We start from the raw sequence: 287298 nt of genomic DNA on the forward strand, positions 1-287298 counted from the left end.
TATTTTACATTTTTAATATGACAGTGATTACATACCAGTATGTAAGTGTAATATTATGAATATTTTATGGACAAGGAGACATATTAGGCCAAGTAATTCATATAAATCATGTGACAATGTCACCGCCTCCTTGACTATACGTATGGTGGAGATATCATCTTTCAGAACAAGGTATTAAGCTTCATACAATATGCTGTCCATTAAGTTGAAAATGCTAAATTGTTCATGCTCTTTTGAAGAATCTATACCTTTTTATTGTGTGTGAGGGGGATTAAGCCGCCAATGTAGTCAATTATACAGAAGATTACTAAACAGGCTGCAGAAAGTAAAATACTGCATTTACAGATCACACATATAACCACATTTATTAATGTGTAAAGGACCTGAAAAATATATTTTCTCAATTAGGTTCTGTCTATGAGGAATGGGGTCCTATATTCAAGGATACACATATGTATATACACATATATACACATACACACACATATATATACATATATATAACATATATGTACATACTTATATGTCTTGTCACATGAGGAAGAGGCAGCAGCTGAATAATAAGTAAGAGTTTAAAATGTGCTGTCAGATCAGGTCACTGAGGTAGATTTTATGGTGACTGTCAGTGACTTTGTCTGGATTGGACAAGGCGATGTTTCTTGGCAGCACCGATGTCACTCTTCCGTGCTCCAGTGTCACATGGCCAGTATTGATTGTTAGATGCAGAGGCTGTTAAGGGGCTATCTCAATCCTTTAGCAGAAGATTAATGTTGCCTCTAAAAACACAGCTTTTATCCCCTCTGCATTTCTCTTCATTATTAATGAAACCAAAGTAAACATCTAATTTTAAACACACAGCAACTCTGATTAACAAAAACGAGCACAAAAGGTGATAGTAGGATGCGTATTTATGTAAAGGAGCATCAAGTTATTGAAGACACATATGACACTCACGGCAGAGGGTCTTTTCAGGTTAATCCGTTGTGGTTTTATGGTGATGTGTTATCTGTGCTCACATAAATATGGTCATTAGACTTATTGCTTCCCATGACAACAGCCTGATGGATGTATTGTCCAGTTTCTGTTAATAGCTGTCACTTAAATCAACAGTGATTAATTTGCTGAAAGTCAAAACCAATGAATAAATCTCAGCGTGTTTTTAATGTGCATTATAATATTGAATTCATGCAGCATATAGAATGTTAAAACCGGTGTAATAATACTGAACGTACAGGTATGTTTGCTGACAGCATCTTAAACAAATATGAAGCATTGCTAATCAGGATTAAACTATAATTCAGACACTATTGGCTTTGTCATGTTGCCAATTGTTTATTGTTGTTGAGTCAAAGTTGTACTGAATTCCCTTTGAAGCTTCATGTAAAGCCCTCCAACATTTCCTTAGTTGATGGTTTAAGATCTATTTACATGTTTAGTCAGTTTCCTTTTAGAATATATGTTTGATAATGTTCTTATACCACATAGTTTATAAAGCTAGCCTACTGCACTGTGGTTGGGTGAGTGGTGAAATTAACTGTCGAGCTCTATACAGTATTTACATTATTGTGTTTTAGGACAAGAGTTTAATTTTTAATGTTTATGTTAATGGTTAAGTTTCCAACTGTTATGTGATATATTTGATATTTTAATGTGCTTTGATTAGAACAATTTCACTTAGCTCCTTTTACTTACCATTTATTGTTGATTGTTTGACGTACAACTGGGAATTTCTACATTATTTATGTCGCAGATACCACACCTACATATTTGTACCCTATATTTTACTAATCAAAGTCTGTTCATGGGTCTTGGGGAGTACTACTGCGTATGTAAAAAAAAAAAAAGTTTAAAGCCTTTTCTGGTTCCAGACGGAGCCGCGAGAAATCTGATAAATTGCCTCAACTGATGTAATTTGAGTCAGCATTTGTTGGCTCTGAAGAGTCTGAAAGTGAAATAAATGTGGGGGTTAGAAAGAGGTGAAGTTACCCGACCTCTGTAGCTCTCTCTGCTCGAGGCTACCAGCTCAAGGCTACATTAGCTGCTACCAGAATAACACCCGAATCTCTGACCGATCAGCAGTCAATATGCATTGTGGGTAATGTAGGTGCCAGGTTTTGACAAAGAAAATGAACACAAAAAATATACAAAATATGGTATCTCTGGTTCTGGTTTGTCAGTTTTGACCCTGTTTAGACAGTGTGATAGGAGTAAACTAAACTGGTGGTTTATAAAGGTAAATAGTTGTCGCACACAGGTTTGTATGAAAAATAAAACACATTATAACAAAAAGTGTCTACAAACACAATGCTAATATATAGAATTAAAATGTTTCTGTATATCATAAATCTTATTTTTACAGCTTTCCTTTGTCAGAACTTATCCCATTGTGGACTTGTCAGAAAGTTCTCACAGAAGAACAAAAACAACCCTCCAGCTGTGTTTTCTTCCTTGTCATGATGTGAAGAGAAACTAAAATTAGACAGCTATGACACAAGAGTTTGTTCCTGCATCCTATTGGTTCAAAAAGTTAACATTTTACCGGATTTGATGTTGCCAAAGACAACACAAGTCAACAATACTTTCCAAGGATATTTTCTGTTCTTGCTTATGAGTTTTGTGAAAGTAACATAGACTTAGACTAGTTTCTTATTTTAGTTTCTACTTATTGAAACCGAATGTATGACTACCGATAACAAGTTAGACTAGTTATACTGACATGTTTTAAGCCATATTACAGAAAACATTAAATTAAATAGACTTCAGAACTTCTCATGTTTTTGGACCCTAATACGTCTTATACCAATAAAATTAAAGTGACTGAAAGAAGACCAAGAAGGAGACAGAAAATTAAAATGTTGTGCTTCCTGTCAACAGGAGACATGTAAAATGAAGTAAAGGCAGATTTTTTTTAAACCTTATAAACCCACGATGATGTCAAAAAGTAGGACAATGAGGCCCAGGTTGAAAATAACTGGAATTATCCATTAAGTTTGGTGACTACGCCCTCTGTGCTCTAGTTTTACTGAAAGACTTGAAAACAGTCACAGGAAGGAGTATATCAAGATGGAGTTCCTTTTTTAAGCCCCAGTCTTATTGTTGCACCTCAGAGCAGGAGAGAGGAGGAGACGCACTCTTTCCTTGCCTGACGCAAACAGGAGACACATAGACAGAGATGGACCTCGGGGTTCAAACGGTGAAATGTTTTTCTAATCTGTTACCGAAACACACCGACATTGTTCAATACTGTTACTGTACACACCCAATATATCATGGCTGTATATATGTCTGATCTGGATCTCCTATATCCCAACCCTTATCAGAGAGATCCACCTAGATAAAGGACAATTTATGGATTAGGTGTTGAACTCCTAATCGATAAACAAACACATTCATTTTGATTTGAAGATGAGAACAATCCATTTCATTGTAGTGCAGCAGGTAGAAAGACTCTGAAACACTGTAGTTGAAAGAGTTATATTAAGAAGAAATACTCAACACATTAAAGGCTGAGTCTGGAGATACTTCATATTTTTCTTATTACTAACAAATCAATAAGACCAAAGGCAACAATAAATTGATCCTAACAAAAGCAAAGCCTGATGTAGCTTATTCCTCTGTCAGTGAGCCATCATTATGATGAACATTGGCACTGTAGTTTATCTTGATTCAATCCCACGTACGCTATCCTGTAGCCATTAATACTCACTAGAACTCAATTGTCAGCTGAAAATAGTCCCCAACAAATTCACAATTTACTCCTGTTTTGTAAAGTATTTATGTGTGATATTTTACTTATTCAGTAAGAACAAATGGCTTTTAGTCTGAGAGCCGCAGACAGGCTGAGGAAGTTGTAAAGTATCAAAGGAGAACTCATTGTTTGTTCTGGTCTTTATATTGGATTTCATGATAATATCAACATCGACAACTTTATGGTTTAACCATTTGTATTTGTGTGTGTGTGTGTGTGTGTGTGTGTGTGTGTGTGTGTGTGTGATCATGTTTTCATATCAGCCACGTTTGTCATCATTCTCTCTTGCTGCAGAGCCCACCTTCCTCCCCTTTATTGACTTAATATGAAAACTATTGCACCAACAACAGGGTGGTCAAAGGTGTAGCCACATTGTGTTTTTTAATGAGCCAAACAACTACATTAGTATCTCAGATTTGTAAGAAGAAAAATGTATCAATACAGTAATACAAGTATTAGGGAGCCCATCATAGACAAAATATTTGCAATCATTTGTCAGTAGCTGTGATTTCCTGATGTAGCTGTGGATTGACTTTTGACCTTTAAGTGTGATGCACAAGACTATAAGGAGAGACTGTTGATCATTGTCTTGTACAGACTCATCGACATTGAAAGCCTTGTGCCTGGGAGAGCTTCAGTATTCCAGGAAGACTAAGTTGCTTCACTGTGCTGTTTGGTCAGGATTAACCTCTTTTAGAGCAATTTGTAAGGTTGTGTATGTAACACTGGGATTACATCTAATCACACTCATGTATTATGACCTGAAAAAGGCTAATTTCTAGTTGTGAAGTCAGTCCATTTACCAACAAAAACTGCACCAAATATTAAATGGATTCATGTGTTGCTGTGTGTTGGACTCACAACAATCAGGAACTGACTCCCTTTTTATCTTCCTACTGCCGTACTGACCCCCCTCAGAGCCACACCCCATTTTTATGCCTCTGATTGTTGCTACTGAATCTGTGATACACGGAACAGAATTTTTTTGTGTAATAAATCTTCACCAGCTGACCACAATTGAAGAGTAAAAATAGCTTCCCTTACTTCACCGCCTGTGAGTCACAGTTCAATTCACAGAGGGGTTAAATGTGAGCATAAGGATGTTAAGTTGGGCTGTGCAGGAAACAGGGAGAGCAGTTTCCTGTTATGTAGAAAAGGGAGCTGTTGTACACCAATTGGACAGTCAGATTGTGTGCAGGGAAAAAAGGCTGGTTTATCAATGGAGAGCTGATTTAAAATTACAAATCTTCTGTGAGACATGATCAGTGATATTGAGAAATATGGATTCATCATAATATCATCCAGAAGTAACTGGGATCTGAGAATGTATTCACCTAAACATAACATCAATCTAATCAATCTAAACTTCACAAAATGTACCAAAATACAGAAATGTGAATTTCATGAAGAGTAAAGCACCAATTATAAAGGGTTTGTAAGTTGTAACTAATGGTGTTGTTAACAGTTAATAAATAATATACTAATGCTTTATAGATCAGTTATAAACCATACATAAGAACAACTTTGGAGTTAAATACAGTAAAAATACAGTAATAAAATGTTGTTAATAATAATGATAATAATAATAATGATAATAAATGCTCATGAGCTTTTCACTTAATGAGCTATTGTATGTGCAAATATGAGTGTTAATAAGACATTAATCAATTATTTTTCAATCAATCAATTATCAATTAAATCTGCAGTTAGCACTCTTGACAACACTTTTCATAACCTGCCAAAAAGTAAACAAGTTATCTACCAGTAAAACGCTTTTAATACTGTTTTATTATAAATCTTTGCTATAATGTCTAAAATATGTGTTTATTATGGCAGATGTTGGCACATATTAAACTACCAATCCGCCTATACATTCTGTTGTAGGCTGATGTTAACATTTTCAGCACTTGCCAGGACCTGCTGCTGCTGTGAGAGGGATCCTGGAGGGTGGCGTGATGGTGAGCGCGGATCGAGATTTCTCTCCATTTGGTTTCCAGTCGCGTCCCTGCGCGCTGTAGGACGCACAGGCGATCAGCTGAGCAGCGTTTCCTTCTTAGAGGAAGATAGACGGAGCTGTGTTCAGTAAGACTCACTCACTCTCTGTTTGGACAGTTGAACTCGAGTTTGGCTCCTGTTTAAAATTATTGTGTAAAATTGTGCGTAACGAAGCTGCTTCCGTGGACGAGATGTTGGAGATATTCGCTTCGCCAAAATGAACACAGGTGAGATTATTTATTTTAAAGGACGAGGGTGGTTTTGAACTGCTGGTCTTCAAAGTCTTTATTTCAATGTGTGTGTTGGGTATTTAGTATATTTTGAGTATTTAAGCATAGAGCTGGGTGGAGATCAAATATATAGGATAAAGGATATTTGACTTTTTTGTACATTCCTGTGTATAGATGGTGAATCCAGCAGTAACAACAAGATGTGAAGCAAACCAAAGTGTGTTTAACGACATTGTTTCTTATGTGAGAACAGAGGGAAGTGTAATGTTTGCAGATTATTCACTTGTAATAGAATAAAGAGGTTTCAACGTAATTTAGCAATAATGGAGCTCATTTTGCAACATTTTGAAATCCTATGTCTTTTCTAATTTTGGGGGGTACATACTTTTTTTTAATGATATGGGGAGCCCTATTATTCATTTAACATGCATGTGTTGCTTTTTAGTCACTCTCCTGTGCTGCATATAATGTATTATTCTCAAAGCAGTGAAGGCAGCTTGAGAGGAGTTTCTATTGAATCACAGGAAGTGAGTCAGGGAAATCCCTTCCATTATTTTGTATTTTTCTCAAAGTAAAAGCAAACATTACTCATTTTAAGTCCTTTATTGTGTCCTTGTAGTATCACATTATTAGCTTTAGCTCTTTCTGTAAAGTATCTGGAACACTGACCTACAATTGATAGGTTGCCAGATTAGTTCTTATATCATATATATCATAAATATTGTAAACTCTTTGTAGAAAAATGAAAGAAAATGGTCAACTGCGCGACCACATTAGAATATCCAGAATCTTTGAGCAGTTTTAGGTCACAGGGACACAATACAAATGACCTGTAGGCTATTTTAAAGCACATAATCTTACAGTTTCCTTTTCCTGTTGTTCTTTCAGACTGCTCCAAGCCTTCTGTTGCTCCAAAGCCAAGATTTGTTTGTCACGCCAGCCTGAAACTGCCCTCCCCTCTCATGTCTGCAGCCAGGGGTCCCAAACCTTCGATAGCCCCAAAACCTAAAGTCACCCGAGAGCTTAATGGCACCCAGGGAGGGTGCTTTAATGGCAGCTTGCTAACTTCAGATGGCGAGGTTGATGAAGAGCATGAGACAGAGAACGGTCTAAACAAAGTGGTTGCAGAGTTGTTGCCAGCAGGGAAACAATTTAACGCCTACATTCTCAAATCACCACAAAAAGATGTTCAGACTGTGGCAGCGGACGGAGAGGTGACAGAGGAGGTAAAGGTAGAGGAAGAAGACATGGTAAAGAAGATGGACGAGGAGTGGAGATTAACTGACAGTGCTCTAACAGAGGAGGTGGACTCCGTTTGGGTCAGTGATGCTGGACTCAGGGCTGACTCTGAGGATGCGGTGGAGATGGTTGACACGGACACGACGGAGGACATGGACGCTGAAGGTTGTGATGCCGGCGAGGCGCTGGCTGATCCAGATGGCCTCTTAGTGGGAGACATTTCTGTTAATAGCATTGACGAGGAGGCCGGATGCTTTTCTGCTGAAAATCGACACATGAATGAGAGTGAGGAAAAGCTTCAAATCAAGCAGGATGAAACCGGTGACTGTACAGCTGATGATTTAACTGAGTCTCTCACAGACGAACCGGGTCTCCTCAGCAATGACACCGATACACAAGTTGTTCTAACAGATGGAGAGGAGAAAGACGAGGAATCTGCTCTGGATTGTGGCATCACGTGTAACATCCTGAAGTTTAGGTGTGGCCATAAAATGAAGGAAAAGGGCAAAAACCTGCAGAACATTAGTTTTTCTGACTTAATTTCCAAAGACCAGAAACAGATATGTGAGAGACATGTTGCCACAGAGGATGATCCAACTCCTGAACCTTATTATGTCTCCTCAGAGGATATTATTAACAAAGAGATAATGCCAAGGAATAACCCAGCTCAGGGTCTACCAGAGAGTCCACTCATTCCACAGAAACTTCTGTCCATAAACAGCAGCGGAGTATCAACCGGGATAAATGAGGAAACAGCAGAAAATGGACAATCCTCTGAAGATTACGTGGAGATTGGTAACAATGGGTACAGCAGCCACTACAGAGATGAAAACAAGGCAAGAACATACCAGAAAAGGACGACTGTCAAAACTGAAGAACTCAAAGCTCAGACAACGGAGGCCTTGTTGAATCATTTAGACTGCCAGCCAAGGTTCAGGCTGGTATCTATCTCAGTGCCAACAGACACTGACACCTCGCTGACATCTTCTCTCTCGGAGAGCCAGCTGCTCTCCCCGAATGACTCAGATGTCTTCAGAGACGAGGAAGACCTGGAGGGTCACATAGTGCCGTTTCTGGATGACACCACCGACACGGAGCAGGACATCAGCGATGAGCACGTCTATGAGGAGCCAGGCCACAGCTCGGAGGGTGAAAATGTTTTCCCTTTTGATAAGAGAACAACAGAGAGGCGTGCCCGCTCGCTGTCACACCGCATTAATAATAACGTGGCTGACATGGGAATGCAGTTTGTCCAGAGGCCCTACATGAGTGGATTCGGACAACCTGCATTGAGCAGCAGCCCCATGTTGAGCTCAATGCTGCACAAGACCCGTGCCAAACCCCACTATTTGTCCCTGTACCCCCGCTCTCTCTCTATGGAGGGACAGGACACCCCTCTGGGTGCCTACAGCTACAGGGAAGGATCCCCAAGACAGGGAGGTGCAATTTGTTCATCTGGAAGCTTCTCCCGGTGCTCACCTCTGTCGTCCAGTGGCCTGTCCACTCCGACCTCTGTAGTGGATATCCCTCCTCCGTTTGACCTGGCCTACATCACCAAGAGGCCCATCACGAAGAGTTCCCCCTCGCTTTTCATGGAAGGAGACTCGTCTGAGAAAAACAGGAAAAAGAAATCCTCCATTAAGCGTTTCCTGATGCTCAAATTTAGGCGAAAAACTGAGAGCAAGTCTGTGGTGGATGTCAACCCATCCTCCTTCAAGTCCTCAGCAGAGTCCAGCCACCACATGCCCAGCAGACTACTGGATCTAGATAGACACAGCCTAAGTAGCTCTCCACATCTCAACTTGCGCTCTGCTTTTAAACCTCATGTTTCACCTGAGCTGGCCTCAAAGTTCTTGCTCTACAATGACAGCAAAAGAAAAGGGAGCTCCATGGCCTTTCTAAATCGCAGCGTTGTCCGGGTGGAGTCCTTTGAGGACCGCTCCCGTGTGCCTTTCACACCTCTCCCCCTGACTAAGCCTCGCTCCATCTCCTTTCCCAATGCGAATACCTCAGACTACGAGAATGTTCCTGCAATCAGCTCGGATTACGAGAACCTTCAGGTCCCGCAGAGGAGACCTGTAAGACAAACGCCATTCACAGGGTTCTTTGACCGTCCCAGTCGGGCTCTGTCCTCAGCCAATGACACTGACGGTTATGTGGACATGAGCAGCCTCCCTGGGTTCAGGAGTAAAACTCAGACATCTGAACAGGAAACAGAGAGGTACGTAAACATGATTACAAGAGTCTACAGCCGTGCTTAAAATGAAAAAACATTCTGGTGTCGAGCAGTTATATGTTATGTTATGTTCACCATGCAACATTTGCTAATTAGCTCTACACACAAATTACAGCTGAGGCTGATGGGAATATCATTACTGAAACCAAAGTAGTGGACAAATTGACCAATTTGACCTGATAGTGCTATAGAAAGACTCTAGATATTACTAAAGTCGTAGTAGGTTTCATCCTCTTGGGACTGTGAATGTCTGTACACATTTTTATGATAATCCATCTCATAGATGTTGAGATATTTCCGTTTGGACCAAAGGAGCAGACCAACTGACTTTGTGTCCGTGTGCAAGTGAGTGTTCATGTAGATTGATGCTGCTGGACATAATATTAGTGATCTTTGCCATCTTTTACACTGAGCAAAAGTCTTTTTTTATTACTGCTCGGCCACTGTGAGGGTTTAACAATGCCCCTGGGGAGGAGGATTTATAACTATTTATTATGTTGAGTCCCCTGATGCTGCGATCACAGCAGACATGGATGTGAGGATCAGTGGTAGAGAGGTCAGTGCAGTCGCTTCTCTCTTGCTATACAGTGAGATGTACTAAGCTGTGATGTGTCTGTGTGTTGTTGGGGCATGTTGGGTGGTAGAGAAGGAAACGCTGGAGGTGGTAGTGGTGGTGGGGGTGGTCTCTTCAGATCTAAGTGAAAACTGGTTTCATTCACAAATCATTTTAGGTGTAAAAACAGGCTCTTGTTGATGCTGTAGGTAGAGCCTCTAGTCTCCCTGCTGTGGTGTTATTTGTTGGTATGATCAACCATGCTATGCTGACATTAACCCATCCCCCCTACATTCCTGTTGACTGTGCCCATATCATACAGGCCGCTCAGGATGATTAATAGTCAGAGCATTGTGGAGTCATTGCTCTTCTCTATCCAGTCAGGAACAACAGGCTGAGATACAATCTCAGTATGTTCTGTAGTCAGCAGTTGTTCACTGCAGTGGTTCCCTCTCATCATTGTGGTTAGAAAAACTGCACAACAAAGGCTCTAAAGTTAATTTTTATTAAATGGATAACAAACATTTGATTTGATATAAAAACTTGTTGTGTATTTCCTAAAGTACTCAATTGGATATAAGTATAATTACATACACATTCTTCATTGTATCCTCTTCTTCACTCTGCTGGTGCCTCCAGCCTGTGTCTCCTACTAGTCTTTGTCTCAGATGAGCAAGTTTGCACATGTAATTTGCTTTTTTGTTTGTACACATCAATTTAAATACTATACTATTCCAAAAGTGTGTGATTTTTTTTTACAATTTTGCTTAAGAAGTGTAAAATTGTATTTAAGGGATACTTTGATACAGTATAAAACACATGGCTAGACAAATGTCAGCCTGTGTTGATTTACTGGGTTCACAATGAGCTTAATTGTACTGGTAGTGTTCCTATTTCAGGATCTGGCAAAGGTATTTGTGTTTGTTTGACTGTGAGTGTGCTATGAAAGCATTAAATTAGATAATAGAGTGTGTAGAAAACCCAGGTGGGCTTAATTGAAGCTGAAGTTAGAATTTGACAGTTTTAGAAAATACAAAAAATGATATGACTCCATTAAAAGTGAGCAAAGAAATAAACAATCATTTGATTAGTAGAATATCCTGTAACAATTTTGATAACTGATTAAACATTTTGGACAGGTAAGACTTCAAAGTTTAAAAACATTTAATGCCTCATTTAGTTTTATTTAAAATCTTTTTTCATAGTCATGTTTTTCTACCATAAAATACTGAATTGCAAAAGTTAGACACCGAGACAGAGGTATGATTATCATTTTCAGACTTTGAACTTCTAGTGAACACAGTGGCCAGGACTAAAAGCAAAAGCAGCATCCGGATGGACAGCAGGCTCAATGGTTGAGGCCGTTAGTTTTACAGTAGCCTGAAGGGGTAATATTAGCACATCACAGTTTGGGGATTCTTGGCGTATTTGCCCCATTACTGCTATCACTGGAACAAATAGGCTCACCAGTGAACCTGAGGCAAAAAGAAAAATGATTATTTCTCATCTCCTCCTATAATTTATCTCCATAGATTTCGCCTTGAGCTGTCATACAAAGTAGCAAGACTGTGAAAAGTGACAGAGACAGTTTATGTTGGAGTGATATAAAGGCCTAATATAGAAACTGTGCATGTAGTTTGTGGTTCAAACACCCTCTGGTATCTCATCCAAAGTTTGATCCTGTGAGCAGTAATGGGTCGTGCAGCTCTAATGTGTGTGATGCAGAGATCTGAAACTGCTCACTATGTTGTTCATATGTAGCTAATTTGCATCTCAGTGGAGTTAAATCCACTGGTGCTCGGAGTGAAACATGGCAGGAACATCAGCAAGGCAAGTGGTCACATAGAGGAGTACTGCACCACTACTGTAACTAGTAGTGTTTTTATTTGCATAGCTTACACTTCCCACTGAGCTGCAGCCATTAGCATATTCATTTGGGCTTCCTGCTGAAGATCTCGTAGCATAAAACACCGACATGCGTCCCTGGTTGGGTAAAGTTGTCGCCACAGGCCTTTCAGGATCAGTTTATTGGTTCCTCTAGATCTGAAATGTTTTATCTATTCACATTGGCTTCTAATGCTGAAAATGTTTATTATAGTGATATTTCAATCTACGACCATAAAGGACCATAAAGATAGCTTAGATTGTTAAATTAAATTCATCTGAATTATTATCGAATGAATGAAGGTGTGAGGACTGAACACATTATAAAATCCCCCAAATTTAAATTTGTGGTAAAAACCATACAGTCTAAAATGCTTCTTTACCGACCACAAGACCAGTGGTTCACGAAGGGGCCAGAAGATAACTAATATAATAATGCTTAAAGGAATTAGAAAGAAGAACATATATCTTATCTGACATTTCTCTAATTATACCTTTTTTCTTGAGAAATACTCACATATGTAAAAGTCATGAAAAGGAGTAGTTAGCTTAGCTTAGCATAAAGACTGGAAACCAGGGGGCAACAGCTAGCCTGCGGTCCAAAGGTAACAAAAACTGCTTACCAGCACTATTAAGCCCACTACTTTCTGAAAATATGTATCACGTTTGTCTTAAGTTACTGGTCCCAGCCAAGCGGCAACCTCCGTGGCGGCCAACACGTAAGGAGCAAACACTGCAGAGAGAAAGTAAATAAAGGATTTCCTAAAACGTTGAATTACTCCTTTAAGATAAAATAAAAAATCTTAGGATTAAAGTCACGCTTTTTGAAGTGCACCAATCATGTCTGCACTAAGGCCATGACTTGTGATTAGATCAGGCTGACATTTCATCATCTATTGTAATGCAAGTAACTTCATTTGGCTGTGTTTATTTATTTATGTAATTTATTTATCACCATAATAACTCCTCTTTCTCACCAGTGCCTATACAGAAGCCTACAACGTGTGTTCGGTGGCTGTCGCTCCACAGACTGTTTCAGTGGGTGATGCTGGGGGAGAGACAGCGGGTGAGGATGACCAAGGACGCACCTCTGAGGAGGAAGAGGGAGGTGCAGACAATTATGATAGACAGGTTAGTTCTGACAAATGTCTGATGAGTCTAAAACATGGAAATATTTATATGTGTTTTGGAATTTAAAAATATATTAGCATTAGTTAATTAATTAATTAATGTCTTTTTCCCCCTAATTTCCTCTGCAACTATTTAAGTGATTTGTTTTGTTTTGTGCCACAATCTTGTCAGGGCACATGTCACCTTTTTGCAAATGGTAGGCAGAAATAACAACATATGTGAAGAACAGAACAGAACAAAATAAAGTGAACTGTTTTTCACCTTGGGCAATTGCAAAATTGCCCTCACAAGCCAGGATTTTAATGCGGGTTAATGGGGGTTAATGGGCTACTACACGGCTGTCCTCATTATTTAGAATTTGATTGCAGCTTGGAGACACTGTGGAGAGGGAGAGGAGGCAGCTATTTTTGTTGAACTGCAGCCAAAATGCTTTAGCTCTTCCTAACCCTGGGCTTATTAAGTAAATAATATGATTGTTTACAGCCTGATGGCCGATCCAGAGCCTTTTACATCGCGAAAGAGCTGGTGGATACAGAGAGATTGTGAGTTACATGTAAACTAAATCAAACATCTCCGCTCATCCATCAAAACTAATAAAGTTACCTCCACTTTCCTGTTTAATTGTGTATTTATTTCTCTGTTCACAGACATGTGAAAGCCCTCAAGCTCCTGCAGGAAGTAAGTGATTTGTTTCTATTCCCTTTCAATTTATGATTGGAATATAATTCTCATGTACATAGTTAGATATTCTCAGTGGGAGGGAATTACAGTAGTTTCTACATTTGGCTCTCTGAGCTCTGCAGAATTGAAGTTGCATATTAAAGAAAGGAAGTTCATGTTCCTTTGCTCTGGTTTACATTTTATCTCTTAAATCCCCTCAGATGTAATGCACATTTTTGTCAGCTTCCTGTCTTGAGCAGTCTTGTTCTGTCAAAAAGATGCACACTGTATTTAATTTAATTCCATTTGTATAAATTAAGTTTTATTAAATTCTATTTATGTTGTGTGTCTGCTCTTGATTTAACCAAAGTAAATTCACTGAGTACAAACCTTCCAAGAACATCTGCTCCACACTCATTGACAGTTGCTGCACACTACAGACTGATGGTCTGATCTGTTGGCAGCTCCACTAGAGAAGTTTTTGTGACTTGCTCTATAGAGCACCTCAGCAGTGATAAAGAGGGAAGAACAAGTGCTGCCCTCGCACTTCCTTTCCCAGATGTACCCTCTGGTGTGGGAATACCCCAGTGTTCTTATCAATGATTAGATTGCTTGATATAATAGCTCATGTCCTCCCTGCTATCATGTTACACGATTGCAGAAGAAGAAGATACGGTAAAAACGATAGGAAGGCAGGCTTTAGTGAATTGTGAGTTTAGTGAGAATTTAACCATGCCTTCGTACTCGCCTGTGTGCCAGGACTTTCGGGAAGCGGTGGGGGCAGCAGTCGGGGACGAGGGGGAACTTGTGTTGGATGAAGAGAGGCTTCGAGAGATTCTTAATGAGCTGCCTGATATTTACACCCTGCACCGCAGAATCCTCAACGAGCTGGAGAATCGAATCCGACACTGGTGAGACGAGTACATCGTGTGGTGCACATAGCTTCCGCAGTGGGCCCTCCTCTTCCAAAGAGTGCACACATTAATGCAGCTCAGAAAGCATTACCTGAGGACTGGTGCGTGCTGCTTTTCTCTTTCATCCTCTCACTTCTGTTTCTCAGGGAGGAGAGCCAGAGGATTGCAGACATCTTCCTGTCCAGAAAAGCCGAGTTCTTGGTTTTTACCACTTACATCGGCCACTACGACCGCAGTATGAGCCTGCTGGAGGACAGCTGCCGAACTTCACCTGCCTTTGCAGCCATTGTTCACCAGTTTGAGGTCAGACCTACAGTTCTTCTCTAACTCAACACAAAACAGGCTATGCAACACATCATTTCAAGCCCGTAAACAAACTCCCCATGCACTGCCAACAACAGTCAGGTACTGGTATGTTGCAGGACCATGTAGTAAAAAAATCTGAATTAACCACCAAACACTTGAATGACTTTACTGCTGTAGAAGAGGAAGAGAGACAACGGTTAATTCATATTTTTTTTTTACATAATTGACAACACTTTAAACCTTCTCAGAAGTCTAATTGGAAATCAAAATGATATATATCATGAGAAAGGACACAAATATGATAAATATCTTCACTAACCACTGGGCCAAGTTCATACTTATGTATATACAGTATTATTTTATTTATTTTTTTGTCATGTAATTAAGCTATTCTGGTATACAAACAATAGCAAAACATACATAAAGTGTGTTTTGTTCACGTGACACGTGATATTCTAATTGGCTCTTCAGTGAAGAAAGCCTGTATTCTCTTAATACTCCTCTTCCTTTTTGCATGTGGGATTCAAATGTTTTACTCACTGCTTGATGTGTGTAAATACTAACAGAACTACTGGGAACATGTGGATGTACAGTATGGTTGAGGTGGTGAAACATTGCAGAGGTTTTAAGCATTAAAGTAACAGTGAAACTTTGGTTTCAATCTCACATATTTGATGGTTATCAAGAGCCTCAATTATCTCTGCACCTTATCTCTTGTCAGCAGAGTTCAGTGTGTGTCTCTATGTGCAATGACAAAGATGGAGCGCTTGTTTTGTGGTAAGAGAGATGGTAATAGCTGAGTGTGTGGTATCAGCCTGTGTCTGTGTGAGAGAGAAGAGAGCCCTTGTGACTAGAAGCAAAAGATACAAACCCCTAAAAGGCGGACAGCTAAGTGAATAAAGGTAGTCATTTAATTTGAAACAACTACACAGTGTTCATGGCAGTTAAAAAAAGCTGTCATGACACCCAAAGGAAAAATATAGACCGTATGTTTAGATGTTAAAAACAAATACGTTTGAAATGAGCCACTCAGGACAACAATTAAACACTAAACTTCTCTTTAAAAACAGGAGGATCTTAAAATGTATCTAGGTTGCATTCCCAACAGCTTCTTTGAGCTCCACAACATATCCAATAACAATGCACTTTAGTCAGGACTTATACTTAGCCTTAATTCAATGAACAGACACAAGACAACGTTTTTCAAACCTGTCAGCCAGAGAAGCTATTAAGTTGATTAGTTTGGAATATAAAACATATTGTATAAAAGAACAGGACACGATAGTATGCTTGACAGTTCAACAGGGACATTGCAGCATCTCCTCACAATCGACTTTTTAATTCAGTTTTCAATATTTTCCATTCAGTTTATAGACCACGGAGGAGAGGACTTGGCAGAAAGTCTTTGCAGAGCTGGGCAGTTTTCTCTGTCTGAATTAAGAGCATAAAAGTCCTGAGATTCTCCTAAGCACTTTGTGTATTAATGTCAGCACAGTAAGTTCTTTTCTGTTTCATTGATTATCAGTTTATAATTTTCAGTTTTTAAATGGGAAATGCTGACAGAAGGCTTTTTAGGCTTCGAAATGAATCAATCAAAAAATATAAATATTATTATCACTTTGAAAGTGTCTGTGCATGTGGGTGGTGTGTGTGTGTGTGTGTGTGTGTGTGTGTGTGTGTGTGTGTGTGTGTGTGTGTGTGTGTGTGTGGAGAGAGATTCATTATTAATAAAATGATTATTGGGAATGAGGGTGTTGATACATAGGGGCATGCAGCATTGCTGTGTTTGCACACGCACACAAACACACACGTTTATCCTGCCAGGCTCTGTGCTGACCAGCAGTCTGTGTTATTGGCCCCTTTTTCACACTTAAAATATGAGGTGGTGGTTCTACTCAAAGCTCCAGTATTGTTTTGAATTTTCTTCTCAGGACAACTTTCATTGTATTTTAAAGTTTTTTACACATTCAATTAGATACCTTGACTGAAAATTAATCTGACGTGTTGTTTGGCCAAAGTTCATGTGGATGTTGACAGTGAGTGCTGCCAGCAGATCTTTCTATTAACTGCTTTATAATGTGCCACAATAATGTAATGTTTTTGAGTTGAAATATTTCCAAGCAAATATTGATGTATGTGATTATGTCACCTTAAAGTCTCCATGGGACCCACTTTCCATCCCATGTATATTTCTCTAGATCCACCACATTGCTAATGAGCAGCAACAACACAGTGTAAATGTTGACTTTGTTTTGTCTCAGCAGGAAAGTCCTGCTGGGGAGAAAGTGTCTCTGAAACATCAGCTCCTGCAGGTCATTGTGCGCGTAGCTCAGTACCGCATGCTCCTCACTGGTGAGTCTCGAGTCTTATCTTTTCTAAATGAAAAATATATTTCACTTATATCGTTTGCATTCATTTTCTCTCACTCCTCTCACAGATTACCTGAATAACCTCTCCCCTGATTCCAAGGAATATGAAGACACCCAAGGTACCATAAACAAAGAGCAGACCCAGTGTGGACAGAGGCTGCTCACTCTGTTACGCACAGGAGAGCCCTACTGGCTGGTGTTTGTGGCTCTGTGTTTACACAAAATTTATTTGTGCTCACTCGGCATGGAGAGATGGCCACGTGAGAGCCAATTTAGATCTTTTTTGTTTGTGGTGGTAACCCACTAGGCAGTCATTTCAGCCCTTTCTGTGTGAAGACTGTAATGTGTAATTCATGAGAAGGCCAGTTGCAACAACACTATCTCTTATCTGCGATAAGGGAGCCACCCCATTCCAGGCTTGTAGACACGTCCGGGCTCCTGAGTCATTTTGAGCTTTATGTTTGGTGATTTTCTACATAGAGTAAAAGAACAAAGACAAATCTCACCTGTTTTGAATATTCACTGTGATTGTCTGCACTTCTTAACATGAAGTGTCTTTCCTGAATCCTTTCTTTCTGTGTTTGTCTTATGCAGCCGCTGTGGCAGTTGTGTCTGACATTGCAGATCAAGCAAATGACAGCATAAAACATGGGGTAAGTGCCATGTGTGGGCATATGTAACTCATCTGTAAACAAACATTTGCATCCAGAATTATATATCTTATTTCAACCTAAACTTTGTAACACAAAATAAAACACATAGCTACAATAAAGAATCCCTTTGATTAGTTCTTCCAACAATATTTTCTTGTGTTAAAAGTCTCTGGTTTGGGAAAGAGTCTCATTTTGTAAATGTATGAACACTTTAACCCTTATAACTTTAAGATCTTCCCTGCCCAGTCATCCACCAAAAGTCTAGGTCCTGAACATATTAATTTAACTGCTTCCTGAGTAAATGTAGCATCACTTTTCACAGTCCAGATTTGACTGAATGCATACAGAGGAAGAAATATGAGATGCATGTTCACCCCAACAAATTATCAAAATTATCTCCTATTTCTAATGTTAGGATATAAATATATATCATACTCTTTGCTTAAGGTTGAATCTTTCACACTTCTAATGCACAGAGCAGTGGTTCCCAACCTTTCAAGTTTGTGGCTCCTTCAAACAAAGCAGTGTCTGTTTTCCATCAATCTTCAAATAGAGCAAAACATAGAGCAAAATCTGAAAAAATAAGCATCACTTTGTGTAGCAGAAATATGTCTCTTTCTTCTTTCTTTTTATGTTAATCATCTGACGACCCCTCAAATTATCAAAATATTTGTGATAGGCCCGGCCCCTAGGTTGGGAACCACCATCATGTGGTTCATACATTTACAGTTAGATCAGATTTTATTTATATAGCCCAGAATCACAAATCACAGTGGGGGCTTTACAATCTGTACAACATTCAACACCCTCTGTCCTTAGACCCTTGATTCGGGTAAGAAAATCTCCCCTAAAAAACTTTTAACAGGGAAAAATTGGAAGAAACTTTAGGAAAAGCCACAGTGGAGGGATTCCACTCCCAGATTGGACAGACATGCAATATAAGTCGGTGTAAAGAACAGACAACATAATCATATTAAATACAGAGTCTGATGATAAAATACCAACATATGTAGATTGTAAAACATACAGCACACTGACTTGTTTATCCTTTTAAGGAATGATATCAGAGGTGGTTAAAAAAGTTTTGGATGCATGCAAAAAGACACAAAAGTTTATATCACACACACTCAGTCTCAGAAAACTATTGGATGGGTTGCCATGAAATTTTGACAGTAATGGTCCCCAGAGGATGCATCTTAATGACTCTGGTGATCCCCTGACTTTTCCACTAGTGTCAAATTTGTTGTTTTTGATTGAAATGGCCCAATAACTATTAGATGTATTACCATAAAATTTGGTGCAGTGCATTATATGAGTGTGTTAGAATTCAAACATTGGCAAATTAGCACTGCACCAAATTTTATGGTTTGGGTTTTGACTGTACCAGCTTAACATTAGCATGTTAACATTGCCATTGTAAGCATGTGAGAATGCTGATGTAGCATTTAGCTCAAAGCACTGGTGTACCTAAGAACAGCCTCAAAGAGCAACTGGTGGCTACTAGTGCACTAGTTAGAGTAACATGCCAAATGATGATATTTCTGAAGTCTGGCTTTCTAAAAAGAACAATATATGACATACCTACCTGATCCAGCTGATAACTCTTTCATCGTTTCTCTTATTTTGGCGTCTCATTTTCTCGTCTTGTCTGTCTGTTCTTATCTTTCTTTGTGTCTCAGGAGAACTTGTTGCGTCTGGTCAACATAGAGTACAGCGTTCGTGGCCAACGGGACCTGCTGCAGCCTGGCAGGGTATGACTCTGATAACAGCATTGTTTTTGTCTGTTGATTGCCAGCCCACCCTGTCTGCCCTGCACCACCCCTGTGTTGCCCTTTACACAATCATTCAGCTGGGAATCCCCAGCCAGCCCGCTTTTAAAAACAACACTAATTACTGCAGATGCCCTCTACTGTATGTGTCATGACTTGTGAAGTGTTCAGTTTTTGTACATATGCTTTCTCTATCAGGTCTTTGTGAAAGAGGGCACCCTGATGAAGGTCAGCAGGAAGAGTCGACAGCCCCGCCATCTGTTTTTGGTAAACACTGCTTCGTGTTAGTAGTGTATAAGTTAGATAGACACATGCCAGAGGTCATAATGTGTACATTATTAATAAACATCATGTAACTACAGTTAGTTTTTAAGACATCTGTGTGTAAACTGGAGAGTGAGGCATTTTCTGTCTGGTCTGTTTCTAAAAGTCCAGACTGAGCTATTAAGAGCAGGGTTTCCTGCCAGGATGTTTCTGAATGCTGACTTCCTGAGCCAGTTCTTTATGGACAGCACAGGGAAGGTCAACAGCAGCTCCTTATGAACAGAATGATCCATGTACACCTGTGAACTTTTATAACTTTAATTCTGTGAGCTAAATATTAGTCATATCTGTCTTCAGCACCTTCAATATATGGCTACTAGCTGACTATGATAATGCTAAAGGGAACAGGGAGAAGGATGTTGAGGTAGGGCAGGAAGATCTAATTGATAAAGTCGTATGTTTAAACTATCATATCATCATATCAGATCAACACAACATAATTTATTCCATGGACGAGACAGAAACGACAGACTGTACTAGATATTCAATTTATAAAAATCATAAAATAGAGATAGCCTTGAAATAATCAAGAGAGTTTAGAAAACTGAACGCCCTCACAAATTGTCTATAGAGCATCATCAGAGCATGCTGCTTTTCCCTCCTGTGGTGTTGAAATTTGTGGTCTGGGCTCGATACTAAAAAAGCTCATAAATGTCTCTTCTGGAGGAATGTTGGTAATCATCGCTGCATAACGTTCTACCCTGCCAGTTTATTCAGCCAGACGTTGATCACATGTTATCAGCTATTATTAATGTTGGACATGGCACAATAAGACAAGTCTGCAGGAGCTGCCGGTCTCATAACAAAACTACTAAAACACACAGGGACAGTGAGTAAAACAATTTCACTGGAAAAAATGATACAGAGGTTAATGATCCAGTTTGATATCATCTTTGATATCTATTTAGTGAAGTATCCCACAGACACATTTTAAGACACACAAATACTCTGCTTGCATTAATAATTTGGTATCAGATATGTTTTTTTATTTTAAAAAAAAGGTTGGTTGCCTAGTTTGAAATTCTTAAAATTACATCCACTGCTTCTCTCCCGTTTAAAATCTAGAATTGATAAATATGATCAACTTTTCACTACTACTACTAGACACCAAATATCTCCAACATCACTGAAAAGTGTGCGTGTCAAGTCAACTTTTGTATTAGCTTAGAGTGCCACCTACTGGAGAACTGCTGCACATACATGAATATTGAAATCTGGGCAGCTGACTATTTGGACTATTTTCCGTTTTGTTATATGTCCTCTAATGTGCATTTACTGGTCTTTACTGTGAATATTGATTGTCATCTCCTTCTATTGTTAGATGAATGATGTGCTGCTGTACACCTACCCTCAGCAGGATGGGAAATACAGGTTGAAGAATACTCTGCCACTCACTGGGTTAAAGGTCAGAGTCTTTCATTAAGTCGCCCAATGTTGTAATTGCTTTCATTTCTGACCATGTTTTCCCTTTGAAATCATGCACGAGTTTTTATGCAAGGCAAGCTGAAAGTATTTCTTCCAACACATACAAACTACAGCCATGAATGTATTTATTTCTCTCTCTGTATTGCTGGTCTTTGATTTGTAATTTTATTGATTTCCCAGGTTAGTAAACCCATCATAGAAAATGTCCAAAATGCACTGAGGATAGAAGGAACAGATATCTCCATCACTTTGTCTGCAAGGTGGGTCACACTGTGTGTACTGCTGGAATAATGGATATTATCTGAGGTTAAAACCTCTAAAATGGGTAAAATGTTAATACTGCAGCCAATGTTTTGTAAATTTCAAGTTAATTATTTTTGTGTGTATTTTTTGCAGTTCCTTCATTGAAAGAGAGGACTGGTTTTACACTCTAAGCCGCACTGTGACTGAACATGCCCGGGGATCTGTTGCATTTAACAGCTGCTCAGGAGAGGTGATCAAATTGTGCTTCTCATATCCATCTATTAAAGTTGGGGTCACTCATTATGGAGAAAGTTGAGTCTCATTCCCAGGTCGTCAAAACCAATGTTAAATGGAAAGCAAACAAAGTAGCTCAGAGTAAGCCTCTTTGTTTGCTGCGAAAGCGTCATTGTTTGACAACCCAGGAATGAGATTCAACAATCAACTGTCTTTCTCCAGAATGACTGACCCCACCTTTAAGGCATAACTTAACAAGGTTTTTCTTTCGATAGGTTATTGATATTATAGTTATTTTTCTGTTTCTGTGTGTTTGTTGCAGCCCAGAGATCGTCTGCGGCTGTCTCTAGGGGAGAAAGCTCCCACACTTGTTCCAGTCTCACAAGTGATGATGTGCATGAACTGCACCTCAGATTTCAGCCTCACTCTTCGCAGACACCACTGCCATGGCTGCGGAAGAGTGAGTCACACATGAACAAAACAAAGTGCTCTATAATTCTTCAGTATCGGTTAGACGGCATACAACAAATTGTACCTTTGACTAGAGCATTTTGGGTGCTGAATGTACTGTTTCCTAGGCTTTTTATTGTGTATGTAATGTAATCTGTGGTGAATTTATGTTGTTTGACACAGATTGTTTGTCGGAGCTGCTCCAGGAACAGATATCCACTGAAATACATGAAAGACCGCATGGCCAAAGTGTGTGATCACTGTTACAGCGAGCTAAAGAAGAGAGGTGGGAAAACTCTGCTTGAATACATTTTTAGGACTCAACTACAATTTAACAGTCAATCTGCCTCTCAGCCTACAACTTTTAATATTGCTATTCTTCTTGTTACCAGTAGTAGCAATGTGTTAACCCTTGACCAGTCAACTGCATTACTAATTGTTATCAGAGGGAGACGCAGCATCAGGCAGAAACATTTGTATTTTACAGGAAATAAATGCATAAAATAAAAAGTAATACATTTGGAAAAACAGAAATAAGAGAAAAAAAGTCATGGGCTACTATTAGTACTACTACTACTGAGTATCATGTAGAACATGACCAAACCAAAATATGCATGGCTGAATTCAATATGTTGCACACTTCACACCATTTTGTGTAATATGCTGGTAAAATACAAAAACACTGCAGAGTGCAAAGCTGAAGCTTCATTTGTAAAGGAAAGCCTTTCCTTTATTTTTTCTTACTTAAAACATTATTTCCTATAATATATTTAACACACACACACACACACACACACACACACACACACGTACACTGTGTATATATATGTATATGTATACTGTGTGCTTTTTTTTCATATATATATATATATATATATAAAAGCCACCATATTGGAAGTTCTTCAATTCAGATTCAGAACTGCATAGTTCCACTCATGCATACCCGAGCTATGATTTCACCAAAAAAGAATATAGTGTCTTGTTATAGCCTGTCCTTTGCTGTGGTTAATTGTATATTTCTGCAGGGGGAGACGTGTCTGCACTGTCAGGTAAAAGCAGCCCTCGTCCAAACCGCTCCAGTCGCCCTCTCTCAGCTGTGTTCCAAAATATTCATCCTCCCAACATCTGGAGACATCGGAAAGGCACAGCCTCCTTCACCCAGGTACACCTGCAACATGTGCTTTCCTCTCTTTGCAGAGAGGGCCATGTTCACTGCACAGTGCAGATTACTGATGGTGTGGATGACAGATATGCCATGTTTTGTAAGGAACATTGCAAGTTATTGGTCCGTTCCTGCTCCTATGCTGTGCAGGTGACCCTGTCAGAGGAAGGCTCCATTAGTGGCAGTCTACAGCGCAGCAAGAAGAGCAAGAGGAGCTGGAAGAGACTTTGGTTCCTCCTAAAAGACAAGGTGCTTTACACCTACCGAGCCCAAGAGGTGAGGGGAAACATGCACTCCCCTTTAACCTGAACAGCACACATTCACTTGTTGTCTAAAAGTAACTAAAATTGTTGAAATGCCCAAAGTTACATTGCTGTATCTCATAACCCATTTCTGTCTGCAGGAGAAAGTGGCATCAGAGAGTTTACCTCTGCTGGGTTTCACAGTGAAGCTACCAGACAAGCAGGAAGGGGAGGAGGAAGAGGCCAGCATCTTCCAGCTTTACCACAAAAACACTTTGTACTATACCTTTAAAGCTGTGGACAACTACACAGCCCAGAGGTGAGAAGCACTTGATAGCTAATTTCAAACTGTTAGTTGGATGCTGTTGGAGGCTAAAAGAGACTCACTATAAGCTAATGGCCGAATGACTCACAGGGTTGCTACTGATATGTTGTTGCTATCAGGGACAAAACTAAGAAAAACCGTCGAGATTATAACTTTTACATTGCTCAGTGGGTACCAAGGCGTCTTATGGGCCTAAGACTGGATCCACAGACGCCCATGTCATACTTGTCTGATCACATGGTTTGAAGTGGAAACATGAGCATCGCCAAATTTGGAATTTCAGTGTTTAAGCAGAAATAGCAGAAATATGTGGACTGAGTTTACAGAAGAGTAAAAGTTAGTAAAACTTGCTCCTCCAGGACAAAATACTGTAATCTTTCAAATTCAAGTGAAATAAAATTGGCTCAGTTACTAATGTGGTTATATGTCATGTTGACAGTCGTGAAGCAGATTGAAATTATTCTTTTAGCACAACTGCAGTTCATGCTGTTTCTGTCCTAATGTAAAATTCTCTTCTCATATAGGTGGGTAAATGCCATGGAGGAAGCCACAGTTTTATAGGATCAGCTACTCTGGGAGGGTTTGCCAAAAATAGAAGTCTGCTGCCTTTCCTCTGCCCCAAAAGAACTGTGAAACCAAGAACAGAAGATTGGGAATAAAACACAATTTTTGATTATGTCTGCAAGTTGTCTAAAAAAGAAGACATCGTGTTCTTTGAGAGGGGACACGATTACCTACTTTGTCAACCTCCAGTGTCCCCTGCCTGCTGTTACAGCAGGTGTGATGCTGAGAGCCACGAGAGGCGTTGGCCCAGATACCTGCCAGTGTGGAACATTACATCGATGCGACCTGTATTTCTCCCAGGAGCTGATCAGCGACATTCCTCTGGAAGATAAATATATTCTATGATTTTTTCAACATATCAAATATTTCAAAACAACATAAAAAAGTATTTCAATAACTCTTTAACACTTTAAACCAGTCATTTTACTGTTGCTAACATGGAGGCTGAAAAAATAGTAACAAATTTCAACCTCAAATGTGGAATAGCCTGATCTTCAGTTACAAAATGTGTTAGTTACGCCTTCATTTGAACATGTGTTCTTCCACTGGATTTAATGCATCTCTATGACTAATACTTTGAAGCACAGGCTGTATCAAAGAATGAGTAATTTTATATGTATAGAAGTGTCTGTAGCTTTGCCATGTACTGTATTGTTTGAGATGGTCCTGCAAGTGAATAAATAGTTTCTATGCCTTTTTGCACTGATATAAAAAGGAATGAACCTGATATAGAGATATTAGTGTATCTTCATCATAAAGGCCAAAAGCTACTGAACATTACTTACTCCATTTACTTCACTTTTTTATTGAGAAAAATGTTGCCAATTACATCTTTACTGTTTTAAATAGGCCTAACTAAAGCAAGTATAGTGTAAATTCTTATTTGTATAAAGACTACACATCCAGTTGAGCCATGAAGCACTGACTTTGCTGATCTACATAATCAGTGTTTTGGACATTGTACTGTACTTGATGATTTAAGTTTAAATGTCTAACACTAATATTTTAAAATCAAGTAAAGGAGGCTGTAATGATGGAAACAGTCTGTGTGTGTGTGTGTGTGTGTGTGTGTGTGTGTGTGTGTGTGTGTGTGTGTGTGTGTGTGTTCTCTTCATCCTCTTCCTGGCCCCTAGGTTGCAAGTGGGCTAAACATGAAAGTACAACAGGCCGTCATTGACTTCCTGTCACTGTGTCCTTGCTGGTGGAGTTCAGTAAATTCATAAAAAATGGAAACGTTACACTTGTAGTGCCCCTTATATGAGCCTATCTTGTCTGTGTTGACATGTAGTACATGTGTGGCCTGTTCTCATCAAACACCAAGCTGGCAAGTGTTTGAGATCACACTTAGAGCTGCTTGGGAAGACACTGGGGGACTGAGTGACACACACACAGACCAGTGTGCTGTGTGGCCAAAGAAAGGCCAGGCCTGCTCTGCTTCTCATCTCCCCCTGGGGCTTCCTGACCCAGAATAATACCAGGCAGAAAGTTTGCTTTCTGGGGCTCCTGAAAAGTTGCAGACACCTCGTCCTATATAGAGGACAGATCATTCATCACTCTGCTCTCCCTCTTAGCCCCAGTTCTGTTTTCTCCCTCCTCTGTCACTTCACTCTTCTCATCTCATCTTTTTAGTGTTTTCTTTCCTTTGTTTCTATCGGTTATGACACAATACTTACAGGTTTTTTTAAGTATTTATCTTCCCACACTTCCTGCACCTGTTCCTTCTCCCCAAATCCTTCAGCTGGAATAACTTTTCTTAATTGGCTGTGGAGAACAATGTGCAAAACAAGGTGCAGACACTCACTTAAATAAGTTAAACCTAAATGCAGAAGTGTTTTCTGCTCTCAGCTTCTATATGTAAAACAGAGCTTTGTATTTTACCATACTTCTGCTTTAGATATTTCTGGTTACAACAAAGCAGCAAGAAACAAGACATTGTTGACTGAAACTGAAGACTAAACAAGACAAAAACGGCAATGCACTGTGTGATTCTCTACGTGTTGATTTCTGTAATAAAAGACAAGTGATGAACGCTAGCTGTGGGGCTGATGGTGGAAAAGATAGGCTTTTTCTTTAGAGTGGGACAGCAACAGTGTCATAATCCAAGCTTACTTTCATATCGCTGCAGGCAGGAGCAATGCAGAGAGAAGCAAATAATCAATCATCCACACACAGCCTACTCAATATGGTCGGGTACATTCAGCTCTGTTATATGTGCTCAGCCTCAGGAATCATTAACAACGGGTGCCAAAAAAGCTGCAATATGTTTCTCCCTCATTTATGGCATATTTCTTTTAATCCCTGACAGCAGAATTGTGCGTGTACTTGGCTGTTTTTAATGACAAACTTTCTGGCCATTTTCAGCTCCACTCTCAGAAGGGAATGCAGTGTTTGTGTTGATGTCGTGAGTTACAACAGCATGCTTTCTCGTCTTTCATAGTGTTGTGTGGGCAGCAGATCCTCAGGGGAAAATGAAAGATTTTATTACATAATAGCCGGAGATTTAAATAAAAAGACTAAGAAATAGGACAGAGGGGAAAAATAACTTTGTCCACTTGACATTGCCTTGACATTTCTGGGTTTGCACCTTGTCTTATGTCTCTCGGCACCCTTCGGAGATGGGGAGGGGGAGAAAAAAAAGATGTGAAGAGGCTGGAAGAATAGAGGGACGCACTCTTATGTCCCACTTTGCAAACTCTGCAGCCTACACTGCCAAGTCAATGTTACACCTATTCCACCTCCCCTAAAGCTTTAAATAGCCCACTCTGCCTCAACAGGACTAACAGAGAAAAACACACAGCCTTCAGCACACTCTGCACCTCCGACTGAACATTTATTATCCCTGTTGCCTAAACATGGAGCCTGCATCGTGCTTTCCACCCTCTTGTGACCATTCTGTCATCTGCAACTATCTGCAGAGGGAGAAGTATAAACACATGTCAGCAGGGCCGGCAGCTGTCACTGAGGGATGTTAAATCTGTCTGGAGCCTTTGAGCCAAGACAAAGACAATCTGGGTTTTTTTCTTTTATATGTGAAAGAATAGTTCAACATTATGGGAAATACGCTCCAAAGGTTTCTTTCTAGGATTTGATAAGAAGATTGATATCACTCTCACGTCTGTCCAATCAATAAAAAGCTAGTGTCAGCAGCTGCTTAGCTTAGTTTAGCATAGGATAAAGACTGGAAACAGTTATTGAGAGCTAGCAAAAAGTAACAAAAGACACCTATAACTTCTGAAGCTCCCTAATTAACTGGATAAACGTATCTAAAGTTATGTTTTATTGGAGGATTATGGGTCGGACTGTTTCTTGGCTGAGAGCAGTTGCTTAGCAACCAGTGGACACTCCATGATAGCAAATAAGTGTATCTCCAAAGTATTCCTTTTAGAGGACATCTTTTCTCACGGCTTGTCATTTTATATAATTTTAGGATTAAAAATAACACAGTATCATTTAAAAGAAACTGTGGATTAAGAGTTTGCTGCAGTAGCGTCATAGAGCCACAGAGATTAATGATTACCTTTAAGATCTAACTTTATGTCTTCGTCTGCCTGTTTCATAGATGACACTTTAAGGTTTAAATTGGTGGTGACCATGGAGGGTGAGATATAAATAGATGCCACTTTAATGTTTTGTCTAAAAATGTTATAGTTGGGAGAAAAATATATTTTACTCTCACTAAATAAAAAAGTATTTTTGGACATATGAACCCCTTAAATGAACCAATGTCTACTTTTTTTACCCTTAATTACAGATTGTTATCTTAGCGTTGACACAATTAATAAACAATTATTTTCTAGATTGTTTAATTGAATCCACCTGACTACCCAGCAGAGCCCTATAGCTCCATATATGTGTCAACTCTACAGGGAGTTTCTATGTGGATCCTCCATCTGGCTCTCTCTAAGCTCTGTATGATAAAATTTAACATCCGCCTATATACATATACATCCAACGACTGGATATATGTGTGTGTGTGTGTGTGTGTGTGTGTGTGTGTGTGTGTGTGTGTGTGTGTGTGTTTGCTAGAGGAAGAACAGAAGGAGAGGGCTCCTCACGCTTTGAATGTACATCTGTCAGAGAAAAGCATGAGCAATGAAGTCTTTAGTGCACACACCTAGTCTCCACTGTAGACTTCCTGTGTCTACCGTGAGTCACCATCTGTCTGTTATGTAAGTCGTCAGAGGAGAGAGGGGATCACTGACACACCTGTATCCTGGCATGTTTCACTTATCAATCACTTTACACACTATAGCCGCACATGCAGCCTCATACTTGTAAACTACAACTAAACATTTAATTATGACTCACTCTGCAGGAGTTTAACTGCCGCATTTCCTCATTTAGGTCTTCACTTCAAGCCAATACTTCATTAGTGTCATCAGATGAGAATAGCCGCCCTTGCTCATTTGCACATACATATATTTAGAGTGTGTGTGTGTGTGTGTGTGTGTGTGTGTGTGTGTGTGTGTGTGAGGGGGTGAATGCAGGCATGGATGTGGATAATTTGAAGTGCTCGTGTTAGTTTAGGACAAGAAAAGATCCTTTGGCGGCAGGAGCCAAATCTGCCACCTCCTCACCAGCAAAAGCCTTGCTCAAAACCTCAAAACTACCCCCGCAGCCTACAGTACCTCATGACCCTATCCCCTGCCACACACACACTTTAAGTATATATATATATATATATTTAAAAAAACCCTCTCTTCCCCCACATCCTAGGATGTGCTACAGTAATCTAGGGCACACTCACCAGCAATACAGATCTTTATCTACAGTTATATTTGCCTGGACACGTTTTTTCCTGGACAGGTTTGCAGTGATGAACCCATATCAAGGTTAATCATTCAGAAGTGGGGGTTAGCTGATACATATATATGTGTGTGTGTGTGTGTGTGTGTGTGTGTGTGTGTGTGTAGGGCAAGTGAATAATGCAACTCATGTGGGAAAAATACATTATAGTAACTGACAGGATATTTAATGAAAATAGGGCAACTGGGTGCTTTGCGACTACTGGGGCACATTCCTCTCTCTCTCTCTCTCTCTCTCTCTCTCTCTCTCACTTTCTGTGTAAGGGTGTGTGTGTGTGTGTGTGTGTGTGTGTGTGTGTGTTTGTGTGTGTGTGTGTTTGTGTGTGTGTGTGTGTGTGTGTGTGTGTTTGTGTGTGTGTGTGTAGCAGGTAAACGTCACAGCTTGCCGAGAAAGCAGCGAGCGCGCGCCACACTTCCTCAATCGACGGAATCACAGAGCGAAAAAAGCAGACGGAGAGAAAAGAGCAACTTCTCGTTCGTTGCCGCGGTGAACAAAAAGAAGCAGCGCCGAGTTTGCAGGGCGAGGTGAGACTGGCTGTTTTTAATTATTTAGTAGTGGTAGTTTTTTTATTTTCCCTCCACAGAGTTTAGGGGGTTGTTTTTACGTTTGTAGTTTGTTGCAGAAACTTGCTCAAAGACTAAAGAAACCCTAACCCCCCTCCCTTTTTAATTATGTGTCCTCTGCCATCAGCGGGGGAACGAACTGAAACGTCAAGCCGTTCGACCGTGACCGTTGGCGCTAACGTTCATTCTTTACAGTTTAAATTAAACCGACTTCACTTTAGTAACGTTAACACCACGTCTACGGCTTTTATGTGACCATTAAAGAAAAACAACACAATTTCACTACTTAGCGAGCTGTGATGAAATACCAATCCCGTCCGAAGAGAGTGTTTCCTTGTTTTAGAGGCATTTTCACTTAAAAAGATGCAGCGGAATCTGCGAGCTGTCATATTGTGGCGCTACACGGTCAACTATGGAGAACAACAACCAACAACAAAAAAAAGACTGATTGGTTGATCAAACATTGACAACTCAAAGCCAAACTGACTTAACACTATAATCACTCTTTAGATCCGATCTAAACCCAACGTGGTCATCTGGTAAATCACTAAAAGTTTGCTATAGCAACAGTTGTGTGGCAATATGGAAGTTCGGTACGGGTCACAGAATCCGTTGTAACACGGGCGTGAAGAGGAGGAGGAGGAGGAGTGCAGGTAGGAATGGACAGCTACGAAAGAGACGGTAGACATTTATTTCTCATAAAGACAGTGTGGTTGCAATCTGTGTCACTTGTAAAGTCAACTGACAAAATCAACCACATCCTTGAAAGAGAAAATCAGATGCACAGACTCTGTGACTGCATGACTGACAGCGTTGTTTATCACTATAACAGCTGTCCGGGACTTTTTGATCTCTCATAGTGTTTCAGGCTTTGAACATGGTGACAATATGTTCTTAGCTGTTATATTTTAACCACGTGTATGTGTGTATGTGTGTGACACAGAGGTGTAAGGGGGGCGACACCGGTAGTAAGAGTGCAGTTTAATGCTGACATGCTTACATTGTGAGGTGCTCCACAGTAGTTTGCAGTGACAGTTACATCTATGTAGCAGATTACTGTACACGCTCCCTCTCTTTTTCTGTATTTTTTTTAGTGGTGCAAATGTTCTCTTTCTCTTTAATTATAAGTATAATTATGCAACTTTCTCTATTCGTTATTTTAGTATTTCAGATACTTTACTAGTAATATTAGTACACAGCTCAGTCACCAGCATTCACGCTTGACACAGACAAGCTACTAATTCCACCACAACAACTGTTTCATATACTAAACATCCAATTCCTGTATAATAGATGCTTATCTTAAGATATGGTGTTCAAATACAAGTATGCATGCTTTGTGCATGAGTCACAGAGTTGGGGGGGGGGTGATTACATCCTTACATAGCCTTATTAAATAATTCTTAGTACTCCTACTAACAAATACTCTTTTGTGTTGGTCATTAATAAAGGTATCAGGAAGTAGGCTATATAATATATAATACATATAATATAAATTTAATATTAGGAAGTTAGGTGGAAGCTTGCAAGTTACAGTATACTGGTGCATGGGGCATGAATTTAATGGATGGGACAAATCGAAATTGCACATTAACAGTTTGCAAGGTAATCAATCACTGCCCTCAATCACACAGTGTGCTTGGTATTGATTAACTCCCAAAACCTTGACATGACGGCTCACAGCAGCGAGACTGTGAGTGAACATGGTCGTTCATCACCCTCCTCTCTTAGTGCATACTTTCTGTGACTTACTTTTCTGAGCTCACTGTGGGCGGTTCAGTTATGGGGGTAGGATCGTGAATACCAGCTAGGCCTACTGCGGGGCGCTGCATGCATATATTTGGATTAGTGACATGTTGAGGCTCGCTCTGCCTTTGCAGGCAAACTTCATGGTTTAAGCTGCAGCCTTTCAGGAACTACACTGTCAATAAAACAGTGACACGGGGAGCCCAACAAGTGGCAGAGGGGCAAATGATTATGACATGTTTGACACTGTGGTTGTATTTTATACAAAGAGATGTGCAACTAACACATCAGGCGTGTACAAGTGCATGGGCGTGACTGCCCGGCCACAGATTGATGGGCTTCACCTTTTGCAGCGCATATATAGAAAATGGTGGTGCTTAGGCCATTATACACACAGTTATGGCTGCGTCTGTAGCACATGTAAGCTTATGTAAGCAGGGAATCATGCATGCTGCAGCTAATGCCCGGCTTGGAGGGTGATATTGATTTTTCACCAGTATGTCAGTATCAATATATATTTTACCTCTAATGCACAAGGGATGCAATTTGTCTTTAACATCTCTTAATGTATTGCCTTTTTGTCCAATAATTGAATCATTAAGTCTATAACATCTATTTAAAAATGACAAATGCCCATCACAAGAGTCCAAAATTATGCTTTTGAACTATCACCCCCCCGAAAAAAATCAGATCTACAGTCATACTTGTTTTTTTACTTTTACCTCTGACAACCAACTTTTGTTGAAACCAGATACAAAAAGATCTGCAATAGTCTGTTCTCCACACACAAACAGGTGTTGCTGACGGAGCTTTAAAGATGTTTTGTGTCCCTCCTTCACGTGGGTGTGACTGAGTAGGAATGTCTCAAAGTGAGAAAGAAGTACAAGAATAAATGCAAAGTGGCAGTGCAGCCAAAGAAATTGTTTTTCCTAATTCTGTGAATTTCACTGTGATTCAACATAAGTAGCTCTGTCCTCACTGACACAGCCATCCACTGTTTTTGTGTGTAGGTTTCAGACAAGTTGTCAGGAATTATGTTTTAAATTTATTTCTCAATTATGTTTTAAATTTATTTCTCAAACGTTAAAGAAGCACGCTCTCCTCTGATATTGCTCAGTTTCACAGTGCACATAGAGAAAATGCAGTTTTACATAGACTGATAGCACTTATCTTAATGCTTAAAGCATATGCAACTGTGTGTATGTATGCAATATATTAAGGGGATATGATTTTGAACTATAGCTGTGTGTGTAACTAACATGTCATTATAGATGAATGTCGCCAGGGTAACACTGTGTTTGTCCATCTCTGAGAGCAGGTGACCTTGGTACTCATCACCATGGCTCCTTTCTTGAGGATTGCCTTTAATTCGTACGACTTGGGCGTTCTGCCTTCTCTGGTCGACCCGCCGTTCTGTGCAATCAAGATGAAGGAGGCCTTGACAACTGGTAAGTAACTCTTTGATAGCTGGCACCACCCTGTCTTTTACAGAAGTCTGTAAAAAGTTTTGCTACTTCCTTCTCATTTCCTGTTTAAAAACACAGTAACACAGATATTTCTCGCTTTTTTTCCCTCTCTCTTTTCCTAGAACGAGGCAAGACCCTGGTTCAGCGGAAACCCACCATGTACCCGGCGTGGAAGGCCAGTTTTGATGCACACATCTATGAAGGTCGTGTGCTTGAGGTACTACTGATGAAGACGGCGGAGGAGCCGCTTGCTGAGGTCACCGTTGGTGTGTCTGTCCTTGCTGAGCGCTGCAAGAAAGCCAACGGGCGTGCTGAATTCTGGGTAGGGCATTACAGTGTCCTCTGTCCCTGTAGAGCAATATCTCAGGCTGTCTGTGTGTGACCATGTATTGGTGTGTTCAGGTGGATCTCCATCCTTCTGGGAAAGTGATGATGGCAGTGCAGTATTTTCTGGAAGGAGGGGATACAGGTAAAGGAAATAAAGTGGAAACATTCTCTGCTTTTCCCAGTTCTCTACCCACATACCCACATACCAACATACCCACAACAGTGTTGCTAAATTGTGATTGGGGCTCGGACACATTATTCTAACTTAAACCCACACACTTAAAACCAGAACACAGACAAAACACAAATGCAGAAATCACTCAAATACAATAACCATAACTGCTCTTAACCATAACTTTGGCAGAAAGAAATGTTGGACCCCATCACTCATAGTAATAAGCTGGGAATATACGTTATAAGAGTATAAAAAAGGGAAAGAATCCTTGCACATGTCTCATCAAATACCATGTTGATAAAACTTAATCTGTAGCTTCACAACCAGCTTGTCTGATTTCCTCTGTAGTTTTCATCCCTTTCAACTTTAAACCCCTCTATCCCTATACATACACAGATGGTCCAGCCACTTGTCAGTGTTATTCCTTGCTAATCTAATCTTATCATTCACAGGCATTGACATGAGCAATTCCTGTAGGTTCCCATAGATTATCATTAAGCCTATCAAACTGTGATGTATACAAAATGACCTTTGTTTTTCCATTGCAATGTTGTAGGATGACTAATCCATATTTCTCTGTCTCTGCCTGTCTGTAAGAGAGTAAGCAGGCTGCAAAAGAGGAAGAGGCTCCTACCTTGAACCGTAGACGAGGAGCCATCAAGCAGGCCAAGATCCACTTCATAAAGAACCACGAGTTCATCGCCACATTCTTCAGACAGCCCACTTTCTGCTCTGTGTGCAGAGAATTTGTCTGGTCAGTTCAGCCCTGTAAACAAATCTTTAAGGCAGCTAAAGGGGAACTCGTAAACCAACGATCAGATACACAAACTAAAACACCAAACAAGGGTGGATTAAAAACATAGTGTCAAGAGGCTTCCTGATATGTAGCCACATTTAAACACCCTGCGTCTGTCAAACTGAGTTACACAACCAGTTTGCTTGTGAATTTATCGATAAAAACCAATAAGGTCAACCTTTCCTTTAAGTTGTAATGTCTGTAGCAATAATGTTTGTCATCCTTTGATGGCTACATATGTCCACTAATTTATTTGCTTTGAAGCCCATTTTAGTCTCACTCAACAGGAAGTTTGGAGGAAAAGGAAACCCTGATTCACAAATCAGCATGGGTGTACTTTAGCTGTGCATTATGACTAATCAGTGATTAATCAGTGATTAATCAGCAACCATTCACATGATTAAAGGATGATACAAACTGACCCATTTGTGTCACTTTGGCTCCCACAGGGGACTCAACAAGCAAGGCTATAAATGCAGACGTAAGTGTACAATAATTTAAAAACTCCTGTGCTTTGTGCAATACTTGAAATAGAAGTCCAGTGTACAGATGGTATAAAATACTTTTTCTTTTGTAAGCATTTTGTAAGTGTTGCTTTGTGGCCAGTGTACAAAATATACTCACAGTCTGGTTCAAAGGATACAAATATCTTTGCTTTTTTATCAGAATGCAATGCAGCCATCCACAAGAAATGCATAGACAAAATCATCGGCAGATGTACCGGTACTGCTGCCAACAGTCGGGATACTGTGGTACGTATCACATATTTGTGCAGTACACCATGTACTGTGAGAGCTGTCCATATGCCTCGAGATTTCAGTTTAGTGTGGGCTTTTCTCACTCTGGTTTTTGCTGTTATAGTAAAGTGATTCTCCTTAACAATATGAACAATTATTCATATTATTAATATGAGGTGTTTTGTATGTGAGTGTCATGTTTTTGTTTTGTGTGGACCCCAGGAATAGTAACTGATGTTCTGCATCAGCTAATGGGGATCCTAATAAAATACAACATTTTAATATAATTAAAATGGCAGGTGTTGCCAGGTCAGAGTTTAATACAAAGGCAAATACCAGTCAGGGTCCACATGCAATAAGATGTTCTTTTTGAGTTCATCAATATTGGTGGATAAGAACGATCAAAGACCAACTAGGTCTAGATAATGGTTACATGTAAATGATCAAGCACACACACCCACCCATTGAGTTGACCACACCCCAATATTAGATGGGGTGTGGTCTCAGAGAGGCACTTCACAGTAGGGGCCGACCTGAAAAGAAACAAGGAACTTTTATCCTGCAGTGTGGCTTCTGACCGTAGAAGCTCAGAGAGGGAAGCAGAAAACAAAAAAAAGAAAAAGATGAGGCTGGTGCGCAGGCCTGTGAGGTGTCACAGGCCACTAATTTGGATTCCTTTGCAACCGGTCATTACTGCAGATGATGAATCCCGTTTTTCCCTGCAGTTCCAGAAGGAGCGCTTTAAAATTGACATGCCACACCGTTTCAAGACCAACAACTACATGAGTCCAACCTTCTGTGACCACTGTGGAAGTCTGCTGTGGGGTCTAGTCAAACAAGGCCTCAAGTGTGAAGGTACAGTGCAGATATGATTGACTGATTGTTGAACTTAAAGTGTACTTTTGTCTTTAAAATACTTTTTTTTGGTTCTGGTTGTAGATTGTGCCATGAATGTCCATCATAAGTGTCAAGATAAAGTAGCCAACCTTTGTGGGATCAACCAGAAACTACTAGCTGAAGCACTTACACAAGTCAGCCAGGTGAGTTCATGGAGACAGTCACAAGTCTTTCATTACATGGTCAAATCAAGTAAAACTTAAAGAATTCAAGGGACAAGTCTGACGCAAGTATCATACCACTTAATTAAATCATAACATGGCTCTTTCATCCATCACAGACATCTGATTACATTATGTCTTACTTATCTATGAGTATACTGAAATGGGTTTAAATACTAACATGACATGAGACCCACAAGCGCTTGATACCCTTACTGCCATGCCCCAAGTAATTCGAATTTTACCCTTCCCAAACATATGTGCACATTTATACTTACAATAGTTGCATTTATTTTTTTGTATTCAGGAGTTGTTAGTCTGAGTTGTTGTTAGGTGAGTCCGAAGGGAGCTTGGTAACACTTAATTTAGATGTTGTCCAAGTCCACAGGTGTTATTTAATCTTTTGGTAGAATCGGAATATGACAATAAAAAGATATTTTATATTATTTTATTAAATTATTATCCCAACACTAAGTAGAGTATCACGTGACAGTCAGTCCCTTGTTTACTAACCCCTTACAATCCCTTAATAAGTTGATTATTAACAATGGACTATCAAAATTAAGCGTAACTATCAAACTGAGTCTCTTGAATGTGAAACTCCCAATCCCCAGTGTGTGTTGAATTGTTGAGAGTGTGACACCTGACCTCAATGGGAACCTGAGCTTCCTGTCCTGGTGTGTTTAAGGACTGGCTCGCAGTGGAAACCCCAGTTCTCTTAATCACTGTTTAAAAGAAGAATCAGACTAAATGTGTTCACATTGGCTATACCACAGCATCTAGCTAACCATTTCTGGGAAACTATTTGTCTGGCTGTTTCATGCTTACTTTTGCTGTTGCATTTGCTTTTCCGTCAGAAATCATCCACTCGCCGTTCAGATCCAAACCTGCCTAATCTGTCTGATATTGGAATCTACGATGAAGTTAACAAGCTTGCTGGCCTGGATGTCAATGGTTAGTGAGTGCAATTCCTCATGTGCATGTACTTACATGAATTCATGTGAGCAGTATAGCTCTGTACTGATAAAAATGCTCGCAGAATAATCTAAAAAAGTGTTCAGTGTTTAAGATAATTATGTGAGTATTTAATTTCTATGTGTGGTTCTTTTCATTAGATGGGTCTACCTATGGCAGACTTTGGGAGGGGTCCAGCCCACGGCCTCAGTCTCGTATTACCCATTTGACCCGCATCAATGTGGACAACTTCATCTTCCACAAGGTCTTGGGAAAAGGCAGCTTTGGCAAGGTACAAAGCAACAGTGTTGTTTTAAAAACCCCAACCCAAGAGTGAATTAACAACACTCCTGTCAATACTTTTCCTAAACATACCGGCAAGTGCACGCGTCATATAGAAATAACATAAATTGTAGGTGTGTGATCAAACTGTGAGCTGTGGACAAGGTGTTTACATTCACTGGATCAACAAACTGACATTTTCAACCTTCATGCTCTTAATAATTTTCTCCTCTCCTCTTCTCACAGGTTCTCCTGGCAGAGCTGAAGGGTCATGGAGAGTACTTTGCAGTGAAGGCACTGAAGAAAGATGTTGTGCTGATGGATGACGACGTGGAGTGCACGATGGTGGAGAAGAGAGTCTTGGCTTTAGCCTGGGGAAACCCTTTCCTCACACACCTTTACTCCACCTTCCAGACCAAGGTAGTTCCTTTCCACCTCAACAGTGTCTCTGTCAACTTTCCTGCTCTACATCATTGGTTAATATTGTGTCCTCAACACTCAAAGTAAAACTTGTCAACAGGAGCATCTGTTCTTTGTAATGGAGTATCTGAACGGAGGAGACCTGATGTTTCATATTCAGGAGAAAGGGCGCTTTGAACTCTACAGAGCCACGTGAGTCACACTGACATAAAAACACACACTACCTGCCATCATTACTAAGTTATCTCGTGCTCCTGTAGCTGTGCAGAGCGTTGAGCATACAGAATCAGTGAGCTGATGGAAAGCAGATACTCGTAAAGAAGAGCTTATATTTACTCTCCCCATGTCACAGTCTTTGTCTCTCTACCATTATGTTTTTTTTTCTTTTACATGATATACTAAACCCTGATGTGCTGAGGCTGCACTGGGGTGCATTATCTGCTGCTCACTAGCAGACTGGCCTTGTAAGGAGTAAGCAGCTCTTAGTGCCTGTGTACTGTTTGTATAGGGAGGTATCAGTTACTGCCACCCACCTCTCTACTCATCACTCTGTGGGAATCCCTCCAGAAAAAAAAACAATGGCTCACTGGTAAAAGGGAGTTATATGACGTCTAAAGCTTGGTGGCACCTGCCCCACTGCCAACTCAAGTTTTGAAAAGTCTCACATTTAAAAATGTCTTTGCTGGTGCTGTTAAACACACAAATCAAGCTTCAAAGCAATAAATACAAGATAATGCTTTGTGTTGTTTCGAAACACAAAGAAAATGTATGCTTAGAAGCTGATTTACAAAAAAATGGAAGTAACTTCTTTTATGACGTATTTTTCCAGTAAATGGTGTCACCTTTATTGATTTCACCTTATTAAAATGACAGGACAGAAATAGCTGAGAAAACTCAAAAGGACCACTCGTAGCTTTTCTGGAGCTTTTTTCGATTGTATCACACAGTCTTCCTCAGCAGATGGAGTTTGCCCAGTTGTTGAATTGTAGTCATTCCCGATTTCATTATTTTGAGCACCTTAAGGATAGATAAATGAGGAACAGTAAGGTCTTTTCTGGTGTTGTATTCACAATCAGAGCAAAAACACACAAACAAATTTACCTTAAAGGTGAAGTAACACTAGTTTGGTATGATTCTAGGTACAAAGATATGAGTAGATTTCAGTACATGCATTGTTGTGGAAGTTAGTTCTCTGTTTTGAAGAGTGTCGAGATTATGAATGCATTTACAAATATATTTCTCATACACTAGTATTCTTTTTGAACATGCTGGTGTATGTTTAAAAACAGTTTTCACGTGGTCTGCCATTACATTTCCTGTAGTTAAACTGGTGGCTGTCTCCTGGACCCATGAGATGACAGGAGTAATTATCTACTTTACAAACACAGACACCTGATCTTGTGTTGGCATCCACTAAAATCCTCTTCACTCAGTGATTGTATTCAGCCTGGATGGAAAATGTACCCTCAGTAAATGAGGAAAAAAGAGAGTGGTTGTTTGTTTCATTATCTCTCAATGGAATCATTTTTATACTTGCATTTGCATGTTTGTTTACATATGGGTCAGGGACAATGATGAGTTTTAATACATTTCTTAGTATGTTCACTTGTATGGACAGTTGCGCGCTTCAAGCTTCCAAAACATAAATAATATGTTTTATTTTAATGTACCCAAATTGTATTCAAACTAAATAGATTTTATGTAATAAAATGATATGTGTCAAGAATGTATTAAATAGTTTTAAAAGGAAATAATACATTCGGACACAAAAATATACAGGCCTAATAAATAAGCTTGTTTGTTGCTGCACAACTTGTCACTGTGGAATGGAAAGTATCTCTTGAATTTGGTTATGCAATATTTTTCCGTAGGCAACAAATTAACTGCAAAGTTTCCAGTGACCTCTTTATCAGCACAGAGGCCTGGTTCTCCCAGTGGCTACTGCTAACCTGTTGACTGGTGCCATGCAGAGTCTGGTCCAGTGTCTCAGTGTGCCCCATAAAGCAGAGCCAAACTTACTTACACATCTCAAGACTTCATTTTACATTCTGTTTTGTGTTTGTAGTGTTGTTTGTAGAGCAGGTTTAGACGTGCATTTACACTTTCTAACTTGTTCTATGAGAGGTATATTTGTAAGGGTTTCAAGTAAGATATAATTAGATAAAACCTGACAGTGTTTCAGTCCTTGTCAGTTGGTCATTTACAGTGAAGGACCAGTTATTGGGTTTGAGCGGAGGCTACTCTATCTCCTCTCAGGGCTCAATTGTTTCACCTGACATAGATGACAAGAGAAGCAGGTTAGAGATAGGCTAATCTTTCGGCTCAGAGCGGTTCTCAGGTTTCACATTATTAGAGTGTTATTCACCTGTATCCTACTCCATACAAATGTCCTCCTCAATAATTCAGCTCTACACTGAAATGAGTCTGCAGTGACACCAGTGTTCAGCTGCCAACTCAGTAGTGAGATAGCTAGCCAGAGATGAGTAGTTGATATCTGTCTGTCTCTGCCATGTTTGTCTTCCCAGGTTCTACTCTGCTGAAATCATTTGTGGTCTTCAGTTCTTACATACCAAAGGGATCATCTACAGGTCAGAGCAACAATATGTATTACATCTGGATGTACATACACTTAACCCCTACATTTAAAACACTATATTCTTTACATATCAGCTGTATTAGACTATTTTCAATTATTTCCCACAAGACCGTTGATTTCAATGCAGTTGCGAGTGTGAGAGCGTGAAGATACTCTAAACTTGCTTGGTTAGGTAATCCCACTCATTTTAACACATTTTGTTTCCTGAAAGTTCATCATCATTGTGTGTTTAGAAGACTGTCCCCGTGGGTGCAGTCTATAAAATCAAATTCAGAAGAAAAACAATGAAACATGTATTTTGTGAATTTGTTCATTTTTTGCAGTAAAAAAGCTGATTCTGAAATCTGAGGAATAGTGTAACTGCTTGTAGTTGCATAACCATCTAAGAATATAATAATGTTTCCAAAATGTCTTGTAAAGAAACCCATCAACTGTGGACTAATTATTCAATTTATTAGATTACCTATCTCAGGCTAGTTTCAGATCTCTGCAAGATTTAGATCATAGTTAATGAACTGGAACCAGTGGCTGCCTGGATATAAGAACTAAGTAAGAAACTAAGTGCTTTGAAAAAATGGTTAGCAATATGACAACATTTAATAATATAACCTAAGATTAATGTTTAAAACATGCCACTGGTATGGTTCTATAAATAAAAAGTGTAAGTTATGAGTTGTAATGTTCTTGAGTTGTTGCTGTTTTAAGGAAGTGAGCATTCAAGGATTTACAGGTTTTTTTTTTTACTTTTAAGGTACTTTTAATGCATATTTAATCTTCTAAAAGTTAATTTACATGCAATACAACATACAACATGTAAGCAATAAGTGGCACTCTAACTTAATTCATAAATAAAGACAAAATAGTCATATCAAACTTTATAATTGCAAACTCACAATCTATTATCATCTTCAGTCATCGTGTTTATTTTCAATTCTGCTGTGATTGTTTTGTTTCCAGAGATCTTAAGTTAGACAATGTGATGCTCGACCACGAGGGACACATAAAGATTGCCGACTTCGGCATGTGCAAGGAGAACTTGTTTGGAGAGAATCGTGCGACAACTTTCTGTGGTACTCCGGACTATATCGCTCCAGAGGTAAAGTGTTTCATACTCAGAATATCTCTTGTTCTGAACTATTTAATTCTGCAACTTAGCTTTTGTTGGTCTACATGAAAACAAGTGTCAGTGTCTGTTAGACTATTTCTAATTTATTTATTTATTTATTATTTTCTATTTGTGCTTCAACTCAGATCCTGCTGGGACAGAAATACTCCTTCTCTGTTGACTGGTGGTCATTTGGGGTGCTGCTGTATGAAATGCTGGTTGGTCAGTCACCTTTCCATGGAGACGATGAGGATGAGTTGTTTGAGTCCATCCGCATGGATACTCCCCACTATCCTCGCTGGATCAATAAGGAGGCGAAGGAACTCCTGGAGCGGGTCTGTACCATATCTTTTATAAAAAATACGTGCGTCACTTTTGTTCCTAAGGGACAATCTGGTATTTCCATGTTTGATTATTTGTTGGTTTTAATTTTACTGTCTTGGGTTGATGAAATCTACTAAATAATGTTTAACACAGCTGACAAATAACTGTTTTTGAGATGTAATGGTGCACATTACTTACCCTAACTAACTTTGTTTCAGTTGTTCGAGAGAGACCCCACTCGCAGGCTAGGAATCGTGGGTAATATCCGTTTACAGCCCTTCTTCAAGGCCATTAACTGGCAGGCTTTGGAAAATAGAGAGATTGAACCCCCCTTCAAACCCAAAGTGGTATGCCCCACGCACAAGTCACTGAGGATTAAATTATAAATAAATATGGATCATGTGCTGTGTTTACATGTTTATAATCTGTGATAATTGTCTGTTTTATCATTTTGCTGAGGTCTGTTTGTTGTCCAATTACAGAAAGCACCAAATGATTGCAGCAACTTCGATCGTGAGTTCCTCAGTGAGAAGCCTCGTCTCTCCTACAGCGATAAGAACTTCATAGATTCCATGGATCAGTCGGCATTCTCCGGCTTTTCATTCATCAACCCTAAGATGGAGCACCTTTTAGAAAAGTGACCGTTCTAATAATAGTCAGACCTGGGTTACATTCCTACTGTTTCCGGACAGTTCTCTTATTCTGTTTTATTGTTAAACTTGCAAATGAGTTAGCTGCTCCACAATCAGTATTTTTGTGACCTTTTAAGCACAAACTATTCTCCTTGGGTACGTGTAGAAATGAGTACGAGTAGAAGCGGGCCCTTATACTGTATATATTGATGTTATTGTGTTTGTGTGCATGCTTATTATTTGTTTAGGTTGTGAAGGCCTATATGAGTAATAATATTAGGGCGGGAGGTTGAAACTCCTTTTACAATCCACTTGACGTCACTGCGACCATCCGCAGCCATCTTGTGTCCCTTTTCATAAAATTCAGTTCAACCCAACTGAGGATGAAACATTATGTGGATGGAAGGAAACCTGTAGGAATAAATTATGCTGTATACTTCAAATGTAGATGTGTGGATGAGGCGACTGCATGTACAGAGACCAGACCAACAAAAACCTATCCATCTTTAAATTTAGATTAATAATGAATATTATTTGTCTTTGAAACATCTGAATTCTTGCCTTTGACTGGATAAAACATGTCTTGGTGACAAAGGAGAACTTTGTGTGATTGACTCAACAGTGCCATGTAAAGAACAAATGTAAACAGAGAAACAGCTAGTCTCAGCTGTACTGAAAGGTCCTGTCTGTTGATAGGGGCAGACTGCACGCAGTTGGGGGTGCAGGAAGTTCAATAAAGGTACGTGACTTCAAACAATGAGTGGGAAGTCACTGAAATGCTGTATATAGACAATGTATGTATATTGTAACATGTATATTGGTTCACTAAGGATGTACTTTTTTTACTGTCTCCATCTTTTACATCTGATTAAAACATCAACTCCCAAGTCTGATGTGCTGTTTTTTAAACTTCTGCAGTTTACATTGTCCTCATACTATTGCGGGTTAAGTTCTCACAAACAAGGACATTTTAGAGGGTTTAGTCAGATCAGGGCTTGTCTGTGGTGCAGGTGACAGGTGACTAATGAAGGTTTGTTGTATTTCAGTATTTTTATATGGACATAGAATTTGGGATTAGTTTGAATGTATTATAGGTTTTATTGTGTTTCATGTTTGTTCTGTGTTAGTTTCTAACATCTTGGGTCCATGTTGGAAAAAACTGCTGTCAGTTTAATTTAATATCCCTTGGATTCAGTGTTTTTTGTTGATCCCTTTATAAACCAAATAATAAAAATAAAAAACTCTTAGACAACCTATAACATGCTGGATATCTTAAGATCAATAAAAACTACTGATCCTACCTATTGAGTGGGGTATACTTTACCTGCTTACGGACATGAAGTGCTTGCATTTTGAGATTTAAAAAAAATGCAGTTATAGACCGGTCGTCAGGGAATAGTAGAACATTTTTTCGGTAAACGAACAATAAAAAAATAAAAGACAGTGAAAAAAATTGAAAACTAGATTTGATCAGCTTGTAACTGATTGTTAGTTGTAATAAAGTGTTTAATAATATATAAAAGTTTTTTTTTTCTCAGCAGAATTAATTTAGTGAGTGTAGATTTTCCCCTTATAGAATCGATACATCTGCATCAACCATTTGTTGATCATATGGAGGTGCAGATTAAAAACAAAGAGGACATAACTATTGTGACGATTACGCCCTCTAGCGACACCGCGGTGGACGTTACGTTCCTGACGTCACTGCGTAACGTGTGTCCGTACAATGTGTACGGAAGTGTTTTTTGTCGTGTTGCGGAAGTGTCACTACTACTGCTTCTAGCTCACCTAAAGTAATATAACACTTGCTCATTAGGAGCTATTCTCGTCGGTTTTAGGCAGCCACGGTGACACTTTCCACAGTATGACCGTATTATGATTTTCCTTCGTAGAAAACTGCGGATAAATTGTCAAATTCAGGTTTGATAAAAGACTTCCAGCGAGTCAGAGGAAGTCCACAATGAGTACTGAGGATGTATTGAAGAATGCGTCCACTCTAGCATCGTACAATGTGTTGTTACAGGTACACACACACACACACACACACACACACACACACACAGTTGAGCTATCACATCATACCAGCTAATACTTCTGTCTTGATTGTTAAACGAGTAATATGTTTTACTTTCTCAGGTGATGTTTCGTGTTCTCACCTTCTTACTGAATGCGTTCACACTGCGGTTTGTGTCCAAAGAGCTGATTGGTGTTGTCAATGTCAGGTAAAGATGGCTGAGATGGGAGAACAGTGAAGAACCAGTAAAGATGAGAAAAGAGCCAACACATTTCTCCTGTAACTTATGTTTGTTTCTGTCATGCAGGCTTACATTATTGTACTCCACATTAGTATTTTTATCCAGAGAAGCTTTCCGGAGAGCCTGCCTGAGTGGGGTATCTGGGACCAACCACAGCTGGAGACAAGTTATAAACCTGCTGTGGCTGACGTGAGTTGACTTTATAAAATAATTAAAGTATGGGACGTGTGTTTGATCTTGTGTATTCGGCCTGTGTGACTTATATTTGCCTGTCTTACGTCTCAGGTTGCCTCTGGGTGTGTTATGGGCATCCCTGCTGGTCTGTGTGTGGCTGTGGCTCCTGGAGGTCCCAGACCCCCAGACTGTCCCTTACTACGGCCCTGCTGTGGTGTTGTTCGCCCTGTCAGGAGTGCAGGAGCTCCTGGCCGAGCCACTCTGGGTCCTGGCTCAAGCTCACATGTTTGTCCGACTGAAGGTTGTCACTGAGAGCTTAGCAATGATCGCTAAGTGCAGTATCACTGTGGTGCTGGTGGTGTTTGCCCGTGAATGGGGCCTTTACATCTTCTCTGTTGCTCATGTAAGAAACAAAGTCTTTCTCAGTTATTTCCGTGATAACTTCTTCTGTATGTAATGATTCTAAGCTATGGGCTTTTCTTTAGTTGGTGTACACAGGATTCCTGGTGCTGTGCTATGCTGTTTACTTCATTCATTTCTTGGGCTCTAAAGAGGCTGCCAAGAAGAGTTTCCCTCTGCGCCATGTTGGAGATCTCTTGCCCTGTAGAGCTGATGGAGAGGTAGTAGGAGAGGACAATATGTTACTATTCATTATTTATGATCTGGCCTTTCAAAATCAAAAAGATTTGTTGCTAGATAAGCTGTAACCATACACGACTAATGATTCTCATCTATTGTTTATAGCCGCTGGTTGATTGGACTCTGGCCAGGCTCACGTGGAGCTTCTTCAAGCAGTCCTTCCTGAAGCAGATCCTGACAGAGGGCGAGCGCTACGTCATGACTTTCCTGAACGTCCTCAGCTTTGGAGACCAGGGAGTTTATGATATAGTCAATAATCTGGGCTCCATGGTGGCTCGCTTCATCTTCTTGCCTATCGAGGAAAGCTTCTACATCTTCTTTGCCAAAGTGCTGGAGCGAGGACGTGATGTCAAAAGTCAGAAACAGGTGTGAAACTTGGATGTGAACAAACACGTCTTTGAGAATGGCTAGATGCCTGCTTTACTTCACGTTGTGGGTTTGGTCTACAGGAAGAAGTTGCCATTGTAGCAGAGGTGTTGGAGTGTCTGCTGAAACTGGTGCTGGTGATTGGTCTGATTATCACAGTGTTTGGTTACGCCTACTCTCACTTGGCCCTGGACATTTACGGCGGCTCTCTACTGAGCAGTGGGGCAGGTAAGTGAGCTAGAGGTTGTATTGGGGTATGTGTGACAAATTCTGCTGTGCTTTGTGTTCTTAGTCACAGCTTGTTTCTTTTGTGTGTTTTTTAATAAAGGGCCCGCTCTGCTGCAGTGCTACAGCTGCTACGTTCTCCTACTCGCTGTAAACGGTGTAACAGAGTGTTTTGTATTTGCTGCCATGAGCCAAGAAGAGGTTGACAAGTAAGAATGTAGAAATATACGTTCAGATATTAAACATAATGTAACCCGTCGGTTAACAGAGTGTTTGTGATTTGTCCTCAGGTATAACTTGGTGATGCTCGCTCTGTCTGTGTCTTTCCTGTTCCTGTCCTACATGCTGACGTGGTGGGCTGGCGCTGTGGGCTTCATACTGGCAAACTGTCTCAACATGGGCCTCCGCATCTTGCACAGTGTGCTTTACATACACCACTACTTCCAGTCCAGTCAATGGAAACCTCTGCGAGGCCTGTTGCCTTCCCCACTCCTACTACTGGCACTTGCTGTCAGTGCCGTTGTCACAGCGCTGTCTGAGGTATCTTTGTTTTATCTCTAAATATTGACCAGTACATTGCAGTTTTATTCTATATAATCTGTACTAAATCTTGTAAAAGTGGCCCTAACATGAGGTTCTTTATTCTCTGGTTTCAGGGTGTTTTCTGCTGTGACAGCGGCTGGTTGCTAAGGCTGGTCCATATCGGTGTAGGAGCAGCGTGCCTGCTCGGTGTGTTTGTAGCTGTTCTTCTCACAGAGACTCAGCTTATTCAGTTTGTGAGGACTCAGCTCTTGCCCCGATACGCAAAGAAACAAACTTGAATTGGACTGGAAGCGGGTGTACTGGACTGGAAGAAAGTTTCTGTTTCACTACAAACAGCGCTACAGATTGACAGTTACTGACTGTGTGAAAGCAACGAGGGAACGACTTTTCAAAATATACCTCACATGCATGAATGTATGTGTCTGTGGTGTTGGTATGTTTTAACTGGACATGTTACTGGAACACATTCCTGTGTTGACACATACAAGTATGAACAAACTGATCATTACTGTTTTAGGATCTGATTGTGGGTAAAAAAATGAATGTGTTTTAACAGTTGAATTTGATACAGGAGTAGATTGTCCTACAAAATAAAACAAGGCAACCTAATTCATATTTGTGGTGTTAAAGTTAATTTAATGAAATATATGAACCTATAAACTGTAAGGAGCCGAGAGGATATGTCGTGTGTGTCTAAATGTTGTCAAATCATCAAAGCTCTCAATGCGTTTCACCATTTTGGAGAATTCCTGCTGTTTTAAGGCAGTTTTTGAGTAAAGGCAACAGATTTGAGTAAAATCCAAATGTACAGTTGTACTTGATTGCCTAACATGACATGACTTCAAATTATATAATTTGTATGTTTAGAAATGTTTTCTGCTTTGAGATGTTTTATTGCTGCTACGGATGTATATTGTGAGGAAGTATACACTTTCTTGAGCATAGGTTTGCACACTTTATTTGCAACAGTGATGATCTTTTTTGTCATTTTTTAAAAGCTTTTATTCTAAGTAGGTTTGAGACCAGTGATTGTTTGACATGTTGCTTGGAAACTAGTATTTTGTTTGGTTGTTCCTCTGTACTAATAGCCTGAATTAAGAGTCCCTTAGGGCTGAATAATGATGTAATTATGGAAAATGAGCAGGAAGGGGTGGGAACCGCATTCTTTTGAAGCAGGGCAATGCTTATTCACCCTACTCCTTTTTTTAAAAACATAGATTTGTACACGAGTCAGGCATAGTATAAAGTTTATTATCTTTTGAACTTTGACTCCAATTTGCTTGCTTATCACCATTGCTGTTAGAAAGTGGTGGTTTGGAGGAAGGCGAAGGCGAGGATACACAGACAGACGTTTGTCATATTCTTGCACCTCTGGGATTTATTTGGGGAAATGTAATGCCACGAATTGTAGCAGTGATCTCATCATTTTCTAATGAAGCAGCAGAGAGGAGATCAGATCATGAGAAAAACCAGAGGCAGAGAGACAGAAAAGAGGAGGAGCCTTTACACTCATTACGTCATTTATTAGTCTCAAGAACAGATTTATTGTCCACTGGAGAATCACTGCTAGGTCGTGTATATATATGAGTGTGTGTGGTGGGCTGCACTTTGAAGAGAAAGAGAGACAGCTGACAGAGAGTTCCTTGCTGCATATCTTCAACTGCTTAAACCAACATGTCTCAAGTAAGACCACTGCTTTAAAAAGAAGTTACATTTTCTCATATTGTTGATTTCTTTGCAGACATGGACAGCCACAAATAACAGATGTTTGTTGTCTTCCTTTATACTCTCCTTTAGCCAGGTCAGGAAGAAGATGAACAAGTGCAGCGTCCTGAGGTGACAGAAGAGGACCTGTCTGATGCAAAGAACAAACTGGGTACAAATAGGTCAGCAAAGAGCAAGACTCTTGAAGTAATGGAGGAGTGCGGTGAGGATACACACACACACACACACACACACATATATATATATATAACTACATGTGGAAATGTGATTTGACATACTGCCGGTAGTCTTAGAGGAAACAAGGCTTTTGTTTTCTGTCTCTGCTTAAGCTACTCGATCACATTATGGCAGTGAGTTTGTGAGAGAGGCGTTTCTCATGATGCTCAAGTTTCCACTCCATATACAGAGAGGAAAGGAGGGTTGTAATGATGGGAAATTCCTGTCAAACAATGTTTTCTCTCACACAGCTGGATAAAGTGTTTATATAGAGCATGTCTACAGTCTTACATAACTCTTACTTGCTGCCTCATTTACAGTGAAATATTCTGATTGTTCTTTCTCTTCCTTCACAGAGAAAATGGGTAAAACTGCTCCGTCTGTGTTCAGTGGAGTGAGGTCAGGAAGGGAGACTGTTTTGAACACACGCTCGGCTCGACCAATCAGGAAATAGCAGGGAACCTCCAGAGTCCTGGCCACGATTGGGCAACACCTGTTCCATGTTAGGGGTTTGAGATCAGTTGTTTTCCAGCTGTACTTCAGTCCATGAAAAATCACATTTGAAGCCTTTTTTAGAAGCTTTGTGTTCTTTGTAAAAATCACGTTTTTCATTATTTCTATTTCATTATTGCACTTACTAACTGAACAGTTGCTGCACATTTGTTTTTGGACTGTGAAGGCTGTTAAAGGTAAAAATGACTGCAAGAAAGGTAATTGAAATCAATAAAAATATGTCTCAACCATCCTGTTTCCTAGCAAGATGTGCCAGTAATGTAGTAAATGTCAATAGAAATGTAAAACACCAATCTAAAAACATTAAAGAAAACTGAGTCAACTTGTGTTTTTCCTTTTTATTCAAAAAATTATTTTCATCAACAAAAAGAATGGATAAAACTTAAAATTTATTAGAACAAAACTACAAAAGTAAATGAGACAGGGAACTAGAATGAGCCATGGTGGAGAGTAAAGATGGAAAAATGCAAACAAAGACACAAAGCATGGCACAAGGATGGAGGAATACAGTGAAGCATGTAACAACTGGCTGAGAACACAAGCCCTGCATTTTGTGAAAGAAAAAGGTGAAAATCTGCTTTTATTTCATAAACTTGTGATGTTGATCTTGGAGGATTTTTGCGGAAGACTTGGCGTCGTAGAACAGCTCGTTGATTTCTTCTACCTGCTCCCTCTCCACGGTCTCTTTTCCCTGAACACGGCCCAGCAGACTGGCTGGTGTCAGCAGTTGTACGGCGTACCTGAGAGGAAACAGGAAATAAGTGCCTACTATACTCACACATATAGTACAGTACATACATTTCCCTTTTGAAAGTTCACCTTCAATTTCAACATCAACATTACTCCGAGCTCCTGGCTTTTCACCTTTTGGTTGGATGACAAATTGCACTAAATATTGTGGTAACCGTCTCATTAGCTGTGATGCTAATGAAGAAGGTGCCAGTGTTGCAAACAGGAATGAAACTTTACCATAGCTGCAGAAATGTATCAAAAATGGAAATGTCAATTGATTCAATTTGCTACATTTTCCTGAGCAAATCTCACCACAGCATCAGCAGTGCAGGCAAAAGAATTTCAAGATCCCTGATTTGATGATCATCACAGTGGTATCTTACACTTGTAGTTGTCTTATCTTTCAAAGCTATTACATAAAGAAAATGTTGTACTCCTTTTTGGTAAAAACACGTGTTCTTTGTTTTTCTTTAGTCGTTAATTGTTGCCTGAACATGCCTATTCAGGTGTTAAAAATGCCTAACACGCTTGGAAAAATAGAAAAAACTGGAGCACTGTGGACACTCAATGTAAGGTTGATCATTTCTTCACTCTATTCAGTCATACGCAGATACATTCTTACCTGAGGGTGGTCTTAGTGCCGATCTCTGCCAGATGTGTAAGAGCTTCTTCGCTGATATTAATCCCCTCTGTCTGAGCGCGGATCTTGATGATCTACAAACCACACTGTCATTAGTGACACATGCACAGACGAAGATGTACAGTACATCTTCCATGAAGATATCTGATAACCAGACTCACCTGCTTCATCTCCTGTGGTGTGTACAACATGGTGCGGATTATCATGACTCTATCCAGCAAGTCCAGAGGAATCCCGTGTGGAGAGCTGATGTCCTCTGTCCCTCTGGTGAACAATGATTGTTAATACTACAAATCTTACATATTTGCAATTTAAGAGTAGCAAAAAATGATATTCTCTGTTGAATTTTGAATCTTTTGTTTCTCTTCATAGAACAAACTTTAGACCTCTAACCTGATTAGACAGTTTCCCCTGTTAGAGGCGAACACAACGATGGGAGCGATGGTGCTCTCGAGCGCTCGATGGAGGTATGTGAAGCATTCAATGTCAAGCATGTGCACCTCATCCACAAACAGCACACCAGGTACGAGCTCAGCTACGCCTTGGTCAATGTAACGGTTCACCACCTTGTTGATCTCAGCACGCAGCTTATCTAAAAGAGGAGAGAAAACGTAAATGGATAAATAATAAAAAGGTCAACTAGTGGTTAAGCCAGCCTCTGATGGTAGCTGGGAAGGTTTTTTCTACCTGTGATTTCTGTCTTTTTGGGCTTCATCAGCTGTCCCATCATGGAGAGAATGTCCTGGCCTCCCTGAGATCAAACAATGACAATAATGATGTTAAAAAAATACACACATATATATATATACACTGTTTTTCTTACAAAATAGATTGACAAACAGAGGCAATGACATCTGCAGTTACATACCTGGGGTCTGGCATTTGCAATATCCAGATCATGCAGTGTGACATCTTGGACTATCTCCTTCTTTTTGTGGACATCACCTTTGGGCAGCGGGACATACTCCTCTGCTTCGAGGTCAAACTCTGTAGCAAAAGTGTCACAGCGACCTTGTCTCTGCAAAAACACAGTAACACCGAAATGTCTAAATAATAATAATAATAATAATAATAATAATAGTTTAAATTTCTACCCACTGTTTAACAAAAATTAAAATGTCACATTGCCCTGGTCAACAGTGAGACAAAAGACAGCACAGGGGAGGAGGGAGAGCAGGTGTATGATGGAACTCAGTGCCAGCCCATCGCAGAGAAGATGAAAGAGTTTCAGAAGGTAAGTCATGAGACAGCTGTCAACAGTAACAAATGTGTCGTCCAGCCCTCTGACTATAGCCGACCTGCACCCCAGGCCCACCTGCACCGATTAAAGGAGCCGTCATCGCAGCCTGTCAACACAAGCCACAAGCCCTGCTACTGGAAAAAAAGGCATTGTGGGAGATGGAGAGATAAAAGGAAGCATAAAGAGCTGCAGGAATGAGAGAGACTCATTCCAGAGTACAGTAGAAATGCAGTAGAGCTGAAAGAGATGAAAGAACTCCACCATGAAGGACTGAGGAGGAGATGCAAGACAGAAGACAATGAACTTTGCTCTAACCAAATATTTATTTTATTTGCTGAACAATTTGGTAAATGAAAGCATAGTGTGTACATATTTGTCTATTTTGATCAGCTGATTAAAAATGTGTTGTGAGTAAAACATGAAAGTAACATTGATACCTTGACAGCTCCACTGTTCGCTTCAATGTAGATGACATCTCCCACTTCCACACGCTCTTTCTGAAGACTCTCATAAATACTGGGGTCCAGCTAAGGAAACAAGACAAGAGATTTTTAAGTCAGACACTTGTTCATCAGTGTTAGTACAGCACACTATTCTTGAAAGCCCAACATTAATGTTCCAAAGTATCATTAAATTCCAACAAACAGGCAGTAGGACACCTTTTCAACAAACGAAAGAATAGAAAAAGATTATAGCTCTGACCTTGAGCTGCTTCGTGCCTTTGCCTGTCTTCAGACCGATGATAACATGGCTGATGGTTTTTCCGTAGCCACCCATGGGATTCTCAGTCTCACAGGGGGTCAGCTCTGTCACCTCCCCTTCATACACCTCCTTTGTTTCTTTGATACGCAGTCCTGAATGTGGGCGACATTACAGACACACACACACACACACACACACACACACAGTACAGAGTGAGAACTCAATCGGGCCTTTATATTCCAGACTCAACCGAGCCGCCACATCCTTCAGTCTACTGTACAATGCATTTTATTACAGAGAGAACGTGTGTGCGTGTGCCCATGAAATGTCTGGGCATCATCTTGTGTAACATGATCACACTCTTGTTCCTCTTTCATGCAGCCTGTGGCACTAAGTATGAGCAGCTCACAGGTGGCTGATCCGCTGTGGTGAGGGTCAGAAAGCAATGCTTAAAGCAGGGACTGTCTGTCACAGCGCTCTTATCGGCAGAGTGATGACAACTTCAAAATGAAACCCCCCCCTCCCCCCTGTGGATCCTGTTCTAGGGGAGGAGCAAAGGTGCTGATGACCACCTCTCCCTCAACCTCAGCTCCATTTCCTTCACTTTGACAGGTACCATCAGCAGTCAGACAAACCCTCTCCAGCCTTCCTTCCTTCTCAACACCATTCTCATAAATCCGCTGTCAAGTGTTGCCTTTCAGCTCATGAGAACGGTGTGAGCAGGACACCTTGTTCTTTCTGCCCAAGGACTCCTCAAGGAGGGAATTAGTTGCATGTATACGGTCCTTTTACAACAAGAGATGAAGAGAGTAGAGGAACTAAAAATATTTTTATCTCATTTAGTGCTAGTGAAATATAGTCATACAGGGAGCTTTGGACTTGTTCTGACAAGTATGCTGCTTTAATCCAATGAAATGGAAGGGAATGAAGTGAATGGAATTTGTTTCATGTTTTTTCCAGAAACAATGTTATAGTTACTCGGGATAATCCACAGACCTCCCTGTTGTTTTTACTGTGACCTTTTTCAATAGGAGTCTGGTAAATATATAACTTTGTCCGTTTTAAAATGTTCCTTCATTTTAACATTTACTTCATCTTGCTGTAATTTATTTCAATTAACTGTTTGCCATTATTTTAAAATGATGCTTGTGTAAAAGGTTGTGTGTAACCAGTAAATACATTTTCACTCATACCCCAGCTGAGCCTTGTAGGAGGAGCTATGGCCAAGGAACCAAATCATATTTAAGTGACACTCACCAATGGCCCTCCTAAAATTCTCCATCAGTACTTCTGTTTTTTTAATCTCAGATGAGTAGACCTCACTGCCAACCATGGGGCAGAAAGGCACCTTATTTCCCAACTCCTGTGCTACAGCCAAGGCGAGTGCAGTCTGAAGGAAGGAGAAGTAGAAAATGCATTTAAGACTCACGATCTGCATCAACAAAAGAAGCTGCATTCATTTGTTTTGCCAGTGAATGAACACTTCACACTTACCTTTCCTGTACCAGGTGGCCCTGCCAGTAACACTGCCCTTCCTGACATTTTCTTTGAACGGATCAGCTCAACAATGATGCCACAAGCCTGGAGAGTGAAAAAAATATATATACCACCATTATTTATTTACATACAGTAGTAAACAAGACTTGAAATTGAAATTTACATAGCTGGATGTCGGATACACCATTGAGTTGAGTATGATGTTGGAAGAACTGGTTTCAAAGCAGGTGTCTGTAAGTGGTACTTAGTTAATATATCACCCAGAGAGTTGGACTATTGTTAAGGACGTAAGTCAACACATTTACCATAGTTACACTCGACTGATAGAAAAGCAGATTGCCATTGAAGTCAAATATGCAGAGGAAGTGCACCTGAAGTTGTCCATTTCACATCGTGTTTATATTTTCACATATTGAAATCAAGAATTGGCAGCAGCTTCTGCAATTCCTAATCTGTGCAGTGTGAAATCTGTTAATCAGTCTATGTGTGTTACTATACTGGCATTCTGCGAATAAAGAAATCTAATCTGTCTTTAATTTAAACTCTTTCGCGGTTGCAAAAAGGACCCACAGACAATATGCTATACCTGTGATTTTAGACAGTAAAGTATCCTTGCAAACATCTCTAAATCAGAGCATCAAGATTAACCAAGAAGTCTACACTTTACATTTTTACATTTTTTGTATATGAATGCTGGTCCTCCTCTTGACTGAGAAAATATAACCATATTTCAATAAAAACACCGGGTGCAGTTAGTGTCTATAAAAAACCAAATCAAACATGTAACATAGTATACCAAGAATTAATAGAATATGATGAAATGTAACTTCTATTTAGGGTGGACTTTCCCTGCCTCTGAGTGAAGTATGAAACAGCGACCCCACAGCGCTAACGGACCTCAGCTAGGTTGCTGGTGCACCTTACCGCCTGCAGTGAGCGAAATCCTTGTTCCAGAAAATCCTCACCTCTCTAAGTCATCCCTCCAAACAACACCAATAATACGTAGGGGCAGAGAAACATTATTATTACCTCTCTTGCAGCCTCCTGGCCGACTAGACCACATGCCGACTGTTTAGCATTCCCGGCCTCGTCTAGCCCGAGTCCTTTGACATGACTGTGAGTGGCGATCCGCTGAGTTTTCGTGGTGCTTTTTACCTCCTCGATCTTCATAGTTACGACTACTGCACAGATATGTGATGTAAATACTTAAAGGCAGGTGTACGGTGAAGAAAATGCGTCCTGTGTCTCAGATTATTTCTCACCGCCGCAATCGGCGCCGAAACTCAAAACACAGGGAAGTCGGTTTCCATGTGGGTAACTAGGGAAAATCAGCGGAAGTGATACCCTCGAAGCACCGCCTATCCGGACAATCTCGAAAAACTATTGGACATTGTCGACCGATGCGACACACCCATTGGCTAAAGCTCCCGTCATTTATTTCCTTCAACCAAAGCCCCGCCCATTGTCGTTTTCACTTCCGTTTGTGTTTCACTTGCTTTGTCGTAGTAGAAACTGCTAGAAACTTATCAAAGTGTGAATAAGACTCTCAAACGAATGTAGAACTAAAAAGATAAAGGGGGTTCATTGCTTCTTATGCATTTTACAGCTAAGTTTTAATCAAATTACCATTATTCCAGCTCGGTTTCCCTCTTGTTTTACTTTTGTTTAACTAAAAAACCCGTTCCGCTTTAACATGTTGTCCCGAGGATGGAGTGCACCGCCACCACGGAAGACCTTTCTCTCAACTGTTCACACGCCGATGCGACACTAAAGTCTTATTTATTGCTATATATGTTTTCTAAGCCGCAAACTAGTTAAACCAGCTTGCCGTGAAGGTGTTTCGGATTTAATAAGCGGATGTTAACGAACAAAAAGACTGTGGACAGTCGCTAAGTAACGCCGTTGGAGCTGAGTTCAAGGTCCAGCTCAGAGCAAAGGAAAATACGCACGCCTGTCAACATTACATCAAATCGGTTGTCAACATGTCAGAGTCAGCTGACAGTCGCACCCAGACGTTAAATTTCAACATCGGGGTGCTCGGACATGTCGACAGCGGGAAGACATCGCTTGCCAGGGCGCTGAGCAGCACCGCCTCCACCGCTGCCTTCGACAAGAACCCGCAGTCCCGTGAGAGAGGCATCACGCTGGACCTCGGCTTCTCCTCCTTCACGGTGGATCTGCCCGATCACCTGCGGGACAGCGGAGGCCAGAAGCAGTATGACAGCCTGCAGTTCACCCTGGTGGACTGTCCAGGACACGCCTCTCTTATTCGGACTATCATTGGGGGTGAGCTCTCTGAAGTTTTGGTGCTAGATGTCACTCTGATGGCAGTGCATGAAATGGTTGTAAACACATGGGAGTCAGTCAGGATATGTTGATACCTCACACAAATGCGCCCAAACTATTAGGTGCACACATGCAGTCCACCAGATCAGAAATAAATTCTACCTTTTATGAAGGTTATAATGTTTGTTTCAGTATTAGAGAGGTGTTGATTCAAGTTGGTGGTAATTTTAGAGGATGTAGTTTGTGTGTATAATTTTTTTGTCCATTTATATCAATGAGGGGAGGCTAAATATTAGAAACACTGATCATTATATTAAACATTATAGCACTCACAAAGCTAGGATTTACTGCAGAGCTGTTGAATTAAACTACATTAATTTTTAGCAAGGTGTACCTAATACACTTCCAACTAGGCATGGTGCGATATAAACATTTCATGATAATATAATCATCAAAATCTTAAAATAGCACTAAAACATACTGGAGTCACTTTATCATAAAACAAATATTTTTATTGCATTGTCATCGTTCAGTTTGGTATCTACTGTATTTCTGTATTGGAGGGGAATACAATGGGCAATTCAAGCCTTCAGCCGTGGTGACAGACTTAGGATTTTGGTATGAATGGAAAGATGTGGGCTCCCCTTTGTGGCAATTCAGTTTACCACGATATACTTATCCAACTGTTTTTGATTGTGATACGTGATAATATTGTGCATTGTCCCATCCCTACTACTATCCCTACTTCCAACTGAGCGTTTATGCAACTGAAGATAAAAACATTGGCCGTTTTCATAGCAGACATTGTGACTTGTCATAGCCGGAAGAGAACCAGTGTCACTAATAACATTAACAATATCTCTGTCCCATTCAAGGTTCCCATATGGCAGTACAACAGTGAGTCCGTGCATGAAGTCTATTAACCTTATTTACAGGCACGCACCATCATCCAAATGTAAAACAGTCATAATGGAAAATGGCTTAACTGCCATAAAAAAATTTAATCTGAAGATAGAAAGTCACTGTTCATGCTGTTTTCAGGTTTTCAAATTGAAAAACAAATTGCTATAAAATTAAAATAGCTATGTAATGCCCACAATTAACACAAACACTGATACTACTCTGTGTCAGTGTGTATCAATAACAACATTAAAAGGGAATGTTCTACGTTATTAGTAATACCAGTATCTCAATAACACAATAGAACATGAGATAGTCCAATATTACACTGTCTCAATGCTGCACTCATCATGGCCACAGTAAGAAGTTGCTCACAGCCTCACTATTCTTACGCACAATGTTGACGTATCCAGCAGAGGGCACCTTTTCTCTGCAAGTAGCTTGGTTGATTATGATATATTGACTTGGTTGGTTGGCAGTAGAGGAGAGATAACTACGGTGGTGTGGCTGTCCAGAGCAGATAATGGAAAGGACACCTACTCTATTACCTGCGTTCTCTTTTAGTCCTTCTTGTTTTTCACACAAATGAACAATCAGGATTCAGCTTTTTAAGCTTAAAGAGTATCACATGAGCAGGCTTTGGTAGAAGTAACGGTCCAGGTATTAAAGCAGACTAGAGGCACTCAGACACTGAATTGTGCCGTGCCGTCTTAACCAACAAACTAAATGAAGCCTATGAGCCAGTGGGGTGGCACATGCTGTAGATTAGGGAGGAAGGAAAGTATGGGGATTGGGGTATATATTTAACTTCCCCTCCTGTCCCAAGTGGGGAGAGCACAGGAAAGAGAGGGAGCCAAATAGAAGGAGAGAAAAGAGGGGAGCACAGGAAAGAGAGACTGCCAAAGTCAGGAAAAGAAAAGAGGGAAAGGAAAGACAACCAAGTGAGCTACAGCTCTAGTTTCAACCCTCTAGCCGTTTACTCTCTCTTTGCTTTTGTGCACCCCTCCCCTAATTTCTCTTCTTGTTCTACTGTTATTTTTGGGTATCTCTGTCTGTTCCTGTGTGTATTACTGTTGTCGGCTTCATAGTCTCTACTCTACAGTTTTTAAAATGTTTTATAGATGCACAGCAGGGAAGCTTTTTTAACAGCAATTTACTGTGTTGTTCTGCTTCAGCTTGTCACTAATATCTGACGTCTTCTTGATTATAGTTTGCACTTTCTGCCTTCTCTAGGTGCTCAGATCATTGACCTGATGATGCTGGTGGTGGATGTGGTGAAAGGCGTGCAGACACAGACTGCAGAGTGTCTACTGATAGGAGAGCTGACCTGCCCTTGCATGGTGGTCGTCCTGAACAAAATTGACCTTCTGCCACCCAACAAAAGACAGAGTGCCATTGAGAAAATGACCAAGAGACTGCACAAGACACTGGAGAGCACCAGGTCTGCATTAAATACAAATAAAATAATTGCTATGGATGAGTGTGAAGCTAGGGGCTGTGAAATGTGGGCCCAGACAGCTAAGTGGGTTAGGGCATCCCATGTACTCCCAGTGGCCCAGGATTGAGTCTCTTGTCAAACTTCCTCTTTCATTACACATTCTGTCTCCATCTCGGCATTCCAGCAGTCTGTCTGTCAGGCCCACTTGTTTTTTACTTGAAGTAACTTTAATCATTACTCTAACATCAAAGCGTGAAGTGAGTCCAATATGACTGCTTTTCTGTTGGCCAGATTCAAGGAATGTCCAGTGATTGCTGTGGCAGCGAAGCCTGGGGGCCCAGAGGCTCCTGACACAGAGGAGCCACATGGAGTGCCAGAGTTAATAGAGGTAAAGTCCGGAAACATACTGGTCCCCCTCCATTGTTACTAATTTAGCTCAAAAGAGCACATAAGTTCTCACTTATGAAGAAGTGCTGTTTATCAGCTGACATTGTTCAAGTGGCTGTAAAATAGTAAAGCGAGGCCTCAGATGTGTTTACTTACCGTAAAATTGAAACTAACAATGGGATACTTTCTTTGTTCAGTCAGCAAAGTATATACTCTGCACAGCATGTACTGTTCTTGAAAAATGGCAGTGCTTACTGATAAACTGAAAATGTTTACTATGTTAACAACTGCATATAACTTGTTTTATGTGCTACAACAATTCAAAATGATTAATCTCATAGCACGCAATGGTTCAAATAACCAAGGAGAAGCATTAGTTTCAGAAATTCAAACAAATTGAGGTCATTGTTGTATTGTCTATAGCTGGACTGATACTGATACTGAGGTCTACAGATCTCAGTATTAAAAGTTCAAAATCTTGTAATATGACACCATCAGATAATCTTGTTTTATATAAACATGTGATTCAAACCTGCATTTTAATAAGGATATCTTAAATTTGTTTGTTTATTTCATGAAAATACAAACTGAATGGGATATTATGTTATTATTATTATTATTATTATGTTAAAACTAAACTCTTCAGTGCTCTCTGAAGGACACGCTATGTAAAAGTGTGCACTGTTTCCTAAATTACCTCAAACATATCTTTGGGATTTCTATATTGCAATTTCTTAATTAGAGGTCAACCTGCCCTGGAAAAGGTTAGCCTCTATCCTTTCTTCCTGGGGTGTGAAAAACGGAAGTATAACTCACATGTCAGGGTCACTTATAACACAAGAGACCCTGTGTATGAGCCAGTGTTTGTAAAGCCACCACGAAGTCAGACAGCACTAGCTAGATATGGATCTAATTAGTGCCTGTCCCTCTCTTTTATCTGGTTTTACGTTTATGTATGTTTGACTTGCAATATTATGACAGAGTTTCTTTTTTTGTGTGTAAATAAATGCGTCTGTCTTTTTGCCCTTTTGGTTGTTTGTCTCAGCTTTTGAAGAAGCAGACATACCTCCCTCAGAGAGACCCCGGAGGTGACCTTCTGATGGCTGTGGACCATTGCTTCTCCATCCGTGGTCAGGGAACAGTCATGACTGGAACCATCCTGCAGGGGTCGTTGGCCATCAACGACACTGTGGAAATCCCAGCGCTGAAGGTACACTCCAAAAAATGGGCATGAATTCTGAATCTCTGATATTTACAAGCAAGTAACATAACCAACGCGCCAGAAATTCCTTCGTAGAAAACCACAGAGTTTCGGAAGTTCAGAAGTTGACTGGAAGTTGGCAGACAGAGGGAGGGATGGCCGAGTGGGTTCAGAGGATGTGTCAGTTTAATGCGAGGGAAGGATGAGGGGACTGGGGGAGGACTGGCAGCACAGGAGTTGGGTAATTTAGACCAGATGCACACTTTCAGCCAGGCTCAGCAGTTTTGCCTGCAGTTTTCATGTTCACCTCTTGGTGGCAGCAAATGGCTAAATTAACTAGTCACTTGTGATGGAGCCTTGATCTGAGCCACCACCGCTAATTTGGTCAGTGTATGTTAACACACAACAAAACCAACCACAGAAACATTGTGTAATGACAGATCACATTATCATAAATGGGTAGATGGAAAGATAGACAGATAGATAGATATATTTTAATTATTCATTTGTACACTTGTGATTACTTTATAGATGTATAGTTTAAACAAAACAAAGCACATCATCAGCTATAATTAAGTTTTTTTTTAAATCAAAGCTTGATATTATTTAGACAATCATTTAAATATGATTTTTGGCTAAAGGTGTCTCACCCCCCCCCCCACACACACACACAAATAATACTTTGCACTTTTTAGGACTTTAAGCCTCAGTACATATTATATTATATTTAATCTGAACATGGTCTGTCTTTGCCATTAATTGGCAAAATCAGTATTATGAAAACTAGCTATCTTATCTTTTAAAGAAAGAGGCTTACACTGCAAGTTGTGCATATTTAATGAGCAGTTTACTTATGTATGTGCATATTTTATTGACCTATGTCCTCTGTAAGGCCTTTTCCCTTAACTGTGGAGATAATAACTTTTTTTTTTTTTATTTAAGTTTTTTTTTTTTTTTAATCTTCCAGATTCCAGGATTAGTTTCTACGGTTTAATTGTAAAATGATAGTTTGACTTGAAGAGGTGTTTGAAAATGGCAAAACAAAAAACAGCATTACCCACATTTAAACATGCTTGGCTGAGGCATTGTGAATATAACATACTGTGGATTATTTATGTTGAATTAAATATTTATTAAGTTAATGTTATTTATTGTATCTCTGTGCTCTCTGACATCAGGTGACCAAGAAGATAAAGTCAGTGCAGATGTTTCGGAAGCCAGTGTCTGGGGCCATGCAGGGGGATCGTGTGGGTGTGTGTGTGACACAGTTTGACCCTAAACTGTTAGAGCGGGGTGTGGTGTGCACCCCAGGGTCCCTGCACACCCTCTATGCCGCTGTCATCTCTGTGAGGAAGATAGGCTACTTCAAGGGCTCTCTGGCTACCCGTGCCAAGTTCCACATCACTGTGGGTCACGAGACAGTCATGGCAAGAGTTACATTCTTTGGCCTGCCACCTGTGGGTGCCTCAGAGTCCCCCTCAGACACTAAACCACCTCCATCACAGCCCTGTTCACTAGAATCACCTTTCACCTTCGACAGGGAGTATTTCTACCAGGATGAATATGTCACCGGTCAGGAAGAAGGGAGTTCAGGACCTGACCCGGAGCAATGGGCTTTGTTGGAGTTTGAGCGGCCAGTCACATGTCCTTCACTCTGCCTGGTGATTGGTTCCAAGCTGGACACAGACATCCATGCCAATGCGTGCCGGCTGGCCTTCCAAGGTTGTCTTCTGCAGGGGTTTGAAGATAAAGGCTATGCTGAGACTGGGCTGCCTCGTCTGCGCATTTACAAGACAAAACACAAGGAGGGACAGGTGGAAAGGGTGAGTATTTAAAATGATCCTTTCTCATCCTCTCTGCTTAACCTTGAGTGTTGTCCTTGCTCCTCTGCCCTCTCTATCACCTCGTACTCCTTCCCCTGGCTGTGGTTCTTCTTTGGATGTTTCTCATTGCTGGTGGCAGTGGAGCGTGCCTGTCAGACAGAGCCCCCATTGTATATTCATAAACAGACACGTACACACAAACAAGTATGCATATGCAGCCCTGGTGAGTAGTGTTTGAGGCATGGGTGGGTATGCATGCCTTAGCATGTGCTGTGACACAAGGGTGCGTGGGTGGCCCGCCTGACGCCACTAGCCCTGTCTAGCTGTTAGAGGCTGGCACTGTTTGGACACACCTGAGTGGCACAGGAATACCCACATGACTCTATGAATTCACCGTCACCTAGCTCAGCATCTCTCTCTCACCCTACTCCGCTTTCTCTTTCGCTCTTGGTGTAATGGCTGTTATGTTGTGTCCTAAATCCTGCGCTCCAGTTCATACCGATCCATATCTCATCTTATCTAATTCTGTCGGTTTCTTATTGACTTCAGCATCTGTTTTTCAAAAAGTCAACACCCTCCAACCTCTCACAGTTTGTATTTTCGTCCTAGGCACACTGAAGATGTTATGGCTCTTGTCATGCTTCACTGTACAGTTAAGTTTCTCTGTTTAGATCCTCGTTCAGGGTCAGATTCAGGTCAGGGGTCAAGTGTGTGAACTAGTTTCCTGCTGTTAACACCTCAGGCTGTTGACAGCTCCAGTCACTGACTCAGGAGTAGAACAGCGTGTTCAAGAGGTCAGACCGCGGTCATGTGTTGTAACATTTGTCGTTCATCTGTCTGTCCGGAACGAGACAGTTAAGTTTCAAGACTAAAGAATTCCTTTTTTGTAAAAGAACACATTACTAGCATTGTTGAGATATGACGGCCTCGTCCAGTCACAATTCATACGGTCTGTCAGACGTGTACAGAAACTGTATTTTTTTTTTATCAGCGCATCAGTCACGCTTGAGGGACGTCAGGGTCAAATGTTCAGGAATGAATGAGGGTTAGGCAGAAGAGAGAGGAAGAGCTGGCGGTGGGGGGGCGAGTTGGAGACAGAGCGGTGCCCTCCTGTTATCAGATTAGTGGCGGGTTAAGATCGACTTAGTGATGGATGATAAGAAAGATATACAAACAAATATAGCATAAAATGTGCAGGAGGATGAAAGAAAGACAGCGAGACAGCCAGGCGGCGAGTGTCGAAGAATGTGGCTGACGGCGAGTGGTAAAAGTTATGAGGGCACGGGACAGAGGATCAGCTCTTCTTCCTCACCCTGTCATGATGATGAGTAAAATTATGGCACACCACAAGATCAAGACGCCAGAGGAAAGAAACAGGGTATCAAACTAAAATGAATCCTGACATTTTCCCAGTGGTAAATAGATCCTATGTTCCTACACCATTTAACAAGGACTTCTAATCACATTTGTTACATTTTGAGCTTTCATATCTCTCTGTCATTATCACTGCAGCTCATCAGTTTCTTTCCCACCCAGGTGACTGACGATTATACTGTGATTGGCCGAAACCTGTTCAAGAAGGAGACAAACCTCCAGCTCTTTCTGGGGTTGAAGGTTACGTTGTCGACGGGTGAGACTGGTGTTATCGAGGGTGGGTTCGGACAGAGCGGGAAGTTCAAGATTCGGGTACAAGGTAAGGATTGCCTGAAGTGATCACCTCTGTCACACCAGTACTCAAACCACTGATGCTGTTCAAGAGTCACACATATCATCTGTGTAGTTGGTTAGTTTGACAGTGGACAGCATAGACATGTCTCGCTCTTTATCAATACACACACCCGGAGCACTTTCTCCATCGTAATTTTGATTTTGGGGCTCTGCGGACAGTTTTCAGGATGCGGTAAGAGTGGTAGGCCCAACATCCTGAACCACATTCCCAGGATTCCTCTGGGGATTGCCTGTGTTCCGGGGGAAGTCTGTTCTGTGTTTATTTTACCTTCTGTTGCTCCGAACCTACTGCTCCACACCAGGAGGGAAGAGAAAACAAAAACATTTAGAAAGAGAACCTCACCTACATCCTCTTCACTGCCTCACACTTACATATGCATACACTTAAACGTTTCAGACATACTGACACACACATCTTCATGCATGGACATAATGCAGACACCCGGTGGTGTTCATGTGAGACTCCCCCTGGGCTTTAGGACAAAGATGTATCTGACCATGGTTTCTTACGATACTTCATCAATACGCTAGTATCAATGTCGTGATGGGTTTGGGTGTATTTATCCATTACTGCCGACATTTTAATTCTGAAGTTTCACTTTATGGCAGTTTAGCCTTCTGCAAGCTTTCCCTTTCCATGATTCATCATTTCCCCTGTAGTTATTTCACTCTAATTGTTTATGAAATTCTGCAAAACTGAAAACACGTCATAATGCAGTGAGTGTAGGGTTGTTTTATCTCTTTATAGAGATATAGATTTGATTGATAATACAGGACTTGTTGCTATTTGTCACTACTGTGAGTTTCCCACTCTTTTGTAAAGTATTTTCTCACGCATACATAAGATGAAGAGAAGCTGCTTTCATGCAGACTTCACTGGCTTCATGTTTTTTTGTTGTTCATACCTGCATTATTTCTAGGGCTGACAATTATTTTCATTATTAAACTACAGACTGTTTTAATTTTTACTCAATGAATTGCATGGTCAAACATGCTAATGCTATTTATTTTCCTATAACACATAAACAGAAGCAGCAAATCTGCACATTTGAGAAGCTTAAATTATTGTGTGTTTGACAATTTTCTGGCCATTAACAGTGGGGACAGTGATATTATAATTTCTCCATACTCTTAAATAGTGTAAGAATAGAAACACAAGATTTGAACCCCTGTGTTTTCTGTTCTTACACTATTTAAAAATACATTTGCTGGCAACATGGCTTTTGACCCTATTTTATTTGTCCACCAAAGCCATTTAAACCCATATTTGGTCCTAATTGGGTGTTAATTTTGGACCCTGTCTGATGAATGTACCACTAGCCTTGTGCTTTCACATGCACTTACCTTGATTCTTAGGCTTCAGTCCCATTTGCCTCCAAGTGTGTGCAGTATTTTTCTATATAGTGGATTTAATACATGTTATTTTTTTCTTCTTCACACAAATACCTAGAAATTTATTTGAGGACAAATGTGCAGAAGTGCAATTCCTTTGTGTCACTTGTATGTGAACACAAATCATTTAAGTTTGGGTGTGTTTAGTGTTGGTAAACGGACATGTTCAGCTGATCATAGATAAGAAAAAGAGATTTCTTGCTGCACTGCAACCATAACAACCCTCACATTGGCATAACGATAACAAGAGGAATGCTGGCGCCGTTTTGTACGTGGGGTCAGACAGCCTGTGTGTAAAGCAATGAACCCGGAACATTTCTTGCCATCCGTGTGCAAAACGGCAAACAAACCAGTTTTTATCCTCCGAAAGACACACATACAGAAAAATATTGAAGGGCATAGAAAATTTTGTAGTGTTTGCATGATGAGCATCAGACAGCAGCTCGGCGGTCCAGGAAACAGCTCAGTTTGGCTGAAAACAAGGCCTGAGTGAAGGAATAGTTATGTCTGAGCAGATAGACGAGAAACGGAGCTGTGACGATGAGCCAGACTAACGCAGAGACTGGAGGAGCAGCTGAGACCTGGTTCTCTGCACATTTTCATCAGTTACATCAGGAGGATGAAGGCATCAGTTGATCTCGAGGTCAGCACACAGAAGCACTGATACAGCACCTCCTGCACACATAACAGGGTAGAATAGATCACTATCACGCATCAGATATACCTACATTGAGATGGTTAAGTTGACCTAGGTAATGTACACAGATCCAGATTTTGTAAGTAGGGGGATCTATTTATATAATGATTATATGTTTAATTATTATTTTTTTAATAATAGATGATCAACCTTCTTCACCTACCTGTTTGTCTTTTGTTCAGAGGGCCTTTGCGCAGAAACCAAGCAGTTGTTATCCTCCACCTCTAAGAAGAAAGGGAAGGGTGGAAGCAAAGGTGGACCAGCAAATGAAGAGGAGCCCAAAACAGATCCTCAGCCTGTTAGCATTCACTTGCATTTCAAACGATATGTCTTTGATCCCCATAAAAAGATGGTTCAATCTTGACCTTTGTTGCACTTCAGCCTGACGCTGTTATGGTGCTGTAGACGGGCAGAGGCAGAGGTCTTGTAAAGGTGAGGGGAACACTGGCCTCTGTATCAAGGGTATGATAACTTTCTTCTGTCAGCCTCTTTTTCTGGGGATGGAGACAGTCTGCTGAAATGCAATGATTGTGGAATGCTGAACACATGTGAAACAATGATTGTTTTATCTCCCTTTATGGAGATGGACTTAATCCAGTTTGTATCATCACAAGGTTGGAAGAAGCTTCTCTTCTGTTCCTGATACATTTGAGTTGTCTTAAAAAAAATCTGTTCTTCAGAGTATGAATCAGTTCTTTTTATTTGCAGAAAACGATCTTTCAGTATGTTTCCAATTCAGCCGAGCCTTAAATTGGCATAAACAAATTAATCAGCATTATAGAAATACTGACCTCACAGATTACACAGGTTTGCTGCTTAGATCTGTCTGCTGGAATAAAGGGTGTTTTATGTTTCAGTTTTGTCCATATTTCCTTCATATTTTCTGTTTACTTTCATTTACTTTAATGGCAGCTTGAGCTCCATTTTACTCAGAATAGCAGTTACATCAGAGATTGCTTGAATTGAATTGAATACTCTTTTCAGAAAGAAAAATAAAGCAAACCTGTCCTGAAACGTCTTTCTGTTGTTTTCTGTTATTGGTAAAGCCCTCAAAGCATGCAACAAGAATATAAAAGCAATGGATGTAACTGTTGTGTCCCAAACCCTGTTTGTAAAACAAGCTGAATTCATCAATAAGTATGTACAAAAACATATAAGCACAATATGAAGCACTCTCCATGCTAGCTGCAGTTTGTATGTGGAATATCTGCCGCTGCATATCTGGGGTCAAAAGAGATACTGTTTCCACGTATTGTATTACAATTCCTACACATTTAATGCATACCAAACCCTAAACTTTAATGCGTGTCTAACCTGCAGTTCTCTGGTTGGTTTGCTCTGCTGTCATCCGTACTGTACACCATAATGGCCACATTTTACCTTATGATTTCCTACATAAGTTTTCCTGATGTCACACTCTGTCAAGAACCAATTAGATACATATACAATCCCAGCTGTAACTAATATCCATAACAAGTGTACCTACTACTGTAGCATGCAGTATGAAACTGTCTGCTGAATCGTATTACACTGGTCTGCACAAGCAAGATCAATATGTGGTGTAAGATTTAGAGATTTAGAAAAGGGATCTCTGGGTAATTCTGTACTTTTATATGCACTATTTTAATCAGTTTTTAAATTTGCTATTTGTTTTGAAAAAGCAATAAATGAATTGTGTGTTGGCGTACTTGGAGATGGACATTATCTACATTATCACTCTAAACATTATATCAAGATTTTAATCTGCATGTTTTACATTCCTTTTCTTTCAATGTCAATTTTCCCATGTTTGAATGAGTAAACAATGAACATCCAACAAAATAAACAAATAGGAAATAGTAGGAAAAACGTAACAATGATTAATCGTATTGTAGATGATTGATCAGCCAGTCATTGAGAACTGTACAGGGTGGAAATTATCATGTCTCTGTGTGTGTGTCCATCCTGTCACAGAAGTGTTGTGGGGCGGGGCAGTGAGAGTGCAGGACACTCAGTATGTAGCGGATGATGTCAGCAAACTGTCCCTGTGAACAGCGACTCTATCTCAGCAGGAATCTGTGGAAATTGGAGAGAGAGGGAGGAGGGAGGAGCAGCAGGAGCAAGAGGGGACACTGGAAGGATTGTTCCTCTGAGTGACAGTCCTTTTAGTCTTATCTCCTCTCGTTCCTCTTATAGAAAACCAGACAGAAAAAAAAAATCTGTCGCTTTTTTACTCCTGTGTGTCTCTCTCTCTGTCTGTGTTTCTCTCTCTCGTGCCACCCCCTCTTTCATTCTCCATCCATTCTAGGTTTTATTGAAAACCTTTTTCTCTGTCCATTACTGGTCTGATGTCTCTTCATGAGACAGTAATGTAAATCATATTTTATGGTCCTAAATATTTCCCTTAATGTCACAATTTCCCACGTGGACCCTGATGATGCACATATGCGTGTCAGTGCTGCCGTATCGTCAGTTGGAGATAAACTGATAATATCTCATCTGTATCTGCATTTTATCCTTCTTTAAACAATAAAGTGTGCACGCTAATATATAAATTAACCATCTTCCTTTGCAACCTAATTGAAAAAATAAAATGCATTATGTCTTAATATAATTGTAAACACTGAATCAATTTGCCGATGCCTCTTGTTAGAAGATGATTATTTTCATCCTTCTTGTCTTGATAAAGATCCTCTTGCGTTTCATTAATACAGACGCTGGAGTGTGGGTACACTGCGTTTCCCCCACTATCTTTTAACATGCATGCTAATCCTGTTGTTGTGTGTGTGTGTGTGTGTGTGTGTGTGTGTGTGTGTGTGTGTGTGTGTGTGTGTGTGTGTGTGTGTGTTTGTGTGAGAGAGAGAGAGAGAGAGAGAGACTACCGTCCCTTTCCGAGCTTAGGTGAGGAGGTTTTGGGTGGACAGTATAATCCGCTTTTAGAGCTGTAGCCGATTGTGGCAGGAGGAAACAGACAGGGAGGCTATGGGACTGCAGCTCATCTCTCTCACACACACACACACACACACACACACACACACCCCGTCACCAAGCCAGGACAAGAGATAGAAACCTGACATGGGAAAGCAATCACACCTACTGTTCTTCCTGTTCAGTGTGGCCCAGTGCTCATATTCTAAACTCCAATTTCCCACAAGACTCCCTATATTTTCTCTGTTTAAACCAATCCTTTTCCTCCATAAAGATAAGACACAGCCATGATGATTTCCGTTCAATACCCAGTCCTTTTTGCTGGCGACCTCCAGGTCAGCCAGGAGTCGAGGGTCAACGTCTGAGCTCCCGAATGTTTATAGATGAGAAACAGTCAGTGATGAATGGAGATAACAGGCAGCCGATTGAGAGAAGGGAACAGAGGAAAGAGTGGTGGCTGGATTATTGACAAGGCAAAGGAGGAGGGCAAAGAAAGAGTTTAAAATGTGGTTCAAGGCAGAGGAGATTGAAAAGACTAATTAGCAGCCATTTGACTGATAAATGGGTGCAACATTAATTAACAAATTAACCAGTGGGGAGGTGTTAGGCTGCTCTCTTTAGCTCAAATATATTCCTGGCGTATTCCACACTATTATATTCCCAGTCTTTGTCTGACTGTGTTTTCTTTGCTCAAAAGCAGCCCCGGAAGCACTTTATTTTCACATTTCTACATGGTTGATACACAAACAGCTCTATTCAGGTGTTGGTCTTTACCAAAATGTCCTATATAATCGATGTTTTAACAGTATCACCCTCCTCTGATAGAGATTATGTTTATATGCCGATTATTTGATGACAGGAGCTGTATGAGACAGCTCCACCGTACTAATGAGCAGGGACACAGATAGAATCACCCTCAGCCCCCTCACTCCTCTCTACCCTCGCCTGCAAATATAATTAGCTATGATTAAAATGGGCATTGTTTAATTAATACCACCACAGCCTCTTTCAGCCGACTTCTCCATTTCCGGTGCTGCTTATCTCCCATCCCCCCCATCAGCTGTTGAAGTCTCTCTAGTTGTTTTTTGACTTATGCCTATATCATTGAGCCATATGGTTAGAATTTCTTTCACTGCTCCTAAAATTGTTTCAACTTATACTGTATCGCTGGCATTGTCTGCAAACTCCACAAATGAAAGTTGAATTAAGATCACCACAATGCAAAACTACTTTATAGCAAGAAATAGTCCTACTGAATTAAAAGTACAGAAATATCTGCTGAAAATACCTCATAATATATATATATATATATATATATATATATATCTCTGGGTAGATTCATCCGCAGCAATCATTCATTTTCTTAAATCTTAGTTTTTTTGGGGGGTGAAAAATATATGCAAAGTAGCAATTCAGCCGTTACATAAATTATAAAAACAAGGAAGTGGTGTATTCATGTATAAGTACAAGGTTTCAATGGCAAAGTATAAATGTCTTTAAAGTGTTTGACATTGCTAGTTTTTTTTTTTTGTGTGTATTTGCAACTAAATAAAAGGAGCTATGAAATAGCAATCCAATCAAATTGAATCAAACAATATATTCAGGGGATCAGCTTAAAGGTCCAGTGTGTAACATTTAGGAGGATCTATTGGCAGAAATGGTATAGAATATTCATAGGTATGTTTTCATTACTGTACAATCACCTGAATATAAGAATTGTTTTGTTTTAGTTACCTTAGAATGACGTGTTTTTATCTACAGACACTGCAGGTCGACGTTGATATATAGTCCACCATGTTGAACCCCCGTATGTTGTTGTGGTTATATTTGTGTGTTTCTATGGTCAACTGGCTGTGAAAATAAATCTCCCTCTGGGGCAATAAAATCTAAATTTAGTCTAAATGGGGTGAGTATTATAGATTGATGAGAATGAAAGAAGAGACCAGTGAGCATCTTTGTGATCCTGGTCCATTTAGGATCACCTGCACCTGTCTGTTGTTGTGTTACTGTATATTTATTTATTTATTTTATTATTAGAATTTGTTTAAATCTGACCATTTTAATTTCAAAATAACTTCTGCATGACCAAAGTATACAGCTACTAAAACCAAATCCTCAAAGAGCTTCATCCACAAAACTGTTGGAAGGGGTTAGCATTACACCGTAATGAAAGAAATGCCCTCAAGACCACCATTGTTCTCCCATCACCACTGAGTTGTTTGCATATCCATTCCTGTCCCATACGCACAAGAAGAAAAAAAACATGCAAATTAATGCTGGCACCTCAATAAAGCAATGTATTGATATACTGCTTCCATACCCTGACACACACACACACACAACACAAACAACTGTCTGTTTTCACTGCCGCTGTCATCCTCTCGTCTCTCTCCTCATCACCTCAGGACGAGGGGACAGTCAGTGAAAGGCAGAGGCTGATGGGCGAAGAATAACAGTCGATCATTACGGCTGAGCTCAGCAGAGTCCAGTCGTCCAGGTCAGAGGTCACCTGCAGCATTACCTTGAAAAATGCCAGCCAGTAGTCTGCGTGCCGATGCCAGGTGTCTATCGCTCACCTTCACATATAGAGGAGAGGGAAGCAGAGACATACGTAAACAGAATCTCGACTCGCCGTTGCGACTCAGAGATTGAGGTGACGAGCGAAAGCAGTGAGGGAGAGATGAGATCAGAGAAAAAGATTAACAAGATGGAGGACACTGCCTCTCTTCATTATTCATCCTCCTTGCACACCTGTTAATCACATAGCTATCCTCTCTGTAGTTCACATGTTTTAAATCCCACATAGCAGAACAAATAACGGCAAACTACTGCTGCCCTTCAGCACAGAAAGAAAGCAATAAATTGTAGCTGTATCTTTCATTTTCTATCCTCAAATACTATAAACTAAAATACGTAATAATTGTACCGGTGTATTTTGTTTATTGTTTTATGTTCAAGATAAGTTCGGAATTTGCATTCGACCAATAAATTTGCCAGACCAATATTGGCTTATTACATATATATTTGTATCAGCTGATAAGTAACAAGAACATGCAGTAAATACATGCCAAAGACTAACTTAGAAACATTACATACATTAGTTTGTATTCCAGGTCACACTGACATTGCACTATAAAATGTCCTGCTGGGTAGCCTACATATCTTGGTCACAATTCTTTCTAAAAGCTAATTGAAGGGATCCTTATCAAAGTATTTGTTTATGTTATGTTTATAGTATATGTAAAACGCTCTCTCTCTATCTGCCAATGCATCAGTACATTTTATATAAAATTCAGTCGGGCTCTACTCAGTATGTCTATTTAGTGACGTTGATGGGATTTGAAATATTTCTGAATCACTCCTCTCTTTTAAAGATGCCCTTCAGGACTAAACGATCTAAAAGGAAAATAAGCAGAACCCATCCCTGTTAACATATTACATTGCACACTGCTATTCATCACTTTCAATTAAAGGTATAATATGTAACATTTCTGCATTAAAATATCTAAAAACAACTAGACCTACGTTATATATTAGTTTCCATAAATGTTCCAGGTTGACTTTACTCTCTTAATCTGAGTTTTTGTCAAACTAGCTTCCAGCTCAGAGCCTTAACTATTATTAAACTACTGGATTTTGGTTTGAGTTCCTGCGTAGACACAAAAATGTTCCCAATGATTATGTTAAACCAACATAGTAATGAATTTGAAGGAAAGGCCTGAAGCTGTTCCCTTTCGAGCATTGTGTTACGGCTGACGGGACTTCAGGCTGCAGGGAGGAGCGTTTAAAACTTGGGGTCCAGTTCAACTAAAATTGCTGCTGGTGGGGTCATGTGATGTGTAGGGTCATGTGAAAAGTCACTTCCACTCTGGATAACCTTGTAAAAGATGTCAAAGTGATGTGAACTATTCTTGGATTTTCATGCTTGTTTTACAATCTAATGAAATGTCTTCAGGGAGCCTTGGGGAGTCCATTTGGTCTGCCGCAACCCAGAGGTAGATGTTATGTTTACATTAGTTACCAAACATGATAGTCCTAAACAAAGAAACCACCCCTAACTCACTCCTTATGAGTCACACAGTCCGAATCCACTGAGCTTAAAATATGTTTAGTGTCAATGTGTCTAAGATAAAAGTGTCTGAACTGTGAATTCTCTCAGAAAAATATTTGTTTTCTCATATAATCATGAGAGAAACAGTACACACAAGGGCATTATTTATTGATTATTAAGTCTCATGACTAAAATGGCCAATGACCGTTGGTCAGTGGTTGAGTAAGTATTAGTAACATGTTATAAAAATACTCCATTACAAGTAGAATTCTTGTATTCAAAATACTGTCTAAAAGTATTATTAACAAAATGTTCAAATCCAAACTAAAAGTCCTCAATGTGGAAAAATGTCGCCTGTGAGTGGTAGTATTATATTGTCTTTAATTAGATTAGTATTACGGATACATAAGCAGCATTTAACTGAATTACTTCATGATACTGTTAGCTTGATAAAAAAGGCATTATATTTTCTCAGCAAGTCTTTTGTTGTAAAATTTGTAAAGTAACTTGTGAGTACCTGGAACATAAATGTAGTAAAGTATGAAGTATAATATTTCCCACTGAAATGTTGTGGACTGATTGATTGATTTTTTTTATTAAGTGCCCTGCACCACTCTATGGTGCCCAACCTATATGGGCTTACAAGAAACTAAAGCAACATCAGCCAAGATGGCCACATGACAAATCATAATATACAGTTCCACACATTCAAAAAAGAAAACATTTCATAGGATTCATAACCCAAATAATCTAATTATGTTGAATACAGTGCTCTCTGTCTTAATTGCCATGCATTTTATATGAATCTTGCTAAAGCTAAAGTCTCCTCTTTAAAGAGCCAACTCAACATTTCAAGTGGAAGTAAAGTAGTATAAAGTAGCATACTGACTGTAGTTGCAAGTTAATTTTAATGGCTAGTAAAGTTTGGTAACTAGTAACAGGCAGCACATATCCTGCTGCCTAGATTAAAGACAATTCTTAAAATAAGTCTTAAAAATATGTTCTTAAAACAATTTAAAACTGCCTTAAATGATTTTTTGGCCACAACATAACACTTTTAAGTTTCACCTCATGAAGGCCAGAATGAACTCTTCTTTCAGCTCTCTTTTTGTCTCTACCATCCCCTGAAACATTTGTGTCTTTAGCTGCTAAATGCTCCACCATGTTTACCAGCTGACCACTAACTTTGTCTTTCTGCTGTTTGGTGCTGAGCAGGAAGTGTACAGTGGATTTTAACAGCACTGATAAGAGCAGTGAGAGTGAACCAAAACAGTAAAGTTAGGGCCTGGAAAACAGAAAAACACTAAAATGCTCCATAGAGTTGAAAGGGAACTGCAGAGTTGAGTGCTGATTGTTCATCATTACATGCAACCCTTTCAGATACATGCAGTATTATGTCAAGTCATGTGTAGTCATTTGATCTATGGTGAAATATTGATTGTAGCTTATTTTATAGTTATTTTTAAAACAGGAGAAACCCCCTCACTGATGCACAAGTGGTCTGACAATAGTTATATCCTTTGAGACTGAGTTGCTGGGCTACAATTGTTATCACTGTGGATAGATTTTCTAAAGATGTATGCTAATGGGACAGCTGCTGCTCTGCCATGCAGAGGTTTTGGTGCCACAGACAAACCAAAAGCACACTTAAGAACCTCAGGATCTCAGCTTTAGGAAACCACAAATGGATCTTTAATTATCAGAGGAAAAACTGTTTACGGATTTAGAGGTTCTTCACAGCGTAATATGATAACATACTATTTTAAACCCACAAAAAACCTCGAAATAACTTTCTTTTTTAAGCAAACACAAGGTTATCAGATTAAAAGATATTTATTGTGCCCTGAGGTCTACGCCGTGTGTACTGTAATGGCCCAGTGTGTATACAGAGTTAATCCCGGACTGACAGGCAAGGACAGCAGGGTTCTGACGGGCCGGGGGGCTCACTGTCTGCAGGGGGACCCAAACATGGCTCTGGTTCTGTCTGGGACCCGTCTGAAAGCCCAGCACTGTCAGGCTGGCCCAAACACTGCCTGATGGGGCTTTTAGAAGAGCAGAGTGAGTGACGGAGGTTTAGAGGAGATCTGACACTGCAGCCTGTGGTGCTGCTGTTTATGTATGTATGCTAGCCCTCCAAAAACTGTGTTTATGAAAACAGTGGCGCGCTGCCCATCAGATACGAGCTCCAGGGCTGGGACAGGGACAGCTCCTCTGAGAGAACTAAAAGGAGATGGAAAGACAGACAAAGACAGAGAGAAAACTACAAGAAAAAGGGACACTAAGACAAAGGGAACATATAAAAAACGGCAGGGGGGGGGTTCTTTTGATGCAAATGTGATCTGAAATAACTAATTTTTACCTTCTTCATCTCTCTAACTCTTTATTCCCTTCTTACCGCCCCACTTTGTCTTGTCCTCTCTTTCCAAACATTTCTGCTAAACTCCAGAAAAAGTAGAAAGTACTTTGCCTCTCTCACTAATCCCCCCCCGCCTTTAATTTGATTTCTTCCCTCTGTTTTGCCCCTTCGGTTGTCTTCCTCCTTAATTAGCTCATATCCCTCTGGTCTGCCAGATTGAGGGTGTTGACACGCACACGGCACAGCCCCAAATCAAATATATATATACTGCCCTCCCAACCACCAACATCACACACATTCTCTTACTTCTTCTACTTCTTTCAAGGATCCTAAAGTGTGTTATTGTGCCCCTTGTGTTTTTATTACTTGCCCACTGGCTTGTTTTCTGTTTGAAGTGTCAGATGCTGAGTGGGAAACCTATAACCTAATATTATTATATATTATTATAATAATGCAACGATTATATTGTCATTTTCTATATTTTAGATTAAATTTACAGTTACTTTATTTTACAGAGTAACTGCACGGGTTCCTCATGTAAACCCACCCAAAACACGTTGTTTTAATACTTGTTTGGTTACTATTAATGCATTACAGTGACAGTGTCCATATTGTGTATGGTTTTGTACAATGCTACACTCACACACTTTTGCTCTAAGTTTATTTCCCTTGTCCTTGATCATTTTAGTGTTATCAAAGGAAAGCCTGCTTCTCAAAGTTCATATTTCAAATATTTTAATTGTTTTATGCAGCTTTCATTTATTTTTCTAATAATCCCCTGAGGCGGCTGGAAGACTGTTTACTGTCTTTGATTTGCAGTCCTGTAGCTTTTACTTCAAGCGTTAATTAACCTTCAAATGGAGAAATTATAGCAGGCACACAAGTATGCGTGCACACTTGACAACCACACACACGAACACACACTCCAACAATGGAAGAGAGTTTTTTTTTTCCCCTTGCTTTTCATCTGAGATCTCCCTTCCTGCTTCTTTCTCTCTCAGACACACACACACACGCAGCAGACTTACAACATGCAAGTCGACATTTTATTCTCTCTCGCTCCTTTTGTGCACCAAAGTCTGACTCAATCTCGGCCTCCGGATTCTTTGAACTTCTGTCAGCACAGAAATAACATTACAGGTTCAAAGACAACAGATATCTGTTTTCTGCTCAGAACCAGTTAATCTCCCTGCTTTCACTCCATTAGTTTTCTCTCTGGCTCCTTTTCGTCCTATATGTCATCATCTGCGCTTTTTTTTTGTTCCCTTCTTACATAGCTGGTAAAACATTCTATTATTTTGATATAGGCTCTCATTAGCTGCTCGGTCTAATTAAAAGAGCTCATTCATATGAAAATGGGACGCTGATAGTGATTTCCTTCCCTGGCAACAATCACTAACCTTGCACAGCAACTCTTAATTAGAAACTGGCTTGATTGACATTGAGTAGGCACTACACACACTTATACACACATGCATACATAAGCATTCTGTAAAACAATATACCGCTGACTTGTGTAATATCAGTAATAATAGCAATGTATCACCTTAAGTGAAACTAATACAGGATATTTTTTAAAGAAATCAATAATCCAAGACATATACACAGACAGTATATTATTGGTATATATACTCTCTCTTCTCCCTCTCCTCATTTGTTTCCTGGTCACGCATCATGTTGTCAGCGCTCTGATAGGTTAATTCATGCAGTGTTTACTGTCCCGAAAAGATTCCCATCAGGCCTTTCTCGCCTCTGTTTTTCTTCTATCCCTCGCTCCTCTTTTCCCTGCTTTCATCGCTGCATATTAATCATCAGGTGTGTGTACATAACATCATTGCGAGGAGGCACACGGCGGAGTGGAGACAACAGAAGAGCAGAAGCCATTCGAGGGTGACACTGAACGGCAGATACAGTGACTGATAGCGCAGAACAAAAGATTTAGTTCTCTTCTTTCTTCATCTGATTCCATATCTACATCTTGAAGCATCAAATGTGCCCGTTTATTATGTTACAACTCTCTACAGGATGTATCAGTACACAGAAATTATATGACACACTGGGCAAAGTTATAATGCATTTAAAGATATGTACCTATCCACTTTTCTGATGATTATTATTTACTTTAACCCCCTTATTTAGCTTTTACAAGCAGTAAATTAACACTAAATAAATGTTTATAACACATTGTAATGTAGTTGTAAGCAGATATACAGGCCATTGTTTGGTTTTATAAACTCCTCCTATTAAGAATCCATGACTGCTGTATAAACAGTTAATAAATTACTGACACAGTACAGCTTTAATCATATTTAAAGGTCTTTAAATCATGTACAGTCAGTAACAGGCAGATTTAAAACTGTATTAATGTGTGAAAAACTCAAGAAATGGCTCTGGGGTTGTTTGGGTTTGTCACTCCTTCCATAGCCACGCTAGTTTCTCCTCATTGCTTGGAAGAGGAGGGTGATCTGCAAGGACAGTGATAGATGCCACTAAATGCGACACACTGGTACTTCTACTCAAGGTCCACTTCCTAGATTTCCTCCAGAGCTTTCACCCACATCTCGAGGCCTTTGTCAGGGGGTGGTGTTGTCAGCTTGAAGAAAATGTACTTTTAAATGAGTATCAGGAATAATACAATTTAATACTATATATTATATTAATAATAGAAACAAAATATTTCATATTCTATTTATGTATGTTTTTTATATGCTATGCTGTTTGTCATTCATTAACATTGTATCTGTGGTTGTTATGGATGTTTACCGATTGTTGTTGTTGGCAAATACATGACTGAATGCTTGCCACTGCTTACAACTACACTACAGTGTCTTATGAACCGTTTATATATTTCCTTACCACTCATGAATGCTCAATAGTGTGTAATAATGATTTGGGTTTTATGTCAAGTCGGGTTCATTTATACAGTCCACTATCACATGTGCAATGTCTCAGAGGACTTTAGGCCCACGTCAGCAACAGTTCACAAACAAAGTCAGTCAGTTAATAAGTTAATATAATGAGATAACCTAATTTAAAAATCAATCACACAACTTACAAAATAATCAAATCATCATGGCTGTTTATTTTGAGATACAGCGATAGTTTTCACAGTTTTGGAAACAATGTTGTTCAGTGTTGTTTAAGCTCTTCAATTATACATCTCAGTATATACCAACCTGTCATTAGGTGGCCAGAAATTACAGATTTGACTTGAAAATACTGAATCACTTTTACTTCTTATCTCTTTTGTATGTTTAAAGAACCTCAGTTTGTATACTCTCACAGTTAATTTGCCCAGACACACAAACAAACAAACATGAGCAAGCATATAAATAACTAATCATGAATTCAGCTTGTTTGGGCTGGTAGTTTCACCTGCCCTGCCACCAGCAGGTCCGACTGTCTGCTCTCTGGAGAGGAGGACAAAACTGAAAAATCAGATTAGACATACCCCCGACTCTTATGCGTGCTCAGAGTGTGCTTGGATGGGAAGATTTAATGGAGGATTGGGGTTGAGGGGTTGTCTCTTTACTGATGTCAGGCCCGAGGCTTCAGGGTAGTGTCCCACGGAAATGAGCCATTAAAATTGAGGATTTATTTATTTTTCTCCTTCCCCTTTTCCTTCTCTGCATTTGGCATGGGGTGCAGAAGTCAGGCAGACTGTTTGGGAATGATTTGGGGGGACAGGACAACAGCCCCCGTGGTGGACCAGCCTGTGAGTTAGATTTCATAAATGGAAAAGCTGCTTCGATTATCATGGTTTTGTTATTTAATCAGCAATATCTGGGAGGGGGTTGGGTGTCTTGAATGCTTCCGATTTGCCCAGACAGTAGTTCAAGCATGTAACTGGATCTCTTCTTGTTACAGACAGACATTGCAGTAAAGTTAAGTGCGCACTTTCTGACTCGCCTTCTCTTTTCTGCTGTAGTTTTCCACCTTCCAGCAATTTTCTGCAGTTTTGTCTTTCTGTTCTTGAAAATAAGACGCAGTCGTACAAGTATAGGCTGGTTTCAGGCAGATGGGAAGATTACACAGAAGTGAGGGATGTGGTTGAAGTTACGGATGAGGTGTTGCTTTATCAGCCAACACGAGACCAGGATTGGTGCGCCGCGCAGACCTTTGATGTGAGTTGCGATCCAGACAGCGAGGAGGTGAGCTATCACAGAGCAATGATGAGGGGCGATGAAGAGTGGAGGTCTTGTTTAGACACAGATGAGCAGCACAGAAACACCAAAACACACTCAACCCACAACAAGAAAATCTACTGTGAATCACAGCTACATAAAATCTAGAAAGAGAGGGAATCTTTCTATTTGGTGAAAAAAGTTTGTTTTACTCTCCGGTCTATAGTGCAGTAAAGACAATTAATAATGACTTTTTTTTACACTGTCTTAGCCCATAACTTGTTGGACTTATCAGAGATGGTGGGAATACTGAGATATATCTTTAACTATTTGATTGAAAGAACATTATCGCCCCTAAAGTCATTCATCAAATAAAAAAAAGGAAGACATCCTCCGATTTCAGGTTCAAAGTCAGATTTAAATACTATAGAGACAAACGAGATAAAAGAAGACACGTTGGCCTGTGGGAAATTGTAATGTTGATTTTTCACTAATTTTAGATATTTGATATACTAAATGAATCATGGGTAATCTAGAAAATATTGATCAAAAATGAAAATAACCAGTAGCTGGCTAGTTGCAGACCTAGCTGGAATGACATGTAACCCATTCAGTAGGGAAATCAAATGCTGTAAATCATTTTATGTGCTTTATAGATCTCATGATTTTAAAATGATCACTGATAACATACAGTAGGAAGAGACAGTGTAGGAAGAAGAGAGAAAAAGTGTTTTCAGACGAACCAAATTAAGGATATTTTCAGTCAGTTCTCAAACAACTCCAACTCGAACTGACCTCCATCTCGGGTCACTGAATGATGAATACAAACTGTAAAACACCCACTGTAAGCAGCTTTTGTTACTGCCTGTATTTTCTGTAAACATCAGCAATGAAGCACTGAAGAATGTCCCTCATCCACCATGTCAGAGGCTAGATATTGACACGTTTATATATTTGACACTGCAGTACTGTATGTTTTTGTTTTATAATATATATTTCGCAGCAGTTATTCTGCTTTGCTCAGAGTAAATACCACACCCACCACAACCATGATGGTCATTGTCTGGTCTGATGGCTCTCCATTTACTGCTCTCTCTGTGTATTAATCTTTCCGAGGTTAATTTGAAGCCTCAGTGAGCTCAGAGGGCAGAATAGATCATTTCACATGGAGACGGTTATTTGACTGGCTCAGTCATCTGGTTGTAGTTTTAACTTATGGAAGACACATCTTGATTCACACACTTCTCTCTGCTAATTTTCTCTTTCCTCTTCATCTTAATGAAGCAAATTTTCAAACACAAACATGATTGCTCAAACAAAAACCTTAAGAAGACACAGAGACATTAAACAAGTGCTGAAAACATTAAATGACCGTAGTCAGCATTAAAACTTTTCTGCATACAAACAATAATAAAAAAATAAATAAAACAGAAGCTCCAATGGGGAAGCAATCAGCAATATGTACAAAAGTCATAACTGCACATTGGTCATTATAAGATAAGAATACAAACACCCTCGTGCTGTTGCAGAACCTGTGTTTGGTGAGGGTAACTGAACTTATATTAAACATATAAAGTCTAGTCTATTCATATACATACATATAACTATATGTTAGGAGCACTTTCAAACATATTTTTCCTGCTCTTCCTCAATTGCATCAGTTGTTCTGCTGGACCATTACTCATTTTATTCTACAGTGATGCACCGTTACGATCCGTGACCAATGTGTGTGTGTGTGTGTGTGTGTGTGTGTGTGTGTGTGTGTGTGTGTGTGTGTGTGTTTAGCAGGGGTGACTGAACTTACATTGGTAATCTATAGTCTCTCAGTATAATACTGCTTAGAATACTTGAACAGGGCAAACTAACTCTCAGCAGGGGTGTAATATGCAGCACGCATGTATATACTGTACACATGCACACTCAAAATAAATTACACACACACACACACACACACACACACACACACACACACACACACACACACAGTTCTTATTGTTTGTACTCCTGCCCTCTTACTCCAGTTTGTAGGGATGAAAGAGGAGTCCATGCTGTTCACGTACAGATGACATAATAACAAACAGAGCTCTCCATCGTTATCCGTCTTTCTCTGTTTCTCTCTGTCCATCCTCTTCTCCTGCTCAAACACTCTTTAACATGAATTCCTACCCTTTTATGAGTCTTACCCCTTGCGTCCTTTGCTTACTGTGTAGCATGAAGGATTTCCCCCCCAGGGTTTTTTAAATTTCTCTTTTGTATAAATATGAATGAAGCACCGCAGTTCGGTCGTGTGCAATCGATTAATTAAAACATGTTGAAAAAAGGAAGGTAATTTCACTCACTTCAGCTGCCTGTGAAAACACTGCAGGCAAGGCATGAAGCGACGTGAGCGTAACTGTACACACATAAATAGGCATGCACATAATTGCTAACACAGGAGGAACGGACACATGTAGACGTTTACAATCAGGTTTCCCGACTTTGATCCATTGGTCCAGGCCTCAAGGCTTTGAAAACCTTTCAGTATCTCGCTCTGAGCTCAGACCATATGGTTATTGTGGTTAGTCTAAGTGTAATATTGAGGCTTAATGACATAACTCCCACCTGGAGAAGCAGGCTTTTGAACAGCCATTATTAAGCCTGCTGCAAAGATAAGGCAGCCATTAGCCAAGCTTGATCATTTCATGGCTACTGCAACAATAAGAGTGACAGCCCCTTAACGTTAACTGCACCCACTGAGACGCTCTCTTTTTTAGGCATGTCTGCAGGGATGTTGTGGAGGGTATTGTGTGCGGGTCAGAGGCCGTTTTATATAAGCAATAAATGTTAAATCTGCCTGACATCTTCAGTATCCATTACTGCAAAGAGCATGCTGGAGAGGAGACGAAAAAGCTGGAGTGAAATTGGTAGACGGAGGAGATGAGATCAATAGAGGCAGAATGGAGGATTGATTCAGGCTCTTAGATCTTCAGATTAGTGGCTCGATTAGAGACAAATATGGAGGCTTATTCATGTGACCTTAGCAGTGACAGCCTGAACTAAGTGGTCATAGAGTAATTACATTCAAACCCCAATATCCCCACTGATGCTGGAGATTTGGAGATGATTGCTGCACTGGATTTTCTAGAATCTTACAGGACAAAAAATGTTTGTATGGCCCAGTTTTTGACAAGACTGGTGCACGCTTTCACTAATTTTGCTCTGTACTGAAGATTTAACACTGTGGCCAAGTTAGGCCTTTCATTGGTCAGTGAAACTACACGATCTTAGATATTACATCTCCTCTGTTCTGTGGAAAACCCTTGAGGGGAGACTGTTTTACAACTAAATGTTTTGACACCTGAGGTGTTCAATGCGGCAGTTGTGAACAATGGAGGCTTGATGTCCCAGTCCAAAAATATAACCCATGCAAATGTAAGCAAATACACCATGTGTGCAAGTCAGTGTGTTATCTGTTGGCTCTTGTGTGCTGTAATTAGAACTGGTTTGACACACACACACACACACACACACACACACACACACACACACACACACACACACACACACACACATATACTGCTCAAACAGAAAACAAAATACACTAATAGTTTTCAGTACTTTACAGTATTTTGGTGCAAAGGTCAAATGTTTTAAGTTTAAAGTTCAACTGAATTTGAACTGAATATAGAATTTGTATATTTCTTATATTTTTCAAAATAAGATAAATGGGTTTTGGACATTTTTTGCTTTGCTTTAAGCTTTGGGTGTCTGGGTGGGCATTTCCTTGGCAGTGGCTAGAAATAGCCAAGGTTGCAAGAACACCCACTGTCAGCTTCCATGAGGCGCTGCTGAGTGTTTTCCCCTTTTTTCTACCACCATTTAAGATTTACAACATTCAACATTTAGTTGGACCCATTGTGTTGGAAAATGGACGCTTGCAAGCTAGACTAACCAGCTCCCCCTCAGTAAGTGGAAGCCAGTTTACCTAGCTTGCTAATGTTAGCACTGATTCCCACTAGACGTTACTTTTCATGGATGTTATTTCAACCCCTGCTGAGTGTGCTGCTGTCAGGCCCCTGCACACTGTAGCTAGCCTTACCTCTCCTTCATGGGTCCAGTTGTGGTGTTGGCAAATGAACAGACTGTCAAAACACAGCAAAAATAAGTCTTGTAACCCCAGGACTCCTTATGTTACTCTGTATGGCCATACAGCAACATAAATTCATAGCCCCCTGGAGAATTTTGATTTCTCCTTTTGGGTATTTACAAGTTTTACCAAATAAATACACAACTCAAAACAAGCACTCAGGATGCTGATTTTGTCACAAACATTAATTTTAATTTCAGTTTGACTGATTTAAAGCATACAAGTAGACTGTAGACACACTGCAGTGCAGTATTTGTGTTGACATGGATGCAGTTACTGTGTTCCACCGATGCAGCCTCTGTCCCGTCTAATTAATGTAGCTGACGGGTTCTTTGTGATTGGCAGGTGAAGTTTACTTCTGTTGCCCACACCGATATGACTGTAAGAGATACGACAACAAACAACACTTACAGCATGAATTAGCGGAAGGAAACCTCTTTCTACCATCTACAATGCTTCTGTGTGGATGGCCATTTTAAATTAGATGAATAAATTTGGAAGCTTAATTATTTTTGATGCTTTGAGCTATTATTCTCCTCTATGGGAGAGTGAGGCATGAGATGAGAGAAAGGGAAAGGATATATGATCCCTAGAAGACAAATGCAGACATATTTGCTCAAAATCTCTTTTTCCCCCCACTTCTTCTGTGTCTCTCCTTCAGTCCCCGATGGGCATAACTTTATTTCTTTCACCCGTCATTAGATTGGCTCCAAACAAAACAAACTCAATTAACCTTATTTCTCCACATTAATTCTTTATTTCATCGAGCACGCACACACACACACACACGCACGCACGCACGCACGCACGCACGCACGCACGCACGCACGCAAGCACGCACGCACACACACAGATACACACACACACACACACACACACACACACACACACACACACACACACACAAACAGATAAGTGTAATTGGCTCTGATACTGGTACTATAATGGTAATAGTGTAGCATTAATGTGAAATAAGAGGTTGTAACAACAGTCTTAAAGCAGTGTATAGAGTCGTTATTAACCGCAGCCTGTCAGTCTCTCCACTTTCAGCCCCACACATGGTGTTTTTGGCCAAGTGTAATTCAATCAATTCACACTAACTCTCTCCTCCTCCCCTCTTTTCCTGCTGAACTTGCCAGGTCATGTTCTGTGGCTCATATGTTTGATTGAGGCCTCCCTCTCGTGTCTGGGAGAGAGGGGAGGTGGGCTCCACTGGGAGAGACGGCCCGGTCTCATTGGGACTGAACTTCCCTGAGCTGAGAAACAATTACAACCCCCTCCTCCTCCTCCTCTTCATTTCTCCTCCCTCTGTCCACCACTATTCTTTTCTTTCTCTCTCGTGCTTTAACACTCTGTCTCTTCCATCCCAGTCCTGGGGCACTATATACCCCCTTTATTTATTTATGTATCAGGAGACGGAAATGGATTCCCACCCAGGGAAGAGGGGTGAGAGGGAGGTGAATTGTGAGTGCGTGCACATGGAAGTGACGGTATGTGTGTGTACGCACATGCAGGCATACAGTATATAGTATGTGTTGTGATGTACAGGGTGAGATGCAGTATTTAAAGGTACCTTGTGGACATGAGGATGCAACGTGATACACTGTCCTATTGCTGGTTTCATGCTATTCTGCTGATTGATAGTTAGCGGTGGTAATACGCACAGAAAGCAGTGAAGAAGAAGACAGCTAGCCAGTAAACATGGATGTAAATAACACAGGATTTAAAATATTTTTTTAAAAACTGCCTTGCAAATGTTTTAGGAGGAAGGAAATGCATTCGACATGTTTGTCAGACCTCGAGGAGGACAATGAGGACAATGAGTAACACTGAAAGTAAACATAAATTGTTTACATGAAAACTCCACAAGGCGTCCTTAAGTCATATTTAGTGTTGTGCATTTTGCAACTTGAAGAGTAGACAAACCATAGAAGATGTTGCCATGGCAGCAGAATAAACCGTCTGCCTCCTCTCATCCTTTTTGGATTTTTGTTTTTAAGTTTTACACAAACACACTTTAATGGGAGCATCTTTTCCAAAAGTTTAAAATTATTGAAGAAAATCTGCTTTCTGCAACACCTGCTTTTTATTGATCTCCACTTTGACTGCATTTTAGAGCAGCAGATTCTCACACTGCAATTTTTCTTATTAACAGGGGTGAGTTACCCTGTAGTACTCGCCTGCATGGAGAACCTCTGCCAAAAATTCAAAGCCACAAAAAATACAGAACAATCAACTAAAATGGAAAAGACAAAAAAAAAAATGAAGCAGGCCCAACATTAGATGAGAAGTTCTGATTGCGTCGCGCACTTCCCAACTCCTTCCTGTACTCGACCTTTGCATGACCTCCAGGAGACCCCTTTGAAAGAAGTCAAGGACTTCTGCTTGGCCGCTTTGGGCTCGAGCTGGAGGAAGACGGGGTGAGCCGAGGTTCAGAAGGCCAGCTTTCTGTTCGCTCCAGAGTGCGCGTTATCACCTCAATCACTGCAGCACACTGTTGTAATTGCAGCCTGTGATCTCTTTCTGGCCGAGCTTTCATTTTTTTCCGAAGGTCTTTCAAATGTTCTCCTCCACCCTGTTGTCACCCTTCAACCCTTTCACTTCAGATACTCAAAAAAGAAAAGTAGGTTCTTTTTTCGAAAGAACACTAAATGAACGTCTGTATTTGAACTACATGTGTGATTTATTGTAAACATCGCACATAATAAGTAACCAATCAAACAGTGAATCAGGCTTGATAATGTTTGATTTCTGTTGGATTTTGTTGACGTTTTTATACTTTGTCAAGGAATGAAGTGGACTGGGGGAGGGAGTATTTGAGATATTTTGAATATATTCTCTAGTCTCACAGCCGTCCAAAGAAAACATGCTTTGCTGTAAGTTTGTACTGGCGTGAAACAGTGGCATGCAAAATGTATGAGATATGTAGCAAAGTCACAGTTTATACATGAGCTGTGTTTTTTTATATATTATTATATATTTAATTTTATATTCAGGATTCTGTCTTACCAAATAACTAATACTTAATACATTAAGTGGCTTTTAATGACATTTTAAGATTAAAATACAGCTGGTTTAATAAGTTTGGGATGACAGTACAAGTATGTGTAGTGTATTTGTGTGGTGACAAGGTGAGAGGTTTGTTCATGTTTTAAATACACTGAATATTAAGCCAACTTTTTAAAAATATTACATTTTAAATTATAGTGAAATTTATGGGAATTGTTTTAATTTTCAAGTTCATAGTTGTGACTGAAATAATTCAAACAGCATTTACTGTAAGGATAATTTCCGGATGTGTCTTGGCGTGTGTGATATTGTAAAAGGTACTTTACTGTAATTAGACCAACTATTAAATATAAACTTTAATATAGTAGAATGCTATAGTAAAAAGTGCTTCTGCTAGACTAGTGTGTGTGTGTATTTGCATGTGGTTTGCCTGGCTCTGAGGCCGGAGCTCATCACCTGCAGGGCCAGGTCTGCTGTCTTATCACTTTGTACCTCTCTGATTGGCTTTTATCAGCCCTCTGAGCTCTGATTGGCCTTTATCTTTGAACGCAGCTCTGATTGGGAGGTCATAATGCTTTACTGCAATGGAGCATAAATAGCCTGATAACGCACTGATACCAGAGTTCAGCCCCAACACACTGATAATACTTAACATTATATCCTCATCCTGTTTCCTCCAGATCACTCTCCATACATACGCAGTCCCACCTTGTTACGTAACATGTAATTTTTAACGAGGGGACAGTTCGGTATGTAAACTGAATGTGTTAATAAAGAATTTGTTCTGTAGTAAACATGGGTAAGTATTGTGATCAAGTTCTGTACTTTATTACTTGTGTATTTCCATTTTGTGACACTTTATACTTCTACATGACTACATTTACACATGACAGAAATATTACTTTTTACCCCACTACATTCATTCAACAGCTTAATTTACTACTGAATATACAGATTAAGATTTTATTTACAAAACATATGGTAAACTTTTACAATGTGAGCCAGATTTATAAATTAAACTCTTCAACCGTAAATAAGCACCACTTAAACCAACTAGAAAAATAAAATGCTAATATAATTAATAATAGTAGAACACAGGTGCCATTGCACTGAATTATAGTACTTTTACTTTTGATACTTCATGTATATTTTGCTGATTTATGTGTGTGTGTGTGTGTGTGTGTGTGTGTGTGTGTGTGTGTGTGTGCGTGCTTATAGACTTTTATTTATGACACTTTCAATGCAGGACAATGTTTTGTTCTTACTCTAAATCAGTCAGCAAGTTTCTAGTGGAGCCAAGTAAGACGCTGATATGATGATTTTCAGCTGATATGAGTTACACTAAATTCAATTAAACCTTGCTAACCACTCACATTTCCAGTTGACTTCTTGCCCAAATTGGCGATTTATGTATTAGTCTTATTGTATTAGAGCCAAACTGAACACAGATTTAGGATTGTAAATCAACCCACCAAATTTAAAATGTTCTGTTCTGAAACCATTTGTGTGTCAGATGTTTTTTTGGAAACCACACGTTGTTTGTCCCAGTTCACTTTAGCAGGTCTTCCTTTATGTCAGATATTCCTGTATTGAAATATGTGCCTCTAGGGGGTAGTAGTAATCAAGCATGGTTAATCCAGTGACTGATAGTGTGTGTGTGCGCGCTTTTTTGAAAAGAGAGAAAATGAAAAGAGAAGATGGAAATGAGGAAAAGCAAGACAAGTTATTATTTTTAGAGAATCCCATGCATTCACATAAAAACACTGGCACTGAAATGTTGTCTTGATTTTACTATTACAGAGCTTAGACAGATTAATTATCCGTGAGTCTGTGCTCTCTGTCTGGTCTCCTGTACACTGATAATTTGAATAGCTATAAATCTGTAAACTGTCATGTGAGGACAGTCCACAGTGGACGTATGTAGCCCATGCTAAAAATATTCCTCCTCTCTCATCTGTGATTTAAAAAATCTGTTGTCAGATGCAGAGTTGAGCACATACCATGTTGGATGTGTGCAGACTTTACCGCCACTAGTTCCAACATTAGTTTACTTTTCATACAGAATTTAAATAAAGTGAATTAACATCAAAATGTACACAATAGTACTGAGCTAAAACAAGCTCTACTTGTTTATATTAAATGTCTTGAAATCCTTTAAGATGCAGCCGGCAGTGGTGGATAGTTGAGTACTAAAGTGCAGTTTTGAGATACTTGTATTTGACTTGAGTATTTTATCCTACTTTATACTTCTACTCCACTACATTTCAATAGCAAACACACTTTTATTTTGTAGCTGTTTAGTTACTTTTTAAAATGTAATTTTGCATAAAAAACACATAAAATATGATGCTCTGATTTTGAGTTTAAAGTACATAAAGTACATAGAATAGTTACATTTAGCTTCAGTTCCACCAGCTACAACATTGAAGTACTGATTATATGTTAATGCATTAATAAAAAGTATTCAATAATAACTAAATCGTGACAAGAAAAAATGTGTAGGTCGTCGTCCTATATATGAATTTAATAGAGCTAACACAGCTGTGAATTATAATTAACAAATGACTGTACATCAGACCAGTCCGTTCTGTTTTCCTTTTTTATTTCATTAAATAGTACAAACCTTTATTGTCTTGTTAGTAGCAAATATTGAACAGAGTTACAGTGAGCTCTATGACAAATCACTTAAAATGCATGTGAGGTTTTCCACTGTGGAAAATTTCCCTTTGCCCTGAACTCGACTATTCTCTCTCTCAGTAACCAGCTCAGACCTTTAGTTTAATGGTGTATATCAAACACATCCAGATCTCAATTATCATTCTTAATGAGGGAACGACTCTGGAGGAATCCCTTTTCCATCTGCAACCTTCAAAGGTCCTTAAAAGAACATCTGAGGGTCTTTATCGGACAAAGTTTCTCCCTCATTTGAATAATTCTCGGCCAGAGGGAGATATGAGAGTGAAGAGTGAGGTCCTAAAGTCCTGGAACTGAAATGAGATCTGGGTATCACAGGGAGGGAGACGTAGTAGCCTATGATATGGATTAGAGTTTAGGGATCTGCATCGTTCTCGTCTCCCTTTTTTCACTTTCGCTTTTTCCTTCTCTGCTTTCTCTGGTGTTTGCACTGCAGCCTTTACAACTGTACTGTATATTAATGTACTCACACAGAGACATTAACATACTCACTTGCTCAGAGGTAAAAGGAGGGTCAGGAGGTGTTGGAGGGGAAGAGAAAACGTCAAAGATGTGTGTGTTCAGAGGGCCTGTATCTCATTACATAGGAGTGTGATAGCCATCAGAGTCAGAATAATATTTAGCACATGCTGCCTGCTAATGACGCGGTAATGTCCACAGACTGGAAATGAGAACCAGAGAGGCCTCTCTTTCTTTTATCCCCTCATCTTTATGGCACTCTCCTTCCATCCCTGCTTTATGTCAAATATTGATAATCAAATAACTGAATGCTACCCGTTATTTACAGTACTTGTAACAACTTTGTTTTCAAGCTCCTCTCTGCTTTCCTCTGTTGGTTGTTGAACTTTGGGAGTACGTGAATTACGAGTTTTTGGTTTCTTTCCGTCCTAAAGGTTATCAGCTGAAGATCTAATTAATCAAATAAATGATGACACATATATTTTCAAAGTAAAGTATAACAACTATTTGCGATTTGTTGATTTCTGTGATTTATTTATGAGGGCTCAATCTTCACATGCATGAACAACAGCTGTTTATATGACTGAAAGGTGACTGAGCTTTTTGGCTTATGACTTTTCATGCCAGAGTGTTTTTGTTTCTTCCACATCAGTAAATAATATCCATTAAGTATAGCATTTCCACAGTGTATATTCCACTACAAGTAAAAGTCTTGTATTCAAAATGTTACTTATGTGTGACAAGGCAAGTGTTATCAGCAAAATGTACTTATTATACTTAGTATAAAAAAGTACTCAAAATTGCCCCTGCCGGTGTAATTTTATTATATATACTATAATATAATATAATTTGGATTATTATTACTGATTACTATTTTGTAGTTGCAGCTGACTGTATTAGAGACAATTAGAGATATTGTTTTTTTGTATCCTTATTATAGGTTTTAGAAACATTTTAGTTAAGTAACTATAGGTGCTGGATATATGTATATATATATGCATATACTGTATGTGCTATAGTAGAGTAAAAAGTAGTATTTCCATATGAATTCTAGTGGAGTGGAAGTATAAAGTAGTGTCAAATTAAAATACTGAAGTACCTCAGAACTACATTACTCGAATAAATGTAATTAGTTTATTTACACCACCGGCTAATTAAGACTATTTTAGTCACTGTGCTATTTTTTGTGTCCCTTCATCTGCCCTCAGAAAGAAAGAGTCAAGGTGAAACAAAAGAGTTTCTACAGTACACGATGAAGCGTTATTTTCAGATAATTTGTCAATGCAAATCTATTGCAACAACATCTGTTGCAGGCAAATCAGCTGAATCAGCTATAGGCCAGTAAATGTACACAGCTGTCTTCTTTACCTCTACGTTTCTGCAGTAACTTGTAAAAGTGTTTGATTACAGTAATAATATGAGAGTGTTCATTATTTACTGTGATCACAGGTATAATCCATCCATAAGGATTTTAAATTGCTCCCAAAGCACAAAGTATCATTTCAAACTATATTCAGCAACATAGCAGCCAATTAAGAGTCTTTTATCTTAAGAAGAGAGTTTTTTAGACTTCTACACACTGTAGATTAATTACATTGTGATGATTGAACTACCTGTTGTATAATACAGATCTAATACAGAACTTTGTAAAGGAAAGCTTGACTCGTTACAACTTTACCTAGCAACAGCCGCACAGACACACACTAAAATAAAACTGTCATTTCTGTTACTTTGAAGATCCTCGGACCACACTCATGGCTCTGATGGTGGATTAGGTTTATAGTCAAAACATAAATTAGGTTTTACAGCTCCACAATGAAACACTCTTCTTCATTTAGATGTACTGATGATCTCTGCTGGTTTATTGGTCTTCATTTGGTTTTTGGTCGTAATGAAGGTAATGGCTCAGACTCTTCTTTGCTCCCAATCGTGGGTTCATGTGACCATTTTATGAACATTAATTACAGCCATATGTTATAAAACTGTTGGTTTTAAAAAAAAAAATCTCAAACCTGAACAAAGGTGCATCACATCTATCGACACAGTCACACACAAACATACACATATTCAGTGTTTTGCAGTTGCTTAAGGGCAAAATGCAAATCATCAGAAAGTTAAAGCAGATCTGAACTCAGCTTATTTGCTTAATGCCATTAAGTCTGTCTGTGTCATCCACCCTCCACACAGCCCGTCTTTTCATCCTCTCTCTTCTACACACGTGCACACACAAAAACACCTGCACAAAAGAAAAAGCGATTGTTTCAACTTTCACCCTGTGCCCCCTCCACTCTCTCTCCCCCCTTCTCTCTCCCTCTCCCCCCCTCTTCTCTCTCTCTCTCTCCAGCCGTAGTCCTTTTCGAGAAGATTTACATGCTCTTTTTTCTGGCTCTTTTATGCAGAGACCGTCCTTCTCTGTAGACCCCCCCAACCCCCGTCACTGCACAAACACAGCTGACAGGAGGTGGAGGCGCTGCCATGGCACAGTCGCGTGCCGTCCAACAAATCCCTCTCAATTCGCCAGCCAGCAGGCCCCGAGTGGGCTTGTGTGTGTCTTTGAAACAGTCCTCAGTTTTGTGTGTGTGTGTGTGTGTGTGTGTGTGTGTGTGTGTGTGTGTGTGTGTGTGTGTGCATCAGTGCATTTTACAGGCTTTGCATTTGTGTTTATATGGGTCTGTCATGCACCCGGAACGTCGTCTATTTCAGCTATTCTTCAGCATCTCCAGTGATTATTTACGATTATTTTAATGCTGTTTGTCTTTTGGATTGAGAGGAGAATTAATTGATTCCTGCTTTTAAAAAGAAAAAACAGATTTGCACACTCGATTGATTGACTTAGGGAGCTAGTCAGTGTATTGGACATCAGATACAAGTTTGTTTTGAGCCAGCTCGTTGCGTTCATCAATCCTCTGTCTGATCAGTTTGTCAATTTTCATTAATCAATATGTCTATCTGGTGGACCAGTCTTCCTATAAATCCATGTTATCTCTTTTTTTGGTTAAAAAAAAAAGTTTCACCAAAGACTAGTGTCTATTTAGTAAATTAGGTTAAAATCCAGTCTTTGTAAAATTCAATATGCAGCATTTGTTGCTCACTCAAGCAGAAAACAAGACTAACTACAGCCATGCTATATATGCTATATATATTATATGCTATAAGCTCTTAGTTTAGTGTATTTCTAATCGAACTAAACACGAAGTACAGCTTAGGCTGATGGGATTGTTATTAGTTTTAAGTATTTGGTCATAAACAAAAGTATTGGAAAAGCTGGGGTTTTTTTACCCGATGGTGTCACTAGAGGAAAATAGTTATTATAATCCATCCTGAGGGGAACATGAATGTCTGAAATACATTTCTTAGCAATCTATCCAATAATTATAGAGATATTTCAAAACCACAGATGTGAACATCCCAGTGGTGCTAGAGGAAAAGTCAGGGGATTACCAAAGTCAGTAGGATTTATCCTCTGGGGACCATGAATGCCTGTCTAAAACGGAAAATCTATAAAATATTTGTTGAGATATTTCAGTCAACAGATTGTTATAAATCGGTCTAAAAACAAGATATCCAAGGTCTGAAATATTCTTTTCATCAGTAATACAACTCTAATTTTGAGGCTTGTCTCAATCTTTCACCAGGTTTTGACAGGTTTCTCATGCATGACCTTTGCCCTTTCACACTATGTAAAGACGTTGCTGTTTGTCTTTGCTGTTGTTAGGGCGTTATAAAACCATGCTGATAGACTATTGTCATGTAAATACAGGCTGCTGGTGGGCTACTGTCTATGATGAGACTAGACAGAGATTGTACTCAGACTTTATTTAAGTCAGACGTGAAACTCAACTGAAAGAAATGTGCACTCTTGCTTTAACTCGAACCCTTGTTGTACATTAGATATTTCCATGTGTTTATATTATGTGTATGTTCTCTTCATGTTTTACGTCTCAGAGATTGGAGTCATGCAGTAGTTGATGGATGGATGTGCTTTGCTGTGTGGCATTTTAACCAGGTCTTTAGAAACAACTCTGCAGCTGCCTCCTGCTACATGGCACTGCGGGTTAAGCACACACAGACAGACAGACACACACGCGCACACACACACACACACACACACACACACACACACACACACACAAGCTGCAGCCCTCCAGCTCTCCTCAGTCCAGGGGGCAGTAAAGTGGTTATCTCTCTCTTTCAGATCCTAATCTGACAGCAGCTCCTGCCTGTTGCCAGGTTACCCCTGGGGCGTCAATCTCCATTTAAATCCTTGCTGCCTCCCCGCCCACCCATCAACACCAGCCCTGTACACCCACCACCACCCACTACTTCCCCCCTCCACAACCCCAGCCCTGAGGGTCCACTCTCTCCTCCCTCACCCCTCCACCCCCCACCCCCAGTATGACTGTGACGGTGGCATCGGGCTGAATTCACACAGGGCAGCAGGTGACACATGGATGCTTTGGAATCAACTGCTATTCAGGGAAAAAGACGGATGGCGTGTTTTTACGACACAAGCGTGCATGGTGGAGTTTGTTCAACAAGCTCTGCGCTGCAGGCCGTTGCCAGCGAGCTTTGGCATGGGTTCACACACAGTGTACAACCTGGTCTTGTAGAGCAGGGGGATATGGGCTGAGTGAATTTGAGAGAAGGGGCGGCAGACAGGGGGTCTCGTAGCTGTAAGAGGATGTGGGCAGAGTCTGTGCAGCCTGCTCTGCTCAGACAGATGAGGGGAAATGATGGAGAGATGGAGCGATAGGGAGTCTGATGTCTGAGAGAACGTTCCTCTCCTCCTTCTCTCTGTCCTCCCCTGGCTTGTGAATGGAGGTCCATTGTGTATGTTGGATGGGACGTCTTGGATGTTGACCCTTACCCAGAGGTCACATGGGGTGTAGGGTGGATGAGAGAGAGCGCATAATTGCAGCACAAACACAAAGACGAGTCCACTGAGAGGCCCAGCCGTTGTGCCAATTTGACCTTCGAGAAGCTGTACAGTAGTGTGTCTGTCCACTCTGTTTGTTTGATCTATTATCTATTGTTGACTGGTTAAAGCCTGGAGGCAATGTTGCAGCATTGTTTTCCATGGAAGGAAGAAGGAAGCACAGATACCTGTAGGGAGGTACAACAGAATAGATAGATAGAAATGATACATAGATAGAATACTGACATGTCCATATGTACACTGAAACAGTTATCGGTTTATGTAATTGTTCCTGCTGTTCATACTCGAAGTCCCTTCTGAAAGATTTCACTGTAAGTGATGTGCAGAGGCCTCATTTTGTGTATAAATGACTTTTAAAGTTCATCTGAAGATAATTTGAGGCTTCAGCAGACTGAGTTTGACAAGTCAAGAGGATATCTTCCAAAGATTTTGCCAAGATATCTTTTTAGAACAAAATTCCAGCTTTGTGTTTCTACTGTTAACACACACACGCAAGAAACCACTGACCATGAAAGCACAAAGAGGACATTTTAAATCTAAAATACAGTACACTGGGAAGATGATTGATTAAACTTACTCAAACTGCAGAAGCATCATATAAACTTCAGCTGAACTTTTAAATGTATTTTTGCACAGAATGAAATCTGTGGATTTTTCCCCCATCACTTGAACACATTGAAGTCGTTTTAGGAGGAAAATTCTTGATTATGATAATTGCTGATTGCTCAGGCTGCTGGCCGATCTCACATCCACCTATATGCTGTCGACATTGTATAAATCCTCACTGAACACTGCCCTGTCTTGCCTGCAACACAGCTTCAGTAGTATCCAGTGCACCTTCTCCAACCTTCACTTACTCCTAAATACTAATAAAACAAAATGTATGGTCTTAAACAGGAACTTACATCAAGTCACTTGCCCCTTGGATGGTTCTTGAATTCGCCACCTCCTACAAATACCTGGGTATCGATAGTTCTCTATCCTTTAAACACACATCAACACGCTGCTCTCCAAAGTTAAGGCAAGAATTAGTTTCCTCTATAGAAATAAGGCATAATTTACCCACTCTGCTGATCACACCATAGTCAAAATGACAATTCTTCCAATCCAGGACTATGGTGACTTAATCTACAGATTTGCCTCCAAATCTCTTATCAACAAACTGGACGTCATTTACCACCGTCATGTCCTTTCAATACTCATCACTGTAACCTGTATTCTCTAGTCAACTGGCCATCACTCCACACAAGGTGTCAGAGCCACTGGTATCAGTTCATTTATAAAGCTATCATTTGCAAATCTCCTCCATATCTCTGTTCTCTACTCAACATTTCCAACAGTAACCACAAATTGTGTTCTAGCAAATTCATTAGTTTGGACACCCCTAATGTTTGGCATTCATGCAGGAGACTAAAGTTTGCCTCCTATCATGGGCTTTTGACAAAAGGCTCACCTATGTGATCAACTGTAACCACAGTCTTTTCCTTACCCTAACCAAGTGTTTTAGTTGACAAATCCAAACGATACCGTAACCATATTTTGTTTGCCATAACCATGACCTCTCCCTAACATTAACTGTACTGTAGTTGCCACGTGCAGATATTGTAGAAAACAAAAATGTAAAAACACGTTGTCATTGAACACTTTGAATCGTCCAATAAAAACGTTATTGTCTGGCAGCAGGGTTGGGAAAACATACAAGAGAAGTGGGTGAGATTTGACATAAAGCTGTCCTTGGCACTTCCAAGCTGGTGCCAGGGTCCCAGAGGACCCTGAGGTTTTGGGTGGAGTGTGTGTGTGAGTGTGTGTGTGTGTGTGTGTGTGTGTGTGTGTGTGTGTGTGTGTGTGTGTGTGTGCGTGCGTGCGTGCTGCGTGCGTGCGTGCGTGTGTGTTTGTGTTTTGGAGCCTTTGCTGTGTTTTGTGTGTGACTGCAGTCCAGTTGGCTCACTCCTGGTCAGTGTGTCAGTCAGCCTGTCGTGTGAGAGGGCATGCTCGGTGCATCTGAAACCTCTGGGCTGACGGCCGGCGGGCATGGCTCAGCCACCGGTGCTCCACCTGGCTGATTGATGCGGGCCTGTTTGAAGTCCTCTCAGGGAGAATGAACTCCATTCATAAGCTGCTGCACCCTCCACACTCCTGGCCCCACCTCTCACTGCTATCCCTCCACTCTGTTAACAGCTGAAATGCTACACTGCTCAGAGCTCATAGTGGTATGAAACTGAGGTGGACAGACAGCAATATGATAGATAGCCTCAGGATATTCTCCATCTGTGTGGAACTGCATCTTGTTGTGGCTTTAGTTTCCTCCTCTTCCAATTTGAATATACTGTACTGTGTGTGAAGATATGACCGTGCCTAACCCGGGTTACTGTTGACATTTGCCTATGGATTTACAAGTTCCACAGATCACCCCAGAATATTATAAGTTGCTGTAAACATATTAGAGATGTCATTTGTTGCTTATTATTTCCTCAATTAATCTGTTAATTAATTAATAAAAAATATAACAAACTAGGATGATATCTTCTAAGGCTTCTTTTTCTTTTTTCTGTCCAAATTTCAATGAAGTTGTTTACTACAATGATGATTACATTTTAGCCTAATAAATGAGATGATAACCTCATAATTATCAATGTAGATTATCAAAATTATCTCAGCTCTAAGAAGAATATTGTCCATAATTCAAGTTTTGCTCACGTTGAACCTATAGGACCACTTTGTCAGTAGTCAATCATGCTTAATGACTGGAAATCCAGATAATCTGTACATATGAGAAAACTAATAACCACAACAGCAAGAGCCTAAGAACTCCTATTTTAGTTTGACATTTTGGGAAATATGCTTTTTATTGCAGAGACTCTTATATTTATACAGTATATATGTAGCTTAGCCTAAAGAATGGAGGCAGGGGGAAACGGCTAGCCTTGTTCTGTCTGACAAATCTGCTTATCAGCACCTCTAAAGCTGACTAATTAACATGCTATATCTTGTTTGTTTAATCCAAAGTGTGAAAACAACGTGTTGTTTACATGTTTCAGTCTTTACGCTAAGCTAAGCTAACCAGCTGCTGGCCATAGCTTCATATTTACTGTCCAGACAAATGTGTGGTATTTTCATAATTTTCATCCAAATCAAAGTGGAACAATGTTGTATGTGTATATGTGAGTGTGTGTGTGTGTGTGTGTGTGTGTGTGTGTGTGTGTGTGTGTGTCTGTGTGTGTATACACGCTCCTGGTCATGCGTGTGTTTTTCTTGATCACGCACATGTGAGTATGGGTCCCTTGCAATTTCTATCAGAGAGATCTGCTGTTGACAGGCAGAGCCAAGGTCAGTTCCTGGCCCTCTCACCACGCTTTGTCTGTGGGATCCCTGGAATGTGCAGGAATGTGGGCTCGGACAGGTGGAGAGGTCCTCCTCAGAGACAGACACCCAGACACAACCCCCTTTTCTCCCCCTTGTCCCTCCTCCTTCCTTCCCTCCCTCAACTAGTCTTTCTGCCTCCTTGCTACACCCTGCCTGCTCCCTCTCTTTCAAGTTTCCCCTCACTCTGCGTCTGAAGAATGAATGTCAGGAAACCACTCTCCTCTTTTCTCTCTGCACATGGTGAGCAGAGGAGATGGGAGCAAGACAAACTGGAGAGAAAAGGTTGATTTAACATGAGAACAAGAGTCCAGGCATTTCCTTTTATTTTCTTCCTCTTGGCAATTTTCTTCCTCTGTCTGATGGATTGGGTTTGGACACCATTGTCACCACACATAGAGAGATATTCCCATTCTTCTGCAGATGGACTGTCAGGGTGTTTCAGGGAAAAACCCGGCCTCTCGTTCCCAGCACTGGTTCATTCAATCTAGCTCAGCAAGAAGTTAGACAGGTACTTCTGGTTAAACTGGAGAAATAACCTGCCTGAAGTAGAGCTGGATAAAACTGAAAAAAACCCTACTGTCAGCTTTCCCTGCATCCCCCATCCACCCACCACCCTCTTTCCTTCACTCAGATTGTTATCGTCAGTTAGATTATTGCTTCCTGTAGAGACCTGGAGCTGCCTCTGCTCTCAGTTTTATGTTCCTGAATGAAGCGTAAGGCCAAATTATTACTATCGACACACAGTGAACCCAACAAAAGATCCAGTATACAGTATAAACAGTCAAATATGTTAAAAACAGGTAATGGATACTTCTTGAGACGTACCTACACTATATGTCACAGTTAGATATATTGTTTTCCAATTTTCTTATTCTCTCTCTCTAGTCAACATTCCCTTCTTTCTCCATGTTCATGATATCTTACTTTATGTTGTATGTGTGGTCCTGCTTCTTTTGATTTGGTTGCTGTTTTGGGCATGTTTCCATTGAATTGAATTGGATATCATGGTGGCCTAATGATATCTGATTCATATTGTATTACCTCAAGACCATGTTAACACGGCATTGTAGTGGATGTTTTATTGTTTTACAATATTGAATCAAACTGGATTTCATGTCGTTGTTTCAACACTGATTCTGTAGGAAAAGACCCTTTAAAACTATGAAAACTATGGTGGCCACAAAATGCGTGAAAAACGCAAACGGCCCTATCTAGAGCCAGTTTTTGGTTTGTCCATTCTGGGCTCCTGTAGAAACATAGTGGCTCAACACAGCTGAATTGTGCTTTTCAGTCACCTTTTTGGAGAGTGTTTTTTTCTGTTTTTGGCGAAGGTTTTGCCATGATATTGACTAACCTGCCAGATACATAATCGAAATCAACAGAAACCCCTTGACTACACACGGGTGATCATTTAACTAATTTTAGAACTTCTAAAACTAATTGGCTGCCCCAGTGAGGATTTACGTGTGTTACATTAAAGGGGGTCAATAGTAAATACAAGTATTTTGTGTTTTATGTTTGTCACTTTGTAGAGATCTTTTGAGTCTTTTTCTGTTGGTTTGTGTAAAAAAAAGCCACATGAAATCTATTCAGTATTGTAGGACAATAGAACATGAACAAACTTCAAAAGGCAATGAATACTTTTATAAGCACTGTAGTAACAAAATAGTCGCCATTTCCATATCCGCCTATTATTTTTTATTTTTAAATTTTTATTTATTTATTACAGTGAGAGTAAATAATATGTTATTCCCTCATTATTTGTTTGCATTTATCATAAACCCATCATTTCACTGTGTATTGTACCAAACACACTGACAGAACCTATGAATTATCACCTTAAAGCATCCTTCGAACATATTTACATTGTGATTTTAATTTTCCTTTACACAGTTAAACACACACTATTCAAATATACCATGTCTACATCCTCCTCTGCTTCCTCAGCCTGACCACAGTGCGGTGTTTAGCCAACAGCCTCCGAAGCTCAATTACTGCATCACTTCTGGGGTAACAAGAGCCATCCAGGCCCCTCTGACACCCACTTCAACACACACTGTTCTGTAAGACTTCTGTGGCCTCTGATTAAATTTGACTCCTCAAATTGAATCTCTCTCTGAAACAAACACCCTTTATGCACGTGAACATACACACAAAGGGTTAGCATAAACTGGACATTGAAACCCTACTTAGTTGATTGTTTACACGATGACTCTTATTCTCAGTAAAAGCTGCTAATAGGAGCAAATTACTGCCAACAACTTCAAAATATCAAGTGCCTGACTGCTCGGCTGTAATAGAGTTAACTGCTGACCAATCCAATTATGGGCCTGTGAGGGGCTCAGTGGAGCCCTGGGAGGGACTGATGGGATGGACAGAGGGGTGTGTCGGCCTCAGGGGCCAGGGGGAGTGGAGGGTACCTGGCTCCTGGGCCGCTTACTGTCACTGCTTGGCTGTAATTACATTTGGAGTGGACCATGGGGCAGAGTTGCCCCTGCCATCCAAACTTTGAGCAGGAGATGTGATCCGATCAGTCTTTATTAGCAAACATAAAGCAGCTGCTCAGCTCAGAGCCAAGTCTTCCTTTGTCCCTCTTAATCTATTGCAACAATTATTCCAGGTCTTCCAATTGCACTCCTTGAGCAGCACTGCATGAAGTTTTGAGATATTTCCATTTAAGAATGAAAGAAGGTTTTGTTGAATTAAAATGCTTAAAATGATTGAAGGTTTTATTGAGGTTAAGGACATGTAAGAGTCAGAGTGAGTGCAGTTTCAGCCACTGAGGACTGCGACTGTTTGTTTTTGTTCTGCTTTGTGAGAGACATTAGGCTGGTAGTGACCCAGGAGGTCAGCGAGAACACAGCTCTCAGCGCGCTGGGTCAACTTTGTTTGACGTCTGGAAATGTTAGAGCGGTAACTCAAACCAGGCCCGTTACTCTAATGCAAGTTTGATGCAGCTGTATTTCTCCCTCTATCTCCACTTCATTTAACCTCCATTACCTCGGCCTTGCTTCCTCATTCCACGTCCCTGTCCTCCCTCCTCAACCTCCCCCCACCGCCCTCCCTTCTGTCTCCCTGTAGTGCTCTGTTCAACTGGCTCCATAACTGGGAACCCCCTCCCTCCCCTCCAATCCTGTTTCCCTCAGGCATCCCAAACCTCATTTACACAGATATGTTTAGCCAGCACAGGAAGCAACCCGTGCCCTTAACAAAATTACAGTCCAGCCAGCGAATGAGCCGCGGGGCTGGTCTGCAGGGACCAATCACGGAGGGCCTCGGCTCTACCACTTCCTCCTTTGAAAGAAGAAAAGGGGACTGGTGGCTCCAAAATGCTGACTTTTTTGTATTCCCCTTTTCTGTGAGACAACTTTGGACCCAACCAAGAGCTCACCTCCCTCACAAAGGGAACTAATGTACTCCATTACAGCTTTTATATGGGCTTCATGTGTAGCTTTGAATGATGTTAATGATAAGGACAGTAATGATGGTGATGTAAATGCACTGAGTGCTGCGTTAACAGACCCAGGGTGCACCGCCGTGCTCTGATCACTATCTCTGCGGCGCCTCAGTAATTTGGCTCTGAAGTTTCGCTCTATTAATGGGACTCTGCTTTTCCTTTTCCTCTCATATCCTTTAATTCTCCCCGTGCCTGCATACCTCTTTATGTCTGGTGAAACTCTGTTGTTCTTCTAGGCACAGTTTTTAAGAGATCACACTGTTTATATGGAGGTTCATACGCCCATAACAAATGTGTCAGATATATTTGATATGTTTCTAGGTATAAAAACAGTCTATTCAACTGTATAAAGTGCATCTATTTTGCATTAGTGTCTCCCAGCAAGCCTTAACAACCTTTACTTAAAACATTCCTTCATGTTTTTTATTGCTGCAGGTCTGTGGCTCTGAGATGAGTGTCTCCCTTTGATTCCTGTTTAATATTCCAGTGTTGTGTGTGGTCTTGGAAGGACCATGATGCCACTTAAACAAGCTCCTCTTCCCACTCCTCCCCCTTAAATCTGTTTCAGTATGCATCAGAGACTCTGGAGGGGTAGCCATGTGAGATATCTCTGTCTCCCTCATTCCAATCACCTCTCCCTCCATGCCCTCTGCTCAGGTAATTAACTTCTCCCTCCCATCTCGATCCCCTCCATGCCCAGCCTCTCTCTGCTCCTTATCTGGGCTCCTTTCAGACTGTTAAAACTATCAGCCTCCTTCCCCGTCCCCCCTGTCTAATTCCTCTGACTGAAGGTGGGGAATAGGTAGAAACTAATCCAGACCTGCCCTCCACCACCACCACCACCACCACCACCACCTGCTTTCTGCCCCCACCCCCACATCCACTCACCACCTCCGTCTCACACCAGCCGAATCACTTTCTACCTGTTTTGTCCCCTTTAAAAAGAAGCAGGGCTTTTCAGGGGTTCATCTTTCTCACCTTCAGTTTGAATGGAGATTCAAGAGCCAGAGATTGGATTAATTAGACATGTTATCCTGATCAGTGAAAGAGAGACTTGATCGCTGTTCACTATATCCTGATTAGGACCTACACACACACACACACACACACACACACACACACACACACACACACACACACACACACACCCACACACACTCACACAGAGAGGAGGTGAAGTGAGCAAAGGCAGGCTAAATCTTTGACTCTTGGAACTGCTAGGGATTAAAAAGGAGATTGTAATTGCTTTTTCCCCCCGCTCAATTCATTTGTATTGACAACTTGTTACTCCTCTGTCACACAGCAGAGAGCAGAGAGGTCACAGCTCTATGAATAGTTGGGCCGTCACTTGACAAAGACAGAGCATGAATGAGAGGACAAGGAAGAGTGGAAGAAGCTTTCATCTCTTCTCTAGTGAGGCTTTTATAGGCACTAATGCCAATTTATGATCTGATTCAAAACGTCTGTAAATGGTAACGTTCGCACAGTTGGCACGTGTGAATGGAGAATATAAAGACAGGTACAATCTTTGACAGATAATCACAGTCATAATTACCATACTGTGATAATGGGGAGAGAGACCTGATTGAATGTGAGAGGAATTATGTGGAAAGACACATGCACTGCTCTCATGCCTTGCTGATTTCTCTCCTTTCTCTTACGGCTCTCACTATTTTTATCCCTGTCTAATAGCCTGTGACTCGTAGTGTGTGGTACTGCTCGCTGAGTTAGAGGTCAAGTGTTAAGTGTTGTGTGCGCGGTGAGGATTTGTTCCAGATCGCGTGTGGTTAACCGAGACGAGGTGAAGCGCACTGTTAAAAATGAGCCAAACTCATGAGCGCAAAATATCCAGCTGAACTGGATCGTAAAAGTAAAGTCAGCAGTGAGTTCTCTAACAAAAGAACCAGAAATCTCTCATCAGTGTTTACAGCATCAACAGCCCCTAAGATGGTGGTTTCTTCAGCTATTAAAGAAGTTATTTAATCTGTTGATTCATCTATTTAACCACAGCTATTGGTGTCTCATTTTATATAAATTATACAATTATATTTTCCATTATAATAATATTTTTTACAGCATATCAGTAGCAGGTCTAATGCAAAAAAAAAAACCCTGAACAGAAAATATGAGCAGAAACTGAGGGTTTAGATTGGTAATGACAAAAAATAACATAACATAAGTATAATGAAAGTTATGTTGAATTGAATTTAAACATATTTTAGTAGTTGTGAACAGTGTTGTTTCTAATTCCAGTAGACATAAACATAATTTTATCTTTGCGTGTGGATGGTTTAGTAATGTACCTTTACAAACCTGCCATTTCTATCCCTATGTCAACATTCAGGCAAACCTCATGGATTTCCTTTTAAAAAAGCCAGTGACACTTACCTGGAGGTCTGACTAACATGTCAATTTAAATATTTCTATATTTAATCTTTAAAATAGTTCCTGTTTCGTTAGCTGGCCGCTGCCTAGATGAGTGTCCTGCCTCAATTTCTAATAACTGCTTCGATATCTGAATTTATGTTCTTGTATAAATGCTTTTAATGTTTTATTTAGTTCATTTAGTTGTGTAACAGTAATGCAACTGGTTCATTAAACACCTCTAGATTAAATAGCCAGAATTTCTCTATATGTACATGAATTCCTAAGGTTTTAAATGATTAACAAAATCATTGGGTACATTTTAGAGAACATTTTTTACAGTGGGAAAGCTCCTCTATCAGGCGTCTCTGGTGGGCGTTCATGAAGGGGAACCTCAGCCCTCCACCTGGGCTTTTAACATCAGCTGACCAGAGTTGCTCTCTTGATAAACACAAAACCAGAGTCTACAGTTTCACACTCTGCATTGTGCTCTTGCTTCCACTTAAACAGCCTCAAAAACACTTGCTGATAGTTTCAAATTAAATGATTTCTGTCATGAAATCCTCCGTCACGGCCTCAGCACATATATACTAGACGGTATAAATTTCTGAATTGAGGCCTCTCTCTTTTTTACTTTGCTGGCTGTATCATGTTGCCAGGACAAAGCCATGCAGATCCCTCCTCCTTTTACACCTCTGTCTATAGCCGGGGACAAAGACCTGATTCACACACCCTCTATACACCACTATACCTGCGCTTTGAGTGTTTACTGTTTACTGCTTTGCACCCAGCGGCACAGTCAAGGTTGGCCCTCTGACTCAGGCATCTTTGCTGTTGCAGTGAAAGCTCAAGAGTTTAAGGGCGTTACAGCTGAAGCAGGTCTCAGTGGGGGAGCAGGATGGATGAAGTCAGAGAATGACTGAGATAAAAGTAGAAATGGAGAGCTGAAAATGAGAAGGTGCAATAGGAGAAAGGAAAGCAGGAGATTACTCACAGTGCTTATCTCAAAGTGAAAGAAGGTTACAGTGACGAGAAGAGAGAGAGAGAAGGAGAGCGGTTTAGTTTAGTTTGGGCCGGTTGGTCAGATGATGACTGTAGCTCTATATAAGACCTGGACCTCTGCTGGTGTCTGAGCTCCTTGTGTAGTGACGCAGCATGAAGATGAAATATAAGTGCCTCCCCATCACCTTCTGTTCTCCTCCTGCATCTCTTTAACCCTCTCAGAAAGCTGGTTGTTTGTAACGGCAGAGTAGAGTACACTGGGTCAGTTTTTGACCATTAGTGGCGCTATAGAGCAATATGTACTAACACATGCAATAGGGCGCACATGTATGAGGGTGACACGATGCCGGAATTACATCAGGTCCTCGTGCTGTGCATGCTAGATCACTGTCACACTATCGTAGCTTACTAAGACACTTAAATGTAGCAGAGCCATTGTTAATGTTCTTAGAAATGCCTATTCTTTTCTTACAATGACAAGTCAAAAGACCTGCTGGCCAAAATTCATTCCTAAGTTTTACAGAAATCCACTGATCGATAGTTGGTGGCCAAAAAGTGCATTAGAGTGTTATCAAAATACAGAAGTTTTTTTTGCCAGCAGTTAGATGAGAAGATTGATAAATATGCCATATTGCCAATATTGCCACTGTGAGCTTGCCAGGCAACCAGTGGAGAAGAAATAGTCTGGGACATAACCCCCTATAAAATCACAATATGTAGTTTTTACTCTTTTGATTAAACCACTGGTCTCGAAGGTAGCGCCTGTGAGGTGACCACACGGCCTAATCTCAATCTTAATCTTTAATTTTTGTTGCATAACTCTTCCAAGGAAATCCATTGGGTTCCATTGTGTCAATATATTACTGATGTATTTTTATTAATCAAACCTTTATACATTCATACATACCTTCTGCATTTGGTCTTCATTATCTCCCAAATGGTGACCCGAGCCCTTTGCAGAGTTTCTCTGAGTCATACTTTTAGATTTTCATGATCTATCAATTCATTGGTTTACCTTGATTAGGCGAGCTGACTAAATTGACTTTCAGTTCATATCAGTAGGTTTCTCATCAGATCAGTCAGTGTTAATACCACAACCAGAGAAGAAATTACTTCCACACCTGCAACTCTAAATCAAATTGGATAAAACCTGTAAATGAGAGTGACTAAATGTTATTCTATTGAAAGCAACAGTTTACCATTTAGGTAGCCTTCACTCTCACAGAAGTTGAAGACCCCTGGATTAAACAAATAAGATACATCATGTTAATTAGCGAGTTTGAAAGCTGCTGGTAGGCAGATTTTATTGGGTTAGCTGTTTCCAGTAAGATAATGAGTAATAATAATAATGGGTCGATCTTCTTACCTGAGTCTGTAAGAAAATGAAGTGTATTTTCCCAATATTGAACAATTCTTTTAACAACGATGATAATGCAGATTTTCAGGCCTTGAGGATACTTACATTATGTTTTAGAGACAAACACAGAATGTAAACATAACTGTGTTTGAGCCTGAAAATTCATTATTTACCTTAGTATTTTGATAAAATAATCCCATCACTTGTCTTCTTTTTTTCTGAAGCTTTCAGCCGTGTCACAAAGTCACATAGAACTGAAAGAAGCTAGTTAGTGAACCTTGAATTGGGATTGTTTTGGCAAACTATGATTTTCAATGTCAAGAAGGAACTTTCATGTTAACGATGACACAATTGAGAAGTCTTAAAAGCACTACAGATTAAATCATAGCAACTACTGAGCTTGCATCTTCAACGAACTTGTTGAAGATCGTTTGATGCAGTTGAAAAAATATACTCATCACCATCTGTTCTACATTGCCGCTGTAACTCTTTAACATCATACAGTTTAATCATATATTGATCAAAAGCATAACTCAAATATAACTCTGTGATGAATTTCTCATGCAGTTTGTGTTCTGTAATTCTGGGATACCGAGGTGATACTTTCAGGTTTGCTACATCTTTGTCATTTTACCTCTCACTTGGGTGCAATCGCTATGTATTCCTGCCCCTATTACTCCCCACCTGTACTCAGTCTAACAAGCAGCCCGGTCTAAGATTACCCACCATACCCCAGCAGCTTTGTTGGCATGACAAAGAGCGGAGCGAGCACTCAAATGACAAAACTATGGAGTTGCATAAATCAACCACCACCCCTATATACAAGCACAAAAACAGGCAGTCATGTAACGCGCCCACTATATCGTCGTCTTTGTACCTGGCACGCTGTTTTGCTCTTCTTTGTTTGTTGTTTTACACCCCCTCCCTCCTCATCAGCTGCACTACTACTTTCCCCAGCTCCTTTACTCCTTTTACTGAGCCAACCATCATCTTCCTTGCTGTACCGCATCTACTTCTTTATCTTGTTGTTTTTGCAGCTTACATAGAAGAATCAGAAATCATCCAGGTGTGTTTGGCAGCATTTGATGTGTATCTTTTTTTTCTTTTCTTTAGTAGGTTGTTCCAAGTTGTTATGTAGCATATGATGTCCTTTGTCACATGATGGAACTTTCAGATGTATGATTGTCTGATGTATTTTGTGTTAAAAAACACTATCCTGGGGACTGTTTAAGGTCGTTTGAGTAATTTAAATGCAGCCACCATCACTCATTTACTATGTGACAGATGCTACAAAGTGCCGTTACAAGCAGCTCCCAGGGGAGCGAACAAATAGGAGTGCAGGATTCAGCATAATGGGGCGTAATGGGATGCACAAGCTCTGTGAAAGATACAATTTCTGTGTTGGTCAACCACAAGCCACGCAGAAAATATGGCTTATTGGCTTGTTTAACTGTACAATGACCACTTAGCACATAACATAAAGAAATAGAGAGATTTTGGTAACCTAGACGAGGGCATCTATTGTAATGTGTTATGGATGGGTCCTCTGCTGTGCCCCTCTGGGTCTGTTTCATTGTGTCTAACTGGATTAGGATGGACAGATGGAGATGGAACCAGCAGGAAAATAATGGCATTAGTACCTGCAGACTGAGCACTAGTGATCCGTCGTCAATCCAAACCCATTCGGCCATGATTGACTAGTGATAAGGACTTTAAAATGAAGAGCACTTTGCCCTCCATGTGATAAGCATATATTTTAAGATGGAGCATTCACAATCCAGCGGAAAGAGTACACTTTACATGTATTAGCATTGGTTGTTTTTTAAAGGTTTGGGGTCATTGTAAATCAATCAGATGGAATCTCATTGTAAACCAGCTTTCCATTGACCATTTTTGTTTAGAGCAGCACAATAAGAAATGACTGACTAGAACGTGTTCAGTCAGGAGCGCGCTCTGTATCTTTGTTCCCAGAATAATTGGTTACGGTGGCTGTTTCCTATAAGTCAGCCAGAAATCCCCCTGTAAAAAGTAGAAATACCAGAGACAAGAATAGATAGCAGAATGTAACGGTAATAGTGAATTTGTGAGCCTCAATCTCCTGCGATCTCCATTAAGTGGCAGTGAGCAGAGAGCCAGTCTGATAACCTTGCTGTCTGGGAGCCTGCACTATCTGTTAAAAGAAGACATCATTGGATTAAGCATACCCTCCCACAACCCAAAACATCTGATCTCTAACTGATATATGTGCCATTATTAATTACTAAGTGCAATTACAACTGGACAGATGGTAAAACGGTAACGGTAATTACACTTCATCCCAGGCACATTTAAAGTCTTACAGTAACCTGCACCTGTAAACTTCTTTTGTAGATAAACTTGTGCTATTCAAAGAATTATTTTGGAAATGACAGAAGGAAAGTGTGCAAATACTTCTCGGCTACGTGTCTGATCGCCGTGATGGACATTCATGGACGATCTGATGGCTGTGGCAGTTATTCATTGCATGTATATAAATGATTATGTGTAACATAGTGGGGGTATGAGTTGAGTTGAGTTGTTTGTTTTTTTACTTATATAGACTTATATATTTATTTATTCTACTGAGTGTTGTCTACACAGTAAACCAATACATTCAAAGCATAAATATATGATATAAAAAACAACACTCAAACACATGCAACACACTTATATAAGTAGTATAAGTGAGGCTGAGGAAAATAGCTTTAGTTTAGTAGGTAGTACAAATAAAAGTATCCGAGGCACTCATAGTTCACATTACATTCATTACATGAATGTATGTACCAAATTTCTTGGCTATCCGTTGAAGGGGGGCTCAGTCATTCTGTAGAAAGATAATTGATCGTTGACTCTCATTCTCAGGTTGAAGCTTTGGTTTATGGTAAATGGGAAACAAACAAAGTGACTCTGAGCCACACAACACAGGTGGCGTTCGTGCTCCAAGGTTACCAAATACTGACAACTTTCTCCAGAATGACTGACCCCACTTTTAATAGCTGATGACAAAAAACAAAAAATCTCAAGCTCATGGTGGCACAAGAGGGAAAGTTGGAGGATCGCATAAGTCAGTAAGAGTCACAATCTGGAGCATGAATGTTTGCATCAAATTTCATGAAAATCCATCAAATGTTTGTTGATATATCTGGGCCAATAATAAGATGAAAGAATGATCCAGACATCAAATGTCAACTATTGTTTAGAGTATTGTTTAGCTTATTGCTTTTTGATTATAGCTGCTAATATGAAAGGCATCCTAAATGTGCTTTATTGGCAGGATTGCTCATTAGCTTTTATTTTGTGGCTGTCAGGCTATACAAAAAATTGAGCTAGCTGTATGTGGTGCCAGATGTGTACAGGACTGGAGACGGGAAGCGACTAAGAACAAGCAGACAGCAGAAAATGATTGATCAAAATAAAAGTAGAGAGAGAAATGGAAAATATCAGCGTGACAGCTGACTTGAACGACTGTAATCACTCATTGAGGTGTGGGATGTTTGTACAAATGATTACACTGAGCCTATGGAATAACAAATCTGATCCAGCAGATTCGTTTTTTATTCCCAATATTCTGTCTTAGAAATGTGATTGATATTAGTATAAGTGAGATAATAAATGTACTTCTGGTATCAAAGCTGTTGCGTCAGTGTTGTTTGAAAGGAAGTGTGCTGGCATGAATGAAGATGTTTGAATGCAGGGAGGGAGAAAGCGAGCATTAACACAGTGGAAGTGGTGCTGTTCATTTGTCAGGAGATGGATTGCAGCCATTGAGAGGAAAAGCTTTTAATTTGGCTCTGGTGTGGTAATTAGGTTTCAATTCGCTGCGCTCACTAAGAGGAATGGGGAGGGTAATGAAGTTAGTCATCTCACTGTGTGTGTTTAGAGAGAGGAAGAGAGGAGGGGGGTTAAGTATGCAGTCTACATTTTCAGTGGCTCTCTCTGCCTCTCATACTCTAATTCATTGTGTAATGCTGTTTATTGCGGGTATCACTGTGCTTTTATGCATTAGTTAAGTGGCCCTGGCACATTACTGTAATGGGGAGAGAACATGAAAACAGACTGAAACCTGATCTACCACATCTCCACTGCCTCTCTCCTTTCTATCTTAATAATGTCTCTCTTGACTACGTAGAATATTTTTCTTTTCCGTCTCGCTCGTTCTCCATCATTTCCCAAGTGTCTCCTTCCCCTGATTTCCTTGTGCCCACGTCTGAACTTGAGTTGATGTCACTAATGGCTCGGTATAATACGTAGAAGGGACTGAACATGGGAATCTCAAGTTACATGACCTGGGAAAATGAGGAGAGAAGGAAGAACCTCGTAGTATTGGTAGTATAAGTAGAAAAAAACATGCAAGTGAGAGAAAAGGAATGGATGTTAGTCATGTGTTGTTTGGTATGGGGGGGAAAATGACATATGACAAATATTTTTTATTGAATAATGACTAGTGGTGAAAATAACAGCGATACGTGTCATGATAATAAAAGGACATGTGTCTTATGTATAAATGATGTGCTCACGGTCATGTGAAAATTACCCTCAGGTTATTCTGTTTTTTCTGTTTTTGGCTTGTGTATTTATGTCAATGTATATCTGTTAACTGTTAATGTACTGTATGTCCTTAAGTGCTTTTGTGTCTCTGTGCACACTCAGGCTTTATGTGTGTGTGTGTGTGTGTGTGTGTGTGTGTGTGTGTGTGTGTGTGTGTGTTTGTATATTTGGCAGTGGGCACAGTAGCCACATGACGACCCCTGCATGACCCCTGAGAAGCGTGTAGGCGCCGGGGTTCAGTCTGACTCTTGTCACATGATCCCCTGCTGCCCTCCCTCTCCGTTCACAATGGAGTATTAATCTGAAGACACGCACAACTGAAAAACAGTAAAAAAAAAAAAATCACACGCAAATAAACACTTTCTTTGTCCCCAAGTATAGCGTTTTGAAAGCTGGTCAGCTGTAACAATACGGAGAATAATCAATATTTGACATGCAGTTTCCTATGATCGTCTTCATTTAATGGTTCCTCCACAGCCTGATATGTGATTGTTGCCAACATTTTTTTATAATCGTGCTCTCTTCATCAGTTTTTTTTTTACCTCTGTTGTCTTCACTCTTTTCACTTTCCTCCTGTCTACCGACTCTCCCTCACTGGTTTGTCATTAAGGGATTAGTGGGCTGAGAGACGGATGAGGTGGCCTGAGGTGCAGCTGGGTTTTCTGTTAATAGAGGACGTGTGCCTTCTGTCAGTCATGTCACTCTTTCTTTTTTCGCCCAACTGGAATCAAAACTCTCTGCAGCATTTTATTTTTAAAATCTTTATTTGCTTGACTGGCTGATATAAGTTAATATACTGTTCGCTGAGCGAGCTGAAGCTGACTTCCTCTTACCTCTCCTGTCTCTCCCACGGTTGGGGCCCAGGGCCTCCAGCCTCCCAGCATCCTTGGTGTGTGGGCTGACTCCAGGCCGGCTTCCTGTTATAGAAATTCGCGGAACCACGTTCCCCACACACACAGAGACACACACACCCTCAACAGCCCCGCAGCCATCTGTAGGTGAGTGTGTGCTTGTCTGTGAATGTGATATACAGTATGTGTGCTGCCTGCTCACACAATAGAGTCCACACGCAAGAAAGAACAAAACTGACCAAAATGGAGAATGGAAGGTGAATGGGTGGTGTAATGTCATGACACAGACGTGCTCAAAGATGTCTCAAAGATCTTAGAAAGAATCTTCCAATGTAGGCTGTGTAATTCCACACGAATGTCCGAATGGTTGAAAGACTGCAATCCTACTGCCATTTAACTTAAAGCTGCACTATTTTTATATTCATGAGGGATCAACGACAATGTGTAATGTGAAAGTGGTCATTCATAATGATGAATGCCCAGATAATTTTCACCGACTCTCAGTTCCCTCAGCTTTACGGAGCGTTTTTGTGTCTTTCAGCTCATTGTTTTGTTTTTTCCTGCCCACTTCACTGTTTTGGTTCACAGCTATCATCAACCTTGTTATCGGGAATAGCAGGCAGTTGTTCTCAGCAAAAAAGCTATGATGGTGTAAATAAGCAACTGTTTGCTAAAACGCTTGCCATGTCAACTTTACCGTGTTGATAATAAGTCAGATGTGTTGTTTACAGCCCCCAGCTGATCAGAAAGTTAATTAAAGATGCTTTAAATAACATTTAGTGTAAGTGGCATTATTTGTGTTGAAAACTACTGAAGAAAGAGTACAAAGACATGTGTTTTAAAAGCTACTAGGTAACAATTATGAAAGGGCTACTTGTATCCTCACTGCGTTGCTGTACTGTAATCTATTTTGATGTATTTACTTCCAATCAGTCCCAGACTCATGAGGTAAAAGAGATCCTCCTTGTTTTGCCATTTCATAGGTATCTGAGTGCATTATTTCAGGAAAAATCTTTAAAGGTGAAATACTGATTTTAGTATCCGGAGCACATGAAAAAGCTACAAAATGACTGTAAGCATACCATCGTAATTAATAGATTTTCACTTCTGCTGAAAACACAAAAACATACGACTCCATGAGGGTAGTTCTGGGGGCTTTGTACTAAATGCAAGCATTGAATTTAAAATAAATAAATCCTTGAGTTTTAATGAAAAGCAGGAAATATTGTATGTTGTTGTGACAGTCTAAGGGGCAGTAACACTAGTTTACAGGGCAACTGAGACACTCATAGTCATGCAGGTGTAACGGGAGTACAGCACAGTACAAGGTGTAATTTATAGGCGGAGATGAGCGGAGAAGGTGAGTAGGGTGAGGTTTCAGAACATGGACTAATAACCTCACAGCGTCACTCAATCCACAGCGATTGTGCCGGAGCTCCTCGGCTGCGTTGTCACAGCAATCTGAGCAGCTTTGTCCTCATATGTGGCCCAGGGCAGTGGTTCATGAAGGAAGTATTTTCTTAAATGACAATAAAAAGCACAATAAGAGAGTGTAAGCGAGCAGTTTGATCATGTTTATTTCACAAAAGATCCTGTTTAGAGGAGCGAGGTGGGTTTTCTTACACTCTGTGCATTTGAGTATGGGCAGAATGACTGTGTGAAAATCTCTGAATGAATATCTGTGTTCACATGATAGACGTGTAGCTGTAACTCACACGAGTGCCTCTGTATTTGTTGAGTATTATTTTATATACAGCAGCGGAAAGATTCTTATTGTTATACTATTAGTATATTGTCCTGTCAGTGTTTGACATTGGCTTTTGTTTGTGCGGTTGTCCATAATTGTAAAGGTCAAGGTCTCCAAGCTCAGACTGATGTAACTGGCTAAGCTTGGGCCCACATTGACTCCGGGACCCTCACAATGGGCGAGGTCTGCCTGCTACACAGTAAAAACATTGTACTAAAACCAATCTCCTAACCCCCACCCGTCTCTGGCCACGGCATGGTGGCACAGTGTGGAGGGAGGCCGCTCGCATGCTATCTAACTCGCTCATCAGCAGGTCAGAAGAACAAACCCGAAGAAGGACTTGAATGGAGAGGAATGTGAAAAGGCTTCAGTTGCACTCAGAGCTTCATAGATTGAGGAAGAAAGAGTAAAACTTCCTGATATTTGCCTGATCAGTAACTGATATTCCTCAAATTCAGCTCCTTTTTCTCCCACTCCAAACCTGTCTCCTAGAAATGATGTTTAAAAAACTAGCATTTAATATGAAAAAACATTTTGAGTGAACATAATTCGGTATTAATTACGCCAAATGCCTGCTTCAACCATTATTGCAACGTGTGTTTAGCTCGCTGTATCAAAGGACAAAAGTTGTGTAACTGACAATTTTTAAAAAAAGTCGATTTATTTCTAAACAAATTGTATAAACAGATTATTTTATGGCATGAGATTTGTGTCTTTAATCGGGGTGAGCGATAGGAAATTTACACAAAAATAGATTTATTGAGCCGGAAGTTTTTTGTTTGTTCAAATTAAATAATTCTTTGTGTGATAATCATGTCCCTCCTAAATATACTCTACTCCACATGTCCCATTGTGAACTGGGGCACAAATAAAGACCCATAAACTTTTATTTCTTTTAAGAGATAAGACTCAATAACAGACTTAATGGTTAAGTTGGAGATGTCTTGCAGTGCATGAGCTGTCCCTGTTCTCACATTGTCTCATTAGATCTCAGATGTTTATGCATGTAGGTGTGTGTGTGTGTGTGTGTGTGTGTGTGTGTGTGTGTGTGTGTGTGTGTGTGTGCAGGCCTGCATATGAGTGAGTGACTGGTTAATGGGGTTAAACTGTTTAGGAAACACACATTGTGTACGGGCTCATTAAGTTGTAGCAGCTGCAAATGCCTGCAGTGCTTTCTGTCCGCACAAAATGTCTCTTCTGCAGGTGACAAAACAGCCTCATTATATCGGGGCTGTATAAAGGACAATACAACAGGGTGTTGTGGCCACCGCAACAATAGCAGTGAAATTAAAGATGTGAAGAAGCTGTTGGAGGCCGTGTGGAAATGGTTACAGAGGGTTGTGATGGTATAGTGCAGGAGGAGGGGAGGGGGGTCTGCGGGGGCTATATACGGCACTCAAGCAGCAGTAGAAGCTACAGGTGAGACGGATTCATGTCTGTCACTCTCTTTTCTTTTTTTACTGCCTCTTTTTCTCTCAACGTTCACATCAATGTCTCCAGTTTCTCTTGTCCCGATTTCCATCCCTCGCCCCACCTAAGTGTGTGAAAGTGTTTACGGGTGCATCTCCTCTTCACAGTAAACCTTATAGGAAGATTTATTTATCATTTTACAACACAGTGTTGTATAACGAGATCAAGTTGCCTTTCTGCTTCTCACAAAAATAAATGTTATATACGAAAAAAATATCGAGTAGATGGCATTATGTCATCAAAATAAAACCATTTTACATGGAGTGCTGAGGATGAATTAAGGAGTCTCACAGCCTGAGGGAAGAAGCTGCTCTGAAGTCTGGTAGCATGGCAGCAGATACTTCTGTATCTCTTGCCAGATGGCAGCAGGGTGAACAAGCTATGACTGGGGTGGGCTTCTGTCTTGTAGTATCCACTGGGCTCTGCGCAGGCACCTCACATCACTTATATCACTGATGCTGGGTAGCTGAGTACCAATGAGTTTTCTGGGTGGATTGACCCTTCTGCTGCAGAGCCCTCATGCACATCCAATGCCAGTGATGTTTCCAGTCATGATGCCAGATTGTTACTCTGTAAAAGTTAACAAGAACTTGGCACAGGAATTTTGCTTTCTTTCTTAAGAAATGCAGTTGTTTCTGTGCTTTCTTAACCAAGGTGGAGATGTGAGATAGTCATGTCAGGTTCTCTGTGATTCCCAGGAACCTAAAACTGCTCACCTGCTCCATCTCAGCTCTACTGATGTAAACAGTGTGTGTCTTACTAGTTTAGCATATGCATTACATTAATGCACTCCTGTTGGTTTTTCTATCCTGCACATTGTAAATATCTTTCCTCTACAGTTTTAGATATTTTCCTTATTTATTTATATTTTAAAAAGTACTTGATTTTTGTATGATTTTTATGCACCAACACACCAAGGCAAATTTCTTGTACGTGTAAAAACTTACTTGGCAATAAACCCAATTCTGATTCTGATTCTGATTCTGATGTTGAGCGGTAGGTTGTTTTCTGTACACCACTCTGCAAGATAGTTGATTTCCTCCTGATATGAAGTCTAACCGTCTAACCTAAAATCCGGCCAATGATGCTGGTGTCACCCGCAAACTTCACAACAGAGTTGTCTTCATGACAGGGGATGCAGTCATGGGTGTACAGCCTGAACAGGAGGGGGCTGAGCACACAGCCCTGAGGGGCTCCTGTGTTGAGCACTAGGGTGGAGGATTTGTGACCACCAATCCAAACTGTTTAGCTTCTTTTCTTGTGAAGTAATATGAAATTGACTGTATGTTTTTGAGGATAGAAGTGTAAGCAAAAATAATGTTTATGACTTCTGCATGAAAGAGTAAAGAATGAGCAGATAAATGAGTCAAATGCACTGGTGTTCAGAAGGATGGTGGAAGGGTTAAAAAGACACACCACACAAATTATAAAAAAAGCAATAAAAAGGAGAGGAAATGAAAAGCAGCTTGATGATGGCGGGAGATAGGATGTGCACTCGTCAAAAAGGCAATCAGCTCAAATTGTGTGAGGAAGAGAAGTGAGAAAAAAGAGAGATGTGAGGAACAGAAAAAAAGATTGCAGCACACATGTCACATCAGGATACCTTTGCGATCAAAGTGATATGAGGAAGAATTAAACCTTTATGGATTTTTGTGTGTATGTATGTGTGTGTGTATGTATGTGTGTGTGTGTGTGTGTGTGTGTGTGTGTGTGTGTGTGTGTGTGGGTGCTTGCATGTCCGGTTTTGCATATTTAGCTCATTATCAGTTTTGACTGCAGTCATTTCCAGTGCACTGAGTGAGATATCAGGGCTGTGATCTGCTGGGGGAGGTGAGCGCTGTTGCAACATATGAGCTGTATGCTGTGGCTGAGCTCAATACTGAAACTCTAATGCTTTTCAGCTCTGCTCAAGACAACCTGATCACTTAAATCAACAAACACAAGCCCCAACACACCTCTCCCTTTTTCACAAACTCCCTGTTATTCCTGTCACAGCTTCCCTTGGTCGTCTTTCATCATGTCTTCCCTTTTCTGTCTGCTTTATTGTTATTTTGTGCTGCAACAACTCTCCTGGTAGTACATGTTCCTCTTTCCATCTTGTTCTCTCTTTCTGTGTTTTTCTCCAATAATTGGTCCCCAGGCAAAGAAGGGGCCTCTGCTCTGATCCGTTGTATGCTCGACAGGTCAGAGAAAGGTCAACTGAGAGGCAACATTACCAGCAGAGACACTTGGCCTCTTGCATAAATCCCCAGCAATGATTATCTCCACTCTCTCTGTCATCCCTGTTTATGGTCATCACAGGACTCTGTGATTTGTTCAAGGTACAAAGCCCCGAAACTGAGGTCGAGCAATGGAAGATGTTTCTGTTGGATGCTGCAAGATCCAGATGTGTGGCATTTTCCTGGAAGTGGGGTGAAAGTGAAACATAACTGTAGTGAGTATGAGTGTAAGGACTTGGACAAGAGCTAAATAAAAACAGTTAAATCCCTTGACGAACGATGGTGTCCAGAGACCCTCAGGTAGCTGTGTGCCAGTGTCACATTGTTGTCTATCTGTCACATCTACTCACACACACATGAAACACAATGAGGGAGATTAGCAAAGTTCACAGTGAATACATTGTTGGTGTGTGTCTACAGTGACACACTGATTTCTCTCTGCTGAAGTGTCCTTGAGCAGAAGATTGAATGTGCCAGCTGAGGTGCTGATCAGTAGCTGATCTAACCCCAGAGGTGTTTTGCAGTCACATTTCTCTTCCTCCAGTCAATATTATATATAATTTTTGTCTCCTTCTTTGGATTCACCGACAATACATTTATCGGGTCATTCATTTGCCTGTTGTAGAACCTTAAAGCATCAGTATGCTTCAAATAAAGTTATTGTCCAATAATCAATCAGTGTCTCCACACACCTTTTCGGAAAAAGACCATCTTTAGCACTTCAGCACTTGTGCTGACTTTGGTGGTCCCCTAACTTTTCCTCTTGCGCCACTATGAGGTTGACATTTTTGGATGTTAGTAAAATGTCATTGCAGGGCTGCTTTGTGTTTAGTGCTAAATACAGATGTTAACATATTAAAACCCTAAACTGAGATGGTGAACATCACACTAAAATTCAGCATGTTAGCTTTGTCGTTGTGAGCATGTTAGCATGTTGATGTTGAGCCTCACAGAGCTGCTAGTGTGTATGTAGACTCTCAGTTTTGTTAATTCTTTACACAACTACCTCCATTACTTTTCGTATTTACAGAATGCAACACCAATGAATGCCTTTGAAGAGAGACTGTCTGAAAATGTGCTGTTATCTCCACAAGTTTGGTTCATATGCACATTTTCAATTTAAAAAAAGTTTAAGTATATCACAGAAAAGTAAGGCTCTAAAAGTTGGTGCAGGTGTAATGTAAACACATGTAGCAAATAAATCACGACATACGGTTTAATGACGACCAACTGTTATCTCGATGTGGCCAACTCCTAATATTCAAATAACAGAAGTGGATGGAAATTCCCATTTTCTTTGGAAATTCTGTTAAAATTTGCTCTAATTTTGATCTGAAACTTATGACAGCCGACTCCGCCTTGCAGTGTGGCCATTTCGAACACTTTTGCTTTTCAATCTGGTCTTATGGCACGTCGTAAAAACTAGTTAGTTTCAAGCAAACCGCGTTTAGACACATTTGGGCCAGTGTAGGTGCAACGTACCTGAAATGTTTTATCCCTCCTTCCCTCTTTTCTGCCCTCCCGGCCTAGATACCCCGCCTCTCAGATTTCCTGAGGGCTGAGCCCTGGGCTTTTTGTCAACTGTGTTATAAGATAGTGGGGCCTATACGCCCAGTCCCAGGGGCCCTAACACACAGGACATTAGCCTGGTGCCTACAGTGTAGCTCTGTGGGGCAGATGTATTTCTCCCTCCCTCCCTCTCCCCTGGACCCTCCCTCCTTCTTTCATTGGTGCAACCGGCAGAAGAAAAGAGGTGATTGTTTGGAGACAAGAGGGATGAATTTGTCTGCCTCAGACAGGAGAAGAAAAGCAGTTTGAAAGGGACTTGTCAGTGGTTGTGGATCGGGTGGTTGGAGGGTGTCCCACTTTTCAGAGAGAATGCACAGTGTGTCAGTGTGTTTTACCTTTTCTGTGGAGCCCGGTCTGCAGTCACAGTGTGTGTGTCTGTACAGTGTGTTTATGTGCACATCTGTGTGTGTCTCTGGTGTGCATCCCTGCTCCAGCATAGTTACATGGGGATCCATGCGCTCAGATTTGTCCTTTTTGTTGTAATTTATCCTCATAACTGTTTCCTGTAAATCTTCTTTTTCCTGTTTCCATTTGTTCCTGTTTAGATGAAGCTTTATCTCACTTTCTTTCACTTTTCTCTCACATTTTTCTACATTTATTTCTATTTTATGGTGTTCCATAAGAGTCGCTGTACCCCTGTGGAAACTAGAACTGTCCATACATCACACACTCTTACTCTCACACTTTAGACTCAGTGAGAGTATGTCAGTGTGTCTCTGTGGATATGAAAGTTTTGTCGTTCGTTTCTCCTCTGGGACACTGATTCTTTCACATATTCTATGGATCACAGGTCTCTCTTTTTCTGCCCTCTTACTTTTTTGTGCATTTTCAGCCTCTTGAGATCCCAGCAGAGATAACACCTTTGTGTATCAATATTCCAGATCTCTCTGAATCTTGTCCCAGATTACAGCAGAGTCCCAGTGGTACAGATTGGACACATCTCCTGTCCCCTGCGCATCATGTTGTTAAAAATGAAATTACTACATCACAGGTCTATTTGTCTCTTGGTTATCCAGGGGATGAGTGTGTAGAGACAGTGGATTTTGATTCAGTAATCAGGGTCATGCAGTCATCTAGGTGGTGCAATGCTCCCTGATCCATCTATGATACAACTGTTTTTTCAGGGTAACTGAAAGAACTATTTTATCTTGCCAACAAAAAACAATTTCAATTTCTGAAATGCTGCTTTCCTCAGAGTCAAACTGCCAAATGTGCACCCAGTCAGCAAGTTTGTTCTCTTCAATCAACATAAAACAGTTTAAAACAGGGGAAGACAGATATCATACAGTATCCTAACCTTCAGTATTCATAGCACCAGCACTGAATGTGTTGATAAAAACCAATATTCAACCTCACTAACAGTTGTGTCGTCTAATTAGCTGCAGATAAATGCAAGAGTTAAAGTCCCTTCAGTTTAATACAGACAATTCATGTAATCTGGTGTATTTTACACGTCTTCTGTGTGACAGTAAAAAAATAAATACAATAATGCTAAATTTGTTACACATCATGTCCCTCTGACATGATTCAAACACTGGTTTTAAAATGATGATTATTACAGCAGTCTGCAATAAAACTGATTTATTATATTTTCACAGTGTGAGTGAGGCCTTTATTACACAACCACCAACAGGAAATAATTCGTTTATCTAAACAGAGCGATAGCAATACTTTTACATGGGAATTTGACTGTCACCTCTCTGATTTACAAGGGAAACAAAGATCTCTGCAATGTGAACAACTTATAGGATCATTTCTATCTTGCATGTTTCACAGGGATCTGATTTAATGCTGTTGAGGGTTTTCTACAACTGAATCCAAACTAGTGCTTAAGTAAAGTTTCTCTGTTTTACCACTTATTTTAGTTCAGTAGAAGCTCTTTTCATACAAAACCTTAACTTTGGCTGGTGGTTTTCTCCCACTTTCTCCCACCAGTCATTATTAGAGCTCTGAACTGGATAAAACTCTGCTCCTTCCCTCTTTCATCTCCTTTATCACCATCTCTCTGCTAACTCACTCATCTGAACTCACGTCTGGCCTTGTTTTTGAGTCCATTAATTGAGTTTGGTAGAAAAACAAACAGAGGTGGGATCTGTAAATCTCACTGGTGAGCTGATGTAGAACGCCCACCCAGTCCCCAAACTCCTCCTCTGCAGAGATCCTCAGAGAGTTTCACCTCAAAACCACTTGGCTGCTTTTTATCTCCTCTTTATGGGGAAAGTCTCAGTCTTTTGCTCATATTTTCGGCAAGGACGTGACATTTTAATAGGGTCTGTGAATAAGTCTGTGGGAGGGCCTGGAAGAATGACAGAGTAAGTGTTTCCAGGGTGAGAGGTCAGGGAAGTCTTGAGAGGAGGCTGCATGCTGCACTTGGGTTGACCTTTAACTGTGTGTCATCTCAAGGCTCGCTGCTAGCCCCGGGGCAGAGACAGCCTTCTGCTTTCTGAGGAGCTCAAGTCTGCATCACAAGACAAGACTGAAACACTTTGAGATGTTTTTTACCTTGTTTACTAAACCCATTGACTGTATGGTTTACATTACTGATCATCATTTCCCAAACACTTCTTAAAAATATTTACCATGCAGGCTTCCAGTGGTTTCCATGCATTTTATCCTGGTTTTAAAACCGACATTCACAGGCTTTTAACCTGCTGGAGATGGGTAATATTTCACAATGAATGTATTTTATTTGTCAGAGTTGCAGTTATTGTTGTCTGGTAATACAGTTCTTTAATCTAATCTATAATTTAAAAAGGTTTTGCTGATAATGATTTGACCCTAAAGCAGATGTAAAGTTCACTCTGATTACTTTGAACTTAGATCAATGACTGGAAGTCTGTGACTGCTTGTAAAGGAGGGAAATCCCACTGACAAATCTAAGACATATGGAACATCACAGTGATGTAAAACATACATAATTCATAGTAAAAGGGTTCATGTGTAAATATCTTATATCACTGTAAGAATAGCATCATGTAACAGACTGATAATGAGAAGGCCAGTTTCATAAGAGTATTATCCAATGAGCAGATGCAACTGGTTAAGTAATTGTGAGAACATATGGTTCAGCCTGCTCAATTTCTGTCAACAGCACTAATCCCCACTGCTCAGTGAAGTAACCTGTTTATTGGAAAGTGGTGTTACATGTCAACAAGGGTCAGTGTTGTAACTTGAATGCATCGATACTTTTCTGGTGAGAATTACTGCAAAGGTTGTTCTGAAAAGAGAGGTCATGAGGGAGGGATGATTCCAAGGAGGTTTGATGAGTGTTACAAAAGCTCTTCCATGCTCCGAATTAATATAAATTTTACTGTAATTACCATAGCAGTTGGGGAAGATTTTGTAGTTTTTATTATATTTTAAGTTGGTAGAATCCCAAGGGAAATAAGTTTTCTCAGTCAACACTGCTAGGTTTTTATGGTTTCTTTATTATCAACAGTATACAATGGCCACCAGATTTTCAGCTTTTTGTGACAGCTAGCAAATAGTAAGCATTGGTTCTCTGACTCTGGCAGGATGTTAGAAGTCATGATATAGAGGCTAATAGAAAGTTATATTTCTGCATTCTACGTTCAGCTGCAAAGACATTCCTCACATGGTGACATTAGCACCACCATACGAGCAGGTTTGTGAAGGTAAAGTGGCTGATACTCTGAAACTGTTAAAGGAATAGTTCACCATTTTAGAAATGTAATCCTGCCTTCCTGAGATTTACATGATTTTAGACTCTCACGTCTTTGTGGTAAATTTGAAGCTGCAGCCAGCAAGCGGTTAGCTTAGCTTAGCCTAAAGACTGAAAACAGCTAGCAAGGTTCTTTCCAAAGATTACAAAATCCACCTCTCAGCAGCTCTAAAGCTCATCTGTTTTAGTGTAAAAACCACACATTGTGGTTTTATTGGGGGGTTATGTGACAGATTATTTATAGGAAACAGTGGTTTCCAGGAAATTAATGGAAGGAAGATATAGGTGTTGGTTGTTGGATTTTGTTTCCCTGTTTCCACTCTTTATGCTAAGCTGCATGGAAAGCACGTCAGTGTATTTCCGAAAATGTTAGACTATTCATATAATTTGTCGCTCCAGACATAAACAGGGATGCATAGGAAGCTACAGAGAATCTGATGCACAGAAGATAAACCTAAGATAGCTGTTATACAGGTACAAAGAAACAAATAGGGGTTACTGACACTGTAGCTTTTAATTGTTTTAATTGAACGTCTAACAGTGTGTTCATGAAGAGAGACATTTGTATCTGTAAGACGTACAATTCTTGAGTTTTTCAAGTTCGGTGTGGTACCTTGTCCCTGTATGGCACAGAGGACAGTACAACAAGACATATGAAGTTCTGTATCTGTTGTTATTATGAAGGCTTAAATATTGAATATTGGATATTGAATAGAAGGAGCAGATGAGATAATGAACTTGATCTCTTTATTTCTTACGAGTATAAATGTTGACCAGCTCAGAGAAAGCGCTTCAGCTAAAAATATATTCATAACTGGGATAACAGTATCCATATTATGATTCAGGTGATATAGTAAAAGAAAACAAGGCAGTGAAAATAAATTATCTGAATAACAATAATAATTATAATAACAATAATTATAATAAACAGTGTCAAATTAGGATTCATAAACCTTTTTGTTTGCTTGTTTCTTTTGTGAAAATTCCTTTAAAATTGTCCATGAGCAAAAAAAAATCCAGCATATTTTTTTCATTTAATGTTTCGAAGGGGGTTGCTCTGTCTGGGACGTCCCCTCCAGTCTCACACATTTACAATATTCACAGTTACTATAAACCTGTTCGGCACATATTGATCCACACCGCAGTCAGGCTGTCAGTGGGGATAAAACTATGAGGTGCAATGACATTTTTGTGTTTACATGTGTGTGCCTGGCCGACAGGAAACCGAATATCTTCCTCCATCAAAATAGGTACCTATAGATAAGGAGTAAAAATGTCCTTTCCTCCCACGATACATCTGTTCTCCAACATACCGTTGGCATAATCAATCAAGAGACAATCAAAGAAGAAGACACACAATCTGTGTGTCTGTAACATTGTACACACTGTCCTTAGTGAGACCCTCATCCCCACTCATACAACCATCTCAGGTTCCCCAGTGTTCTTATATGTTAACCCCTCTCCTCGCCCTCTCAGCCCATGGCCGTCACCATGTTGGAGTGGTGCGGGTGCCCAAAAGAAGGGTGTATTGGGGTGGGTGTGGGAAGCATGTGTCCAGCGTGGCTGAAAGGCGGCAAGTGGCCCATGGACATGTGTCCGGCCAGAGAGGCGGCGCTGAAGGGAGAGCTCTTGTCGTGCAGGCTTTTGGAAAACTCCTCATAGCTGTCGCTGCAACGTTTGCTCTTTTTGGATTTGTTGGACATTTTTCGGTTGCGTGTCTGTATTCCCTCCTTTTTCATGGTCAGAGGTCGGTTCACCTGTGTAGAGAAAGAGAAGTGGGGAGGTGAGTGAACTGTTTAAAGTTTTTTTTTTTTTTTAGGGGGGGAGTTTAGGAAAATATAATCAAATACATTTTTAAACCTGGGATATGTGAGTTATTTTCTTTGGTAAATCCTTATTGTATGTTGTTGTTGTTAAAATATCAAACCCAGCTATGCTTAGTCCATCCTTTACTATGTTTCTACTTCCTCATCCTGTCTGTTGCACCCATGACCACTGGTTCCAACTAAAGATGTAAATCTTTAAAAATGTGCTACACGTGTATATTTTAAAGGCTGAATAATTTTACTAAAACAGCCGGGCACTGTTTGAAGCAAATGTTAGTCAAAGTGAGTCAATAATGTATTTATTTTCAGCTGCGGATTAATACACATTTCATGCTCTGGTGTGTATTTCTGGCACCAGAACAGTGTGTGTGGCTCACTAATGTGTTTTTAATGGTTTTTGGTCAACAATGGAGCTCATGGCACAGTGGAGTAAGTTATATCAGGCATCACAGACAGTACTTGTTAGAGAGTTCAATTCATTCATTCATTCACTGCTTTTCATCGTCTTTTAATAGGATTTGTTGACAATAAGAAATATAGAATATCATCTCATTCATCCTTTAAAAATATACATCCCCAATTTTGATGCCTCCAGCCTTAATGCTATTCATAAGGAGACTGGCCTTATGGCAGTCCCACTCAACAACAGTCCCACCATTGTGACTCTCAAGGGGATTACGCCTACCATGGAAACAATAAAGCACAAAGAAAGAAAACACCAACGAGTCCAACAGTGTCTGAGAGTGAAACAACCCTCACTCTCTCTCTCTCCTCTCTCCCCCTCTCTCTCTCTCTTATCCCTCAACAATCAGTGTAACCTGCCTGCCTACTTCCTGTCTACTTGACCCTGTTGGCTTTGTAAGGGCCTAACTTGCCGATCAGCATTCAAAGACTTACGTTATGCAGTTTATAGTAGAGGCCGCAGGCATTGCACACCGGGTCTCCATTAGCATTGCGCCGCCAGAGTGTGGTGGTGGTCGTCTGACAGTTAGCACAACAGGTTCCTGCTCGTCTGGCAGCAGACTGTGGAAAAATAAGCTTTGATTAGAGCTCAGCAGCCCAAACAGACACAGCAGAGGTCAGTTTAAGGATACATAAGAATATATCTCAGTACAGTACAATGTATAAGATTAGTTTAACTCTATTTAATACTGATCGGTTTCATTACATGAGGGCCACAAGTAACACATTTTTCTAATTAATAGATTCATGATCTGGCTTATAAAACTTAAAGAAATTGTGAAAAACGCTGTTCAAAAGTTCCCAGTGGCCACGGACCAACAGTCCAAAACCACACAAAATATTCAGTTTAAAATCATAGCAGAGCAAGAAGACCATAAAATATTCACCTCTGAGAGGCTGGAACCAGTAAATCCTAAAAAAAATATTTTCTGTGACAAATCAATTAATCAACTAATCAGTTGCAGCTCTAGGTGACATATTTGTAGACATTTGTGGGAGTTACCTCCTCAATGTCTTCAACAGATTTTAAATGAAAATGTATAAACAAGATGTCACATGGGGATGTTAATTTGATACAGCATATTTGTTATTTCAAATGCTCAATTCACATGCACAAAGCTCTTTCCTTAACTACTTTAAAATGATGAGTGAGGAGTCTCATGACAGTCCTGATGGATTCTTCACACCTGACTATTTCATGCTTTTAACTGAGTCTATTTCCACTGTAGGAAACCCTCAGTCAAAATGTTCTAATAAATGTAGCCTATTATCTATAACAAAACATGAATTATTTTCTCTGTAATCATTGTTTTGTGGGGCATTTGTTGCTCTACAGTGGTGTCCTATTACATCAGCTTCCATAACTTTCCCACTTTTTTTTTTTTTTTAACTGTGCTGTAGTTTCTCTCCTCATGGCCGGAGAGCCCGACCACTATGAAAGGAGGTCTGAGTGCTATAGTTAGGAGGCCGCAGGAGGAAACAGGCGCTGGTCCCGCTGCTTTATCTGGACCGGTCAGATATCCGGATAGGAAACAACTGGAAGGCTGCTGTTGCCACTGAACATGAGGCACTCTGGAGCGCTGCGAGCTCCGGCCGAGCCCCACGGAAAGCAGGCCTGATATACGGCCGTATGTGCTATTACAGCTATTAGACACACAAATAAATGCTCGTATATTTTGTGTGAAGCAGACAGTTGTTTGCATACGTGGTCTACAGGTCAGTATGGAATGGATTTAGACTCGTTTGTCGCGGCGATGCAGACTCACAATAATGCGTCAACAGACTGACTCCAGGCAGGTGAATAAAAAATGCTTTTATATTAAACTCACTAAACTAACTAATGTCATAGTTGAGTAAATTATAATCACAATATTCGCTAAGTAATGTCCTCTGGGATAAAGTTGACTATAACACTTTGCTCACGGGTTGCATTTATCCTTCAATGAGTGAGAAGTTGCGCACTTTCGTCGTGCGTTTGCATATGCATTTGAGTCCTTCAAAATAAAACAATTTAAAAGCATTGCATATAGGTGCTGGGGTACTGCGGTTTGCGATTTGGCTATTACTGATTTAATGGGCAGCGTCTGTTGACTCTGCAAATACTATCTTCATTTCATAGCTGCCTCCATTACACGACTACAAACACTACTGGTGCACAAGCTTACATTAACACACTGAGGCTGCAAACATGTCACTTTACTTTGAAATTATTATGAATAATTATTTTCTGTCAAAAAATACTAAAATGATTATGCAATTATTTTTTAAAAGAGTTTATATTATAGGCTACTTGATGAAGTATTTAAATAAAATTTCATTTCAGCCTTTAAGACTCCCCATATATGGTATTTAATTTCTCAACAATGGTTTATGTGTTGAAACCTTATTTGTAGGATGAGTGTGACATGAAGTTGGGGCTGACTGACCTACTCCGAGCAAGACTGATGTTAGCAGGTCATGATGGGAAATATCTGACTTAAACTCCCAAGCTGCTTTGTCCCTTTTACACTGAGACAGACTCACGCTGTCCTTACGTTATCTCCAGAATGCCAGCTTTTTATGATGTTTCCAGCTTTGTGACAAAGCATTTTCACACAATCCAATGGTTTTTAGTGGTGTATTATAGCTTAAGAAGATGGAGAATTTCCTCAACCCCAAAAGGAAACACTTAATCCTTCAGTTTATTTGATAAAAACTGACACATGGTTTTTGTAGGACAGTGGTGTTCTGCTGTCCACAAGTCAAAAACAAACCTAGCCCTACAAATAAAATGTAAAAAAAAACACAGCAGCATTATGAGCCATAAACTGTCAGCGAGGCCCTGTGTTGTTATGAGGGATGAGGTTCTGGTGCTGCTATCAATGACCGTATCAGAAGTAGCAGTAATAATGATAACAGACACAACACAGATAGTTGAACTCTGCTAACAGCCTGAGCTGAAGGAGCAAGAGGTGAGCGGGACACACAATTCCTGGAAACTGATTGGGAAAATATAACTTTCCTGCAATTGTACCTCCCCCCACCCCTCTTACTCCACCTTACACTTGTTTTATTTACTGCCACCTCCACACACACACATTCACTACCCTCTCTCTCTCTCTCTCTCTCTCTCTCTCTCTCTCTCTCTCTTTTTTTTTTTTTTTTTTTCTCTTATATACTGATGGGACTCACCAGTCTGCGTTTGGGTTTGATGAGTGGTCTGTTCTGGCCGTTCATCTTGTGGTACAGCCCGCAGGCATTGCACAGGTAGTGTCCGGTGCTGTCACGTCTCCACAGGGGTGTGGAGGTGGCTCCACAATTTACACACTCACGGCCCTCTGAAGAAGAAGACACAGTGACATTTGTCAGATTTAATCCCTAATATCCCTGCTGCTTTTTGATCTATGACGCTTCTGTACGGTCACCAAACTGCAACATGTTTACAAATACTTTCTGAATTCATTTTGTACATCAGATCTTGGTTTTCTATTGAGCTACTGTATTTCCACGAACAAAACCTTCAATTATTGATGAATATATATTTATTTAACTACTCTTTGTGTGTGAGAGTAAAGAGAAAGAAACAGTGTCGGCATGTTGTATACTGGAATAAAACATGACCCTTGAAACCAGCTAAAAGTTGATCATAACTACATTTCCCTCCTGTGCTGTCAGCCTCTATCTCTGAAACATCAGTTCAACACCAATGCGTCAATGCTGTAAAACAACCTGATGGTGAAAAATATGTATTTTACTTTTTAAAAACAGAGCCATTTAATCCCACTTTACTAAATACATTTGTAGAGTTGAGTTGAACCTTCCAGGCAAACAACCATTAAAGACAAAAAATAAATAAAAATGTGCTCAATATTTTTTAGAAAATGTTTTTAACTTAGTAACACAATCAGTATCATATAGTTAATTTATAATATATTTTGCAGCCAGTTAAGATATCAGCTCTAATTTTAATAAAGTTATTCAGAGATAGTTTAGGTTACTCTCCACTATATCCATGTTAATAAACTGGTTAAACACAATCAGGCTTAAGATGGGAGTCTCCTGCTCTGTAATCAAATAACAATCAGGACAATGTATTAATGTCTTATGTAACAGAGAAGCGACTCATAGCCTAAATACTGAGGTTTTGGCTCTGTGCGCCTGCGGATCTTCCTTTCACACCTCTGGTCTGGATCCAGTTCACTGTTGCTGCAGCCAGATCAGGCCTAATTACAGAGTCACGGTTAACAAAAGAGGATTATCAAAGTCGCTGCGTGTTTAAGGTCTGTCGAGTGCAGGCTCGGGCCCCTTAAAGCATTTATTGAAAAAAAAAGAAAAAAGATATAGTGTTATTATTTATTATCATTCGGATACACCGAAATAATAAAGAAGCTTGATGATGCGCCAATCACGGCCTGCACATTACCACAGGCTGGATGTGTTTAAACTCATACACAGGACATCAAAAGGCAATAATTAATCTTGTTACGTTTAGAATATAGGGTATAAATGGCTTTCACAGGCTGGTATAAATTAAGATAGTAAATATGTTAATGTAACAGGACAATAGGCTATCACTCCTGACAGGCTGCATTTGACAAAATGGTTCTCATTACGTTTTTTTGTTTTACTCATAAATATTGTTCCTTTAAATAATTAAAATGTTTTCTTTGATTATTTTACAGACTTGTTGAGACTCGTGTGATAATAATCTTATAGATCTGCTTTTATAGCCTAAGATTCATAAGCGATTATAATAATTGTATGTTTATGTGCACATTGTAAGTGATGACGAAATAATCATTTTATAGTAATGTGTTAATATAGTAATATAATATGAGTTATAAATGTTTTAAAGCTGCACTGTGGGGCCAATAAACTCACCGTTGTGCCACAAATGCACAAATATTATTTCCAGAGTGCCATGGGATATTTTAAGTGTATTAAGTTACTTTGTTATTTTCTGAGAGTTGGGCTTTAGTTTAATTGCCACTGACTATATAGATCAGACCTATGATAACACCGTTATATAAACTCACAGACAGTCCAAATACTGTCTGAATATTTTCCCATTTAATGTGTTTTATTCTGGGGCTGGTCTCTGGTGTGTTTCCAGTAGACTCACCGGTGCAGGACCGTGTCTTGCCTTTGTTCTTGTGGCTGAATCCGGATGATGGTCCCAGCAGGCTGCCTGGGTGAAACAGACTGCTGCCGTACTCATGCGCCGCTGGAAGAGAGTAGGTGGGGTATGTCGGTATGGGGTGATGGGTGGAGGGGGTCTGAGCGCTCATGGAGGCCAGGGTGCTCCTCAGCGGACTGGAGCCCTCCATCTTCATCCCCTCCGTTAACGACACTTGGTATTTGATAGATTCCTTCTCGTCCATTCTGGTGGCGGAGGGAGACGCGGACCCCGGGTCCGGCGATACGTCCTTTGGTGGCGTTGGGGGGAAAGTGTACAGATGGGGGCTGGAGTGGGACGGCGGCGTTAACGAGGACGCGGAGATCGTGTTTGAGTTGCTGCTGCACGGGTAGACTGCGGAGAGGCCGCCGGGGGATGCGGAGCCGTGGTGGTGCAGGCTGGGCTTGCTGAAGGGGCTGACGGCCCAGGCATTGTGGTGGTGAGTCGACAGGGCTGCTTTCCCTCCGTCCAGCCAAGAAATCCCCGGGCTGTGGATGAGATGAGGCCGGCAGACCTGAGTCCCCGTCAGACGAGCTGTGAAACAACAACAAAAGCAGAGTATTTATTGCAGAGATGTTGACAGACTGGTTCAACATTTAGTGAAACTGTGGCGAGTTTAGATGCAGAAATAAGCAAGACTTGTTGATTCACTGTACACACTGTTGATAAACAAAGTAGTTTCACAGCAATTGACAACGATAAGCAAACATTTTCTGAACTAAAAAATGCATTAAAAAAACATTCATTTCCTATTTCAGTATTTTAATTTCTAGATTTTTTTTTCTAAATGTGAAATATACATATAAATGTAAATATAAAATGTGACAGCTCATCAGACTCATAAGTCAGCAATAGTTATATTTATGTAAAGCCAGAAAACGATTCACATTTTAATAAACGTTTCAAACAGATGCATGTTTGAAGTTTAATACTTTGATTGTGTTAAAATACATCAAATAACCTGAATGTTATAAGCAAAACAACAACTAAATCATGCAGGCATTTTTTTTAAAGAAAAAAAAAGGCTTTACTTATACTATATAAAGCCAACTGTGAGTCTTGTATGTGTCTGTTAAAGTTGCCCCTCCATCTTACCGTGCGCTTGGCTGTAGGACACTCTGGCCCTGGCAGAGTTGTGGTAGTACGGGTTTCCTTGTGAGTCCAGGTGATTAAAGAAAACATCCACCTCATCCGGAGGCAGGAGCTGCGCCGTGGGCTCCATGTAGTTGTGCCCCAGGCCGGGGTGGTGCGAGTCCGGGTGTTGTCCGTTCAGCACGGCGTGGTGATGCATCCATCGGGGCTGATCAGCCGCCACATCCATCTCTGTGGCTCTCTGTAACGCGCTTTATAGAGCCAAGGGAAATCCAGGGAGAGGACACGGGGTGGTCTGAAATATGTGTCCCTTTACGAGATCTTCACTGTGTCCATTTACAGTTAGAGGACTGATGCTTTGTTTTTGTTCCTCTGACTTAAATTCCTCTGTTCTCCTGGTCGGGTTTGACACTGGAAACCTGCAACAAGCAAACATCAGATGTTAATATTTAAAGCCTGGTAGCCTATATGTTTATAAGCACCAGTTCAGCTCCTGTGGCGCATGCAGTGGTGCAACTTAAAAAAAAATAATCTCCACCCATCATATTTACGACCACATCACTCTCCTTACTACTCACTCACAGCCGAATACGCCTTTTCACTCAATAAGATGTTTTACTCAACATGACAATAAGACAAACATGCCGATCCTTACCTTTATTGTTTTATCCTCAGCGTCCGATCAGCTCACGCCTCTTTGGTTAAGCTGTCCCTTTTTTTAAGCTGCTGCAAGTCCTCTCCAGTTTTTGGCTGGGGTTTGTCAGAGTAAACTCCGTCTACTGGGACTTAAAGCAACACGTATAACTGTGGCTGACAGCGCGGGGCCAGGCTTGTCAAGCTCATGGGCGGAGTCTCCATTAAAGCTTTGACTCAGCCAATTGCACAGCACCTCAACAAAAACCTCAGAGGCGGTTCTCCAGACCAGAAAATCACTAAGATGTTTTTATAATGTTCATATGGCCAGGCCTGTGTTATATTTCTCGTATATAGGCTACTTCATGGAATTTAATGTTTATCACCAGTGTAATATTCCCCAAAACATAACATAGTAAGGGCACAGCATGCAAACACAAGATGAATAATTATTATATCAGGTAACATTAACTTTAAATAAAATTGTACACCAGTAGAAGAAGTGGAGCTACAACTGTGTGTGTGTCCACGTATTTCAGTCTTTTATCTAGACTGTATGGAGACATTAACAGTCACACTCACTGCCTCTAACTCTCTGGTTAATCTCGTGCTTACAGGAAACTTTTATCAGAGAGATAAATGTGACACAGTGTCTTCAAAATAAAATACTCCAATTCAGCAGTTTTTAATCTGCACATATATGTTCTTATGAGCTTAAAGGCACGCGCTTTGTAGAGATATTGTGTTCCGATAAATTCACCACTGATGATATATGTTTTGTTTGCGGTTGATTATTTACAAACTTACTTTATATTTTATAGAACAAACGAGTTCTGTTCGTGCTTCCTTACAGGTCTGTTATTGGTCGTTTAATGGCTAAGACTTCAGGCCATATATTGTCAAAGATCTCTCTCTCTCTCTCTCTCTCTCTCTCTCTCTCTCTCTCTCTCTCTCTCTCTCTCTTTCTCTCTCTCTGTCTCGCGCATGATTGACAGACAATAATTGGAGAGGGAGCGCGTGCAGCCCCGACCGGCCGACACTGCCGCCTGCTTGACGCCGTTTCCTGACGTCAGTGCATCTTAGCTAAGAAAAAAAAAAAACGAATCAGGACATGAACTTTTTCTAACACAGAGGGACCGAGAGAGAGAGGGGAGAGAGAGAGAGAGAGAGAGAGAGAGAGAGAGAGAGAGAGAGAGAGAGAGAGAGAGAGAGAGGGGAAGAGACGGGGGTTGCCCGGAGTCTGCTGCAGTCCCAGCGGATGAACTCGAGGACGGACACTGCAACTGATATTTGTGGCAGTATAAATAATACATCAAGTACATCCTCCTGACCCTGCCGTGATTTCGAAGAACAGGCCAACAAGCACTGAATGGCAAACTGTCGCCAAGGTGGATTCTACCTACCGACTGGATTAGATTAGATTAGATTAGATTAGATTAGAATATTAAATGAGTAAACTCTTTTTTGCAGAGACACACCAACCAGCAGACATTTCGTTCGCTCACTTTGCTGTGAACTATAAAGAAACAGTGTTAGAGCCGTACAGCAGTGAAGTTAATGAATGGACAAAATAAGAAAACAAGGAGCTTTTATGTCCGTCTGTGGAAATCAAACAGGTTCAGAATCTTAAAGTTTGGAGTGATTTGGTTTTGTCCCCCATCCTGCTGCAGTTTGACTAAATAACTCTAATGGCCAAATCCTCTCAGAAAAGCCTATTAATCACCAATATCAAGCTAATATCAGGCCTAATACCAGCACCATGGTAAAAGTTACAGTGGTCAGAAATTATGTCTATTTTGCGAAAATGCACAAAACATCCATTACTTTGGAGCACACCTATTAAATGTTAGAGGGTTGGAAGTCTTTTAATAAAAAAAATCTTTAAGGAGGCATATGACAGGATTGTAAAATGACAAAAAAAACCCCCAATATAAACTAAACGTGCAACTGATTTGAATTGTCATTTGCCGCAAATTCCTGTGCAGGTAAATTAAATTTAGACAAAGAAAGCCATTTTCCCCCATTTAATCTGATGGTTATAATATTATCTATCTATCTATCTATCTATCTATCTATCTATCTATCTATCTATCTATCTATCTATCTATCTATCTATCTATCTATCTATCTATCTAGTAAAATAATGATTTCATAACAAGTAGGCTACTCCAAGTCCAGGACGAGCATCAACCTTTAGATAAAAAAAACCCCAGGCTGTGATGTGAAGAAACTGAATGTCATTATTTATACAGAGACAGCGATTCTTTTCAAGCAGCATTAAGAGGAAATCCACCGTATAGACTGAAGAAAGCAGAACATACCGGAGGGACAAGTGTGGCAGTATTAGAGCTCATCAGCATGATAATGTGGAAATACACATGCTTTGAGTGTGAGCCCTTTTGATCTGGCGTGGCGATAAAACCTTATCGACGGCGAACATCCACTTCCATTTTAGGATTTGACATTAATTCAATCCGCCCTTTTTTTTACTGCTCTTTTTCTCACACGAGCTCAGGAGAAAGAGGTCGCAGCCCGATTCAACTCCAGAATCTCATTATAGGACTACCATTGAAAGCAAGAGGTTTTACCCAATAATAAAGATAAATAAAAATGAAATCTCACTATAGGAGCCTGTATTATACAAAACCTGACAACAGATAAGTCATTTGCAGTGCAGCCTATTGGTTATTATTATTTTCTTATAGTTGCCTAGTGTTAAGGTGTTATTTATTTATTTATTTATTTTTAAATTTTTGTTGTAGTATTATTATTGCTGTTGTTTTTTAACACATTAAAAACATTTTTTTTCTGCAATAAGAGCTCCTTATATTGAAGTGTGCGTGCGAGCGCTTGTGTGTGTGTGTGTGTGTGTGTGTGTGTGTGTGTGTGTGTGTGTGTGTGTGTGTGTGTTTAGATTGAAAGAGAAATCCAATGCCGGTAGGATCCTTGGGTCCCACTGATTATAACCCATCCCGGGGTAATTTTTCATCGGTGCTGGCTAATCTTTGTTCTTTGTGAAGATAATAAATAGCCTAATCGTTATCAGCGAGCTGCTGGAGGTGTCGGGGAGAATGGGGCTGATCGGCCTGGGAAATAGGCTCCAAAGTGCCGCGGAATAAATGGCATTTCTTATCTCTCTCTCCCAGATTATCGCCGCCTTTTCAAACTCGCACAACAAATACATCTAATGCAGGGAATGCATCATTTACTGGACCAGATCTGTGTAAATGATAGATAGATAGATAGAGGAAGGGGGCTGCGTGGGGTGGGTGGCGTGGGTGTTGGCTATTATTTACAAGTTTAATGTTCTGCATGTGCAAAGTCTTTATTGGTGTATTTAGACAGCATAAATACAGCCCGCTTTTCCATTATTTTTAGGTTATCTGCAGGAGCCATCTGAGGTTCCGGTTCTTTGTTGTGGTATCTTATTTCTTTCATGTTGGATTTTACTGGATACGAGTTAAACAGACGCAGCCGCTTCCACACAGGGAGAAAAATATATTTGAATAATGTTTTCATTTGCTGGAAATTTTGCAAATAGCAAAATGCGAGCGAGCGGTATTAAGCCAGGGGTAAAAACCAAACAGGCCATGTCAGATTTATTTGATATTTGAAACTCATACGCCAGGAAATCTTAGAGCACTTAATGCGGTTGTTCAGTTGCAATCCTGAAGCATTGTGTTCCTTTAAATAATGAGAACAGATGATTTGATTAGGCCATTATCCAAGTCCTATAACCCCATTATTTTGACAAACTATTCCATATATATAATAATTTCCACAAAACATCTGCAAATGTCTATGTAGGAAATGGGAAAAGAAAACATTTTTGTGTTGAATTACAACACACACAAACACCACATGGAGTAAAAATGAAAAAAAAAACACTTAATGAATAACATATTGTTGATTAAAAATAAAAAAACACATTGTCACAGCACAAGCTGTCCCTGCATGCTTCAAACAAAGATTTTGAAAAGTATATTAAGTCAGTGTCCCGTTAGGCACAAAGAATGAAGAGGAACCTATTTATTGTGGTGTTAAAGCATTGTGCGTGAGTGTGTGTGGAGTGACCAGTTATGGCAGAAAAGGTATTTTTCCATTATATACAAACTGGATGCTTAATAACTTGGCAGCTGCAGCAGCCCTGGGTGCTGCTGATGGTCTCCAGGGTAACGCAGATAACAGCGCAGTCATTTTCCATATCTTACAGTCTATTATATTCAAGGATTAGTTCTCCTTCCCGCAAAGGTCAAACATAAAGTCAAGCCAACCAGGAGTGCTCCTCCTCCTCCTCCTCCTCCTCTTCCTTCTCCTTCCCCCTACAGTGACAGAGCATTTCCCATTTTTTCATATTATCTAGTTAAACCAGTGTGATGACCTTTGCTGACATGCTTTGATAGATGCATACCTCCCACAGCAGACAACAAACCTCCCTGAATTTTCTTTTAATATTTTCATAAGGACCTATATGTGTGTTTGTGGTGAACGGTGATTTTCTTTGGTTAACCATCACTACACCCTATAATTATATTTTTCTACGTGTGTCTGAACAAAATCATGGTTCCTTTGGCTTAGTGTGAGCCGAACGTTGCTGTCTCTTGACTCAAGAGAGAAAGACAAAGTTTAGATCATATAATACCTCATCAAGGGATGTGCAATACCTGAAGCCTTGCTGTAAGATTTGAGGATATCTGGTAGCAGCCTAACAGTCCAGGTGTCATACTCACAAAACTGACAGAGTTTGGAGAAAGTCCTAAAAATAAGGGCATTCCTAACTTTAAAACTCCTACTGTAAGTGTTTGGTCTTAAATTAATTCACAACTAGCTGTGAAAGTATCTGAGAGAAGTTAGAGACGCTAATACTCACAATCTGTGCTGCAGATGATGTGTCTCATCGTGCCAGTTTTTATGAACATTTACAATAATGAACTTTAAAAAGCACATTTTGATGGCTGGTGAGTTAATATTAATCAAATCAGCTCAAACAAATAAAAATCTGATAAGAGACTACAGTGTGCACAACTTCCCACTACTTGAGAGGTATTCCTCAAACCAAAAACATGCTCTTCAGATCCACATTCAATTCACTGCACTTTGAAAATAATCATCAAATTAAATCAATAAATAAAGCTGATTTCATTAATCGATTACCTATAGAATACATGTAGAATTAATAAAGCTTGGTTCAGTCAAAAAACAAATCTATTAGATTCAATTAAAAATTGTATTTTATTAAACATTTTTATTAAAATTGAATTAATTAAAAATGTGAGTTATTTAAAATGTAATTTATTTAATTTGAATGTTTTAAAAATATTGCTTTATTTGATTTAATTAAACTTTATTTATTTATTCAAATATAGTTTAATTTAACATATCATTTAATGAATGTAATTTGCTTTAATTATATTGTTATTGGATTTTAATTTTTTAACACTACATTTTCCCTCTGTTTAGGGGAGGGGTTGGTCTCAGCCGCTTGGTGAACAGCTCTTAGAAGAAAAAAGGAAAAGGAACTTTTAGCCCCTTTGTAAAGAGGACTCCTAATGGTAAGATAAGACACTTTGTGATTATGCTGCATGTTGGAATAATCAGGCAGACAGTGACACCTAGGGGAGAGGAGCTGATCTCTTCATCCTCACACTAGTATGGAAGACGATGCCGCCTCCTCATTTTATTTGTAAGTGTTTTATAAATACCTCTTCAAATGTCACTGCACCACAAATAATAAAGTCTTTGATTAATGCAATTTTACATCTTGGTACTTACAGTACAGACTTTTAGGATACTAGAGGAGGATATACATACAGGGAATATGTGCTCTCTCTGACTCACTGTGACTTGAACCGGCTTAGGCTCTCTCTCTCTCTCTCTCTCTCTCTCTCTCTCTCTCTCTCTCTCTCTCTCTCTCTCTCTCCCTGAAACCCTGAATAAATGAGCAGATAAATATAACAATACAGATGCTTCCAGGGTATGAGTTGGTCACTGATTGGTTTAATGAGTATAAAAAGGATGATGATGACCACAGTCACCTGGTCTCGACTCAAATGAACACCTAATGGGACATTTTGGTGCGATGTGACAGTGTCCTCATCATATGTTTAGGAAGAATAGAATACTTTAGGAACTGCTTCGTATCCAATCCTGGTAAGTTTCCTTCATAGTAAAGATGACAACAATTTTTTTTAGATTCGTATTCGTTTGAGACACTTTATATCGTTTTGTTAATTTAATGCATCTGTAGCTTCAGTAGGGGAGGAAGTGTCGAGGCAACAGCTCAAAACGAAGGAAAATTTAAAGTGTAAGTAACTAAATACATAACCTCAAGTACTATTTCCGTTTTTTTTTTTTTTTAGTTTTTTGCTACTTTATACTTCTGCTCTACTACATCTATTTGATAACTTTAGTTGCTTTGTCGATTCAATATTATTCATTATCAGATAAGAGGCTTTATTGGAATTCACAAGCGACCCAGCATATAAAGTAATATAGCTATTAATTAATATCGGCTACTACAGATGTTCTACCAGTGTTCTGCCAGTGTCCTCTTCTTTGCGGTGGTCTGTTGGGGGGGAGGCATCGGCACTGGGGGTGCCAACAAGCTTAGCAAGCTGGTGAGGAAGGCCAGCTCGGTGGTGGGGATGGAGCTGGACAGTGTGGAGGCTGTGACTGAGAGGAGGATGAGAGGGAAGCTGAAAGCCATCATGGACAGCCCCTCTCATCCTCTCTACACTGAGCTCAGGCAGCTCAGGAGCACGTTCAGCCACAGACTGACCCAGCCCCGAGCCTCAAAGCGGTTTGGAGGCTCGTTTGTACCATCAGACATCAGACACCACAACGCCACAGCACCCAGTACCTCCAACCCCCGCAGACAAAGACTGGTTTAAAACTCCTACCTACAACGCACAAGCCTTTTGCACTATTTATATTTAATTTCCACTTTAGTAGTTTTAGTTTAGTTGTAGTTTTTTTTTTTTTGTTTTAGTCAAGTTTAATTTTCTGCTTATATTTTGCACTCCTACACTGCCTACTTGAACAATGCATAGTTTATATACTTTAATTTATAGTTTTGAATCTTCTAATATTAATAATATTTTTACTGTGATATTCTTTGTTCTCTGTTTTTGCACTACTTTGCCCTATTGCTGCTGTGTCAACCTGAATTTCTATATATCTTATCTTATCTTATCTTAACTCTGTACTATAATAAACTAGCTACAACAATAATATAATGTACAAATGTGTGCATAAATAATTATTAATTATTATGTAATAATTAATGGATTTAATTTATTATATCATTAATAATGATATATATATATAATATATATATATATATATATATATATAAATACAATTATAATCCTATAACATAATGTGTAATTTTCTAAAATGGGCCATAATGAGTACTTTACTTTTGGTACTTTAATTAGGCTATATTTTGATGCTAATACTTTTACTTAAATATATATATATATAAGTATACTTTTTGAATGCAGGACTTTTACTTATTACTATGTCCACACAGTTGTGTTGTTATTTTTACTTCTTCTGCCTCAATTTGTAGGATTCATTTGAGACCAGTCAGACACAGAGGTCAGTCCACACTCTGTGTTAAAAATACTGTGTTTACTCTTGAGGAAGGGTTGACCATGATTACCATAATTAAGAAAGGTTAAATTATACAGTATTTTCTAAACTGGGCATGCAGTACAGTTGTCTACACACATCTCACTGGAAGTTTAAAAGACTGTTTTCAGTATCTCCAGTATCCTTTTAATGGCCCTGCTTGATCTGTTATTTCACTCTATGTGTAGTCTTGAGAAGGATCTTTAGTAAGTCATTAGAGGTCAGAGGTTCACTACTTCACTTCCTGCTCAGAGAGCAGCAGGAAGTGAAAGTTTACAACACCTTGTCACTAACAACCTGTCAATCAAACTCTGTTTCACTGGAGTTGTCTGGGGAGTTGCAGAATTCAAAACACCTTTTTTTTTCTCAACCTGTGAGTGTTCATCCATTTCAGACATTGTGCCTTTATTTTGTCTTTACGTGAATCCAGTTCCTGTGGGAGTGTGTGCATGTGTGTGCGTGTGTGTGTGTGTGTGTGTGTGTGCGCGTGTGTGTGTGTGTGTGTGTGTGTGTGTGTGTGTGTGTGTGTGTGTGTGTGTGTGTGTGTGTGCGTGTTCTTGTGAGCAATCTACATGTTCAAATGTGTGTAATAAAGACTTTGAAGGCCAGAGAACTTAAACTTTAATATTGGTTTGAGTGATGTGAAGTGATTTGTATTTGTATTATGGTTGCAAATATGTTTAATGCTTTAACTGTTTAGCAGGGATGGTAATCATTAATAAACAAGAATAAGAGCCATGCCATAACATTATAGTAGTTCAATATAGTAATAGCAGTATAACAACTAACACGCTGATGTTAAACAGGTATGACGTTTACCATGTTCACCACTAAAGTATTTGACAAGTTGAATTAAGTGTGAACTAGTGGTGGCGCTAGATGAAAAGTCTGTTAGTCATCAAAGTGTTTAAAATTCATCCTGAAGCACACATGAATGTGTGTACCAAATGCCATTACAATTCATCCAAAAGTCATTATGATCCATCGTCTGGGAACCAAAAATGTCTCTACAAACACTTGAGCTGATTCATTGAGTAGACGTTGCTATATTTCCGTCTGGATAAAACTGGTGAACTAACAGACTGATGGACCGACATTGCCATCGTGGTGCTAGCGTGGATGAAAATAACAATGAGTTCAGACCAACTATGTCTCTTTCTTCTCCCAATGTTTTCTTTCCATTAGCCCGACTATTTCAGTCCATGTATCAGAGAAAACTGGGTGACAGCGATGACACTGTCCTCCAGCTAAAGGAAAATTACATGTCTACACCTGCAGTATGTTAGAGCATTCATGTGTACTCCATATTTTCTAAATGTTGAGATTCTGTGTGCACATTTTAGCACAAGTGTGTGTGTGTGTGTGTGTGTGTGTGTGTGTGTGTGCATTGTTTAATGTTTTTGTGTGCAGCTCTCTGTTTGTTCTGTGTCTGATCCTCAGTGATTGTGAGTCTATAAATCCTCTGACTTTCCTCTTCCTCCTCTGAAGAAATGTCTGCTGCTTTGCTTAAGCTGATTCTCCCAACCTGTTCTGCCTGTCACACACACACACACACACACACACACACCCACACACAGAGCAAATAAACAAGATCTGATCCATCTCTTCCACTGCTCTGTGTTCTTCCTTTCTCGCTCTGTTCATCTGTATGAAAACTAACGTAACCTCAGCCATTCTTTGCTACTGTCCACACACACCTACACGCACACACATGCACACGCACACACATGCACACACACACACACACACACACACACACACACACACACACACACACACACACACACACACACAAACAAACACAATCTCATAGCATTTACAGAAATTCACTGTGCCCCTTGCTGCTGTTCAAATTGAAGACACTGAAGTCATGAGACCGCAGCTACAAGTTGTGTGGTGTGAGTGTGTGTGTGTGTGTGTGTGTGTGTGTGTTGTGTGTGTGTGGTGTGTGCGTGCATGTTTTTCACTCTGCCACGACTCTCTGCAGGTGCAAGAGAGAAAGTGACAGAGAGAAGAAGAGAAACACAGCTGACCATTAGGCTGCTTTACCACATCCTTCATATTGTACTTCACTTCTTCCCCAGCGCACGCATACACACACACGCACACACACTCACGCACACACACACACACACACACACACACACACACACACACACACACACACACACACACACACACACTGTTCATGTTCCATAATTTTTGACAAACAGTGTGCATGTTTGTAGGTGTGTTAATTGTCAAAGGTTTTCCTGGTATTTTATTTGGATTATGATGAGCTGACGACCTCCTGGTGGTTTCCTTTCATGTGTGTTTGTGTCAGTCTGCATGATCAGATTAGATAATCCTTTGATTTCAGAGTCTGCCTGATCAGCATTCTCAATCTCGTCAGCCTTCCTCTTGTCACAGTATTTTCTCCAGTTTGGTGCATTATAATGGAAACAGTCAACACCAGAGAGTCTGATACAAAAGGGGATGAAAGAGGTGAACTGATGTGAAGCATTATCACCAGATATTGGATATAAAGGTTTGAATCAGTGTTTCTGGAAACAAACATGTATGTTGTTTGATGCATCTACAGTATATGACCTACATAAACAAACCAGGCCATTCTTAATGGCTGCCATCGGATCAGATTCGGTTGGATTTCCCTTGAAATCAATGAAAGAAGGCATTACAGACACTACCGCTTTTCAAGATATTTTGGAATATTTTGGCTTCCTTATCTGCTTCCCTCGAAGTTCTTGACAATTTAGGGACAGTGGAAATAACACTCAGCAACACTGACATCATCATCTTTTGAGCTGAAATCCAGCAGTTTAAGAGCAACATTATTATTCATGTATATTAGTCATGTTTGTGTCCAGTGTTCACTCTAATTTTAGCTCTCTGTTTGGTCTCCAGAGGAAAATATGTGGTTCTTTGGCTGTAAAATGTTCCACTGTGTTCACAAGCTATTCACTAAGCTTTGTGGCTGCAGTGTGGTGCTGGACGTACATAGGTAGAGTACAGTGGGAGTTTTTAGAGTTTGGCGGTGAGACTGAACCAAATATGGAAAGTTGTGGATTGGACAAGCGGATGATAATTGTCTGTGTGTATCTACTTGATTATATAAAGCATAAATTACAGGGGGAAAAAAATGTTGTTTTTACAAAGTGTACAAAATTAATATATTTAAAATGGTAGCCTGTGAAATTTGAAGAGAAATGTCAATACAGATGAAAAGGTGTTGCACCAGGATGTGCTGAAAGCCTCGACAGGTACTTGTTAATGGTTTAAAACTTGACTCTTCAAACCTTTGACAATATTATTCAAAATTTTAAGGCTTCAGTTCATATAAAGGACAAGTTGTGGGCCAAGCCAGCAAGAATAAAGACACTGCACAAAGACATGTTATGTCACCAGCACTTCCCGACTAACTGGTTTGCTGTCAGTCACTGTCACTGGTGAGAGCTGGTAATACACTGCTGTAATTGTACTTTACTTTTATTGAATTCTCATCAGCCCGTTATCAAAGCACTGATCATTCCAGCTAAATAATCCAGTTTTGTCTCTGCAGTGTCACATGAGTGTGTGACAGGAAAATATTAAATACATCAAGCAGACAACAAGCAGATGCTGCACATGCTGAATGTTAATTACATAAACATTTTAGTTCATTAAAATGTTACTTAGTGTTACAAAATGTCACACACAGCACAGTCTCTAGTGTCTCTTCCCCTCTATAAGAAAAACCCTTATGCACCTCCACTTTCGTGTGCAGATCGAGAAATGACAATAGATGGAGTGAGGCCTGCCACATGGCGCCCTCTGTGTCCTCCCCTCCCTCCTCTCCCCTCCTCACCCCAGCTCCTCACCACATCAGGATACACTTGTTCTGGTGAATTCCGGTTTCAAACGGAACGCTGCCTTGCTCTGGTTTTCTGCAGGACCAGTATTAAAAGCAGGCACATACTGTCTCTCAGTGGCCCTGTGGTCAGGGAGGGGGATCCTCTAACGGCCTGTTATACTCACACACCTTTGAAACCTCACCCGCTCCTGCTTCCTCCCCCCTCCTCACCCTTGACAGCAAACATGCACACCCTTATCACCATGAGAGCAGATTAAAGAATGAAAAGTTCCTTCCACTGCAGGCCAAGGCCAAGTTCATCACCTCCTCTCCGCCTCTGTCACGCTGTCACATCACTGATTCCTTTTCCACCACTGACACGCTGATGTTTAGCCTGTGTGGTAAATAATCTACATATTCCACATTAAAAACATATTGTGAAGATATAAACACAGTCTTTACATTTCTCAAACTCGTCTCATTGTAGTCGTGTTTTGTCCTTTGACCTCCAACCTCAATTACGGTGCCCCTAATGTTGAAAAGATGCACTGCAACAAGTTTTTTTTAAACCTCAGACCAAAAAAACAGTATTTTAACAAGTCAAAGCTCTCTTGTTTTGCAGCTCTTCTGTGACATAGTTGTACCCGTATCAGTCTGAGACATCAAAACCCCTAAAAAGAAATCATATTTTACAGAAATATATAGCTTTAATATGTATACATATGACATCATTACCTTCTAACCCAGCAGTATTCACATAAACGTATTGTGTTTGACCCAGTTATTGTTTCTGACTGTTTATTTTCATACAGAGCACAATATGTATTGTTTTGTACTTTCTATACACAGGAGGTCTCTGCCTCTTTGTCTTTGTGACGGAGTTGCAATTTCTCACGTGAAAGTGCCTGTGAGACAGAGGGAAAATCATTTTCCAGATTTCCTCTTTGCTAACCAACATTGCCACCTGGTGTTTAACAGACAGACTGGCTCACTTATCCAGCCTCAGTCTAGTCAAGATGAGAGTTGATGGGCTTTGAACAATTGATCTATAAAAACTGAACTCATATTTGCTCTATATGAAATACCTCATCACCTTTTTGATCAGTTTTTGGTCTATGTAAGTCATTTCTTTAACTGAACTAAATCTAAAGAAGGACTGGAATACATTTTTACTGTAGTGAAATTATAGTGTGTAGTGAAGTCAGACATGATATTGTCACTCTTTACCCGGAGCGAGACTGATTACTAGATGATTAGTAAAGCTGATCATCGTTAAAGTAGGGTGGATACATATCGCCTGAATAAATAGATGATTTGACAAAGAAACTGAAACACAGTTTATAGCAGTAGCCATTTGGGAATTTGTTTTTTTGTTAATATTATCTCTTAACTTTCTGTGACTATGATGACTCTTCAAATTAGCTCATGCACCTTGTAAATGTCTCCCTAGAACCATAGTATGCTTTCATCATACTCTATACGGGCCAACAAGGTGGTATAAAGATGAGTTAGGCTTCTGTTCTCTATCTGATGTTTTACTGTGGCACACAGTAATGAATGACACAGGTCACAGGGGAACTTCCCTCAGAGAAGCGCAGTGTTTCTCAGAGGGATGTGCTGGCTAACCGCTGCCCAGGCTGGGCTTCCGGCCCTGGGGCAGCAGAGCTTGCCGGTACCCCTCACACCCTGCAGCACCACCACTATCACCCCACTCCAGACACTGTGCCAGGATACTGTGGTGACACAACCCTGAGCCTCTGTTCCTCCCTTGTCAACAAGACTGATGGATGCAGAGAGGAGGAGAGGAGAAAAGACAGAGGACAAGATTGATATTTAAAGTAACTGCAGTTCAGAGTATGAAGAATGTTTTTTTTTTGTGCCTGTGTGAGGGAAGGGGAGGGTAAATTGATAATGAGGGACAGAATGAAAGAAAAAAGGAAAGTGACAATGAGTAGAAAATAAATAGATACTAGTGATTTATTTTCATATCAACAATTGTCTCTTTTAGATATTGAGCTGCATTTAAGGTTCATCGTTATCCAGCACTATTTAAAAAAATATTTCTCAAAGATGGAAACTTTATTTAGACCAAATAAAATGTGTGTTCAGTTTAAAAAGTCTAAAAAAGACCCACTTTACCAGTTATCTTCAGCTAAAATAAAGCTTTTCTCTGACTCCCCAATATGACCAGGAACCACCAGGGGGCAGAACATGGAGCTTTTTACCTTTCAAACTTGTATTGTTTTCTCCAGTAATACAACACACACAAAGACTAAATCAAATGAGAAAGCTGATATGTATAATGGCTTATATGGGTGATTTATCTTGATTACTTATGGTCAACTGGCTGCTGTGTGTGTGCAAGTATATGCGTAAGACACACAAAAGAGAAAAAGGAGCTTCTGGCTGCATAACAATAATTAAGGCGGCATGATCTAACCATCTTCAATGGAAGCTATTTTATTTCTTATGTGCACTTGTTTTAATGAAGTCAAGCACATCATGAACCTCCTTATCTGCTGAGAGAACCACGTGTGTGTGTGTGTGTGTGTGTGTGTGTGTGTGTGTGTGTGTGTGTGTGTGAAATACAGGCGTGTGTGTATAAGTAGTGTATGTGAAATTCTGTTGCTGGTTCAGAGTCTGACCGCTGTGTGTGTGTGTTCCCCCCCTCACTGGTTAATATTAGACACCCTGCTTGTTGGAGAGACTGACAGCTCATCATGAACGCTGCTAAAATAGATGCAGCCATTTACACACACAATGAGACACACACACTGACCATCTACCAACACACACACACACACACACACACACACACACACACACACACACAGACAAGCATCACACGTGCACGGACAAACTCACTCAGCGCTCACACACCAACTCTAAACTCCCAGAAAAGCCTGTGTGAAGCACAGCCAGAGAGGGAGCCGCCCGCCTGACGCCAACTCCAAAAAGCAGGTGAGGCTGACTCTTGTGTGTGTGTGTGTGTGTGTGTGTGTGTGTGTGTGTGTGTGTGACTTGGTAGTAGTGGGCAGAGGGCAGTTTTGTGGTATGATGACGGGTAAAGCTCTTAACGTTCAGCAGCAGTGTGTCAGACTTAGACCTGGGAAAGTATGAGCAAGGTAAAGGTGAGAAAAATGGCTTCTCTAAAAATGGGATTCTGTCTGTTTAGTGTCAAACTGTGAGCTTTGGGTTTGGCTCTCTAATAATACTGTTGCAGGCCTGTGGGTAGACAGAAATGGGTTTTAAAAATCCTTCTCAGCTCTCTGTCGCATGAATGAATGACATGGTGATGAAGTTTGAATTTGAGGAGCTGTGTATCACCTGACTGTTAGAGTCCCCTGCAGGGTCACACTGACCTCTTAGGTTTTCAAAATGTCACAGAGTTTAGGCAGGTAGTGGCTCATACACACTCCAAGGGTTTCCTCAGGAGTAGTTCCTTACCTCTTTTATGAACAGTTTGGGTTGAGTTTCATCTGAGGCATTACAATAAAATCATCCTTTACATGTAAGCAATGATTGCATGTAGACACATACCTCACCAGTCATCCTAGTGATTAATTAAAATACCACAGAATGTTGTTTTTAATGTACAATAAAGAGTCTGGAGACTTCTACAAACAGTATTTTCAATATCTATTTCTTTGTTTCACTGTAATGGAATAATAGCATATGTGGTTTATAGAGAAGAGCCCCATAAATAAACAAAATAATATTGTAATATGGAGTGCTAGTGAATGTTTAGACAATATATTTCATCTATTAGCTGCCCTCTGCACATAACACATAGTTAAGTGATATGAAAGCTGCTCTAAGCAGAGTGATGTACACAAAATGCAAAACTATCTAGCACAAGTATTATTGAAGTAGCCTAGAGCACATGTTCCTGTGAGAATTGTCATTGTTATTTTTAGGATGTTCCTACAAAGTTCCTGGGTCTTGTCTTCATCTCCACCCTCTTGAAGGAGTAGCGTTCTCCTGTTCGTCCATCCGTCAGGATGTACCATGTACCCCAGTATATACCATTGGTCACTCCACTGTAGCGCCCACGGTAATACCTTCCATTCAGATTAGCTGCCAGGCAGGCATCAAACCACCAGCCTGCACCGTAGTACTGACCACAGTTCCCAGCTGCATAGCGGTCATGGTCTCGGTCAGCAGTGCTGAAGGATCTGCCATCGTGGTTGTAACGTTTGCTGTAGCTCAAAGCATTGCCTGCATCGCCAGAGTACTCCCGCGCCGTCAGACGATATCTGGAAGAAAGAGACAGACAACTTGTGACATTTGTTGTCAGCCTTGTGTGTAACATCCAAGGAAAAAGGTTGGGAACCACTGGGCATAGAAGAGTACATCTTCATTTGCTTAGTGAAACTTCCAAACATTCAGTTCAGTTTCTTACTATGAGTGATGGGGTCCTCCAAGAACACGATTTTTTCTGCCAAAGTTACAGCAGTTTGGGTTTCTGTACCCATGAGTGCTTATGTAGCAATCAAACTACAACCAGGGGCTTCAAGATATTAAATAGCCCTTGCAGAAATTGTGTGTGCCTCTGCAGTGTGTTTCACCTCTGTGCCTCTGAGGCCACTTTGAAGTTGTTGTAGGTAGCATGGCGCTTCTGCTGGTGCCAGTCCTCCAGCTCGATACGGAGTTGGTGTTGGCCAGTGGCAGTGAGGGCGTACAGCGCTGCGTTCCCCAGCCAGTGCTCTCCCTGCAGACTACCAAAGCCCTCCCGGTATTCCTGCCATGTCCTGTTAAAGTCTAGCGAGCCATCCTGCCGATTCTGGATCACCGTCCATCCACCACCCGCTGTCTCCATGTCACATTTAGCCTGAGCCAAAACAAAGACTGTGATATTATAAAGCCTAGATTTCAGTGATCCACAGATAGCATAGACATCTCTAAAAGAAGAGGAGAAGGGTGGGGGTCCGTCTATGTGTTTTATGAGTGTGGTGAATCTGAAATACCTCCAATGCTGGCCTGTGCAGGTCAGGCTGGATGGTGTAGATTCCATTCTCTTTGATCCCAAGCTTGTAAATCTCTGCACAGTCCTGAGGATGTAACCTCTCCAAGGGGGCAACTGAGAACGGCACACAGTAAGTTTTTATTATTAATTAACAATCATAGTCGTATCATGTGATCACCCCCAGTGTCCTTACCTGTGGGTGGATATTGTGTGATGCTTTTCAGGAAAAGGAGCAAGTCTTTCTCCCCCTCTCTACCCACAGCTGCACTCTCTGTCAACCCAGAGAAGGATTAGGTTATCAATAAGACACATCAGACTGTTACACTGTTGTCAGGGGTTTTGTCTTTGTATTCTACACAGATTGTATGATGACTCTTTGAAGCTTCTTCGCATCGTGAGAGATACACTGTGTGTTTTACGTGTGCATGTACACAGAGTTTTTCTCATGCTTCTCAGTGCAGTTAAATTCCTATGCACTCACCTATGACCGACACTTAGCAGGCCTCATTGAGGTTCTGTTTACTATGTGTGGGGGGAGTGACTGCGCTGGCATTTGTGTGTGTGTGTGTGTGTGTGTGTGTGTGTGTGTGTGTGTGTGTGTGTGTGTGTGTGTGCGTGCATTTATCTGTTTGTGTGTGCATTAGTCTGTTTGTGTGTTGCAATGGTGGGGGGATATAAATCTGTACTACTCACCCAGACGTTTGGCCATCGCCCCAAGGGCCTGGCTGTGACAGTGGAGGTCACACTCTGTCAGTACAGCTGCCATTAGGGCAAGGATGGCCCCTAGAGAGTTGCTCTCCTGGCCCCCGTGACTCCAGGGGCCCCCAGTTTCCTGGAGAGAGTGCATGCAGCGCTGCAGCTGAACGAGACGCTCTTTGACGGCTCCAGTCTGCAAAGACATTGCTCACAGGTACTTATTGATAATATATTATGTCACACATTAAAGGAGACCTATTATGCTTTTCCTCAGTTTCTGTCATAGATAATATTCCAATGTCAGATGTTTAAATTAAACAAGTCTCAAATAATGATCAAATAAACATATGTAAAAATAATCCCTATGAGCAAAAAGTTCAGAATTCAGACCACTCTGATGCAACATTTCCAACGCCGTTTTTGGCTTTACGTGACAACGGAAGATCGTCACTGATCTTTTTATATGATTACCTGCTGCAGGCAGAGCACGCCCACAAAGCACAGGGACCAGCTCAGTCCGTCTAAGTTATTTGACTGCTCTGGTCAGGGGTCAGGACTAACCCTTCAAGTTGTTGAATGCAGAAAGTGCTGCTAGTTAGTGGCTAAAGTAGCTAACCATTAACAACAAGTAGCTAAGGCTGTATTAACACCAGGAAACTGTAAATCACTGAAAGTTGAAGCCAGAGTAAATCAGAGGGAAGAAGGAGACCATGGGCATTTTTCTCCATAAAATATGATTCGGTTTCACTCAAATTAGTGAATCAAGATTTAAAAGTCATTTTTCCAACCTAATTATTGTCTCATTTGTGTTCTGATAAACAGTAAATTCATCATATTCAGTGCCCTATATCACTATTTTCCAAGCTAAGTTACTGAAGCTGTCATGCTGTCGAGAGCACACCTGCGGAAGGAGGAGGCATTGGGTACAGCTCCTCGGTACACTTCCACAAAGTTGGTGAATCAGAAGAAAGTGGGCTTTTAGAGAGGAGGAGACGAGACAGCCTGATTCAGACAGGATGAACTGAGGGGCTGCATGAAGGGCCAGTATAAGACAAATAAGGATGTTTTTTGAAGGGTGAATCATGGAAAGCTACTCTAGTGGAGACTCAGACTATGAATATAGAGCTGGAAATTAACATAATAGCCCTCCTTTAAGTCAACAATCGATCATGAGTAAACACAGCCTAATCTTTGTTCTTCAAGGGAATCTCATGTATATATATATATATATATATATATATATATATATATATAAATGTTGTTAAGTGAAATAGTGCTTAAGAAAATGAAGCTGTGCCTGTGCAAATCCATACATCCTTCAGTTTGGAAGATGACATCTCAAAGGTTAATCCACGCCCAAAACTCACAGCTCAGTGGCATGTTTTGTGTCATCAATCTCTTACACTTACATCAGCCATTGTAATCACGTCCCTCACACACCTGTTGCTGCATGAGCTCAGCACAACCGTTTGATGAGGACATTTTTAAAGCGGACCTAATTTTACCCCTTCTTTGATTGCTGACTGTCATTGCTCCATGGCTGTTAGGTGGTGCCAAGTTTAGTGTGCCGACTGTCCCATGAGAAAGGACCTGCTGGCCTGTGCCAGATACTGTAGTATACACTGCTCAGTCTCTGTGGCACACGTGCATGAATAGACAAAGGGATTAGCTCTGCTTCAACGTGTCTATCAATGTTTCTGAATCATGTCTGAGAAATATCTGATTAAAAGTTGCATTACCTTTCTTTTCTTAGAATAACCATTTAAGATTACAGCAAAAGCACAGCTGATGACCTCCTACTACACTTACCTTAGGCTGAACTTGGGGGAAATCGTGCCGGTGCTCCACCCTCCGAGGAACATCTGAGATGGCTGGAAGTGAGACTCCCATCCTGCAGGCTGTTGTCCCGGTTTGACCCTCGCAGGCTCCGGTACCCACTCCTGCTCCCATACCAGGCTGGATGGGTGCAGCCACCAGATTGTCCCTGCAGGGAGGGTGTGTGCAGGCTGGAGATGCATCTGAGGACAGCAGTGCTCCCACATACAGTGACAGCAGAAGGAGCAAACAGAGGGAACCGAATGGAATCATGGGAAAATGCAGAAATGCAAGATTTTCCTGACCTTTGTCCTAAACTCTTGAGCAGTGGTCCACGTTTTCCTCAAGGATGAAACCCTCCTTACCCCGAGTCAGAAGCTGTTTGTCCTTTTGTTATTGACGATTCTCAAACTTTCGCTTCACTTTCCTTTATATCTCTGCCTCTTCTGGTGGAAAGTCTTTGCTGACCTGTCCTTTTTGTTCAGATCTTTCTAATGTTGGCTTCGTCTGTTTTGTTTTCTAGTCTTTGTGCTTCTTTCATCCTCTTCTTCTTCCTTTTATTTTTACCTCTCAGTTCATCTCACTCCCGGTCCTCCTCTCTTTCTCAAGCTCTCTCTCTTGTTAGTGAAGTTGCTTTGGCTCAGATTCCTAGATAACTGCGGCACTCTTTGCTGTCTGACACGGACTAATGCACCCACCCCCTGATGCACACACACACACACACACACACACACACACACACACACACACACACACACACACACACACACACACACACACAATCTGTCCATCTCCTTAACTCATCTCATTCTCTCTCTCTTAGACTCCCACACAGCCACACACAGAGGTGCATGTTTACACACACATGAATAGAAATCCTGCTGTCTTGAACACATTACGTGCAATGTAACATTATGGATGTATAAACCATCATTTCACAGATTAGTTGCCCTTTTTAAATTCTGTGGATGAGCTCTTCACCTATTGTCCCATTATGTTCATGCTAGAATAACTTTTTTTAAATTCCTTTCAAGAGCCCCAGACCCATTCTGAACAGACTTTAACCTCCCCTTACCCTTACCCATCAACGTGCATACATGGCAATGTTTGTAAAGATGAAAATGCAGCAGATGCTTAAAGTATGTGGCTCCTTCTGTCCTGTGTACCATTTTGTCACTCACGTCCTTTTGTGTTACAGTGTTTATGTTTACAAACTGAGTTCCAAAGAGGCCATAAAGACCCACATTCAATAGGAACGAGAAGGCAGGAATTCCTCTATAAACAGCAGTCATCAGGATCCTGCAGAGGCACACTCCCACTAACAAGGAGCACAAACACACTCACAGAGACACACAGGACGAAAGAGATCTTGGTTAGGCTCAGTCAAGAAAAAAAGGATAAATAAGATAAAATACGATAATGTGAAACTGTTGTTATGATGAGCTCTGTGTTCTTTAAGAAGTCTCTAGTTTAAACGAAGATGTTAAAAAAACTCATAAGAGAATCAAGATTTGTAATGCTACTTTTATGTCAGTAAATTGACATATTGTAATTATTTATAGATTCTGTCAAATAAATCGTCAATGTGACAACGAGAATATGGTAAACAAGAATATCACTATACATTTTTTGTTCATCATCTTTGTTGTTGCAGGGCACCTTTGACTTTTGCCATTATTTCATGCCAAATGAAAAACATTTCTTGAAATAGAATGTGTTTTTATTGTAATTGTAGTTTAAATTCATAAGAAAGAACCAGAAAAATAATTATACAGATTAATAATCTTTTGGGCAGGATTATGTCATATTTTTGACATTGTGTTGAGGGCCGGAGGGAGGGGGATGGACGGCCAGAAACGGCCTCCGGGCCTACCGTTTGAAATCTCTGCTTGAAGAACTGTGGTACTCAGTAGTTGGTTTATAATATATATAATATAATAATTGGCTTTATTTTTTAAAAATCTTTTTAATATCATTATAATGTCACATAATTACACAAGTAAAACTAAGTAAGTAAGTTCTAAATTAAAAATGTGTTCTTTTCTGTTATATTTTACAATATAAATGTACAGTCTAGACCTACTCTATATGAAAAGTGTTCTGAGATAACTTTTGTTATGAATTTGTGCTATACAAATAAAACTGAATTGAATTGAATTGAATTGAAAACGTGTTTTCATCGGACAGGTGGCGAGATATATACTCTCTGTCAGAAATGCACTTTTAAGATATGCCTCACCAACCACACACACACACACACACACACACACACACATACACATACACTGCAGTCTGCAGACAGGTTGTAAATGTTTCTACATTTTTTGTGTTCAGGGGAGAAAGACAGTCTTTCAAGTATCACAGATGCAGATCACTCACCTATCTTTGACCTTTACACTTTCTCAGCACAATGTCAGCACCACAGAGTCCTACATCGTTCTACTGAGGTCCAAAATATAAATGTGGGCTTATGTCTGGGAACACCAGTTCACTTGGTTCATTCATTCAGAATGAGTTGACACTGTCCTCTAGTGGTGGATCATCACAGCTCTGCCTTTTGACAGTGATTGACTACAATCAACCACACTGAACCATTACATCTCTAACTTGTTATCTGCGTGAAGTAGACACACACAAGACATCCCAGGAGTAGGATCAAGAGTAAGGTACTTCAGAGAGGATACAAAGTTAAAAGCTACAGTCAAAAAATCTGTTATGTTTTCAGTTGGGCTTTGTCTGATACAAACCCATATCTTGTGCAACTACTCTTCTTACGATAACACTGAGTAAACTCCAACTGCTGATGACAATCATGGGATATGATCAAAAGCTCCAAAAAGGCGGTGAAATGGACTATTTTCTCAACTGCTGTTGTCAAGGTCAAGACTGATCTTTGAACCTCAGTTCTCCACCGATCTGACACATGAAGTTCAATTTAAGGGTCATGTGGTATAGGCTACTACTCAGCCACAGTCTCAGGAAATAACACCCATGATATCGTCAGTGTTATCTCAGTTTGGGCTAAAAAGACATTAACATTTTGACACATGAAACCTGTGTTTCAAACTGGGGGTGTGGGGTTTGAAAGAAGTTTCATTATGAGATTTGTATTGGAGTTTGAACCATAGAGACTAAATATCTCAGCCTCTGCTGCTCTGACTTTAATCATTCTTTTTGTTTTTTGTGAGTCCCCCAGCTTTATGGGAGGGGAGTGAAATACTAAATTGCTGCTGTATCCCTGTAATGCCCACACGTGCTGAACTGAACCTCTATACCAATCATTTGTAACTTAAGAACATGATATAGCTCGTACTGTTTACTCTTAACGTGGATTCCTTATTTAACTGTTGCATTAATGACAAACTCTTAAAAACTGTCGCTGAGTCTGATCATATAGGCGTTTTTAATGGTTGTACTTGCTACATCCGCCAAAGATCAAGCTTGCAATGATGTTTGCAAACAAAAAAAAAGTGGGCGGGGATTATGAGTCAGCTGCGTCTGACGTATGACGCAGGCGTCGCTTTGGAGGAGGAAGTGAAAGGGGAACAGAGCGAGAGGCTGGGATAGCAGATAGTCAGCTCGCTGGCAAGCAAGCATTCAAGCAAAGTGCCAAATTTACACACTAGTTGTAGAAAATCCGCCTCGTAATTTTAGGATACAGATTTTGTAAGTCATTACGCAAAGGGTAACGCGTTTTTTTTTTCTAAACGTCCGAAACGAGGTATTGCCAAATTAACGCTAGCTTACGAGTTCAGTGCCAGCGAGCTAACGTAACGCCTAGTTAGCCACTAACGCTAACTGTCCTGAACAATAACAGCTAGTTAGCTCGCAGTCTGGTCGGTTCCCGTGAAGAAGTCGCAGCTCCGGTGTGATACAAGCTGAAAGTAAGTTTCTTTGGACAACATCGGTTTGTTAACATGCATAATATTTGCTCACTCATCAAGTCCTCCAGTGTCCTATTAACGCCAACGCTGTAGCGGCTAATAATGGTGGTGGTGCAATGTTTTTCGAGAAGCTGCTTGGCAAAAACAAGGCCGGCCTGTGGCTCCTCTCTGGGTCGACTCCAACAAGAAAGGAGAACCGGGGAGTCGAGGTCGGTCGGTCGTGTAAAGCATCGTAAAAAAAGATGGAAATATTGACTAAATCCTTAGTTTTTTTATTCGGCGTCGGTGCTTACAGAGAAGGAGAGGGGTGCGGGGCACACTTAACCTTTCACCTCCAAACTACCAATTTATGGATTGTTGATTAATGAAATGTCGAGGTGGGTTGGGTAACATGTCTTGATGGTGGAAGTATCGAGTTTTATTTGTCTTCTGCAAACGGACTGTGTGAGATAAATTTCCTGTGTCCCTGTCGTTGTGTTGCTAGGCAGACTTGTCCTTGTTTTTGTGTGTTGAGTAATTTTTGTTTCGGTTGTGACTCACAGGTCACGCAGGTACACGATCATAGGTAAATAATATAATGGTCTGATGTGGCTACAACGCCCATCACTTGTGCCAAAAAGCTTACTGCGGGGAAGTGTAACCTGAAACCTATTGACATCCAGACATAACAGTCCTGTATTTCTTTCTTATTCAAGTACACAGGTCGTCTGGCTCTTTTTTATTTGTTTTTTTTAAATCATACATATTACATTCACATTTAGAGTATAAAGACTGGCACATATTACTGTTGTGTGATTTTAGTTTTTAATGATTAATTACAGTAGTTGGCCAATGGCTCATCTCAGGTTACTTCGATACTGGAGTTTGGCTCTGAGGTTCCTGCCGACTTGTTGTTTGGATCAGCTCTAATTTAAGATTAACTCATATCCCATGAGTTAGGATGAGTCGGTTGATTCTTTGAATATATTTTTTCAGCACGGCTTATGTTCGTGTGAGCTTGTCATAGTTAAAATGCCTGAAAACTTTTTACAGTTAACATTGTAGCGTACACATCTGTGTCTCATTTTACGCTGCACACTGTACCTTCTAGTTTGTTCCGCTGTACTTTGTGTGTTTATAGTTGAGCATCTACATTTGTCTGCAGGCTCATGTGGGAAAACAATCTTTTCCTTCAAAACATTTGTTTTTAATGCTGTAGTTAAGTGATTTACCCACAGTTTTTGAGTTATTTATTGTTTTCTATTTTATTAGCATGCTTGATTTTGACCTTACTGACTTTGCTCTTGTTATTAACCCTGCACTAGTTGACTACTAGTATCTTTTTATCACAGGGGGCACCTGGAAACATAATGATGACCTAACTTTAATTATGACGCATGGAGATTGACCATTGAGAAACATCAGAACTCAATCTTCCAATTCTATATTTAGTCCAGAGACTGTTTGTATCCGTGGGTGTGCATACATAATCAAAATCAGAGGTGATCTGTTAATTCCAGCTGCTTGTGCCAGTGATTTACGTGCAGACACAAAATGTGTCGGGACTTTTATTTTTTTGTCCCAACACATGACAGTTTCAAACACACATTTCTAAACGTGAATACTAACATCAACTAGTGTAGCAATGGGCACTTGTCACTATTAAGTCATTCTAATTTTTGGTATTTTCATGACACATCATTTTTAATTAATACAGATACTTACCTAGTCATCCTTTTTCATTCTTGTTGCAACAATAATTTAGATTTGATGAAGCAGCCAGTTATGCATCAAACGCATAATAGTAGACAGAGTATGAAATTCTACCGGAAAGAGGTGGGTTACATTTACTTTTTCTCAGGAGGAAAAAAAAGCAAATTTCAGTACCAGTACTCTATATTGGTACCCAACACTACTCTAAACTATTTGACTTTTTGAATATTTCAACGCTAAATAATGTAAAAAAAACTGCCCATTACACATCAGCTACTTTTAACCAGCAGCACTCTTTTTGTTTTTTTTACAGAGAATAATGGCTAACATTTACACCTAGACACACAAGGTTATTTCATATACATCATAAATCTTTTATGGACAATTTAAACAGAACAGTATTTTCTATAGTGCCATATATCTCACATTTCCACAGATTTGCAGATGTTTTTTAAAATCTGTATCAAGATTCATTCAGTCACAAAACTCTTACACTAGTATCAGTGAAATCAGCATGTTGGTGTATTGAAGTATTTCTTAGACTGTTAGTGAGGGGCATTCACCGGATTTCTGACTGAAGCTCCTGTCAGAGGTAATTTAGCAATAAATGTCTAACACTCTGCTGTTTGTCAGAGGTTAAAGGTCGGAGTTGAGTTTCTTTTGTAATCATGTGACTGCGGTCCTACCATACCTAGACTTCAGTGATGAGCTGTTGTTCATGCTTCACAGTATGGCTGTCACTGCAGTGCTGTGTTGTTCCATTCAGAAATACCACAAGTGTACTTTCCAGTGCCTGATGGGAACTGAAGTGTTTGTGTTTTATGGGCTTAGTTTCAGAATTTGGATTCACTTTACGCGTGGTTTAGTGTAAGTTATTTTTGTCTTGAATTTTGTAAGTATTGCTTAAGTTATGTTTTGGAAGTAATTATAATAAAAACAAAAGGGACAGACAGGTATTGATTAAAGGCATTTTTTTTCACAAATTGCAAACAGTATCACATTTCAATACATCTGCCAATGTTTTCTATGTATAATTACATAGTATATATTTCAGTCATACTTAAGGTCATTTAGCGTTGTGAGGAAACACTATCATTCACTACGTATTCCCATCAGACAGCTGCTAATGCTGCCGTATGCAGTATGCACACTTTCAGTACACTTTCTAAGTTGCATTGTGCTGGACTGTTTACTTGGCACAGATAAGACAAATGTGTGAAAAAGATAAAGCATTCTCTTATGAAATCAAGGTTTATTTTAGTTTGTTTAACCTATTTGCGCGTGGATAAGGTTTACAGATACCCCTTTACGTCTGGAACGTATCCATTTTCTGTTTATTTTACTGTCCCGTTTCCTCCATGAAAAGTGAAGTCATTATATTCCTGTCTGCCATAATGAAATCTTGAAAGGTAGGTGGGGCACTGCTAGATAGAGGGTAGATGGAATAATATTAGAAAAGACCAAATATGAGGCTCCATCATGTTGTGCATCTCGTACACCAATGATCAGGATTGTACCTTTTTAGTGAAGAATTTGCACATTAATTGACCTAATAATATCATGTATAATATTGGATTAGCTGGTTTTATTTTCACAAAACAGTGTTATATTGCATCTCATTGCTCCCTTCTTTCTTTTGATTTACAAAACACACTGCAGTTTTGAAATTTCCTAAATGAATCACATCCGCTAGAGGGAGACGATACAGAATTTGCTCACCCATTTTTTGGTGCGTGGGGCGATATCTCAGATCTTACTTCATTTTAACGGAGCTTGGAGGAAATGATACACTTTACTGTTCACAACTGCATTTGAACATTCAGAAATTACACAGATTTCCTCATGGGGAAATACAGTTCTTGCTACAAGTAACGTCTATGACAAACTTGAATCGTGGAGAAAAGTTTATTGTTGCATTGTTGGAAAAGGCAGAATTTCTGCAGTATTTGCCCACAAATATGCCAAATCTGTGTCTCCATCTTTTTATTAAAATAACATTTACATTAGAAGTTTAAATTTAAAGGCCTTACATGGTGTGTTTACTTTAGTTTCTACTTTTTATTAATGAAAAATACAGCGTGATACAATTATGTGTATATATGAAGACATACAGTAGGGCTTTGAATAAATATGGGAATGTACATTGTCCCCAACCTCATTTCTGTATGCGGTTGTAAAAGCTCATTTCACATGATATATTATCAATTAGTTACAATGTTTGCTTGTGTACTGAGATCAACATGTGCTGTAGTAGGTTGTCTGCTTTGTGACAGTGATATCTGCAAAAAAATGGCACGTGTCACATGGACTTGGTTGTAGGGAATCAGTCCTCTAGAGAGTCAGTGCTCTAGGAGGTGACTTCCTGTGGTGCGTGAGAGAGAAAGAGAAAGAGCGATGTGTTCCTCGTGATTTGCCCAACAGCTTAGAAAGCACATGACTGGAATGAATGGTATTCAAACCTGATTGGTCCAGCAGCATGAAACTCCACAAAAATTGTAGACTGTCTTCCAAAGGGCCTGTCTGCATAGAAACAGATTTACCTTTGTATTGATTGCATTGTCCGTGAACAACAGGAAACTGGTGATTAGGTTGTGACTTGCATTGAAGAGGTTAGGGAGGCATTGTAGTGGTCTCTCTGTATGCTAAACTTTTTTTTTTTTGCTGTTTGTCTCTCTGCAGCTGTGGAAAAATGACATCCAGGAAGAAAGTGCTCTTGAAAGTCATCATCCTGGGAGATTCTGGGTGAGTCACAGCATATTTCCTTACTACATGTAAAAACCAGTTATGTAGGAAATCAGGGGCTGTTCGAAAAATAGTTTGGTGGAGAAAAAAAAACAAACAACAAACAAAATTTTTGTTTGGAATCATTGAAGATTATAGATCAGGGCTATTTCCTTGTGGTTTTTAGTTTTTACTTGCCATAAGCTGTCTCCAGGCAGAGCTCTGCTCCTTTTAAAATACCGCTATACTGTTTCTTTAACCTTGCTTTTTGATTATAAAAAAATGTAATCACTGCATTCATTTTAATTTAATTACTGCACAAGATTGCTTGTGAAAAGTAACTGCATCTTTATGCAAAGGCTGTTTTAAGACCACATGAAGTTCCACAGCCTAAAGTCATACTAAACCCTGGTGATGTTGGAAAATCGACTGCTACCATATTCTAAACTATAGCTAGTTAACTTTATATGATATGTGAAACATTCACTGTTGTAAAACAGTCAAACAAAGTCATAAAAAGTCAGACTAGGAAACAGGAACATTAAACCACAGTATGTAACGAAACTATAATAAACCAAGATCCCAGACAGTATCTAATAATGTTGGCCCCATTTACACTTGACATGTCAACTGTCTTATTCTGATAAAACCCAGATGCAGTTACATACATATGTGTTTCTGTTGGCTGGATCCTAAAACTGTTTGCATCTGTCTTGGTTTGCTACTCCTCCGTCCCAGTGTGTATTGATAATTCACCTGAAGCTATTTGGTCAAATTTCATGAGAAGAATAACTTGTAGCAGTTTGGTTGCAACAAAAAGCAGTTGAGCTAATAGTTATCAATAAACTGACACAAACACATGGATGAATCCCATGAACGGATTAACAGCAATCTCACTCACCTATCAGTGTTCTCTCACCCATGCAGACCATACAGTGGGTGCACTGATTTGATATCAGATTTAATAAGCTGGAGCCGTTTTTGTCCTATCACTTTATATGTGACAGAAATAACAATGGCTAATCTCATTGTAATTTCAGTGCCATTTCAGTTATTATCACATTTGTAAAAGACTCTGTAAGTGGCCACTTCTCCGCAGACTGTTTGCTGAAGTACTTACACTTGGGAGATGATTTGAGCAATCAGATTTCAATCCATCTGTAATGCTTTTTGGTTGGCTTTCTTGAGATGAGATAGGTAATCCCATCTGCCCAGGATGATGTGGGTAAAAAGTATTAATGGGGTTTTGATTACATCCATATATCACACAGCTGTAAATGAATCTAATGACTGCATATTTCATACTAGCTATCAGTCAACCTGTGCAACCTTTTTACTTTTTACCATCTGCAGTATTTGTCATCCTGCTGTTTGTTGTTTTCTACTCTCAGTGTTGGAAAGACCTCCCTAATGAACCAGTATGTGAACAAGAAGTTTAGTAACCAGTACAAAGCTACAATAGGCGCAGACTTCCTGACCAAGGAGGTGATGGTGGATGACCGGCTTGTTACAATGCAGGTACGTCACAATTACAACTGGAAATCTCAGGAAATAAAACATCAAGAATGTTCAGGCATTTAAAGCCTGCTGTTATTTGTTGCTTAATTTTACTAGATCCATACCAGGGTATCAGCATTTTGCATTGTCTCCAAGATTTGTAGCAGTGTTCTGTTCTGTAATCTTGCCCATGTACTAAACGTTTTGTCTCCTTGTGGTTGTCTAGATCTGGGACACAGCTGGCCAGGAGAGGTTCCAGTCTTTGGGTGTTGCATTCTACCGTGGAGCAGACTGCTGTGTGCTGGTGTTTGACGTGACTGCACCCAACACCTTCAAGACACTCGACAGCTGGAGGGATGAGTTTCTGATCCAGGCCAGTCCTCGAGATCCTGAGAACTTTCCCTTTGTGGTGCTAGGCAACAAGATTGACTTGGAGAATAGACAGGTTGGTATGAATGGATAATGTCTCTGTGATGACTTAGATTTCATGATGATTTTAAATCAAGACCCATCCTGCATTAACACGTCATGTCCCTTAAATATCAAGGCTCATTTCCAACATCCACCCTAACAGACATGTTTCAGCTGTGTTTTTTTCTCTAAGTGTACATGGGCTCAAAATGCTATATGAGGAATTGTAGAGCAGTTTGAACACAGCAGTCACTTTAGCTGAGCAAAGTAATTTCTGTGGTCAGTAAGAAGGTTCATACTTATGTAGGTTAATGAAAATGCACTCTCTGTGGCTTAATAATAGGATATTATTAATGTTTGATTAGATCAGATGCAAACCAATCAACATCATACTGTCAGACAAACAGATTTGGTACAGTGCTTGCTGCAAGATGCATCTAAATTTGTTAAAGTATGGCAAGTTTTTTCTTTTTTTATGACAATTTTGGACTTTTCTGTTGTTCCACTTTTTAATCAATTAAAAAATGGTAAGACTTGTGGCAAGAGACCAAAAATTTAAGGAGCCATCTAGTACCCTTGTCCATCACAGTCTCTTTAGGGGTGGGGATGCAAAACTGGGACAACGTGGTGGGACAGTTGTATGCGACTTGACCATTAGGCTGGACATTGGAACATTATAATTAATCTGGAAAATGCTCCCATCTTTCTGCATTGTGTTGAGAAAAAACATTTAGTTCAACATTTTTTCTTTTTCTATTCCTTATACAGTACATTCCAGCTCACCATATTGACAAATCTGTTTCTCCTCACACACACAGGTAACCACCAAAAGGGCTCAGGCTTGGTGTCAGAGTAAGAACAACATCCCCTACTTTGAGACCAGCGCCAAAGAAGCCATAAATGTAGAACAGGCATTCCAGACAATTGCACGTAACGCCCTCAAACAAGTGAGTTGCAGTTGCTTGAAATGAAATATGAAAGATAGTGGAGATGTGTGCTTGGTTATTAGCATTATATCTTGATGCAATATCTGTTCAACAATAACTGAATAAAAGTCTTCATCACTTTTCTCCTATGCTGATTATTTTCTCCCCTGTGATTCCTGCCAGGAGACAGAGGTGGAGTTGTATAATGAATTCCCAGAGCCCATAAAACTGGATAGGAATGACAGAGCTAAACCTTCAGCAGAAAGCTGCAGCTGCTAAGGGACAACTTGGACCATCTTCTCTCTTGGATTTCTGAAACGCCCTGTCACCGGTTACATCTCCTGCACCACTCCCAGGGAAAGGGACTTCCCTACTGGTCTTCCTCCTTCACGCCACTGTTCATTCCATCGACACAACCCCTCACGCAGTACGCAGCACATGGATGTATTCCCCCCCCCCACTTAGTTCACAAATTATTACACTAGCGTACTGTCATAAAATACGCCGACAAATCCAGTGCCCAAAGATCACACAAGAGATGAATGACACCCCTCCTGGCCTCACAGTCCCCTGGCTTGATAGTGAGTGATCTCTTGCCCTGCCCACCCATTTTTCTGACTGCACCTGACTCTCACGCTGAGGGGGCAAGATGGAGCCATGTTCAAAGAGTGCAATCAGGAACTCTAGATGGACTGGCTGATGCTCTGTAATGTGAGATGATGTTGGCTAATGTCAGCATCCCAAGTATCTTATTCTCTTTCTGTTTTTTCTTTGCTTTCTTTTGCCTGTCAACAAATAATCGAGTTGAACTATATATATATATATATATATATATATATATATATATAAAATTGGCTAATGTTATTTCTTAAGCCAATCTGAAACACATACTTGTTTTTTGCACTCTCTTTTTATGTTTTTTGCCTTTAAATGTTATAGAGGGATGACTGATTTTGGGCAACATCTGCTACCGCACGCCTTTTGGTAAGCTTCAAATTATACTTCCTCACTTTGCTTTCCCTGTCAAGTATCCCCTGAGAATCTGTTGAACACTTTGGTGATTGTACTGCCTTTTCCCTTCAAGGTTGTGTATAAATTGGTTTAAAACTGCCTCACACTGCAGAAGAAATGTTCCTAAGTAGACATTAAGTAAAAGCTGATAACGCAGTCACAGTGTAAAACATGGATTAATTCCCTGATATATTAATATTTGCCTTTTATGTAACATTACTTGTACTGATACTATTACTGCTGTATGTGTTATGTCCTTCATCAGACATCTTTCAACGCTATGGAATTACAATATGTGTCACCAACACGGCATACACCTGTCTTCTGTCATGTCTTTGTTATTGCTGTTCTCTCTATCTGCTTGTAGCTCAGGTTGGCTAAGTACTTAATATTTTTAATGGATCGTGCATTACAGTGTATAGATGGTAAAGGTAAATGGTTGATGGATTGAACTGAAATGGATGGTCTCTCTCTCCATTTAAAGAAAAGATCCAACTTTTTGCCCTGGTATTACTCTTTCTCCTTATAGAAAAAAATCACTGCAATGCCAATGATGTTGTCAAAGAAAATTGGGACGTCAAATAATAAAACTCTTGAATATATCAATGGTCTACCAGTATGTGTCTCCATTTCTGTGTGATTGGTTTGGTTAATTTCTTGCATCCAGACACAGCCTCACTTGCGTAGTGAAAGATATAATTATTTTTCTTATATGTTTTATGAAATATGTGATATTTTACTTGGTAAATGCCCTTACACAAGTTTTCTTTCTTTTATTTGGGCCAATAGACCTCAAGGTGCTTATTTGACAGCTCCCTGACTCTCCTGTTAGTGTAGCTGCCCCTTTGTGATACTTTTAATTCAATGGATTTTGAAAATCTCTGCAAACTCACAGACTGCTTGAACTCACTCTTTTTATACCCATCCAATAGTTCCTATGTGTGTGTAGTAAAAGGTCAAATCAGCCAGAATAATTACAAAAGGTTTGCATGACCTTAAATAACACAGCCATGCACCCAATGCATTGTGACAGTAGGAAGTGTTACTGAAAACATTAATGAACCAATCATTGCCCACCACAGCGGGTGCTGTCATGTGAGTGTGTATGAATGTTAGTTTCTGTTCGATGGACTTCACTGAGTGAATGTGTGTGAAAGGGTGAATGTTTCACGTAGTGTAAAAGCGCTTTGAGTGGTTGGAAGACTAGAAAGGCGCTATACAAGTACAGGTCCATTTACCATCACCCCCAGGAAGAGAGCCAGAATAGGAGCCTTTAGTCCCAGCTTGGATTTAAGGCTGCTCCTCACTAATGTCCGGTCTGGACGAAATGGGCCTCAGGCTGGCCAAACAACGGGAAATCAGAGGCTGTTGTGTCCACATTTTTACAGAGACCTGCACCATCAGCATCCCAACTATTACAACTAATGTTTGTTTTATGAAGACCCTTTGATTTACCACAATGTGGCAAGAACATTCCTGCAGTCTATAAAGTGGACATAATCTTTGTGTGACAACACACAAAGCACATTTGTAATACCTTCATTCAACAGATGGGCATTAAGAATTATACCTGCAGACCTTAAATCAGAAGTCTCAGCTACGTCCTCAAGGCACACACACAATAATCACACACAGGCTCACAACAGTGTCCATCCACAGTCCTCACGTCTAAGTAAAGGGACTGCAAACTGTCATTTTGCTGTACAAACTTCTGTTCTTGTGTTGTATGATTAGAAATAAATGTCCTTGATCCTTGGAGTCATGCACAGTACCAGGATCCTGACACCAAAGAAGCAAACATGGTATTCAGCCATCATTCATTTTATCACCTGTGCTGTTCCTACTCTGAGATATCTTCAGCATCACAGGCCTAGACCTTTATTTTTACAGCAGACATTTTGGGTTGTCATAGACAACATTAAAGTGACTGTATCCACTGAGGTGAACTAGTTCCAGGAGCCTGTCTTTGTGTGTACTGGCTCACTGTCATGTGGCTCACTAGCTCCTCCAGGATGCAGCTCCGGCCCTGCACTGAGCTACCTTTCTTCATGCTCCAAGAAACAAACAAAACTTCCATTTGTGGCATGTTGAGAAAAGTCATTCTGGTACACCACCAAGCCTGGAAAATCTAAATGAAAACTTTATCATCATTCAATTGTTCATTTTTATAAGAATTTTGGCAAAAATACTACAGAAGTTTAAATTGAAAAATAAAATAATCAGTTTAACAATTATTTTGGTTCAAGTAATGGTATGTGTTCTGTCTTCAATGTGCTTTCTCTTCCATTAAAGTATCACTGAAAAACAGAGAATTTAACTAGGTACATTGTAAATTCTTAATATTTACTGCAAATGCACTTTATTTCTCCTCCTGATGTCCCCGTATTTCCGGTTGCTTTACACCAGAAGTAGCTCGGAGGCAGAGTTGGTTTCCGGTATGTTCACGGAAAAGCCCTGACAAGAGTAGCTACTTCCGCCTTTAGCCGCCTCTCATCATACAGAGAAATGGTAAGATAAATTAGACATATGTGCCGATAAACCGACACATTTAATAGTTTCACATATCAGACTTTGTTAAGTCGTTACCGCTCTTCGACTAAACATCCGTACGGAGAGGGACAGCTCGTGGTTTTTCCTCTAGTGTTATTTGGGCCAGCTAAGCAGGCAGTTAGCTAGCAGGCTAACGTTAGCAGGAAGGGTTGCTAGCTAAAAGAGAAAATATTCGACATAGAATAGAATCCTGCTTCGTCACAGCGCGTACAGCCGATGGAACGTTCTAGTTAATTGTGACGTGGAATGTTGGCCGTTGGTAAAGTTAAAAAAAACAAACAAACAGTGGTAATACTTTGTTGCTAAGTAACATAAAACACGAACTGCAATGATGGACACATCTGTTGAACCAGCTGGACTGATGTTGATACACCCGAGGATGTTGTATTGAACCCTCTGGCGCTGCTGTGTCCCTCAGCTTTAAATTATCTTATTGTTTAATGAACACTTGTTTATCTGCCAGTGTTTCCTGTTATTCTCACCACCAGCAACCTGCTGGACTGGTTGACTCTTTAGCTGGTAGCAGCTGCCAAGATTTCAAAAATATCACAGCTTAATCAGTCAATTTGTTTATACTGGTTATCACCTTTTATAATTGTAACTGCCTTTAAGCATGGTATTATGTTTGTATTGGTATTCTATTAGTACTTTTATTGCCTTTTTGTTTGCTGAGCTGCAGTGAGGTCAGATATGAGGATCAGTTTAAAAACATACCTCTGGAGTATAGCTTGATCTGTACATTACTGTAACAATATATTGTCTTATATACTTTCTTTATCGTTTTTAACATAAACGTATATTTGGTTATTTTAGAGTTGTAAAAAAAGATGGACTAAGTGCTGCATTTTATATTTTATATTTGCATAAGTCTAATTATAAATATATGCTCATTTGTATCTTAAACATCTACACATTTGAATGCGTTATTACTTAGTTTTGCCTGGAGCCAGATTACACATTTAAACCAGGGCATAGGACCACTATTTTATTATTTTATTATTATTATTATTATGTGGAATTATTTTAAAGGGGACATATGCTAAACCAACTTTTTAATCATTTGATTATGTACGTTTGGGACTCTGGAGGCAGGCAAAGTGTGAAAACAGATGACTTTAATATTTATATTATATAATTAATATTTGTCAACATTTTTGTGATGTTTTGCAAATTTTCACTCCTTATTTGTGACATAAATTCTTCTTACATTTATTATAAATCTTTCAAAATGTAGCTTTCTGCAGGCTCAGGAAGGAAGAGGGTATATATGAAACTTGTTCCACAGGACTTCTCGTAAGTCAGTCTGCCTGTAGAGTCAGGCATTCTTCTTTAGGAATGATAATCATCTTCACTCTCTCACTCTCCTTCCTCAGACGGCAACCTTACGCCCATATCTCAATGCAGTGCGTGCTACCCTGCAGGCCGCCCTCTGCCTGGAGAATTTCTCCTCACAAGTGGTGGAGAGACACAACAAGCCAGAAGTGGAAGTACGGTGAGTTTGTCACCCCAACTTTGAGTGTGACTTTGGATCGATTTAAGACCGTGCAGTGTATGAAACCTGAGTTTCACCCCTTTTAATGTGGACATAAAATTAATTATGTGTGTTTCTTACACTTTAGGAGTAGTAAAGAGTTGCTCCTCCAACCTGTGATCATCAGCCGTAATGACAAGGAGAAAGTTCTGATTGAGGGCTCCATCAACTCTGTCAGAGTCAGCATCGCTGTCAAGCAGGTCAGTCAGACTGCACTCAGTGACTATGTGTTAAGACCCTGATACAAAAGAGATGGTTGCTTAGCAATTAGCAAGTAATATCGTTTCTGTAAAGATCAGAACTGTATCTGTAATCTTGACCTTTTCCTTTTAAATAATGTGCTGCTGCAGGCTGATGAGATTGAGAAGATTCTGTGCCATAAGTTCATGCGTTTCATGATGATGAGGGCAGAGAACTTCTTCATCCTGAGGAGGAAACCAGTGGAGGTAGGTTCCCTCACAAACTTATTCAGTTAAAGAAAAATGCCCCAAACTCCTGATAAGCAATGAGTTGTTCTGTAAAAGCTAATATGGAACAAAAATTTTAATGATTTAGTTATATGAACATTATAACTGAGTCTAGTTACTGTAGTCAGGGACAAGTTTTTGTAATGAATGTAATGAATCATTAGAACTGTTCCTGTTCCAGTTAGGGGTTTTTCAGTTATCTCTATCTTTAAGCCACAAATGTTTACACAAATAACTGACAGGTTTCCATCCTCCTTTCACAGGGCTACGACATCAGTTTTCTGATCACCAACTTCCACACAGAGCAGATGTACAAACACAAACTGGTGGACTTTGTCATTCATTTCATGGAGGAAATTGACAAGGAGATCAGTGAAATGAAGCTGTCTGTCAACGCCAGGGCTCGTATTGTTGCTGAGGAGTTCCTCAAAAATGTAAGTTGTTGTTTTTCTACATTTTTATGTGTCTCAGTGCATTGATGCAGCATAATGTGCAAAAGTCCTTTTTAGTTTTTACATTATTTGTACATGAGTGTCTATGAGTTTTGCATGGTAGGACGTTTCATTGATTCAGTCATGTTTTATGTGGTTATTTTATGTTAGACTGTGTTGATGATATTAAAGGTGATGAAAGTTGTATTATATAAAAAAGTAATATAATTCTTCTTTGTCTTTTAGATTTACTGTAGCTTAGACATTGTTTTTGTTTTATTCTTGCAGTTCTAAGAGAGAGAGAGAGAGAGAGAAAACCCGGGAATACATTCCTTTTGCAATCTTGGCCGTCACTGTGGAGCGTTCACATCACAGGGCAGAGAGGAGACTAAATACGATCAGCCAAGAGAAGTTGAGAAATGTAAGACGTACACATAAGATGTACGGGCCAGTGGGGTTTTGCCCTTTAACCTTAAAATGCCCCTTTGCTCAAAAATATTGATGTTTGTACATATTGAATATTCACACTGACATTAATTTCTGCCTTTAGAACATCAGAAGAAGTCAGGGCAGGTCCTTAACAATAAAAAATACTTGTAATCAATATTCGTGAGCACAGGGTAATATGGATTTTTTTGAAATAATTTAAATGTTTTTTTTAATATATATATATTATGTGCACATGGATTTCATTTTGATGTTTTGTCATGACAGACCTTAAACCATGAAGGCAATCAATTGGCGCACATTTCACATCACAAGTAAACAGAGTCAACCCTATTGTAAATGGAAATAATTAAAACAAATATACTTGCTGGCAGTGAATATAAATAAAAACATTATCCTTTGTATTTTAGTGATTTTTATTTTTGATCTGTTGTTACGAAGCACAAACAGCACAGCTCTGTCTTTACCCCAAACATCGACACTTTATTGAGATTGACAGCTGGAGACAAACAAGGCATTTGGAATTATATTTTCAGAACAGTAATAGACAATATTATAAATGTATAATATTACAGAAATTGTACAGAGTTCTCCAAAAAAAGACACATGTATAATACATGTTGATTTACACACGAAACTTACATCAAACGAACATGCATGTACAGTTTACACAGTACCTTTACACTCACACAAACAGGCATTCATTTGATCATTTGTCAAACAAACACAGCCTTCTGAAGTGACGGCTTTTTTTTTTTAGACTCATTGTATGTCCAAAAAAAAAAAACATTAAAGCCCACAAAGTCCATCCCAAATCCCCCTGTGGTTCTACCATGATTACAGAGGCTCATCTTAAGATTTTGGAAGAAGAAAATAAGATTGCTACATCTTAGAGAAAAAGTGTCACTTGCATTTATAATGCTATTTCCATTTTTTTGTGGTGTAAGAACTTGATTTTCACACCCTGGAATGTTTAATCTTAATCTTTGTTTACTCAGAGTAGATACACTGAGCTCAATGTCTGCCTTTTTAAAATATAATTCACCAAATAGCAAAGAAAAACAGTTTCTGTTTAACAGTCAGGGATTAAGGACTTTGATTAACTGAAGTAGTTACAGGTCTTTGAGTTATGATACTTATTTTTCATACAAAAGAAACATCTTCAGAAACACTGGCAGTATATGGCAGTATACACAGTACATACTGTAATATACAGTACAGTAGATATTAAATGTAATCATGGAAAAGGATGCTGAAAGTTAAGGAACTATTATCATTGCAAACAATAACAGTAGACTCACATATAAAAAATATTGGCATTTTCCTTTAGTTTCCCTGTCTGGGAGTTGAGCTACAGTAGCAGTACAGTATAGTTCACAACAGAACAGATGTATAAAAATGGATTACATTTAGTGAAAGTGCTTTACAGTTCGAGTCTGGAAAATACCCAATTCTCTGTATCAGTGAAGAAGCTGCCATGATGGGCAGTTGAACAGCACTGTTCCCATAATGCTGTTCAGGGGTCCAAACAGAAAGTCGGACGAGGTCTCAGCTGGAACAGGAAGTGCAGGATATTAGAAGTGAGCTGGGACTGTCTGCAGAGCGTCGTCTGTGGTGCGCTTCACATTCACATTCTGAGACAGGGGTGAGAGGAAAGGACTGAGTTATAATCCTACGTTACTTATCTGACATTTACAAAGTGACTTTTGTTCATTAAATAATCCCTTCATCGTCATATGTCGATTAACAGTAAAATGACTCGGACACATTTAGTCTAATAAAGGCAGAATTCATGTTTTCATCTGGTATTCATAAAGTATATCAATGGATCTTCTGGGTGATGTTACAGTGGTTCATAAATAACAATTTTATGATAATCTATTAAAAGGTAGATTTCTGAAGACATTAAAACATGCTCATGGTTCAGAGTATCTAAATTATGAATTTCAAGCAAAGAGAAGAGTTTACTCTAGATAACTTTGCATACATTACTTTTACTGAGACAAATCAATGTGTATATATGTAACATATGGAGACTGTACTTATGGACACATTAGTTATTAAATGTGGAGCAGCTTTGACAAAACTGATCACAAATGGTTTTTACCAGGAAAAAAGTAACAGGAGAAAGAGAATGAGGTGTTTTTAAATTCAGATTTTTATATTGACAATAAGAAACCTTGACAAACACAAACAATATGAAGAAAAAAAATTACAGTCAATGAAATAATTTAATAATAAAGTGTTTAACAACCGGTTAACACTATTAGTGATGATTTTATAGTTAACATCATCTTGATTTGACTGGAGGTCTAGTGATTAAAGGTTGTTGGTGGGCACTGTAGATTAACCCTTCACATTTAAACAGTAAACAACAGAGACAAAGTTTATTTAAAAAATAATATTACTGGAATTCAAATAATATTGTTCGTCAATTCATATGCAGCAAAAATGTATGTTGAGGTTAAATGTATTAGTCACTTGTATACATAAGTGTAAAAAAACAGCAAGCTTATATATAATATACATGTAAATAGCTTAATGTTAATACAAAACACTATCAGGGTAGCATTCATTATAAAAACAAAATGCCCAATGTTAAATTCTACATGGTATTTAAAGACTAATTCTAATCTTAACTCTAAAACCAAGTCTGAACCCTCAAACAGCCTTGTCCCGACAAATGTCCTCACAAATATACGTACAAGTACACACATACACACAGCTGAGTGATATGTCCTGAAACTGGATTCCAGTTACTTAGTGAATAAAAAGATGTAAAAACTGAAGAAAATACGGTGGCCCTGAAAGGTCAACGCACCGCAACTTACCGCAACAACAAAAAACATATGCAAAACGTTTAAAACAAAAGCAAAACGTCTTCACCAATTTGACAATGCGTGTGCAGTATTTAGGTTTAAAAAAAAGTAAGAAAACATATCCAATACAGTAATGCTGCTGTACAAACAAAAGTTGTTCAGAACACAACGTTAAAAACAGAAGTTTCCAGGGGGCACTAGAAAGTGACGAACATGTCTGGACACACCTGGGACACATATTTGTTGTCAGTGGTGTGTTTATTTTAATTTTCTGATTGCACGATTCAGATATTATTTCAGACATTTATTTTCTTAATTTGAGTGTTAACCTTCTGCTGACTATTAGCTCACCAATTTACATTCTGAATCATACAATCAAAATGTAAATTCATTTATTAAGTGAATTAAATAGTTTTCTGGATCACTTCTGTTTTCTGTACAACTTTCAGCAAATCTGTATTTGGTTGTTTTCTGAATTTGCAGCGTGCTTCTGCGTTTGTTTTGTCAATTTGATGAAGATATTTCCTTCATTTCCACGTGTTTTCTCAAGTTGCAGTGCAGTGAGCCCTCAAGGCCACCGTAGAAAAGGACCTGAGAGAAAAAATAACCCAGCATGATTCTGCTCCCACTGATAGAGAGAGAGAGAGAAATGAGATGTTAAAAATGACAGGATGGAGGTAGGATCTGGTGTCAATGCTAAGTGATGTCACAGTTGTCTTGGTTGCTGTCACTGGTGGACGGAGACTGAGCGCAGCTTCCTCTGCCACGTGTGAAAGATTTACATTCTCTGTGCGATAAGAAGAGAGGGGCGGATGAGCATTACTGACTGCTAGGCCTGCTTCAGGGGAGAAGACGCAGCCTAAATATGATGGAAGACTCTCCAGAAATCATTGAAGAAAATCACACACAGCTTTTACAATTAAGAGTGTTTACAGCAAGACATCCTCCCGACTGAGTCCCTGGTCATAGATGAGTTGGATGGAAAAACGCGGTGAGGTGAATCACCCCTGAAGTGGATTCAAGTTAGCTACGTCTTCTGCTGAGAGACATTTCTAAGTGCTGCCTGGGATACGTACCTCTGGTCTGTCTCTGTGTGTGTTCACAGAGTCCACGCCTAAATAGACAGACTCCACTTTACATCCTGAGTGAGAACAAACAAAACAATCACTATTAATAGTTTGACCAAGTGGAAGTTACCTTTGGTTGTAATATTTGTCTCCAAGTTTACATTGGATGATTTTATTTAACAAAATGCTAGCATCCTATGTTTCAGACAAAATGATACTAAATCAGGGATGGCAATTTCGGGTGACTTCATGTCAAAGAATCATAATAGTCAAAAATATGTCAAAAGGCCTTTGGAATGACCGTACTCACCATAAGCCATGGGGGTCAACTTCAACACTGTGTGTAAAGGACACTTAAGATAAGGCAACTCATCTGTGGAGGCAGACATAGAAATTTATCAAACATCTAAGTTTCAAGGTGCAAAGCATGTTTTCATTCAAGGCTGCAAATGGAGCACAATACTAAAAAAAAAGCCTGGTGTGTATCATAAATCAGCAAACTATCACAAATGTCCATACACTTTTTTTGTCCATATTGCGTACTGTAGGTCCTTCATACCTGCAGTCTTGTCCAGGAAATATGCAAGAAGACAACGCATGACGGCCTGGTGACAAACAACCAGAATGTTCTCCTGTCTCTCCAGCTCCATTATCACGGGCTCCAGTCGCTGCACCAGGTCTTCATAAGACTGACAGAGAAACAGAGACCCGTCAAACACACACTTTTCAGGACACAAACAAATCCATTCACCTCTTAAAATAATAATAACAATAATAATAATGAGACATTTCGAAGAATCTCACCTCTCCCTTAGGGTAGCGGTAGCGATACTTGTCTTGGTCTCTCAGTGCAAACTCCATAGGGTAATGCTCTTGGATCTCCTCATACCTCATTTCCTCACACACGCCCTTTGGTACAGAGGGGAGAAGCTTTGTGAGAACACAAATACTTAACATGGTATTTGTTTTGCTGAATATAAAAAAAAAAACAACAACATACAGCATCTATTTCGTTGAGAGACTTCCACTGTTCGTACGGCACCCCCAGGCACTCGGCTGTCTGGATCGTTCTCTTCATCTGGCTGGTCCACACTTTTAGATCTTTGATGTTCTGGTCCTGGATGAATTTCCCCAGAGTTTTGGCAAACTGGAAGGTAAGAGATTGTAGCAATATACTATGAGAAAATGTATTTCTCTTCAAAACCATACTGTCAAAAAGACTGCACTTAAACTCACACAACTCACTCATGCTCTCATACAAACGCACACACCTCTTTTCCTCTGGCAGACAAGCCAGAGTCTCCTCCGATCCGTCCCTTGATGTTGAGGTCGCTCTCACCGTGGCGACACAGGTAGATGGAGCGTGGTGTGATGTGGATGTTCATCAGGTAGTAGACGATCCGACTTTGGATGTGGTCGAGGACGCGGTTCACCAGGTAGCGGCGGCCCACGTCCATGATCTTTATGTAGGACAGATCCCTGGAGCGAGAGAGTCAAGTCAACAGTCTGCTACCTTGAAGAGGTAGTTTAATCTGATTGAAGTCATTTTGTGTGTCCTCACCTGTCCAGAACCTCATCCAGAGGCTGGTAGGAGGACTCGTAACACTTGATCCTCTCCATGAAGTCCTCAATGGCCTCCTCTGTGTTGCAGTGGATGTAGTCTGGGCTGCCCAACTTCACTTGCTATAAAGACAGAAACACAGGAAGAGAAGAACAGAGTAAAGAGGAAGTAAGCTGTCTGACACTTTTAGGCCGTTTTCACACTGCGTGTTAAAATCAGAACCAGAGCTTATAAGTCTTCTTGATTCTACACAGTGGTTCAGACAAAGATTCATATTGCCGGATTTTAAAGGTAAACTGTTTTGATTTGGAGTAAATGTCCAAACGCTCACATCTTTTGAAACTCTATGTCATGCTGTCATATGTGAGGAGGAGTTAGTTTGTCTGTATCACTTATGTCAACCAGTTCTTCAAAATTAACACAGTACAGTTTGCATATTGTATTTTCAATTATTTATACTAATAAAAAGAGATAAAGCTTACCACTATATTTTGTGCAACGACATCTGGATCCTCACACACAGACTCCACAAAAAATACCTGTGTTGAAAAGACAATACAGTAAACTCAGAGTTCACCAAGTCAAGGTGACTTGATTGAATTTGACACAATCCCGCCTTGGTTAACAAACCTTGAACCCATTCTGCTCAGCAAACTTGACGATGGTGCCTCTTCTTTCCCTTGTTGTATTTGTGGCATCAAAGACCTGAAATAGCAGGGGGAAAAAAATAAATATACAAATATACACATATACACACACACACACACACATATATAATATATGTATTGATATTATGATAATTTGGTATGGAAACGTCACAGCCTCAAGGACTCACCGCCACCTGTCCTCCTTCGACACTCAGGTACTGCCGAACATCATTAAGTGCAGTCATTGCACACTGACTGTGAAAAGACAGCAGACACAAAGTCAGTGCACTGAAAAGATTTGTGACGCAGTGTTAGCTGATCAACCAGCTACACTGACTGCTGCATTTTTATTTTGGCAGACGCACACTAAAAATATATATAATAATGAATAATGAATGTACACAAATTTGTACAATTAGTACAATAACTCAGTAAGTTAAACCACAAAGAATCTCTGATCTCTAACAAAAATCTGGTTTGCAAATGTACAAATTGGGAAATAAGATTAATGTTCACTAATGTTTTTAATTCCAAATAAGTGGTTCAGTTCCTCCTTTCCACTTGAAGGAGTTATTATCAGTGGGTGGAGTCTTTAGCTGGACTGTACCTGCACAGTCTCATTATTGCACATTGGTTGGCCAACACTGCATGACACACACTGACAGCTGGTAAAGTCAGTGTAGACTTACCGTCTGATTTTTAGACCCTCCTCATTATCTGGACGGAAGAACTCGAAGGACTTGTAGATCTTCAGACACTCCCTCCGGTACTGGCCAACATTGAACTCTGTTACAGATATTTTAGAGGATGGGAGTTTAGCCGGGTTCGACTGTGAGGTAATATGAACATATACAAGTGTGTGTGTGTGTGTGTGTGTGGTGGGGTTGTACCTTTGGTTGGCACACCTATCCAGTTTAAGTAGCGTGTGAGCTTCTTTGAAATGTAAGTCTTCCCTCTGGCTGGAAGTCCTACAGTCACAATGAGGGTCGGGCAGTTTGTCATACATACTGTCAGAGAGAGAGAGAGAAAAACAGAATTTTTAATGGATTTAACTCACACTCACATTTAATTTGCTGAGCACAGCTTGTCAATATTCAAGAGTTTAATTAGTCTTGAAGGTTGCTCCTAATTACACTAGACAGCGAGAACACACTTTCAGATCACTCTGTGTGACAGTGACACACATTACTACGGAAAATCCCCTCCAGAGAGCAGAGATACCATTACTACAACAACTGAAACTGTCATTTCACTGAAACCCCCCCCCAAAAAAACAAGCAACATCCTTCTTTAGATGTCTTATCAGCATTTTGTATTAATGTCCTATCAGAGCTCTGGAGCAGCTCTTGAAGAGAAAAAAGATAAGGAATGACAAATGAACAAACTGCTGAATATAAGGACGAGATTAACATGTAGACAGCAGGTTTTGTAATGTAAAACCATAATTTTTAATACACTAGTTGTATTAGCTCGAAGTGCCGAATTCCTCCCTGTAGAAAAAGAAAAACATTAACAGTCACAACCCTGAGCACTTCTTCAGAGGACAGCATCCTCATGTTCACTGGGACACTCCCTAACGGCACAGACAATATGGGACAAGGCATTTTGGATGATGTTACAGTGAGCACTGCACACTAGACACAAAATTGTTAGACATAAAGTTGAAGAAGGTGAAGTGTTTTGTGCCAGATGCAGGGCTGGACTAGCTGTAACCTGTTTTAAAAGGAAACCAGCAGAGCTTGACTCAGCAGAAATAAGCCGAGCAGCAAAGAGAGTAAACCAGACTGAGAGACACTGGCAGAAAGAAAAAAAAACAGCTGCTCACCGTCACATCCAGAGGAAAGGGCTAAAACCACAAGACAATGTTGGCGGTTTGATATGGCCCTTGGTAAATTGATGCATTTGAGTCATGTGAGTGTCATATGGCCAAATTCATTTCAGCGAGCTTGCAATTATTCCCTCAAACGCGATTCAAATGTACCTCCCTGCATGTGGCATTTGGGGGAAAAAATGAATCATATAAGCTGAGCATGATGCAACATTGCGAAGCACCAAAAAAAAAAAAAGGCGACGATATTCTGCACTTTATTAGTGCGCAACACCTCAAACAACCGCGCGTAAAAGGCAATATCTATATGACCAAATAAAGGCTCAGGAAAAAATATAGAACACAAAATATGATGGGGGAAAAAAAATAATAATAAAAAAAAAAGAGTATTAACAGATGCCCCACATCACCTCCCAGTCACATCCTTTGCGGCACTTGCCGGTCAGCTGCATCTTACCCCGTCTCTGAGCTATGTGCCCGTTTTTACACGGCATCCAGATCTTCCTGAGCGGGTTCTGTGTGAGCTCCCGCGGGGAAGTCTCCAGCATGAACTCTTCGTTGTCTAACATCCTGAATATTGGATCATTGGTGTTACCCTTCTAGTGAGACACTGAGGCGGTGGGCTCTAACCCTGGCAGTCTGATTCTGCAAGCTGCAGGGGGGAGGAGGAGGAGGAGGAGGAGGATGTCACATATCAGCTGAGAAACAGCAGTTTCTTATTACCGTAACGACTGGAGACCGAGCGCAACAGAGAGCGAGAGGGAGCAAAACAAGGATACAGGTACAGGATGTAACTTTGCTTGACCAGCATTATAGTCTTGTTATTTCACAATGTTCTGCCAGGGATTTATCACAGAGTTGTTTTCCGATGTGCACACAAAAGGAACTTATACTTTAAGACTGGGAAGGCTGACCAATTATAATAATTAACTAATTTAACCCTGGGATCAATAAAGTAGTTCCGATTCTGATTAATTTATTCAAAAGATAGATAGAAATACAATGTTTGACAAAATGACTGAATGTCTACTCACTAGCTTATCCAGAGATTAAAAATATATTGGAAAGTATCCAACCAGTCTATGCAAATATAGTTAAATCCAAAAGAGAAACACAATCTCTCTCAATTCACAAATGAAGGATACCTTTCTTCTGTCAATGATATAAACAAATGGACCATTATTCACAGAATGATACGTGTTGTGTGGTGGGAACTTGTTTTTGTTACCATTTTATTGCACATTTTGTTTTTGTTGTTCCATTTTTTGCTGAACTTTCTGTGGTGTAAATACAGCAATTCCTTGAATGCTCTTAACAAATGTTTCCACAAATATATCCAGACCATAAGCTGCAGCACATCCAAACACTTTCTAAGAAAACACTGCTGTTACCGTTAAATAGTACCGTAATGACGAGAGGAGTGAGCAAGGAGAGCAGATGTAAGAAGAAAAACAAGCATTCAGCTGTTCACATGCAGCACACATGGGCAGTGAATGCATCCGAGAACTGAACCAATGAGAGAAGGAGACGAGAGGCCCAGCAGCCAATAGGAGAGGCGGGTCGGGGATGCGGAGGGCGTGCTGACTACAGGGAGCTCAGAACATAAACATCATCTCGAAAACCACCGTAACCCACAGTTTTACACGGCCACGACCCAGGCACGGGCCCCACACACAGTCTACTAGTGGCAAAAGTCATCAACAACTTCAACTACAATACACATACACACACACACACACACACACACACACACACACACACACAGAGGATATCCTGTCTGTGACAATGTAAATATTTTGCCAACCAAGGATTTCAATAAGTTGCTATTACACTTGGGAATAAGACAAATATGTTCAAATTTGGTGCCATTATCATTATAATAATAATAATAATAATAATAATAATAACAATAATAATAATAATTATTATTATTTAAGTCAGCAACACACAAAACAGTAACAATACTGTAAATGTCAGCCGTAACTGATTAATGTGCTTACTATTTTTCTGATTATTGATTAATTGTATCTGGAGCTGAAAGGATTAGTTATCTATCACCTATCAACAGAAAATTAATCAATAATTATTTTGATAACTGATTTAAAAAATGCTTCTCAAATGGAAGGATCTATCTCTCGATCGAAACAGTTCAAACCTCAAACATATTCAGTTTTCATATAAAACAGAAAAGCAGCAGATCTTCACTCTGAGAGGCTTAAATCAGCAAACGTTTGGTATTTTTGTTTGAAAAAATGACTTAAAACTGCGTTTCACAAAGTCTCAGGTTCAGTTAGTTTAAATTGATGTTTTTTGTCTTTACAAGCAGTACAAAACCAAAAAAAAAAACATTTATTCAGCCAAAACAACAGATGGAAACTTGTGACAAAATGCTGACAACAGCCCAGCACAGAAAACACCTTACACAGCAACATCCTGACTTGTAATGAACCTGGAAGTGTGCATTATAGGGTTCTTTGTTCTCAGCCCAATGAGACTTAATGTAGTGTCAACATTGTGACACCAGGTGGCACTATGCACTCTCTTTTAAAGGCCAGAAATTCAGTGGAGTAGACAATGTAGGAAAGATGTTGATGATCTTACGGAAGAGAAATGAGTCCATTCAGAGTGTGGTGGCAGCGGTGTTAACAGTTCATCGTCCACTGTAACAGTAAACACATCCAGAGGTCAGAGGTCAGAGGTCACTGCTGTCAGAGACAGTCAGCATGTCAGCAGGACTAATCCTCAGTAAATCACTTCACTTCAGAGCTTCAAGCAATAATCCATGTACACACATTTTCTTATCTTTCAACCATACAGTACAGTGCAGGTGGAGCAGTTTGAAAATCATTCTTCAACCATTAATTTATCAGCTGTTTGTCGCAAATGTACCAAACTGCTGTGAAAATAGAAATGTAAATAAATAGACAATAAATATAAATTGTCCAGTAATGGTTTCTCCTATAAACTTTAAAGGTTGAGCTATATTCAAATAGCTATAATCTGCAAATTCACTGCTGTCACTAAATCCTACACACTGGTTCTTTAAACACCACCTGCTTTGATACAGTATTTAAAATAGAAACTATTCAGATGTGAGTAAAACAATTAAGAGTAAATAAGTGAATAAACCACAAAATCAATGAATTTATAAAAATGCACATTAAAAACTAAATAAATATCTTGATAACATTATAGCTTCAGGATTGATCCATCCTGGTGTCATAGTTCTCCCATGTCCCTGTTAAATAAATATAATAATAGAAATCAATTAATTAAGTAGTATCGCTTTATAAATCAGTCTGTTTACAAGTGGAAATGGACAGAAGACAACCCTGTTTCTGGCACATATTCTAACACAATACTAATTAGTCAGTTCATAATTGTACACACACACCCTGATTCATCTATTCCCAGAACTTAACCCGCAGGGCAAGTTAAAAAGTAAAAGTAACAAAAGGTTATGCAAGACAGATTCCTTCAGCCGTGATTAAAATCTGTGTTCAAACTTTAAACCTCTACATCTTATGTGGGCTGGAGGTCACTGACAAAATTACACAAAGAAGGACTTTCTGATTTTATAAGGTAACTTATTTAACTATTTCAAACACTGCAACAACAGGAGTGTGATATACAAGGCCAACATTACACCAGTATGTGATTGATATTTACATCACATAGTTTTGCTGCGAGGGATTTGCCACTGATGTTGGGCAATAAGGCCTGCAGTCTGCATTCAAACCAACTGTGAACCTATCGAGACCGATTCAAACTCACCTAAAAGATGAAGTTGAGGTCAGGACTCAGGTTCTGCACTTAACTTGTAAAACCATTTCTTTATGGACTTCGTTTTGGCATCAGTTTGGGAAAGAAAACCTTCAGGATGACAATATACACAAAGATGGAAGCACACTATTGTCTAAAATATCACTGAATGCTGGACCATTAAGATGTGATGTTATTAAGAATGAAGGAGTCAGGCCCCAAACCATTAACAACAAAATAAAGTAATAAATAATAAAATAATAATAAAGGTAGGAGGACAGGGGTGTTATATTCACATAATTTCGGCTTTGCGGTGTATTATCAGTCTGTGCTCTGTCGTGCATTGTTTGTATTTAATTTACAGCTAATGATTATTTTGATTATTGATTCTAGGTCTGCACAATTCATCAAAATATTATTGAAATCGCAATATGCAAATCTCAGAAGCTGCAATGTTTTGATGAAGCTAAAATGTGACATAACAGCATTACACTGAAGTACTGTAGTGCTGCAGAGATGTCCTGGCCTACAGATCTTGTCCTCAAGATTCAAGAAAGCAACAACAGACAAAATTTTATATCATCATGATTTAAATAGTTTTCTAGTAAAAATTTAATCTGCGATGCAAACATGATCGTCCTCACACTCATTGTGAATCATATCACAATCACAATATCTGTAAAAAATAATCACAATATGATGTTTTTACCATATTGTGCAGCCCTAATCAGTTCTGTTATTTTTAATAAATCGTTGATTAATTTATCAGAAAACTGTGAAAAATGCTGATTACAATTTCCCAGCAGGTCAAGTTGATGCCTTAAAATAGCTGGTTTTGTCCAATCAAACCAAAACGAATTAATTTAGCACGATATAAGCCAAACCTGCCAGGGACTGCATATAAAAATTAGCCTGCATGGCTTCATCTGGCACATCTACATGATGGAAGTGCTTATGTTAATTAATGTGGATAAATAAATAAACAAACAAATAAAGTCAGCAAACCTCCACATTGAAGAAGCTGCAAACAGAGATTTTTAAGCATTTTTCTTGATAAATGACTTCAATGATTACTGGATGATCAAATATGCTGGCCATTAAATTTGTGTAGATCAACTATGATCAATTGACTAATCTTTTTGGCATTAATTTTTATATAGTCTAATCCATAGTTGGTCAATAGGCTCCTATTGTGTTGCATGCAAAGGCTTCAACTGAGCCTAAACAAACAAGATTAATGTCTCCATTGTACAGCAACGTTGCCACATATTCAAGCATACAAAAATAACACTAACAATCTTGAACTTGAATGCTCCCTGATGCAAAACATCTGCTAGATGAGTGCACTGAGCAGGCGTCCAAGCACTGCGCAGGCATTATTACATATACACACAAGTAGGCTACAGCTCCGTCTGAAGCCTATAATGAGATTCTGAGTGAGCGGGTGAACTTTCCCCCAGATAGAGAGCAGACACAGGGAGGGAGGGAGCTGCAGAGAGCGAGGGAACGAGGGAGCGAGGGAGTGAGGCAGTGAGCAAGGAGGAGAGGGAGTGATTTATTGTGATTATTCAGAGTAGGGATCTGATGCAGATAAAAACAGAAAAAATAAGGATTACCGAGTATAATAGAAAGGTGGAAATAGACGACGAGAGAAGGCAAATTTACTGCAGCTTGCCTCTCAGGCATGGATATATCCTGTAGGGTATACAGCCACAGTGGAGTGCACCTAGGGATATAATCTGTGTTAGGTCTGCTGCACCCTCTGGAGCGTATTTCTATCTATCTGCAGTTATAAACACATATGGGCACTCTTGAGACAAAGCCATTCACAACCAGCGTCTTCCTAACATCATATATCACTGTTAACCGCAGGGGCTGCTTCATATGCACAACAGTTATCACTACACTGAATGGCTAAAATACAAAGTAGCTGTTTCTATTTGCTCTTAAAATAAATACCAAGCATGCCTCGTTGTAGCAGGTTTTTCCTGTTTTTCTGCTTAGCCCCACCTCCCTGTGTGTTGGCAGACTGACAGCCAGCAGAGCACATCCCCTACTCACCAACACAGCCTGAGCTCTGTTCATCCCTCGTACATCTGCCACAACAGCTCGGGCTGCAGACATTTAAACCACTGTGTCCGTATTGTTACAAGGAACAGGCAGTGAATCTCTCCCTTAGTGTACAAAGTCAGAGACTTGTCAACAAAACAGCACAGTAACATAATGTTAAACAGGCCCTCCAGGCAACATGACCAACAGCGTTATGTAATAGCCTGTTCTCATAATAATGGAGTCGCTGGATTATATAGGCCATAGTATTAGCACTGGTTCAGATACCATTCATATGCACGTAATCCCTTTTATAGTATGCAAGGTATTCACAGAGGAACCTCAACAACAGAAAGCATAAAGCACTGTGGGTTTGATTGCATTCAAAAGTAAACGCACAGAAGTTCAGACTGAAATGTTCAGAGCAACATTAAGGTACCTTTCACACACGGCAGCACCTGTTAGGTCAGGATTTTGGAAGTAAATCTCTTCTCCATCTGTCCCACACACTGCCACACATTTTAAGAAAAGGAAGCTGCCTTTACAGTAGGTATTTGTAGTAAACATGTTTCTTGCACACATTTTATGGCTACAAGGATCATGCCCAGACAATAAAGGAATCTAAAAGCAAGTCCTTCCGTTATTTTGCTGGTAACCATTGTGTGAGGCATATAGGAAGTCATGCCCTAAGATAACCAGGTAGGAGAACCAGGTATTCCCTGGAAATGAGCCTCAGATCAGGGTATGCAAAGATCTGATCAAAAGTTGTATTCTTTAACTTCTGCTTCCTTCAGTACGGTCACACAGTATTTCCTAACATCATAATATAGTATGAGCAGTCCCATGTCAATCACTACCTCTGGAAATTTCTCAAACATTCTTGAGTTTCTCCAACTCAATCAGATGGGATCTTTAACCTAAAACAGACCTGTTTGGGAGTCTTTGACACACCATCACAATAAGTGACATAAGTGTGTTTACTTCTGGTTGTCATTCTCATAACTGTCAGCCCACCAGCTAGCTTAGTGGCTAAAGCTAAGCAGCAGCTGCAGCCAGGCTTAGGCAGAAAGATGCTAGCTACCAACGCATCCTTGGCATTTGTTAAGTAAAGTAACAAACAAGTTCCTTGCCACATGAAACCTGAAATTTCCAGCCTTTCCCCACATTTCACGGCTGTTGTGTCGCAGTCTGTCCCGCCTCTGCTGTCAGCTCTGGAGCATGCCTACGTGACACAGACTTGTTTACTTCATCCGCCTGCTAGCACAGCTGCTCTGTAGCCCTCACTGCACACAATTTCCACTGACAAAGAGTGTCGAAAATATGAGAAAAAGAAAAAAGTGAGAACCCAGCGGCAGTATGCATCCTACCTGTCCTGTCCCGCGTGTTTCTCGGGCGGCAGGAGCCCCTCATGGTCCCGGTTTAAAGCCTCTTCTTCCCAGCGTGGTGGTGAGGACTGTGAGTCCCTACAGCAGCACGGGCAGCAATGAATGAAGCGAGTGAGAGCAGCTGACACAGCCGCGCGCTCGTTATCGCCTCCACGTGCGCGCGAGACCACACGCACACCCACTTGTTATTGTTTAGCTGCGTTCCTGTACCCCCATCTATGGCCTACACCCTTTGCCCAGATAACTTTTAAGTCTTTCTGTGTATGAACCATAATATGTCGCACATGCATCAGGAAGTGCGTGCAACTGCCCCATGACTCCAGACCACAAAGGACTCCCAAAAGCCTCAGGTTCACCCCTGTCTGTTGGTTTTTGGTTATTATAATGTAATATCAATTAAGGTGAGTCCTGCATTGACACATAATGTGGAGACCTTCTTTCCTGTGTCAAAATGCAGTTATAATGCACTGAGGTGTAGGGGGGTAAATAGTTGCCCAGCAGTAACTTTTGCCCCAGTGGCCTAATAACAGGTTAATCCAGACATGGCCTTGTGTGAGAATCGGAGACAAAAAGCAGAATCTCAGATGTATCAGAATTTTTTAATGAATGTATAATACACAGCACAGATAAAACCAATGTTTCTTTAAAGTTGCGTGTCATTGCATGTCAGTGTTGGCCTCCATCTGCGTTTATCTGCTTCTGTCTGAGTACATCTTTCAATGCAGTCAGGATAAGGTCACGTTTTTCTGTAGCCACTGGGAAGCCCACCTAACACCGCAAAGAAATGTTAAGATCATTCAGTCTACATATTTTATGGACATTTACAGAACAGTATGTGTCCTCATCCTCTTACTTGTTTGAAACTTGAACTCTTTCTGATCCTTTCTGGGACAACCGGAGCATGAGTAGATGTAGGAGAAGGAATCCAAGGGGTAGTCGGACTTTTGTACTGTGGTGTCTGCTGGAAGCTGGTGCTGCCTTTGATGGAGGGAACCGGTGGCAAAGGCCCTTTACGCAGAGAAAGGGAGATGGACGCCCCTGCAGCTCTCGGCAATGTCTGAGATATTGGGCCTGTCAAATATGCCAGAGCACCGTCTTGAAATATGTTCACTTTTGCAGCATAAGATGAACTTTTAAAAAACAGCATAAGAGGAACTTTTTTCAAGATACCTTTGTTCCTCAATTCTCTCTGCACAGCCTTTAGTCCTCCAAATTGGTTGATGATACAATCAACAGCTTCAGCAACGTCTTTGTCTAACAGGTCTTCCTCAGTAAGTCTTGCCTGCAACAACAGCCTCCTCATATCAGCGTCCAAATCCTTAAACTTCACCAAGAAGATACAGTGGGGGAATGGACTGAGTTAGCATGTTATTCACGCATGGACTAATTACAGTTTGACAGTGTCATGATGGCTGTTGACTTTCTATTTGGCTCATGTAGGCTGTTAGCATTTCACTGTATAATCTGACTTACTATGCTGGTGGTTGGTGTAACTTCTGTGGATGGTGCATCCATTGGGAAATGTTGCTCCCCATGCAAATGGTCTAGTGTATTCATTCTACAGAGAACAGAAACAAAAAGCAAACTATCACTATCATCCTCAACTGTCTTCTCCTCTTTACGTCTGTAAAGTCCTAACATTTTTGTCACCTTGAATACGGTGACTTGTCACTTGTTGAGCTGTATCTTTCAGCGTTTGTTATTTCAGTCATCCTGGTCGTCTTTTCTGAAAAACAGAAGATGTACAATGAGAAGAAACGAGAGTCTTATGCAGTGCTTCCATGTAAAGAGAGCACACACAAAAGTGTTGATACATAGGAATTATCTATTTGTTATTCTAACCTTGGTTTCTTTGGACAGCTTCCACTGCAAGATGAAATTCCTCTGCCTCGGTCACATTTGCAAAGTTGAGGCCTACTTGGTGGCCCTGTGAAAACAGTAAATCCAGCTTAAACCACTTTGATGACCATGTTGCATACACTGATACTTTAAAACTGGGCTACTTACATCTGCAGGAAAGGTGTGAAAGAACCTGCGAGTTGCAGCGTACTTGAATGGGATGTACATCTCCTGCTCCCACAGTAACTTTGCACGCTGTGTTCAAAGAATGATAAGGGAATGATGAAAGAAAAGGAAGAAAGGAAAGCAGTTCTGAACAGCTATTACAGTAGTTACGTGAGGAAAAGTACAGACACACCCATCAAGATAAGTCTCCCTATTGTTACTAAAGGAAATAAGAGGAATTAGAGGAAACGATACAAGCTGTCCTTGCGCGCAACAGTGCTCGAACCCACAAAATGAAGTTATTTCACTTCACTGAGGGAAGTGGTGTGTTAGTAGACGTGAGTAGGTGGAGTATCTCTGATCAGTTCTGCAGTTCCTCTTACCTTGACACAGTAGAGACGCAGGAAGTAGGAGTGAATGGACTCATCCTCAACAAGACACACCGTGCCACACCCCAAACAACTCCAGCCCGGACTCTCATGCTGCATCTCTTTGGCAACTAGTACCTGTCCTACTGTAGTTTTGATCAGCTGAAAAACACCAGTAGTCATACAAGTCACAACAATGGGATACACTTATTCAAACTAATGCATATGTATTAAGATGACTACTCAAGAGCCTCTAATCAGCAACTATAAATTGTGTTTAAGTTAAAATAAAGCCCAAAAATGCCAATACTTGTTTTTATTATGAAAACTCAAAAATAATAATTAATCAATAAAATCAATTAAAAAAAAATGTTTGACATATTATCCTATCATTAAAGTAGACTAAAATGTTTCTCTAGTGTTTAAAAGTAAGGGTTTCAAGTCCCAAAAAAGACCATTGTTTCCTCTGTTACTTTCTCTTTAGTCTCAATTTTCCACTTTTGTGACTCAGAGTAACCTTTGAGACATTCTGGTTTAGTTTCAGAGCGTTACATAGCAGTGAGGCTGCTCCTCAGAGAGACCATGACCTCTTTTTGGAGGCTGATGATGCTGGGAAATGATCCATTTAACTTCTTTTATATCTTGTGTGAGCTTCAGGAGATCAAACCACTTTATTACACCCTGCCCTGACATAATCTAGGTTTATCATTACTCTTCCAGGTCCTTTATCACCAGGGGTTTACAGTAGCCACAGGCAAATCATCATCACCCATATGAGTACACAAAACATGTGGGGTCACAGGATTAAGGTCTCATCTTTTCTCTGTTAATAAGTCACTCTGATCTTCACCGTTATGTTGATGACACACTGTTATACTTGTCTATAAAACCAATTGCAAACTCTTCTTTCATTTAGGACCATTTTCAAGTAATTTTTGTTTTTAGTGATAATGTTTTTAATCTTTCTTTCTCAGTAGTCCATCTTTCTGTGTCATCTCCAACTTTTATCAAAGACAGCAGCAAGTCTTTTTTTTTAACAAAACAGTCTGATGTCCTATGGCTGCATAGGATATACATTTCTTTTTATATTAAAAAATTAACACCTTACTGTTAAATTGTATGTGTTTGAGCTCTCTGTTTTATACTACATCTCTTTTTCTTTCTTTCTTTCTTTCTTTCTTTCTTTGTTTTTATTTATTTCTCTTATTTTTTTACTTTTCATTATTCTTTTATGGCTTAAGGGCTTGTAAAATGTGTCTATCATTGTACATTTTTACATCTCGTAGCACCTGCTCTGCATGTTACACACACCGTGAGGTAGTGCCAGGCAATACAAATAGCAGATCTTAACTGTAAACAAAACAGCCCTCACAGAGATCCTATTCATCCACCAGGCCCCCTCGGATAGACGTTACTGATAACATGAAAACAACTCCAGGAAAGAGAGGAATCAAAGTGACAGTGTTAGAGTGCAGAGGATTATAATTATGACAAGCATCAGCTTATATAAAATATTGTAGACTAAAACAAAACACTGGCTGTTACACTGGTTCAAATGTTCATGCATTCATAAAAAACTATGTATGTATGTATGTTATGTTATGTTATGGATATGAATCTGAGGTGACAGTAAGTGAACTGACCTTACACTGAGGCTCAAGCAGACTGTAGAGGACACCTTTCTCGCGAATAGTCAGGAGATCACTCATTACAATACATCCAGGAATCAGACTTGACGCCATGACAAGACTCTTGTTTTCACCTCCTTTTCATTACTGCTACCTCATCCTTTCTAATCCACTGAACCCACTCAGCCCAAATACATAAAAAACCTGATCCTAAACGTAACTGGTTTGAATGGCAATATTGTGTCAGTGCAGCAGCTGCCATGCAAATATATTTGACTACTCTGTGTATGCACTGTAACTTTTCTTTACTAACTAACTGTATATACAGCCACTAGCAACAGATAGCAAGAAGATGTTTGTAAATCAAGCAAAATTTGTTAAAGGTACAATGTTTCACATGTTAAAGTGTTTGTTCTCCACTTAGCTCCTCCAGCATCTTCCCATTAGAGATGAACTGTGAATACATTACTTGTGAAGGGTAAGTTTCAATCACACATACTTCACCCTATCAATGTTCTGTACCAGTATTAAAGATAAACAAACTAATTTATAACCAGTGGTGGAAAAGTTCTGTACTTACGTTCAGTTTTGTGGTACTTGTACTTTACTTGAGTATTTCCATTTTATGCTAACTTATACTTCTACTTCGATACATTTTAGAGGGAAATAGTTACTTTTTGGGGTTTTTTTTGATTTTTTGTTTAACAGACAAATCCTTTATAAATGATTTTATAAATAAATCATTTTCCTCAGTTTAAACAACATTTTACTAAAAAAGTGGACATTTATCTTGCAGGCATCAAAACCATTAGTTACAGCAGGCAGCATTAATGGCTTTGGCGAAAGCTGTGAGAGGAAGAAATTTCAAGTGTAAGGATATGTCTGGAAGTTGATAGATCAAGTTGTGCAAGAGCATTGAACTCTCATAGTTTAAATGTCCTTTGAATGTACATGTTACAATACCCACACAATTAACCATCATAAAACTCAAAGGGCTTGGTTGGATATAATCTTGCCTAATAAATTTCTCTTATGACTTCCACATGTCAAGTCCGTCTTTGTTTGCAGTAAGAACCATTTTCTCACACTGCCCCAAAACCTGCATTCACTCAAACAAATTGTGTAAATGTTTCCTGTACAAAAGGGGACACAACATAATTATAAAACATGAAAAACACATTTTATTTCACATGTTCGATAGTAACAATCAAAATAAATGACATTTATTAGACTTTTGAGTGCAGTGATACAAAGAAGAATAAAAAGTGAGTAAAATACAACAAGTGACAATTAGATGGGAAAATATTGCTCACTCTGGCTTTCATACCTTTATACTACTTTTGTCAAATAATCATTTTCCCATTCTCTTCAGAAAATGTAACTTCTCTGTGACTATTACACACCACTCCTCCATCTCCTTCATCACCATCTCCTCCCGTGTCGGCTCCTCCAGGCGTGGGCCTCTTCCGCCTCTTATTGAGCAGAGGGTTGTTGGACATGTCCAGGTCTTTGATCTTTACCTGGTCATAGTCAACACGCATGGTGGCCAGGGCGCTGGTCATTTCCTCCTGATAGAAGACAGAAACATTTTATTCTGTAAAGCTGGTGCTTTACTGCCACCTTGTGGCAATATTCTGAAAAAAATAAATAAAACACATCTAGACAGAGTCCCACCTTCACATCGTCCCACAGCTCCTTGTCCTCGGTCAAAACACGAGAGGTGTGGAGGGGTGTTGGAGGGACCACCATTGACTGCTGCAGTATAACAAACAGAAAAACCTTATCAACAAAAGGGGGAATAACATACAGATCTTTAGACACAGGGCTGACACACTTACACTAATCCAGGGGTGGTTCACAAACTGTCCAATGGTCATCCTCTCATTGGGCTCTGTCTTCAGTAACTGAATGATGAGCTGTTTTGCTACAGATGACATAAAATAAAACACAGTTAAACAACATCAAGCATTTAGTCCAATAAGTCTTTAGTGCAATATGGACCTATAATGATATTGTTTCTTTTGTGTTAACTGGAGATGTTGTGCAGGTTGTGTTTAGGCAGTGGTAACAAGCTCTGAACCCAACACTGTCATGTTAGGCCATTTTTAAATTCTTATGGGGAACTTTTTTGCTTATTTACACATCTAGCAGATAAGGGGGGAACATCATCATGCATTCGGAGTTGTGTTTCTGGTCACCTGATGAATGGTAAACATACTTGTATTTGTATCTGGTCTACCGATCACTCTCTACAATGCTTTACAACACGTCACATTCATCCATTCACACCTTGATGGCAGACATACAGCCAATTTGGGGTTTCATATCTTTCCCAAGTACACCTGAACAGGGGGAGTCGGGACTTGATCTTGACTTCCAATTACTAGACGACCAACTCTTTTTGGTCTTTACCAATTTAAAAGTTTCAGTCTCTTTAGCTGCTAAATGTTCACCTGCTAGTCACTAAGTTTATCTATTTGTCGTTTGGTGCTGGGTAGGTAGATGTCAGTTGATTATAACAGAGCTTTTTTTTTTCTAAAAACAGCTGCTTGTGGCTGGTGAGAGAGTGAACAGAGAGGTGATAATTCTCTCTGTGTTTGTCACTACCAGCGACACAGTTCACATTACACATAGTCATTTGCTCCATTTTTAATATAAATATACTGACTAGAGGAGCTTTAAATTGGAATATTCATTTTATTGTGAATATCATTCATTGTATGCCATATTTGTTTATTTTTGCAAATGTTCATAGAAAGTAAGAACTTGGAAATTTGCACAACCCACAACAGTTTTGAAATATTTTCCTTGTTATTTATAAATTTAATGTCCAAAGCCTGACCTTCCTCAGAAACATCAGCCCACTCAGGATTGGGGAACTCGTATTGACCCAACCTGATCCTCTGCTTCATGCCTGGAGAGATCGCCTGACCAGTGTTTGAGTAGAACGGAGGAAACCCACACAGGCTATGAAGAGAAGAGAAGAGAAGAGAAGAGAAGAGAAGAGAAGAGAAGAGAAGAGAAAAGAAAAGAAGAGAAGAGACTATTTCCCTTTGCTGTCTTGTCTTCTTTAATCAAAATGCAGTGTTGAACATTAACATACAGTATACCAGAATAGCTATAAATCTTTCATCAAGTAGAATCAGTTGCAGACGCACATGATACTTACAGAATGTACATGATTACGCCCAAAGACCACATGTCACATGACTTGTCATATTTCTCCGGCCCAAGCACTTCTGGGGCTGAATGACCAAATAGACACAAAAAAACCCAACACAATGATGTGTAGAATGAAAGACACTCGCACAAAAGCACATCAATATACACACACAACATGAAAAAAGGTACATTTATAATAGTGGCACAAATGTTGTGTTTACCTACGTTCACTGAAACGTATTATTGTGATGACAACACTCACCAACGTAATATGGAGTGTAACATGGAGTCTGGAGGGAGTTGTGCAGTGTTGTCTCCTTAGCAAAGCCAAAGTCAGTCAGCTTTAGTGTAGCGTTACTCTCCTTAGTGGTATAGAGCAGGTTTTCAGGCTGTAGAGTGCACATAATAAGTGATTCAAAACAATGTGGGAATTATTTCTTACATTATCTGTGAAGAATTATTTTCACAGCAGCAGTACCTTTAGATCCCTGTGAGCAATGTCCATGTGATGGAGGTACTCTATGGCCGTGCCGATGTCGTGCATGATCTCTGACGCCTCTGAAGGACACACATGACATAGACGTAAAGTGTACAGGACACAGTGTAGAAACCCATGAATAAAACTACTTAATATGAGCTCTAACCCTCTAACCCACCTCTCTCTGTGAAGGCCTGGTCCCCTCTGGCCTGAATGCGGCTGAACAGCTCCCCTCCCTCCATACTGAGACAAGATTAACAAAGAGATCAGAACTGGGGCAGTGAGGGGACTCTTGGCAAACAACCACAGTCCTCCACTGTAATCATGATTCGACAACAAAGTAAGTCATTGTGCCTCACAATTTACTGCTCAGATGAGTCCAGTTCTTCTGAGCCACAGCGGACTCAGATGACTCAAGCTGTAAGGACACTTTTAAAGAGGAATTCCACCCCAATAATGATTTTACAGCCAGCCACTATTTTAGATTTATAGTAGAAAGTTAATACAAATACATAAGATGTGAATTATATAACGCTTGATTCCATTTGCTCAGTTTGTTTTGTTCAAGACATCATATATCAAAAATTAACTTTACATCAAACTGCAGCTTATAATGTAGCTGTGTATCAGAAAGTGTTTCAATATTCCAATAAAATTGACTTATCAGAGGTCAACTCTTAAAGGGGAACTTGGCAACTCTAGCCATTTCTTCTCTGGTTTTCACTTTTGTCGTTGCATGTTTTCTCAGCGAGCTCCCCCTACAGCTCTGCGACATATATTTCACAAAACTGTCGTAAAAAAAAAACCTCACTTGTGGCACCCTCCTCCCCCTTTCTACCGCTGCTGAGGCCATTTAACCATCCAAATGATTTCTAAACAGGTTTATTAAGTTGAAATAGTTGCCAAATTCCCCTTTAACATTAAAGTATGTTCTGTGTTTGAATCGTCAGTGACTACATACAGGTATGAACACAGCCCAAAAAACAATGAGGATATTGTACAATCCAGTTATTCAAACCATATTAACATGGGGTCAGTGATGCAAATGAATGGTGTAAAGTCTATTCTGTAGTAAACAAATAGCACAACAACACTTGCCAACAGTCTGTACGAGATAATTTCCAACTTGTCCATCTGTTGCTCTGCACTGCTCTCACTTTTATTTTCACTAATTGTTGCCACAAGTTAAAGGACAAAATAACAATGGAATCTATGTAGACAGACAGGAAAAAAAGCCCAGAACAGATGACAAAATAATATAAAATACCAATATATATGTAAGAAAGAAAGTCTTTCTATAACATGTTCTGTGGGAGGATGTCATTTTACTGTTATTTAAAAGCACAAGCTGCGGTGTGGAAGAAGCCTCATGGAACAAGGAACAATGGGGATTTCTAAGTTGTTTTATTTAGGATGCAAACAAAACCAGAAACAAAGAGTGTGACACAGTTCACATAGTTATTTTCTGTTAAGCAACGGTGTACTTTTCCCTGAAGTCCAAAATCAAATGCAAGCCAGGTGTGGGCTCAAATCAAACTCAGCTGGCCCTAGTTACCATACCAGACATCTAGATACAAGATACTAGTTCTGAACTGGGAATCATAGGAGGCGCTTCATTATTCACATATGTGTACGCCTTCATACGGTCTGTCAGCTTAGAGACTTTTTCAAATTCATAATTGAACACAAAGCTGTACTAGGAAATCGCCACAAATCTATTTTAGTACTGATTTCCCTTTAAAGACACACACAATATATGTAACTTAGAGCTGGTAATGCTCACCACTCCATTATGATGAGGAGACATTTCTTGCCCTGGTGCATGTTCTCATACAGGCTGAGTATTCGGACAATGTGGGGCCCTCCAGAGACTCTCCAGTGCAGCTCAACCTCTCGTCTGGCTTTAGGAGTATCATACAGGATCTGCTCCACGTCACAAAAACACAAGTCGATGAAATGCTTTTGTTTCATGTCTGTATAAAGGCAGATCAGCTTGATTGATTAAAAACAAACAAACATATACATAGTTGATATTCTTGTCAATAAATCAATAAACACACAAAGAGACAAACACATGCCCTATTGTGAAGACACTCACTGTTTATATCACTGTTAGTGGTCACTATTAAAGCCATTAATCTACATTAAGAGAGAGAACATTAAGAGTGAATACTTTAAGAATGCATTTAGCAACATGCGTTGTCCTTAAAGACGCAGGGCTGCAGCCCTGATATCAGACAGGGGAGGAGGATATCCTCTTTTCCTAGACATGCAGACCCCAGCCCAAATCCTTGGGTACATAATTACAATGGATTTAAGCACTGGAGGAGGAAAAGGGCTCAGATATGAATGTTTATAAAGGCCTTTCTGGAAAAATCCCTGCATTACAACTCACAAGATTACTCAACGCTAGCTCTCACATTTCATCATACCTTTTCGGTTGTGGTTCACCACCCGAGATATTCCAAAGAAAACATGTGGAGGCACTCATGGGGCTGTGCTTCCTGTTTGTATTTTCCTAAGGCTTTGGTGCAGCTCTACAGACAGCTGTTTCTTGACTTACCAGCTCTGAATTTCTCAGTTCCTCAACTCATATTTCCCAAGTTGGCTTTAAAAAAATCACTGCTAACTTTCAACAAGCTGAATACTTCATGTTGAGTTAAAACAAATGCAGATTTTGTTAAATGTCAGAGTCACAGATGATGATGTGACGTATTAACAGAGCAGATCATTGTCTACACAACAATCGTGGAAATTGTGTCAAAGCATCCCAGACAGCACATCACTGTCTGACAGACACCTCCACTGTCTGGTTAGCTCAGTAACTTAATTTGCTGTCAGATTACTGCTGCATGCATCCATGGTTGAATTAATATTTCATCTGCGTCACATAGCATCCAGCCAACACCTCAAAGCATCACAAAAAGCACAATTAGTGTATTGTACAAGACACCATTGAATGGTGGAGATCACAGAGAAGAAATTAATAATTGATGGGACTCTTTCTTTCCAGTGACAGCAGCCTCCAGAGGACTGTTTAGATCACACACAGGATAAAGAAGCAGACACACACACACACACACACACACACACACACACCTTGAGGGCACATTTCTCTCCTGTATTCTTGCAATAACATTCCAGCACTTTGCCATTGATTCCCAGGCCAAGAACCTGAGCTGTGATTTTATAGTCGTCTGTCACTGCATTTCTCCTGAACTCCAGTTTGGAGTAAGCAGGTGGTTGCAGATCAGTGAGGCCGCTGTCCAAGCTGCTCCCCAGGCTGTGGGAGTCACTGTGGTGCGCCGTCCCGTGCTGCGCAGTAATTGGATTGGCCGACTGCTCCTCCTGGTTATGATGCATTTTTTCCCTTGTACAAAAATCAACAGTGATGCAGAGCAAATCACATCAGTCTCTGCCACAGAAAATATCCGGTGTCATCCTAGTTCATTCGTGTGCTTCCAGACGACTTTTGTACTTCCCGACAGAACATCTCGACCCACTTTGAACACTGCAGGAGCGAAATTAAGTATCTATAAAACCACCTTGGAGCAAATAAAAGGGCGGGGGTCTGAAATCGCACCGTTATACTGACACAAAGAACTCCAAAAGACTCTGATCGGATGCGTAGAGATGGTCAAATACACTAAATGGCTGAGAGGAAAGAAAATGGTGAAAAGATCTGGTACCCCTGCCTGGTCCTCATCACGGTTATCGGCCTCTTTCTGCAGGGTACACCAACCTCTCCAATTCCCTTACGTCAGCGCGGAGCGGCTCAAATTCATTTTCTTAAAGGAACAACCACGCGTAAAGACGCACGGCAAGGTACCAGTGGAGACAGCAAAAGAGCAAAAACCAGGACCATACATTAATTTAATAAGTACAATGTTAAAGTCGAGGGAAGTCGAGGTGGAAACTGGACCCCCTAAAAGAATATTGTTGTGTCCCCTTAATACAGATTTTGTGGAATCTCCTCCAGCTGTGTCCTCACCACACCCTGATCCTGCAAAAAGCACTGCCCATTATTTATGTAAACTGTTCCCTACATGTCGTCTGTGAATAAACCCATTAACTAAGAAATCAAGATGGAGTTAAAGGTTGGTATTCAGGTTGGTAGTCTCCAAAGGACGTGGAGGCACTACCAGCACACAGAGAGGGTGCCAAGAAATCCTTTAAATCTGAAACAAACCTTTTGTCTTGTATGACTGGCTGTGCTTTTTTCTTTACTCACAGGGGCACTGATATGTTTACAATCACACATCATTTGTATTACATGTATTTCATTAAAATATTGCATTATGTTGCATGTTTAGGACTTTTGACAATTTTGAGCCATTTTGTAACAACAGCCACACAGTGTCTCTAATAACATGTGAAAGTAATCTGTCCGTGTTACGAAGAACTTGTTTGGACAGGCATCAGAGCTGGAAATAGCAGCTGAAAACAGAAACAAACCTGTGGCTTTGATGCTGTCAGATGTGATCCAACTTGACCATTCAGTCTTCAGAACTACATTTTCTTTTCCTTTTCCATAATAACTAAACAATAACTAAATTTCTCCACCATTAAGTCATTGACATTTCAACGTTAACACATTATTTTTGTATGTTATTGACATAAAAATGACTCATTTATACAGACTTGTAGTTTTAATTTCAGCACAAAGTAAAGAATATATTCTTGCAGATCCAATTATTACAGTCTATAACAGTGTTGTAGCCTACTTTGCATTCTTTGTATACATGCAAACAACTTATGTAACAACATTTACACTGATTTATCATTAACTGACAACATGTTTTGTAAGTTTTTCTTTGTGGGTGATTTATAGAAATCTGCTGTTTAAAGATTTAACAGCTGGATTTGACCTGATTCAGACTCTACTGAAGTGATTACAGCTGCAGGTTTCCTTTGCTGTGTGGCTGTATGTAGCAGACTGTTATCCTATAGTTGTAAGTAAGTGTTGGCTAACCCTGCAGGGCACGGTCCAGCACGCGCTCATCCTGTACAGGAAAGGGCATGGTGACACGCAGCTGTCTGTTCCCCTCCATGGTGCGCTGGATGGTTTCATAGGCATTAGAGTTTCCAGACCAACAGCGACGAGCCACCTGTGGTACACAGAAACAGATTAGAGCCGGCCAGCAATCATCTACAATTTGAGTGGGACTGGAACCCTCACCCCATTGGAGACGTCCCAGTTGAGCATCAGACTGGCGCGCTTTGCTGCCTCCTCTGAGCCGTCCAATAGCAAACCAAATCCTCCATTCATTACCTCACCCCTGTAGGTGACACCAGAGATAAAGTAATAAACACATTGACTTGGTGACAGATTAATATTTATTAAGTGAATTGCTTTACAGGTCCAGTGTGTAACATTTAGGAAATGGAATGTAATATTCATAGATATGATGATATATGCTTGGGTGAAGCGAGGGCTTTGCAATCAGCAACCACACCCCTAGATGCAATCCTACACACTGGACCTTTAATGATTCACAATAACCATTCATACAGATTAGTATTTACTGCATGACCAGCCAGCCTTACCAGCCAACACCACCACCGTTGTGCAGGGCTACCCATGTGGCACCCCTGAATGCATCACCAACAAAGTTCTGGACCGCCATGTCTGTAAGGGGGAGACACTGTGAGCTGTCACTTCACTTTTTAAAGTTATTCCTGCAGTTTTACTGGTTTACATTAACTGAAGAGAGACAGTAAAGGTTGGAAAAAGGAAAAGGAGTCTGTATAAAACTAAGAGTATGAGTTTGTGGGAAAAGCCACAGAGCCACCCACACAACTACTGTATTTTTATGTCAGTCTTTTTTAGGTGTTTTTACCTTCTAGGCAGTCGTAGTCATCATTATATCAGTATGGTATAAAACATATCTGTAGAGACTGTAGTTACATTTTTGTAAAATAGACAAATTGTTAAATTAAACTGAAGATGTATCGAACATACCTGCACAGAAGGCAGATCCATCGTACACATTAGAGGTTTCTCTGAAGGGGCTGTCTGTGCCACTGACATCGTGATGGTCTCTGCTAATAACCACAGGAGCCTGAGCAACAGAAATAACATACATCACTGTTGAGACTCCAGTGAAACCTTTATATCATTCAGACCACAGGAAGCATGTAATAATCTTCTTAAAGGACAATTTATCCTCTTACTGAAACTCTTCCATCAGCGATAGCCTGGTTGATAGCCAAAGCGATGCAGACTCTTCCTTTCTGGTCGGAGTAGAGGATTCTGGCTTGGGAACCCACAACCTAAAGAATGAGAATACACAGAGGAAATCAGCTCATTGCAGCTACGTGTCTCTTCATCAGATTTGGATTGAGAGAGCCAATGCAGGCGTTCATTTCTCAGAAAGTTACTGGCCATTTTGTGCTTTCCAGCCTCTCTGATCCAGCGGATGTTGTCATTGTACTGTTGACGGATTTGATTATTCACGCTGGCACTAATTTCCTCCAGGACAGTAGCAGCAATATTGTCCGTTATGGAAAGATCTTGGGGGTCGCCAGATGTGCACACCCAGCGAAATGGGCCAAATCCCAAAGAGAAAATGTCCCTGAAGGAGAGAAATCACTGTTGTCAAAAAGAAAACATCTGACAACAGTTTTTTTGCTCTGTTTTCTAGACTTTTACTAGAATTTTCTATCAGAGGATCAATGTTAGTTTGAATAAATAAGGAAATGCCTTACCCCATAATGTGCTGAACGTACGATGGGTACCGGAACTCTGTTGCTCCTCCACCAACCTTTTCTACTTCTGCTCCTATAAAAACAAGAAGCACAACCCTCTTTATTGGTCTGACATTGACTGAATGATAATGGTGATATGAATGTTATATTACTGACCAGCTCTCTGGGCTTCCAGGAGAAATGCGTTGCCATAGTCCCAGAAGAACATACCAGCATCGGACAGCTTGTTAATGGCCTTAATTTGTCTTCGAAGGCTGTGATTGTATGTAAAACACGTGTTATTTTATTTTAATAGACCCATATATTGCAGGAAACACACCATAGCACAGTCCATCTGTGTGATTCATTTTACCTTTCTTGGACCATGGTTCGGAAACGATTAGGATCAGTCGTCATGAGCTGATTTGCTTGGTGGAAGCTCAGCCGGACTGGGTAGTAGCCTCCGTTATATGGGTTATGAAGGGATGTTTGGTCTGAACCCAAATCCACCAGGAGCTCCCCTGTCCTCTCGTACTCCAGCAGCAGCCTCTCCCTTGTTGGAAAGTTATTAAAGTAGGAGAAGATGTCAATAGCATGTAACAACAGGTGGGTCTTTTACTGCAGACCTGGGTCGTTGTGTCTGGGTAACAGAAAGTTTTCACCTCTCACTCACCACAAGTCTACAATGTTTCCATGGAAACCCAGACTGAGGGGAGTCTTGGAGCTCTTGGCCTCTCTGAAAGACACAAAATAATAAGAGTTACTGTGTTTTACAGCAGACAAGTTCTGTAATGGGATACATTTAGTCTTTTAAATATTTAAATATTTTTATAGTGTGGCATTTCTATTTTTACTTAAGTAAAGGATGTGAATACGTTCTCCATAGAGCATTTTTTCTTTATCTAACGGGGCTACTGATTAATATTGTAATTATTGCAGGTCTGGACTGACAATATGATGTCACACACACACACACACACACACACACACACACACACACACACACACACACACACACACACACACTAAAGGTTTGTCATATCAAAACCATTATGACCATCAATAATGGGTTTAGTCATAACTTTCTTTTCTCTTTGTTACCTGATGCGTTTAATGCACTGGTCCATGCTGCTGGTGACCTCCATTAGCCAGCCCTGCTCATGTCTCTTTCTAAGAGGAGCCTCATCCACCTACATAGAAAACAAATTCCCACAATGACATACTGTACTTCCTTCATTCTTGCTCAATCAGCAGTGAGGACTAACAGGAAATAACAGGATACCAGCTGACCTCAGCAATCACACCAATGCAGCCGGCAATGACGGCAGCTTTAGCCTGAGCTCCACTCATGCCCCCCAGTCCAGAGGTCACTAAGACACGGCCCCTTAAGTCATCAGAGCCAAGATACCTCCGGCCGGCATTTAGCACAGTCAGCTGCACAGAAAAACATAAAGAAACAACATACAGGTGATGTGTACCCTAAAGGAGTGATTCTGACCTCTTTGACATGTGACTTGTTAATATAAAGAAATGTCTTAACAAGTTGTGGCTGTTTATGAGGGAGTTCAGCTCCAGTTTTCCCTCCTCAGATTGTTTAATTTAGATATTTTTTAGAGGTCTAAAGAGGTGAAACTATCCAGTATTTCACTATAAAAAACGCATTACGCAAAAACTAAAGAAAAATCTACAAAATAAGTATAGTTCTACCATTTTATTATTTTTTTCTTTTTTCCGACACAATACTTATCTACTGTCACTAATCTTATGGTCTCTTAGCCCCACAAAGAGACCATAAGATCAGTGACAGTAGATGATTATTGTCCTGGCCCTCAGGTAGGGAAGCACTGTTTAAAGTAATCCACATTTTGTGTGTTATGTGAACATCCTTTTTTTTAAATTCACAAACCATAGTGCCATGAACAATCCCTTGAGGTCCAATGTAGCAGTAGCTCCCTGCTGTCATTTGACCGTACCTAAAAACAGAACACAGATTACATCAACACACTTGCAACCACACAGGAGGGTTAATAAAGCATAATTTTCAATCTTCCTGATAAAAACCTTAAAAACTTACATTGACACACCAAGGGCAAACATCTTTTCATACTGATTTTTTGAGGAGTAATTTGGAATAACCTAAGTTAAAAAAAAAAGTGAGTGTATCAGTTCAGAGGGATACGTGTGGGCTGAGAGAATCTACTTATTAAATCAGATGTGTGTTGGGCAGTTACCATGCCGTTGGTGATGATGGCGCGAGGCGAGGAAGGCAGGCTGGGGAAGAGGCCCATGGGATGACCACTGTACATGACCAGAGTTTGTTCCTCTGTCATCTCACTCAAGTAATGCATCACCAGGTGAAACTGCACCCAGACACACACAAATCTTTATTTTTATTAATCAATTCAGACTCCACACTTACACTTACACACACAAGCTCACTCAGGGCTTACCTGGGCCCAGTTACTAAACACCTGTCCATTCCCCCCGTAGGTGACGAGCTCTTGGGGGAACTAGAGGGCAAAGACAAATTAAGTTGTCATCGAGATAAATAAATCAAACAGTGTTCCTAAATTAATACAAGCTATGTTTTGAGGCTCACCTGAGCAACTGCTGGGTCCAGGTTGTTCATGATCATTAGCATTATGGAGGCTGCTTGACGTGTGCGGCACGGGTACTGATCTATGGGGTAAGCTCTGAGAAAACAAAGGAAAAGTCACATCACTGTTGTTGTGGAACAAACAAAAACAGGAGAATATCATATCAATATCAAGAGTTACAACCTTGTGTAAATGCAAAAGCCTTGGTGTGCGTGTTGTGCAGCAGAGATGATCATTAAAGCCCTACTGACAGATCTATCAGCTGGTCAATAAAGAGATATTGCATCAAGACAGGCATCTCAGCATCTGTCTTCCAGCTTTGTTCTATCTATGTTTTTATTTGTTGTTATTATTTATAAAGATTTCATTTTCAGTTAACAAAATTACAAAAATGATCTTTCCTTTAAATGTTACTGTTATATTTTGCACTACACACTACACACTACAGTATTCTGCCTCAGCATACATGTTTGTCTTGACCTAATGACCAAATTTGAAGCATTTTCAAAATATTCTCTTAATTGTGTGTGCAAAAGCCTATACATATTTATCATATATCTTACTCTCAAATATTAATATGGATATTGGTCTAAAAAGTCCCATATCAGTTGGTCAGGTTGCCTCACCTCATGTGTAATGTGGGGCAGAAGCGGTACATGTAGATGTGCCCGTACTGCCACAGCTCTTGAGCAAATTCAGGTGCAAGTGTTGCGTGGTGGGAAGGGGGGAAATAACGCAATGCATTTCTTAGCGCCAACTAGAGGGAAGAGGCATATTAACAGTAGGTTAGTGAACACAGACTGTACAGTACAAATAAATGTTTGAATAAGACAGATAGGTGATACACATTCAGGCTTCTCCTAATATAACAGGTGAAGCACTCTTTGTCTCGTTTTAATTATTGACTAAAGCCTTTGCTCTGAGTTTGGGTAATCAGTTGAGGACCTTCGGGAATAATCCATTTTTTTAAGGCAGAGCACGAGCCAAAAAAGGTGATGCAATAAGTCAGAGTACAACATACTGGTTGTTCTTCAACTGACACATTTATAATTTATAATAAAGTGAGCTGTAACCTCCTTTAGATCACTCTCACATTGCTCCATGATAACATTTAAAGGTAGCCTGCTTTCCCTTCCATTAGATTTACGTCACAGAAAGTATTTTGACTTGTTATAGTGGAAAAGCAAAGCTGCACCTAATGACATATAATGACACATTAATTGCTCTGTTCCATGTAAGTATACAAGTAAGCTGTGCACAAAATGTAATGCAGCCATTATCTGTGTTTAAAAAAAAAATACTACACTTGCGCTGCACTCAAAAGAATCATAAAATGTACCTGGATTACTGATTTACAAATTATTGAGTGACAAAGGTGACGCAAAACTTTAATGCACATAAATTGTTAGTGTGTTTACTCACCCGTTTTTCCTCTGCTGTGAGGTTGGGGGTTCGTATAGGTGCGTGTGGCACATCGGGGTCTCTTCCCCGGTTAGAGGGCAAAGGGTCCAGAGGTAAACCACTGCATATCTCCTTTAAAGAAGACATCATGCTGAGTATTTTCTGTCACGCACTTGAGCAGAGACCTGGAGACCGAGACCACGCTGGAGACTGAAGGCAGCCCTCACACTTACTGCAAATAGTTCTGTATGGAGAGAAAGACTGAGCTTGTGAAGACTTGAGGGGGGTCACTCTTCACATTACTGTCTCATTGGCTTTTTGGTTGTCTTTGCCCTTTGCAGTCCACCAATGGGACGGTGCAGATAGAAAAGAGTGTTTGGTAATTATTGATCCCTGAGGGAGTTTGAAGTGGCACATGCTTCCCTGGGCAAACACTGCCACAGACCTCTGACCCCTGATGCTTAAACATGTAACTCAGTTAAACAAAAGCGAGTACCTGGAACCTTTGGACAGGTCAATCATGTTGTTTCCCTTTTTTTAGTTTTACTGGCAATTATAATACAGAGCATTATTGCCACCACCACCTGCAGATCCATCCATCTTCAACCAATCAAGACACATGTAAAGATATAGATTTATAAACTCCTACTGTAATTAAAAAGACAATGTGACATGAGTTATAGAAAACTGTATAATAGCTAGCCTACTCATTGTAAAGGCTGAATCATATTGAGCTACTGACAACTGATTTAGAATCAGACAGTTTTATATGGCATCCTGTCAGAGGTCCAGTGACAAGGATTGTTTTTTTTGTTTTTGTTTACCCAGTTTACTTGCTGTGATTATATTATATCTTTATGAAATACCTACATTCACAGAGCAAACATCTGACACATATGGAGTCCATGATGTGAGAAGCCTCCAAATTATTATGTCTTGTAGGTTTCCAGTGATATTTGCTGATTCAAGTCACTGGCAAAAAATGTATTTGCAGATGTTACCACTGTCCATAGAATTTGTATCCTGCTTAAATTAATTGAAAGAACATAAAATGTAAAGTGATATTCAAGCATAGTTTCTGAGCTGCTCATGAGCTCACAGATTTGCTCTTTTTGACAGTGTATACTTGCAATGCGGTGAGTTTAAGGTCATTATTGTAAAGGAAATATAAGGGATAAACAACAAGAATACCTCTCAAGAACCAAAGAGATACAACGCATTTAATTATGAAACTTTCAACAATATTCACGTCAAGTCACTTCAATCAGGCCCGTGGTGCACACAAATGGTTCTTAAGTTCAGCCGAGGTAAAAGTTTTAAGTCTGGTTATAAATTAGCAGAAGAAACACAGGGCAGTGGATTACTGTGGAAACACACTTTTCTTCACACCCATGTGAATTTAACAACTTTATCAGTAACATTAGTAATATAAACTTTGAGTCAAAGTTTAAAATTAATACAAAACATGATTGTAAAACACATAACGTACATGTAAAATGCAATATGCTCCATAAAATAAATGTAAAAATAGCAGACATGAGAGAATGGAAATGAAAAATGTATGAGAAGAAAACATGTTTTTTCCTGTAATCTTACAGCTTCAGACCTTGTTATGGTAAAACACAGCATTTCAAACCATCAAAGTAAATAATTTTAAAAAAGTACACTACACACCACAGTGTGTATACTAAGCTTGGTCCTCTAAGCTCTTGAATGGATCAAAGATTTTATAATTTTGTTTTACATGAACCCAAGGCCAGGACTGAACAGCTTGAATTTAAACACAGTATACAGTCAACTTTCATTGATCACATTATATTAGTTTTACAAAAGTCCATCTTATTCAACATACAATGTTTAAAGTCCAACTGACATTTAAAGGTCATCTGTTTAGTCTGCTAAAGCATACGTTTACTCTATAAACCACATTCCTGTGTTCCCGTCTGAGGACAAATCAGAAACCAAAAGAGAGAAATTCATATATTGGTTTCATGATGGTACAGTCTACATGTGCATTAATCCATCAGAATACCTATAGTGCTCCGTTTAGGTGGATGGAGAACTTGTTTCCGTACACAGCCAATGAAAAATGACATAATTCTAAAACATATAGTTGCATAAAGCATTAGCCACATAATTTATTAGCTTCTTGTCTTCTCTTCTTATGTAACTTACTGTACGAACACACATATTGTCCTGTACCTCAGCTTGCTGATCTAGCAACCAAATATTCACTGGGAAAAAGTGCACTGCTAATGTCAGTTTGTAAGCAAGAATGCTAATTAGCTGTAGCACATTAGATGCTGGCGTGTTGCTTACTTTTCAATATCACTAACGCTAACACACTATGTGCAAATGACTTGTAAGCTACAGTGCAAGTCAGTTCACTTTGTCACCGGTTCCCCTGCTGGTCACTCAGCCTGCTAGCTGCTCTCAATAAAACAAATACAGACACACCCCTCCAGGCGCTTAGACGTGTATGACTTCTCCCCAAAAAACTTTTTTTTCTTCCTTTCAGCAATATAAAAATATTAACAGTAAAATTTAAAAACATCGTGACATCATTTTTGGCCACCGAAGAGATGATTAAATGCGTTTCAATTGGACTTTAAAGCCTTGTGGTTCACGCTGTCGCCAAGGCTCATCATTAGCTTTCCACTGAACCCTCTGTGTTGGGTTGTGTGGTATTAGAGTCTTGCTCAGTGGCAGATGTTGAGTTGGCACCTGATGTCTCTGCAGATGCTGACTCTTGTGAGGTCTGGTCTGTTTCTGAGGATTGTTCTTGTGGCACCTTCTCGTCTTCTTGAGGATAGAGCTCTGGGTAACGCTGCATACACTCCTGCATGGCCCTGAACTGCTCCAGGCACTCAGAGCCCTTTACCTCCTCCTTACTATAGTGGAAACAGGAGAAGGCGTCCTTAAATTCAGTCCCACAGGGACCACTGGCCATCCCACCCAGGCAGGGGCAGTTCCAGTTGATCTCCCCACTGGGAAGAATCAGACCTAGGATGAGAGAGAGAAGGTTGAAGTCAATACGCAGCTATTACTTATATTTTCACCCAACGACAGGTTCTTCTTGTTAGTTTTACTGCTCCTCACCTCGCTCCTCATAGGGGTCATTGGGATCTTCTTCTACGAGCTCAGCACTGCTGGGTGCTTCATGATCCTCTTTGGTGACAAAGATGATTCGGTCTTTACCTGTTGTGTAAAATGTGGAAGAAAATATGTTTATTTTTCAAAGAAAAAGACTTTCTACATTATCATAGTTAATATTCTGTATTAAACAAAAAGGGATCCTTGTCAAATATGTTTATGATGAAAAACAAGTTACAGCAAATATATTGTTATATGCTGTTTTAAGTTCAAATAACAATATTGATCTGTGTGGGAGATTTCATTAGAACTGTGATCAGCTCGTACAACTTACAGCCCCTGCTATTATACCTGTGTAAAGGATATGTAGATATAAATCTGGCAAAACAAGGTGTCCAATCCTAGAGCACATCTGAGTGCATGCTCAGGCACACACCTCAATGTACTGTGGTGTTTGAGACTCTGCAGGTGTTGGTCTGTATGCTATTAGCTGCTGAATGCATCAGTCAATTAAATCTATTAATGATCAGGAAGAAATGTGTGTGTCCAGTGACTTTGAATGAAAAACATTTTAAGGTGAGTCACAGTAAGAAATGCAACATGACATATTGCACTATTGTTGCTGGTCAAGGTTAAACACTGTGATGGTTACAGTTATTTAGTCCTGTTTAATGATGATGTAGCGGGTACAGAGTTTAGCCACCCTCAGCAAGAGGCTTGTTAAAACACTTTTAGAAACTGGGTACAACATTGATGTTTTCATTCAGACTAAAATAGGAGTGTTAAAATAAGTGTTAGCTTCCAGATGAGTTAGCCGGCTAGCAGAGCATGGTTACCTTCCTGTCTGACCGAGCTCATTTCTTCTCGCTGGAACAGATTCAGTTCCTCTTCTTTCTTGGTTTACTGCAACAGCTCCGAGGATAACAACTCTTACTGACAAACAACAAAACACATCAAAGTGTCCGACGCTTTAGTCCAGCATCAGCTAGCTTGTTTCACAACTATCCTTGCTCTGTCTCTCTTCTTCTTCTCTTGTTCTGTTTCCGGTGGCGCAGGCGCTCTGGGGCGCTTTGCTGCCCCCAACAGTTCAAAGTGCTGCAAGCACAGAGGTCCAAACTCTCAACACAAGTAATTTAATACAAGTTTTATAAGGTTTTTGTTTTTGTTTTTGAACGAGAAAAAAATGGTACGTATGTTTTCGGAACTTTCGGATTATATTTTATTTCTCTCTATTTCACTGTTACAATAAATACAAAATAAAATATTTAAATATATTACCTTCCTGACAAGATACTGTATGTCAGCCACAAGAGGAAGAGAAAGATGATCTTCAGAGGGAAATACAAACAATCCACATTTCTCCTCCTTTCTGTGAGGTGCAGTCTATTTATTCCTTATGTGTACTACACGCTTGTAAAGTGTTCTGTGACACTTTAATTTAACGTTCAACTTACTTACATATTAACAAAATCTATCTTTATAAATGTTGTAAATATTTGTATTGACATACAATCGCATTGTAAAAGTTGGATACACTCGTTCATCTTATTCAGTCAAATGGCTCTTTGATGTTCACTCATATAAAATGTTCTACAAAAAAAAAAAATCTTTGGTACTGTAGATCACAATAGATGGAATCACAATCTTTATATGAAGGGGATATTTAATTATTACCAAGCCCTAACAGTAACTACACTACATACACTACTGCAAATGGTCATATGTGTATCATATGTATATATATCAATATATCAAACTGTTAGCAGTTATAAGCAGCATATAATCACAACAAATGGTTTATCACATACTATATAACTCTGGTTGTAAGCAGATATAAGTGTTGCACCTATAACTCCTCCTGTGAGCTCCTGTAAGTGGGGGCTGGTGTATAAACAGAGAGAATCACTGTATAGCAATAAAATGTCTTCATAGGAGGTCGTCATCGTTGACTATATATTGTACATAAATAAACACCTACAGTTGTCTTTATAGCTGCTTACAAAACATGTATTATATGTTAATATGCGTATATATGATTAAAGTTAAGTTTCACCACTGTCTTATAGCATCATACAAAGGTAAGACATAAATAGTCATTTTAAAAAAAGGAAACGTGACCCTTCACTGGACCCAAAAGGAGACTTCGCTGTGCTGCTGAAATCAATAATTCACTTCAGACAAGTAGAAGACTCAAAAAATAAAGCCTTTTTCCACAAAATGTTTTTTATTGAGAATGTTTTTTTATAAGTTTGTTCTGAAATGCATTTTTTTTTTGTACATATTCAAAAGACTTATCTTACACTTAAGACAAATTCAAAGTTATTCAATGCATGGCCTATGTACAGAAAATCATAATTTGTCAGTTGTGGAATAGTGATTAAGTACGCTTAGAGCAGACAATTAAAAGAACAAAACAAAAACAAAATCGTAAGAATTGGTAACAAAAACGAATGTGACGTCGTTAATACTGCAGCTCCCTGGGAATGCCATACAGTAAAACAGCAAGGACCCTTTCTTTTTTTTGAATGGTTCATCAGATGACTGTTCACAAAAATAAATTGAACAATTTCTTTTGACAGGCGGACCCCAATGTGAGCTCCACATCCTCTTACAAGATCCTGTTCAAATAACAGCTATAACACAGGATCACAAATCAGGAATATGACAGTACTTGATTCAGCGTTTGACAGTTCAGCTTCTGGTCCACACCTTCACATAATTGGCAGGTTGTCAGAAAAATAAAATAAAGCTGAAAATAAAAGTATTAATAAGGTAACACCAAGCAAAACATCGAGTGCTTTTATGCACACAGCAGGCAGTTGACCTCCGTCATCCGTGTCGAGTATGCCTGCATACTGAAGCGTTCTACTGTCAGTCTGAAAAAAGGACCACACTCCCGCAGGACTTCATCCGATACACAATGGAAGCCTTTAAATGAATCTTGGGGTGCTATAATCTTCGAGTCAGAAGATTGAAAATCTGATGAAGTACAACTGACATGTCGGTGTTTGTGTTACTTTGGAAGATTCGTGGAGGGAGCAACAAGCTGTGTAGCCCCACCACCTTGCAATATCCCCAGATTTCTGAAGGTTCCTCAGAAACATCCTGAAACTCGACAGCTGACGACGCAGGGGCTTCACATAGATATAAAATAAATGCAAAGTTGGTGATCCTAATAAAAGTTGATTGAAGGTGGGAGGATATTGGATTTTCTAGAAGAGCAAGGCCCCCATGCTGCCTACTTCGCTTTGTTCTTTTACAAAGATCTCAAAGTACTGATAGATGATGGTGACAGCTAGCAGGATACCAGTGCCAGAGCCAATGGCTCCGAGGAAGTCAGCCATTACTGATAGACCACCGATACACAGTCCACCAAAGGCAGCAGCAGTAGGAATGTACCTAGAAAACGAAACAGGGAGATTCAGATGAATATTAACACAAAGTATTTCAGATTACAGCCTTTCAGAAGACATGCATAGTAGCAAGGATGGTAGGTATTCAAATATATTCAATGTGATTGTGGAGTAGTGATTAATGGAATACTCTCATCGTTTTTATTGCCAAGAGTTAGATGAGAACATCAACACCAAATGTTGAACTATTCCTTTAAATAGTGCATACTAAAATGAGCAAGTTGCAACTGAAGAAACCAATAAGAAAGGTATTCGCATTCTTGAACCGCTGCCCTACTTTTAATTAGTTTAGCTCAATAATTGACATTTTTGCACTTTGTACTTTCAACAAGGTATTAAACTTTTCTCTGTTTGGGTGAAATAGCGTTTCCAAGGACTCAAAATTTTATTACTAAGAAAAAAAGCACACAGGAGAGGTGACTCATGCAGAAACTAAGGGATTCAATCTGTCTCCAGCAATAAAATACACACATAGGGGCTGGAGCATGTTGACCTTGAGATCAGTATGTGAATAATCTCAACTGATGAGCTGTGATGTGCAGTTGAAAGCTTTGAAAAAGGTAGTAAATGGACCTTAATTTGAGATTTTCTTTATTGTCACATGTATATACTGTAGCCAGTTAGAAACTAACAGTGTCTATACATCACATCTCATCTGACACAAAGAGTTTGATGTTGATTTGTATTTTTTTTTTAGGCAGAAATGAATTACTTTAGTTTAAAGTCCTCTTCCTATTCTTTGTTCACGTACATACAGTATTTGACCAATAGACCAACCAAGTCATTTGGACTTGTCATAGTAGTAAACAGAAACATTAAGTGTCCCAGTATGCCATGAGAGTGAGTCAGCATGTACAATACCAGGATCATGAAACTGAAGCAGCTAAACGGAATTCAACCATAATTTCTATACTGTATTATAACTTGTGCTATCAGATCTGCCCTCTACTGGTGATCCATTTCCTGATAGACAATCAGAATCTGTTTTATACATGTGGAAATACAAGGAAGGTAACGTGACATATGATGACAATATGTAGCTTTGATTCTACCACATTAAGAACATTAAATTATGTAAATCCACGATCAAAGCTTAAAACCCAACTAACTGATGACTTGTTCAACGTATGGTTTGCGCAGATGATGAGGTATGTAAATGAAAAGCAACAAAGATCTACAAGAAAGTATATGACATGGTTTTTGATTTTACCTGTTCAGCTCATGGACCATTGAGGTTTCTCTGTGTCCCCTCATCACCATCTGCTGCTCCTTCAGCTGTTTTGCCACCTGGAAGAAGAACAGTGTTAAAACACAGTCTGTTTGAAATAAACCCATAACACCACTTGCCTGAAAGTGGTTACAACTTACATCTTTCGCAGAGGAGCCTGACACTTCAATCCAGGTCTTGGAGAAGAAGGCACACGATCCAAGCATGAAGACAATGTAGATGACTGCGTGGACTGGGTCATCCAGAACAGAACCAAATGACTCTGGGGGAGAGAGGTAGTAACAGAGTCCACCAACAGGGTAGGCACGGGCTGGACCACCTGATGAAGTGTCCTACAAACAAAACAATGAGAAAACAAAACAAGCTTTAATATTCTAGCACAGAGGGTTAACAAAAACAAGAAAAAGAACTACTAAAGTACATCTGGGAGCACTATTTCCAATAGCTCTCATTCTTAGAATAAAGGTTAACAAACTGAAGGGAAATGTGTGATTAAATGTATACTTACAGACCAAGTACCGAGCAGATTAACCAGGAAATTGCCACTGAAGCGCGTGGAAAGCATCTGGGAGATAACATACAAGTTGGAGACCAGGGCAGACTGCAGGATGATGGGGATGTTGGAGGTGTAGAAGAGCTTGATAGGGTAGGTGTTGTACTGGCCACGGTAGCGGGCCGACTTGATGGGCAGATCGACCCTGAATCCCTGTGGGAAGATATGAAAAGTGTGGGATCAGTGTGAGCAGTTATACTGTTTATACTTCATAACTTAATCATCTCGTGCAAATCCTATTTTAAACTTCAAGACAAATTGCATGTTAGTAAAGGCCAGCGACTAACCTGAAAGTATATCACTACAGCGAAGACAAATACTGTGGCGATGAGGTTCATGAGGTTGGGCAGGTTCTGTCTGTAGAAGGCCTCTCTCAACGCACGTACTTTGTCTGTCCGAGTGGCCAGCAGATGGAAAAGCGCAATGATTGCTCCCTCAAACTCTGTACCTAGAAACACAAAAAGTCACAAGAATTAGGATTATTTCTGGGCAGTGCAGAGGAACAAAAGGATGGACTACATTTATAAATCAAAATCACACATTCAACGACCACAGTTTGGTTTCTTACCTCTTCCAGTGTTCACAGTCGTGGGGCTGAAAGCCTTCCAGACGATCGTCTCACAGATGTTGGTAGCAATGAACAGTGAGATCCCTGAACCAAGACCATAGCCCTTTTGGAGAAGCTCATCCAGCAGCAGCACAATCATTCCAGCTACAAACAGCTGTAGAAGAAAAGAGCAGATACAGTCAGCCGAAAACAGAGGCAGTTTCACGTTGTTATAAATTCACATTTCTTTAGAGAGTTTAGTTTAAGGTAAACCATTTGTTTTCATAATTGAACTTAATAAAAGTGTGAGCTTTAGAGAGCAGCACTTCCAGTTGTACTGGAGCATATTTTACTTCATGATTAAACCCAATTAATCTACACAAACCTGTTAAATCTAGTTATAACCACTAAATAATAACTATTTTAATTGTATAACTCGAGATAATGGAAGGTTTTTCCGAGATACTCTGACATGACCTTTACGTAACTATTACACTTCTGTAAGACATCTGTGCACAACAGTGGCGTCAGTTTCAGGCTCTTGAATTCAAGGAGAATTTCATACTCATGAGGTTTAAATGTCAACAGCACTGTAAGGGATTTGTCTAAAGCAACAATATTTGGGGAACTTTGGGGGAGAAAAGAAGCTTTTACTGATCCAAGCTAACTAAGGGCTTGACTTAAAGAACATAGAGGAAAAGAAAAATGTAGCCATGATCCACATCTGCTAGTTTGTTCTATATCATTATGTGTTTTTTTCACATCATAAAATTTTAAATTGTAGATGCACACTGAATACCTGATGATAGGACGTATATATTTAGTCAAATCACACACACACACACACACACACACACACACACACACAACAAATCCTGTTCTCACCTGAATTATGATAAGCAGACAGATTCCTGCACCCATCTCTGAGGGATCCCCATACATGCCGGTCATTACATATACGATGGCCTGGCCGATGGTGATAATCATTCCAAACACTGAAAAACATTAACAGGGGTTAGACAATCTATGGGCATAATTATAAATTCTAACTGTATGCTCACAAATCACTACATGGTGAGATTTTACATACATTTCTGAGCTCCGTTGAAGAGGGCTCTGTCCTTCGGTGTGTCTCCAACTTCAATGATCTTAGCTCCAGCAAGCAGCTGCATTATCAGACCGGAGGTGACAATAGGCGAGATACCCAGCTCCATCAGGGTACCTGGAGGGAGAAATTCAGGTTAGGGTATACCAGCAGTGGGGCAGACATGCATTTAATCTTTTACTCAATTATTAGCTTGACAAATACCTCTGTTTGAGGCCAGAATTACTCTCATCCAGTAGAATGGATCTGCAGAGTCCGAGGACATGATGCCAAAGAGGGGGATCTGGAGGGAAAAAAGTTTATTTCAGATATGCATTAGTCTAATTTCTCCTATGATTTTATATGTGTTGACAATACTGCCTACCCTACAAGTCCTACTACTCCAAACAAAATGTAAGGAAATCATTGGTGTATATTAAAACTACTCAGTGCAACTCTGTTTACAAATCCACCAGTATTTCAGATTGGACAGCTTAACAGGACACACATATTCCTAAACAGGCAACATGCTAATACTGAATATGGTTAAGCACCCCATCATTTTTGATTAATCATCAGATCATTCAAATGTATTTATATTTATTTAAGAGGCTCCTTTAAAATCTAAATTTAAAAGCACTGTTCTCCTATTGCAGCTAATCAAATAGGAAGAGTTGCTCCATTTTCACTCTTTCAAATCATCCTAAATTAATCTCTTTGAGTTGCTGGATAACAGTAGGACATTATATGCAAATTTAAGGCAATTTGGGCTTTGATTTGTTGAGATGGGCAGTTGTCATTTTTCTTGAGATTTGTTCTACAAAATAATTGATGAATTAAAAGATAATGAAAATAACAGTTATCTCTAGTCTCTATTCTATATTTAAAAATCATATGGACTAACTTTCATTTAGAGTAGTTGGTTAACAACCAAGCTGCCTGAAGCAACAGATTATGTGAAAACAGTTGTGACACATACCTGACAACACACCAGGAAGATGAAGAGAGTGATGGCAGTCCATAATACCTTCTCTCTGAACTGGATCTGTTGGACAATTACAAAATAAAAAAGTTTTTTTTATTTTTTATAACAAACAGGTTTTCTAATTGACAGATGCCAAATGTACGAATAAAATGAGCCTAATACACACCTTTCTTTCAGGTTTTTGGATTTCTGGCAGCACTGCACAGAATGGCTTTATCACCTCCAAGAATTTGACTGGAAACAAACAAAACATGAGTATTTAAGTGAGTTAAACTGGGAGGAATAGCTGGTCCCCAGTGGGACGTGGCAGTGAATGGTGGGCGGACTCGACACAGATTTGAATTTACAATAACCAAAAACAAACAGATTTGATTATCAAATAAGACATTTTGTATCACGGTGTTTTACCTATTTGCTTCTACCTTTACATTATCGCTGCCATGTGTTTCTAACTATCCTTGTGCAGATGCTTTAGGAGCAGCAGGCTGAAGATAACACCGGTTGTGTTATGCGTCGTCATCACTAGACTGTCAATGTCTTTGAATGAGTGGCTAACAGGTTAGCTTAGAAGATGTTTCCAGCCAGTAAAATCCACCTGGGCGGCTCCAATGTAGCACTACAAGGCAACAAAATTGAGCTTACACAAACACTGACTTTAAATGTTTAATTTAATCCACTAACGACTTCTCACCATAAAAAGGTTCACGATAGTACAAAAGCAACTACCAGCTAGCTGGCTAGGTAGCAACGTAAGCTAGCCTGCTATCGATGCCAGCGCTAATGCTCTTCGTTAACTAAGTTGTTAAAAACAGATAAAACAGCGTGTTGGGTCTTCGGACACACACTCTACATATACAGTCTCCTGCAACTCGTGTTTCAAAGTCATACTCACTGCCCATGATGTCCCGACTGTACACCTCTATGCTCCTTTACTGTCTAAATCTGACCAGACTCTCAACCTCACTACTTAGCCACCAGAGGAGGAGGAGGAGGAGGATGAGGAGGAGGAGGAGGAGGAGGCACTTTAGAGACACGTCACCACTACGGACACGCACACCAACGATTTAAAGAACCAGCCTCCACAGATAAATATATAAATACTGTTTTACCTGCCTCTAACATTAAGTTACAAATGTGTATTTTGTACATGTAGTCAATTTTATTAGAACAACTCTATAAATGTATCAGTGTCAATTCAATGTGACAGCTCACAATGTATCATCCTTTAGATAGATAGATAGATAGATAGATAGATAGATAGATACTTTATTTAGCCCGAGGGAAATTCAAGCATCCAGTAGCATGCAAGACATACATTAAACATACATTTAAAAAAATAAAATAAAAGTTAACAAAATTAAATTAAATTTAACTTAACACAGTCGCCACAGTAAACAGTGCAAACAGTAAGCAGTGCAGATGGAGTGCAAATGAAGTAGAGATTGTCCATTGTCTATTATCTATTGTCCTCTCTGCCTTGACTAAGACAGGAATTGAATTGTGAAGTAACAAAAAGCTTTTTTACAGTTAACCACGATCAAATTATTAATTTGTCTTATAAAATCACCTTTGTGCAATTTATATATATATATATATATATAACTTTATATATATATATTCTTATTATTCTTATTATCATTATTCTTACTATCACAACTGGTTTTATGTAACTAACGTGTGTCTTTAATCTATAAGTTACCTTTAAATACCTTTTATAGGGTTTTTCACACTGCAGGACTGAAAATGCCATCCTAAGGGAGTGGCACAGAGTTCGGTCTAGACCTGCTCTATTTGAAAAGTGTCCTGAGATAACTTCTGTTATGAATTGGCGCTATACAAATAAAATAAAATTGAAATTGAATTGAATTTAGCCCCAGGCTAAAAGGCTTTTCACACTGCATATTTCCTTAGCCCATGGCTGAGTTGAACCTGGGATAACTTAACCCATATTCACACACACATTATTAACCCAGGACAACCTAAGCCCAGGGCTTTACAGTTCACACTGCACTTGTACTGGCCCTGGGTTAAAGATCTGTCAGGACATGCTAATAATGTTTACATTTAGGTTTACATTCTGTTAGCCTAGTTTCACACTGGCACATGTCAGCCTTGTGTTTAGTTGATTTTCAGGTAATAACCCCTCAAATGTTAGGCTAACACTGCTGTGGAGTAGGGCCAGTAACTCAAGTCCTAGGCTAAAGTCGGGGTTGAAATGTGCCATTGTGAAAGCTAGTGTAAGAATGGTTTTAGTCCTGGGTTACAGTACCTAATTAAATGTAATCAAAAGGTTTACTGTACTACTAAACACGTTTGTGGTACTTGTACTTCACTTGATTAATCCCTTTTATCAAGGTTTGACAACCAACTGGGCAAAGTGGGCCACTCCGGGGCCCTGAAGGCCTCAGGTTGTGTGTGTGAGCTGTAATTTGATTGTTTGGTTATTTGTTTGCGCCACTGAAGCATCATTAAAAACTGTAATGGAAATGTTCATGAGGTAACTCCTGCATCTCCAAGCCTTATCAAGATCTAGTTCTGATACCTTTCTGCAGCTGATACTATGTGTACATGGAGCATACTCAAATACACTTTTATTTTTAAAATTAAAATTATAACAAACCAACGAACATACAGCAAACCTGGAGCAGGGCAGTATCCCAGCGTACAAATACTGTTGTTTCTGTGAAAATAGGCTGGGGGGACGTGCATATGGTGGTTAATCTGGTCCTGCATTTAATCCAACTGTACACTTCTTCTCCATCACATTTGTGATGGAAATAATATACTTTTTACTATTTGATAGCTGTAGTTGTTCAGTACAGTTAACTGTACTTTGCTGACTAATAGTTCGTATTCACTTATGGTCAAAATATGACACATTGTAATAAATGTGTTAACCAACAACATATAAAGCAGTGAACAATAGCTGCATCATTAGAATGCTGCTTATATATTATTGCAATGATAATCATAATCAGTGATACAACATGTGACAATTTAACACTCTCAAGTCATTTAGTATAATGAGTTTGCTACCTTGAATTTGTTTTGCTGATAATTCTTATTTACTTTTACTTGAATGCAGGAACTGTATCAGAATTTGTACACAGTATTCCTACTTTTACCTAAGTGGGAGATCTAACTACTTCTTTCACCTCTGCTAAAACATGGATAAAGTGAAAGAAACTAGTAGCTGCCAAATTATTAAAAAATGTCCAGAGTAACCATCACTTTAAGAAGCAGCAGCAGCAGCAGCAGGCATTTGCTGTTCCACTCGGCTATTCCTCCTTTGCATGGATGTATGCATGATGTCTCCACCAGAGAGCAGCAGTGGCATGAAAATAATTCAGTTCAGGAAATTCAGGCTGGTGAAGAGAGTTTTGAGACAATATCAGTAAGTACCATTGCCTATAGCCTGGTCCCTGCGATAAATCCTTCATTTGTAAACATTATGCTGACTGGTGTCATATAGAGTGACAGGCAACACCGTAAACCTACACCAACAACGAAAGAAGCACCACAGACAGCAGTATGGTGAGTGCAGGGCAGAAAACTGCATTTATATCCAATAGATGTCCCAGTTTCAGTGAGTCCTGTTTTGATCCAAATGAGGAAAACCAAGGTTGTATCATCACTAAGGATGTATGCAGTATTATGAAGGCCACAAACTTATTAACTAAATCTTTCTTTCCTCATTTCTTTCTTTCTTTTTTTTCTTGCTTTCAAGAATGCAGTAAAAGATGACAGACTATCAGTCAACAGGATGTTGTAAAAAGTTAGTGAAGCATTTCTCACATAGTTGAAAGAGGAGGACGGCGCACACAATGTTGCATAGAAAGAGTTCAGTCCTTCAGAGCGCTCTCTGATAACAGAGCGCCCATAGTATTGGGGCACAAGGGAAAAGATAACTCAGAGGCCGCTCCAATAGAGTAAGTTGTTGACTGGGAGGCTTTTTTTATCTGGTTCTTACACTGCAGGACACATGCATGCTGAGATCAATGTACTTTGCATCATCTCTGGTAATTAAATAGATACAAAAAATAAAATAAAATGAAACAATATATACCCTACAGTTATTTATAGATATATATAGGCTACATACAAGTATACACCCAGGAAATAATTCAGGAGTGCATTTCTTGAATTTGCGTCTGGGGAATCTAAACAGCAGTAACAAGATAGTGATAATAATATGCTTTAATCTAAAAAAGTTTGTGCGGTTCTCTGTAAAGATGTGAGCACAACAGTCTCTGATTTCCTGTTGTTTGGAGATCCAGTCCCATTTCGTCTGCTGCATCTACATGTGCTGCCTTGGCTTGAAGTCTTGAAGCAGAGACAAAACTTTAAAGGTCAACAGCCAAAGGCAAGCAAACATATGGATGGTACATACATGACGGGGAACAGAGAAACAGGAGTTTCTGGTTATCCACCAACAAAGATAACAACTGTATGGTAGATGTCGCATGCTATTTGTTATAGAATATCATTTGAATGCTTATATATGCTTTCTTCCTGAGAGTTAGATGAGGAGCTTGATAATGTGGAACTGTGAGTAGAACAGCCTGACTCTGTCCATTGGTAACAGATTCCTCCCACCACCACCTCTAAAGTTATATCTAGTTTGTTTAACCTGTACAAAAAAAACACAAGCTCCCAAGGATCCCAAGCATTAGTCATTAACGTAACCCCTTGTAAAACAGCAAATTGTTTGTTTTGTTAACAGATAAACAAACATTATCATCGGTGAGCTTTAGGAGGTGTCTGTAACTGCTGACTATAGAGCTTCATACTGAACAGACAGACAGGAAAGTGACAGTCAATCTTCTTATCTAATTCTCAGGAAGAAAACAAATAAGCATTCAAATGAGATTCTACAACAAACAGCGTGAGACATATACTGAACTGCTTATATATTATCTTTGTCTGTCTCATTTAGACTTAGGAAGGCAAATAGAACTATATCACAAAATGTCAAATGTTACATTTATATTTATATTTAATATTTATACTTCAGTGTAGGGAGATGACAGGAAATGAGTGACAGAGAGAGAAGATGACAGGCAACATAGGGACCTGGCCAAATATATTTCAGTTCATTGTCTTTAACACCCAAGATTATTTAAAGAAATTAATTCGTATCATCTCACCCTTACTGTACATGCACTGTGTAATAGTAGAGTTTTTATGTTGACAGCATCTAATGGTGTAGTAGTTATATTCACTTAAAGGACCATCCTCATCCTCCTGTTCCAACTATGTGGGAGAAACTCCTGTAGTCCAGAAACTCATGAAAAATATGAAAGACTTAAAACCACTGTGTGCTCAATCTAAGGTAGCAAAAACACAGCAATTCCTATATTCAGGTAATTATACACTGATGAAAACGTACCTCTGAATATTATATTCAATTCCTGCCAATAGATCCTTCTAAATGTTTCACACTGGACCTTTAAGCTGTAGATATTGAACTGAATTGACTTTAAGCTCTCAATTAGACCTACAGTATTCATTGGTCTAAATCAATAGAAGTAACAAATCTTTCCACAATCTCTGAGCTTTAAGTACTGCAGGCATTAATGATAGTTGTATTTGTGTATCTGCAGCTCACACACTCTTCATACATTACTCCTCCTTGCCTGTGTGAACACGGACGAAATTTACTTGGCAGCTGGTATTACATAAGAGTCTTTGACTTGCTGTAACGTGAAGAAATGTTGAATTCCTTACACTGCTAGTATTGTTCTTTTCTTCCCCATCTTTTTTGCCACATTCATCTCATTCCTTGAGTGCTTCTGCAAGAGATGAGTGTTTTACTTTCTTGTTGTGTAGACCATTTAACAGCCTTGTTCCAAACCAGGTCCCCCACCGCACACAGTTTGTGTTTGTGTTTAAATTACTGCACATCTATTTGTTTATAAAGCAGATTTTCATGATGGTAGATTATTAAGGCAGAGGGATCCTGGAGTGGGGAGGTTAAAAGCAGATTTCAGGGGGACAGGCCACAATGTGATTTTTACAGGGACAGGATAATACTATGTTCTCTGCCATGTCCCGCCTCCTTAGATAGTCCGTGAGGTTCTTGGAGGGGGGAACAGTGGATGCATCCACATAGGAAAGTGAGTGGGAGTAAAGAGTCACAAGATCACCATGAGGCTGAGCGGGCTGAGTCACTCCATGCTCAGCTGTCTTATCCCCCTTTCCTGATTTCTGTCCACTATCACTCCGGAAAAAAAACATAACAGTGCAACACTTATCAGTCTGTGTCTCTCTCTCAGTTCCATTGCTTTGATATTTTCTTACCCTTTTATAAACCCTCTAATGACTGATTTTAACCAGGACTATGCTCTGATTCAGCAGGTCCTCTCTGTGGCAAACAGCTGATCTCTTGGAGACCCACATGCTGCCGATATACTCCACTAGTACAGTAGGCTATATCTGCTGTAGGTCAGGGGTTAAGGTCGGTAGGTTTTAACTGGTGGATTTGATTGTCCCCATAATCTCCTACAGTGATCCAACAGACAGAAGAACATTGTGTCCTCGGCCTTATGCACCAGGTTATATAAACATCTACAGATCAAATACCCGTAACTCCTCCCTGCTGATATATTCTCACAGGGGTTAATGAAGAACAGCCCAGCTTCAGCTTTAAATAAACGTGGATTCCCAGTAATCTAATCAAATAGGGAGTAAAAGTCTCTCAAAACTGAACATTACTCTTGTAGTTGTGTCATTTCTACCCAAGTCATTGGGGTTAGAGAACCAGGAGGCCATACTCTGTGAGGTTGTAGGCACAGTGGTGCTGGGAGCTAAATGCTAACGTCAGCATGTTGACATGGTTGCAATGACAATATTAACATGCTGATGTTTAGCAGGTATAACGTTTATCATGTTCGACATCATAGTTTAGCCTGTTAGCATGCTAACATTTGCTAATTGTTACTAAAAACGAAGCAACGGTGAGAGTGAGACTTAGTTTTAGTTATTTAGTCATAAACCAAAGTACTGGACAAATTAGACTCGACCTGACAAACATGGCAATCCACCCTGTAGTAGTTGAGATATTTCAGTGATGGGTCGACCGACACTGCCATCCCTAGAGCCATGCTAGGGGCATCAAACTGTGCATACGCTTGTAATCCTGCTCAGTTTATTAAAAAGATTGAGTTGAAGGGAAGGGGGATGTCTAAATTATACATAAAGCTTGGTAAATAATAATAGCACCTTCAAATCCCAGTGGGCCAGAGTGGAGAGGCGTTTGCTGTATTTGTTGTCCGCCTAATCTCACTCCAACAGCTGCGCTCACTGCAGTTTATGTAACCTGTTTAAAGGTTCCCTGACATCTATGCTCCTAACATAAACACGGCCCTGATATAAGATGTGTAATCTCTTGTTTTTACCAAAGTAAACTGCTGTCATAAAAAAAGCTGTTCATTGACAATAACTGCTTTTTCTTGTAAAACAAACTGCTGAAAAATTCCTTAAAGAGAAATGAACGAGCCACCTTGACAGTTAACCACCGTAATTGTGTGCACTGCTATATCTGTATTATAACAGTAATTAAAAGGTAATAAAAACGTGTGACGTGATTGTGTGACAGATCAATGAAAGTGTGTTACACAGCTACTGAGGACTTTTCATTGAAACACACCTCCTTCACCCACATATAGACTCACTCACACTTATCCATCTAGGGAAACTGCAGCTCCTTCAGGAAAGGAGTCTGGTGTCAGGACATGTATGAAGTGGAAAATGTATGAGAAGAGGATTGATGCAGCCATGTTTTTACCAGACGAGAGCCAAAACAATCCCACTGACAGGAAAATGTGGTGGGAGTGAAAAGCCACAACATAATCCTGCAAGAGTTAACCGTCTTTAACTGGACTGCAGTCATCAGGCTTAATCCAGATTATTCCAGACTACAAACTGTACACTCATAGCCCTCTGTGCCTGTCTTGTCCTGTCTGGGTTATTTTAAGCACACATACTCATACACTTCACTGTGGTCGCTGCAGGGAGAATGTGTGTGAGTGTGCTGTAATGTGGACACAAATATATTTGTCCCCACATCTTTTGAGTGGTTCGACTGGCCGAGAAGGAGCTTCTCTTTTAAAACTCAAACATTCACGCACATCACACCATCACATGCTCACATACCTACTCTCATATAAGGCGCTCAGAAATATCCTCTTCAGAGTGGATGTTTCTCTCTATGAGTTTGACAGTTTGACAGCTGCACTTACATTTGCTAAAATTAGGCCCAAAGATCACGTGAGTGTACATCCTGGGATGAATCTAGAGGGGTGACAATGCTTTGCCAACCCAGCTGCCACCCCAGTTTGGTGTCAGATTGAACACATTCATTTTGATTTATTTAATTTTTATTAATTTAATGATCTGCTATGGCCACATTCAAAATTAAGACAGGCTTAAGTTCAATAAATGCCTGGAGATCTAGAAATAAAACAATGTATTGATTTATATTAGATAGATATTTCGATTCAACATTTAATTTAATACTAAATTTGGCTGCTTTTCCTTTATTATGTCTAACTGGCCATTTCACCAATTAGAACATACAGAGGTGACAAATTAAAAGAAAAATCTGAATAAATGAGTGGAGAAACACAATGAATGCAGATGCTTCCGTCTGTACTGCAAGATACAATTTTGATTGTGATTAACATCCTTTCATGTTCAAGATTGCAAGAGGGAAAGATCTAAGTGACTTTGTAACGTGGGTAATTACTGGGACACAGATGGCGAGAGGCCTCATTCACAAAGACCAATCCACTGGCTGGTGTTTGTGTGGGAATAGTGACTCATTGCATGTAGGTTTATACAGGCTTGAATGCCTGACCCCTACAGTGAGGGGGTCCACTGCCTCTTTTATGTTGTGTTGTGTTGGGTCCACTTGTCCCCTTAGAGGGAAAGGTCACTGCAAATCAATATAAATTCATTCTGTTTGATCATTTCTGTCCTATGAGGAAACATCTTTTTACCCTGGTGGTTTCTTCCAGGATGAAAAGGCCTTCATCCACAGGATACGAGGGATGATTTGCTGATAATGAAAATAATGTGAATCATGTACTTTGGCCTTTGCTGCCTCCAAAACTCAATCCAATTGAACACCTGTGGGAGCTTTTGGACTGACATTTAGGTTCCCAGTCAGACTAGAAAGCAGTATAGGAAAGGTAATTGTAAAGTATACCATACCACTTCATTTTTTACGAGCAGATTAACCTCTGGCAGAGTTGGATTACGTAAAATATTTGATAGTCAAGATCAGATCTGAAATGATTAACCAGTAAGTCAATCAACAGAAAACTGTAACATGAAATAGTAAAACAAAGATGTTCATCACATCACAATAGCAGCACCCTGAATCTGTTTGACCTGAATGGAACAAAACCTTATTCAGTAGTAATGCCTGTGTTTACCCTACTATTTCATATCAAAATGGCTGCTGTGAAAAAGGCTATTCCATTGACATGAATTGAATTGACATCCTTATCTCTAGTTGTGATGACGCAGGCATGTACAAAGCAAACTTTTCACATTTACCCTCATAATCCTGAGCCTTAAGGTTACTCAAAACACTCCAGTGTAATTTTATTATCACTGCAACAAGTTACCGTTATAGTTATAGGTTATAATTAATATGATATATTTTAATGAATTCTACCAAAAAAATAGCAACAATCTTAGAGGGACTGCTGTATGTTTTTCCTTTAATGTATCAACCAGATGTATAACTATGTGTAACAGACTACATGACAACAGATTTGCTGATACAAACAAAGTTGCCTGACACAACCTGATGGCAGTTGCTGAGAAATAAGACAAAACATTTGGTGAAACCACTGAGAAGAATGCCAGCCCTCATAAGATTCTCATTGGGAAAAACTCTATCTATCTATCTATCTATCTATCTATCTATCTATCTATCTATCTATCTATCTATCTATCTATCTATCTATCTATCTATCTATCTATCTATCTATCTATCTATCTATCTGATCCCTTGCAAGGTTATTACATTTCAGTTGATGTTCAGTAGGCCTTCAGGAACAAAGGTTAAAGACGTGATAAGACTATATTGAGACAGTGCCAGCAGGGTTACAACTGCTATAGAGGTAAAACTCTGATACAACTGGCCTGATATGAAAATGGACTAACAGTTGTGAGGACAGCACAGTGTGTTCAGGTTTATTGTAATGTAAATTCTCTCTCTCATCAAGTGCCATTTTATTCCTCCTGTGCGTTATTATGTGATCGATCTGCAGACCAGAGTTCAAGGAGAGTTGCATAATAGACTGTGACATCATAGTCTTTTAACATATGACATGTACAGCTGTTTAGACGAGCAGAAAGGCTTTAGTTTGTTTAGTACGGTTGGCCTCCAGGTCGCCACATAGCCTCCAACGTGGCCGGTTAGCTGTCTGCTTTTGTTCTGAGGGGATTATGTAGAACCAGTTAAACTCTTCCAGCCAAACTTACTCTAAACTCAACATAGTGACAGTGTTATACACATTTTGTACCATTCTTTAGATTTCAACAATATTTTAGCTCTGTTCCTCATTTGTTTTTCATGTATAGCATTGAGCTTCCTCTGCTTTTCCCACAAGGCTTGGTAGCAGGTGGCGAGGACACAAGGTCTGTCCTGGTGGTATGCGTTTGCAATGATTTTAATTATAACATTTATATAAACACTGGGATCAGTCATTACCTATTTCATAAAATAGAACTGTATGTATCTCAAGAAATATATTTTCCAGACCATATTTCACTTTGAGGTCTTGAAAACACTGCTGGTCAAAACATTTTTCATAATGCAAAAACTCATACCTCCTTCTGCCTCTTCGCTCTTGTCTGAGTTATTTTAAGATCATATACACTTCTCTACTGCTGCTGCAGGCAGAATGAGAGAGCATGTGCTGTACTGCAGACTTAAATATGTTTTTTCACATCCTATTTCACTGGTTGGTTTCACAGAGAAATGGCTTCTCTTTTGCAGCAAGGGCTCATGTCTGCAAATGACCAACAGATAAGAATTTCATTAACATTTAAACTGTGACGAATATTACACCATTTGCTCAGACACCATCATGTATGCTGTGCAGGTTTCGTCTTAGCAAACACAAACACCTGCGTGTGTTCCTCCACATAAGAACGGTGCATTCATGCATTATCATCAGAGTGATTATCACACCGGCTCTTACATCATAGCTCACACTTTCCTGTGCTATTGGGGTCAATCAGGCTTGATTAGTTTTGTTAGTGCATTGCAAAACCACAATGTTGGTCCAATAACATTCAGTCTGATCACACTTACAGTAATCCTGCAAGTGCAATGCCTTGCTTAATGGTGTTTTCTTGCAAGAAATCAAGCATCCAGTGAAAGCAAAAGGATGCACTTTTTGGGTCAATATTAATTTTGCTCCACAGCATTACATTTGTTTAACATGAGTTATGCTAGGTGTCATTTATTGAAGTTATATGAATATTTTTGTATGAGCAATTTGCATCTTATGGTGAACAATTGCTAAAAATACTGGTGCTGTTGCTATAGTAATGTATCACTTCCCAAAAGTCAGTTCAGTCACCAAGGTAACTGTCCGTGTCCCACACCAGCACACCTACATACATACAGCACAGACACAACACAGAGAAATAAGCCCACTCATTAAAAAATGCAAAAAGACAAAACAAAAGCTAATCAAGTGATGAAAGTACACAGGGGACAGAACACTGTCTTCTTTCATAAATCAAATATATTTTTGGGCGTCATCATTAAAACCATTTCAACAAACTTGATTTGATGCCATAGTGGAGCAAAACATATCCATCTAAATCTGTTTTGCAGCAGGCAGCAGATGAGCAGGGTATGTTTGGCTATTTTTAGATCTGAAAAGAGGAAATGATAATCCTTCTCATCTCGTGCCGGAACAACTCTCCTAAACTGACACTCTCTCCCTTCGCTTTCTTTCATGATGTTTACTGCATCGAACTGCACCAAATCCCCTTACACCCTGGGTAAAACAACAGATAAGAGATAAAGCTTAAAAAATCTAAAGAATGCCTTGTTCTTGAGTAATCTGTGTAGTCACAACTAGATTTTATACTATTTCATCCATTTAAGCTAAAAAAACGGGATAAAATCCACCCATGTCTTGGTGTTTGGTAATGCATTTGCGTTAATATATTTTTGGAGGACATATGCATGAATAATCTTGTAACTGAATATTGCATATAAACGTGGGTATGTGGGTCATCTGTCTGAGTTCCAGCCAGTTGTAAGTGAGCTGTGGTTATGATGATGATGATGTGGCAGACGAGCGCTGCTCCTGAGGGCCCGCAGTATGTGTACTGGGCGTCATTAGTCAGACCAGTGTGCTAATGTAGACAAACACTGTAAGTCTCACTGCTCACAAACACCAGAAAGATTAGAAAACCTAGTATCACATTTCATTTTTTAAAGTAAATATGAATTCATCCCACTATGAAAAGGTCATTCTTGTGTATTCTTTTACAGCATAAGCCACATCTGAGTGTTTCTTTACCCACTGCACCTACGTTCAACTTCACACGTCATGCAGTTGCCCCGGGTTGCTACAACATCACCTAGCCTTTAGAAATGCACTCTACTGTCTCCAAAAACCACACCCTTTGTGTAAAACAGGTGTGCCAAGTTGCTGAAAAGTGAAGCAGCATTCTAGGCATACTTTCCACACAGCAAGGGTTTCCGTGGACTTGCCCTCCTTAGCTCAGAGTGTTTTCCGTGGCTGGAAAGCTGATTAGTCCCAACACAAAGCTGGAAGTTTTGCACTTTCACTATGACATTCAGGGGGCACAAAGTATGTTGAACAAGTAGCGGTCAGCTGAGGCTGCTGCTTCGGAGCTGCTGGTGCATGTGGCTGCGGGCTAACACCTTGTAATGCTTCCTGCTTAGCATTACAGTTCTAATGGAAGTTTTTTCTTCTCTTGTTTGAAGTGTATAATCTATAGACCAGTCCTATGCCGGCCTACTGCAGATCAGTCACCGATGTCGCCTCTGAATTGCAACCAAGCCAAAAATTTCAACTAAACTACTTAATAATGAACTCTGTAACTATGATGACGCATGCAAAGTGAGGTGTGCAATCGTGTTCATGCTGTCTCAAGCATACACATGAGGAAAGCCTGTTCCCTTGGCAGAGACTTTCCTTTGGATCAGTTTTGTATAAATTATGTAATGTACACACAGAACAAGTAAACAGGTCCTGATGTTTTTGCTAATAATAATATCGTAACTCCTTGTTACTGCATAGAAACTTACTTCACAGCGTTCAATGATCTTACAGCAAATAACTCTTAATAGTAGCATCATCTCCGAACCAATGGGTTCCATATTTCAGTCATCTGAAAGATATTAACCACAGCTGTATCGGATGTCACTGGCAGAAGACTTTAGATTGCATCCATCAGCATCACACATCTTCACACCACACTTCTCAGCCAAGACCACAGTGGTTTTGTCTGTCTCTTCGTTTCAGTGTAAAACTCTTAGGAACTAAACTGATCAGCAATTCAACCTCAACCTTCAGAATCCAGCTACTGCATAGAAAAGCTTATTTTTCTGATCCAAAAGCAAGCACACAAACCATTTCCCTCCCTGTTGTGTGTATATTGAGCTTCCCTCTGCCAGGTGAACAATTACAATAGACTGATCTGAAGATGATTCACTGGTGGCCTGAATATGAGTTGATACCAGTTTCCATTGGTCTAGTCGAGTTAAATGCTTTCTTAGTAGACATTAAAGCACCAGTGTGTAGGATTCAGTGGCATCTGGCGATGTAGTTGCAGATTACAACCCCCTCATCTCACCCTCCTGTTCCAAGCCTGAGGGAGAAAATACGGTGGCTGTGAAACACAGAAGGACCTTTCTAGAGTCAGTGTTTGGTTAAGCCGTTCTGGGAAGTGGTCCACTGTAGATAAAAATGACTCAAAAACATAATTTTAATATTCATATTCATTATACACTAATGAAAACATATATATGATAGATAGTCCATTTCTGCCAATAGACGTTCCTAAATGCTGCTACACACTGGACCTGTTGAGTCACCCTCTTTGCTGACTGAAAAGGCCCTGCATTTCCTTATAGTGTGTACTGAAAGGGAGAGGTGGATCACTCTATTTTCTATGGTATTCAACACAAAGGACTCATGACTCAAGCACCATCTCCTTTTGTCACAGCAACACTTACAGATCTCGAGTCAGCATCCTGCTTGTGTTTTATTTTCTCCACTTCACCAGCTCCCGTCCAGTGAATGCATATTAGTCACAAACAATGTACAGTGTAAATGAACACAAGATGGGCAGTAACGTTTACCACAAATGAATGCCTTTATTTTCCAAGACACTTAACACACAGGTATACAAGAGAGGTATCGACTCTTGCAATAATAAAATAAATCAAAGTTGGTATCAGAACAGAACATTGAAAGTGGTAATATGGAATGTAGCTTTTTCCTTTTTTTTTTTTTTTTTTTTACTTTTTAAACAATCCTTTCAAATAAATAGTCTCTATATAGTCTTTGTAGCTAGTGTTCTTAATCAATATATTCTTTGTTTAGTCAAAATTTCAGGAATGAAGAGGAGAAAATCAGACAAAAAACAAAGACGGTGACAATACAAGGATATTATCCCCTTAGCAACAGTCTTTTTATAGGCAAAAAGGTACAGGGGAGAAAAACTGTTGGAAAAAAAAGGCAAATCCCTTCTTCTAGACCTAAATTATCTTGTTCTTCCACCGAAAAGTATAAATCCGAGTGCCCTGTGGACACAAACCATGTTTGTTACAAGAGGTCTAAAGAGACACCAATATAAAGACAAAATGTCCTTTTCAGAAGCTTAAGTTGTCAATTGCTACAAGGCTGTTGACCCAGCCAGCCAAGGTCAGCTTGTACAGTCAACTTCCCCACAAATAATGTGCTGTGCTGTTGGGGATCGGCAGTCCAAACTTCATCCAAAAAACAAAAAACGTATGTCATATCACAGGTAAAGCACCACATCAGGCTCCTACAACTACACTTGAGCTTCAATCAATCTCTGCCTCACTCTTTCTCTCTCAGAGAGAACTTAACAATTAAAGAAACTCATCTGTACCAGAGGAGGAGAGGGGGAGGAGGGTCCTAGGACGCTACAGGAGTCCCTGTGTTTGTTGAGAGACTGCCGTCTCAAACAAAATGTCTCCTACCACGTATAACAAAGAAAAGGAGCAGTCTCAGAAAGAGAAAAGTGCAAGTAAGGGCACAGGCAGCCCTGTCCTCTGGCAGCTAAGGGAGAGCGCAGTAACGACCACACAGACTCTCCCCTGACCCCGAGGTGTCTTAGGTTCCCTCCAAGCAGAGGAGGGTCAGACCCCCGTGTAGAGATGAGGAAGATGCACCTTAGAGTAGCAGGGTTTTAGCTCAGTGAGCTCTCTCCCGTGCTTAAAATTTAGACCACGTTGGTTCCAGTGCAGCCTCAGTCAGTACTGTGATCCTCCAGCTGGGAGATGATGGTGATGAGGTTCTGGAGGCCGAAGATGAAACCACTGTCCTGGCCTTCGTGCACCACACTGTCCTCTCCATAGTGCCGACATGTTGTGTGAGCAAAGTCAATCATGCGGACATCCACCGCGGGGCTGCTGGCCTCTCCTGTGCCGTGGGAGGAGCGACTGCTGCCACTGTTGCTGCTCCCTCCCGCCACACTAGCGCTGCCACCTGCTGAGGAAGAACGAGGAAAACCAAAGGCCCCTTCCTCTTCTTCCTCCTCCTCGTCGTCTTCCTCCTCCTCTTCTTCTTCTTCATCGGATGGCTCATCCTCATCACCTTCTTCCCCACCACGGTGTCTTGGCCTACTTGGAGTCCTAGGAGGGTCTCCGTCGTAGATGATGAGCAGGGAGCTGGAGTAGAAGCGGTAAGACTCGCAGGCCTCCAATGCAGCTTGCATTTCTCGGAGTCTGCGCAGCACCGGGGAGAGAAGCTCTCGACGCAGGCGATGCCCATCATGGAAGAACTGGTAGAGGGCCTCTTTGAAGCCTGCTAGTGTCAGTTTACGCCCGTGGTACTTATTCATGAACATCAGCTGGCCTGAGTCCGACTGGTAAACCTGCAGGTCACACAGAAACATGAGCACTACAGTTCCACATGAGACCAACACAGAAGATATCAATACAGAGGAGTTGTGTTGCCTCTCTACCGTACCTGCATGCCACAAAGTCGCACTCCGATAGAGGCAGATGTGCTCTGTTGACACTTGCGAATCTGATTGGCTTTCTTCTCTTCTGATGCATCATCCCCATGTTGGCGAGTTCCCATCTTCAAGTCTAAGACACATGGTACTGTGTAGCGCCATGTCAGATTCTCCAAAAGAATAAATTCTGTGAAAGGGGGTCAAGGATCACACAGCAACAAAAGAAACTATAGACTAACACAGTGTACACATGCTTATATTAACAATTAAGGCCCTTCCCTCTACTTCACTCAGACACCCAGGACGTGCAGTTCATTCATGAAAGGATACTGTATTGGTTACGGTGTTTCGCATTCTCCTTCATCCTCTGTAGGTGTTGCTGGTGACATTTGAGACTCCAGGGGTTGTGTTTGATCTGTGGCACCACGTTGCCCTTCTCCAGGCTGAAATACAGAACCTCTGCCTGCTGCTGCTGCTGCTGCTGCTGAATCTCATCACGATTATAACTGCGAAGGCAAAAAAAACACAGAAAAATGTCAGCTTTGGTGTTACAGAACTTATTAATTGAGTGTCTTGTTGGTTATGAAAGCATCTAGCAGCCATGGCAAGCACCCTCACCTCATGATCTTGTCTTCTTTTCGGCTGTGTCGTGCTCTCTCTTTGCTGTAGTTGTCATTTTCCAAGAGCAAAGGGGACTGCTTCTTGTTGCTCCACTTCAGCATCTTGCTCTTGGGCTCGCAGTCTGCTGAGGGATCTTTGTTTTCCAGGTCCCCTGATTCGCTGTGGAGGGGGTAGGCGATGAGGCACAGGTTCCCTTCCTCATCCTCCTCAAAACTGACTGATACAACACCTGAGAGAGGGTGAGAAGGAGCACCAGAGAGTAGTTATAAGCACCGAACTGAATAATGATACTAGGTAATCTTTTATCCAATAACCTCGAATATGCCTTATAAAACTGTAACAGATTTTCACAAACATATTGACTAATTTGCACAAACACACACATCAACATGTTGCTTTAATGTGAGACAAAGATGGAAGATGAAAGATGCATCATCAAGCAGAGCATTTTATAAGAGCATCATATGTCAGAGTTTAAGAGACTCATTAGTGAGCAAACAAGAGACACAAAATACCACACAAGGCCAAACTTTGTCAAACTGAGCAGGACATTTATTAAGGAACTACTAAACATCCTCATGAAACACACACACAATAACTCATAATACAGAGTTTCAAGCAGTCTGCAATGACATGAAAAGATGAAAGTACAGTTCCCTTTTCACATACAAAAACATACATCAAAAAACAGCTCATCAAAATTCAGTGGCCTTAAAAACAGTATAACAGTAACAAAACCAATATTTAAAAAAGAAATGTATGCAGTTTGTTTAGAAGTATTAAAAAAAAGAAACACAGTGTACTTTAATGCCAATGCTAATTTATGACATGACATGACTCACAAACAGGCACCTCAGTAGACCCCCCTCCAGCCCCTACTAAGAGTCCCTAGATGGGCCTGTGTGTCGCATGTTCTGTGCAGAGTGGGGGAGGTGTCGGGACTGAGAATAAACATTACAGCTGCAGCGGCTGATACAGATAAACCACAGACAGGAAGGACAGATGTGGTCGAAACTGATCGAGAGAGAAAGTCACAGAGATATGGACACAGCATCCGAGTCGGCAGGCGAGACATTTTGCAACCAACAACACAAGTGGTGGTATATTCCAAAAAATCCCCTGAACAACATTGAATAAAACAGCAATTCACTCTTGAGAACAACCTGACCAAACAGAGCCACTGCTTGAGCCAAATGCATTGTAGTGTTTTTGAATGTTAAATGACGGGCCTGAGGACCCAGCATCCTCATTTCTTCCGCAGCCGGAGGCCTAGCTGATGTCATGTGCATTGACATCACCGTCGTGCAGGAAGGCCCTGCCGCTAAAGCCTGTCCTTTGGACTGCGCTGTCATCACACCACCTTAGTGAGTGTGGGAACTTGTGAATCACTCGGACTTAATTCACGAGAAGGACTCATAAATTAGCGAAACAGTGCATCAATTCATAGCCATAGCATCATTTACAACCCAATAAACATCAATTGACCGTAATATATTAGTCTGGGGTTTGATGAAGTTGCGGATCATTATCAATGACTATTGTTTTATTAGGTTCAGAAGTTCTGGTTGACCAGTGCGGCTTTCATGTTCTTATCTTGGATTAATATTCCTTAACCTACATCTACACTTTTGTGATAGCCTTCCTGATAAATCATACATTCAGTGTATGAGTTTGAACTTTGAAAAGCAAATGAACACATGAACAAAACAACTCTTCATCTTCCTATTGTGCATAATGTAAGAGACAGAAGAGCGTCACAGTTGAGGCCCCAGAAGACCTCTACTATCTTATCTCCAAATCCCACTCCTCATCTGGGTCATTTTAGAGTCCCACGCTGCATCACTGCGGAGTCAGATACCACGCGTGCGTCTTACCTCCGTCACATGGCTGCCTAAAGACGTCTGTATCAGTATGTGCTAGGTTGATCTACGTCTGTGGGTGAGATAGTAGACCTGGATGCAAACCAGGAAACGTGATATACCAGCTTAAAGCGTGTAGTCGTGTCCATGTTTCTGTGATGCACCTGAAACTAGACCCGGAAATTTCCTCCACCGGCTTGTGAATTACTCCCCTGGTGATCTGTTCAATTTATTTTTGATCCCGGTGGAACTCTATCTCACCCTGAAACCGTAGCTGTCTTGAAAGACAGACACGGCACATAAAAGTCCTCTGGCTACTCATCCTCCTGGCAGGTAGTCAGGCCATCAGCTTGGATGCTACTGGGTAACGGACCTGCCAATTCAAGTGACACACTGTACAGAAGGCACATTAGGAGGCCACTGAAATGTATCTATCTATAGATATGAGTAAACATTTGGTAGTATGTTGTTGTGCACACCATGTCCTTGCACCAATCCATCACCCAAAGCAAAATAATATCCTTATGATATGAACGAATGCATTTTTAGCAACATGAAAATCAACAAAAAAATAATGCATTATATCACAAGCCGTGAGCACAGACATAAGGAAACGGAAAGAGGGTTAAAAAGCTAGGTACCAAAACATCATCACACATGCGCAGTTTTGACAGACAGCCCACCACTTCCTCCAGATTTGGGATGAGGGGGTCTTACCTTTATACTGAGGGGTGAACTTCCTCATCTCTGGAGGGAGGCTCTTGTAGAACTGGTGCTCCCGGGGGATGAGGGGCTTGCAGATAGTTTGTTCCCCAAATCGTAGCACACAGGAGTGGCCTCCCACCTGGTGCACGAAGGGTTCAAGCATTACCCCTTTTCCGGGATAAGGAGTCCCGTCCGCCTGCATGAGGGCTTCCAGAGCGGGACTCATCCTCACTCCGCATCGGACAAATGAGCTGGGGGGACCCACGTCGGTCGGGTGGCAAGAGGCTCGGCCGCTCGTTTGGCTCCCTATCCTCGAGCTCTTTTCTGGTGGCTCGCGAGGGGGCGCTACTGGTCGCCTACTCGAGCGCAGCAGTGAAAAACAAAAGAGCCTGGCAGGAAGGGCAGAGGCAGCGACAAGATCCCTTATTTCCTTTCTTTTCCTTGTCGGAGGACAAATGATAAAACTCCTCCGTTAGGCTTGATAATCTCCGTATTTCTATGTGTTATATAAAGCGACTTATGCCGCTTTAGAGCTGCTTAAAAAACGTAAAGCAACGTACATTAACGTTGTCCTTGTCGTGTGGCTGTTACCGAAACTGACGACGAAGCTGATCCTCCAGCGAGAAAAACAGCAGAAGCGGCCAATAGGTCCCGCCTCTCCCCACAGCCAGCCAATCACAGGGCCGCAGCTGTCGCTGGGAGGAGACAAGGCACCTAGGAGAGGATCAAGCAGATCAAGCAAACAAAGAGGAAGGAGAGAAAACAGGGGGGAGGGTAGAACAGGAAAAATACTAGACACAAAAACACAACACTGACGGCATTTTGTAAAATGTACTTGCTTCAAATGTAGTTTCATCGTTGTTATTATTCTAGAGACATCCTGTCGGTTGCATTTTAATTTTCATCTTGTGCTTGCAACACAAAATGTCATTTGGAAGGAAACTGCAGGAGAAGATTTAAAATGAAGGCAAGAAGGAAATCTAAATGTGCACATAAGCCATTTGTTTTTAATGCTACAATTTAGACTCCTGTTTTCATATATCAGTAATAAGGGGAACACAATTAAAGGGTGTGTTTGGATGGCATAAGTACTTGCAGCGGATGTCAGAATCAGAATCACTTTGATTGGTCAAGTATGTGTACACAAGGGCTACAAGGAATTTGACTCCGGTTTCACATCGCTCTCAATACTCTAAGTATACATGCACAAAAATAGGCACATACAAAAAAAAAGGTGACAAGGACAACAAGCTTTAGAAGGTAAACAAACTGCTACGTGGACATGTGGATGCAGGAATAAGTATTTTTATGTCACAGTTGCTTTATATACATGAATGGATATGACAGCAAGCCAATTTAGATGTGTTATATATTTAAACATCAATATACTGTAAATTATAAATAAAATCTTGTAGGAATAGCCTGAGACAAAAAACATGGTTGAGAGGACCTTTGAGAAGATAGCATTTGACACCACAAAACGTCCTGCACTAACTCAGAGACTAATGCCATGTTTACATCATATGAGATGGATGGTAGAGATGGGAATGATTCCCATGTTTACGATTTGGAAGCGAACGTCATCAGACAACTGAGACAGAGATGGTCACAAGAGGGTTGAAACTGTACAATGCCAAAACTCTAACACGGTAATGGAAGTGACATGAGGCTGTGTTCACAAAAATGATAGGGCTGCATTAAAAAACATCTTAAGGTTCTGCACTAGTGTGACCCTGTTGCTACAGGGAGTGAGAAAATGGCAAACAGTCCAGGAAGTCAAGTTGGAATAATAAATCCATGGGTCTGAAGTATTGTCGTACTCCGAGATAATTCCAGTGAGAACATTTCCTCATATTACCGGTTGTACAGTCCATTAAACATGTGCATACGACTTTACATTTGACACGGAATCATACACATACAAATCCAAAAATCTCTGGGAGAGTTTCAGAAATATTAAATCTTCATGGAACAATTCACAATACATAAAGTAACTGATCTTGTTTACAGTTTGAGGCATCAGTCAACCATCTGAAAGATGTTTCTTTTACAGTAGTGGTTTGTGAGGATGGTGCTTTGGCCTGGAGAGGATTTTTGTGTTGCAGTAGTGTAGTTGGTCATAAAAATGTGCACTTATTTGACTGACCAATGATGTTGCATTATGCTGTGGCAGTAGTTGAGCCAGGTTCAACGTTTTTTTCTGGCCAGCCTCAATTAAATAAGTGAGAGGACAGCATTTTTGGACGTGACGTTATTGATGGTATGAACACGGCCAAAGAAAGATAAAATGTAGGTATGTGTATATACTGCTTTTACCCCCTTTAAGAATGTATGTTAAGTGTGCAGCACTAAGCACAAACAAACCAGAGCACTGTTTATACAATGTTCATATCTTCACAGTGCATCATCTATATATCAGAGAACAACATCCTTTTGCAACATAACACACATTCCAGTGGCAGAAAAACTGAATTCCTACCAACTGATATAAAGAGACCCTTGATAGCAATTTTTGTGGGCATCTGTTATGAAAGTTTTTTTTAAATGGAGAACACCAGAAGTCTCTGTAAGATAGCATGTTAACTACAATATTGGGACATTTTTCATTGGTGTAAAACTCTAAACCCACTTTGTATTATTTGTTTTCCCTGTATTTTCCAGAGACAGACATATTTGGTGTTGACATTGAGTAATATTAGCAGAAATACTGATATCAAGGATTTAAAGTAAAAAATGCACGTTAGAGGGTATGGTAAGGTTCAGATTCTGGCGCATTGGCCTCCTCCAGATTTACTTTGGCTGGGTGTAAAGTAAGGGATCATTGCTCACCCAACAAGCAAACTAAAAATGTCTTTGTGAGTGGCAGTCGACCTAATGAGTCTGACTAGTGTGCCAGGCCAGACAAAGCTGAGGTACTGTAGGCAAGCTCAGGTCACTGGACGGTTACAGCCTAATCACGCACTAATCTCTGATGTTCCAGTTCTGCACTGGGATTACAAATGGAAGAAAGGATCCCAGGCAAGAAGGGGATTAAATGATCAGCACAGGGCACCCACTCTTCTCTTTCCATTGGTCTCACAGGTAGGGACTCCCTGGTGGTCTGGTGTGAAATGTGAATGAGAACAAAAGAAGACAAGAGATGTGTGTGTAGTGCAATGTGTGTTAGTAGGTGCTCTTTGGGCTTCCCAGACATTCTGATCCCAGGATCAACAGAACAATACTGACTTAATCATGCCAGTCCATCTTTTGGGAAAGAAAACCGTGGCCGTGTTGTGTTACGGTGTGAAGGATTTACTTGTGTGATTGCAAAGGTGTAGAGTGGGCCTCATCAACACTGTGGTCAGGGATGGACGTATGTGTGTGTGTGTGTGTGTGTGCTCTATGTGCTCTTAACTACGTAACATCAAGAACCTTCAGTTATAAAGAAGTCCAGATATCTTGTTCTAAAAGATATTTTCAGAATTACAAATACATATCTAGCATACTGTTGGGAATCAGCAGAGAAGGTCAAACCACTGTGATGCTGCAAATCCCACAAAAATTCATGATATACAGTATGAAGGATCCAAGAAAGTGTGTGTTCATGTGTATGAGTTGAGGTCTTTCTAGCCTAGTCACCCCGGCTTCTCTGATGCATCGGTGTTATATCAGCTTAGTACGGCGTCCCCTCTCATGCCATGGGTCCGTGCCCCAGGACAATAGGTCCAGGCTGTGTCACAGGGCCCTCAAGCCAGCTATGAAACAGAGCAGTGATGCAATGTCCAACAACCTCCTCCATGCACATTGTATAATGCGTGGCCTTCTACAAACACAGTAGGCATTGTAAACTCCACCCACCAGATGCAGCAGAAGTCTCTAGAAATCCAGCGTTGTACCAATGCACCAGCATTTAGAGGGATGAGGTGTTGAGGTGTCTGCATTAAATACAGTTTTTGACACTGCCAATGTAAAATTCAGCCATCAGTTCTGACTCAGTTTTTCCCTCAGTTCAACACTGTGAAGTATAAAGATTTTAAATTTGAAAAAAGAGTGTGTTGGTATTGGATTGGTATTTGGTATCGGCTGACACCCAGGATGAGGTGTTGGAATCATTATTGAGGAAGAAAAAATTGCATTAGTGCATCCCTAGTTCTTTTTTCTGTGGCTAGCTCTCCCACTGTTAATTGATCCTGATATCAAATAAAATACTCACACAACACTGGACAGTATAGGGTTGACACACTTCAATGATCAGGGGAATACAACAATAGAGCAATGGTGTAACCATCACAGAGATTTATCCATAATTAGCTGACCAAATCAAGCTCTTACTGACTCTCTGTGTATTTGGTCTTGCTGCTTTTATAATAAATTATACTGTACTATACTGTACAAGAAAGTGTGACCTAGAGAGCATGACCCATCTCACTCTGCCTTTTACCCCCCACAAGCTTAGCGATCACTTTTCTGTTTGGCCCAGTTTGCCTGAATGGATTATTCTGAATATTGTATGATCTCACACAAATGGATGTCTGCTATTTACCTTCCATGGTTTCTGTAGAAAGGTTCAAGAAAGCAACTATGAAATACTCTTTAATGGAGGTGATGAAGGAATTCATACATTTACCCAACCAACCAGTTAGTCTTCATCCTTGAAGTCTGTCTCGTTCTGATAAAGCACAAATCTCACCTTTGTGTCACTTGTCCTTGTAAGTTTTCTATTGCCACACCTTGTTTGGCTCATTGTGGTGTGTCAAGCCGTAACAGACCCATTACTTCCCTGTGAGGCTCCATACACCCACCAGTACGTGACAGTTGGTAAGAACTGCAGTTGTAGCAGCTGTTTTTCTCTCAGCGGCCTCAAGTGGCAACAATGAGCCCATTCCTTACTCCAAGTGACACAAGGTAAGATTTGTACTTTATCAAGTGTGTTTTCAATCAGAATTTTTCAGTTTTATAAGGGAAAAGACTTCAAAGGTGAAGACTAACAGGTTTTGTCCCAAACAGGGCCACTGTTAACCATGCCATATACTGCATTGCAACGTCAGGTCACTGGATGTACAGCATGATCATGGACTTTTAATGGACTTCTTTTCCATTCAGGTAATGATGGAACGACTGTACAGTTACAGCAAAGTATAGCCAAAATTGGGGGGTAAAATGTGTGCTGTGAGGCAAGGAGTGCCTTGAAATTCCTGTGTGTGGGAAATCACAACAGTATTATTCTGCCAACTTGACATCCCATTTTCCAGTGTATCATAAGCCCTCCCCCTCATTCCCGGACACGTGAGGAAGTGAAACATGGGGGAGTATGAGAGCCTGCTACAGAGAGGGGATGGGCCCATATGCTCCTTCATTTAGGCTACGGGACGCTCTAGCTCCAAGTTAGTTCATAGTGATGAGTGTTGCTGGCACTCTGACACCGAATGCTAAGTCAAGGGCAGCCTTGTATACTTTGCATTCTCTAGCTCCTCACAACGTTTCTTCTACCTGTCATTTTGTTTACAGTGGAAAAAGGGCTCATATGACCTCAAGACACTGACTGCTTGATGGTAAAAATACAATCAAAACACTTGTTTGTCATCTGGTGTGTTTGTTCCAACATCATAAAAACCATCAAAAATAATACCGTACAAAAAATATTAACTTAATTACTCATCTACTGTATTTTGAGCCTTCAAGACTTGTTTTACATTTATATCATACACAATTTCCTGAATTTTCTTCAAATAAAAGAGAGAAAAGGCAGACTGCTGCACTTAAATAAAAAAAATGACAATTAATTCTACAAGTAATTGATATATCAACAGTTATTTTTGCATCAGTCAACAACAAACTGGAATAAATGATTTTTGGATGGCCATGAGGATTGGCTGAACAGTAAATACAGTCATAAAACGTGAGTCAGGGCAATATACAGTAAGTAAATAATCCATTGAATAACACTTCCTGTTGCAAATATCGAAACCTGTGGCTTGGCAATAAACCCTCTTACAGCCCATAGAAGTGTCAGAAACTAACCTATTATGTATTGTTTACACAGGGAAAGCTTATCAAAAGCAGAGGCTCAATAATGAAAAAATAGTCCCTTTACACAGACTGATAATGACTGGGGGAGTAGAAACAAAAACTGCCCATCTACAGCATATCTAATAATATGAATTTCATTTTTGTAACAGGCCGGGTCAACTTAATAGGTTTCCTTTACCGTCTCAAACCATGGCTTTTGAGAGGACCTATAAGCAACCTCACATGTTTAACTTCAGATTCTTAAAGTGCATTGACACGTTCCTGCATTCCTGAAGATCAGCGGCTACGGCTAGAGGGGAATGGCTATTGGCTCGAATGATCCCTATACACCAACTTGCATATATATGTAACCTAACACGAGCAAAGTCACGTTCACTTGAAAACAATACAGCAGAAACGAGCTGAGGAATCTACTTCATGTCATGTGCATATGAGTGGCAGGAAAGACCCTAACAAGTGACAGAGATAACTGCACGCAGTCACAAGATGCCATGACACCAGATGATAGTGTTTAAAATCGCTGCAGCCTCCATAGGTTGTTGGAGATAATACCATGCTATCAGCCTGACATGTTCAGCCTGTCAGTGAGCAACCAGTTAGGCCCGGACCCACTTAGAAGGAAGCCGACTGCTTCTTTTAAGTCTTCAGGGGGTGGGTCTTGTTCAAGGTGGGGGCCCCTTAGGATATCTGTTTGTAAACAAACATGTCACACTGCAACGTGAGGCATGGGGATTTTTGAAGGAGAAATGATTGAGTGAGTGTGTGGGCAAACAAATCACTGGGAGTGTCACCGTTTATGTTTCTGTCTATTGTACGAGCCATCACTCACATCCTTGTGCTGAAAATAATGAAACGTTTAGCTGCCCACTGTTGTGGCCCAGTTTCTGCACCCAGTAGATCGATGCTAGTTCTGCACTAGCACGTCACCATGGGAACAGTCTCGAGAGGACAGCATGTATGTTAGCAGCGTGGGAAGAGATGTTCAAGGTTTTATTGGGTTGTGGTAGGTTAGGACAGGATGCGGGCTGGTTTAGGACAGTAGGGGTTACATTGCCAGAAATAAATAAAAGGATTTGATATTAAACGTGTGATGTGCCACCTACTCATAAGCCAGACGGTCCAGCCTTTGTTTTCGTCTCTGTCATCACTTTTTAATCATGAGCAGGACACATAACACGTCTGCCTCAGGTTATATAAAGCCCCTGCGGCTCCTGTCCGGTGGCCTGTTGTAGCTCTGCTGACACATTTTTATATACATAAACCCTGCCAAATTACCCCCCCCCACATCCTTATCCTTGACTACTGACCTCCAGTAGATAACTAAAAGTGGCATGCCGTGCAAGGATATGGGCTCCCGGAGATCTGATTTCTCCCAGAACTGGGTCAGATTCTACGTCCCAGAATCTGGGTGGCCAGGTTCTGTCTGCATGTGGCCTTTGGGTTCTTTCCAAGCTGCTGCACCAAGTCTGTTCCTCGTGCTTGGCCTTAGACGTCAGACTCCCACAGCCCTGCCCCACATCTTATTTGGCTGACCATCACGTCTACATCCCCTAAAAGTCAAAGGATAGTAGGCGTCATGCTCGGACAAGTGGACCAGAATGATTCAGTGCTGGCAGAAAATTACCAAGCATATCTATAGCTAGTGCAGCCTTTCACATGTATCACACGCTCATTGCAAACAATTTCCATCTTTAAAGCTCTCCTCTTGTTTTCCATGTATGGTATAGTTGTTTCAGGAATTTGCTGCACATAGCTACCAGCATTTTTAAACAAGAAGGATATGACATTTGATTTACTTAAAAATGCAGTTGTCTTTATGTGAATGCACATTTTCCTAATTTCTGTTTTTCTAAATAATTCAAACAACCAATACTAAAATAAATGAAAGCTTAATGTGGATTTTATAGTGGAAGATAGAAAGTCTGTCCATGCCTGTGTTGCTACAGACAGCTTGTTCTTCCTTCTATCAACAACAAAGTTCCTTTTTTGCCACAGAAATCCTTGTTCTGTCACTTCTCTCTGTACCTAGCACCCAGTACTGCAGCACTTATATAGTTTCCTGAGAGAAACAGATGCACAAGCACACACATACAGATACAAGGATAAATCAAAGCAAGATGTAAATTCAAAATTCCCATCTTTTGAACACATGCACACAAAAAACGATAAATTTGAGCACTTCAATCACAGAATGTGCTTCCAGCCTAATGGGCCTTGTACAGAACAAATCAGCAAAACACAAACAAAATGTGTTTTTTGTAGTGCACTCATTCAGCTTATTAGCAAAGTAATGGGTATAAATTTGCTTTTACAAGATGCAACTTAGTGGTGAGTTTACATTTGGATCTAGTCCAATGCTAACAGAGAGCATACAGTAGAGTCATACATCCCTGAAAACCTCAGTGGGTGGAGACTGTTGAGAAAAAGAAAACAACTTTCTAACCTCATGGCCTATGTCAGTTTTTTTCAGTCAGGGTGAAACATGAGCAGCTTTATCTCTAGTATCTTCCCTGCGGCTTTCTCAAAACCTGGAGTTAATAGCCAGCAACACAGCGGCATAAATATCAGCTGCTTTCGGCTTTGAACTAAAACTCACAAATCTAGTCTCATGAAGGCAATCTGTGGGATTTACTGTGAAACTGGGTGAGGTTTGCATGGGATAAATAAGTCAAAATGACATGATGTGAGTTGTTACCTATGAGAGTGTGTGCAGGTCTTGCAGTTCACTGTATATTAACAAGTTCCATATGACCCAAACATGCAGAGAGAGGGGGAAAAAAGTCTGATTTATATAAACAAAACCATTCCTCCCACTCTCCACGTGTTACACAGGATATCACGTGGCGCCTAGGACTGCCAAAATCTAGAACCATAATATTTTGATTTTCATGCATGCACACAAAATATATATACTGTCTGAGCACAGACTCGTGCACGCTGACAATTTTGCCCAAAACAAACAGAGCTGGGGGACATTTACCATTCAAGGACTTCTATGAAACCTAGGTTCATCAGGTTACATGAAACCTTCAAACCAAACCTGAGCTGTAAAATGTGTTTTACAATTCACAGAATTTATCACTGACCTATTCCCCAATTTCTACAGTGTAGTTCAACTCCCCGAGAGATTAATACTCTTTGAAGGTTTTTGTAATCCTCAAGACACTGTATAAGATTAAATAGAGTGGAAAAGTGGAAATAGTTAAGTCAGGGGGTTTAGTCTTGCATGTGGGACAAAGACCACACCTGCTTGTCCCAGCAGATAAAATGCTGGCTTTGTTTGTTTTGTTTGTTTTTTTGCTCTGTCACAGAATTTGCTGGTGGCTGGTGAAAAGTGCAAGTATGATCCTTTTTAGGTGCAAAGGTCATGGACATGAATGTCCTCACAGTGTGCTGTGGGTCACTGTCAAGTGCACTTTGTTGTACACCAATTTTCCTTTTCCAGGAAAAGTGGGATAAACATCATCTGTTAAAAGTCAGACTCAAGACTCCTCCCCACTTGGCTGTACATAGAGAGCGTGTTTTTGTTTTCAGTCTGCAGATGTAAGGGCTTTTGGAATTCCCTCACATATCAGTGGTGTGTGAGCATACGTGTGTGTGTGTGTGTGTGTGTGTGTGTGTGTGTGTGTGTGTGTGTGTGTGTGTGTGTGTATGTATGTGGCCTAGACCTGTGTGTGCATGCCTGGATTGAGGCAGATGTGTGTGTTTGGGAGAGTGGAAGGACTGAATATAGGTCCTGTGTGCTGGCACTGTATTATGTAACAGTCCAGTGAATCCAATTGGACTGTATCTAAACCCCATGACATTATATTGACATGAAGTACAGGCTGTTCAGAGGTCGTGGCCCTGCAAAAACACACAACCAAATTCATACTGACCATCAAATTAAGGAGAGTAGTTCAAGGATCTAGTTCATATTTTGTGAGTTTGCTGCCACATTACAAATGCTGCTGTTTTGCATTTGGCTGTAAAGTCTCAGATGTCAGAACTTCTCAGCATTTTCTTCAGTATTTAGCAGGTGCATTTTTGGCCTCTATATTAGCCAGAAGAGAATTAAGCAGTTGTTGGTAAGAGAGATGAGGGAGACATGCAGTGGTGTAATAGGCATACACTGTGCACCCAGAAAGAAAAATCCACTTGCAAATGCAAAAGGATACGTATGTAACAATATAGTTTTGTGAACTTTAAATTCATCCATTTATGTTTTACAAATACTGAAACTGAACAAATGTTGCCAAACATGCAGAAAGACTCTCATCATCTTTCCTCACCCCCACCTGAATGAAACCCACCCTGCTGCTTGGAATAAATAACTACATCAAAAACCACAAGAAACTAAATAACTAACTAACTGTGATTGACTGCCTATCTCATGCCTTCCTAGAAATTAACCAACTGGCTACAGTATAAGCAGGAATGTACTTGAGTCATAGTAAATTCAATTGTGACATGCAGCGCTGTGCATGCTTAGGGTTGTATCCAGGAATTACAGAGGTCATGAGGCTAGAATGTAAACAACCTCCAAAGTACAACTTGGAGTAACCACATTAACCTGCTGCACCACACCAAAATGGTGCTTGATTTATGGGTAATGTGGAGTCCGACTGCTACGATTACTACTACAAGAAATTAAGTTTTGAGACTTTTGTGTTACTGACTGGGCCATACAACAATCTCTCTGCAACCATGGAAGACTTCTCTGTATTCCAGCATGGGACTTTGTGTTAGCTTCCTCATCTCCACTCCCACACAGATACTGCAGCATTGATCTGTGCATACAGGTGAGGCCTGGAAAACCTCCAGCTCTCAAAATGTTGAGCTTTACACAGGCTGCTGTGCCATGTGGATCTCTTAGTGTCACTATGGTGCCAGCTTAGACCAAACCAAACTGACCACCACACCAGTTTCATTTGTTTTTAATTAGCGCCCCGGCCAGCCAGTACTTCAATACTACTAATTAGTTCTATCATGGTGAGGAACTATCAATATCTCACACCGTTAGAAGCACTTTAGATTAGTCTACTATTGACTGTCCTCTTGCATTCACTTTATGTCCTGAGAAAATGGATGTTCGTCAGCAGCAGAGAGACAGGTCAATGCAACAGCTCAGGGTTGAGAGCTTTGTTCCCAACTTGCAGTTCATAAACCTGCCGCCATGTGCAGCCACTGCTGTTGTTGTATTAATGAGTTGCTTAATACACTGTCCAGATGGTTTTGTTGACTTTGAGTGACTCACTGCCAGTATCATTCACATCACCAATCTATTTGGAAATGGCATCCCAGAGTTTTCTGCTGTGAGTTAGGAGGAGAAGAGAGGTCTCGTGTTCAGAGGACTGCTGACAGAAAAGAGTTACAGTGGAGTGCATAAAGAGCTATCATGTATTCCCGACACTACCATTAATGATCCAAAAACACAAGTAAGGTTCCTGGTATTACATTGCTTAGAATTACTATTGAGATTCAGCATGTGAATGTGATCCAGAGCTGCATGTTTATTAGTTCCACATCAGGGTCCCACAGTTTATGAGGCATCAGGGTAAATGTAAACTAGTTAAGAACACGAGTGCCTACGTGAGCTCGCATTGCACACTGCTTTGCTTAGCCTTCTCTAAACTTATAATAGGAAGGAATGTCGGAGACCCAAAGTGTCGTCCAGTCAAGACTTCAAACATTTATTAGAGGCCATGCGGAAACACACAATGTGACATCAGTATCTATGCAAATGTTTCCCATTCTTGACAGATTAAGCATCTCTTAAAAAGGTGGACAGACTGAAGCAGAAACTAAGATTGGTTTGTGAAGGTTGACTGTAATAAGAGCTTGGCTGTTTAAGTTTCAGAGCACAACTGAGCTGAATAATTCACAGCTGTAAACTAGAGGCTAGGCAGTATTTCCATGATGCAAGGAACATACAGCTGCATATGTACGTGGGAATAATAAGGTTGGATTCCAGCAGCTAGTTTAGCTAGTCTTCATTACAGCTAGTATTTTGTATCTGGTTTCAGCTGTCAGTCTAAAGAATGTCTTACAAAATCTTTTATCTCCACCCTCATTTAGGGTCACATATGTATTTAGTATAACATGAGTTTCAGTTCTTAACTTGTAAGAGTTTTTTTTTTTTTGTACCTGAAAGTGTATCTAAAGGTGGTTTACACTCCAACATGATGTCTCAAACTGAAAATGTTAATAAACCTGAAAATGCAGTGCACTGTAGCTTGAGATCATAAACCTGCAGATGCCCTACTTCATATTTTCAGTGTGTGTCTGAGTCATAGATGCTGTTCTGTACCTGCAGTAGCATCACAAAAAAGTTCATTAATTTCCCTGAACAAACCTTAAAAGTGCTGACTCAAAAAGCTGAACTTCCCTGCAGCACAAGTCACTCTTGGCCAATGAAATCAGGCCTAAAACAGCACTGCTATAAACTGGAATAAGTGGCACTTAAGACTTAGCCTCATTATAAATAGAAGTGTCTACAAATGTGGGTTGAATGAGTGCTAGTAGCACACCCGTCTCCGATTCACGTGTCACAAACTACCCTGATTTTCCAATCACTTGTCAGTCCATCTGCAAACTGTATGAGGTTGATCAATAACACGCTAGACTAGTTGTTTACAATCAATCTATATGGAACAGATCCCTAAGGGAGGCTGATTGATTTGTAACATTGTGACGTCTGTTTACTGGCACTTGGCCCTGAGTGTGTTTCAATGTGACATTGGTATCTAGTCTGTTTGAGTTTGTCAACCAAAGCCTTATGCAAAAGCAAATTTCAGCTCACTGTTTAGCTGTCCGACTGTTTTGGTTCACTCTCTCCGCTCTCATCTTATCGGTTGTTTTTGAAGCAGTCTCTAAAAACCCACTGTACACCTGCACATCACCAAACTGACAAAGTTAGAGACTCGCAAGTGAACATAATGGAGCATTTAGCAACTGAAGAGCCAGAAATTTCCCTCAGGAGTTGGTAGAGACCAAAACCAGAGCTAAAGGCTAAAAGTGAATATCGTAGTTATATTTGTCAGCTGGACAGAAACATAACTCCAAATGAATGATAATGGTGCTCTGTAACTGTTGGATGTCATATCAACTTCTTTCCACTGTCTTTTATGTTTGAACAGAAAGTAACAGGCATACATCTCCATACATCATCAAGCAGTGTTAGCATCATTTTCTGTATTTGATGACCTGGGAATGAGAACGGGATGTGAAGTGTGTAGAAAGAACCACAGTGGGTGTATAACTTGCAAAAAACACTAAAGTCACTATCTAGAGCCAGTGTTTGTTTTGTCCGCTCTGGGCTGCTGTAGAAACATGGCGGTTCAACATGGCGGACTCCATGGAAGGTGACCCATGGTGTCTGTAGATGATTATACACTAATGAAAACAAAACTGTGAATATTATATTCCATTTCTGCCAGTAAAGACTCCTAAATGTTGGACCTTTAAACACAGAATATGTATGGAAGTGTGGCTGTGTATTAAAGCTGCAGCTCTGAGTTGAGTGTTTGTGGGTGCCAGCTCTAAGCAGTAGCACTGCAGTGCCTCTCTGCTTATTCTTAGTGCACGTGATGATGGATGCACGTTTCTTCAGAGGTTATTATGTCTGATGAGCTTCACCTCTCCATTCCTCCATCACTCATTCCCTCTAGATGAATACAGCTCTCCATCCTTCAAATATCACATCTTTTTTTTTTATGTCCTCTAAGTTATGACTCTGTCCTCAATATGTCTTTGTATGTCTTTGTATTGATAGTATGCTGTAGAGGTAAAATCTTAAAATATAGTTCCTGTTAGCATCATTCAAAGTGTGAACGTTGTCCTCCTCCCGCAACATACTGAAAACTCACATCATCGATTACTTCTCTCTAGCATATTCTCATCCCTTCTCTCCTGCATCCCACCTGCGCCCCCTCACTCTCTCTCTCTTTCTCTCTCTCTCTCTCTCTCTCTGTGCCACCCCTCTCTTTGCTGCAGTGTGGAATTTTCCAAGTACAGCCAGTGCTGCAGTGGTCAGAGTGATGGCGTAAAGGAAGACGAAAAGGAAGGAGGCAGAATGAAGGGTGAACGTGACTTAACACACACCAAAAAAAAACAAACAAACACCCTTCTGAGCCCTTGTGATGAAGGACCCACCACCTTATCTTCCTCAGCAAATTCAGTGGAAAAATACCAGACAGACATAAAGATACAGAGGCAGCTGAGATGGAGAGCCCCCAAAAACACCGACGAGCTGAATGTTTAAAGTTATTGTAAAGTGGATGCTACAGAATCTCTTAGTTAGTTTACTTTAATTTTCATTTAACTCATTTATAAATATTACGAATCTGCCTAAACCCTAATGGTGTTAATAAAAAAGACATACATGAAATAAATTAAAGGTTATGTAGGCATATATGAAATTCACTGCCTCTGCATGTCAGACTACAGCATCAGCATCTCAAATCAAAACAAATCCCTTGCAGATAATGGAAAACACACTTCAAACTGGACACAAACAAAATAAACAAATCAAGCAGGTGATGTTTCCATGTGTATATTTTAAAGATATCTTCTTGCTAGGTTCCCACTATTACATTTTGCAATGTAAACGTTATTGCACCTCTATGTAAGTCTGACCAATTACATGGGATAAGCTTTGAAATGTGTTTACTCATATCACATCATTTCCTAAATTCCATTAACTGGGCCTACATTTTCCCAAATGACAGAAAAATTATTTCCAATGAATTGACTGTAGTTTTTTGTCTCTTTTTAGACCTTTGAAAAAGTAAGGAGTCTCTGAAGGCCAGTATAAAAAAGATAATACTGTCTGCCTAAAAATCATCATGCCTCTCTTCAGTAAGTACAGTAAATGTGGCAATTTAATGATTTAACTTGAAATACAGCATTGCTACAGAGTGCAACCGGAGGATGTGCGTTAATTCTCAGCAGTGGATAGATGGGCTGTTAAGGACAAATGATTCCCAGCTGAATCTGACACACAGCCATGCCACAGTCAGTTACTGCAGCCTTTTTGGTGTGAAAGTGGAGGAGGTGATTGGAAACGTGTTAATGACATTCTGTGACGACTCGGACGACTGGGCTCCTGCGGTAATGTGATAATGGCTGTAGTTGAGGTCATTTAGTGGGTAAATGACTAAGGTAGGTTTTTGCTGCAGTCTGTTGGGACAGTGTGGGAATGATGACATTGTAAATGGTGGTGAGGGAGAGGGATAGTGAAGATACGTCTGTGCGTTACTACGCTATAGATCATTGCGTCACCGGTGATGGTGGAGGACATGACATCATTTGCCTGATACTGATCAAGACCCCACATATCCAGTAACCTCAGCAGGGGCACACACATCCAGTACTTACACACAGACACTCAGTATAATTGTATACGAGAACATTTACTTAAGTAGATTTTTGTGTATCTGTACTTTTTTTTACTCTGACTTTTATTCCATTACATTTGAAAGACAAATATTGTACTTTTGACTCCACTATATTTCTTTGAAGGTTTCCATTACGTGTTACTTTTAAGTCAGCAGATCAATTTCTGTTTTTCTTTTCTGAAATGTGATAGGCCATATGCTGTGTTTGTGTGTCACAGGAGAGAAACCAGTCAACTGCTCCTACGTCGTCAGTTTGAACTTGGCAGTGGTAATGATGGCTACAGATAAAGGTGACGATTCCTCATCAGAACACCCGTGGCCATTATCTGAGGTCTATGTTTGGGATTTTTCAAATGAAGAAAGATCCATATTGTTTTAAATATTTGCTCTGTTTTCCACATACAAACTTCATCACGGCTCATGAAAAACCTGAGAAAACATTTTGAGTTTGTTGAATTCCATATAAACATTTTAAACAGTTTTCTGTGATTTTATGAGTTGCTGTTTTTATTCTATGGATGGTCAATTTACTCTTTATGGATTTTCATGGATTTACCCACCAAGTTGTTGTATTAAGTCCGGGTCCTGTGAGACTCAGTATCTTCTCTAACTTCTGATAACAAAACCACAATCCGCTGACATTATAAAGCAAATAAATGTACTTTTGAATACGTAAGTGTTTTTAGAAACAAGTACTCCAATACTTAAAAAAAAAACTGACTGAGCAATTTTAATTTTCATAGTATTTGACCAGGAGTATCTATACTTTGACTCAAGTTAAGAGTTGTGTACTTTGTCCATCTCTGATAATTGGATATAAAATGATTGTTTATTCTAGAAAATTCTTCTGGTAAAACAGTTTCACTGTTGAAATTATTTCTTATTTTATTTTTAAAAAAGACTCAATGATAGTTAAGGATGTTTTTGCAGTGAGTGTACTTTGTGATCTCGGCAACATAAAGCAGAGTAAGTGGTTCAGTGAATTCACACTAATATAATACCCATTTAAAATTGGATTGGAAATGTTAACGTAACGACTTGGCACCCAGCCTAGCTTGTGTTATTTCAGTGTATGGAGTTAGAGATGTTGGCCAACATTACGGATGAGTTGAGCATTGGCAGCAGATTGACATATTAACAGCATTAATTAAGCAGGTTTGCTTTATATGAGATCTTTCCAGGGTAACTAGCAAGAACCAGAATGTGTGTGCGTGAGAAAGCTCACGCACACACCTCCATGAATCCCCATATCATTTGTTGCTCTCTTTCTGTCACTCTCTGGTGCCAAAGGAAACTAGACCCAGTGAGCCTTACTGACAGGGGGTGTTTTATGGGAATCCCGAGAGTCCTGGGACCTGGGCCAGAGTAGGCCACCGCCGCAGGTGCCACTCATCAGTCTTGGTATGCACACGCTAGGGGACACTGTCAAAACACATCAACGGAGGAACCTCTTGAAAGGTTGTAGTTAGGTAATCGGCTTAAAACGCAGTAATTAGGTAAATCCTTTACGAGGAACAACTAAAGCATCCTTACATTGGACACTCCATTGAACACATCCCCAACTTAACACCTTCCAACGTGAAAAATTAAGTGTATCCTTTCCTCTAACCCAGGCAATAAGAATGTATCTTCAGCTTCCAAGCTTCAGCCTGTCTGACTCAATTTGTCCCATGGAATAATCCCAGGGGGTTGCATAACCCCACATCCCACCATCATGACTACCAGCGGTAAATCCCAGAGATCAAGAAAGGAATCAGACAAAAGGAGGGCAGAAAGAACAATGAAGAGACAGGATGAAATAGAGGGGGCCATGGATGTAAAGCTGTTTGACTGTCAGGCAGCAAAGGGCATTTGGCCCTCTCCTCTGAGAACAAAGACTGGGTGAGAACACTGTGGCAGCAGACGGAGGGCACTGCCAGGAAAAAGAGTGGCTTACGCTGTGAAAACAAATGTCAACGCAAACTCCCAATGAACGCTATGTCCATTTGCCTTGTGCTGTCAGGAACACGAAGGTGGCAGGGCTAAAGCAAACAAATCTTGTCAAGAGTTAATTATGCAAGCAGGAACTGCACTTGTAGGAGATAATAAAATGAAGCAGATGAGAGGTCAGGAGATTTTTTCAACCTATTTCCCACCTATTCTCCCTAATGGGGTGCCGTCTTCAAAAATAAGTCCTGCCAAAAAAAGAGCTGGGAACTAGGGCAGGTCTCACCGGGCACAAGGTAAAGCATCTGGGAAAGTTTGAAGTGGAAAAAATTAAAAGAAGCAACCCAGAAATCTTCTTCTAGCAAAATGGAGGGTGGGATGGTGGAAATAACCTTCAGAGAAGCTAAAACGGCTGCAGCCTTTTAGTAGGGAGCGAAAGAGAGGCAAATTACAGCCTGTGCCAAAGGATAAGAGGACACATTTGCTCTTAACGAGAACAGCTTAAATATAGCCAGAGAGGAAGGGGGAGTTGAGACAGAACACTTAAGAGTTTGCAATCATTTCGTTCCATAGATCCCTTGGAACATTTTACACCCTTGCTCCCAAGTAAGATACCCAATATCCTATGTTGGTGAACTTCCACAAACACCTATACCCTGGTGGAAACACTGTTAATCCTACTGTGAATGTAAGAAATTATCTGTATATTACGTAACGTCCACAAGGATATTACACCTCATATCATTAAGGCAACAATCTGAAGTAAGTTACTGATATGTACAACAAATATATAATAATATAATACAATTAAAGTAAGTAGTAAGTAAATATATAAAAAGCAATCAATGGGCCTCCTTATTGCAGTATTTTTTCACAGTATGAACGGGCCAGTATAATCCCCCCCAACATCTTCAACAATCAGACATTAACACTCACCTCTTCTCCACTTTTATGCAACTACTATCACAGTTCATGTGGTCAAATGAGTGCAACAATACGAATGCCTACCATGAGAGACTGGTTGAAAACTGAAAACTGACTGTGTGCTGTTATACTTATATTTAAACCATGATCACATCTTGCCCTCTTATACTGCACCTTACCTTCGAGTGCGAGCATATGGAACAGCTATCAACGCTTTTGCCTTCCGACATGGTTGACACATTTTCCAAGTGTACCCCAGCCTGAAGACAGAAACTCCATCTCCTCTTTCCAATCTTGAAGCCTGTACCTCTTCCTCCTTCATTCCCTTCATGCCAACCTTTACCCCCAAAGAGCACTCTCAAACCGGCAGAGCCCCACAGGGAATTCCCTCAAGCCTCTCTTGCATAAGACAGAGGTGAAAAGTGAGATGTCAGATATAATGTCACCAGCCAAAGTCAGCACCCAATTTTGCTTCAGAAGACACTAAATACACTCTGTGTGTTGCATTCATTAACTCAAGCTTGATAAATGCAACAACAAAAAAAGGATTTTATGAGTATGAATACGTGTGTGTGTGTGTGTGTGTGTGTGTGTGTGTGTGTGTGAGGTGTTAATGCATTTGCGTGTGTTTTTGCATGGATGCATGAAAAGCTCTTTATCAGCTTATTTGTCATCTGTGGCGAGCCAGTGTGTCAGCAGAGCTTAGCTGACCTGGAACTCCTGCAAACATCACTGCAGCGAGCAAACGTAAGCACAAGTGAAGGGTCAGCGACACAGTTGAAGTGAGCTGCACTGATACTTTTGCTTACATAAGATTCAGGGAAACTGATCTATGTCTGCGCGATACAGCTGCTCAAGCGAATAAACTGAGGGAGACCATTGATGTATTTACAGACTACAGGCTCGAGAAAGAAGAATGAAGACAGAGCTCTTGCAGTGGATGAGTAATATTCTTTCAACGATGGGGGTTGAGAGATTCTTTGAATGGGATAATTATGTTTAAGATATGTAGGGCTGTCTAATGTTGATATGCTTGAAGATAATGATTATGAACTGGGCATGCACAGACAAGAACTTTACAAGAGTGCATCACATTATACACTTGTGATACACTGGGGTTGAATTCAGCATGGGACCCCTGTCACGTGTCATCTTCCTCCTCCTCTACACTATGAGCTCTTTAACAAAGGTAGGTGGGTTCAGGGACCTGTTCCCACAGGAGCACTGCGTAACTAATTTCTTCTCAGCTGTCATATTCTTCAAGGGACATAACCGTTATAAATGTGCTTATTGAGATATTCTAATCTAAAATATTTAGAAAAAATAGTTTGAAGCATGAAATGTATGTCTGTTTCAAGTAAGTTTATACACTACAGCCTAAATAGACTGCTCTATTTTTATGTAAATTGTGTCACTCAATTCAGACCAAACAGACTGCAGACCTGCAATAATCTATGTGAAATTACACAGTTGTCACACACAATTTAAATAAAAAAAGTGGAGCTGAACAATATACTGCTTAAGGGAGGGAGATGAAAGCCCATATATTATTATATTATTTAGATTATGAAAACATGACATGCCTTCAACACTGTGACTAACATATTCTAAAACACCATAAGCTTTATCTAGAAGTCACTGTGTGCACAAAATGTACTGTATTTTTGTACAAATGTTTACATATTATTCTCCTTTTGGGGCTCATTTATATTTTAAACTATATATTTAAACATAGAATACGTTGCTTCTGTCTGTCTATGTGACATGAATAGCTCAAAATGTGTTTACATCAACCTTTAGATCTCAACTTCATACATACAGCACAAAGGCTTTTTGGACTGGTACAATAGCAGCTGTAGTGCTGCAGGTGTTATATGATAGTGTGTGTCAGGGCTCCTCAGGGCCTGAGCGCTTCACTTATTCAACCCCTTCACCTTGTGTTCTAAGACGCAGGGATGTAGTAATCTAACACCAGGCAACCTCTGATGTGTGATGGTTTAGTGGATCCAGCAGGCCACTTAACACCGCAGAACACCTCAGACGATCAATGTGCCCATGTACAACTATGTGTCTGTCAGTGAGAGAAAGATAGAATGAGTACAGAGAGATAATAATAACAACCCAATAGACTGACTGAAGAGCCCAAGAGAAACAGTAAGAATAGAGTGAAATGATCTCATCTCACACTGACCTCGGCTACGTTCCAACACGTGCAACAGACGAGAGGACCTTGAGGGTGTGACAATTATCCTAATAATTGGGGCATTGCCGCTGTAAATTATAGCTCTTAATAGAGTATACTAATTTAAAAAAAAGATGGATCAAGATCTAGTCCATAGTCAAAATGTTAAAAGAAGCAATTGGGGCAGGAATTTTACTGGCTGGAGTTGATGTTTTGCAAACTCAGAAATAGAAGCATAAAATCTGACAGTGTTTGCAGGGGACCTGATAAATTAAGGAAATAATTAAACCAAAAGTCTCTAAATTAACTATTGCAAACTTGTAAAGTCTAATTCCTATGTTTCATTAGACCATGCATTACCGTCTACTGCAGTAATGTAGTCAAGTGCTTTTTGGCAAACTTAACCAAACATAACTGAGCTCTCAGCCAACTTTCTCCTTCTTTCTCTGGCTCAAGAATCTGTCTGATCTGTGTAAACAGCAGGCAGGGCCGGTGAATATATGACATTAGGTCTACATAAACACAAACGGGTTGGAAGATGATTGGTAGGCTTGCAAAGATGTGGTTGTTTCACCTAGTGTTTATAAAACCTCACATCTGCTGAGCTGACAGTCCTACCACACTTAATGTCACCTAGCAAAGGCCAAGCCAAACAGTGCCAGTGACTCCTTGCAGGCCACAGGTGTTTAACAGATGACACCCCTGTCTCCGAGGATCCTGGAAACATCTGAGCTGGAGTATCATTGGGCTTTGGACCAGACTCCCTATCATCAGAGGACTTACAGGAATCATCAACCGTTTATCTGTGTTCTGTCAAACGATATGCAGTACCGTGAGGGCTTTGAAAATAATTTTCTTTTTGCTGGAGTCAGTGCTGAGTAAGACTCAGCCAACACCCTTGTTGTGGGGCCTCCTGATCTGAGCAACAGGACAGAGTTCGGAGAGGAACACATTGATCTAGGGGTCCCAGCAATAGTCTTGCATAGCCAGACCACTCTTCTTCTCCGCACTTTGTTTAAGCGCTGTGCCAGTGCTGGAGAAAGGTCTGGTTGAACCAAATAGGATTCTGGTATAGGGGTAAAAACGCTTGTTTGTATTTCTTTAACTCAACCACAATCACAGACGGCGTTAAGGCCAGGTGTTTGGGAGAGTGGGGGACATTTGCACGTAGGGAGGCGAGCCCTGGCTTTAAAATGGCTCAAATGCCATGAGACTTTGAAAACTGTAACACGTACATAACAGAAGGAGAAGATTTATGACTGAAATAGTCGGCCTATGGCAGGCTTATAACCACAGCCTACTTCCTTTGAGTCAGACTAAGGCAATGGTAACCCCCACAACACACATTGCAGCAGCCCCTCATACCAGCACTCTTGTAGGGTTCATTCCCAGGCTATAAATAAAGACTCTCAAATGCACTGGTCAATGGGAATTCTTACCCTCATGAAGAAGGCCTAGAACTGCAAGTCCTTCTCAGTAAAGAGTCTGTACCACTGTGGCATTTGTCTTGCTGGATTGCATTACACTGCTGACTATCACCAACTGGAAAAAGAAGAGAGCAGACGAGAGAAGAGACAACAAGATTAATGCTTCCTACCAAAGAACATCTCTGTATTTGTACAGTCATATTTCCAAGTGGATGACAGAAGCTGACAGTGGATCAGTTGCTAGATTTGCTGGCTAACATACAAGAGAGGGTTTAGACCAAATGTTCTGGCATCTTTTCAGCTTTCCAGAGGTGTTTCAGCTCACTGCTAAGCTTTCTGAAGGGTGTGGTTTGTACATTATATTCCTAAAAGGATATTTATTATCCTTAAACTGAATCCTTGTCTAGAACAGAAAAATGCAAAAGTAATGTTCATAGATAATGTTCATGTTCTATAAACATTACAAAAGAGAAAAGCTCCACCGTCCTTTGGTTTCTGTCAATCTGTTGAATAAGAATATTAACTCAAAGTTCAGCTACAGTGTATATCCTGGCTTTTTTTTTTTAGGGAAAATTGGATGTGATACTTATTCTTTCTGTTTTATGCTGATATTACAGCAGAATAGGAGCTGCAGCTATACTGCAAACGCAACTTAACTACACCTTTCACTTCATTGTTTGCTGCTGACAGGAAACATTTGCGCTAATCTGTAATTGCAATCATGAATGCACTGAACTTCCTGCTGTTTTCCACATCAATTACTAGGCTAGGACATTTTAGGCATGTTTCCAAAGACACAAGTCTAATTCTGAAGTGATGGAAAGAACAGCACTCTACTGAACACTAAAAGGAAACCAGTTACTTCAAGGGAAATGAAAGGGAAAGCAAAATGAAGAAGGAAACAGAATTAAGATTGTTTTGCCCTGATATACCTGAAACAGAGTTCTGCATACAGACAACAGATTTCTTTTTTTTTTTCATTTCTGTCTGGGTTGAGAATATAACAAACAAGAATAGCTGGAAGAACGCCAGAACCTCCCACGCCACCCCCTGCCTTTCCTATCTGCCACATATATGAGAAAGAAACAAGTCTTTTAACAATGAACCAAATGTACTGCACTACACCGTTAAATTCCACAGCCTTGAAGGACCGGATAATATTGCTTTCTTTTATTTTTTTAATTTGCTTTTTTTGGTCTGTAAAATAAAACAAATAGACTTTTCATCCTCATGTCACACAACATTTAGGCCATAATGAAATGGTTAAATAATAGTGAAACTTACTACACACTAAACACTCAAAATTACTCAAACGTGCAAGTGTCTGGCAACTAAAACATGAAATGTTAGTTAGTCAATAAATGAACAAAATTAACCAGCTTTTTGTTCTTCAGAACAGCACAAGCAATAAAAGACATTCTCAAATAACTTATTATCTAAGATAAATGATTTTCCAAGATTAAGACTAAAATCATTGATTAAAATGGTTTTAAAGCTTGGCACTGCAGACGTTTTGTCTCTAATATCATGCATAACTTCTACTGGGTACAGAGAAAATAATGACTAGGTAAGAATAGGTAGATTATAGGAATGGACCAACAAAAGGGTAATGTGGTCAGTGGTCATGCTTGTCAGAGTCTCAGCAAGTGTGTAAATTGTAAATAAAGACATGCTTCTATCCTGCATAGATCCTCATTAACCAGGCCTTCAGTGTCACGTCTCTTCTTTCACTTTTGATTGTGATTTTGCATTTATGTCATCATGACACAGTAGCTGATTGTAAACTGTCTGGGACAGGTGGGAACTGGAACGGATAGAGAGGCCTTTTCTTCCCTAATATCAGGGAATCAGACTGGTCTTTGTGTATTTGGCACCAGGCCTGTTACCAACATAGAGACCACAGTTTTCACTTGATGACAGCGCACACAAAGTAACAATATATGCCTCTCTTTCTTTTTGTCTCTCACCTTCTCTAACTTCAGTTCTCTGGAAGCACCAGTCATCCTGTTTCCTAATAAAGTTCAATGGCCATGTGACTTCTTTAAGCCAGTACACTCTGAAGGCTATAGGAGTGCAAACTGAAAATCTGAAATGAGGATGTGCACTGGGGAGTGGGCTGGGTAATACAGGAAGTGGGACAATTTTGAGTATCTATACAGCAAAACAAAGCGCTCATCCTGTTCTCTGTCAGCAGTGCTGACGAACAAACTCAACATAACTGCTGAGTCTACCACATCTGGGTCGTCTCATGTCTTATCGCAACACTGGATGGAAGGAAGACTCATTGGCTGAAACAAAGAGAACACAAAATTCCTTTTGCACAGCAGATTTTTACTTTTTGTCACAAAGGGAAATCAATAATAACTAACATTAACATGAAATAACATTCTTAATTAACAATCAGCCTGTAGTCAGTTTAGGTGTTCCAGTTCCAGAGCCTTGGTATTTTGTATGCTGGTTCATGGCTACTGAGACACTTAAATGGAGCTGAGCCATCATTAATATAATTAATTGTGTCTGTGCTTTACCTGCTACGACAAGTCACTGACAGAAAAAATGTTTCCAAATGCAAAAAAGTAATCAAATTAGTCAGTGGCATCTATATGTTTTTAGGTTAAACTGACAAGAACAATGGAAGCTTTAGTCAATGTAATATCAAGTCAGGTTTTACTCACTGAAACACACTTTCACTACCTTTCTGATTTCATAGAGGGTAACGGTCAACCACCAGAATGTAAATTATTTACAAAAGCATCATAGCCAGTAAATAACCGAGGCAATTATTCAGTGGACTCTTTGAGCTTTTTCAGCCCTTACGTAGAATGGGACACAATCTAACTTAGATGTGCACATGTTGATTGGATTACGAGAATAACATGCAAGGAGGGTTTAAAAGCAAACGTGACAGCTCATTTTGCTTTATAAGGCCTAGGGCTATTGATACGTTGATTGACAGTGAGATAGACCATTCAGTTTGTAGGCCTCACTTCAACAGCAAGCAGGATGCCAGCGACCCTTTGGAACTGATAGGGTTAACACACAGTAGTGCACTAAGTCTCTTCAGAACCTCTGTCTGACCATAAAGTGTCAAAATGATGTGAAACAGGTGAGTTGTATCTGAATCATAAACCACGGTGTCATTAGACTTACAGTGGATTTGTAAAACAACTTTACGGCTAAATCCAGATGATGCAGCTACCAGAGACCAGATCACATGACTTAATCCTCAACTGTCGGTGCAGCAATCAAATAATTATCGCCAATGATACAACAAAATGTGAATTTTTCATGTTTTGCTGGGTTGTGAAAGAACATCATGGTTTGGGATAAATGCCAGACTTTTGCAACCACTGCCTTATCCCAAGGTCTGTTACATAATAACACTAGTAGTTACATGTTAGGAGTTATACTTTGACTAATAGCAAAAAAATGTATACAGAAATTCTAGTCCTTCAGCTTTTTCTGTGTCCTTTTTCCGGTGAATATCTGCATATCAGCAAATTAACACAGAACATGACGTGCTAGTTGCGTAAAACAAAGCATTAGGTTTACAGCATGCTACTTCTATGTCTCCTGGTACATAATAATTGTGTTCAATTATGAATTTGGCATGTTTCAGGGGTAAAGAAAACATACACAAACACAAAAAAACAAAATCCTGTTTATGAAGTTTCCTTAATGTTTTGTCTCTTGAAGGAAAGACCCCATAAATAGTGTTTAATAAAGAGGAATAGTTGTAAACAATTCTGCAACTCAAAGACAAGTTCTAACACTGCCTCTCCTACTGTCTGCTTCACAAACACATAAAATAAACATGTCACGTGTCGTGTTCAGAGTGCATCGGGTTCAGTCTTCCCTGGGAAAGGTGTGTATAAATAAACTAAGGAGTGGTATCTTGACTGGTGGACTGTCACATGCAAAAAAAACGGTCGGTCCAATAGACAAGTGAAAATGCATAGACAGAAATGAAAAAAGTTTACTGTGTACAAAGGTCAGAATACACAGACACATGTGGCAGATGGACAGCAGGCAGTAAGAGAGCGAGGAGGTCCTGGAAGAGCATTTACTCTGAAACCAATGTTTGTGATTAGTGTTGCAAAAGTTGGACAAATGACCATGTTTCTATATATATATATATTTCTATAATGAGAACAATAATGAAAAAAAAAAAAACACAACAAAAGTCACGGTGGAAGATCAACATGTGTGTAAGGACGTCACAAGAGAGAAGGAACTTCTGCAGAGAGAAAGTAAAGGGGTAAACAGAAAGAGAATTACTGGGTGTAGGAGGAGTGTCAGGTTGCTGCCGATGAGAAATACATAATAAAATTACGTGTGAAACGAGGGATATGATGAAACACAGTCATGACATGTGTTTATTGTTCATTTGAGCTCTGAATATAGTTACACACACACACACACACACACACACACACACACACACACACACACACACCTTCCCACACCAGGGGAGGACCACAGCTGCTTTCGTATGAACCCATTTTTGGAACAGCAAAACTTTTGAACACCTGTGATTCAAAAGATTCCACACACTGTCCTCTTAACTTACAGTCAGAGAAATGTTAAGGTACAGACTGGTACTCAAGTTATTAAGTTACCAGATTAAGGTGAAGGCCTATATCTTAAATATAGATGGATGAATCTGTAGGGAATTGGTAAGATTTTACTGATACCAATGACATTGTTGATTCTGCTTATCGGTGCAATCCTCTATCGATTCCCTTTTTGATAACTGATCAGTTTTCTAAAATAGGCATTCTTGTGAGTCAAGTGTGAAAAAGCTCCACTGTTTTATTTAGAACTGGTTCTTGTACAGTATTTGTTTTCATTACTTTTTCTTGGTCAAAGAAAAAACTGCTAAGCCTGCCTGCGAGGCGCTAATGTTATTATAACATAGGATATTCTCTCTTGGTAATGGAGATAATGGACATGCTGCTCAGTGGGGAAGCAGTGGCACTTGTGCGTAGGGTGTTAAATACATGGCATTCCTTGAATTTGAGCCCATGTTGCGTAGAAAGATGTTTCAGCGTATGGCTTTTTTTCCCCACCCTTACTTGAAAAGATAATTTTACAGATATTACAACTAGCAATGTTGTCATATTCCTATGTGATATGAAACCACGCTTTGGACCGTTTCTTCCTCTCTGCCAAGGCTCCTTCTTGTGGTTTCCAGCTGCATAAATGGTTATAAAATGAACTGAAAAAGCTTGGGCAAAAGATTACGATGGATCGGACAATTCCGAACCGGTTCTCAACTAAAGCGAGTTATCTATTTCCCAACCGCGTCAATCAGGCCAAATTACAGACTGACATCACTAATTGGATTATATGGAACAAGACCAAACAGGTCAGACTGCAGACTGACATCATTCACTGAATCAAACAGTATACATAATCACATCAGAGCAAAAAATCCTGACACAATATGTGACAGTGAAACAGAATTAGTATGTTTAAAAATGTCAAAATAAAGAAAACCTACCAAACCAAGATATAAATTATGTGTAAGTTCAAAAATTGTTGGAGCTTAAAAAGTATATATATATATATGTATAACCTGTCCATAGACAAGGAAAATGAGGATATGACGTTAGAGAAAAAATAATTAAAGAAAAATATCAATCAAGTGAAGAGGACAGTGTGTGGGAGTCCATATTGTTCCATATAAATCCATTTTAAAAGCCCAGAACCAAAAACTGTCTAAACAATAAACATTGTGGACTTCTATTCTAAAATTCAAAAACATGTTGCTACTTGTCCAAAAGGTTTCTTCAGTGAGTGGTGGTGAATTCCCAGCATTTAACCTGTGTGAGTTATTCACACCGTGACAACCCACAAGAGTCAATGAGGTCACATGGTCAATGTGAGTCATTTCCATTAAACTGTTGGGGATGAAGGTGCCTTTAAACCTTCACTTAACAAAGGGCTGCGCTGATGTGGGCAAGTCACCACAGAGTGGAAGACGAAATATAACCAGGGCGTCCAATTGGGAGGATTAATAAACCCTTAGACATTGCAGGTTTATAGTCTTTTGAGGTGAAATTGTACAGCTAAGGAAAGTTATTTTCATTCAGAAATAATTAACAAGGTGAATGTAAAGAAGGTAAATGGTAAATTAGCATAATGCTACAAGAAGAACCACAAATCTGGCTTTATACATATTACTACTCCACTGCAGTTGCCAGATCAGGTCACATTGTACAGCAGCATATGAGATAAGATCAACTGAACACCCCCCTATCCTTCCACTCGTCTCAATAAACTGAATGAGAAAAAAAAAAGCCTTAAGATGCTGACACCCCGGTGATGTCCAATGGGTTACATTTCTCATTCAGGTCTCTATATCTAAGAACTGCTGAGATAAAACTATAGTAAAGTATCTTTACATCTAATTTAATTTGCCTTGTTGTTGAGAGGTTCTTATTTGTATAGGGACAAGTATATAGAAACAATGCTACATACTAACGCATTTATATCTTAAGATAATCTTCAATGCCCATTACTAGATGGGCCTTTAAAATACATACAAGAATAGGGCTGCACGATCAACATGGTAAAAAAGTCATATTGCAATTATTTTGAGGGATTTTATGATTAGAGGGACAATTTTCATTTTCACTGAAATACATTTTGTAGACCAGGGAATCTCTTCAGCACTGCAGTACTTTATCATAATATTGTTGTGTCACATATTTTACCCTTAACAAAAAATTGCAGCTTCTGCAATTTGGAAACTGCACCTGGCCATATTGCCATTTTGATTAATTATGCAGCTATAACAGAAAATAGCTCAGGAACTTAACTCAGGAATCAACTCTTAAACATTTTTTCTTTAACACTTTCGTACTTCCCCCTAACCTTTCTCTAGAACAGAGATGTTCTGTTCTTGCACAGGTATAATGTGGACATGGATGACCTGAAATTGTAAAAATTAAATCCAATAGTCAAGTTTATACTGTTGTTTAAAACACTTAAAACACACCAATTCAGAAGGTGTCTAATAAAAAACATTTGTCACATCTATTCCACAATATATAATATAATAATAATACATTTTTGCTTTAAGCAACAACTAAAATTTATGTTTTTAATGCTCAATATCTAGGCTATTTAAACGTCCTAACTAACAAAGTCAACTGCCCTCAGATGAACTGCAGACTGTATTTTATTTCATTTAAGGATGAGCGCCAGTCCAATGATATGTTTGACAATATCGCCCCCTGGTGAACGTCCATGTGAACTGGATCCATTTTAGTTTATGTTAGTTTTGGTATAAATAACTGTTTTCTGTAATTGTGCTATCAGTCCAACTGTTAAACACTGAACACGAGAAAACTGTAACTATAAACATAAAAATATTCTACATAGAGAACAAGGTGAATTAAACTTTTTAAGTACAAGCATGAGGTACTTTTACATTACTTGAGTATTTCCTGCTTTCATTTAGCTACTAGTAGCTACTAAACTATTTTCAGAGGGAAATGCTGAAGGCAATTTCTTATTTCACAATTTCTTTACAGATAAAAAAAAAATCACCAAACGATTAAAAACACCTTTGTGAAACTTCAATATGATATTTCCCCCTGATATACTACAATCTAATGCAACACTAACACAAGAGACAAAACTTTTCACAATAGCAGTGAACTTATTAAAAGCCAAAATCTCTAATTGTTAAGATTTGTGTGTATTTTCACAAACAACTGGTGCACTTAAATGCTGCTTATGATACATAACATAACGTATATGCAATGGTATACACTAAGTTAATATAAACAGTGAAAATACTTTTTCTCTACACATTCATCTTTAATTGTCAACTTTAGCTTTGGGTAAGTTTTGCGGCTAACGCTTGGATGGACTTGAAGCTTTTAATCATCTTTTCTGTGCTTTGAATGTGAGATTTTACGTGTTATAAAGTACCTTTCCTTCGTTGTCTACGTTTTTGTTTTAGTAAATATACCGTAGGTAAGCTGATCATCAAACATACTTCAATCAGTTGAGCTAATTAGCAATGCTCCATGTTTTACCGTGTTTAGAGGCGGTAGAATAAAAACGGGAAAAAGTACGTTCACATTTGCTGCCGAAACCCGGGATCGAACCAGGGACCTTTAGATCTTCAGTCTAACGCTCTCCCAACTGAGCTATTTCGGCGCAGACATGAAGTACAAACATAAAAATCTGTTTATAATAAGTGATACTACGGTATTTTGGAGACTATACCTCCGAGGTTGTAACTTATGTACAGACGTTTTATGTGAAGTACGCTTTCTACTGAGGCTAGCTAACTTTCTAGCTAGCTGTACAGCGCTGTTGACCGCGGAGATCATCCTGAATACGGTGGAGAGAAACCCGAGAGGAAACCGAAGGAGGTTTAAACAGGACCCTGATTTTGGAAGCAAACATAAAGACATTAGCAACCAAGTAAGAGGAGAACAGTGAAGTAAATACAATCTCCTATATTTCATCGTGTACAGCAAAATGTTAGAGTTGTTGTAGCTAACGTTTGAACACAAGGAGGCGCCATTGTTGAACATAAAACAAACTGTCTGACACTGCTTGATACTGTTCACTGTGGACCTCTGTCCTCGGAAAATGTATTTATTCTTTAATTTATGAATGTATTTTATATATGTCCTGTTCCTACCTTACTAACGTTATATGTCTAGTTCAGTTTAAGCCTCTATCTCAACCAGTTTTACTTTGTTACTTTGCATTTAAAGAATGGTTGTTGAATTTGTATGAAATCAAGGTGTTGTTTCATTTACCAGCTGTTTGCTCCCAAAAACAAAATCATAAACATTTACTTTATACAAAAAATAAATATAGGCTACTTAACACATAGCCTACTCTATAATCTAGATATATAAAAATAATTCATCATCATAGGTGTAATGATGTTAAATGCAGTGTATTTTGTGATCATTCCAGCCACTTCTGGAGTTTACATTTTACAATACGTAGAGTGCTTTTTGAACACATCAGATCTGTATCGATTAATCAACTCAGCATCAGATAACATTAAAATCTATTAAATATGCATAATATCAGATGCCCTCTGAAAGCACTAGGTCCAGCAGCTACAGTAAGATCAGGTAAAAGAGCAGCTAGTTGTTGTTTATTCCCATCCATTACTTCGCTCAGACAGTGGCCAAACATTTGTCAGAGTCACTACTGGTTGAATACTTTGCCATAAATCACAAAAGAGGGGAGAGTCTATAAATACTTACTTGTTGTCTATTGTGACTTATGACTTATGGATGACACCCAAGTGTTCACAGTATAATGGACAGGAGCAATATTGTAAGACTCTACTGGGCCAACAGTGGTAGAAAACAGTGAAGCATGTTAATCTTATCATTCTGCACTTAGTGTTTTTTCTCTTTTTTCCAAATGGGGCTCTGCAGTGATGCAGTGCTGTCCCTTTATTAGTCATATGATGTCCCGATGCCAGCTTCTACGCCATGCCTCCCATCTCTTCTCTCTTTCCCCCCTAATCTCCCCTCCATATTGCCTCTCTCTCTCTCTCTCTCTCTCTCTCTCTCTCTTGCTCTATCTCTCCCTCACGTTTTTTGTTCCTCTGTCATCCCCCAAGGTGACTTTCCTTCCTTCACAGACACTGCAGCTGTTCCTCGCTTTGTTCTGGAAGGCCTGAGTGTGGATAAGAGATGAGAGAGATGCAGACGGGTGGAATAAAGACAAGGAGAACCAACGGAGGAAATGAGGGTGTGAAAGAGGAAGGGACTGATGAGATTATCAAGCAGGATGGAGGAATCTACAACATTGATTTAATGCATAAATCAGTAAGGCAACAAATGCTATCACACACACACACACACACACCACATGCGCAGACAGATTTGTTCTGGTAAAATAAAAAATTAAGTGTCAACATCAAGAGATTGAGCTGTCTCGACAGATGCTTACCTGACTAACAAGTTTCATCTTCATTAGTACTGGTGATTAGCACAGTTGTCACATCACAGTGAGGGTTCACTACAGTCAGCACTAAATACCGCAAGTATCTGGGACAGAGTTTCTATATTTAGGGATCAGAGAAACAGGGAGTGGAAACGGGAGATGAAGAAAGAGAGGGACAGCTGGAAAAAAAGAGACAAATTCAGACAGTAATGTCCAGAGGAAGAAGGATAGAGGAATTCCCAAGTTACACTAAGCAGAGGGAATCGAAGCAGTTCTCTGTTAAGAATGTAGAAATACAACTGCATCTGTGATGGACACCCAGTGACCACATAACCCTCTATGTATAGGGCTCTGACTCATAATAACAAAATGTAATTTAATTCTTAAATAGTCAAATGATCAGAGACATCACTATGTACAGAAAGTTGGTTGACCTTTCAGTCTGCACTTTTATATGAATAACTTGGATTACTAAGTCTATAATCATTACATGTTGCAGGAAAATGTTCCAGGCTGTAAAATTGATAAACAATGTGCCTTTTCATGTAAATCTGTACAATTTCTTCTTTTGTGTTGCTCTCCTTGTTCTCTTTTTCATTTCTGTTCTGTTAAGTGTCTGAAATGTCATGAAAACGGAAAGAGCCCACATACGTTATTTCTCTATTCTTCATATAGCAGATAAAATGCATCTACACAGACACATGTAAAAGATTTTCTGTATATTTAAATTTCTCAATAAGTAGAAATCAGTATTTGAAAATCGACAACAACCAATACATTGAACATGAAACATCTATGAATTGACACAGTGAACTGAGATGGATCAATTCTTAGATAGATCACCTTTTTAATACAGATTCTCTTCTGTTCTATATAATAACACATAATATAAATCTTATACAATACTAATATTTCTCTATACACATGGTCATAAATGTACAGTACAGTGTACACACATACAGTATTAACACAAATACACTTATTTCTCTTTACAGTAACTTTCCACCTCGTTCAGTGTTTATCACAATGGCTGATTTTCTGTCCGGCAGATGATTGTGAGCAGAAAAAAAAGTCTTCTTTTTTTTTTCTTTTCTTTTACTAAAACCCAAAACAGACACTTCAATATTTACATCCCTGAAAAATGTACATGAATACACAAGAATTATTGTCTTCTGTCTGGCTCACAAATAGTGTAAAAGGGGTGAGGATGAAGGAGAAAGCCCAAATCCCAAGAAGCTCTCCAAGACTTGAGCCCATACAAAGTTTAAAGTGTACTCTATCTACTTACTGACATAAATCTTTACCTACTGTAACACCCATAATACAACAGTTGATTGAGGGCTGGTTTGTTGTTTTATGTCCAGCACATTTGGAAATGAGACATGAAGCCCTGAGGAGAAAGAGAGACACAGATATAGTGTAATGTGTCCAGGACTCCGTCCAGAAGCTGACAGAGGCCTGTCTGCCTCCGCAGTCATTCAGAGTGCTGTCCAGAAGCAGTGACTCTGCACTCCAGAGCCGCTAACATGAGATGTCCCAATGTCCATGGGATTTCTCTGGTTTAGGATGTTAGTTTACCTGCAGTTACTACAGAGACAGTTTTCACAAAATGTTGCCCTTTGATTTCCACTTTAAAACTGTGATACAATGTTACACTGTTATAGTTGCCTGGGTAGTTACAATTGCTCCACGTAATTTGCTTTTATATTATACCCAGTGGCCTAATGCTGTTAATCAGAATATTAAGTCCCCTTTCTTCTCTCTTCCCCCTGTAATCTAAAACATAAATTGAAAACCAACAATTCTGTGTTCACATTCTGTTTGTTCACATCCTAGGGGTCATTGCTTTGCTCATTATTTATTGCACATAATCGTCGGCACTCACACTCGTTTATCCATTTACGCATACATGCACACATGCAAACGTACAAACACAATCACACATCCTTGCCTTCATAGTCATGACTGTTACTCTTACAGTTTATTAAAAAATAATTGAAAATAAAGTCATGCCTTTTAGCTTTAACTTGCACACATTCTTTTAAAATATGGTGCTTACTGGAAATTAAATGTGAATCAGTTTTTTTGCAGTTTCCTGGTGGTTTTAATATGAGCCTGTAAACTTTGAATCTGAATGCTTGCATTTACCCGCCATTAACTTACTATACCATACAGTATGTGCAAACACTGTCACTCTACTCCTTCATTGTTGTAAACATACAGCAGCACATTCAGCATCATGAGAATATATTAATAACTCAATTAAGGCATGAAAAAATAAGGAAAACAAAGAGAAATATAGACTTCCATTAATATTTTTCTCACTGAGAATATCTGTGCAGGTAGATATTGGTGTGCTTTCACAGATAATGACTTAATATAGATCAGTGTGGACAAGTGTGTGTGTGTGTGTGTGTGTGTGTGTGCGCTTGCATCTGTGTATCTGTGCATATGTACATGCACATGCAAGTTGAAAGTACACGCAGGAGCAACAATGTATACATTTGCTGTTACCTTGCCCTACTTGTGGGGTGCACACTAGTATTTTCAGTAGCCATGGCTATGGTGTTGTCATAATGCTTGGCCAGTGTTGCCATGGAGACACAGTGACCACCTTGTCAGTCAGAAAGTGGACTAATGAGCGTCTGTGTAGGGACAGCAAAAGAGGGCTCTAATTGGAGCTTAGGACTCACCTGTCTCCACGTCTACATGAAACCAGAGGTCGTGGGATTTGTCTTGATCTTTGTAAACTAACTGGTTCTCATTTTTCCCATACCCATGCACAAATATACACATGATCCATCTCTAGCAAATTAGTAAGACACATACAATACTTCAAAGTCACACACACACACACACTCACACATGCAAACATTCTCTGAGAACCAAACTCATTCCCTCACTGCCTCTGTGAGACATCGATCAGTGCCATCACTGGCCTCTACCCGTGACTTGCGAGTCTTCCTCTGGCCTCCCCCTCCACCCAGGAGTTATGAATAACTGTCCCCCCGCTGGGAGCAGGGTCCACCTGCAGAAGGGACACTACCCTTTTCTTGACACGTGTTTTGAGGGCACGGCGCAGCTTCTGCCTGGTGAAAGCGTAGAGCAGAGGATGAAAAATAGTGGTTCCATAAGCCATCGCCAGAAAGCAGAGTCGCAGCCGCACCAGGCCATCACTGGGACCCAGACACAGAATCAGAACATTGACTGCTGACAGAGGGGCCCAGCAGCCCAGGAAAGTGGATATGATAATTAGGGACATTTTTAGAACACGACGTTGACGTTCTCGGCGGTCCCTGTGCCTGCGCACTGCCCGCCTTAAAGCGATGATGGCAGAAACCGATGCCTGTACACCCATGGAGGAGGCAGGCAGTGGTGAGGTGGCCTGGGTAGAGGCTAAAGCTGGGGTCGGAGAAGCAGGTGTGGCTGGTGTAGTGGCAATGGGGGTGGTGGCAGCAGTACTGACAGTGGTGACAGTTGCTCCACTGTCAGACATCCCCTGGGGCATTGAAGAGAGTGGTGGTGGTGATGTTGGTGTAGGGGTGGGAGAGGGGATGAGAGGAGGATGGTTGAGGTTCTGATTCTGGGTGGGGGACACTACCTCTGTGGGCAGGCTCAGGTCCTTCCTCTTCCGCCTCCTGCAGCGTATCCTGCAGGTGGAGTCCTTTGCACGCGTACCCCTCATCATGTGGGAGCCAATGCGAATGTTGAGGGCCTGCAGGATCTTGGAGTAGGTGAACAACATGACAACCACAGCAATGAAGAAGCATGGCACTTGAAGTAACAAGTGGTAATACATAGCCAGGCCTGTGTAATAACCCTGCCCTCCTACACACAGCAGTGTCCTGTTCTGCCATACTGGAGGCAGGTGGTGCGAAGGAGAGGAAGGATGAGTTGTGGGTAAAGAGGAAGGAGAGAAGGAGGAAAAAATGGGGGTCAGTCCAGTGGTGTGCACAGAGTCATTGTTCTGCCCTTCTGGCTCTTCATCCTCACTGTTCTCAGCCCTAGAGGAGAAGAAGTCCCCCTCAAGGAAGGGCAGGAAGAAGACAGCCAAAGACACGGCCCACACTGCTGCCAGGAGCAGTGCTGCACGCCTGGGGGTCAGCAGACGACTGGCTGGACGCACTGAGATGTCATATCTATCCAAACTGATCACCAGCACATTGACTGCTGTGGCCACACTGGTGAATGTGACACAAGCCTCGTGAAAGCAGCACAGTGTGGCCAGGCTGCCGACTCCACTTTCGTTAGCTGGTAGCAGGATCACAGCTACAGTCAGTGGCAGACACAGCACACAGACCAGTATGTCCAGCACATGGAGGTTGACTGTGACCAGGTTGCTGACTGAGTCCACCAGGTTAGATTGAGCACAGTAGAGCACAAGTACGGTCAGGTTGCTGCTGAAGCCCAACACCAGTTCTAGTATCAACACAGTGGTCAAAGACACCTGAAAGCCCAGAGGGTAGGGAGTGCTCCAGCCCTCCTCCACCCCCACCTCACCCCCGCCATCCAGCAGGCCTACCCCCTGACCATCGCTGGTCTCCAGGAGGTCACGATAGCCTTCGGTCTCCATTGACGCCACAGCACTCCTTCACACATAGCAACAGCAGCCCCCACACCAGACCATGCTCTGTCTTTTCTTTTCCTCTGGCTCAAACGAGGCAGTGATGAGGATGGCCAGATCTGTGGTTGATTCTATGGGGAAAAAAATAGAAAAGAGGCACAGAAAGGAGAAAAGGAAGAAAGATACAGAGGACAGAGAAAGATCAAGCAGTTATCAGTCAGCTTGTCTCATATTTACTCAAAAATAACACTGTACAACAAGTACAAGTCAAACTTGTCAGATTTCACAAGTGAAGGGAAGCTATGAGTTGACACAGCAGGGTGAAAGTGATCTTGGCAGTCGATTGGAGTCATGGGGTGCAGTTCAAGCTGCTGCTGATGACCCATGATGTCTCACTGGGCTGAGGCAGTTCGAACACAACATCCTTCGCATAGACAATTGTAACAGTTCAGACAGGAATTGGAGCAGGATTTCTCTTGGAGGACATTTGCAGGTATGAGTGCATTAAGCAGGGACTCAGCAGAGGATCCCCGAGCAGTCTGCACATTTTAACAAACCAATGGGGATTTATTTCCTGACTACTTAAAGATCATATACTATGTTAAATTCTGTTACAAAGATGCAACCATGCTTCTCATGAGAATGAGTGGGTGGATGTTTGATTCATTATTACGCAACATACATTATATGGGTCAGAAACGAAGCTTGCAGGAAAAAGCATGTGGAAACAAACAGAAACCCACCAGACGTGTGCTGTTTAGAGGGCAGTGATGTACTACATGTTGTCGTAAGATCTACCTGTCCCTCCATGATCGACAACCTACCTGGTGAAGACAATAATCTAGTAAATGCCAATTTAAAAGTACTCCAACAAGCAGTATAAACCTGTCAGCTTCTACCTCCAAGAGGAGAGGTCGCAGGGACATTGGTGGGCTGGTAGAGACCGTGCAGTGCATGTCAACATAGCAGGCACCCAACTGAGGGTGGCAGCAGTTAATAGTTCTCACAGGGAGACGTAATGAAGACGAATGGATCAATAATCCACAGACAGTGGCACATAAACAATGCTATCAGAGAAAGACCAGCTCCCCTGGCATCCTCTCCCTAAACCCCCTCTTTCTCATCTGCTCTCCTACAACCCTCACATCCCTTCCTACTCTGTTCCTTTTTCAGTTTACTGGTGGAGACAGACTACTTTGCATGTGGAGCATGTTATTCATGGATCGCTGGATGTTCTCCCATGTTCAGGAAGGAATTATTTAACGCGTTGGTTGATTAGATATAAGACTCCTTGTTGATATACAGTAAAAAAATCTCCATGGATAGAGTCTCTGAATGAAGATCTACAGGTGGGTCCTTACTGGCAGCATTGATCCCAGCCTTTACTGTCAACCTCTGCCACAGCTTTTGTTCTCACCCTCTCATTTGCCCTTTTCTCTTTGTTTTATTTCACAGTTTTTCCTCCCATTTGTCATGTGGAAAGGACCTGCAGGCAGAACCGGACTCAGTGTGGAACAGTGGTCTATCTTAATCCACTAATGGGTTCCATGGGGTTTGTGGTGTTGCTGGAACATTGATTTAAAGCATCATCGATCTGCCAATTTAACAAGCCTGAGGCAAGGGAGCACAGAAATACACTCCCTGTCTCATCCCCTCTCGGGTACCTGTGGTCTCATTTTGAGCACTGCATAAAATAGTTGTGAGCGAACTTGTCTTATTCCTTCCTTTAATCTCCAGCTGCAGTTAAATAATTGGTTTTATTAATTTTCTTTGGACTTGGTGAACAAACCAAGTGTATTTAAAATGTTCAGTCTTTAATATTTGCATTATTTCTCCTGTATAAAAGTCTTTACCTGATATGTAAATTTGTCTCTTGGTTACAAAATAAATAAAGCATAATAATCAGATTTTACAGGCCTGGGAGTAAAAATGTATTAATCTAGATCCGTAAGTTTGAGCATCTAGAATATTCAGTGGGCTGTGACCTTATAATGTCATCAAAATCAATTGTGTTTACAGTCTCTACAGTCTTTGTTCAATATGATTGACAGCATGGTGCTACAGATAATAATTGAGCAAACAAAGAAACACTTTATATTTGCCAATCAATCACTTACACCAATCACAGAGGCAACATACATGTCAATACTGCATTGATCAAGCAGTGTCTTCCATCTAATGGTAGGGTTGTTAGAAGCACTACGGTAAACTGTCAGGAAAGAAAACTGAATTGTGTGCTACAATATTAGTAAAACAACATAATATTGTTGGAAAGGTAAGCGTGCCATGTTTGGCAAAAAAGGAATGATAATCAACTGTGACTTATGTTTTTATACTCACAGATAACAGAGACATGTTAATTTGTTCTTTGACAAGAGTAAAATTAGCCGTGGTATTCTGCAGTTACTGATTTGATCAGTCTCATCAAACATCAGGTCGTCATCTGTTTCCCTTAACAGTCCTGCCAATAATTACAAGGGGATGATTGTGCACTGGTGAAATGTGCAGGCTTTCGACAAGAGTCGTTTTTGCTATTCTATGACTAAGAGAAACAATGAGCCACAATCAGTCCTCTGATAATGGATACTTAGCACTGTGTGATGAACTGGTTGGACACACAAAGCGGCACAGACAAAAGAGTAGAAAAAGTCTGTTATCATGTGGTTTGGGGGCAAGACGAAATGTCAAAAGTGCTTTATGTGAACAGCTGTGACTGACCTGCGGTCAGGAAAAGTCACAATAGTCTTGTATCTACAGGGAGAGAGGGAAGAGAAAAATTTAAATGTTTAGACAGGGTTGTGAACTTTGGGTTGTTTTTCTAATGATGCCAGTGTTTGTGTCTTTCAGAGGGATTTGTAAATATTCAGGTTCATTTGAAGTTGCAGATCAGTCAGTCTGTAATGTGTGGTGCATTGTGTTATTGTGGCATGCTTGTTGCAACCAACCAGAGTATTTGTGTGTAAGTTGGTGCACTTTTGAGTTAGTTGCGGCGACAGAAAATAGCTGGAAACAAGGTGACTTCATCATTTACATCCAGCCTGCATGTGATTGACAAGTCAGACTGAGGGGAAAGAGGCAGAGGGAGCTTACGGCATGTACTACAAAACATGTTATAATAAGAAATGACCCAAACAAACAGGCATTCAAATCTAAAAAGTCTTATAAGCTTCCTGACAGCCCTGCTTAATCACAAAGACAAACAAATCTCAAAGCTCAATGTTTGAGTTCTGTTGAGTGATTGTCAGGATGATTTCATTTCAGTCACTGAGTCTTAAATTGGTTTTAGTAAACCCATGTGCCTTCTCCTTAGTCATCAATCAACAGCATAATTTACAATCATGTATTGAAAGCTGAATAATGTGACTGACTGGTTCGGTATGGAATTAAATGAGTAATATATATAGATTATTTTGGCTCTGCAGATGATTTCATCAAATCTGGTGTCTCAGTTACTTTAGATTCTGTGCTTTGGTCCAACAAACAACAAAAACACACTGACAGTCTCCTCGAAGGCACAACTTCCTGGACCCTGCTGTCAGCGTTATTATAGGTGTTGGGTAGAAGATGACAGGTTGTCAAGTCCCCTTTTCACAATAACAGAGGGTAAATGCTCAAGCAGATCCTGTTGTCAGTCCTTCTTTTCTAACAAAATTGCATGCACTTTGCACACACACTCTAAGCTATTCATGTATTTTTTTTTTTTCTCCTGACGACACATTTTCCTGCCAGAGGCTAAATTACTTCTACCCAACACAAAGACAAACAGCAGGCTTGCTTTTGGCCCAGACAGTGTCTAAAACAACACAGTGTAAGACATTTCATTATCTTAGCATATTTGTTAGGTCTGTTTTTGTGAAATAACGCACAATGTTTCTACATTGACAGGATATATCAGAAGAAGAGAATGAACAATGACACACAACAGTGTCAATGCTATAGATTAAAAGCAAGGCTCAAACTAACAGTGTCAGTTGTGTGTGTGGTTTTTGGGCACTGATATGGCTGATGTCTCCCTGAACTCCAAGATAACTGCTAAAGTTTTATCAAAAGAGTGCAATCAACATAGTGCTGCAGCACACTCGGCAAGTCGATCAGATGAATGGTTATCGAAAATGATGTTTAGTCACGTTGAGTTTTTAAATTATTATTACTGCTTCTTTTTCTTTTAAAGAAGCTGTGTTTTTTACTAATTAAATTTCCACAATTCAATCTTCTTTTATTACCTGCACAAAATTGCACCTGCCTTTTAGAGCCACAGAATATTCCACACAAAAAAAGACTCTCACAAACTGTACAAATTCACAGCAAATGCTAAATATGCTAATGTCATTTCTGTAACCCTACCTCAATGGATAGAGGCACACTTATTTCACACAAGATGCACCTCGGTTAACAACTGCACTTCCAGGCCAGTGCACCTGTCTGATAAATAACACAGACATACACACATGCAGGTTTTGTGGCACGTCTGAAATAGGCAGAAGCAGTTTATTAAATCTGGCCCTTTGTGTCATGACTGCTGTCATTCGTGCTGACAGTACTGATTCTGCACTGGGTCCGAGGGTACATTTTTACCTGAGTCCTCAGCGATTTAGATGTGACAGTGTGGTCGGTACACGTGACCTGCTAATTATTTAAATGTAAGCATTGCCTGTGCCCTCTATAAAACTTTATGTGCTCAGTTTGCATATTTCTGAGGGTGTAACAACTTTCCACAGAAGGCCTGCTGAATCTCTATCTCTGTCTTATGAATCATTTGTGTAGTGATTTGTAGTGTGAGAGCAAGTACAGTGTTCCTGATAAGATAATAGAAGTATAATAGCTTGAATAGGAAGCATAAGCATTTCAGATATGCTTCTCAGATTTCCATAAGCTAATTTTATTCTTTTAGTTTATTTATATAGTCTATTTTTTATTCTATAGTCTTAGCCTTCAGGTTTGAGTAGGATTACTTTAAGTTAGTCTAGTTAGGTCTGTCCTGTTGGCAGGAGTTCTTCTACCTGCTTCTGTGGTTTATATTCAGCAGTTGGAAATGATCCAGCTCTTCAGTGACTCACTGTACTTGGGTCCACCTCAGAGTCGGGCCGTTTACATGAGGACAATAACCAAAGCAGATGTGTATCACATTTCTTCTTCCAAAATGAGATTGGAAAAAGAAGATGCTGTGGTGGAAAGCAGTGCATGGTTGTTCAGATAACAAGGAAGTACATTTACAAGAGGGCATTGTATCTGACTACAGATGGAGGTGTAACTACCTTGTAGGTTCATTTAGGCTACTATCCATGGAGAATTTCTTATCTGTTTCTTCTTTGATGGATTTTTCCTTGTAAAACTGTAAAATGTCAGTGCAAAATGGTGAGACTAGAAAGAAGACTTTGCTCTTTGATTCTATGGGACTGACACCAAAAGCTGACATTTAGGGAAGAAAGGGAAACAGAAGAGAGAGAGACAGGAAAGAAGGGGAGTGAAGGACAAAAAAGAGTGAAAAGAGAGGAAGAAAACAGAATGATGGTGCATGCAGCACGCTGACTCATGGCTGTTTTAGGTATTCCTAACGTCCGCAGTGAGACAATCGATCAAAGGCTTAATTTTCCCACTCAATTCATCCAGCAGCGCTAACAGCAAGCAGCCACCAGCTGGGCAGCAGCATCCCTGGCAGGCTCCCAACAAACCAGCCTGGACTGACCAACAACACAACCCGCTCAGTGAGAGCAACAACACCCCACTCTATCTTATGTGTTTCTGATCAGGACAGCTTCAGGAACTTGCAATGCAGTTTGAATGTGAGAACAGGCTGAATACTGTATGTTTATTACAGGTGTAAGTTTAAAAACCAACACTGCTACCCCTGAAGTGAGGCCAAGCAACACTTAACACTGCAAAACTTAAAAATGGGTTATCATAACTCCTGCCAAGAGGCAAAGACACAGAGGAACACCATGTAGTCCACGATGTATCGCTAACTTCCATCCACCCACACAGCCACCCACTGCCAGCCCACGTCTGTGCACACGCTCCCCTGCCCGTATGCTCTCCACAGATACAGCGGAAGATGGATTGCCAACCGGGGTGAATGACATCTTGTGTGCTTAAGAAACTGCTGAATCCCATCCGCACTTCTGCCTGAGACAAGTTAGGGAGAAAGGGACGGGGGTAACGCGAGGTAAGATGAAAGCGGGAGGTAGGTGCGGTGAGGGAGTGATGGATGGGAGGGAGGCTTAGGGGTGTGCAGATGGATGCTGAGTCGTGTGCTCGCTAGAGGGGAATGTTTGTTCCCTGCTCACTACCTCTATCCATCTCTCTTTTGAATAGTCCCAGTTGCGCCGCCTCACCTCCCCTCTTCACCATCCATCTTATAACCAGCACATGTCTCTCTGCTTTTACACAGTGCAATATCTTTGTGTAATCCCCCCCCCCCAGATTGACTGGATATACTATTCTGTGATTGAATATTAAAGTAGCACATCATAATGCAACAATCCAAGCAGCCTCTCACAGATTGGTGTCACTACATCAGAGACCTTGTAATAAAGACTCCAATGTCCAGTCACTTTGCCACAATTCTGACAGGCTGCTACCAGAACATCAATAAGGAAGCTATAGCAGGCAGGTTAATTATCACAGTCTGTAATCTATAGGAACAACTCTGTACAGAGAGAACTCCTTGGTCTCTAGACAGCTCTGGTCCACAGCATGTGAGGCATCATTATTGCCTGACAGCATGTTTGATGGATTTCATTTAGCTCCACAATTCAGTCAAGACACTCTTATATCCAGCTATGACGTCCCAAGCCTGTAATTTTGCTATTACATGCGCTACCCATCAATAAGCACTAATCAAGGCTGCGATGCAATCACAGTTCTTTAAAACAAGAAGAAATCAAAATCGAGTGTGAAAGCTGGTGAAATGAAGTAAAACTGAGTCAGGGCAAGTGGAGTCTGTTACGTAAATCAGAGCTTTGAAAGGCTGTTCACTGGCCCATCCAACAGAATAGCAGTGATTAGTAATAATGATGATAAGACAATAAAACGGGATAAAATGGAGAGGTATAACAGCGTTCATTATATTTCTATTCTACCAGTAATTACTCCTTCATTCCTTATGTGTTTTAAAGTGATTGGTAGTGATTATCAATGTCTCCCTCCATCTCTCAATTTCAACAGCAGGAGTTAATGGATTGTCCAAATGCAGTTAACAAAACTGAAGTAGTCTGTATGCAGCCTCCACCTGTGTTTATTTGTGCTGTGAATAAATAGTCAAGTCACAAGGTCTGCTGTTGCTTAACGATGCAGCTTAATGCTGCTCTGCTGACAAAGAATCAAAACCAACAGTTGTTTGCGTGATACCAAGCCTGACTGACTTTTAGCAAGGAAACGCTTTGACCCGTGCTTACATGCACCGACCTGCATTACTGTGCTGAATATATCCGCACAAACATTGAAATTCTCACACAAACAGGAGATTATTATGGGAAGTGTGAGATCCAGTGTTTTTTGAGCTTGAGTATTACTGGCAGCTAAAAGACAGGATATCTTGGCTTCTGCCATCCCTGTCCCCTTAAGGCATCCAACAAACTCAAGTCTTTACTTTCAGATGCACAACTCGACTAGTGCATGAATTCAACTGCTAGGTTTTCAGCTTGACTTAGGCGTCCCTATATGGAAAGCTGATTTCCAGAATAACCACACTACAATACGTCTTAAAGCTTCAGAATGTAAAAAAATAGATAATAAATGAAAAGAAATTAAAGTATCCCCACTAGTGGTTAAAATGCCAAATAATCATTATTTGGCATTTTGAGACAATCGGCACTGTCCGATGTCAGTGCTCACAGGCCGATAAATAAAAAATGTCACATTTGGACGCAGCCATGTCAGTGTGGCAGTTGTGGAACAATGTTAGTGCTCAAAGGTTAGTTTCGAGCCCTGTATTATAACTGTCATGCATCCTGCTGTAAACATATGTCAGAATTTCCTGTAAAATAGAAAAGAATTGTACATTGCTTTTCTTTGTTTTAATATTGGCATAATATATCGGCCATTGGCAACCCTGCTCTCTAAATATAGGCATCGGACATTGAAAATCCCATATCGGTCGACCACTAATCCCCTCACTTTATCTATTGCACCAAATTTATTGTCAAAGCTCTCAGTTTAGGGTAAGATGCTCTGACAGTCTGTTTGACCAAAGGTGTGGACAATAAATTGTTGGCATTGGAGATAAGAGTACAGTTGCTTTGACTTATTTTTGTTTACCATATAGAAAAATGAAAACACTTCATTCTTCATTCCTGAATTCTTGTTGTAAAAACTCCAAAGGATACATTAACAAGGCAGTGCAGTGAAACAGAGAATCAGGAATTTTTCACACTTATTATGTTCAACTTAAGCCTAAATTTAATTAAACTTTGCTTCAGCAGATCAGAGGAATCTCTACCAAAATATCATGTTTTACAGCTGTCTGAAACACACTCGTGCTCAGTGTGCGAGAAGCAGAGAGCAGATGAAGAGATCAGAAAAAAATTGAAGGCAATGGAATAAGAGCAAAGGAGTAAGAGGGACTGATGGGGTGCTAGAAAAAGAAAGACTGAAGATGTCGGCGGCAGGTTAAAATGATTGAGCTATTTCACTCTGGAAGGCAATTAGAGCTCAATTAATGTCATTTATCTCCTGCAGACAGTGCATCACTGGCCAAGAGGGGAGAGCATCACTGCAGGCATCTGTACTATCAAACCATGATGACAGACAGAGGTCTAACTTGACATAAATATACGCATACACACATAAATCTGGGATTCATTTTCTATTCCCACATGAAGAGGTTTGCTACGAAAGCCAGTAGGACCAAAATAAATGAGATACATTTACACTTAGATGTCTGTCAAGTTTCAACTAATGTAGCAGATGTGTCAGCAGCATGAAAATATTCATGTAATTATATTAAAACACACCTAAATATACAATAAATATGCAAGTGTACTCCTGTTTACTATCTCTGGGTGGCCACAGTGAGTGTATAAGGTCTTCTTCTTCTCTTCCATGTTGCCTGTGTCTCCCTCCTCTTGACAGTCTATTTCACCCTGGTCACTCCACTCTGCTCTTCTAATGATTTATTGTTCTATTTCTTCTCTCCATTTGCTCTTTGTGTGTCTTTTTCACCATCACCCTGCTATCTCACACTGAGATCTGCTACTTGTGTTTCCCTTCAGTCACGCACTTTGAAGAACACTGTTATTTACTATCTTAGCTTAGGGAATTAAGTGCAGTGTGCTTTTAATTTCACACGGTGAACGTGAGTGCGCTGACAAGAAGGACGAGCAAACTCAGCCATCAGTAATCGATACAGCCACGTGCAAGGCGGTTACTGGTGTATATTAGGTTTCTGTCTTTTGTTCACTATTATGTACAGTGCTCAGAAGGCACACAAAGGCGTCAGCTGGGAAGATTAAAAAAGGGGTGTGGCCAATCAAACCATTCAAAATATTGTTCGTTCTAATTAGGAAAATACAAATAAAGTCATTATTTACATTCCTTAGAAACAACTGCTATTAAAGTTGCTTGGGTAAATGTGATTAGTTTAGTTACTGCAGTGACATTTTGCACATCTATTCAACATCTGCCACACTTCAGTCTAGCCAATTATTAACAAGGCAAGTTAAGTATATAATAAAAATGAATTAACATAACAGCTAGAATAATTTGAATTGCCAGTGAAAAATAAACACTTGGAACTATTTGTGTTACAGAATAACTGTCAAAACACATTCTCAGTCCTTCAAAATGCTTGCCAATCAGAAATGTAGCCATGCCGTCCTTTATATAGACTAAACACAATGATTTTCACAAGCAAAAGGTCTTAAAATCATTAATTTGTGTTCAGAACAAATCCAACACAGACAGAAGCGTTATTGGAACTCTCATGAGCAGCTTTTATATAAATCATCTGTGCTTTTCCTACACTGTTGTTGTCCTGTAATAGCCTCCACAAGACTTTATTGTATACCAAAGGTAAATAAGACTTCTCAATCAACTCGTCAGATCAGAGGTACAGCTTCCCTCAACTACGCTGCAGTATCTAGCTGGAGAGTGACACGTGTGGTGGAATATTTCCCCATCAGCAGCATCAAAGGTTCTCTATAAATACATTTCACTGATGCAAACACACAATGACCCATATGCAAAGAAAACACACAGGCTTCCACCATGAGAGTGAGTAGAAATGGGAAATATGTGAAAACAATTGGGATTCACAGCAGGAATTCTACTGTACATGGAAAGGAGAAGGAAACGTACGTGCAACACATGCATACACAGCCAGAAAACATCACAGGAAAAGTGAGCTTTAACTCTTTTTAATCTTCTGCATGTTTGTACAAAAAAGTTCATTTTCATTCAACAGTCCTGTGAAGATGAGTTAGTCAGTACTTTAAAAATTGTTACCACATATTTTTAGAGTATTTAATTAACAGTAGTGTCAGTTGAGATGACAGATTGTTTTGTTTGATTAAGACAACAATAAAATTGTGGGGGTTTTTGTAAAATATAGTTGTGTTACCTTGCGACACCATCCTCTTGTAAATCAGCATTCTCAACATTTGACTTAGTTTTTCATTTTACCAACTAGGCTACATTCTCCCAATGATGTTATTTCTCTACCAGTTGTTCACAAATTACATAATTACACTTACTAAAAAATAACACTGCAACAGAGTTTTAGGCCAAAGTAAAAGTTATATTTAATACATTTACATATTATGTGACATACTGTGTGTTCGAAAGAATATCATGAATTAAGAGAATTGAGAAAGTATGTAAAAGTGGGAAGAGGATAATGAAAGAGAATGTAATAAGTGTTGCATGGCAACAAAGTGAGTATTATGAGGGAACATAAAAGTAATGTGAGCAAACTAAAATATTAAAGAAATGTTAAGCAAGTCTTTCATTAAACTTTAACAACTTTCACAGAGGCTGTCACACAGCAAACACCTCTTGCCAGGTAGAAAAAAAATATTTTGCAGCTCTTAATCCCACAGATTTGATTTGTAATTGGTAACAAACAGCTCGATCCCTTCATTCACAGGATCAGCTAATGCAAACAGACAGTAGTTTGACATTAAACTAATTGAGGCTACAACCATCACTGGAGAACATGCTGCTTTAGTGTTCAACTGGGAGAAACCCACCACATCTTGTCATCCCCTCTCATCAACAAGAGAGCGCTGATCGAAACAGGCTTTGTCACACATGGCAAGATATTACAAATCATACAAGTATTTGTAGATTTGAGAACCATAACTTTGATTATATTGGAGGAAACTATATCAAAGAAAATGGAGATAGCTTTGTGAACACTTTGCTACACTGTGACACCAATCATACTTAAGGTTTAAGATTTACATAACAGCAGAAGCCAGGCAGAGAAAATGCAAAAATCCTACCAAGCTCGAAAAAACATAAATTTCGACTGTTTATAACGTCTTTTTAATGAGGTTAAATAAATGCAAATGAGCCCTAATAAACAATCCTTTGAAATCATGGTCTCATGGGGATATGACAGTTCAAGACCAACTAATGATGTGCAGAGTGGAATATGCTTTTCTGGATAAAACATTAAATGTCAAAACACTAGTTGGCGAGCTGAGCCATTGCTCTTAAAAATGATCAAACGGGCCACCTTCATGTCAAGCGTGGCGCATACATGCGACTGAAGCTTATCAACAACCTCTGTTGGTCCCTGGAAAATGGGAGACTTGGAGGATCAAAATTGCTATAAGCCCACTTCCACCAAAGCAAATCACTGTAGGGCTGTCTTTTCTAACCAATATATTAGATTTACTTTTCCTGTTGTGTTGTCTGATTGTTACTGCACATGTCGAAAAAGCCAAAATGGTCAAGAGCTGCTGGAGTGATTTGCCCCAGTCCCACGGACGCTTTACACCCAAAGATGCAAACAAGCCATTAAAATCACAGGTCCGGAGGTTGTTTTCAGCCCCCTCATAAGTGCTGGTCTGACAATGAGGTGATCTGTTATTGTCGCCCCCAGTCCGGAATCCAAACAGGTTTGGACTGTCTTGTGCCTACACTACAGCCCACCATTTGTTTCATTTTGCAGAAGACTATAACCCACTGAAAGCCAAGATCCCTTCCAATCACAGTTGTCTTGATTTAAATATATGCTCATATATTGGATTTGTAAAAATGGTTTTAAAATCATGATACAGATTTTTTTACTTGAAATTTAAAAAATGAGTGCTGTAACCGAGTGTTTTAAACTTACCAGTTTGGTGAGTGGGAATTCCCTTTACATCCTACTGCAGGTGTTGGTGCGCTGCGCTATCTCCAACGCTGGACCCGGATTCACTCCAGCGCTCTCCAGGACAGCCGACCGTCAGCCAAAAACGTGACCAGAATAATTTGCCTCCGTTTTGTCATAAATATTACAGCGGGAGGGGGGAAAACCCTCCACGGCTGCAGATACAGAGCGCAGCAGTGCCTGGTGCCCGCTCACAAAACATCTAATATCACAGTGGTCAGGCGTTTTTCTTTTAATTCCCTACTCAACACGGCACGCTACTCCTGTCCACTTTTACGCAGCGGACTTGTACAGCATCCCACACACTGACCGGCCAAACGCATGATTATGCGCTAACCGCTCGCTGGAGCGCAGTCGCTCCATCCCAGTGACCAATACCGTGATCTGCAAGCAGAGGGGGGAGGATGGTGAGGGGGGGTTTGTTAGAAGGGGGAGGAGACAGGGGATGCGGGAGGAGGAGTGGGGGGCTGTGGTGTGTGTGCGTGTGTGATGGGTAGCCTTTTACAAGGACGACCTGAGATTCCTCAAGGGTGAACGCTCTTCTGTAGTAATTCAACGAGATTTCCCAATTACCTGCGCCCCCCCCCCCCTCCCCCCTCTCTCAAAACATATTACACTCACTTCACCTGATCTCCCTCAAAGGAAAATGCCTGGATTCAGGCTTGACTTGATCATATCAGTCTCCCCCCACTGTGGAGGAGTCGTTTGGAGGCTTCTCTATATGCTTTGCTGCACACTGGAGGCTGTACAAAGAGTGTCTGCCCTGCTCATGTCAGACTCTAAATGTGGCGACTTCATTGCCGGAGGAGGATGGGCTGGTTAAAGAGCAGTTTCATGAGGCTTGAAGCCATATTTTACCTGGGATTATCGTCTCATTGTAAGTTGTATCCTTCCACCTGCTGATCAATGAGCACCCTGTCACCATGAGCTGTGGGCAGGGATGAAGGTCACTGACTGTCAAATTTGTGACCTTGGTCACCCAATAAATATAAGGTCCTTGTCACTGTAATTCTCACACTGATTTACAGACTGTTGTCTTAGCGAGGGGGGTAAATTACTGCGCAAGTGAATATGTGAGATAAACTGTGCAGAGGGAGGTTTAGATAAAAGGTGTGAACACCTGCGGTCTTCTAGGAGAGACGGGGCAGCTGATGTCAGCTGTTCACTGTTCATGAAATCCCATAGTGGAATGTGTGCTAAAATAAAAAAGAAATGCGCTAATTAAAACTTCATACATTTGTTTTTCCCAAATGGATGCATTATAAAACCAGACAATGAATGTTAAACCTATTTTGAATTGGTAAATGGGTACTAGAACCTGTTACTCTTGTATCTGCAATTTCCATGTTTGACCCTTGTGTGCCAATAAACAGATGGTGGAATAAATTGCCGTTTATATAACCTTGAACTAAAAAACCTTTTATGCCTGTAAAACTAAATTATATCAGCATAGACCCTCCTGCACCCCCCTCTACTCCAAAGTATTTATTTTCCATCCTAATCTGGACTGTATTTTTTACTTTACTTGCATTTTTCTTGTTGCTATCAGTGTAATTATTATCTTATACATCATCATCATCATCATCATCATCATCATGTATAAGTTATGTGTCCTTCAGTTTTATCTGCAGTGAGTGTGTAATGTTTAATGCAATTGTTTGACACTTTGGGAAATAAGCTTTCATGCAGAGTGTAGGATGAGAAGCTATATAGCACTCTCATATCTTTCTGATAAATATACATTATAGCCATTTAGCTTAGCTTAGCATCTAGACTGGAACCAGGGGGAAACATCTAGCCTGGCTCTGTCTGACGGTAATGAAATCCACCTCCCAGCACCTCTAAAGCTCACCAATTAACACCTTACACCTCGTCCGTACAAAATCTCTCTCGCACTATTTCTTGCCATGGAGGAGTACAAGTATCCGCTGGTTGCCTGGCAACCTTAAGACTACAAGTCACCACATAACCCTCTTTGGTTTTCATACAGATTGAACAAGAGCGGTATTAAGGGTTAGTGGTGAGCTTTAGAGGGACTAATAGGTGGACTTTGTTACCTTTGAGCTGAGCCAGGCTAGCTGTTTCCCCCTGCTTCCAGCCATTATGCTAAGCTAAGCTAACTAGCTGCTGGCTTTAGCTGTATATATACCATAGTAACATTAGAGTTGTGTTCTCATTGGTATGAAAGTGAGTACCTGTATTTCCCAAAAAACTATTTATTTAAGAGCTTGAATATTGTAACTATATATATATATATATGCTAGCTTTACATGTATTTTGAATATGATATGTAATGTAATATAATATGCAGGCACAGGTTTGGTTCAGGGTGGGCTGACCGATGATAGCCTCATATATGTGTGGATTAAAAAGATATGTGTAAAGGTAAGGCAAAATCTTGAGAGGAAAAGATTGTGAAACATCATGATTTTCTAAACAGTCCTAAACACAAAGATTTTAGCAGTTTTTCTGCACATTTGTCACCCCCCTAACCAACTTCACACTCCACCCCCTCCGTCACTATATTTTCTCTGTAGCCCACCTTTTCCCTTTCACTGCGCCACACATTTTACAGGACAGAGGCCCCCCTGTGAACCCGCAGTGTCATCTTTTTTTTTTGACAAACACAAAAACACAGTGAATTGCCCTTGCTACCGATCTGAATCTCTTGTGAAAACAGTAACATACAAATGCAAACTAGCCAGTGATTAGGAGCATCTGCCAAACACCCACATACCATATGCCTGTGTCACTCAGCCAAGGAAAAATACAGAAACACATCTAAACATGCACACATGATACTAGAAAGCAAATAAAAACATTGTTGACAGAAAGGCTCAGAAACTGACACATGTGCATGCAAATTTGCAGAAACGGTTGAGACATACTGCAGCCTAAACATCAAGATGGCATAGTGATAAACACAGAGGTCCACATTCAAGTAGAGCAAGAATCAGCACCACATAAAGGGAAATTGTCCTCAATATATCATTCATTTGTAATTTTTAGCGCAATCCAGCAGCTTTCTTACTGTTTTAATGCATACACCTTTTCTTGCATCTAGCTGGTATTCCATCGCCTCATCTATTTTACTGATTTCCTATATTTCCCAGAATGCCTTTCAGCAACACCAAGACGAGTGACACGAACCTGCTGTATGCAGCCATGTGGTTAAAGAGCAGCAGTAATAGCAGAGCAGAAGGTTTTTTCAGACTCCAAATGCAACATGTGAGTCTATGAAGAATCTCATAACTCTTCTTCCTCTGCAGAGGATTTCTTCCCATATGGTTGTTAAATGTCAGTACAAAATGCTAAGGCTAAAAAGAATCCCCCTGCTCTTTGATTTTATGTAGTGATATCAAAATATGACCCTTCTCTCGGATGTGTCAGAGGAGTGAACATTTTTCTGTCAACGCTCATTGCTGCTGTGCTCGAAACATCTCAAGTTGTCACCACCGAACCACAATATGCTTGTTAATTTTTGATGTCAGTATGTAAAGTGGAAACTAAAGTCCTACAAGATGCAATAATGTTTTTTCTGTCGCCAATAATGTGTAGTACTGTGACCTCCCTGTTCCATCCCTGGAGAGGGATTATCAATAAAGAATCAGATCAGTTTTCTCCCTGTGGCTCAGTACGTGGTCACATTTCCAGATCAATGTTGAAATGTAACAGAGCGATAATATGCTTTGGCTTGTGTATTTACTGTAGCCTCTGTAGTGGGGGTTATTGAGTACGTCCCTGTGTCCTATCTGACAGCATGCCTGGCAGCGAGTGGGTCTGTGTCTCCGTCTGTCCTGCGCAGCATCAAAGACCCCGGCAGAACCTCTGGCAAACCTGGACACATGTCAAAGCCTGGGGCCCGGCCTGGCTTCAGCCCCACTGACCAGTCAACAGAAAGAGGGAGGGCCTGATATCACCAAAGCCACCGCTCACAACCTCACACAAATGCTAGACTGCACATGTAGTTAGTTACCTTTACCCACTGGTTCCCAAACTGGGGTGTATGTAACAAGTAACATTGTTGCTTCATCCTTTCACATCCTTTGCTGAAACCAAGTCATCGTTATGTTATGTTATCTGTTACACCTGTGCTTTTCCTGCTATGACAAGTCAAAATGTGTGAAAAACATCTATGAATCCTATTCATTTGATAAAGAAACAAAGTGCTCCCATGCAAAAGCTGAGTCCTTACCGCAGCAGCCCCTCAGTTCCAACCTGTGACCTTTTGCTGCATGTCATCCCCTCTCTCTCCCCCCACTTTCCAGTAACTCTTCAGCTACTTAAATAACGGCAAAGAAAAGCCCAAAAAATAATCTTGAATAAAAGTCTACAGACATGCGAGTGGCTCCGAAGCTCTACTTGAGTACATCACTGCTTTGAGGTAAATGCTCACACTAGCATGCTAATGTGCTCACGGCGTTAATGCGATGTTAATGTTTAGCAAGTATATTGTTAACCGTCTTATTTTGCATGTTTGCAGGCTAACATTTGCAAACTAGCAGTAAAATACAGCTGAGGCTGAGGGGAATGCTATTCGTTTTGCAGGTATTTGTTCGAAAATCAAAGTTTGGAATTTAAACTCAATGGTGGCACCAGATTAAAAGGCCAGGGGATCAAAGTGTTTACAATTCATTTTGTGTCAGTCCATCATGTAGATGTTGACATAATTAACTGAATAGCTGAAAACCTGATGGTGTTGCTGGATAAAAAGCCACCAAACTAATGTATACTGTAAGAACCATAGTTGTGTGTAAAAAATCCAGCAATCCATCAAAGAGTATTCAGGATATTTCAGTCTGAACCACAATTGTCAAATGAGGAGGAAGGAAAAAAAGGAGGCTGATACCCCTTTATTTTCCCAAGCTCTGGAAACTGACTTTTAAGTCCATAAAACCGGTATTAAATATGTTGAGAATATAATTGGTCTACGTTGAAGCACTGATTTATATTCAGACGCAGTTAGGCGTGCCCTTGAATGCGAAAGAAACATGCTGTGGACACATACTTATAGCTGACCTTATTATAGTCATAGACAGAGAGATGGCCAGCTGGAGTGTCCCATAAAACTGAGACAGTGCAAATTAAAATGTCACGATGCTTCACCAAGTCACCCACTGACTCAGCTACACTTCCTGCTCAAATGAAAGGCACTCGAACATATGAGGTGAAATTTATCAGACAGACCTGAGAGGAGAGGGATAATAAGACCAACGTATACGAGGAGCTCACATTCAGCTGATAAGAAGAGCAGACGGACGTGCTTTGATTCAGATGAGTAAAAAAATAAAATAAGCAGAAGAGTTGACACAAAACTGGTACAAAAGAAGAGAAAATTAACCATCAGACTGTGCAACCTGATAACCGTTAACATGAGATGGTACGAGGAAGAAGAGGAGGAGATGAAAGGAGAGAGGCATTGTGGGGGAAAAAATCCTTGTGAAGCCATTGTAGCTTGACAAAATGACCTTGAGCTATGGTTTAAGGGAGGTTGAGCCTAGGGCACGGGAGAGGATTATGGGTGGAGGTGGAGTGAGAAACAAAAGAGAGAAAGACAAAGATCTACAGTAGTGGTTTGATCAGAGTCCAGCCAATTACACTTCTGCATTATGAATGAGATTGAAACAAATTTACCTTTTGCCAGCATAAAGAAGGGGAAGCAAGGCAGAGAGAGGCGCTACACTAAATGCCACCTCTGAAGTGTGTTTGTATAAGCTCATGGTGTCCTGCCTAAGGAGGGGGTAGACTGACAGCTTGATATACCCTCTCATTAGTGTACCCAGGAAGCAGCCCTGGACCCGCACAGTGGGTCTAATATTGACTGTGTCACCGTGTGTGTGACCCACCATGGCTGGTCATTCACCTTTAGCTGGTATTTGGTCGTGGCTGTAAAGTATAATTTTCTTGATGCTGTATGCCCCACTGTGAGTGGCTGATGCTTTTCAAATAAGTCTAATGGGCTGTGAAATTAGTTTTATCTCTGTGCACAATATGGCTACAGAACAATTCTGTGCTATCTAGTCTCCCTAAATGCCAGAATGGAAAATGCATTTTCACACTAAATTACATACAGTGAAAAATTTACATATACATGCTTCAGTTAAGAAATAGCACATTTGACCAGCGTGTATAGGTTTCAATAAGAGAGAAAGTCTTTTCATTTGATTGGATGATATTTTTGTCTGGTATGCACAAGTGGGCACAGGTGTCTGCATGACTACACATTCACCTGTGCTCTTGCAGTCAAATTCAGTCAAGGCATTTCTGATTTGATTGAACCACAAAGGGACTGCATGATGGATGGAAGATGAGACACGCACTGACCTGTCACTTCAACCCCTCCCTTGCTTCCACTCTCAGCCCCTTTCTTCCTGACCCCTGCCCGTGTGCGGTCTGCTCTCCCTGGGTGGCATCTGACATCCACGTCCCTGTCTTCAGCCCAGCCCTCCTTTTCCTCATCCTCACATACAGCCTGTTACCTCCCTCCCATCCCCACTCAACTACACTTAACTTCTCCAGCACAGCACAGCAGGACTGTCCTGTACCAAACCTGCATGCGTAAATTTGATAATGGCTTGTGGTCGTCATCCTCAAACGTTTTAAAACGAGGCACCACTTCTACAAACTTGTATCTGTGGGGTTTTTCTTACACCAGAGCCCTAGGGTGCCATTTGATTCAGAGTGAAGATATTACTTGAAGCCTGCCAGAGATAATGTGCTGAATAGTAGAGACGGAGCCCTGGAGCCCAGTAATCCAAACTGATACATCCTCCCAGACAGCTTCCATACATCCATCTGCAGAGACAAGGAGGAAATAATCTTCTGTCTCACCTCGCAAGTCTTTTTCTATCTCCACTAAATGACAATTCCTCTACATCAGTGTTATGCCTTTCCTTCTGTGTTCTAATGCTGAGTTGTTGCAAAATGGCAATATTCAGTC

The 287298-nt window shown here is 40.1% G+C and overlaps 18 protein-coding genes, 2 long non-coding RNA genes and 1 other non-coding gene across 31 annotated transcripts; 9 read left to right on the plus strand and 12 right to left on the minus strand.

Moving 5' to 3' along the window:
- The first annotated feature begins 5735 nt into the window (after nt 1-5735).
- LOC127372491 (FYVE, RhoGEF and PH domain-containing protein 5-like) lies at nt 5736-26630 on the plus strand. 3 transcript variants are annotated; one of them, XM_051416283.1, is made up of 21 exons: nt 5736-5970; nt 6862-9433; nt 12866-13016; nt 13500-13558; nt 13664-13694; nt 14436-14587; nt 14737-14893; nt 17158-17248; nt 17334-17384; nt 17860-17918; nt 19598-19669; nt 19886-19954; nt 21333-21416; nt 21617-21696; nt 21833-21929; nt 22236-22373; nt 22547-22649; nt 23389-23525; nt 23676-23801; nt 23929-24086; nt 24617-26630. In XM_051416283.1, exons 1-21 carry the CDS (start codon nt 5961-5963, stop codon nt 24651-24653), a joined length of 4434 nt encoding a protein of 1477 aa, XP_051272243.1. In that variant the 5' UTR covers nt 5736-5960; the 3' UTR covers nt 24654-26630. The 3 variants fall into 3 exon arrangements, with proteins under 3 accessions (XP_051272243.1, XP_051272245.1, XP_051272244.1); XM_051416285.1 differs by having other exon boundaries at nt 23676-23774; XM_051416284.1 differs by having other exon boundaries at nt 17161-17248.
- On the plus strand, nt 21511-163121 carry LOC127372499 (ras-related protein rab7). 2 transcript variants are annotated; one of them, XM_051416294.1, is made up of 6 exons: nt 21511-21520; nt 158633-158695; nt 160066-160192; nt 160398-160616; nt 161401-161529; nt 161692-163121. In XM_051416294.1, the coding sequence occupies exons 2-6, from the start codon at nt 158643-158645 to the stop codon at nt 161785-161787; spliced, it is 624 nt and encodes a 207-aa protein (XP_051272254.1). In that variant the 5' UTR covers nt 21511-21520; nt 158633-158642; the 3' UTR covers nt 161788-163121. The 2 variants fall into 2 exon arrangements, with proteins under 2 accessions (XP_051272254.1, XP_051272253.1); XM_051416293.1 differs by lacking the exon at nt 21511-21520 and adding an exon at nt 153902-154261.
- Nucleotides 29829-43530, plus strand: prkcda (protein kinase C, delta a). Its single transcript, XM_051416286.1, has 18 exons — nt 29829-29986; nt 33090-33219; nt 33360-33559; nt 33640-33706; nt 34337-34493; nt 34985-35016; nt 35202-35287; nt 35998-36127; nt 36212-36312; nt 37188-37284; nt 37446-37576; nt 37813-37986; nt 38087-38178; nt 40512-40574; nt 41540-41678; nt 41834-42022; nt 42230-42358; nt 42494-43530. The coding sequence occupies exons 2-18, from the start codon at nt 33111-33113 to the stop codon at nt 42650-42652; spliced, it is 2055 nt and encodes a 684-aa protein (XP_051272246.1). The 5' UTR covers nt 29829-29986; nt 33090-33110; the 3' UTR covers nt 42653-43530.
- Nucleotides 44383-47454, plus strand: rft1 (RFT1 homolog). Its single transcript, XM_051416288.1, has 10 exons — nt 44383-44666; nt 44780-44865; nt 44965-45087; nt 45184-45475; nt 45558-45692; nt 45817-46077; nt 46161-46305; nt 46406-46511; nt 46593-46842; nt 46959-47454. The coding sequence occupies exons 1-10, from the start codon at nt 44604-44606 to the stop codon at nt 47121-47123; spliced, it is 1626 nt and encodes a 541-aa protein (XP_051272248.1). The 5' UTR covers nt 44383-44603; the 3' UTR covers nt 47124-47454.
- mustn1a (musculoskeletal, embryonic nuclear protein 1a) lies at nt 48255-49621 on the plus strand. Its single transcript, XM_051416295.1, has 3 exons — nt 48255-48528; nt 48643-48772; nt 49143-49621. Exons 1-3 carry the CDS (start codon nt 48520-48522, stop codon nt 49238-49240), a joined length of 237 nt encoding a protein of 78 aa, XP_051272255.1. The 5' UTR covers nt 48255-48519; the 3' UTR covers nt 49241-49621.
- On the minus strand, nt 49623-55435 carry ruvbl1 (RuvB-like AAA ATPase 1). The gene is made up of 11 exons (XM_051416289.1): nt 55140-55435; nt 54108-54194; nt 53871-54003; nt 52614-52765; nt 52349-52438; nt 51540-51689; nt 51359-51422; nt 51065-51263; nt 50833-50935; nt 50654-50745; nt 49623-50039 (listed from the first exon to the last, which is right to left on the minus strand). Exons 1-11 carry the CDS (start codon nt 55278-55280, stop codon nt 49880-49882), a joined length of 1371 nt encoding a protein of 456 aa, XP_051272249.1. The 5' UTR covers nt 55281-55435; the 3' UTR covers nt 49623-49879.
- Nucleotides 55602-66980, plus strand: eefsec (eukaryotic elongation factor, selenocysteine-tRNA-specific). Its single transcript, XM_051416287.1, has 7 exons — nt 55602-56396; nt 58530-58737; nt 59026-59122; nt 60167-60331; nt 61501-62145; nt 63682-63838; nt 66145-66980. Exons 1-7 carry the CDS (start codon nt 56093-56095, stop codon nt 66324-66326), a joined length of 1758 nt encoding a protein of 585 aa, XP_051272247.1. The 5' UTR covers nt 55602-56092; the 3' UTR covers nt 66327-66980.
- On the minus strand, nt 122767-131629 carry gata2b (GATA binding protein 2b). 2 transcript variants are annotated; one of them, XM_051416291.1, is made up of 6 exons: nt 131462-131629; nt 130810-131225; nt 129682-130248; nt 127731-127876; nt 124995-125120; nt 122767-124028 (listed from the first exon to the last, which is right to left on the minus strand). In XM_051416291.1, the coding sequence occupies exons 2-6, from the start codon at nt 131033-131035 to the stop codon at nt 123744-123746; spliced, it is 1350 nt and encodes a 449-aa protein (XP_051272251.1). In that variant the 5' UTR covers nt 131036-131225; nt 131462-131629; the 3' UTR covers nt 122767-123743. The 2 variants fall into 2 exon arrangements, with proteins under 2 accessions (XP_051272251.1, XP_051272250.1); XM_051416290.1 differs by having other exon boundaries at nt 129661-130248.
- On the minus strand, nt 146465-151157 carry si:ch211-157b11.8 (fibroleukin). The gene is made up of 6 exons (XM_051416292.1): nt 150372-151157; nt 148560-148755; nt 148060-148137; nt 147868-147980; nt 147469-147731; nt 146465-147156 (listed from the first exon to the last, which is right to left on the minus strand). The coding sequence occupies exons 1-6, from the start codon at nt 150648-150650 to the stop codon at nt 146814-146816; spliced, it is 1272 nt and encodes a 423-aa protein (XP_051272252.1). The 5' UTR covers nt 150651-151157; the 3' UTR covers nt 146465-146813.
- Nucleotides 163122-164934: 1813 nt separating the features above from the next.
- On the plus strand, nt 164935-168349 carry arpc4 (actin related protein 2/3 complex, subunit 4). The gene is made up of 6 exons (XM_051413852.1): nt 164935-165027; nt 166443-166561; nt 166689-166800; nt 166951-167046; nt 167331-167501; nt 167787-168349. Exons 1-6 carry the CDS (start codon nt 165025-165027, stop codon nt 167790-167792), a joined length of 507 nt encoding a protein of 168 aa, XP_051269812.1. The 5' UTR covers nt 164935-165024; the 3' UTR covers nt 167793-168349.
- Nucleotides 168350-168403: 54 nt separating this feature from the next.
- Nucleotides 168404-183185, minus strand: pfkfb4b (6-phosphofructo-2-kinase/fructose-2,6-biphosphatase 4b). 4 transcript variants are annotated; one of them, XM_051413845.1, is made up of 14 exons: nt 183046-183185; nt 174930-175046; nt 174729-174825; nt 174228-174294; nt 174023-174097; nt 173875-173931; nt 173393-173514; nt 173103-173310; nt 172832-172978; nt 172636-172740; nt 172391-172520; nt 172142-172204; nt 171841-171905; nt 168404-169579 (listed from the first exon to the last, which is right to left on the minus strand). In XM_051413845.1, the coding sequence occupies exons 1-14, from the start codon at nt 183086-183088 to the stop codon at nt 169520-169522; spliced, it is 1356 nt and encodes a 451-aa protein (XP_051269805.1). In that variant the 5' UTR covers nt 183089-183185; the 3' UTR covers nt 168404-169519. The 4 variants fall into 4 exon arrangements, with proteins under 4 accessions (XP_051269805.1, XP_051269806.1, XP_051269803.1 ...); XM_051413846.1 differs by lacking the exon at nt 183046-183185 and adding an exon at nt 178469-178502; XM_051413843.1 differs by lacking the exon at nt 183046-183185 and adding an exon at nt 176325-176515.
- A 463-nt stretch (nt 183186-183648) lies between these two features.
- Nucleotides 183649-187231, minus strand: si:dkey-197j19.6 (actin nucleation-promoting factor WAS). 4 transcript variants are annotated; one of them, XM_051413849.1, is made up of 9 exons: nt 187079-187231; nt 185451-185597; nt 185071-185157; nt 184906-184990; nt 184714-184789; nt 184537-184621; nt 184234-184345; nt 183917-184134; nt 183649-183831 (listed from the first exon to the last, which is right to left on the minus strand). In XM_051413849.1, exons 1-9 carry the CDS (start codon nt 187175-187177, stop codon nt 183730-183732), a joined length of 1011 nt encoding a protein of 336 aa, XP_051269809.1. In that variant the 5' UTR covers nt 187178-187231; the 3' UTR covers nt 183649-183729. The 4 variants fall into 4 exon arrangements, with proteins under 4 accessions (XP_051269809.1, XP_051269808.1, XP_051269811.1 ...); XM_051413848.1 differs by having other exon boundaries at nt 184234-184387; XM_051413851.1 differs by having other exon boundaries at nt 184234-184387; nt 187084-187166.
- Nucleotides 187232-188221: 990 nt separating this feature from the next.
- Nucleotides 188222-194597, minus strand: LOC127371175 (MAP kinase-activated protein kinase 2). Its single transcript, XM_051413847.1, has 10 exons — nt 193803-194597; nt 192487-192626; nt 190882-190946; nt 190704-190783; nt 190488-190614; nt 190233-190308; nt 189906-190030; nt 188902-188987; nt 188738-188818; nt 188222-188631 (listed from the first exon to the last, which is right to left on the minus strand). The coding sequence occupies exons 1-10, from the start codon at nt 194064-194066 to the stop codon at nt 188407-188409; spliced, it is 1269 nt and encodes a 422-aa protein (XP_051269807.1). The 5' UTR covers nt 194067-194597; the 3' UTR covers nt 188222-188406.
- Nucleotides 194598-195333: 736 nt separating this feature from the next.
- Nucleotides 195334-201711, minus strand: uroc1 (urocanate hydratase 1). The gene is made up of 19 exons (XM_051413842.1): nt 201410-201711; nt 200614-200744; nt 199990-200083; nt 199841-199900; nt 199622-199750; nt 199465-199526; nt 199297-199363; nt 198681-198824; nt 198492-198580; nt 198064-198126; nt 197764-197943; nt 197568-197665; nt 197412-197484; nt 197089-197278; nt 196878-196976; nt 196666-196765; nt 196251-196332; nt 195883-195982; nt 195334-195811 (listed from the first exon to the last, which is right to left on the minus strand). Exons 1-19 carry the CDS (start codon nt 201536-201538, stop codon nt 195671-195673), a joined length of 2031 nt encoding a protein of 676 aa, XP_051269802.1. The 5' UTR covers nt 201539-201711; the 3' UTR covers nt 195334-195670.
- An 879-nt stretch (nt 201712-202590) lies between these two features.
- On the minus strand, nt 202591-205521 carry chchd4b (coiled-coil-helix-coiled-coil-helix domain containing 4b). Its single transcript, XM_051413853.1, has 3 exons — nt 205318-205521; nt 204488-204586; nt 202591-204391 (listed from the first exon to the last, which is right to left on the minus strand). Exons 1-3 carry the CDS (start codon nt 205337-205339, stop codon nt 204036-204038), a joined length of 477 nt encoding a protein of 158 aa, XP_051269813.1. The 5' UTR covers nt 205340-205521; the 3' UTR covers nt 202591-204035.
- A 1165-nt stretch (nt 205522-206686) lies between these two features.
- On the minus strand, nt 206687-213285 carry LOC127372140 (protein transport protein Sec61 subunit alpha-like 1). Its single transcript, XM_051415570.1, has 12 exons — nt 213184-213285; nt 212458-212525; nt 212286-212351; nt 211532-211610; nt 211313-211444; nt 211108-211217; nt 210244-210397; nt 209963-210123; nt 209631-209828; nt 209263-209454; nt 209105-209181; nt 206687-207880 (listed from the first exon to the last, which is right to left on the minus strand). The coding sequence occupies exons 1-12, from the start codon at nt 213188-213190 to the stop codon at nt 207694-207696; spliced, it is 1431 nt and encodes a 476-aa protein (XP_051271530.1). The 5' UTR covers nt 213191-213285; the 3' UTR covers nt 206687-207693.
- A 13367-nt stretch (nt 213286-226652) lies between these two features.
- Nucleotides 226653-232314, minus strand: ip6k2b (inositol hexakisphosphate kinase 2b). Its single transcript, XM_051414668.1, has 5 exons — nt 231707-232314; nt 229128-229359; nt 228840-229015; nt 228521-228696; nt 226653-228425 (listed from the first exon to the last, which is right to left on the minus strand). Exons 1-5 carry the CDS (start codon nt 231918-231920, stop codon nt 227799-227801), a joined length of 1425 nt encoding a protein of 474 aa, XP_051270628.1. The 5' UTR covers nt 231921-232314; the 3' UTR covers nt 226653-227798.
- A 3420-nt stretch (nt 232315-235734) lies between these two features.
- Nucleotides 235735-247574, plus strand: LOC127371702 (uncharacterized). The gene is made up of 4 exons (XR_007886433.1): nt 235735-236578; nt 236681-236776; nt 245678-246541; nt 247299-247574. It is a non-coding gene; the product is annotated as an uncharacterized LOC127371702 (long non-coding RNA).
- Nucleotides 247575-261641: 14067 nt separating this feature from the next.
- On the minus strand, nt 261642-261714 carry trnaf-gaa (transfer RNA phenylalanine (anticodon GAA)). The gene has a single exon. It is a non-coding gene; the product is annotated as a tRNA-Phe (tRNA).
- Nucleotides 261715-261812: 98 nt separating this feature from the next.
- On the plus strand, nt 261813-269780 carry LOC127372361 (uncharacterized). Its single transcript, XR_007886622.1, has 3 exons — nt 261813-261984; nt 263177-263363; nt 269501-269780. It is a non-coding gene; the product is annotated as an uncharacterized LOC127372361 (long non-coding RNA).
- Nucleotides 265056-280742, minus strand: LOC127372359 (G-protein coupled receptor 22). Its single transcript, XM_051415993.1, is given in 3 exon segments — nt 265056-266450; nt 266453-268176; nt 280323-280742. Coding segments are annotated over 2 exon segments (1680 nt in total). The 5' UTR covers nt 268055-268176; nt 280323-280742; the 3' UTR covers nt 265056-266372.
- Nucleotides 280743-287298: the final 6556 nt, after the last annotated feature.

This window comes from Dicentrarchus labrax, unplaced genomic scaffold (genome assembly GCF_905237075.1).
Source record: "Dicentrarchus labrax unplaced genomic scaffold, dlabrax2021, whole genome shotgun sequence".
Taxonomy (NCBI): Eukaryota; Metazoa; Chordata; class Actinopteri; family Moronidae; genus Dicentrarchus; species Dicentrarchus labrax.

What these genes read in the sequence shown, in the direction of transcription:
- LOC127371175 (XM_051413847.1), bottom strand. Translation starts at nt 194,066, where the DNA reads ATGCATCATAACCAGGAGGAGCAGTCGGCCAATCCAATTACTGCGCAG. An exon ending in GAGAGAAATGTGCCCTCAAG is followed by an intron (nt 192,627 to 193,802) that starts GTGTGTGTGTGT and finishes GACGTGGAGCAG; the next exon opens with ATCCTGTATGATACTCCTAA. An exon ending in GGCTGATGTTTCTGAGGAAG is followed by an intron (nt 188,988 to 189,905) that starts GTCAGGCTTTGG and finishes TGTCATCTGTAG; the next exon opens with CAAAACAGCTCATCATTCAG.
- LOC127372491 (XM_051416283.1), top strand. An exon ending in GCACAGCCTCCTTCACCCAG is followed by an intron (nt 23,526 to 23,675) that starts GTACACCTGCAA and finishes TATGCTGTGCAG; the next exon opens with GTGACCCTGTCAGAGGAAGG. An exon ending in GACAACTACACAGCCCAGAG is followed by an intron (nt 24,087 to 24,616) that starts GTGAGAAGCACT and finishes CTTCTCATATAG; the next exon opens with GTGGGTAAATGCCATGGAGG.
- eefsec (XM_051416287.1), top strand. Translation starts at nt 56,093, where the DNA reads ATGTCAGAGTCAGCTGACAGTCGCACCCAGACGTTAAATTTCAACATC. An exon ending in AAGACACTGGAGAGCACCAG is followed by an intron (nt 58,738 to 59,025) that starts GTCTGCATTAAA and finishes TCTGTTGGCCAG; the next exon opens with ATTCAAGGAATGTCCAGTGA. An exon ending in GAGTGCCAGAGTTAATAGAG is followed by an intron (nt 59,123 to 60,166) that starts GTAAAGTCCGGA and finishes TGTTTGTCTCAG; the next exon opens with CTTTTGAAGAAGCAGACATA.
- chchd4b (XM_051413853.1), bottom strand. Translation starts at nt 205,339, where the DNA reads ATGAGCTCGGTCAGACAGGAAG. An exon ending in GAGCTCGGTCAGACAGGAAG is followed by an intron (nt 204,587 to 205,317) that starts GTAACCATGCTC and finishes TTTACACAACAG; the next exon opens with GTAAAGACCGAATCATCTTT. An exon ending in TGACCCCTATGAGGAGCGAG is followed by an intron (nt 204,392 to 204,487) that starts GTGAGGAGCAGT and finishes CTCTCATCCTAG; the next exon opens with GTCTGATTCTTCCCAGTGGG.
- si:ch211-157b11.8 (XM_051416292.1), bottom strand. Translation starts at nt 150,650, where the DNA reads ATGATTCCATTCGGTTCCCTCTGTTTGCTCCTTCTGCTGTCACTGTAT. An exon ending in TGCACAGGCCAGCATTGGAG is followed by an intron (nt 147,732 to 147,867) that starts GTATTTCAGATT and finishes GTTTTGGCTCAG; the next exon opens with GCTAAATGTGACATGGAGAC. An exon ending in GTGGCCTCAGAGGCACAGAG is followed by an intron (nt 147,157 to 147,468) that starts GTGAAACACACT and finishes TCTTTCTTCCAG; the next exon opens with ATATCGTCTGACGGCGCGGG.
- rft1 (XM_051416288.1), top strand. Translation starts at nt 44,604, where the DNA reads ATGAGTACTGAGGATGTATTGAAGAATGCGTCCACTCTAGCATCGTAC. An exon ending in ATTGGTGTTGTCAATGTCAG is followed by an intron (nt 44,866 to 44,964) that starts GTAAAGATGGCT and finishes TCTGTCATGCAG; the next exon opens with GCTTACATTATTGTACTCCA. An exon ending in TTGTCACAGCGCTGTCTGAG is followed by an intron (nt 46,843 to 46,958) that starts GTATCTTTGTTT and finishes CTCTGGTTTCAG; the next exon opens with GGTGTTTTCTGCTGTGACAG.
- gata2b (XM_051416290.1), bottom strand. Translation starts at nt 131,035, where the DNA reads ATGGATGTGGCGGCTGATCAGCCCCGATGGATGCATCACCACGCCGTG. An exon ending in GTCCTACAGCCAAGCGCACG is followed by an intron (nt 130,249 to 130,809) that starts GTAAGATGGAGG and finishes GTTGTTTCACAG; the next exon opens with CTCGTCTGACGGGGACTCAG. An exon ending in TCTACTATAAACTGCATAAC is followed by an intron (nt 124,029 to 124,994) that starts GTAAGTCTTTGA and finishes TTCTCTACACAG; the next exon opens with GTGAACCGACCTCTGACCAT.
- pfkfb4b (XM_051413843.1), bottom strand. Translation starts at nt 176,436, where the DNA reads ATGTTAGACAACGAAGAGTTCATGCTGGAGACTTCCCCGCGGGAGCTC. An exon ending in CTGGATGAGGTTCTGGACAG is followed by an intron (nt 173,311 to 173,392) that starts GTGAGGACACAC and finishes CTCTCGCTCCAG; the next exon opens with GGATCTGTCCTACATAAAGA. An exon ending in ACCGCTACCCTAAGGGAGAG is followed by an intron (nt 172,521 to 172,635) that starts GTGAGATTCTTC and finishes TTTCTCTGTCAG; the next exon opens with TCTTATGAAGACCTGGTGCA.
- uroc1 (XM_051413842.1), bottom strand. Translation starts at nt 201,538, where the DNA reads ATGATGTCTTCTTTAAAGGAGATATGCAGTGGTTTACCTCTGGACCCT. An exon ending in GGATTGTTCATGGCACTATG is followed by an intron (nt 198,825 to 199,296) that starts GTTTGTGAATTT and finishes TTTTCTGTGCAG; the next exon opens with CTGACTGTGCTAAATGCCGG. An exon ending in CAGTGCATTAAACGCATCAG is followed by an intron (nt 198,127 to 198,491) that starts GTAACAAAGAGA and finishes TGTGTCTTTCAG; the next exon opens with AGAGGCCAAGAGCTCCAAGA.
- mustn1a (XM_051416295.1), top strand. An exon ending in TGAAGTAATGGAGGAGTGCG is followed by an intron (nt 48,773 to 49,142) that starts GTGAGGATACAC and finishes CTTCCTTCACAG; the next exon opens with AGAAAATGGGTAAAACTGCT.
- ruvbl1 (XM_051416289.1), bottom strand. Translation starts at nt 55,280, where the DNA reads ATGAAGATCGAGGAGGTAAAAAGCACCACGAAAACTCAGCGGATCGCC. An exon ending in GGCCACCTGGTACAGGAAAG is followed by an intron (nt 54,004 to 54,107) that starts GTAAGTGTGAAG and finishes TCCTTCCTTCAG; the next exon opens with ACTGCACTCGCCTTGGCTGT. An exon ending in CAAAAAGACAGAAATCACAG is followed by an intron (nt 51,264 to 51,358) that starts GTAGAAAAAACC and finishes CTCCTCTTTTAG; the next exon opens with ATAAGCTGCGTGCTGAGATC.
- ip6k2b (XM_051414668.1), bottom strand. Translation starts at nt 231,920, where the DNA reads ATGAGTCCCGCTCTGGAAGCCCTCATGCAGGCGGACGGGACTCCTTAT. An exon ending in AAAGAAGACAAGATCATGAG is followed by an intron (nt 229,016 to 229,127) that starts GTGAGGGTGCTT and finishes TTGCCTTCGCAG; the next exon opens with TTATAATCGTGATGAGATTC. An exon ending in GAAACACCGTAACCAATACA is followed by an intron (nt 228,697 to 228,839) that starts GTATCCTTTCAT and finishes CCCCTTTCACAG; the next exon opens with AATTTATTCTTTTGGAGAAT.
- LOC127372140 (XM_051415570.1), bottom strand. An exon ending in GTCTGCTTATCATAATTCAG is followed by an intron (nt 210,398 to 211,107) that starts GTGAGAACAGGA and finishes TTTCTTCTACAG; the next exon opens with CTGTTTGTAGCTGGAATGAT. An exon ending in ATGGTCCATGAGCTGAACAG is followed by an intron (nt 207,881 to 209,104) that starts GTAAAATCAAAA and finishes TTCGTTTTCTAG; the next exon opens with GTACATTCCTACTGCTGCTG.
- prkcda (XM_051416286.1), top strand. Translation starts at nt 33,111, where the DNA reads ATGGCTCCTTTCTTGAGGATTGCCTTTAATTCGTACGACTTGGGCGTT. An exon ending in TTTGAACTCTACAGAGCCAC is followed by an intron (nt 38,179 to 40,511) that starts GTGAGTCACACT and finishes TTGTCTTCCCAG; the next exon opens with GTTCTACTCTGCTGAAATCA. An exon ending in CGAAGGAACTCCTGGAGCGG is followed by an intron (nt 42,023 to 42,229) that starts GTCTGTACCATA and finishes ACTTTGTTTCAG; the next exon opens with TTGTTCGAGAGAGACCCCAC.
- arpc4 (XM_051413852.1), top strand. An exon ending in AAGCCAGAAGTGGAAGTACG is followed by an intron (nt 166,562 to 166,688) that starts GTGAGTTTGTCA and finishes CTTACACTTTAG; the next exon opens with GAGTAGTAAAGAGTTGCTCC. An exon ending in TGAGGAGGAAACCAGTGGAG is followed by an intron (nt 167,047 to 167,330) that starts GTAGGTTCCCTC and finishes CTCCTTTCACAG; the next exon opens with GGCTACGACATCAGTTTTCT.
- si:dkey-197j19.6 (XM_051413848.1), bottom strand. Translation starts at nt 187,177, where the DNA reads ATGGCGTCAAGTCTGATTCCTGGATGTATTGTAATGAGTGATCTCCTG. An exon ending in AGCTGTCCAAAGAAACCAAG is followed by an intron (nt 184,790 to 184,905) that starts GTTAGAATAACA and finishes TCTGTTTTTCAG; the next exon opens with AAAAGACGACCAGGATGACT. An exon ending in TTACACCAACCACCAGCATA is followed by an intron (nt 184,388 to 184,536) that starts GTAAGTCAGATT and finishes TTCTTGGTGAAG; the next exon opens with TTTAAGGATTTGGACGCTGA.
- LOC127372499 (XM_051416294.1), top strand. Translation starts at nt 158,643, where the DNA reads ATGACATCCAGGAAGAAAGTGCTCTTGAAAGTCATCATCCTGGGAGAT. An exon ending in ACCGGCTTGTTACAATGCAG is followed by an intron (nt 160,193 to 160,397) that starts GTACGTCACAAT and finishes GTGGTTGTCTAG; the next exon opens with ATCTGGGACACAGCTGGCCA. An exon ending in TTGACTTGGAGAATAGACAG is followed by an intron (nt 160,617 to 161,400) that starts GTTGGTATGAAT and finishes TCACACACACAG; the next exon opens with GTAACCACCAAAAGGGCTCA.